The sequence below is a fragment of the Sminthopsis crassicaudata genome, chromosome 3 (assembly GCF_048593235.1).
Source record: "Sminthopsis crassicaudata isolate SCR6 chromosome 3, ASM4859323v1, whole genome shotgun sequence".
Lineage (NCBI taxonomy): Eukaryota > Metazoa > Chordata > Mammalia > Dasyuromorphia > Dasyuridae > Sminthopsis > Sminthopsis crassicaudata.
Genome location: NC_133619.1, coordinates 126,421,702 through 126,710,059, shown reverse-complemented (window position 1 = coordinate 126,710,059; position 288,358 = coordinate 126,421,702). Strand labels below are relative to the sequence as shown.

The following is a 288,358-nucleotide window of genomic DNA, read 5'->3' as shown; positions in this document are numbered from 1 at the left end:
AATGTCACCAGTAGAGTAACAAAAATCTGGTCAATGATCTAAATGTAGTTCATATAAGCCTTGGGACATCCTTAAATCAATTCTCATTCTAAGACCCTTAGAGCTAAAATGATTTGTCAGGGATCACAAAGCTACATTAGAGACTGATGTGAAAGGTTCACCCTATCCAACAAACCTCACAGTCTTTTGACAGAAAGATGTTGTTCTTTTACTAATGCAAAGAATCTTTATGATTAAGTATAGCAATCTGTTAAGATCAATTACAATGTGTTGGCAATATGCTTCAAGCAAATGCAGTAAAAATTTATCCTTTCTTTACAAGAAAAAATAATATTTACAATAAAAATGTTTCTTTATATTCAGTTAACCAAAAAAAAATCAATCTATGTTGTGTTTATTCTATATCTATATATCATTTCTGTGTGTCTCTATCCCTATCTCTCTCATATATATCCATTATTGATTGTTGAATAATTAAAAATAGAAAAGGTGATTAAATAAGCAGTAGACTTCAAAGGACAAAACAATGTGTATGTATATAGTGTGATCCCACACAACATTGTGAAAAAATGAAGTTATTAGATTTATTTACAGATGAGAAAATTAAGGACAAGAGAAGTTATGTGATATCATTTCTTGTATAGGGCTGAAACTCTGAAAAGGTGTGCTTGAATCAGACAGCAGAGCACTTAAGGCTAATTACCTATTTGATGTGAAATAATGGTTCTATATACAATATATATACAATATATATATATATATGTATGTATGTATAGATAGATAGATAGATAGATGGATAGATAGATAAGATAGTAATGTGATGGCTCTTCTTACCATTGGTGCTTGCTGAATATGTGGTGGTGAGGTAATAATAGGCAAAGATTGGAGGGCTGAAGGAGAGAAGTCAGAATCGTTCAGCTACAGGATGAGGAGGAGAGAGGCTTGAGGCTCCAGATTCCAGAGTCCAGGATTCATCTTTGGCAAGCCACATGGCAACTTACCTGCCTCCTTTACTTCTTCCTCTAAAGACCCAGGACTTTGATTGATCCTGACTCTGATCCTGAGGCCCTCCAGAGAACTAGCCTGGACATAATATGGAAACTCAGGCCCTCCTGACTTCAGGGCTGTTGCTCTATCCACTGGACCACCTAGCTGCTCCTGCTGACTGATTCAAGTACATCTTTTGAGAGTTTCAGCCCTTTAATAAATGAAATCTAGACATGTTAATTGAGAATTATTTATAAACCACAATATGCTGGGAATAATTGCTCTTGGTATGGAAAAGTTAGGTATCTGATAGTGAAGGGCAGGAAATGTGATAGCCTTTCTATATTTAAGTCTGACTAGAAATTATGATAAAATCTTTATCTGCTGCATAAATTGAATTAAATATTTAATGTCAAACAAGTTTTTAAGTGAATATTCCATTTTTGATAATTTTGCTATTTCACATCAATAAATCTTTCTTAAGGACCTACTATGTTCCACTGCTGAATATTCAAAAATCTAAGATCTTGGCAACAAGTCCCATCAGAATCCAGAAAATAAAAGAACTGGCAGCATTGTCTAATTTTACATTCTTTGACTCAAAGATCACTGCAGACAGTGACTGCAGCCATGAAATTAAAAGACATTATCTTCTAGGAAGAAAAGTTATACGAATTTGGACAGTATACTAAAAAAAGCACAGAACTTGCTGACAAAGTTCTGTATAGGCAAAGCTACGGGGTTTTTGTTGTTGTTGCTTTTGTTGTTGTTGTCTTTACCAGAAGCATCTGACTATAAGATTTAAATCATAAGGAAAGCTGAGCAACACAGAATTGACATTTTTGAATTGTAGTTCTGGGGAAGATTTTGAGTGCCCCTTGGAAAGTAAGGAGATCAAATCAGTTAATACTTAATGAAATTAATTCAGCATATTCCCTGGAAGGTCAAATACTGAAGTTGAAAGTTAAATACTTTGGTCATATAATGAGAAGTTGGGACTCATTAGAAAATATCCTGATGTTGGGAAAGATTGAAGGCAGAAGGAAAAGAGCATAGCAGAGAATAAGGATAGGTAGTATCATTGAAACAACAAACAAGAAGGTTGTCAGACTTTGAAAGGGCAAAAGAGCCTGACATGCTTGGTCCATGGGGTCACAAATATGATCAAATGACTGAACAATAGCAAAATGGACTAAGTTATGGATTAAGAAAGATAGAAATGGTAAAATTCCTGTCCTGAGAAAGCTTATATTATACTATCAATAAAGCAGTTTTATTTAGTACAAAGAGCCCTAACCTCTTGGGGGAAAGAGGTTATAGGTAGTTGTATATAGAAGGTAACAACTGGGACAAAGGTTCATTTACTTTTTCTTGTCTGCTTCCTCTACCATTGAATATTGTCAAATTTCTGGTGTGTTTCAATTCTGCTAAACAATTCTGTTAAAGTGATATAATGAGTTTTCATTCAATAGTTCTGAATTTAATTACATGAATAAAATACCCTAAATTACTGGAGATCCAAAATGTATGCTTTTCATGCCTTACTTGAAAAGTCAGCTGTGCATTAGCAAGCGTTTTTAATATCTAAACTTATTGCAATTTATTTCTTAGCTTTTATTTATTGGTCATTTAGTGTTTCTAATTGCTTTTAACATTTTCAAAATCCTAAAATATTGTATTTATAAAATCACAGCACATTTTATTCCTAGTAATCCCTTTAAAAGATGCACCATCCTAAGACTGTTTCAAAATTTAATGTTCTGATGAAGGTCCTCATTATATTCAAAGACTTGCAAACCAATACAGTTTTAAAATGTGTTGCCTTGTGTGCAGGAAGCTATAACTCATTCCATTACAATTAAATTTCTTTAATATGGATGTAGATCACTGAATTTCAAGGTTAAATGTTGGCACTGGCTAGACATTTAAAAGAATCTATAGAAGTTTGGGGCATGTATTGTTATTATTATTTATCTATAAAATAATTTCTGACTTCCCCCTTCCTTTTTTTTTAACACTTCTCTTTTTGACTCTAAACCTCATATATGCTTTAAAGTTGAATAATACAACATTGTATGTCTCATTGATTGCAAATTATGAATCCAATAGGGAAATTTCTAATTTGATATAATCAATAATGGTTCTCTAAGGAGTTATGACTCTACTACAAATTTCTCATGGTTTAGATAAGGAATTTTGAGATGTAAATATTGTGTTACATGATAAGAATAAGAATAACCAGTTAGACATATTTGCCTAATCATTAATTGAATTATACCCTCAAAATATTTTCCCTCCCTGAACTCCCACTCTTATAGCCTGGAGCAAACTTTCTCTCCAATGACTGGAGTTTATAAAAGGTTAAGCACAACACATACACACACATACAAGCATCAAATATTTTAATGAGTATGCATTATTTTAATAATACGAGGGAAAAAAAGAGTTTAATTAGAGATTTGTAATGATTACTAAATACTTCTAATCCTGTGACTTTTCAGGAACTAAAGTTTTAGTAACAAAAGCTATCACTGAATATTAAAAGAGTCTTTTATAAATCGCACCCTGATTTTGCTGATGTAGATAACTGAGGACTGGCCCAACAACTGGCATCTTTATAGCTAACTAATCTAGAAAAATCTGTCCAAGTAAAACTCCCCTTATCTTGAAAGAAGTATATTTTGCTGTTATCGGAAATGTCTGAAATACATTCTATAGAAATACACTATTCAAAAAAAAAAAAAAAAAAAAAAAAAAGAAAAAATATTTGAGTCTGTTATGAATGTAAATTTATTTTATTTTTTCTTTCAGTATTTTGGATTCTAATATATTAAGCAAACGTGTCTATTATTTTAATGAACTTAAAAAGAAGATCCTGAAAACATTTTGTTTTCTGATGAGAATACACTTGTTACTTTACAATATAAAGACTGATTGTTGCAAAGAAAAGGTATATAAATAGGCAAGTGAATGTGGTCAGAGATGAAACTGCATGAAGAACAAAGCTTTGAAATAATTCTGTTTGCTTAGAAGTGATGAAAAAAACAACAAGAATAGAAATATTCTACTCCAAGTGAATATATGCCTAAATAAAAAGGCAAATGAACTATGTCATTATCACAAATTTTAATAAAATGTTAAAAGAAATAAAAAAAAAAAGAACTCACATATGTAGTATATTTTTCCCTCTTTCAGAGTTAGGCAGTATGTATCACCTCTTTCAGAGTTCTAGGGTTGCCTAAGATTTTGAAGGTATCTCCTCTTTGAGCCATGGAGCCCTCAGTAGATCCTTTCCCACTGTTGGGCATCAGTGACTTGAACCTCTCTTGTATTAACCACTTAACAGCAATTATATTTAGGGACATATTTACTTTGCTAATGTGGCAATAAGAAACATACAAACAATTCTCCTTTAACACTTCCAAAAACACAATCTTTCCTATGACATCTCAATTTCTGTGGAAATTAACCTCACCTTTGTCACAATTCTCATATGATATTTGTTCTGTAGTACAGTGACAGGTAAGTCCTCAATTCAGTTACTTTGGGTTAATTTCTGAAAGTTACTCTCCTAGGCAACCCCTTGTTCCTCTTGGGACCCATCCTGGCTCACAAATATTGAAGTTGAGAATCCTAGACTCCAGATAAGGGCTTCTAATCCGTTCTCCTATAATTTAAAAGAAGGAAGAACTGAAGAACCAAAGCCCATTTCTAGAGGTCACAAAACTTTATGGGGAAAAGACTCAAAATCTACATCTATAGATTTCTCATATTTGTTTTATTACTATCTCTTATTAGATTATGTGAGCAAGGGAGCCCAATAATCAGAGCATAGCTAAAGAGAAAATGGTCAAGAAGAAACGCCACCTGACTAAAGAATTTTGAACCTTTCCAAAGCTTGTTCAAGAACTTCTTCTTTATGACATAGTTAACTAACCAGAACCAGATACTGCATGTTTATGCGTACTCCAATGACTCTCCAAAACACTGGTAAATCCTAGATCTCCAAGGTACTCATTTGTGGAGGTGTTATCTGAAACTATACTTTTCAGATCTTGTTATGTATTCATAAAGGAAAGAATATGCTTTCTTCAGTGCATGAAATCCAAGGATTTGTTGCTTCATTCAACAAACAAATATTGACTACCTAGTATGTGTAAAAAAAATTAATAATATGCTCTGCACTGAGGAAACATAACAAAATAAAATTTACTCTGACTCCATGAATTTGTTTTCTATTTAATGATATAATTCTGAGATTCAGAGAGAAATGTTCATATGGTTGAATCTACTAATATATAAATATGTGTAATATATATGCATATATATAATTTCCTTTTTAGAAAAGGAAAAATAACTAAGGATGTATTTATGTAAATTCCTCAAAGTGGTAACAAAGATAGAGCTAAAATCAAAGCTTTTAGACTCCAAATCTAGTTAGAAGAGGACTACCAAGTATTATTTTAAAAAACATTTCAAGAACATTCCAAACAAACACATAATATTACTTAGCAGTTAGTGTAGTAGAAATTTAATTTTTTTTTTTGAAGAACCAAGTTCAAAACTTAACAATTTCAGTCTCTGAGGTCTTGGACAACTTATTTAAATTCTGTAACCCTCTTTTGTCTCACCTATCAAATCAACCATGTGGGTTACATAATTATAAGATAATTTTCACTTTAGATATATGATTAACCTATAAAAAGCAAAATGCTAAGCAAAATTCCAGTAAACTCATATTTAAAATTTTACTTGTTAGTTTAGTTTCCAGTCATCTAAGGAGAAAAAGGGAAAGGAAAGGACAGCAACGTAGAAGCAAAAGACTCCCCAAAACCATCTGCTCCTGCCTCTAAATTTTACAAATGAGAAAATGGAAACCCAATTTCATCCAAGTTACATGAATAATAAACATAAGTTATAGGATTTAAACAAGTCCTCTGACAATATTTTTGTTTTGTCAATTTAGGTTTCATTAAAGACTCAAACTTTCTGAGATATATATGTGTAAATATATATATATATATACACATATATATATATGTGTGTAATATATGTGGTTGTATAATATGTACATATATTACATATATTGTATAATATATTACATATATTATGTATAAACACACACATACATTTGTTCCTATAATTAGAATACAGGCCTTGGAGACAGGAAGACCTGAATTCTCCTCTAGTCTTGGACATTTACTAGTTACTGTTAACCTGAAAAAGTCAATTAACTTTACTCATCTTCTGTTTTGAGCATATCTATAAAAGTACTTTTACAAAACTAAAAGTGTTGTATTAGTATTTCAAGTTTAAAATTCATCCACATCAAAACTTGGGCCTGTTCTCAAGATAGAAGATATTATACTGTGAAGTATGGATAACTGATAAGTTTACAAGGAGAAAGAAAGACCAAACATTCTTCTTTTTAAAAGTCTCTTAGGCCTTTCAGGAAGACATTTCTCTGTCCTGTAACAGACAAAATGAACCAATATGTTGAGCAGTTCAATTGGGCTTTCAGCAATTATTATCTGGTACTTTCCCACTTGCGCTGCCATTGTGCTATCCTCTAGAGCTATATTCCTTGCCTTTTCCCTAAACAGAAAGGCTCTTGGATATCAATACTATTCAAAGAACAACTAGAGAGAACACATATTAACTATAGCTTTCTAAGTTTTCAATATGAATAACTATATAAATTACATGACCATACATAGATTCACCTATTCACTCTTTAACAAATCTTTGTGGAATATCTATTTATTTATTAGTAAATTTACCTTGGGCCAGGTAAAAAGAGAGAGGGAAATTTTTATGACACAGACTTTGACCCAAGGAGTTGATAGTCTAGTAGGGAAGGTGAGACTTTGCAAAAACATAACATAAAGCAACATGTTATTTCTAATGTATGATAAATACAACAAATAACACATATTTATATAGCATTTTGTGATTTTAAAAATAATCAGTCTCTTGAGGGAATTTTTGTAGTTTCTGATGTCCCCATTTTACAGAGTAAATAACTGAGGCTTAGAACGGTGAGGTGTTTTATACAAAGGCATAGTTTATAAGTGATAAATGATAAGCTTATAAGTGAATTAAAACAAAGTCTCCCAACTCAAGTGTTTATTTATATAATATTGGAAATTCAGAGTAAAGAATGATCATCTGAGTAGAAGTAGCATTTAATTTTGCCTTCAAAGATATTAAAGTAATACATGGCAATGAAAGGACTAATTATAGTTTAAATGAACATTCATTTTCACATAAATTATAAATCCTTAAAGGATCTTCAGTCCTTAAAATGCTATATTATTTATATTCTATATTTTATAGAATTAAAACCATGTATTATGGAAGAAATATTAGAATTTGGTGCTAGTGGATGACCTCTTTCCAAACCCCAGTGCTATCACTTATTAACAGTTAGAATGAAGGCATTTAATCTTTCTCTACTTCATGTTTTCATCTATTACATGATACAATTGATTTAGATAACCTCTAAATTTCTTCTAACTTTAAAACTATAATTCTACAATACTACATACATGTGTAAGTACACACAAACTTATATATATATGTATATACAAAAATGTAGCTAGGGATCAACTTAAAATAATTAAAAATATTAAACAATATGCAAATATAATATACTGTATAATCCCATCTGTGATTATTCTTTCAGATGGGCCCAACTCATTAACCACCTACAATTCCTGTCCAGGATTAAATGGTCGACTTTTATAACTTTATATCAAAATCTGAAAAGAGTGCTCTTCACCTATTTGTATTTGTTTTCATTTTATCTTTTTTGTAAAGTGTCACACCAATCTCTTTTTCAGTGGCTGTGGATCTCTTTCAAGGAACATTATAGTATTTAGGTCTTAAGGGATATGTACATTGCTAAGTTTCAAGAAGTAAAGACTCCCTCTGCTAACTCCTTTGAGTAAAGGTACTTGTGAGAATTATATGAGGGTTTAATTTCTACAGAGTTATAGACTGATGTGAAAAAAGGAAACAAAACTTATGGAGGGAAGGCTTAAATTACAATAAGAAACATGCTATTAGATGCAGAAGGAGTATAGGTGAACTCCAAGGGGAGATGTAATAACACTCACGTTGGAAAATTAGATGCCCTATAGGCAGTAACTTCTGTAGTAGGCAGTCAATGAGGAATTAGGGAGGAATTTATATTTCAAGAACAGAATATAAAAAGGCATGCTCAGATCATGCCTAGGTGTGCTAGTTTCTAGGTACCTAGTCTTGCAAATCATGAATAAAAATCATTTCCTGGCTTCACCTGCTGGTCTTTAGAGTTTTTAGTGAGATGTTTATCTCTTAAGAACACTATTGTTGCAAATAGAGGTTTGATTTATTTCTTGGACTCCTTGAAAAGGAAGAAGTTGGCTCTATCACTCTTGGTATTAAAAAAAAACAGACATTTCAACCATTTGAAGAAGATTATTTTTATATTTGAAAAAAAAATCAACAAAGTCTCCTTTCAATATTATTTCTGTTGTTCTACTTTAATCAGATATATTCAACTTACTCCTTAAATTCTAGATAATTAATATTTTCTGCAAAATGGAGGTAACTCCAAAAATAAAGTAGGGTTGAGGTGAGAAATCTAACAGCTTTCAAGAGCAATGAGCATTTGAATAAACTGGGGATAATAAAGTAGCATGTTCAATCAAAATTTAATTGTAAGAAATAGTCCTTCAAAATTGCAACTATCTGAAAACTAACTATTCCAACCTCCCCTTCAAAGCTATTCATTTTTTCATATTTAAATAATTACCATTCACAAAGTACATAACATTTTCTACAAGTCTAACTCACATTAGAAACAGGTGAAGTGTTGTATAATTTCACAATAAAAATCAGCACTTATAATTAAAATATTCAGCCACTATATATGGGCATTCATGCATCACCAGTGGATAATCATAGACAATTCTAGAGATTGTAACATTTGGAAAGATTTATTAATGTTCACAAAATTTCAGGGAAGTAGGAAAGCCAGAGATAGTCATGAATGATGTTATCTGCATAATCTGTCAAGCTTCATATTGTTTATGAACAAACATCACAAGTTTGAAGATCTATGCATCATCTTCAAAATTTTCCCGTTTAAGGCTTGATTATGAATCTAAACAAGAGTTAGAATTGATGACCATTGACAAAGCTTTTAAAGAGCTTTACAAGTTAAGTAAAAAAAAAATCAAGATTAATTTTATATAAGATGATCAGAGCTGTCATTAACAACAATGTTTTGCCAGTCATGAATATTTATGAACACTCTTGATGTTGTTTGATGAACAATCATTGAAAACACTCATTATTTAAAAGTTTGGGAGGTAGGGTTTGGCAGCTTTACTAGTCAAATTTGCTACTCTACTATGTAGAAATCCTGAAAGGAACAGCAAAAAAAAAAAAAAAAAAAAAAAATTAAATGTTTGATATGATAAATGTATCTGAAGAATTGCTGAGTATAAAAAGAAAAACATTATGAATATTCAAGTTATTTCAATAGACATTGAGGAATGAAGGAAGGAAGATAGAAGCATTTATGAAAAGCTTAGTATATACAAACACTGTGTTAAGTACTGGAAAAACTACAAAAGCAAAGAGTCCTTTTCTTCAAGGGCATATATTCTAATAGGGAAAGATGGCAAAACAGAAATTGTAGGCATTGAGTGAAATTTTCCTTTGGAATGTCACTGAATTGGTGAGTAAAGTCACAAAAGAATACATTTACATACTTTTTCCAGAGGCACTGGCTGTATTACCTCCTCCTCCTCCTCCTCCTCCTCCTCCTCCTCCTCCTCCTCTTCCTCCTTCTTCTTCTTCTTCTTCTTCTTCTTCTTCTTCTTCTTCTTCTTCTTCTTCTTCTTCTTCTTCTTCTTCTTCTTCTTCTTCTTCTTCTTCTTCTTCTTCTTCTTCTTCTTCTTCTTCTTCTTCTTCTTCTTCTTCTTCTTCTTCTTCTTCTTCTTCTTCTTCTTCTTCTTCTTCTTCTTCTTCTTCTTCTTCTTCTTCTTCTTCTTCTTCTTCTTCTTCTTCTTCTTCTTCTTCTTCTTCTTCTAGAATTACAAAGAATAAAAGGGTAGGAGCTTATGCCACAGCAAGGTTGATGGTATGGATATCACCAGAGGGTAAAGTGAAGTTGAATGCAGCCTTGTGATATCATGGACCATATGAGGATAGGTTTACTGTACTGGGTGAATTCAGTACATTTCTCTGAGGTAATCTGAGGAATACAAAAGAAGTTTAATGGGTTCTTTCAGTGAGGGACTCAGAATTTAACTGTGGAAATGACTTACAAAGAAAACTAAGGAAATAACTAATGTTATAAGTGTGTGGGATGGCAATCCTTACTCAAAATGACTACTCAGAGATTTCTCAAAGTGAAAATCAGAAGCTTTATTAGAATCTTATGAGAAGCAGGCAGTCCACTCACTGAATTCTCAGAGAGAGGAAGCCAGTGATTACCAAGATAGACGCAATTAAATAGTCATAGGAACCCTTGACCCCCTCCCCTTATTTGGCTAATTTTCACTGCTCAAGTGGAAGTAAAAAAAGTTTGCTAAATTCTATTCAAGCCAATATAGTTGACTTATTGCAGATGTGTTTGCCTAAATTTATGGTGGTCAGTTGTTAAAATGTTTGCAAATGCTTGCTTGAGCTGATATGAGCACTCAATGTAATGTTTGTACAAACAATTTATTTTTTCCCAAACTTAGCAAAACTTCATAAACTAAAATTTAGGTTATAAGTTCAGTCTACTTTAGTTAATGATTTTATGAGAAACCACACAATCCCTCACAATAAGGATTTATTTACAGGTAAGTAATCATTAAACCAGAGGAGCTAAAGGTTTCTGAAATAACTAAGGATATTTAGTTTACCTCAGGTTTTCTCAATCAACAAATAGAGATTAGCTAGTTTGGAGGTTTCTCAAATATCTCTCTGCCATTAAATAATTAGTCAGGTTCTTCTCTAAGCAGTTGAGTACAGGTCAAGGGGTCTTCTCTTAGATGTTTTCTACTGGAAGAGCAAGTTTTTGCTCTTATTCCCAAAGCCTTAATGTGTAATAGATACTTGGTGCTGAGTCTTGAATTACCCAAGATAATTATTCTGAGAAGTCCTCAATTTCCCATTTCATTCATAAGCCAGTCCTATGAGTATAAAGACAATCATTCTGGAAAATTAGTTTAGGAGACTATTAGAAAGGAGGTGGAGAAAACATAAAATTTAATCTGATGGGGAAATAAACATTGACATTTCAGACTGCTATGGGCAACAAAAAGTATAGAAACAAAGGTAGAGATATGAAAATGAATTAAGCTTAGCATGGAGTAAAATTCTCATTGGCAATTACACTTAAAACTAACTCTTCATTTCCTTTAAGTCAAATGCAGCAGGAGTCATTTTTATATGGAGGTCTAATATATCTGAAGTTCTCCTTTGTAGAACATGTATATATAATTTTTCACTATTTGTCCATTTGGGAATCTCAGAGTAAAGTATGTAAAAATGCAAAGTTTAGCAACTATACATAGTTTGAGATTGATTTTCACTTGTAATCTTGAAATTCTTAGATAAAAATCATACATATTATATATATATATATATATATATATATATATATATATATATATATATATATATATATATATATATGTTCATATATCATTTTCATTCCTTCCACTCTCTTCCCTTTTTCTTCTCTTATTCCTTTCAATTATTTCCCTCTTCTTCCATTGTTGCCTTCCTTTCCCCCCCATTTTTCTCCCTTTCCTTTTCTTTTCCTCTGACTTCCAACTATTTCCCATATCTGGTGGATAAGCAGCAGAACAAAGGGTTCAAGGCCATTATCTTTACCCTGGACAGATTCCTAGCTTTTCAAAAATATATGCTGCATCCAAGTCTTCAGTCCTTGAGCCTTTGCTTACATTTGCATTCTTAGAAGAAGTTAATAATTACATTATCAACAAATAATATTGATAATGAAATGTAATTTCATTATCTTTTAAATTCAGAGCCCAGAGCCCAAATTAATGAAGATTCTTATAACAGGGTTAGCTCATAACTAAACATTCTACTTGTGTTGGTAAAAACCATTCTCGAGATTCCTATCTTCTGTTCTCATACCCCTAAGTGGTAGAAGTTTGGGGGTTTTTGTTTGTTGTTAGAGGGAGGTATCTTTCATTAGCTTTACCTCAGTAATAAAAACATGTAAGTAAAAATGGCCAACAAAACAATTGTTTATGAAATATAAACAACACTCTTAACAAAGCCTCTTACTTCTATATTTAAAAAGAAAGAAATATTCTGTCATCTGCTTCCTAGAGAATAACACTGGTCAACATTGCAATTAATCTGAATTTAGATGCCTTTTAACATCACATTAATTTTTATTATAGTCACTGTATTCTTTCTTTGCACCAATTCATATGTCTTTCCATGTTTTTCTGAATTTTTTATACTCTTCATTACTTAAAAGTACAATAATATTAATATAAATAGTAGAAGGTTAAAAAAATCCTTCAATAATCTTGTCTCCTCTCATAATCTTTCATTCTGAACTACTCCTCTCACTGTGTTCTAAACTAACACAATTTACCAATTATCTTGCAATAATGATCTATGGGATAAAACTTTTTGGAACTTCCACCCCAACCCTTTTATACAAAAATTTGGAAACAACTTCAGAATTCTCCACTTTTCTCTTACATCTTACTTTATTCCCTCTCCTCATACCTAACATAATCCTGGTTAACATGCAGACTCCAGTTAAATTTTCATTATGAAGTCTAGATGACCCAGTGAATAGATGGATTCTTGGAGTCAGAAACCCTGAGTTCATCCTTGGCTATGAAACTTAGCTGTGGATTCCTGGTCAATCACTAATCTCTGCTTTAGTTTCTTCAACTGTATTATGTAGGTAATAATATTTACCTCCTAACATTGTGTAATGAACAGATGAATATATCAAATTAAATAATATTTGCAAAGTCTTATCAAATGAGACAATACTTGTAAAACACCTAGCACCGTACCAAGACCATAGCAGTCAATTTGTTTCCTTCCATGCTAATCTTCTTAAAACTCACAGCGAGAACACTTGCCATTGCTATTGCTTAGTTACATAGTAGATTGCACAGAATAGATCATAGACTTATAGCAAGAATAAGCCTCAGAGGTCGTCAAAATACCTCATTTTATAAATGAAGAAACTAAGACCTGAGATTTAAGGATCTCTCAAATTCTAAAGTTGTCATAGGTAATAATTAGTAGAGCTTGGATTTGAACCTATGTTTCTGACTTAAAACCTATTAATAGAACCTTTCTTTGTAGCATTAATTATAATAGCAATAAAAATAATAGCAAACACTTAAATAATGCCTAAAGGTTGCAAAGTGTTTTATAAATATCTCAATTGATCTTCACAACAATCTTGGATTATAGGTACTATTATTAATTCTTATTTTACAGATAAAGAAGCTAAGGCAGTTAGGGATTAAAACAACCAAGGGGGGAAGCTCCGCACTCACTAGGTCTGAAGTGAGGAGGACCTGAGTCGAAAATCAGATCTCAGACATTTAACACTTCCTTGCTACACTACCTTGTACAAATCACACAATCCCAACTGTCTCACCAAGACATACAAACCAAAAAAAAAAACACAACAAAAAACATAGCCAAGATATTTTTGTCCAGGTTCATTCAACTAATAAATTTCTAGGCAGTATTTGAGCTTAAGTCCTCAAGTTCATATATATTCACTGTACTACATAGTCTTATCTCCACCAAAAAGCAACAAAAATGACAAACAACAAAATGTATATGCCTTTTTTAAGACTCTTAATTTGATTATCAGGTAACAGAGAAACATACTCTTTGGAACTTCCTTTAACCTAAGAAATAGTCTAATTGTCCTTTCCTGAGTTTAATCAATTTCTTTTAGATTGATTCAAAACTAATATCTCTATTTTATCAGTACCATTTCATAACTTCTTGATCTATTGATAATGAAAGACACCTTTGAGAGGTTTATGCCAATATTAAAGTCTCAAATTTACAAAAAGAATATATAATTTTAAAAGATAAAAACTTAGAAAGTTAATAGCATAGCTCACAAATAGCATGGAGGAATACTATTTTATTAAAATGCCTCTAAATACTATAAATCACTTGATGAAAATAGTTTAATTTTCTTAGCCCCATCCACAAAGTACAATAAAGTCATGTTATAAGACAAGGGATATTCTCTTGGTTCTAGGTCTAAAATAGCACAAAACTAATATAAAATATATATAACCTATATTAAGTATATTCCACAAGTAACAGTCTCCCCAACAGAAATGCAGTTATGCTTAGTCATTATAAGTAGCTCAGAAATCTTTTTAGTAATCAGAAGAAAAATGTCATTATATTTGAGAGGAGAAGGAGAAGCAGAATTTACATTTTAAGGTTATTTTCTGCCAACCAATAAAGATGTAAGTAACTAATGCCACACTATTGAAATATTAGAGCAGAATATAAGAAAAAAGAGCAAGGTATTATGAAAAAAATATAAAGCAGACCTCAATTTGGTTGACTTTATATCAGTCTGATGGGTGAATAATTCCCTAGACAATTTTGCTATATCAGTCAATTTAGAAATGCATAACAAAAGCAGATAAAAATAAAATGTGACAAAATGTTTAGCAATAATACTGCAAAAGAACAAGAGGTTCTATTATTGCAAAAGCTGCCTCAAACATGACCTGAAAGTCTTTTATTGACAGATGATATCCAATGATCTTGGACAGAATGAATTAAAATGATGTTTTCATGGAAATGAATATCAATATGACAATATTGGAAAATTTTGATTAAAATGAATGCTTTAGAGCCTACTATGTGCCTAGCACTGCTTGTTACTTTGGAAATAATACCAAGAAATCACACAAAGGTTAAATAAATGATGCATATATGATTTATATAAATAAATATATTTGAAGTTTCTAGAATTCTAGAAACTTACAATGTAAAAAAAGGACAGATTTATGATCATCCCAGTAGTTATAAATCTTAGGCAAAAGCCCATATTTCTGAAAGGTATATGTGTCTGTGTTTACTTCTTTTCTCTTTTAAATAAAACTATTCAGAATGCATTCCATAATCATTTTATTTTATAAAAACGACAGGAAAGTAGTCTGCATATCTCATTTTGTTCCTACTGACAGGCAATTTATGGTGATCATAATTTTGCATGATTTATGGTATTGGGAAGTCAAAGGAAAACTCTAACAATAGAATGGTTCAGAATTATTTTGAGGAATGGAATATTATTTGGCAGAAAGGTACCAATACAATTTTTATGCTATTGATTCCTGAGGAAGTTACATAGTCTATAACCTAATAAATTCTTGTATAGTATAATTAAAAGAGTACTGGCTTGAAAAACAGAACCTGGATTTTAATACTGATTCTGCTACTTACTATTATGCCCATAAGATTGTAACCTACTGGAGGACAGACTATGTTTGGACACTTTTTGTTTCCTCAGTGTATATTACAGTGCATGACAACTGATTAATGACTAAATTGTTTAATCTTGACCTTTTCACTTACACTTTCTGGCCTTTAGTTTTCTTTTAGCCTCTCAGTTCTAGAATGATGGTATTTTGAATTTGTCAGAATCCTTAAGAAAATAGCAATACTAATTTTTATGGTACTTATTTCATAAGACTGTGATTTCAATGCATTATGTAAAGTCAGTTATTAAGAAACTATTTAGAAAGAATAAAACTTTCTTGAACTAATCATATTTTATTTCTAAATCTAATTATTGTTTTCAATTTTAAATCCATCTTTTGTGGAAATCTAGTATAGAAGGAGGGGATATGGAGGTATTCTTGAGTAAATTGTAGTATCTAGTATCTTACATATACATTGACAAAGGACACTCCTAGAGAGAAGTTGAAGGTTTTTTTTTTTTCACTTCTGTGTCTCATGAGTATTTCAAGATCAATAAAAACCTTATAAAATATGCATAATCAAGCAAAGCAATTTCCATTATTGGTCAAGTTTGAAAAAAAAAAGTGTCTTTCATTCTGCATATTTACTCCATTTTCCATATTCTCACCTAGTAATCCTAACACATTATCTCCTGACAAAGAGGCAGTGATTTCTTTCTCATTCTCTATATTTAAAGAAACAAGCAAACCAGAAGAAAAATCTAGTTTGGAGAGAAATGGGACAAGTCCTATTTCATACATGTAGAGTTTAATAAAGGTAAAGGGACAATCACTATGGCAATATCCTGTAAAGAGTTTGTATGTAAATTTGGATCAGAGAACTAGAATATGTGTAGAGATATAAGCTTGGGAATCAATAGTATGGAGATGATAATGGAAATGAGCAGATTTCAAAGGAAACTACAAAATAGAGCTTAGGAAATATTTTGAGGAATGTGGACAGTTTGAAGGAATCTTTTGAAGAGCTTTCAAGAAAAAGATCATTGAAGGAGAAAAAAAAAAGTAGAAGAGAATACTACTACATAAAAGAATCAGAAAAGAGCAAAATCATGAAGGGTATAAGGTCAAAAATCATGTATTTGTCTTATGGTAACCCTAGTATCTATGATATATCTTGTGAACAATATATGCTACCTATTTTGCTAATGATAATGGTAGGAGGAAAATTTTACAACTACCTATTTAACATGGGGCCTTCCACTTGCATTTTGCTCATCCAACCGATGTCAATGTTAATATTCAGGGTCAGTTTATGTCATGAGAGTAAGTGAGAAATCCTCAAGCGTCCTCAACCTGTACTTATAGCATGTGATTGTGGGGCCCTTATTCTTGGATATTCTTTTCTTTTGATCCCTTCATCCCCCCAAAAATCTTTTGGATAAGGAATCACTATGCAAACTGGGCCACTGTTAAGTGCTCCTCAGAGATGATTATTAGTTTGGATATTCCTGATCCCTGTGAATTGCTCCTTTTTCTTCACACCATAGAACCACAATGAGAAACCAAAAAAGCTTGAACCCTTTGATCCCTTCCAAAATTTCAACCTTCTCTTGGAGAATATTTCCTCTGAATAAAAATCTTAAGAATGCATAGAAATTACCACTTAAAAAGGGAAACTTCCTTCAGTTCACTAATAAATTATTGATTGTAAGACAGAAGACAGTATCTCACTCATTGTTTATTCCGTCATTCCCTCATTCTGAAGAGGTGATAGTTACTTGCATATCTGTCTGCAACATGTTGTTGTTTGTCTTTTATTTTCAAAATATAGCGTTGGTACATGATTTTTTTATTTGTAGGTGATTATAAATTCAATGCAGCCTCCAAAGCAGAGATGCAAAAAAAATATGGATCTATGCTGTGCTGCTTATGCTAATTTTGGCCTAACAATTAACATTAAGAAATCTCAGGTTCCCTACCAGTCAGCACCACACATGTTGAACTGTCACCTCTTTAGGGGATATCTCAGTAGTCCCAGCTGCCTACAGCGCTATTCTCCCCAAATGTAATCCCTTTCTCCCATCAGGTTGATTCTCAGCTGACTGATCACATTGGAGTACTAAATTTTTAAAGACTCTCTGGGTTGTAACATCAACTGCCATCATGCCCCAAGTGGAGCTGAGCCCCACTTCTTGTTTCCCTGAGTTAATCTAAATTCTGATGTTCAATGAAAGCCTTTGTTGGATTTTGGAGATGGGGTTTTGAGTCTTGTTCTCCCACCCTGTTTTTTCACTCTATTTTTATGCCAATATTGAGTTTTCAAATGCCCTACTTTACCACATTGAAAGCATTGACAAATCTCTCTGGAAGTCTCTTGCCAAAAAGGACTCTGTTTTCCCATGTCCAGATCTTGAAAAATCTGCATTATAACCTGGGTATAAAAGATGTTTGTGCCCACTGTAGCACAGCGTCTTATCATCTCAGCTAAAGGAGTAGTCCTAGTATAATTCTATAGTTCTCATTAATGCTTTGTCTAGCAAGTTGTCTTATCATAATTCCTGTTGCTGCATTTTCACCAATAGTTCATATGATAGCTACCTGCAGACATCCCACGAAATCAGCAAAGGGTTCATTTGGACTTTGTGCTATTTTTGTGAAGGCTTTCCCTCTATCTTGCCTTCGTTGGAGGCAATACTTTGATAGCAGCAGAAGCAATTAGCTCAAATGCTGTCAAAGGTTAATTAATCTGCCACAAAGTGTCTGCACTATTAGTTGATTGAAGGTGACTGGTATATTAACAGCCTATTTCATTGGGCTTGTATTCGACAGAGTTCACCATACTCAGAAAGCCACAAGTTTTGTCCAGGTTCTAAACATGATCTTGCTATAGATTTCCAATCATTATTGGCTAAAACTTCAAAAGCCAAATTCACTAATAACATCTTAACATAAGATGATTTGGACCCATAAAGAGTGCAAGCCTTTTTCAGATCTTTGATAATTTCCAGATTAAAAGGAGTGTATCTTCTTTTTTTCTTGACCTGAAGAATCAAATTCTTCAATCACAGGGTACATTATTCTTGTCAAAACAGATGTATCCTGTCTCTCCACTTTAGCTTTAATTAGTGCCTTTTGTAATGGTGTCATAAGGGGCGGACAAAGCTGCTACATAAGTGGTGCAGATGTTGTTACTGCCCCTCCCACTCTCCTTCTCCCTCTACCCATGATGGCAATCTTGAGTGAGGAAGGTCAGGAGATGGGGAAATGCCCTAAGCTCAGGTATAACTGAGCTGTGAAAGTGAGAAGCACCACACCCCTTAAGTTGATCAGTGCTGTATTTAACTCCTTTCTTGTCCAATTCTCGATGCTTTTCAGCTGCTTTGTCAGTAGCATCCCCCTCTTCTTCTTTCTCCTCACACTTCCTTGTATGGCTGTCCACCTTTAAATTTTTCCTTTTTTTAGCACTTGAGGGATTCTTTAAAGCTAATTGTATTATATTGTACATAAGGAATGTTTCCTCAGAAACTGAATCAGGACCTATAGCTTTGTAATATTCAATTATTTGCTCTCCCACTATTTCCCACATATCTGGCTTTAATTTTTCTTCCTTGGATAGCCAATGAGACATGGACTCTAATGTGTTTATGAGCCCAGTGATATGACTCTGAATTACCAACAAAACTTGCTTCTTTATTAACCTAACTATGCATTCTATAAAACCCCCCTTGGGTGGGGAAGGCTCTTTTCTTAGTATTTGCCCCATTTCAGCTGAAAAACAAAAGTGACTAGTTCAGCCCTTACCAAAGTTTCTTGCTTGTCTTTTTATACTCACCCTAAGTCCAGGACACAGGGGACTTCTCCACTGAGCTTATGATTGTGTCAGTCAAACTGATTTGTGCCCAGCTTTGCAAGGCCCTGAATTTCTGGAGCCCTATGTTTAGGCTCCAAATTGTAATGTTCAGTATAACTTTATAGAGGATCTCAAGATGGTCCTTGGTCTTTAGGTGAAGAAGTGATGAAGGCAGGAGAGCCACCATGAGGCTGGTCAAAGATGGAGTCTGGAGTCTTCTCTGTGTCTATGGCTGAGACTCTCTGTGTCTGAGGCTACCTTAAATATCTCAGTATGATTAAATCACTACAACATACAGAGCATGCGCAACCATTACATCACCATATCACATTAAGTATATGTTTAGAGAACCATTATCTCATACTGAGTAGGTGCTTAACTATAAGCACCCTGCTGTCCTTGATTCAAGTACAACTTTTCAGAGTTTTGGCCCTCTAAGTGTATCTGAATGAGCAATCCAAAAAGATTTCAAAGGTACTCCACTAAATTGCCTTGAGCTAATAATATTCAACACTGATACTCCTCATTTATGAAAAATAGAAATGTTCCATACAAGAGCTATTATTGTTTCAGACGAAGAAAACAACTGGTCAGGCCAATTAATTCCTTTGTCAGTGCTCAGGCTTCTAAACATCTAATCTTAGCCAACTCTTGCAAGTAGCAAAAAGGTAATCATTCTATGTATGCATGTTGTGCATACATAGAAGTTTTATCAAATCTGCATAAAAGTGCATACCAAATTCTATGTGCATTGCCTAACTTCTCTAGGATTTCTAAGTACTGGTTGCTGTTGTTATGGCTCATTGTCTGACACAAATGAATAAAGCCAGTCCAGTTTCACTTCAGAACCAGCTGATGACCAGTATTCTAGGCAGGCAACTAAAAGCCTCTCTGCTGCTAGTCTCTCTACTACTATTGCCTGAACTTCTATATCAGGAGCCTACCACACTTTGACCAAGCAGATCAAATGCTAGGAACTGAGATATAGGACAAAACAGGTTGCAAGAGTTCAGTCACACCGAAAACTGCCTACCTAGGATCTTCTAAATATAGATATGGCTTTGTGGGCCTATTTTTTATACATATGTTATGGAATTCATGGAATTCTTGATACTATCAGACAATCCTGGGAGGCCTTTGGGATCATATCCCCTGTACTCCATACTGTGACTATGTGTTCACTTGCTTTAATAATTCAAACAAAAAGTTTTTTGCCATTTGGCCTTTGCAGATAAGTCACTTGTTTACACACCTTCCAAATGCCTTCACATAGATTTTATCCAGTTGCCTCACTTTGGGACAAATTACTATTGTTTTATTACAGTTAAACAACTCAGTCTGTGAGTTGAGGCACTTCCCTAGTATTAGCCAGGTTTTTTTGTTTGTTTGTTTGTTTGTTTGTTTGTTTGTTATTGTTTTTTTTTTTTTTTTTTTTTGTGGAGGGGATTCCTCATTATATTCCTACCATTGACATAGAACCCAACAGAGTAAATATGCTTTGAAATATCCAAGACCACAGGAATATATCGATCCTTCCATAATTCCTATCATCTTCAGAGTTCAAGTATAATGCATAAACTATGAGCTTAAGATCATATTGGGGTAGCTCTGCAGAGAGACCTATTTTTGTTGGTGGAATACTCTTTCCATTTTCTTTTCTACTTGTGTAGTAGAACAGGATTGGAGTTATATGTTTTATCTTTTGAAATGTTATTTGGTAATCCACTTATAGCTACAATGCTTTTCTCCCATATCTATACAACTCTAGCGGCAGAGATATAACTGTGGTCTTTTACATCAAAACTTTGAAAACCCACATGAAGTAAGATGTAGCCTTAGTATAGAAAGGATCTATAGATAACAGTCTTCATTAATTTCAGCCAGGTGGCTTATTCTCTGACTAACTCAACAGAATATTCCTGGAAGGGGCCCTATATCATGTTGCTCACCTAATCCCTGGCTGTCAAAATGGAAGAAAACATGCTCCAATTGATAAATGGTCAAAGGATATGAACAGACAATTTACAGATGATGAAATTAAAACTATTTCCACTCATATGAAAGAGTGTTCCAAATCACTATTGATCAGAGAAATGCAAATTAAGACAACTCTAATATACCACTACACACCTGTCAAATTGGTTAAGATGACAGGAACAAATAATGATGAATGTTGGAGAGGCTGTGGGAAAACTGGGACACTGATGCATTGTTGGTGGAGTTGTGAAAGAATCCAACCATTCTGGAGAGCAATTTGGAACTATGCCCAAAAAGTTATCAAACTGTGCATACTCTTTGATCCAGCAGTGCTACTACTGGGCTTATATCCCAAGGAAATACTAAAGAAGGGAAAGTGCCAAAATGTTTGTGGCAGCTCTTTTTGTAGAGGCTAGAAACTGGAAGATGAATGGATGTCCATCAATTGGAGAATGGTTGGGTAAATTATGGTATATGAATGTTATGGAATATTATTATTCTGTAAGAAATGACCAGCAGGATGAATACAGAGAGGCTTGGAGAGACTTAAATCAACTGATGCTGAGTGAAATGAGCAGAACTAGGAGATCATTATACACTTCAACAACAATACTGTATGAGGATGTATTCTGATGGAAGTGGATATCTTCAACATAAAGAGATCTAATCCAGTTACAATTGATCAATGATGGACAGAATCAGCTACAGCCAGAAAAGGAACACTGGGAAATGAGTGTAAACTGTTTGCATTTTTTGTTTTTCTTCCCAGGTTATTTTTATCTTTTGAATCCAATTCTTTCTTTGCAACAACAACAACAACAACAACAACAACAACAACAACAACAACAAGTTGGTTCTGCACATATATATATATATATATTGTATCTAGGATATATTATAACATATTTAATATGTATGGGAATACCTGCCATCTAGGGAAGGAGGTGGAGGGAAGGAGGGGAAAATTCGGAACAGAAGGGAGTACAAGGGATAATGTTGTAAAAAATTACCGATGCATATGTACTGTCAAAAAATGTTATAATTATAAAAATAATAAAATAAAATAAAATACAAAATGGAAGGAAACAATTTCAGCAACATCACCCCCATATAAAGCTGATTACTGGACTGACACCACTCTTTTTTTCCAGAACGTATATTGACATCTCTTTTCATCTCTGCATTCTTACTTTTTTATCTACTCTTGCAGTATATATTGTACTACAAAAGGACATTTCAAAAATCAATCTTGAGGGTTTACATGGGAAATGGAGAAGACCTATACCACTTTAATCTGATTGGATCAGAAAGTTGTTGGATTTTCCACAACATCCTTGAAAGAGCATCTCAGTCCTTTGCAATTTGACACCTGCCTCAGAAAATGATACAGCCCTTTATAATTCGGGCATTTTTCAATACCTCCAAATCCCTGTCCCCCAATTTCAACTAGTAATTTTTTTCATTGACACAATGCCAAGTATATTGCCCTACAGATCTACTCATCTTTTCTGTCCCATCCAATCTGGTATAACCTGTGTATGTCAACAACACCACAACAGTCCATAGGTCTCTCACTGCCAGTATGCCCATTTTGTCTATCATCATATGGACTAAGATCCTTGGAATACAATTTGTTTGTGCAACCATAAGCCTTGCAAAATATATAACAATATTATGCTCAGGATCTTTGTTTCTTTTTTGTAGAGAGCCACAGACAATGGAGGAACTCCCAGTAAGGTATAAGATCCTTTAGCCCAGAGGGAACCTGCTGACAATGACTGGTTCAGCTCTCATCTCCCCTTGGGGCATTTTGACCTTCCTGAGAAGTTGGGGGGATGTGACCACCTGTGTTCTACTTGAAGTAAAGCTATTTACAGTAAGAGAGGCATTTACATATTAATAGCAGGGTGCTTTTAGTTAGCACTTGTGCAGTGTGCTATAGTGATGTGGTAGCATAGTGATGTAATAGTACTGTAGTTAGCACGTGCTCAATATGCTGTAGTAATGCAATTGTACTAAGCTATTTAGGGGCTGAGAGGACTTGAAATAAATAGATTCCATTTTCTGCATTAGAACCCTGAGATAATTCATCCAAGAGGGAATGGGTACTCTCTAGTACACAGAGTAGCCAGTATATGGAGAATTTATGGAAATACTAGCATAAAAATTTTACTCTAAGCCTGTCAATAAGCTTTATTACAATCATATTCCATATCAGAGTATGATAAGCACCAGGAATACAAAAAAAAAGTAGAAAAAAAGTTACTGCCTTCAAAGATTTTGTCTTCTAACAGAGGGGAAAACATGTAGATTAATTTAGGTAACAAAAAGATGTATACAAGATTGAAGGGAAATATTTAGAATGGAAAATACTTGTAGGTAGTAATACCACAAAAGGCTTCTTTCAGAAGATAGAATTTAATCTATGAACTAAAGAAAGTTAAGAAAAAGAAAAAAAAATCCTGAAGAAACTAAAAAACTGAGGAGAGATGTGAGAATATTTTTGTTATAAAAGAGAATATGAAAAGACAATGCTGGCAAACAAAAATAATAATATAATCTGCATTTTGAGCATTAATATTCCATATTTTGAATTAGTTTATGATAATTTTAAACCAAGAATTATTCTGTATAGAGACAGAAAGTTCCAAATTTATAGAACTGCTTCATGCCTTTGGATATATCTTCCACAAGCTATTCTTTATTGAGCTTTTGTATAGAAAAGGGATTACTTGATTAGAGTCATAGATGGCTTAGAGTTGTTCTAAAGTGATAAAGGGAGTAACTCCACAGAAACAAAATTCTTGAGGAAGGGATATCCCATGTCAAGACTGAACAAGGTTGTAGAGTTTATTTAGTGACATATAGTATTTCAATACATTCTTCATAACTCATTTTCCTAAAAGATTTCAATTCCTCTCAGGCCATTCTTTTTGGACTTCCTTTATCAACTTGGCAGTGTCAAAATAATTTTAATGAACCAACATCAGCCCCACCCCTGCCTCTAAATAAACAAAAACAAAACTTTCTTTGCTCAGGTGAATCATTAATCTAAACCAGACAAAATGGATCAAGGAAGAGCTCTTTGCCCTTGACTCACATATGCTCCAACTATTTCTTGGTAGAATAATTTACTGATTGATGAAAAAGAGAACACTATATCAGAAGTAATACATTAAAATGTGTGTATATGTGTGTGCATATATAAATGTATATATATGTATATATACATATATTACATATGTAATATATATTATATAATTTACTGACTGATGAGGAAGAGAAAACACATACACACACATATATAATCTTTGAAATAAGTTCAAAGGCTTTGTAATATAACAATTGTTCAATGTTTGTTGATATTTCTTGGTATGGGTTTGAGGTTATTGATTCAGTCAACTTCCACATCAGAGATCAGAAAACGTATGTCATGTCCAAGAAACAGTAAATAAGCCAATATAGCTAGCTGTGTTGTAGGATTCATGGAAGAAAATAATGTATTTGAATACTGAAAGCTATACATCTTTTAAATGACAGACTAAGGCTTCTACATGTATGCTGGAGGTGATAGGGAGTCATGAAATCTTACTGATTGTGGGATGAAATATGATGTGGTCAGAACCACAAATGATGTAGAGTTGTTCTGATTTGCAATGAGGAGTGTCTCCAGAGCAATGAGAACACACAAATGCACACAGATAGAAACACACTCTGTATATATATATATATATATGTGTGTGTGTGTGTGTGTGTGTGTGTGTGTGTGTGTGTGTGTGTTTCTAAGCAAGATACAATAATCTAGGTAGAGAAGGAAAATTCTAATTATCTCATGATAATCCTATGAAAAATTAAATGATAGATATTATAAACTAGTTTTTCAGTTCATGAACAAGGCAATTATTTTACTTCTTCCATCTATGCCTATTTAATAATTAAGGAAATCAATAAAAACTTTTTAGAAAACACTAGGAAAAAATTCCTGTATATTTTGAATATCAACACCAGAGAATTACAGGACTGCCATTACCTATTAATGAATGTATAATCTACATAAGATGCAACTAAGCTATGTATAGAAGTAAGTGAGTATCGATCAAGAATAGTGGAAAGGAAATTTAGAAACCCCAAAATACAATAAATGCAGGGAAAGTAAGCCCATTGCTATAGGGATCACACAAATTAGCAAGTACTAAGTTAAAAAAAAAAAAAAAAAAAAAAAAAAAAACTACCCACAAATGGGAAAATGCACCTGGACTTCCTTTGTTCAATTTGAGATTTCTAATTACCATCCAAATGTTGAAAAATTGGAGAGAATTCAGTAAAGGCTATCAGACAAAATAACAAATGAAGGAATTAACTTGCAAACAAAGGCTAAATGAGCTTCATGTGTATAACTTGGCTGAGCATTAACTTGTAAGTGACATCTTAACTGTTTTCAAATATTGGAAGATTATAAATTCTAAGAAAAGAAAATTGGAAAAAAATCAAAACAAAAAAACAACCCAAAACATTTTTTTTTTAAGCAGGAGATGGATATTCAATTAAGAGAAAAGGGGAAAAAAAATCAAGAAAAAGTGCAGAGGGTTAAAAAAAAAAAAAGGTTTTATGAAAAGAAGAGTTGTAAATGATATATTTTTGTTGGTATTGTCTTGTTCCTTTTAAAAGATGATAATATTGTCTATTTGGTTGATCCTTCTCTACGCAGAACATAAAATAATGTCATCTTGGAGGGAATGAGACCTCCTTATGAGAAGATATCAGTGCTGAATTTGTGTTGTTCAATTCCAGTTGAGTGGTACATTGATCATTATATATTTAGTTCAGTCTCATAATGCTAAAAATTTTCTATATGGATAATTTAAAAATAACAGAACCACCCACAAATATTGTTATTTTTAATAACATATAAATATAATTAAAATAACAATATTGCTTTTTGTAATTGCAATAAACAAAAGATTTGGGATATTCACTATTGAAAAGTTCATCAATTTACGTTGTTTTGGTCCAAGATGTGGTTATTGCTGTTACTGTTTTTAATCTTTCTTTTTTCAATGCTTCCTTATGTATTCTTTTTTTAATCTGTTGTTCTCATATTCACATTCCTTTTGAAAGAAAATATTTGGGAAGTGTCTTCTCAAGTTTTACTGGACCTAAAATAATATGGTGAAAGCATTTAAATTTAAAAATACAACTATTGTTAATATTTTAAAAGTAATATTCATTTTTAAAATGGAAAATATTAAAATATTTTACAATCCTTAATGGAGCATATATTTTAGTGCAAAAGACATTAATGCAAATTTTATATAGGCTAGTAACAGGATTGGGGGAAATAGTCATAGAAACCTTTGTTCATCCTGTTTTATTAGGTCAATATTTCTACTTTAATAAGATGATTAGATAGTTGAGAGAAGTTTTGAGCATATCAACTGACCTATTAGCCTTCTTTTCCTCCCCAAACAATGAAAATGACAATGAAATAAAAGTGTGATTACTGACTAATTAACTTTTCCCTGAGTAAACTTTGTTTCTTTACTTTACCCATTCACTGTCATCTTATTATCATCTCTTTTATAAAAGATATTTTACCAAAGCAAGTAAAGTAGTTGAAGCTATTTCCCAGAAAGCATTTGTCTTTAAATACTTTCAATTCTCTTCACTTTTCTTCTGACATCCTGTTACAATACTTCCAAGGCTGTCAATATGAACTCTATTGTATTGTAATCTGTCACCAACTAACTTTCAACTCTCTGGATTCACATAAATTTGTTTTATCCTGTTGACCTAAATCCCAAACATTTTTTTCTTGCTCTCCTATAAATTTATCTCAGAATTTGACTTGCCTGAGATTATTTTTTAAGATTTAAGCAAAGACTCATATTTAATTTTCCCAAATGTAATTAAAGAGTCCCAAATTGAAATACAGGTACTCAGTGCACAATAGGTCTTATGAGAAAGATTTTATTTAATCCAAACAGAAAACTTTCAAATCATCACAGGTACCCATGAAAAAAAAAATCTCTTAACACATACAAATAATCCATTAGTCTCCCCCTAGGAAATTAACAAAGTGTGGGGGCTGCTGAACAAGATCCCCACATGGAAAGCTTGCACTGTCTATGTAATATAAACAATATTGGTAAAGATTGCTTAGGTCCAGATTTCAAGCCTATCCATTTTGTTATAAACTCATTGGTGATCATCCTCCTCCTCCCAGAAATATATTGTTCAGAAAATGTTCTCTCCCTACTAGGTTTTATTCAATGAACTTCTGAATTTAAGAACTCTTAAATAAAAAGAATTATCTAAACTCTAACCTTACATTAGCTCAAATCTGCTCATGTAATCTCTCTTTTCAGGTTATGTGAAAGCCTGTCTATCTTTACTATTGACTTAAACTGAAACTATTAATTCTACACTGCTTGGGCAAGGAAATATTTCTACAGGAAATTAGTTTCAACTGTGTCATCTGTTTGTTTAGAAATACAATTTTAATTGTGGGGGGTTGGGGAAAGAAGAGAGGACAAATGAAGAAAATACTTCCTTTGTGCCACATGATAAAGATTCACTCTGATGGGTCTTAATTTGGAAATCAAAGCAAAAAGTGAATAGTTTGATTTTTTTTTTTTTTTTTAGGTGAGGGAAAAGAGGAAGATTTTGCAGCAAGAATTTAACCTCATGATTCTCATTTGGAGATTATTTTGGAGACAAACCAAACCAATGATAATTTGACAGTAAAGCTCTTACATTTTTTCTTTACCCATGGCACCAGTACATATAGCTGCCTTCATAGAGTTATCTCTCAAATATCTCCAATGATCCATAATCTATAATCACTGTGTAACAATATTATATACTCCCCAACAGTTTAATTGCATTAGAAATCAAAAGATATAAATACATTACTTAAGAATGTGATGAAGTCAACTTAAGAGCATATGAAAGGCAACAGTTTTGGAGGATATAAGATTGAATCTTGTCTTTACTACTTTGTAGCTGGGTGAAAGTGAATGAATTCCATTCCCAGTCTTAAGTTTTCTCACTATTAAAAATGAAGTAATAAGCATATTATTTTCTTCACTAGATTTTTGTGAGAAAAAATACTTCATAAATTGCAAAGCTTAGTATAAACAAAAGGGATATTATAGTAGTACTGAAAAACAAAAATAAATCAGAGGCAACAAAGTGGAAAGAAAAAAATAAAGATAAGCCAAAAGATTGTGAAATTTATAAATTTCAGTTCTAAGAAGGTTTGATATTCTCTGACTTGAATGGCTATAATTCACTATGTGTAATCATTTTGCATTAATTACTCTCAATGCAATAAAATAATTGATTGTTTCAATAGTGTTTTAAAATGTTAGGAGACAGAGATAGAGACAGAAGACAGAGAGAGAAAGAGATAGACACAGAGAGATGGAGATAGAAAGAGAGAACAAGAGAGCAAGAGAGTGAGAACAAGAGAAAGGGGGGGGAAAGAGGAAGGGAGGAAGGAAAAGAGAGAGAAAGAAAGACAGAGAGAGAGCGCACACAAAAAAAATTAGTTTCTTTAAAAAAAAAAAAAATTACAAATAAAAGTTTGAGACACCAAAATAAAGTGATAAGTGCATTTTGAGATGGTTATTTAAAAAAATCTTAAATGAGAAGAATATGTATAGAAGAGTGTTTGAATAAATAAAAGTTTCATTTAAATTAAAAGGTATGCGTTCTGTTTTCTATACTCATCAGCTTCCTGAGGGAACTGAACAGATAAAAAGTAATTATAAAATTTAAAAATATTTTGGAAAAAAATTTTTTTCTTGAGATATGGAGGAATTTAAATTTAATAAATTCCTTAGAGAGACAATGATCATATCAGTTGTTGAGTTGAAAGTATGATATGCAAGTTAATGAAATGAAAGTTAATGAAAGGGTAGTAGGGGGTAGTTTATGACAAAAAATGATCTGAATGAAACCTTGTAAAGGAAGTTTAAAATAAATTAATTAGGAAAACTATTGGATTTAAGATATTTACAGAAAACAATATTTTCTTTGTTAAAAAAATTTTGCATCTAAAAATCTGCCTCCTTGTTTGGCAGAGAAGGCTAGATTATTTATGTTATTTTTAAGAATTGCTTTTTCATTTTAAAATTTAAATAGTTATGTTAAAGTTTTGATGCCTTGAAAGGGAGTTAAATTCATTAAGTTTGCACTACAGGACTTCCAGCCAAGATGGCCTCATGGAGGCAGACAGCTGCTTGAGCTTGTTTTCTCTCAGGACTTACTTCATGACAAGCCTCAGAGTTTAATACTTGACCTGAAAAGAAACCCACAAATAATCACCAAGAGAAGACATCCTTGAAATTTGCCAGAGAAGGTCTGTATTTGCTCGGGGGAGGGGACAAACAGACTGGGCGAAGACTGAGGGCAGGCAAGCCAGAGTGAGACAGACAGCTCACTCAGCTCAGACCAGAGGTGGGAGGGGTACAATCTCTACTGTTTCTGCAAAAAGACTTTTACCCCAGTGTGTCTATTCCATCTTGGCAGCAAGCCAAGAGCAGTGGAGAGGGTGTAAACACCAGAGGCAAAGAAAATTAGACTCAAACAAGTAGAAATGAATGACTCAAGGAGAAACCAAGAAGTAGTCAAGCAAAACCAGAGAAATGAAACAATTGAAAAGAATGTCAAGTAGCTTATTGGAAAGACAACAGAACTGGAAAACAGATCCAGGAGAGACAATTTGAGAATAATCGGACTCCCTGAAAAATGTGAGGAAAAAAAGAGCTTGGACACCACTTTCGAGGAAATTATCAAAGAGAACTGCCCAGATGTTTTGGAAACAGAGGGTAAAATAGACACTGAAAAAATTCTTCAATCACCTACTGAAAGGGACCCTAAAATCAAAACACCAAGAAATATATTGGCCAAGTTCAAGAACCATAAGACAAAGGAAAAAATACTGGAAGCTGCTAGAAAAAAGCAATTCAGATATAGAGGAGCCACAATAAGGATAACCCAGAACCTAGCAGCATCCACATTAAAAGAATGAAGGGCCTGGAACATGATATTCCAAAAGGCTAAGGAACTTGGTATGCAGCCAAGAATAACTTACCCAGCAAAAATGAGCATTGTTTTCCAGGGAAGAAGATGGACATTTAATGAAATAAATGAATTCCATCTATTTTTGATGAAAAAACCAGACCTACATAAAATGTTTGATCTTCAAATACAGAACTCAAGAGATTTCTAAAAAGGTAAAAAGAAATCTTGAGAACTATACTTCTGCCATAAAAATATGTAAAGAACATATGTATAATTTGTCCTAGAAACGAGAGGTGGAAAGGAAATTATATCATAAAAAAGTGTAAAGTGGTGGTACTACATGTCATGAAGAGGCAAAGGTAACCTATTATATCTGAGAGAAAGAAAGGAGGGAGATGAACATAGTGTGTATCAATAGACATATTCGATTTATGGTGAAACTTCTTCCACTCCATTGAAAAGTGAGAGGGAAGGAGTAAGCTAGGGGGAAGGGAATACAGAAATTGTGAGGAAACGTGGTATAATAAGGGGAGGAACTTTCAGGTGGGGGAGGGATACTAAAAAGGGAGGGCTGTGAAGAGCAAGTGGTGCTCACAAGTTTAATACTGGGTAGGGGGGTAAGAGGGAAGGAAAGGAGAAAAGCATAAGCAGGGGTTAACATGATGGCAAGCAATATAGAATTAATCATTCTAATCATAAATGTGAATGGGGTAAACTTCCTCATAAAGACTAAGCAGTTAGCAGACTGGACTAAAAGTCAGAATCCTACTATATTTTGTTTACAGGAAACACACCTGAAACAGGGTGTTACATTCAAACTAAAAGTAAAAGGGTGGAGCAGAATCTACTATGCTTCAGGCAAAGCCAAAAAAGCAGGGGTAGCCATCCTCATCTCAGATGAAGCAAAAACAAAAATTGATCTAATTAAAAGAGATAAGGAAGGGCATTATATCCTGCTAAAGGACAGCATCAATAATGAAGCAGTATCAATATTAAACATATATGCACCAAGTGGTACAGCATCTAAATTCTTAAAAGAGAAATTAAGAGAGCTGCAAGAAGAAATAGACAGCAAAACTATAATAGTGGGAGATTTCAACCTTACTCTCTCAGAATTAGATAAATCAAACCACAAAATAAATAAGAAAGAAGTCAAAGAGGTAAATAGAATACTAGAAAAGTTTGATATGATAAATCTTTGGCGAAAGCTAAATGGAGACAGAAAGGAGTATACTTTCTTCTTAGCAGTTCATGGAACCTATACAAAAATTGATCATATATTAGGGCATAAAAACCTCAAAATGAAATGCAGTAAGGAAGAAATAGTAAATGCATCCTTTTCAGACCACAATGCAATCAAAATTACATTTAATAAAAAGCCAGGGGAAAATAGACTATAAAATAATTGGTAACTAAATCATCTTATATTACAGAATGATTGGGTAAAACAGCAAATCATAAACATAGTTAATAACTTCACCCAAGAAAATGACAATAATAAGACATCATACCAAAATGTGTGGGATACAGCCAAAGCAGTAGTAAGGGGAAGTTTTATATCTCTACAGGCCTACTTGCATAAAATAGAGAAAGAGAGGGCCAACGAATTGGGCTTACAACTAAAATTATTAGAAAAGGAGCACATTAAAAACCCCCAGACAAACAAAAAGCTTGAAATTCAAAAAATAAAAGATGAAATTAATAAAATTGAAAGTAAAAAAAAAAAAAAACTATTGAATTAATTCATAAAACTAAGAGTTGGTTCTATGAAAAAAACAACAACAAAATAGACAAACCCTTAGTACCTGATTAAAACAAGGAAAGAGAAAAAGCAAATTGTTAGTCTTGAAAATGAAAAGGGAGAACTCACCACTAATGAAGACGAAATTAGAACAATAGTTAGGAGCTACTTTGCTCAACTTTATGCCAATAAATGTGATAACTTAAATGAAATGGAAGAATACCTTCAAAAATATAGCTTGCCCAGATTAACAGAGGAAGAAGTAAGTAGTCTAAATAGTCCCATCTCAGAAAAAGAAATAGAACAAGGTATTAATTAACTCCCCAGGAAAAAATTCCCAGGACCAGATAGATTTACATATGAATTCTACCAAACTTTTAAAGAACAACTAACTCCAATGCGATATAAACTATTTGAAAAAATAGGGATTGAAGGAGTCCTACCAAACTCCTTTTATGACACAGACATGTTACTGATACCTAAACCAGGTCGATTGAAAACTGAGAAAGAAAATTATAGACCAATTTCCTTAATGAATATTGATGCTAAAATCTTAAATAAGATAAAAAAGACTTCAGAAAATCATCCCTAGGATAATACACTATGATCAAGTAGGATTTATACCAGGAATGCACGGCTGGTTTAATATTAGGAAAACTATTAGTATAATTGACGATATTAATAATCAAATTAATAAAAACCATATGATCATCTCAATAGATGCAGAAAAAGCATTTGATAAAATCCAACATCCATTCCTACTAAAAACTCTCGAGAGTATAGGAATAAATGGACTATCCCTTAGAATACTCAGGAGCATGTATTTAAAACCTTCAGTAAACATCATATGTAATGGCGATAAACTAGAACCTTTCCCTGTAAGATCAGGAGTGAAACAAGGTTGCCCATTATCACCATTACTATTCAATACAGTACTAGAAACTCTAGCCTCGGCAATAAGAGCTGAGAAAGAGATTCAAGGAATTAGAGTAGGAAATGAGGAAATCAAATTATCACTCTTTGCAGATGACATGATGGTATACTTAGAGAACCCCAAAGACTCTACTAAAAAGCTATTAGAAATAATTCACAATTTTAGCAAAGTGGCAGGATACAAAATAAATCCACATAAATCCTCAGCATTTTTATACATTACCAACACAATCCAACAGCAAGAGATACAAAGAGAAATTACATTCAAAATAACTGTTGATAGTATAAAATATTTGGGATTATATCTACCAAAGGAAAGGCAGGAATTATATGAGCAAAATTATGAAAGACTTGCAACAAAAATAAAGTCAGATTTAAATAATTGGAAAGACCTTCAGTGCTCTTGGATAGGCCGAGCTAATATAATTAAGATGGCAATAATCCCTAAATGAATCTATTTATTTAGTGCTATTCCAATCAGACTCCCAAGAAACTATTTTAATGACCTAGAAAAAATAACAACAGAATTCATAAGAAAAAATAAAAGGTTGAGAATTTCAAGGGAAATAATGAAAAAAAAAAAGTAAATGTAGGTGGTCTAGCTTTAACTGATCTAGAACTATATTATAAAGTAACATTCACCAAAACCATTTGGTATTGGCTAAGAAACAGATTAGTTGATTAGTGGCATAGTTTAGGTTCACAGGGCAAGATAGTGAATAAAAATAGCAATCTGGTGTTTGACAAACCCAAGATCTCAACTTTTGGGATAAGAATTCATTATTTGACAAAAATGGCTGGGAAAACTGGAAATTAGTATGGCAGAAACTAGGTATGGACCCACATTTAACACCACATCCTAAGATAAGATCAAAATGGGTCCAAGATTTAGGCATAAAGAACGAAATCATAAATAAATTGGAGGAACATGGGATGGTTTACCTCTCAGACTTGTGGAGGAGGAAGGAGTTTGTGTCCAAGGGAGAACTAGAGACCATTACTGAGCACAAAATAGAAAAATTTTGATTACACCAAATTAAAAAGTTTCTGAACAAACAAAACTTATGCAAACAAGATTAGAAGGGAAGTAACAAATTGGGAAAACATTTTTACAGTTAAATGTTCTGATAAAGATTTCATATCCAAAATATACAGAGAATTGATTTTAAATTATAAGCAATCAAACGATTCTCCAATTGATAAATGGTCAAAGGATATGAACAGACAATTTTCAGATGATGAAATTAAAACTATTTCCACTCATGTGAAAGAGTGTTCCAAATCACTATTGATCAGAGATGTGCAAATTAAGACAACTCTGAGATATCATTACACACCTGTCAGATTGGCTAAGATGACAGGAACAAATAATGATGAATGTTGGAGGGGCTGTGGGAAAACTGGGACACTGATGCATTGTTGGTGGAGTTGTGAAACAATCCAACCATTCTGGAGAGCAATCTGGAATTATGCCCAAAAAGTTATCAAAATGCGCATACCCTTTGACCCAGCCATACTACTACTGGGCTTATATCCCAAGGAAATACTAAAGAAGGGAAAGGGACCTGTATGTGCCAAAATGTTTGTGGCAGCCCTTTTCATAGTGGTTAGAAACTGGAAAATGAATGGATGACCAACAGGAGGAATACAAAGAGGCTTGGAGAGACTTACATCAACTGATGCTGAGTGAAATGAGCAGAACTAGGGGATCATTATACACTTCAACAATGATACTGTATGAGGATGTATTCTGATGGAAGTGGATATCTTCAACATAGAGAAGAGCTAATCCAATTCCAATTGATCAATGATGGACAGAATCAACTATACCCAGAGAAGGAACACTAGGAAATGAGTCTAAAATGTGAGCATTGTTTTGTTTTGTTTTGTTTTGTTTCTCTTTCCAGATTATTTTTACCTTCTGAATACAATCCTTCCTTGCAACAACAACAACAACAAAATTTGGTTCTGCACATATATATTGTAACTGGGATATACTATAAGATATTTAATATGTATGGGAATGCCTGCCACCTAGTGGAGGGGGTGGAGGGAAGGAGGGGAAAACTTGGAACAGAAGGGAGTACAAGGGATAATGTTGTAAAAATAAATAAATAAATAATGTATTTTTCAATATACCTTCTTCATATTATATTTTAGAAGTGATTTTTTTTTGTTTTTGCTGATTTATTTGGGGGCCCTTTCGAGGGTCAGACAGCTAGGAAGTGTGAAGTGTCTGAGGCTAGTTTTGTAATCAGGTGCTCCTGACTTCAGAACTAGTGCTCTATCTACTGTACCACCTAATTTCCCTTAATTGTGTTAATATTCCCTAGGTGTTAATATTTTGTATTTATTCCTAATAACATCCTATTTAATTAAATTTAGTTACTGATTTTAACTTATTGAGATTTTTTTAGATCCTGATGCCTGTAATATTTAAATTTGTTGTTTTGTTCTATGCATATGTAAATGCAATTAATATACCATCTATCACTTTGTCTAAATCAATTGATAAGAAAATCAAATTACATTAAAAATTAAATATACTTAACTCTAAAATAAAGAATTCATTTACATGGGTACACACAATAAGATATATATGTATATATATATATATATATACACATATATATTCCGAATATATTAATTAAAGTTCATTTTAAAACAATTTTGGGTGAAAAAAATGTTTTACTATTAATGATCTTAGTGACAATGTCAACCTTTAAAAGGACCTGCTAAGAAAAGGTTTCTACTGGCACATTAAACAACTTCCATATAAAATATATTTTCATATCAAAATAAATTAAACAATTTAATTTGTATTAGTAGTGGTTCACACTGATTTCCTGGGTATCTACACTATAGTGCAGTGGAAATAATATTATTAGACTAGTAGCTAAAAGAGATTTTAAATTCTAATTTACACTCTACAATTTAGTATATATACAGTCTTAATCTCTGAGCTGCAATTATCTTATGACTAAACTGGGTGAAACTTGTCTGTATGTATGAAGTTCAAAAAAGATAATGTAAATGGAAAAATTTTATACACACACATACCTATCCCTACACACACACACACACAATCATATCATAAGATTTTAGATTTTAGAATTGGAAGAGACTTGGGTGATCATAAAAGTTAATCTCCTTTTATAGAAGAAGTAACTGAACAAAAGATATGTCATTTCTCCAAGTTCTCCTAAGTTGTAAATGACAAAGACAGGATTTCAGGCCACTTTATTTCTATATTTAATGTCCTTTTCCTTGTCATAAGACTCATCAGCATCATAATTAACTATATGATTTCCCACAGAGAATTGCTTTGGAATGCAAATGTCAAAGAGTATAATAGTTGTAAATATGCTCTATAAAAGTGCTGCAAGCTATAGTAATGAGCCTGGAATCAGGAAGACTCCTTTTTTTTTTTTTTTTTTTGAGTTAAGTTCTGGTCTGAGACACTTTCTATTTGTGTGATCCTGTGCAAGTCATTTAATGATATTTGTCTTAGTTTCTCATGTGTAATTAAGCTATGAAAGAAAAAGGCAAACCAATACCTTTGCCAAGAAAATCCCTAATGACATCATGGAAAGTTGGATATGACTAAAAATGAATGAATAACAAAAAGGTATTCTATGAACATCAGTTTTTCTTATTACAGGTATTTCTCCTCTTTACATAATTTAAGATATGATAATTGGCTGCATTCAAGGCAAGAGGAAAGATTATATGAAGCAGTTGATCAAGGTCCCATTTAATGATTCTATAATAATAGGTTCAGTGACCTTCAGTAATAATAAATGAAGATGAAAAAAGCCATAAGTTATGTTGAAAGCTTATTTTATGAATTGAATATTTAATTGTAATTGCATCCTCCTAAAGGGTAAAAAAAAGCACCATGGGGAGTGATTATGGTTTTGTATATTTGTCTCTCATATCAAAACTTATACTCCAAGATTAATAGGCTGAAAGTGTTAAAAGGGATGCTCAAGATCTCTTAATTCAATCATTTCCTGTTAGAAATAAAGAAAAGTGAGACTCCAGTCAGTAAAGTGAACACCTAGGATTACAAAGGTAGGATGTGGCAAAGTTCTGATTTAAGCACATATCATGTGACAAAAAAAAAAAAAAAAAAAAAAAAAAAATCTTCTCTAAACCCTGTTGTCTTCTCTTTTTTTGGGTATAAATTACAACCTAATTTTCAAAATTGATGTAAAATTTAAAGAACAAGTAGAAAAAATGAATTATTTATTATAATAGGGACTATTGGGTGGTAGTTAAAAATATAAAAGAAACTGGGGTAGATCCTGTGAAAGCAGACCTAAGGAGTACATGACATAGCCCATTTGAACTCTCAACATTCCCATCCAAATTGTTTTTAAAAAATATATTCTCTCAAATTAAATTCTGGAGTGACAGCCCATAAAAAGTCAGGGTGAAACATTTTTCCATTCCAAAAAACCTTAAAGAGTTGGCAGGAGAGCTGTGTGACTCAGAGTGAGAGACACCTAAGAGCAGCAGAAAGCAGTGTATCTTGAAAACATATTTGACAATGCAGCAGTAGTTGCAGTTTCTGCAGCTCTCAGTCTAGACACTGTAGTGGGGAGAGAGGTTATAGAAGATAATTTCCTAGAACTGGTTGTAATAGGTGTAAATTAGCAAATATATTGCTAATGAGCTCTTCTGAGTTGTAGTTCCTGCACTGAAAGGAGGTATAGCACTTGTGAGTGCAGATTTTTTTTTTTTTTTCACCATCACTCCAGGAAGGTTGATAGATCACTAAGTATAGTGCCTGTATGTCCTTGAAATGAAATGATATTGTTCTCTGAAATACCTCTGAGAATTTATTAATTAACTAACATACGACCACCCATTTTACAGAATATTCTGACCAGTGAGAAATAAGAGTAAAATAATAATATTGTATCTGCAAGTTGAATAAAGTCCCTCAGAATTATCATGTTTACTGCAAAAGGAATGGCCAGGTATGAATTAAAACATAAAATTGCTTGATGGATATCTTACAAAACAAAACAAGAAGCAGGCCCAGAAAAATTCTACATTCTGCATTTTTTTTTTCTTTTGTGATATCCATTATTGTCCTCCATTCATAAGAAACTCCAGGGAAATTTTAAAATGTGTATTTAATAGTGCAAGTATATACTATATTCAACCACAGAGTTGTATTATTTCCGTTAGTTAGGTCAGGTTAACTAGGCTTTTCTACACTGCAGTGATAGGCACAATACCACTAGGAATAGTAGCCCTCTTAGACCACCTGTCCTTTTTTCAACTTGACACTCATAGCAGTCATATGGGAAAAAGCATGTCCTATGGAGAAAGGCTAGCCATCATCATCAACTGCCAAACAATTGCTACACATAACATAAACAGTAACATAAGCTGCTTAAGTATAGCTGAAGCAGCAAGTATAAAGTAAACTGCAAAGAACTTAATAAATATCAGTTGAGTTTTATCAAACACTTGCCTCAGCAGACTTAAACTTAATAAAGTTTTAAAAATATTACCTAGGTGTTTCCTTCTTCTTTATTCCCCATTTTAATTCTTGTTCCATGTACTGAGCCTATGTATTACCATATATTAAATACAGATACACATTTTTACATATATATATATATGTATATATATATGTATATTTATCTGTGTGTTTGAGTATCTTTAATAATTAATGGCACATTAGCTAAAGTTCTATGACTACAGTTACCAATACCTAAATTCAAATTCTGCTTCAAATAATAGTTATGGAATCCTGTAAATGAAATGAAATAATAATCATAAAGAGCTTAGCATAGGGCAGTACATGGCATATAGATAACTGCATGGTAATACTGTTTATATGTATATCTTATATGAATATATATATATATATATATATATATATATATATACACAGAAGTCAATTGATTATGAAAAATAGAATAATCTTGCATAAATTATCTTTCAGATTTTGACCGATTCAGATTTTGACTTTTCTCCTAAAAATATTTCAGTTTTTATAATAAAGTTTGGAATCAATGTAAGAGCAGGAGACAAAGAGACACACAGGTAGAGAACATTAGAAAGGAAAAAAAAAGAGCCATTGAAAATTGTGGGTAAGCATGGGTTAAAAAAATTAATGATAATTTATCATCCAAAATTTGATAATCTGGGATAAAATTCATTTAGAAAAAAAAAAAAAATCAAGCCCTATAGGTTTCAGTCCAAAAGATTTTTGTCATTTTACAAGGTGAAGAGAAATATTATAAATATGTCATAAAAGAAGCTGGGATTACACTCTTGCCTCCTGCTCTTTTCCATGAAATATGCAACTTTAAGATGTGCTTCTAAATGATACTACAGAGACTTGGGAAAGAATCTAAAGAGAAAAGTTTATTTAAAGCATTTTGAAGCATTTATGATTACAGTCCCATCAATCAGAGAGTGAAATAAGAAAACATGCATTTGAAAAATTCAGAAGGAAAACAATTCAAAACTAATGGTATTGTGAGTCTTCAACCTGACAGTGATAAAAGTAAACTGGCCTGAATTTTCTCTGTGTAGATCATCTTCTACTCATATATTCAGATCTTTTTTCCTTTATTAATATTTAAAGTTCATCACTCTGTTACATAGCAGAGCTTAAGTCAAAGGGCCACTTTCTATTTTTTTTTTTAAGAAGAAAAATAAAAATTTGACTTATTTTCAATTGTATTGATCTCTTCAGAGGCTCATTCATTAACAATATAATTATAAGTAACACACAATTCACTTAACAAAAGATAGCAGTTTTAAAACTAAAAAAATGGGGAATGTATTCTTTAGTTTTGCTATATTCCATGTGTCGGAAGGAGAAGGAAAATCAGTAGTAGGCTGTATTATTATGATTTCTTAATTTAAAAGTTTAAATCAGAATCCATATATTTCATATATGCTGCTTAAAATGTATTGCTAGTTTGTTAAATGACCCTGATATTCTCCTTTTTTAAAAATCTAACAGTCTTATACTGTTATTTCCAAGTAGCTACTTAAAAATGTGATGTTCTTAACCTGAAAATATTTTGAGATTATTCAAGCAGCCACATTATCATATTAAGTAGATGCGAAAGCTGTCTCTGTTTTTCCCATACTTACATTTATTAATAACAAAATTTATGTAGTACTTTAAGATTTCAAAACACTTTACAAATCTCTCATCATATCCTTACAACAACAGTGGGAGGTAAATGTTATTATCTGCATTGTTTAAAAATTTGCAGCAGAAAGGGATTAATTAACTTGTCTAAAGTTACACAATGATCTGAAGCTGAATTTGAATTCAAGTTTGTTTTTTTTTTTTCCTGATTCTATTCATGATCAGAAGTAGACTCACCAAATTTCCATCTGTCTTTGGATTGGAGGCAAGCAGACAATGTTTGTATATGGTCTAAAGATTGAAACTGAGGGTAAATATGGATTTGCTTGTAGGATATTTCTATTTTGTAGTCCTTTATTATATATCCCTAGGAAAATCAGATTACCAGGTAACATGAAAGAATATTTCTATATACTCCAGTGTTTATACTATTATACTCGAATTTGTTAACTTATAGGTCTCAGATGTGATTACCCTATCTTCTTAATGGTAAATTTTTTCTTGACAAATCTGATACTATTTTGATTCTAAGACCAAAAGATCTTGATGGGGGTTGAGATCCCTTTAAGATCCCTTTCTGATTCCCCAAACCTTTGATTTACAAATATTGGTCGCTGGGCTTTCCCCAGCCCCCACACAATCTGAGCTAACTTGAGTTTTCCTAACCCCCACAGTTTAAACCCATTGAATTCTTTTCAATGCTGATCCTGGCTGAAAGCCTGCCAGGAGCCTGGGACTCCACCCACCCTCAAGATCACCAAGAGCCCCCATTATAAAAGGGGCTACTTTGGAGTCCACGTTTGCAGAAGTCCTAAGCATGGTATCCATATGTGAGTCATGCCAAGGGTTTCTGCCCACCGGACTTAATCCAGTGCCCTTTTATATCTACCCTCAACTTTACTAACAAACCTTACTTCCAAATCCCTACAATAAACCCTTTTTATCAATCTAGGTTTTTGGGCCTGTAAATTCATTTACAGGGGACTCTGCACCGTCATAGGACTATCCTTGTGCCAATCCAAAAGGGGTTCCCCCTTCCCTAACTCTCATCAATCTGACTAAGGTTGAATTGATTCCCAAGTTCATGTTATTCCCCAATTTTATACATCAGACTGCAACTTCCTTTGAATTTCTTTTCACTGCCCAAAGCCTCACTGACTTCACCTTCTTGAAAATCCTCTTCATAACCAAATTGCAATTTAAGTGTAATTTTCTTTTTAAACAAAGAGTAACTAGATTCATAAATAATACAAGGATACGAAGAACATAATGTTAGAAAATTAGTCTTGAGTATCTAACTAGAAGATATTGCTAAGTGAATTCTAGTTTTGTATTATGGTGATGGGGGGAGTCACTACAGTTGATGTCAGAAATTCTGAGGTAAAGTCTTATATTTTTCATTTCCAAGCTGGATGACTATGTGTGATTTGTATAATTTCCATTTGTTTCAGTTTCCTCATCTATAAAATTGGGATAATCAGAATTTAATTACCCACTTCATAGGGTACAATTTGATTCAAATGAAAAATTCTACTAAGTAGAGATTATGTTTAAAACATATCTCTATGATATAAATATGAAGACAGCATACACTTACCCTTCACAGAATTGGCAAGGTAATTGAAAGAATAGGAAGAACAAATATCCAAGCAAATATATTATTAGAGTCATGAAATGATGGGTAATAAGACCTATGTTACCCATATCTTCATGTTTGTTTTCAATATAACAAACTATTCCAACAGCATGTAGTCCAGAAAGAATTTGGGATTTGTCAGTGTGCTTTGTCTGGACTAGAAAGACAGACATTATTTTTGAATTGGATATACTGAGGGAAGACCCCTCATGAGAATGTGGCCTGGACCTATGCCCTAATATTGACTTGAAATTTTGCTATAGCTAGTTGAGTTGTAGGTAAAAGCTGCAGGTGTCTGATTATGTTAGATAAATATTTACCTCCTTTTCTACCTTCCGACTTTTCACTGAAATTTAAGTACCTAATACAGTAAAGAATGTGTTATTGACTAGTATTCTTTGTTTTGGGGCTCTGGATAAAAATAGAACTCCTCAGTCAATGGGAAAAAGTCAGAAGGGGGGTGGGCTTCTGGTTAGGGTCTATATAATCTTGTGTTTTGCAATTTGCACTTTGCACTTTACTGACACCTTGTCTATTGGGAGTTTCCATTTCTCATGAGATCATAATAAATCCTTTTTTGATATTTAACTTGAGAGCCTCTGATATGAATTTGGGCAATGTTCACTTTCTCACATACTCTTTAGCATTTCTCAGGTTCTCTTACTGATTTAACCTTGCTTGACAAATATCTTGTTCAGAAACTATCTTTCCAAGTGGGATAATTTTGAGCTCATTTTAATCCATTTGTCCAGAAAAGATTCAAAGATAGATTCATAAAAGTAATTATCTTCTGTCTATATTTTCTTCCTTACTTCTATATACTATTAGAAGTATTCCTTTACTTCATTGTGTTTCCTTATGAAATCTCCATGTCATGGTCATAATTGTGCATTAGGATATTTACAGCAATATAGAAATAGGATTAGAGAAAGTACTGAATGCAGAAAGAGAGAAAAATTAAAAGACTATTATAGTATTCTATATGAGAAGAAATGATGAATTGAATTACTTCAGTAGGCTTAGGAGTGGTGAGAAAATGTTAACAAGGAAAAAACTCATCCTGATTCAAACCATGACTCCCTAGATCATTTCTTTAGCCTTACCACAATAATCTTCATATTTTTTGCAATAATTTTCTCTTCCACTAGTGAATTCTATCCATGACTCTTATTTAAGGACATACTCAAACTATCCTACTAACAATGTTTATTTCAAAACCTAGCTCAGATAATGATTGTCCAGACTACCTTTTTTTTTTCCCCTGCCATATGCTCTTTTCAATTTGCTTTTTATGTCTTGTCCCCTATTTGAATATAATTTCTTTGAACTTCTTTACTTTGTATTTGTATTCCATGAGCTTAGCACATTGCCTGGTTTCACATAATAAGTGCTACATAATTGTTTTGCTTACCCATATATCCATCTTCTATCTATACATCTATGTATTTATCAATCATTTGTCTATATATGTTATCATCTATATTTAGGATCAAAGTGACTAGTTGGATGGGGTTGCCATTAGTAGAAAAAAAAATAATAGGGATATTAAAAAAATTCTAAAGTAATATTGGGCTTCTTTTTAGCAGAAATAAAAGTAATAGGTAAATTTTTAAAAAAGGTAATATTGGGCATAAAGATAAAAATCTGATTGTTTTCTGCATGAGGGGGAATGCCTGAAAATGGATGATAGGGATAGAAGAGAAGAGAATTTAGTTCAAAGTCTAGGATATAAGCTATCTAAATGATTGAAAAAGGATTAAGAACTAGCAAAACAAACAAGAAGTTGGCAGAAGTGCAAGAGGAAAACTGAGAAAACAGTGTCATGAAAATGAAAAACATAAAGGTTTTTGAGAAAATGAAACAGAGAATCAAATGTCAGAGAAAGGCCAAGGAGATTAAAGCTGGGGAAAATACAACCATTAAATTTAATGATAAAAGAATTTATTACTGACTCTAAAGAGGGCTGTTTCAATGTAATAGTAAATAACAAGCCACATTTCAAATTTTTGAGAAATGAGTGAGTTTGAAAAAATAGAAGTAGTAAATATAAACCAATCTTCCTCAGAGTTTGACAGGGAAAAATAAGAACAAGTGAGTAACTTGATAATCACAAATTACAAATATCTAACCTATGAACACAATCCATAAATAGAAACTAGTACATGACTTATGATAGATGAAGGAGAAATCCTTCCTGTACCTTATAGGTAAAACTGCCTTTTACTTTTGAATATGCAACCTGTATATAATTAGCTATAGTCCTCTAGTTATATGATTTACTCTCATGCCATGGAATTAATTCATTTTCATATAAAAATTATAATTAGGGATTAGTTTCCTAGAGAGGTCAAACTGCTTTATAGACTTTGTGAAAGATCTTCTTAGTAGATTGCTATTTTAATGATGCCATTAAATGGTGCTTATTTGTTTGGGTATCACCTCAATAAAGTTAGAGGATAATAGAAAAGGAATAAAGCAAGGAAGACTTAGATTTAAGATTCACTTCTGGCATGCATAGGTGTATTACAACTCTAGGCAAGACATTAAAGGTATGAAAGCTCTCTGGAATTTTCTGTAAAGTTGTTTCTACAATGATAGAGGAAGTTTCTTTAATTTAGCAATTCCCTTTACCAATGAAGTACCACATCAATTCCTACCATTACCAAGTCCAGCACAATATTCCACACATAGTTATATGCTTATTAAATGCAGATATAAAAATGAAACTGTGATCTTATTGAATCACATGTACCTGCCTATGTGATTCATGGAAAATTTCCTTGATAAATATCTGTATTTATATTTACCTCTGTCTACATTTATAAAAACATCAACATTGATATATTTATATCTGTACCTCTAGATACACACACAGGTTTGTTATACATGAGAAATAAAGACATCTGTATAAAAATGTATATAAAAACAGGCATATACATACATGCAAACTAAATATATATACACATATATGTTTATATTTGTACATACACATACTCTCAAATTTCTATATATGTGTAAATATAGGTATTTTGCTATGCCTAATTTAATTGCTAATAGTTATTTTTCTTTGTTTTTGTTAACAATATCTCCAAGGGGAAAATGTCCTATGTACATTTTCAACATTTTTAGCATGGGCCTTTTTATCTTTTGCTCAGAATAGTGGTCTCATAGAAATTACATTGCTGATTGCTAAAGCTCACTTGTCATATTTCTTCCAAGAAGTAGTATAGATGAAATTGATATATCCAACAGCTGTTATGTATTAATCACTATGGTATTTATATTCACAATGAAAAAAGAACTATTTTTTTTTGAAGCCTAATGGAAAGGTATGTAATATTGACACATTTCTGGGAAATCTCTATTGAACTCGGGGAATACATATCATGCATACATGGGGCAGAGTTAGGTTGATGCAATATGAACTAAACTATTATTCTGAGCCTGAGGTAAAAGAACAGGACTACAGACAATTGCTATTATGGTCATTATCCAGAAGACTGATGACATATGCAATTACTGTGGCAGTTACTTTTCTTTGTTCAGGGCAAAACAAAACATAAAGAAACTCCCAAACTTTTTCCAAATCATTTCTACTTGCATTACTAGGATAGGAATCAGATGCATTTGTGTTTTAAAATTAATTCCAATTCAGATAAAATATAACTGAATTATAATTTATTAAATTAAATATTAATTAAACTGTTTGTATAATTATATAATTTTATTTGAATAAAAGTGGCTGAAACAGGGAATAAATTGAGAATTTATAGAAAAGTACTCTTCTATTGGGGAAGTCCACAAATGTAAAATTTTAATCTTTTAGAGATCAACTACCTATATAAAGTATTGGTAATAATATGTAGTGATATAGTTGGCTGTAAGTAAGAAAAAGTTAGACTTAGTGAACAAAAACTTGGAATAAATTAACAGGCACATAGAAGATAAAAAAATATGCTAATGAGACAAGTCTTCATCAACATTTTGTTGCAGAGCATGAAAGAGTTCATAGGTTTGCAATGCTTTGTTTTTCTAAATTCACAACTTGAGTAAGGACTTTGTTTAGTTCTGGAGGAACCATTAACAAACAGAAAAATATTTCTTTTAGCTATTCATGGTTTTGTTAAAAGAGAATATAAAAGATACTTGAAGAATGAAAAATGCTTCTAATTTCTCTAGAATTGTTCCCTACTAGCCAAAAGGAAATCAAACATATTCCCTATATTTGTTAAATGAGCTGTTATTTGTTAATAATAACAATATGCATGACAAAATTTGCTCCAAAATAACAACCTTTAAAGGATAAGATTGACTAACATTCTTTCTATAAGTTGAGAGGGAGTTACTAGAATTTACTAAATAAAATACTAAATAGGACACTAAGTTGTGTCAATGCTTTTGGAAAGAAGTAGCAGCTATGGGAAGAATGGATAAGAAAGAAATGGAAATTAGGGAGTCCAATCAGGAGTTATTAAAATAGCATTGTTGAAAGAGGAAAATGGCCTGACTAAAGATTAATAAGAGTTATGTTATTATCACATCAGTTATGTGATAAAAGTGAAGGGGACTAATTCCAAAAATGTGAAAGTAGGGATGAGATGATTTGGCAATTGATTTGATAAGGGCATGTGAGATTAAGAAGAGCCAGGAACTGAGGAAACTATTGAAAAGGGTGATGTTGAAAGAACTGGGGAGATGACTATGAATCACTATATAGAAATCCCAATCCTTCTATTTCTGTCCACCTGCATTTTGGATTTCCTTCACAGGCTAATTGTCCACTATTTCAAAATTAGATTCTTTTTGTACAGCAAAACAACTGCTTGAACATGTATACATATACTGTATTTAATTTATTCTTTAACATATTTAACATGCATTGGTCAACCTGCCATCTGGGCGGGGGGGAAGGAGGGGAAAAATTAGAACAAAAGGTTTGGCAATTGTTAGTGTTATAAAATTACCCATGCATATATTTGGTAAATAAAAACTATCAAAATAAAAAAAAAGAAAAAAAAAAAAGAAAAGGGTGATGTTTCCCATGAAAAGGATAGGCAAGTATTGAAGAGGGGCAGGTTGCAGAGAGTATTTGAGATAACAATATTTAATGAGATCTGGGATGTAGATTACAACTGAAACACTTATTCAATGTGGATTGTTACTTATCACTGCCCAACATCATAGACCTCAGCCTTTCAGGAGTATTTCTTGATGCCAAACAGTATTATGGGGGATGTGCTGAGGGGAAGGAATATGTTCTCAATGACCTCTACATAGCTACCATTGTTGGTCCTATGCATCATTTAGGTTATAACTGTATTATAGGATTAGCACCCATCTCAAGAGGGAAAGATTGGCAGTTTACTAAGCAAGAATGGAAGGACTAAAAGGGAGTGAGTGAATGGTAGGAATAAGTGTTGATAGAGTTATATGGTGAAAAGATTCCTGATTGGCTATTGTGAAGATGATAGGATATAACCTATCTTTTATACTTTTCAACTGATTGACAACATTTGTCTCTTGTTTTCAGACCTTAAGCCCCACTTCTAAGACTGTTGCATTGCTTCAGACTATCAAGGAGAATGATATTTTTCTTGAAGGAATTGAATAACTACTAAAAGGAGAATGAAAATCATTTAAATAATAATAGAATCTTAAAGAATAAGAATGTAATCTTAAGCAGTGTGAAAATATAAGAGAAAAAACATAATATGCAACAGAAGAAAAAACAGAAAGTTGCTAAATTTTGGAACTATATCATAATAATAAACCTCTTTCTTTAGCAGATAGAATTGAACATTATATAATACAGTTCCCAAATTATGATCAAGAGTATTTATAGGTGACATCAAGTGAAAAGTCAGAAGAAGAAAACATGTGAATTCATTCACCATTCCTTGATGAAGCAATATTGAGGAAACCTTTTGTAGACTTACCATGATTAATAGCAGTCTTCTTGTATAAAAGATATAAGGAAAATAATCTCATTACTGGTAAAACCTAATATGTATATTCTATTCTTGATGTGTGAAGGGAAAATTATATTTCAAAAGGATACTAAGAAGTATAAATAGAAATTGTAAATTCCTAGGCAATATATATATGTATATTCCAAGCACAAAAATGGCATGAGTTGAATTCTTGAATTACTGAGGGATTTGGGGAAACTTAATTAACATCTTTGGTTCTTGATTTCATCATATATAAAGAGGGGATTAGATTAAATGACCAATTCTACCAGGTCTCTTATCAATTCTAAATCTATAATCCTGTGATACTAAGTTGTTACTGATTGATAAATGGGTAGCCAGGATTTTGAAGCAAGAATGAAAAGAACTAGGGATATTCAGAATGAAGAAAAGAAGACCTAAAAGCAAAATAATATCTGTATGAAGTATTTGAAAGTTGCTGACATGCCAATCAGGCTATCAACAATAAACTTTAAAGTATTCCTCTGTGTCAAATACTGTGCTAAGTCTGGGAGAAAATTATACAAGCAAAAAGATAGGCTCTTAAATTCCAAGAGCTTGCTTCTTAGTTTGAAGAGAAAACACATAAAAGGAGGGCTAAAAGATAAACAGAGAAAGTAGCTATCTGTTTTAGGAAGAACTCAGAAATAGGAGAGGCCTAGAATAGAAAAAGGGAAGTTGTTGATGCATATTAAGAATGGATAGCCATCTTAAGCCCTCCCCCAAAATCGATGATTTCTCTGGAAATAATTTATCTATAGAAGAACAGACCTTCAGGGAAAATGTTAGCAGAAAGCTGAGAGAAATTTGGGTTGTATTGCTCCCAATTAAAAATCAGAATGGGTCAAATTCACAGAGACAGATTTTCGTTTTTGTATAAAGGAAAACTTCTTAATAATTACAGATTTAAAAAGTAGAAATGGACTGCTTTGAAAGGCAGTGTGTTACTATTTATTAAAGATTTTCAAGTAGATAGTCAACCATTTCTTCTGCCAAGTTGTAATTAAGATTGTACTTAAAGTACATGTTGTACAAGGTATCCATTAGGGCCCACACTAACTCTATATTACTGTCACTCTGTAAATTATAAAAAAATATTAGCAAAAGGTGATGGAGATTTGAATTTGTATCACAAGAATAGAGAATGTTTATCCCAGAGAAGACAATCTAAATGAAATGAATAGAGTATTTTTATCTTCATAAAACTCTTTACTTGCATAATTTCATTTAGTACAATCCATTAGTAAATAAGTTTGCACGTTTTATTATTCTCATTTTATAGGTAAGTAGAAAATTTTAGTTTATTGCCTATGACCAAATAGTTATTGTCCAAAGTGGAATTTGAATTGGACTTTTTGGAATTCAAAACTAGTGCTATATATGCCATAACTTAATGTGTTTCTGAGTATCTAACTATTTGAAGAATTGAGCAAGGAATCCAATTCTGTTTGTTACAGAAAGAAGTAGGAAAAAGGGGTCAGAGTTATAAAAGAGAAAGATGTTCAACTCAGTGTAAGGAAAACTTAAATATTAGAACTGTCCAAAAATTCAATGACCTGATTATGAGGTAGTCAAGTTACTGTCACTGGAAACTTTCAAATAATTCTTTGTTTACAAGCTGTTGAGAATATCTTGAATAAAATTTATTGTGCTAGTGCCCTCAGAGATCTCTTCCAATTTTCAAATTATATGACACTATGCTACCCAAAGACTTACTTTCCTCACTAACAGTGGTTAACTTTATTTTTCTAGATTTATTGAACAAGTTAAGCATTCCCAAATTAGAGCAATCTCAAGATTGTCTCGTGTAGGTATTACTTAATCCAAATTGCTCATGCTGGGCATTTGGGCATTTTAGCAGACTCAGTATTCAGGCTTTTTTTCCCGAAGAAATTACCAAACCCTGATTCAGTTTTGTAAAAATATACATATATATATATATAAAGAGAGAGAGAGAGAGAGAGAGAGAGAGAGAGAGAGAGAGAGAGAGAGAGAGAGAGAGAGAGAGAGAGAGAGAATGAAAGGGTACTCTTTTCCAGGAAAAAAAAAAAAAAGAATGTGGTAAACAAAAAATTTACTTGAGTGACTACATAACTTAACATTGAATACATTAAAAGCATTTATAAATTATCATGCATAAATGAATAAGCTGAATGTAAAGGATATAAATAGAAAAATCATAAAGTCTGTGCAGTCAAATATAAAGTTCCTATGGGTCTTACAGTGGTAGAACAGATGATATTTCTTCTTTAATGTTATAAGTCCATTGATAAAATCATGTCATGGATCTGATGCTGAATGATCTGACAGTGTCAATGACTTTGGTAGGAAGAAGTTTCTTTCTGGGTATTTAGAAATGATCCCCATAACAATTCTCAAGCCACATCTCTGGGAATTTTTCCCCAGTAACCAAGAATACTTGGGCTTGAAACAGAATTGGCATTTAAGGACAACTGCCAATTCCAGGTCTATTTGCCTTATATGCTCAATAGATGGCAGTTCTCAATGATATTGAGAAAGGTAGATTATTTCACAACAGTGATTTTTCCTCTTGCTGTGACAACAGCTCACAATATAAATTGTGGTCTTAAAGGATTCTGCTATTTTGAAAGCTTTGGAGTCCAGTTTCTTGGACTATTCTTTAAAGTCTTAGAAGATTTTGTGTTCAAGATAGCGCTGATTTGACTTGTCTAGAACACATCATCACATTTCCCTCCTCCCTATTTAGCTAGACTATTTTGTCAGTGCTAAAGATGATAGAACATGGTTAGGTGGGGAGAATTATCTACTTATTCATGATAATTGTTTGTCCAAGGTGGACTTCAGATATGGGAAAGAAAAAGAATACGTGGTCTTTAGTGAATGGGGCACTTATTTTCAAAGCTCTTTATTTTATAGGGTCCACGACTATCTCCTTGGGCATTAAAAAAAAAGACTATATTCAAGGTAGTGGTGGTGTTGAGGGGCAGTTTGATTTACTTGTAATACACTGTCTTCTGTCTCTTCATCATTTTGAATTGTCTTTCCAGTACTGATAGAAGATGTGAATTTATTCTTTACCAGACAGAAACAGAATCATATACAGCTAGTTGGTGCAGTAAATAAGCGGGTCACATCTAAAGTCATGAAGACTTATCTTCATGAGTTCAAATTTGCCTTCACATATTTACTAGTTGTGTGATCCTAGGCAAGTTATTTAACACTGCTTTTCTGAGTTTCCTCATCTGTAAAATTAACTAGAGAAGAAAAAAAGCAGTCTAAAAGATAGTAAAGACAGGAACACACTGTGCTTTTCCAAAACTGCTCCAAATTCCTTCAGTGATTCCAAACAAATTTTAGAGATTAGAACACAGAAAAAAAAAAGGTTTAGAATAAATTTTCAGCTGAAAACCACTTAGAAAGTTAACAGGAAAGTTCTATGTTACCTGGTGGGAGTCTAGTGTGCAGTCTCAATGAAGGCAATGTTAACAGAGCTTCAGCTCCTGCTCCCTTAAAGTAGGAACAGCCTTGGGCCACTGAATTAGTGGGCCCAGTCCTGAAGCCAGTGAAGTAAGCACAGATTTTGGTTCTTTTAATGAATTAGCAGTACTGGTGATTTTTAGACCTCTCAGTCCAATTACACCAAAGATAATGAGGAAAGTAAGAAAGAAAGGTTAGTTGGTAGGGTGAAATTGTCTTGAAAAAGTAGCAAACTAAGAGTAGGTATGGGCAATGGTGGGCATGGCAGTTTTCAGAGGCCTCAGCTCATAGAAAGTGTCTTTCCTAAGACAGAGGAAGGACTCTGTTGCTTTAGTACACTAAATCTTACTGCTACAGCAGGACAGGGAAACTCCTAACAATTCCAGGGAAGAAAAGAGGACTTGTGGTCAGATCCGAGAAGTATCTCTGAAAACACTTGCACAAAATTCCTGAAATTTAGGTCACAGTACCCTCCTCTCTGGGAACAGAGCCCAACTTTTACAGAGATAAAAGCCAAGTAATAGTCTATGAAAATGATCAGGCAACAAAGAAAGGATTCTGATCTTAGACAAAGAAGATCAAAACACACACTCAGAAGAAGATAACAAAATCAAAGCTCCTACATTCAAAGCCTCTAAGGAAAAAGAAAAAAAATTAGGCCATGGAAGAACTCAAAAGGGACTTTGAAAATAAAGCAAGGGAGATAGAAGAAAAATTAGGAAAAGTATTGAGATTGGTGTAAAAGGATTTTTTTTTTGCATTAGCAAAAAAGTTAATAAGAAGAATGCCTTAAAAATTGGTCAATTAGGATCAGAAGTAAAAAGCTCAATGAGAAAAATAATTTCTTAAAAAATAGAATTGAGCTAATGGAAGCTAATGCCTTTAAGAGAAATCAAAATACAATAAAACAAAACAAAAAGAATGAAAAAATAGGAAAAAAGTGAAATGTTTCATTGGAGAAAGAATTTACCTGGAAAATAGATCCAGAAGAGATCATTTTAAGTTATTAGTTTATCTGAAAGTCATTATCAAAAAAAAAAATCAAACCTGGACATCATCTTTAAAAAAATATATCAAAGAAAACTTTCCAGATATTCCAGGATTAGAGAGTGAAATAGAAATTGAAATAATTCAATGACCAGCTCCTAAAAGTGATCTCAAAATGAAAACTCTCAAGAATATGATGGTCACATTCTGGAACACACACATCAAGGAGATTCTAAGATATACAAAGTTCTGGGTGAGGATAGTAGGGCATAGATTAACTAGAACATATGATGTTACTATTTAGTTGTTTTTCAGTTTTTCAGTTGTGTCATTTCAGCCTAAGTTCATTGGTTTAGTTATAATGTCATGATTCCAAAGAAGATTTGTTTATTTATTTATTTTCTGGAGGGGCAAAGATACTGGAGTGATTGGCAAATTCCTTCTCGAAGCTCATTTTACACATGAGGAAACTAAGGTGTAAAAGGTTAAGTAACTTTTTTAGTATCACACAGCTAGTAAATATTTGAGATCAGATTTGAATTCAGAAAGAGGAGTCTTCCTGACTTCAAACCTAGTAATCTATTGATTGTGCCATTTTACAGCCTTAATATATGATGCTTTATGACATTTCATATAATGACCATCAAAGAAGTGATGGAAAGAAGATATTGAGAATAAATGAATCAAGTTTTCCTAACATTTATTGACTATTAGACAAAGTTATACACTAGAACCCTAAAGGCTACCTTAATGACTTTTCTATAAAAGGTATGTTACATGCAAATGCCAATTCATACAAGATTATTTGAAGCCTAAGGAAATGGACAAAATATTGATGCATTTCATGTGAACTACTTGCTACCATTAAAATAGTTGCGAATACTACTATTTGGGAATTGGTGAAAAGGACATACTAAAGATTAAATATAAGAAGCAATTAAAATTCCTTTGAAGAAAGTATTTAATCATTAATAACAAAACCAAAAAAAAGAATAAGTTTTTAGTTGAACATGAAATGTACATGAATATTTATATATATAATACATTAATACATTAATACATAAATTTATATATAATACATAAATATCCACTCATATATATATATACACATATATATGTATGTATGTATCTTATTCATTCACCAATAGATTAAAATGTAAAATTAATAAGTTTGTTTTTCTCACAAAAAATATTCAAATCACTTGTCATTCTATTTATTTGTTTAAAAAAGCAAAAATGAATGTAATGTGAGAAATGTTTCTTTTGATTTCCTTTTAAAAATTAGTCTTTAGGAACCACTAAAGTATTTCCCTAGCAGTTAAATATAATTCCCTACTGATCATAGGATCTTTGAAATAATAGAGATCTAATTGCTTATATTTGGTTTTAAAAGAAGTATTATTTTTGTGATTATGTAATTAACTTTTATTAAAAATATTTTGCTTACAAATAATCCAGTGAAGTAGGAAGGAATATTATGCTGTTAGAATTGAACAAAAATCAAAAGTTTAGTAAATCAAATACTGTAATAATGTCCCTTCCTTTCTAACTCTCCTATTCAATAATTATGGCAGTTAAATACACATTACACTTATTTTGGAACTGGAAAGAGCTGGATTAATGTCTGTCTCTGACACATATTAGTTGTATGGTCTTCTACCAATCATTTATTTCTCTAACCTCCAAGCAGCTCTCTAAGACTATGGTTAAACAATATATAAATATGTGAAAGGATAATTGAATGAATGAAAAAAAAAAAGTGTGTCATGTACCAAGCAATGTTAAGTGTTAGAGAAAGAAATATAAAAGGAAAATGTAGTCCTTTCCCTTTTATATTCCAATAGGGAAAGAGCTAAAAATCTTAGAGGAGTGGTGATGAGAGAAGAGCATGGTGAATGAGGCTATCTAAGTAGTTGGGAGACCCCTATGATATGCCAAGAAAGTGTCAATCTATATTGACAGAAAAAGCTACATTTAAGAAGTTCCCTAAAACTATGAAACTACAGATCCAATTTAAAAAAAGAAATAAAACTTTTTCCCAATCTTTTCTGTTCCTCACACATATTATCACAATATTGATCTCAATAAGTTTGCAATATATCCCTCATGTCTGAAAAGCATTTCTTCTTCTTTCTTAATATCACTTTCTTCGAAGTTTTTTTTTTTTTTTTTTTTTTTCCAAAAAAACATTTTTGAAGTTTCTTTAAAGCTCAACTCAAATGCCTTCTCCTACATTAGACTGCTCCTGATTTTCTAAACTTCCGGTAGAATAATTAGAATAATGCCTAACACATAGTACCTACTAAATTCTTACCAACAGAATACAGATGATAGTTTTTTTTTTTTTGTTTTTTGTTTTTTTGCTTTTTTTAAAGCTTTATGTTTTCACAATATATGGAGGAGTAATTTTTCAACATTGACTCTTGTAAAACCCAATATTCCAAAGTTCCCCCTCCTTCCCCCAACCCCTCCCCCAGATGTCAAGTAATCCAATATATTTTATACATACTAAAATATATGTTAAATCCAGCATATGTAAACATAGCTATACAATTATGGGTGTGTGTATGTGGGTGAGAGCCCCTTCCAAGGTGGCACACTGCAAGGAAGGTCATGGGATCTTTTGGTGACTTAGGTTTGAGAGGATGGCAGCAATTCTGCTGGACCAGGTCTATGGTTGTTCTCAGTTGTGGCTGGCAAAGAGCTAGGCACCCACTCTCAATGCCGGAAAATTTGCCAGCCTTGCCCCGCCCTTCCCCCATCCAAGGGGGCGCCATTATTGTCATCTCCATTGAGGTGGCCCAGGGGTGTTGGTTGGGTGGGCTTGGCATGTTACCTGGTCTTCTTGGGGAACATTTGAGGGGACAGGTCCTCAAACATGTCAGGCACTTCCAGGGCTGAGCCCAGAGCCCTGTGGCACTTTGCAAAAGGCCTCCATAGGGTTGCAGTTGCCCAGTTCATGACGGCCCCACCAACTTGATCAGCTAGTCCCTCAACGGGCATTGATTAGGCACTCGCTATATGCCAGGCCCATACTCCAGATTCCCCATGCCTCCAGATACAAGGGATGTGCCATAACTCCATTAGCAAAAGTTTTATCAGCATCATAGTTATTTGTACTGAGTATGAAAAAAAAATTGGAAATTCTGGGAATATAGTCATCCAGACTAATGTCATGGAGGTGCTTTTGAGTCAGGTTGAAGGGGTCCAGCAGCATCAAAGAGATTCTGCATGGTGACAGTAAGTGAGTCTCAAGCTTTTTCAGAGGGAAATCATGTAGGAGGGAAAGACCAAGCTTTTCAAGTCCACTTTGAGACTCCTTGGAGTAGAAAATCAAGGTTGTGGTTTTTTTTTTTTGTTTTTGTTTTTTTTTTTTTTTTTTTTTTATGAATGTCAAGCTAATTGACCTTCAAAGTTTTTGTTGTTGTTGCTATTGTTGTTTTTCCCCCAACTTCAGCCTTATCTATTTCCTAAATCAGGTATAATTCAAGCTAAGAAAGAGATATATTCCTATAATTGAGACTACAGTATTCACATACATAATAGTTAAGATTTTTAATTAGTATAAATATTTTTAGATTTTTTTTTAGATCCAACTATGTGCTGGGCACTTTTTAAGCCTTGAGGATACAACTAGGAATAAAGAATGATAGTCCCTGCCTTAAAGAATCTGTAATCTAATGAAGGAAGACAAAAAAAAAAAAAAAAAAAAAAAAAAAAAAAAACAAAGGCTGAAACACAGTGAAGTGTGATGGAGTTGAAACCAAACACTATGGCTGGCAGGGCGGAATGAAAAGCTTGATGGGTTTCTGAACTTTCTTTAAAAGGAGGATTTGGGAAGAGTTGTTGTTGTGTCCTATGATTAGAAGGAGGAAGTAACTGATATTATTACTAAAAGGAAGTATGAAAAGAAAAGCTGAAAATATCTTTAAGATGATAAGTTTCCTCATGATGAGCTTATGGGGCAAGGGAGATTTTCATTGACATAATAGACTCTTTACTGAAGTACTGTATCCAATATGACCATCAACTTCTTTGAAATATATCTTAGAGAAGGGATTCTTAACTTATGTGTTAAGATTTATCATGATGGTTCTTTTTTGCCATTTGTGGACTTAGAATTATTTTTTGAATACATAAAATTAAATACATAGTATTAGAAGAAAATGAATTGTATTAAAATAGTTTAAGAGCTCCCCAAAAACTTGATTTAGTGAGTTCCTTTAGAGCACTAGAGAAATTATGTGATTTTTTTTTCCCTTGGGTCATACAAGATATATTAAAACAAGAATGGAATGTGGATTTTTCTAACAATTAGGCTAATTGGATGTCTATTATATCAGAATGTCTTTTTGAGAATTATCTCAAATTGTACATTATATAAAGAAAGGTGGGAGTGAGGGTAAGGTAGAATTTGAACCTATGATTTTATCAGTTTCAGGAGCTTTTAATAAACTATGAATATAGATTAGAAATTTCTAGTTGCAGAGTTACATGGTAGTACTAAGATGTTAAGTACCCCAAACAAGGGTTCTCAGTCAATATGTGTCATACATAGAGCTGGAATCAAAATTATCTTAATTCTAAGACTGACCATTAACAAATCATCATTTCTTATTAAAAATAAACCTCACTAATTATGGCCTCACTGATTTAAAATTTCTGATTATTTGGACAGAAGTATACATGGAACTTATTTTGCATGATAGAAAAAACTTACAATATAATAAATGGTAAACAAAATTTTAGAAATTAATCATCTCTTTCAAAGAACAAATTATGTTCAAATACTTAGAAGTAATAAATGCTATTTAAGTACATGAAACATAGATATAAGAATATTTTAATTAAATTCTGTTTTTTTTATTTTAACAAATTATTTAGTTGCAATATTAAAACCAAGAAATAGATTTATTATGAACAAAATATCACATAATTATATGTGTGTGTGTGTATACTGCTCAAATACAATGAATAGAGCAGGACAAATAAAAGAATGACATTGTGTTTATTTTGCAGACATATAAATCATATTCCATTCTAACATAAGTGGTATATTTCTTCATATTCTTGTTCATAACTTCTGCTAGTTAATTTTGATTCAATTTTCAAAAAATAAAACTGTACTTTCTAGTCAGAAAATCTTTTTGCATAGCACAAAGCTATATCTGTAACCTCTTTGTGGATTAATTTTTAATCAAAAACCATTTGCTTGATCAGTATACCAACATGGAGTGGTGTAATTGGAAATTTTATTGTATTATTTTGGAATTTTGAAAATCTCAACTACTCTAGGTAGTATTGCCTTTATTATATTTGCTTGACCTATCCAAGAGCACTTGATATTTTTACAGTAGATCTGGACTTAGATCTGACTTTATTTGTGTGGAAAGTGTTTTGTAGTTTTGCTCATATAGCTCTTGACTTGTTCTTGGCAGATAGATTCCCAAATATTTTATCCTATCAACAGTTATTTTAAGTGGAATGCCTCTTTGTATCTCTTATTGCTATTGGTAATTGGTAATATATAAGAATGCTGATGATTATGTGGCCTTATTTTGTATCCTGCAACTTTGTTAAAGTTATGAATTGTTTCCAGTAGCTTTTTACTTGATTCTCTAGGGTTTTTGAAGTATAACATGCCATCTCAAAGAGTAATAATTTGGTTTCTTCATTACCAACTCTAGTTCCTTTAATCTCTTTTTCTTCTCTTATTGCCAAAACTAGCATTTGTAATACAATATTGAATAGTAATGGTGATAGTGGGCAACCTTGTTTCACCCCTGATCTTATTGGGAATGGTTTCAGTTTATCCCCATTGCATATGATGCTTGCTGATGGTTTTAAATAGATACTACTGACTGTTTTAAGGAAAAGTCCATGTATTCCTGTATTCTCTAGTGTTACTAATAGGAGTAGGTGTTGGATTTTATCAAATGCTTTTTCTACATCTATTGTTATGATTATATGTTTTCTGTCAATTTGGGTATTATAGTCAGTTAGGCTAATAATTTTCCTAATATTGAACTAACCCTCTATTCCTGATATAAATCCTACTTGGTCATAGTATATTATTCTGGGAATGATGTTCTGTAATCTCTTTGCTAATATTTTATTTAAGACTTTTGTATCAATATTCATTAAAGATATTGGTCTATAATTTTCTTTCTCTATTTTTGCACTAAATTTAACTATCAGTACTATGTCTGTGTCATAAAAGGATTTTGGTAGGAGTCCTTCATTCCCTATTTTTTTCAAATACTTTATATAGTATTGCACTTAATTGTTTTTTTAAATGTTTGGTGGAACTTACATGTAAATCCATCTGGTCCTGTTTTTGTTTTTTTTTTCCTTGGGGAGTTGATTAATAGTTTGTTCTATTTATTTTTCTAAAATGGGACTATTTAAGTAATTTATTTTCTCTTCTGTTAATCTGGGCAATCTATATTTTTGTAGATATTCCTCTATTTCAGTTAGTTTGTTAAATTTGTTGACATAAAATTGGGTAAAGTAACTCCAAATTATTGTTCTATTTTCCTCTTCATTAGAGGAAAAATCTCTCTTTTCATTTTTGAGATTAACAATTTTATTTTTTTTCTTTCCTTTTTATAATCAAATTAACTAAAGGTTTACATATATATTTTTTTTTTTCAAAAGCCAACTCTTAGTTTTATTACTTAATTCAACAGTAATTTTTTTTTACCTTCAATATTTTTTGATCTCTCCTTTTGTTTTTAGAATTTCAAGTTTAGCATTTGATTGGGGGTTTTTAATTTGTTCTTTTTCTAGGCTTTTTTAGCTGCAAGTTGAATTCACAGATCTTCTCTTTTTTCTATTTTATGCAAATAAGCATCTAGTGATATAAAATTTACTCTTATTACCACTTTGGCTGCATCCCACAAATTTTGATATGTTATCTCATTATTGTTATTCTCTTGGATGAAATTATTGATTATGTCTATGATTTGCTGTTTCACCCATTCATTCTTTAGAAAGAGATTATTTAATTTCAATTACTTATTTGTCTATTTTTCCCTGGTCTTTTATTGAATGCAATTTTTATTGTATCAAGATCTGAAAAAAATGTATTTACCATTTTGCCTTTTTGCATTTGATATTGTCATATTGATATTGATATATTTGGTCAATTTTTGTATAGGTTCCATAAACTGCTGATAAGAAAATGAACTCCTTCCTTTTTCCATTCAATTTTGTCCAAAAAGCTATCATACCTAACTTTTCTAGTGTTCTATTTTCCTGTTTAACTTCTTTCTTATTTATTTTGTAATTTGAGTTACCTAGTTCTGAGAGTAAAAAGTTGAGATCTCCCACTATTGTTTTGCTGTCTATGTCTTCTTACAACTCTATTAACTTCTCCTTTAGTAAGTTAGATGCTACACCACTTGGTTCATATATGTTTAACATTGCTGTTGCTTCATTATCTATGGTACTATTTAGCAATATATAGTTTCCTTTCTTATGTATTTTATTTAGATCGAATTTTCATTTTGTTTGATCTGAGATATGGATGGCTACTTGTGCTTTTTTTTTTTTTTAACTTCACCTGAAGCATAATATATTCTGCTTAAGCCTTTTACCTTTACCCCATGTGTATTGCTCTTCCTTAAATGTCTTTCTTCTAAACAACATATTGTGGGATTCTGGCTTTTAATTCAGTCAACTATCCATTTACAGTTTATGGGAGAGTTCATTCATCCCATTCGCATTTATGCTTAAAACTACTAATTCTGAATTTCCTGCCATTTTATTAACCCCAAATTATACTTTTCTCTTTCCTTTTCCCGTTTCCCTTCTCCCCAGTATTTTACTTATAAGAACTATTTGCCTCAAGCAATCCTCCCCACCTTAGAGACCCTCCCTTTTCTTATATCTTTACCCTGCTATTGCTGTTTTCCCTTCTATTTATCCTATTCCCTCTCTTTTACCCTTTCCCCTCCTGCTTTTCTTTGAGCCAAATATGATGAAAGTGAGATTTCCACAATGTTCATCCACCCTCCCTTGCTTCCCTCAATTATAATAGCTTTTCTTTGACTCTTCCTGAGATGAAATATCCCTCATTTAGCCTCCACATTCCCTTTTTTCTAGGACATTCCCCTTTCCACCTCTAAATTCTTTTTTTTATATTTTAATAGTAAAATCAGATTACACATGCACTCTTTTTGTATATCTATAACAGAAATATGGTTTTCAAAAAATATTTTTTTGCAAACAAGATTAGAAGGGAAGTAACAAATTGGGAAAATATTTTTAAAAACAAAGGTTCTGACAAAGGTCTCATTTCCAAAATATATAGAGAACTGACCCTAATTTATAAGAAACCGAACCATTCTCCAATTGATAAATGGTCAAAGGATATGAACAGACAATTCTCAGAGGAAGAAATTGAAACTATATCCACTCACATGAAAGAGTGTTCCAAATCACTACTGATCAGAGAAATGCAAATTAAGACCACTCTGAGATACCACTACACACCTGTCAGATTGGCTAAGATGACAGGAACAAATAATGACAAATGTTGGAGGGGATGTGGGGAAACTGGGACACTAATACATTGCTGGTGGAGTTGTGAAAGAATCCAGCCATTCTGGAGAGCAATCTGGAATTATGCCCAAAAAGTTATCAAACTGTGCATACCCTTTGACCCAGCAGCGCTACTACTGGGATTATATCCCAAAGAAATACTAAAGAGCGGAAAGAGACATATATGTGCCAAAATGTTTGTGGCAGCTCTTTTTGTTGTAGCTAGAAACTGGAGGATGAATGGATGTCCATCAGTTGGAGAATGGTTGGGTAAATTGTGGTATATGAAGGTTATGGAATATTATTGCTCGGTAAGAAATGACCAGCAGGAGGAATATAGAGAGGCCTGGAGAGACTTAAATCAACTGATGCTGAGTGAAATGAGCAGAACCAGAAGATCACTGTACACTTCAACAACAATACTGTATGAGGATGTATTCTGATGGAAGTGGAAATCTTCAACATAAAGAAGATCCAACTCACTTCCAGTTGATCAATGATGGACAGAGGTAGCTGCACCCAGAGAAGAAACACTGGGAGGGGAATGAAAATTGTTAGCACTAATATCTGTCTGCCCAGGTTGCATGTACCTTCGGATTCTAATGTTTATTGTGCAACAAGAAAATGATATTCGCACACATGTATTGTACCTAGACTATATTGTAACACATGTAAAATGTATGGTATTGCCTGTCGTCGGGGGGAGGGAATAGAGGGAGGGGGGTAAATTGGAAAAATGAATACAAGGGATAATATTATAATATATATATATATATATATAAAATAAAAAAAAAAGATAGAATTAGAAAAAAAAATTTTTTTTTTCATTTTTATGCTTCTCTTGAGTTCTATGTTTGGGGGTTGAATTTTTATTTAGTTCTGATCTTTTCATCAGAAATAAATGGAATTCACCTGTTTTATTCATTGATAGTTCATCTTCTTCCCTGAAAGAAAATGCTCAGTTTAGCAGGGTAATTTATTCTTGGCTGCATTCCAAGTTCCTTCTCCTTTTCCAATATCATTTTTCCAGGCCCTTTGCTATTATCATGTGGAAGTTGCTAGATCCTGGCTATTCCTTACTGGAGTTCCTCAGTATTTGAATTGTTTACTTCTGCTTGTTTGTAATATTTTTTCCTTGGTTTGATAATTCTGAAATTTAGCCACAGTATTCCTTGGGGTTTTAATTTTGGGGTGTTTTTCAGGAAGCATTTGGTGAATTCTTTCAATATTTATTTTATTTCTGATTCTATGATATCCAAGCAGTTTTCTTTGATGATTTTCTGAAAAATGGTGTCTGACCTCTTTTTTTCACCATAATTTTCAGGTAATCCAATAATTCTTAGATTGTCTCTCCTAAATCTATTTTCCAGGTCAGTTATTTTCCCAGTTATTTATTTTACATTTTTTTCCTATTTTTTTTAGTGTTGCTTAACTGATTCTTGTCTCATTGAGTCATTCGTTTCCATTTATTCAGTTCTAAAGTTCTGAATTTTAGTGAATTATTTTCTTCATTTACTTTTTTTTTTTTTACTTTTTTTGTATATATTCAATCAAATTTTTAAATGACTTATGTTGTTCTGTGGAATTTTTTTTCCTTTTCACAAATTATGTTTTTAAGGAGTTATTTTCTTTTTTCTGTTTTACAAATCCTGTTTTTCTAGGTGTTGTTTTCTTTTTTCATTTTATAAAATCTATGTTTTAATGAAATAACATGCCTTTTCCAAAACCTTTTGCAAAGTTTTTATTTCCTTTCCCATTTTTCTTCTAGCTCTCTTTTAAGATTCATTTTAAATTCTTCTGGGAAAGCCTTGTGTGATGGCGACCAGGTTATATTTCCTCTGGGGGCTTCATCTGGAGACAACCTGCTTTATTCTCCTCAGAGTTTGAAATCTCTTCTTCTCCATCCCCATAAAAACTCTCTCTTGTCAAAATTCTCTTTGCTTTTTTACCCATTTAAAAAAAAAAATTGTGTTCTAATTTTAGGACAGGGAAGATTTTCAAAGCTTACTCTACAAGTGGCTGTGGCTGTACTGTGTCAGTGCTGACTCACTCTCGGAGCTAGGTAGGCATTGCCAGATCCTGTGAGATTTTGGCACTTTGGTGTTCACTATTTACCTTTTTTGTTTGTGCTGGGTATTTTATGACTTCTCTGCTGATCTCCTGGCTTGCAACCAGGGCAGAGTAGCCAATAGTGCTATAGATTACTATAGAATCCTCCCTGCAGATTTTTCACCTTGCAAAGTCTGCACCATGCCATGGAGACAGCCCCACCCCAGGACTCTGTACTGCCTGCATTGGTGTCTGTGCTCAGCCTGCTTGCACTTGTCCTGCCTCTCTCTGTTCCTAATTAAAATAAAAATTATCTTCTGATGGTAAATTGTTTCACTCCTACTATTTGTGGATTCTGCTGGTCCAGAGCTAATTCAGAGGCTGGATTTGCTAATTGGTCTGAGGGTTGTAGGGGAAGTCAGAAAGAAACCTGTGTGCTTTAGGCAGTTTGGCTCCACCTCCAGAAGTCATTATTTGGAATTTAAAAGGCAAAGGCCCTGATTTTAGATGTTGTAGAGGAAGCACTTTCCAGGCAATTCCTTTTTTACATCTGTCTACTGATGTTGGGTTATTTTGAAAAGGAGTTTGAAATTACTTAGTAAGTGCAAAATTTTAATAAATAATGACATTTCCATAGAAGTATAAGCATAAACCAATCTATATTAGTTTATTTTGTTTGTTTATTTTATTATTATATATTCATTATTATTATATTTTGTTATAGCATTATATATATTATATATAATATATGTTATAGCAATACAATATAATAAAAATTAGTGTATTATTTGAAGGCGGACTAGAGTTTTGCTATAACTTGACTTTCATGTTCAGTAATAAAATACATTTGAAATGAGGGAGAATTCTGGGAAGATGATGAAGTGGGTCAGAAAACTCCAAACTCACCAGAATTCCCCAACAAAAAAGACCAAATTATGTCTCAAGGAGCAGTAAAAAGAAGTATGAGTTGAGGCGGAACAGTGCTCCTTCTGGGACTATCAGAGTAAATCTGAAGAAAGATACTAGACTAAAATTTTGTTCCTTGGAAGAATAAACATCTTCAGGATAGTTCCATTGAAACAATAAATGAGTGAACCTAGGAGCAGGGAAGCTACTTAAGCTACTTACAAGAAGGTGAATTTCTAGGTTTGGGTTTACAGGCCAGAGGGGATAACAGAAGGGGGATATAAGGCCAGAGGCTGTTCCTGATACTACAGGATTAGAGGTAGCCAACAATCTGATAAAAAAAAAATAAAAAATAAACAAAAAACAGGCAATGGAAAAAGAACCCAATCATACAAAATTACTATGGAAATAAAGAAGAGTGAGTTTCATCTTCAGAAAAGGATATGGAGGTAAGGGTAAAACACCTCTGCTACCCCAAAAAGTATTATTTGCATGATCACCTGACAAAAATGAATTGATAGAACTAGGATTGTGACCAAAAATATCAAGCTCAGCAATGGTAAACATATCATGCAATGTGGGGAGGAGGGAGAAGGATGTTCAATGAATTGTCAGACTTTTGAGATTTTTTTTTTCCAAAAAGACTTGAATATAATAGAAAATTTGAAGAATAAGATCCAAGAGAAACATAAGTTAAATATCAAAGACTAATTCCAAGGAACTCCATAAGGACAAATTATGTTTATATGTTGAAATGTAAAATATATTAATAATATATATTGTAATAAAATATATTAAATTGTCATTAATAATTAGGTAGTTTGAAAGAAAGATTGGGGTAGAGCTGAATATGTTGTGATTCCAAAAAGCAAAACTGTAGGAAAAGGCAAAAAAAAAGTAATTGTTATATTGTAGAGGGCTAGAACTGAGCAGATGCAAGGTAACCTGGCACTTGAGACTAATTACCAATTGGACAATTCTCATTACCACATATTTGGAGGATAACCCTACTTAACTATTCTGTGCTGGCTCCATAGGTAGGTGTGGACAAAGAAGGGGAAGTGAGATGAGTGGATGGAGAAGGAGGAGGAGATGGATTCATTCTCTTGGCAGTGGAGAAAGAGGAAAGAGGTATAGAGATTGCTAGATCTAATCCCCTGACAGCAACAGCAAAAGACCAAGAATAAAGACTTTTTTCCTGATCCAGACTTTTGCTGATTTTGACTCCTGCTGATTCTAAGAGATCCGAGGTCTCAACATTATATGAATAAAGTACAAGAGCAAGAACTGATAATTCAGTTCATCTAAGGAATTAGATGGGGGAAGGATTGGTAGTTTTGGAATCTTACATTGGGAATGGGCTAAAGATGGATGGAACAGTATATGCTTATCTAGAAGAGAATACGCATCTTCTAAATTTATTAAGAAATAAGAAGGGGAAGGAATAGAATAGGGAGAGGTATAAAATACATGCAGATTAATGGGAATAGTATAAGATGTAGAGATTAATGAGAATGAGACCAAGAGGGAGGGTAAAACAGTGTGTGGGGGGGAAGATAAAGGAGAAATGAGGAGTAGGCTAAATAATAGCAAGGCAAAGTAGTGGGTAGAAGTAAAGTAGAGCAGTCAACAGGGAAAGGAAATAAAAGATACAGACAGACAATAAAAATTCAGGATTAAAATTTATCAACAATAAAGAAGCAGGGAAAGTAATTACTGATGTCAGACAAAGTTAAAGCTAAAATAGATTTAATAAAAAAGAAAAATATGAAAACTTTAGTGTGTTTTAATCATACTAATCAATGACATTTTTGCTATTTAAAATAACTGGACAGTGTAATGTTGGAATATTGCTGTGTGTGTAGGAAATGATAAGTTGGTTGATTTAGGAAAAATATATGAGAAGACCTGAACTTATGAAGGATGATGTTATCCATCTTCAAATAATCGAAGGACAAACAAACTAGAGCTATTGGCTCTACTTGAATATATATGAATGTATATGTGCACATGTGGGTATGATTATAGTTGATGTATGCATATGTATTTGTATGTATGTCTACATAAAGTACAAACATATATTTGTTTGTATATATGCACATATCTTTATATACATTTACAAACATTTACATATACTATCCACATACATGCTTAATTGTAGCCTATTTGTGAGAGGTGACAGGGGGAGGGGAAGAAAGGGGGAAAGTAGTAAATAAAAAGTGTAAATAAAGAAGAAAAGAGGACCTATAAGAAGCAAATAATAATCCTAATAATAAGATGAAAAATTCTAAACACAATGTATAAAATTTATCATATAGCTTTCTTAAAATGGAAATTTATTGTCTCATATTGAGATTCTTATATTCTGCTGTGCACATGATAATTATTTTTCATTTTCTTTTTTTTTTCCTTTTCTATGTGGTATCTATTTTAAATTTTAAAAGAAAGAAATGGCTGATAAAAATACATTTGAAGCTGTATTAAAAAAAAAAAAAAGATCTGTCTAGTTCTTTTCAAAAATACAGGAGCTTGTACAATCCATGACAGATCCAATTTATTTTCAATTCTATGCTTTTTCTTTCTGGTGAAAGAACAATAGGTATTGGTTTGGAACAATGCAGGACACTTCAGTTCAGCCATGAAAATAATGGATCTTTTTTTGTTTTGGAGAGTTAGTGCTTGGAGGCAGTCTTTCTTTTAATGTATGCTGCATACGTTAATGTGATATGACATACCCATAAGATGAAGTGCCAATTTCAAACTAAAATATATGCAAAATAAAGCTGTTTACAAGTCAAGAAATCTCTTTTCAGTTCAGGTTCTCAAGCTGCAGGTTTCCTGAGAGATTTCTTGGCATACAGATTGCTTCCACCTGTTCTTAGATGAGGTATAAATGTGAACAGTGGGAGGTTAGTTTTTTGATGCTAAACAGAAGGTATTTACTTTATGGCTTGATGAGGTTCAAACTAGCAGCATGACCAATTAAGGGATGAGTAACTTCAAATATTTATCTTTGCCAGTCTGGGATTCTTGTACCCAAATAACTGTTTTGCATCAACTTTTGTTGCATACTGTTTCACATACTTATGTTATATTTGGTAATGAGCATTTCCCAAAGTCAAAGATAGATAGATAATTTACACAGATAACCTAGAATTTCAAGAATAAATTTCCTGTTACTGAAGAAAAAAAAAATTAATTCAGTCTTAATTTAAGGAATCACTTGAGTACATTAAGTAAATTCCCTGAATATTTTATGATTTCTACCATACTTTCTGTAGTTATATATATCAAATTAATTTGACATATATATGCATATTTAAATATATTATTATTTAATACATTTATTGATTAATGGATTGATTTATAAAACCTTTTCCCCCAAAATAGTCAATTTACAGCCTGGAAGAAAAAATTTAAAAGATTTCCTTAATTGTCTGATATAATTAATATACCCTAGTATATAGTAGACCAGAGTCTGTCATGGATCTACTATGTATTAAGCACTGTATCAGATATCACCATATAAAACAAAAGGATAAATATTTCCTAATCACAAAGAGCTTGCTATTTATTAATCAATTGGGTGAATATAATATATACTAAGTAAACTCAAGAACTTATATAACATAAGAAATTAATTTCAATAGGCAAGAAAGGTAAAACATTGAGTAATATCAGAAAATGTTTTGTTGAGAAAAGATAGTGTTTCAGTTGTACTTGAGGTAAATTAGAGATTAGTTTGAGAACAATTAATGGATTCTCAGCATAGGATAAATGCTTCCTTTAGAGAAGGCTCACAAACTTATTGATAACTCCAACAGGAGTTATACTTGACTTCTATTCCATAGAGCATAACTCCATTCTGAGTATCCCACCCTTTTTCATTTTCATATATTAGCATCCTTTGTGTACTGTCTTCCCAGTTTAGATTGTGAGTATCTTGAGGACAGGTCTTCTCTCTTTTTCTCATTTGTATCTCCATAGCTTTACCTGTGCCTACTATGTGCCTATGTACTATATGTACTGTGGGCCTACTATACTTGATACTTAATAAATGTTTATTTAACTTAATTGAATAGAACTGGTATGGTATGTGTGAGAGATAGCATAGCAATCTATATTGTGCAGTGAATAGCCCAGCAATAATCTAAAGAAGTTCATGATATCTCGGAATTGTTAATCCCCTTTTGATTTTGTTTTGTTTTTGTTCAGTTACCTGGACAATCATTTGTCTTTTTTTGCATGTTTCCTAAGCTCCAAAGTTTAAAAACAAGAGACAAGATAGAAATTTGAAATACCTAACAATATTCCTCACATAATAAAGAAACAAAACTTGAGATTGTTCTTGCTAAGAATAATTTAAATAATTTTGGTTGGAGAAATTAAATGAATATAAATAGACCTCTCAGCCTAAAAAAAGCATTGTCTAGAAGCCCTCAATTAGGAATAAAAAAACTTGCCTTAGATAAACATGTTTGTTTGATTGCAAAGGAACTTTCTGAAAAAAACATTACTCTAAATTCTCCACATAGAAATATTTCCAAGAGATAATGCCAATGGATTTAGAGTATGGAATTCAAAATACAATATCCTCAAGGTGAGAATTTCTTAGAATAATATGGAATAAGGTAATCATATTCCTGAAACACTAGCAGAAAAATAGGAAGCATTTGTAATGTCTATAATTTGCACATAACCATTGTCCCCCCTTCAATATTCTATTTTGATGTTCAAGAAATCTTCCAGTAAAGAAGTGGCTTGAAACAAAGAAAGTGAAAGACTGAAAATTCAATCACCCAGTCCTCATTTTACAATATAATTACTGTCTTATTAATCATCAGAAGTCACATTGGAGACTAGAAGAGGAAAATAGAGATTCAGGTAGCAAGTATTGTTTTATCTTCTTTCTCTGATGACAACTTTTTGACTCTTTTTCCTAATCTGTTCATTTCTTTCCTTTCTAAAGCTGCTTTTCTTTATCTCCGTTTACTCTGTCTTTTGCCAGTATTATCAGACTGGACTAAGCCAAAAATATTTTGGCTTAGTCTATAAAGTGGTAATTGGTGGAACAGATAAACAAAGGAGATAATTCAATGCCCTTCATATTAAAATTTTGCACCCATGCCAGGTGACTAAACCCAATTTATTCTTCTTCTAGTCTTTACCTTTTAGGTTAAGCCATTTAGAGAAATGACAGTGGAATAATATACACATCTCCCAGTTTTCAAGCCAAACATCAGTTTCTGTCATTTGGCGATTTCCCCCCTTATCCACTGCTTTCAAATAGTTACTCATATAAGAATCAGGTTGATATCAACTCATTTCAGCTTTCATCTAAAATAGCTAAATGACATCTGTGATTAACTGTTCTCTTTTTAATATAATTTTGCATAATTGTACACTAGCCAATTAAGGCTGAGAATTTAGAGAAGATATACCTTAGCAGGTTTCAACATACCTGAAAGCTTAATGATGGTGTATCAGGACATGATAGTGGAAAGGACCTTCCTCTTACCTCTGCATTTTTCGTTGCAAATTTGTGTCAAGTTTCTCTACAAAGTAACAAAAAAAATCTTAATTTTGTGAATTGAACATACTCTAAATATTAAAAGTTTAAATAGGCTACTACTTCTCGGCCATCTTGGCTCCACCCCTCAATTCCTCTTTGTCACAAGAACTTTTCAATCTTTTTTATAAAGCACAGTTCCCACATTTCCTAAGTCCTAATCTTTTATTTTCTCCTCTAAACATCTCCAGTATTTAATGACATTTTATCTGATATAACTGGTATTTTGGCATTATTTATTCATTTATTTTGGTAAATGTGTAGGTTCAATAGTACCATGAATCTAAAGCTTATGATTTCTGAAGAAGGAACTTAAAAAACACAAACAAACAAACAAAAACCATTTTGAATCTCCAGGTAGGGAAGGAATATTTGGTTACTCTGCCCTCAATGTGTCCATGAACATAGAGGGGTACCTCTTTTTTTTTTTTCTTTCTGTATTTCTTCTTTCTTGATGTTATTTGAACAAGTAACTTCAGGGGAGAGCATCCAGACTCTTTCTCACAAGAACTGTTACCCATTCATTTTTGTTCTGATTTCTGGTATCAAGTAGAATAAATTTACTCCCCATGTCATATGATGGTCATTTCAATACATAAATAAAACCTTTTTTCTGTACAGAATTGTTATATACAGTGAAAAAATTCCATAGTCTTTTGGGTTGTTGGATCCTTGATTACTCAATACTTGAAATTGAGTAAAATCAACAGGTTTTTCTTGTTTTAATTCCACATAAAATGATATGTAGTCATTTCAGTATCCTCAGATATAGTTGCTTTTTTGAACCTAAGCAAAAGACTGGACAAGTATTCATATTATATTGTATCTAATTAAACTTGGCCATTATTACAAAATTTTTCGATATTTTGATTTTGAACATATTATCTAATATAACCTAATATACACCTAGTCTTTCCATGCCTGTGTCACCTTTGAAATTGATAATAAATCAATTTACTTCCATATGATGGAGTCTTGTGGCCCAACAATGGTATCCTACCTCTAGTTTAGCATTGATCCATTACTCTCTAATAATTACAGTAGATCTATAAGACAATTCTGAGTCTATTTACTTGTATCCATCACATCAAAAATTTCCATTTGTTCATAAAAATTTTGCAAGAACCCTTATAAAATGTTTTTCAAGAATCCAAGAGTATTATTACACACTCTATTTGAATGGATTAATGTGATATTTGGCTGAATAAATATGATTTATATAGATAATATATTAAATAATATGTATATATATATATACACATATATGTAACATGCAGGTATCATAATAAAATGTAAACACAACTGAAGACAAATTAGAGGAAAGCAATAAATTTGAAAAAAAAAATCATTAAAAACTTCATGTAGAAATCACAATTCTTCCAGGGATTTGATAGAGGCTAAGAAATAGAAATGAATATTGAGAAAATTCCAGAAAATAAACAATGAAATGCAACTTTGTAGGACAGGAAAACTCGGGGGGAAAAAAAAGAAGGCAAGTATCACTAGATAGAGAACAAGGGAAGAATTAACATACATGAATTCTGGATACATTTTTCCTTCATTTTGAGGAAGTCTGAACATTGACCTCATTCCAACTGTGTTTCTGAGATTTAAGACTTCAGCACCACACTTCTGTAGAATCTGAGCTTACTCTGCAACTTACTTCTTCACTTTGAAACATCTATTGAACACCATGTATTACCCCCCTGCATTCCAGTACCTTTCCCCATTAGTCAGTTTTTTTTCTAGGTGTCTTCAACCTTCAATATTTCACTCCTATATACACTTCTGTTCTTCCATGCCATAACACCACATGGGTATCATTCTTCCCTCTTTGCTTCATTCAGACTTGCATGTCTTTGTTTTTGTTTCAGACAAAAATGTCAGCAAAGCTTCTTCCATGTCATAGTCATTCTCCTATTTTATACATAAGCTCCTTGAAAGCAGGAATTATCTATTTGTAATCTATAATGCTTAATGCAATACCTATTTAATAAATGCTTATAATCATGCTTCATATATCACAAATCTGAATCATTTTAGGGTCTTTATTTTCTTCATTTAGAATCTCTCCAAATTAATAAATACCTCCCAAAGTATAATATCAAATATAAAATACAATATTATACCTGTGGTCTAATTAGCATATATTATAGGCAATGATTTTATCTCTTTAGTTCTAAATAGATTTAAAAACAATGTGATTGAATTATGATTAAAATAGTATTTAGTTTCCATTAAAATTCTTACTCCTCCCCTGCCATTAAATTGTTGCCAAGACATGTTTTCCCCATTTTTTTTTTTACCTGCTAAGTAGATTATTTTTGTAATCTGAGTAAAGGCTTATATATTTGTGTCTTTTAAAATTCATCTTATTTAATTCGTCATGATTTTATAGATTATTGAGATCTTAATGAACCTTTAGTCTTTTATTTATTCATTTTTTGGCTCTCTTTTCTAACTTTCTGTTATCCACAAATATAAATCTAACAGTTTCATCTTGATCAAAGCCTTTGACAAAGATAAATAAAGCAAAGATAAATAAATAAATATTATCAAGCATATATCCCTGGAGCATTCTACAGCAAAATTTTTCTAGTAATTCTTTGATACTTCTCTTTGATTCTGGATCATTTAATGGACTCCAACTCCATATAATTACAACATCATGGATTTCATCTCTCATAGTTTATACCACAATAGCTCTAGAAATTAAAAAAAATATATATAGGATGTTTTTTGATTGTTAACATTTTTTTTCTTTGGAGTTTTAAATTTCATATGGCCTCCCTCCCATAATAACTTTATCCCATTAACTGAGAAGGCAAACAATATGATATTATTCATATATGAGAAATCATGCAAAAAAATTCCATAACAGTTATGTCACAAATAAAAGTAAGAAAAGTTAAATGAAAAAAATTATGCTTTCATTTGCACTCAGAATGCATCAGTTCTCTTTGTGAAGATGTATATAATTTTTTTCATCATTGGTTCTTTGTAATAGTTTTGAATCATTGTATTGACTAAAGTCTTTCACATTTGATCATGTTTACAATATTACTGTTACTGTGCAAAATCAGTCCTTATAAATCTCATGATTTTTCTTTACCTAAAACGATTCCACCTTTGTCATTTTAAAGTGATTTTTTTAAGAGAACATCCTCATGTACCCAGCAGAACATCAAAGAGGATTCAAAATACATAGCAACAAATTAGCAGTTCAAGAAAATACAAATATAGAAAGGAAATTATATTCATTTAAGTAGCAACAAATTAGCAGTTCAAGAAAGTACACATATAATAAAAGAAATTATATTCATTTAAGTATCCATCTTTTCTTCCTTGTAAATTGTTCTTTTATTCTCTGCTGTACATTTTTTAACTTTATTCTTTTTTTCCCCATTCATGCCTTCCCTCACATCCCCAAGCAGACCACAGTTAAGAAAGAATATATTATGTATCCACAGATAGCTACATACATACATATCTACACACCTCACCACCACCCATTTAAACACATACATATACACATATTTTTCATATCCATGCTGACTCTTTGCTTTAATTCTGCACCTTAACTTGCTTTACTATACTTAATCTCCCCCCACCCATGGATCCTTCCCTTTTCTCTTGTCTTTTTTCCTCCACTCTTTGCTTCCCCCTCCACTCATCCCTCCCCCCTTATTTCTTTATAGATTTTATAGGATATAGATTTTATCTTTCATGATATATGTGTAGTGTTCCCTATTTAACCCATTCCCAATATGTGTAGGTTTTCATAACAGCAAGCCCTCCTTTCCTCTCTGATTCCTCTGTGTCTATTCTTCCTCTGCAATGCATTTTTACAACATAATCACTATTTTTACCTAAAACTGTATCCCAGATTTTCTTTTGAGCTACCCTATTGCTAATGTCAATCTTATACCTTTTCAAGTAATAAAAAAATTTGTCCATAGTAAATTCCTTGAAATTGATCTTTGGTATTGGCTTTTATATGTTAAATTTTTGTGTTTGGGTTAGGTTGATAGAAAAGCCTGAAAATCTGCAAGTTTGTTGAATGCCCAATTTTTCTCATTCAATATTATGGATAATTTTGGTGGATATGTTATTTTTGGCCACAGGCCTAGTTCTTTTGTTAGTCAATAAATATAGTTCTAGAACCTACAGTCTTTATTATGACTGCTAATAAGTGCTATGCAATTCTAATTATAGCTTTGCAACATTTGAATTATTTTTTTTCTTATTTCTTGCAAAATTTTCTCTTTGATCTGGGAATTTGGAAATTTGGCAATAATAATTCTATGTTTTTTTTTTGTTTTTTTGTTTTTGTTTTTTTTTTGTTTTTTGCAAATGATCTCTTTGAGGTTATGATTGGTGGAATTTCTACCTTCCCCTCCAGTTTTATCACTCCATGACAATGTTATTGGATTATCTATTGCATTATTGCATTCTTTTTTTTTTTTTTCACAACTTTCAGGTAGTCCTATTAATCTTATGTTTTCTCTTCTTGATCTGTTCTCCAGATATGCTGTTTTTCTTTTAAGATGTTTCCCTTTCTGTTCTCTTTTCTCATTCTTTATAATCTGTTTTGTCATTTCTTAATCTCTCATAACTTTACTGGCTTCTCCTAGCCCAATTCTAATTTTCAAAGAATTATTGTCATCTGTGAGACTGTATCTCCTTTTCTACTTGGTTGGGGTGTTTCCTACAATCCTCTTGTTTTTCTTGGATTTTTGTTTGTTTGTTTGTTTCTTCTCAATATCTCTCATTTGACTTTTAAATTCTTTTTTGAGATCTTTTATACATTCTCTCTGGACAGATAGCTATTTCTCATTACTCTTTGGAGTAGAAGTCTTTTTTTTTTTTTTAATTTTAGTATCCTCCTCTGAAGATGAGCCCCAGGCTTCCCTGTTCCTATAGCTTGGCATTTTTGATCACCCAAAGTTTCTTCAGTCTTCCCCAAGTTAGACCCTCAACTTTTCACACTGTCTAGGAGGTGAAAGTTTTGGTGGTTACAAGGGAGTCTAGGGTCAAATCTAGCTTGCCCCAGAGCTCCCCAATTGATATTTCTATGGAGGTAGCCCTGGGTCTTTCTTAGGATCTTCTTGCATTGTACCAGAAGGATGCCTGTTTTATCCCAAATCTTCTTGATTTTTCACTAGTCTATGTTCACCATGAGGTACAAATCTGTTTGTTGGAAAAATCTGGAGAGCTTGAGATTTACTAACTTTCTCCACCATCTTCCTAGAACCTCCCCTCACCTCAGTTATTTTTATAGCACAATAGTATTCCATCACAATCATATGTCACAACTTATTCTTTCACTCTCTAGCTGATTAATATTCTTTTTTGTTTCCAATTCTCTGCCACAACCAAAAGATCTGGTGCAAATATGTTTGTATTCATGTTTTCTTTTTTGTTTATCTTTGCAGTATAGACCTAGTAATTGTATTGCTGAGAGAAAGGACATGCAATTTTATAAGCTGTTGGGAATAGTTCCAAAAAAAATATTCTCCAGAATGATTGAACTAGTTCACAACTCCACCAACAGTTTATTACCATATATGTTTTCCCTCAATCCCTATAGCATTTTCCATTTGTGATATGTGTGAAGTACTGCCTCAGAGTCATTTTAATTTAATTAAGAATAGTATAAATGAGCAGTAACAGTGTGAGGACAGAGAGGGATGCTTCTGGTTCCTCAAAAACTAACCAGGACACTTATCTCACATCCAAGAGAGATAATAATACTGAAGCACCCAGATTTGTCTTTAAAGAATCAGAAATTGCAAAAGTATTGCAATACTTAGTATTGCAAAAGCCACAGGGGAATATGGAGCTTGATCAAGGCCCATTTGAAAGAAGAATATTTATGGAAGCTCTCAGTATAGCTCTCAGAAAAAAAAGAACATTAACAATACTTCTTAGATTGTACAACTTTGGAAAAACTAAAAATTTTCAAATCCCTCAAGAACTAAGTATGGAAATAACAAAATGTAATAACTAAATGTTGGACCTAGAATAGTATATTATAGAAGTCAAAAGGCCTGGGACTGTAACCAAGAATCAATCACTCAGTGAAACAGCATCATTTTTCAGGGGAGGAGACAGATCTTTTAAAAAGTTGAAGACTATCAATCATTTCTGTTGAAAAGACCAGATTTTAATAGAAAATTTGCTCTACAAATACAGTTCTCAAGAGAAACAAAGAAAGGTAAACAGGAAAGAAAGAATATTATTTAAGGGGTAAACTATTTACATCCCTAGATGGGAGAATAATCCCTATAATTCTTGGGAATTGTATCTTTTATTAAGGCAGATTTGGGTAGAAATTTATTGTGATGTGATATTATTAAAAGAAAAAGACATTAAGGGGTGATAAAAAGGATTATTCTGGGAGAAGAGGAAAAAGGAGGCAAAATTGGATAAATGAGATCATAAGAAGACACATAAAAGACCTATTACAATAACGGAAAAGAAGGGGGTCAGAGGAGCTTTATGTAAAGCTTAATCTCATCACTTTTGGCTCAGAGAGGAAATAACATATTCTAGGTATAGAAATTTAACTCACTCTGTAGTAAAATAGGAGGAGAAATGGGGAAAAACAAGGGAGATGCTGGATAGAAGGGAAAGCAGAAACACTACAGGATAGTGTTAAAAACAGAGAAGGCAAGAGAAGAGAAGGGGATAATAGAAGGTGATAGAAGGGAGGTCAAGTTAAGAGTAGGGTTGGTCAGAAACAAAATACTACTAAGGAAGGACAAATTAGAAAGAGAAACAATATATATATATAAAGGGGAGAAATACACAGTTGATAATCATAACTATGAATGTGAATGGCATAAACTCATAAAACAGAAGTCAAGAGCAGAGTGGGTTAAAAAACAGAATACTACAATATGCTGTTTAGAAGAAATACATCTAAAACACATGTGAAATTACATACAGAGAAAGTGTAAAAGACTGGAGAAGAATTTATTATGCCTCAGCCAAAGCCAAAGCCAAAGCCAAAACAAAACAATAACAACAACAACAACAACAACAACAACAACAACAACAAATCTGGGTTAGGAATTCTGATCTCAGACAAAGCAAAAGTAAAAATAGACCTAATTAAAAGAGACAAGAAAGAAAACAAGCTTTTGTTAAAGAGTACCATAGAAAATGAGATGGTATTGAGCCAGAACTCTATACTTGAAGCAAAGATTCTTACAAGGTACTAACTCAGTGGAATTGTTAAGACAATGGTTATCTAGTTTAGCATGGTGATTAATAGTTCTCTAGTTTGTATGATTGAATTAAACTTACAACAGTGATATAATGATTGGCTTATACTCAGTATACTTCATATAAACTGGGACAAGCTCAGCCAGAGAAGGGCTGGGAGACAGACATGGAGAAGACAGAGGACTGGAAATAAGAGCTCAAGCTCTCGGAGCCAAGGAGAGACATTTCATTCTATCTCCCATCTTTGTGGTGGCTGGAGCCTGGAGCACAAAGTCCTTGGATTCAGAGAGACTTCAAGACAGAGACCACAGTGGTGTTCTTCCAGCCTCCTTCACAGAAACCAAGACACATTCCAGAGGACCTCCAGAAAGCTAGGCAAGCCCCAGGTGTAAAGTGCTGTTGTCTCCAGAAACTGCCGATTGCTCTCTGGGAGGAGATCTGCTATGTCAAATCTTACCGACAGATTCTTCTTCCTGTAGAAAGCCCTTGTCTCCAGACAATTGCCGCCAACTCTCGTCCAGAGTAGTGACTTCTTCTTCCTCCAGAGAGCCGCCTCAAGTCTGGCCCAGACAAGACTCTCCATCTCTCTAGTGCCACCCTCTTTTATCCTCCCAGAGAATGGGCATGGGATAACGCAAGGGCTTCTGGGAAAAATTACTTCAACCAATGAGCTTGCTCCTCCTAAGCATGTAAGCTCCTCCCCAGGAGTTCACAGAAGTAAAACTCCCAGTAAAGGCCAGAACTAGAGAATTGTTAAGGGCCTACTTAGCACTTAGTAAGAACCTAATATGTCATTATCTCATTAGCACTTAGTAAGAACCTAACACCCAGGCAAGAAGACAATAAAGAATTTTGGACTTTATCCTGGCTATTTTTGTGGTGATTACTCAGCTGAAATGAAAGCTGGTCCAAAAACGTGCAGAAAACCAATCAGAACCTTACACAAACATTATACATACTAAGTGGCATACCATCCACATTCTTAGAGAAATTGTCAGTTACAGGAAAAAATAGACTGAAAAATTATACTAGTGGGGGATCACAAATTCCCCGATTCAGAATTAGATAAATCTAACTCAAAATAAATAAGAAACAAATTAAGGAGGTTAATAGAGTCTTAGAAAATTTAAATATGATAGACCTCTGGATAAAATTGAAAAAGAGATAGAAAGAAATATACTTTTTTCTCAGCAATACAATGCACTTATGTAAAAATTTACCATTTATTAAAGCACAAAATCCTCAAAATCAAATGCAGAAAAGCAGAAATAGTGAATGCATCCTTTTCAGACAATCATGCAATAAAAATTATATTTAGCAAAAGCTCAGGGAGAAATAGAAAAAAATTAATTGGAAATAAAATAATGTAATTCTAAAGAATGAGTGGGTCAAATAAGAAATCATTGGAACAATCAATAATTTCATCCAAGAGAGAAAATAATGAGAAAAGATAACCAAAAAAAATTTTTTTATTCATTTTTCCAAATTATCCCCTCCCTCCCTCCACTCCCTCCCCGCGATGGCAGGTAATCCCATACATTTTACAAGTGTTACAATATAACCTAGATACAATATATGTGTGTAAGTACCTTTTTCTTGTTGCACATTAATTATTAGGTTCCGAAGGTATAAGTAACCTGGGTAGATAGACAGTAGTGCTAACAATTTACATTAGCTTCCCAGTGTTCCGTCTCTGGGTATAGTTATTTCTGTCCATCATTGATCAACTGGAAGTGAGTTGGATCTTCTTTATGTTGAACATTTCCACTTCCATCAGAATACATCCTCATACAGTATTGTTGTTGAAGTGTATAGTGATCTTCTTGTTCTACTCATTTCACTCAGCAACAGTTGATGTAAGTCTCTCCAAGCCTCTCTGTATTCCTCCTGCTGGTCATTTCTTACAGAGCAATAATATTCCATAACCTTCATATACCACAATTTACCCAACCATTCTCCAATTGATGGACATCCATTCAACTTCCAGTTTCTAGCCACTACGAAAAGAGCTGCCACAAACATTTTGGCACATACAGGTCCCTTTCCAATCTTTAGTATTTCTTTGGGATATAATCCCAATAACAGCAATGCTGGGTCAAAGGGTATGAACAGTTTGACAACTTTTTGGGCATAGTTCCAAATTGCTCTCCAGAATGGCTGGATTCTTTCACAACTCCACCAACAATGTATCAGTGTCCCAGTTTTCCCACATCCCCTCCAACATTCATCATTATTTGTTCCTGTCATTTTAGCCAATCTGACAGGTGTGTAGTGGTATCTCAGAGGTGTCTTAAGTTGCATTTCTCTGAGCAGTAGTGATTTGGAACACTTTTTCATATGAGTGGAAATAGTTTCAATTTCATCAACTGAGAATTGTCTGTTCATATCCCTTGACCATTTATCAATTGGAGAATGGTTTGGTTTCCTATAAATCAGGTTCAGTTCTTTATATACTTTGGAAATGAGACCTTTGTCGGAACCTTTCCTTTTAAAAATATTTTCCCAATTTGTTACTTCCCTTCTAATCTTGTTTGCATTAGTATTGTTTGTACAGAAACTTTTTAGTTTGATGTAATCAAAATCTTCTATTTTGTGATCAGTAATGATCTCTAATTCTCCTCTGGTCATAAATTCCTTCCTCCTCCACAAGTCTGAGAGATAGACTATCCTCTGTTCCTCTAATCTATTTATGATCTCATTCTTTATGCCTAAATCATGGACCCATTTTGATCTTATCTTGTTATATGGTGTTAAGTGTGGGTCCATATCTAATTTCTGCCATACTAATTTCCAGTTTTCCCAACAGTTTCTTCCGAATAATGAATTTTTGTCCCTAATGTTGGTATCTTTGGGTTTGTCAAAGATTAGATTGCTATAGATGTACCCTTTTTTGGCCTTTGTATCTAATCTGTTCCACTGATCTACCGGTCTATTTCTTAGCCAGTACCAAATGGTTTTGGTGACTGCTGTTATATAATATAACTTTAGATCAGGTACACTTAGACCTCCTTCCTCTGAGTTTTTTTTTTTTTTTTTTCATTAGTTCCCTTGCAATTCTCGACCTTTTATTCTTCCATATGAATTTTGTTGTTATTTTTTCTAGGTCATTAAAATAGTTTCTTGGGAGTCTGATTGGTATAGCACTAAATAAATAGATTAGTTTGGGGAATATTGTCATCTTTATTATATTCGCTCGGCCTATCCAAGAGCACTGAATGTCTTTCCAATTATTTAAATATGACTTTATATTTGTGGCAAGTGTTTTGTAATTTTTCTCATATAAATCCTGACTATTCTTTGGTAGATGGATTCCCAAATACTGTATACTCTCAACATTTGTTTGGAATGGAATTTCTCTTGGTATCTCTTGCTGTTGCATTTTGTTGTTGATATATAAGAATGCTGAGGATTTATGTGGATTTATTTTGTATCCTGCCACTTTGCTGAAATTTTGAATTATTTCTAATAGCTTTTTAGCAGAGTCTTTGGGCTTCTCTAAGTATACCATCATGTCATCTGCAAAGAGTGATAGTTTGATTTCCTCATTTCCTACTCTAATTCCTTGAATCTCTTTCTCAGCTCTTATTGCCGAGGCTAGCGTTTCTATTACTATATTGAATAGTAATGGTGATAGTGGGCAACCTTGTTTCACTCCTGATCTTACTGGGAAAGTTTGCAGTTTATTTCTATTGCATATTATGCTTACTGAAGGTCTTAAATATATGCTCCTGATTATTCTAAGGAATAGTCCATTTATTCCTATACTCTCAAGAGTTTTTAGTAGGAATGGATGTTGGATTTTGTCAAATGCTTTTTCTGCATCTATTGAGATGATCATATGATTTTTATTAATTTGATTATTAATATGGTCAATTATATTAATAGTTTTCCTAATATTAAACCAGCCCTGCATTCCTGGTATGAATCCTACTTGATCATAGTGTATTATCCTGGGGATGATTTTTTGAAGTGTTTTTGCTAATATCTTATTTAAGATTTTAGCATCAATATTCATTAAGGAAATTGGTCTATAATTTTCTTTCTCAGTTTTCGCTCTACCTGGTTTAGGTATCAGTACCATGTCTGGGTCATAAAAGGAGTTTGGTAGGACTCCTTCATTCCCTATTTTTTCAAATAGTTTATATAGCACTGGGGCTAATTGTTCTTTAAATGTTTGGTAGAATTCACATGTGAATCCACCTGGTCCTGGGGATTTTTTCCTGGGGAGTTGATTAATAGCTTGTTCTATTTCTTTTTTTCTGAAATGGGACTATTTAATCAATTTATTTCCTCCTCTGTTAATCTAGGAAGCCTATATTTTTGGAGGAAGTCATCCATTTCACTTAAGTTATCAAATTTATTGGCATAAATTTGGGCAAAGTAACTCATTATTTCTCTAATTTCCTCTTCATTGGTGGAAAGATCCCCTTTTCCATTTGTAAGACTAACAATTTTATTTTCCTCTTTCTTTTTTCTGATCAAATTTACCAAAGGTTTATCTATTTTATTGGCTTTTTCATAAAACCAACTCTTGGTTTTATTTATTAATTCAATAGTTTTTTTACTTTCAATATTATTGATTTCTCCTTTTAATTTTTGTATTTCAAGTTTAATTTTTGGTTGGGGGTTTTTAATTTGGTCTTTTTCTAGCCTTTTAAGTTGCAAGCCCAATTCGTTAATCTTCTCTTTCTCTATTTTCTTCAAATAAGCCTCTAAAGATATAAAATTTCCCCTTATTACTGCTTTAGCTGCATCCCACAGATTTTGGTATGATGTCTCATCATTGTCATTATCTTGGGTGAAATTATTAATTGTTTCTATAATTTGCTCTTTCACCCAGTCATTCTTTAAGATGAGATTATTCAGTTTCCAATTACTTTTTGGTCTATTTATCCCTAACTTTTTACTGAATGTAGCTTTTATTGCATTGTGGTCTGAGAAGAAGGCATTTATTATTTCTGCCTTCCTACATTTAATTTTGAGATCTTTATGTCCTAATATATGGTCTATTTTTGTATAGGATCCATGAACTGCTGAGAAGAAAGTATATTCCTTTCTATTGCCATTCAGTTTTCTCCAAAGGTCTATCATACCTAGTTTTTCTAATGTTCTATTTACTTTTTAAAATTTCTTTCTTATTTGTTTTGTGGTTTGATTTGTCTAAATCTGAGAGTGCAAGGTTGAGATCTCCCACTATTATAGTTTTACTGTCTATTTCTTCTTGCAACTCTCTTAACTTTTCCTTTAGAAAGTTAGATGCTATACCACTTGGTGCATATATGTTTAGTATCGATATGGCTTCATTATTTATGCTAACTTTCAGCAGGATATAGTTTCCTTCCTTATCTTCTTTAACTAGATCAACTTCTGCTTTTGCTTGATCTGAGATAAGGATAGCTACCCCTGCTTTTTTGGCTTTACCTGAAGCATAATAGGTTCTGCTCCAACCTTTTACCTTTACTCTGTATGTATCTCCCTGCTTTAAGTGTGTTTCCTGTCAACAACATATTGTAGGGTTCTGATTTTTGATCCAGTCTGCTATCCATCTCCGTTTGATGGGAGCGTTCATCCCATTCACATTTACAGTTAAAATTACTAATTCTGTATTTCCTGCCATCATATTATCCCCAGAATATGCTTTTTGCCTTGACCCCCTGAACCCCTTCCCCAATATTTAATTTATAGACCCCCCTTGTGACTCACAGCCCTCCCTTTTTTTTAGTATCCCTCCCCCCTCCCTCCACGTCCCTTCCCTTATTCTCCTTTTCCTTTTCACTTTTCCTCTCCCCTCTTTTAATTAGGTGAGAGAGAATTCTCTGAAAAACAAATATGACAATTATTTACTCTTTGAGCCTCTTCTGATGAGAGTAAGATTTACACAATGATTCTCTCCCTCTCTAAATTCCCTCAGATATGGTGTATTTTCTATGCCTCTTCCTGCGATGTAGTTTCCCTCTTTTTATCACACCCTCCCCTTTTTCTGATATTACCCCCTTCCCTTTACTATACCCCCTCGTTTTTTTTTCTTTTATATCAGTAAAATGAAATTATCCATGCGTACTTTCTATATACCCACAACAGAGTTACAGTTCTCAAGGGTTCTGTGTACCTTTTTCTGTTTCTCATCAGTCTTGTGGATGTAGAACAAATTTTTTGTTTAAGTCTGGTTTTTTTCTTAGAAACATGTGGAATTCCTCTATTTCATTGAATGACCATCTTCTTCCATGGAAAAAGATGCTAAACTTAGCTGGGTAGTTTATTCTTGGTTTCAATCCTTGATCTTTTGCCTTTCGGAATATCAGGTTCCAGGCCCTTCTATCTTTTAATGTGGAGGCAGCCAGATCTTGTGTGACCCTTATTGTGGCACTTTGGTATTTAAATTGTTTTTTTTCTAGCTGCTTGCAGGATTTTCTCCTTTGTGTGGTAATTCTGGAGCTTAGCCACAATATCCCGTGCTATTCTTTTTTAGGGTCTATTTCAGAAGGAGTTCGATGAATTCTTTCAACATCTACTTTCCCTTCTGTTTCTATTATCTCTGGACAGTTCTCATTGATAATTTCCTGTAAAATAGAATCTAGGCTCTTTTTTTGGTCATAGTTTTCGGGAAGTCCAATGATCCGCAGATTATCTCTCCTACAACTATTTTCCAGGTCTATAGATTTTCCCAGTAAGTATTTGACGTTGTTCTCCAACTTCTCATTTTTTTTCTTTTGTTTGACTGATTCTTGGGTTCTCTGTGAATCATTCATTTCTATTTGTTCCATCCCGACTTTTAAGGAGTTATTTTCTTCTTTCACAGTTTTTAGTTCTTTTTGTAAATGCCCAATTTCGTTTTTAAATGAATTATTTTGCTCTATTGAATTTTTTTCCATTTCCCTAATTTTTTTTTTGTGAATTATTTTCTTTTTCCAATTCAGAAATCTTATTTTTTTGGGACTTTTTTATCTTCTCCAATTCAGAAATCCTATTTTCCTGTGATTTATTTTTACCTTTTCTAATTCACTAATTTTGTTTCCCTGCATCTCCTGTGAATTCTTTATTTTTTCCAACTCCAATTTCAGGATGTTGTTATTCTCTATCATAGCTTCCCTTTCCTTTCCCCATTTTTATTCAAACTCTCTTAACTTTTTAATAGTCTCTTAATGGAGAGAGTTATGTGATGGGGGGCAGGAATCGTTCCCCTTTAGGTTGTTATCTGCTGACTCTCTGCTGTTAACTTCCTCGGGGTTGGATACCCGCTCTTTCTCTGTGTAGAAGGAATCTGGTTTTTTGGGGCTTCTTGCTCATACTTAAAAAATCTTTTGGGGTCTGTCCCTGGGGTAGGAAATTATTTATTTACTTCTTTACCAGCTTCCTCCCAGACTGGATGGATGCAGCGGCTCCTGTGTCTAAGCTAAGAGAGAGCTCTGGGAGAGAGTTCCCCACCCCCTCCCTGGAAATGCCACAGAGGTGACCAGCACTGCTGTGCCCTGAGGGCACTGTGTTTTAGCGCCTTCCAACGCTGTTTCTGAGGTTGATTAAATCTAGCTGGTTGTGAGGGAAGAAAGGAGCTTACACAGTGGCGTGTATCTTCTCCGCCATCTTGGCTCCGCAAGATAACAAAATTTATGGGATACAGCAAAGCAGTTCTAAGGGGACTTTTATACCTCTAAATAATTATATGAATAAAATAGAGAAGGAGGAGATTAATGAATTTGGCATAAAACTAAAAAAGCTAGGAAAAGACCAAATTGAAACTCCCAAACTAAATAGCAAATTAGAAATTTTGATAATCAGAGGAGAGATTAATAAAATTGGAAGTTAAGAAAATGAACTAAATAAAACTTATAAAAATCAACATAATAGGTAAATATTTGGTTGATTTGATTTTTTTAAAAATAGAAAGAAACAAATTATATTACCGTCATCAAAAATGAAAAAGTGAACATAGCAACAATGAAGAAGAAATTAAAGCAATGAATAGAAGTTATTTTGCCCAACTGTATGCCAAGAAATCTGATAATCTATTTGAAATGGATAAACATTTTCCAAAATAAATAAATAAATAAATAAATAAATAAACTTCCAAGGTTAACAGAAGAGAAAATAAGTTATTTATAAAAGCCCATTTTAGAAAGAGAATTTGAATAAGCTAACAGTATACTTCCTAAGAAAAAAATCTTCAAGGTCATATGGATTTACAAGTGAATTCTTGTAAAGAATTTACAAACATTTGAAGAACAATTAATTTCAATACTATGCAAATTATTTGGAAAAATAGACAAAAGAGTCCTGTCAAATTCTTTATATGACACAAATATTATGCTGATATCTAAACCAAGAAAACCAAAACAGAGGAATAAAATTATATGCCTTTCTCTGCACTGAATATAGGTGTAAAAAAAAAAAAAAAGAAAAGAAAAAAAAAAAGATTATAACAAATTATCAGCAGGATAATACACTGTGACCTAGTGGGATTGATACCAGGAATCCAGGGTTGGTTCAATATAAGCAAAATCATTGGCATAACTAACCATATTAATAATAACACTAACAAATTAAATGATAATATCATTACATGTATGTGAAGACCTAGTTAGCACTCTGGATGCCTTAGAATCAGTCGGAGTCAGGATAAGCAAAAGTCCTTGGTCTTTATTCTTGGTCTTTAGGGGTAGAAGTGAATTGGATGGACACAAGATCTCCACAACCTCTCTTCTCCTTGTCTACCATCAAAGTGACTCTGGCTTGTCTTACTCCACCCCCCAACCCCCCTCCAACAATTCTCTGTATACACCAAAAAGATGGAGCCAGCACAGAATAGTGGGAAGGGCCATTTTCCAAGTTTTGCTAATAGATTATTGTCCAATTGGTAATTAGCCTTAAGTGCTTGGTTGTCTGATTCCAGTGCATCAACTCAGAGTTTCAGCCTGTTACACATGTAAAAAAGGTTTTGACAAAATATAAACCTTATTTTTATTTAGAAAATTAGAGAGCATGGGAACAAATGGAGTTTTTTTCTTAAAATGACAAGCAACATCTATCTAAAACTATCACAAACCATTATTTGTAATGGAGAGAAGATAGAAACATTCCCAATATGAAACAAGGATGCTCATTATCAGGACTATTATTCAATATTATACTAGAAATGTTGGTTTCAGAAACATGTAAAAAAAAAAAAAGAAATGAAAGAAATTAGAATTTTCAGTGAGGAAATAAAACTATCACTTTTTGAAAATCATATGACAGTATATTTATAGCATTCTAGAATATCAACAAAAATTCTCTTGAAACAACAGCTTTAGCAAAGTGGCAGATTATAGAATAAAACTACACCAATAATCAGCATTTCTATATACCACTAACAAAACCAGCAGCAGAGATAGGAAAATTCCATTTAATATAACTGTAGAAAAAGTCAATGTTTGAGTGTCTACATGCCAAGACAAACCCAGGAATTATATGAACACTATTACAAAACACTTTTCATACAAATGAAGTCAGATTTAAACAATTACAAAATATCCATTATTCATGGGTAGGTCAAATTAATGTGATAGAAATCACAATTCTACCTAAGTTTTTTTTGTGTCAAAGCAAGAAAACTGCCAAAATTATTTTATAAAGTTAGAAAAAATATCAAAAACCATCTGAAAAAATGGTCAAGCATATAAAGAGAATTAATTGGAAAAAAATGAAAGGATAATGGCCTAGGAGTACCAGACCTAAAACTGTTATAAAGCAGCAGTTTAAGACTAAAGAGAAGTATTAAAAATACATATGAAAGAGAAATCATAAGACATTCAGTAATGTCAGATACTTTATATTCCTTCGTGGGAGATGATACTTGGCACCAATAATAATAGTATTTTAAAGGGAGAGAGAGAGAGAGAGAGAGAGAGAGAGAGAGAGAGAGAGAGAGAGAGAGAGAGAGAGAGAAAGAGCATGTGATTGAGTCAATTGTAATGGAAATATTTCCAAAGATTGAAATTAAAAAGTGAAAATGAGGGATGCACTGGAAGAAGAGGAAATGATTGGACAACTAGCAAACATTATTTCACATTAGTGGAGCTGGGGATGGAAGGTTGTGGCAATGTTTCAACATAATTTTTATCAGAATTGGCTCAAAAAGGGAAAAACACTCAGTTGGTTATACAAAACTTCATTGTTCTACAGGTAATTAGATGCCAAAAAGGATAAAAGAAGTAGAGGATGAAGATAGAAGGGAGGTCTGATTAAGGGGAGGAAGTGATCAGAAACAAAACAAAACAAAACAAAAAAAGGCCTTTGAAAGGGGGAAAAATTAAAAAAATAGAATAAAGAAAAAAATTAAGGAGAAGTAGAGTAGACGGAAATATATAATAAAACTACCACATGTGAATGGGAACAATTCACTCATAAAATGAAAGGGAATTAAAAAAATGGATTAAAAGCCAGAATCAAAGCATATATTGTTTACAAGAAACACCTTTGAAAAGAAAGACACTCAGAGTAAACAGTTAGGAGCTGGAGAGAACTTGTACTGCTGAAGTTAAAACACACAAACACAAATAAGCAAGATTAGGAATTATGATCTCAGAAAAAATGAAAGCAAAAATGGAACTATTTTAGAGAGATAAGCAAGAAAGCTACATACGGAGTGATTTGTACCAAGTGGTTGAGCATCCACATTCTTTTTTAAAATTTTATTTTAATAGTATACCCTTTGCTTCAGTTACATGTATAAATTGTTTTCAACATTCATTTTTGTAAGATTTTGAGTTCCCAACTATTTTTTCTCCCTCCATTCTTTACTTCTCTTTTCCCCAAGCTAGCAAGCATCCTGAAATAGTTTATATGTATACATTATTTTTTTAACATATTTCCATCTAAATCATACTGGGAAAGAAAAATCAGAATAAAAGAGAAAAACTGAGAAAGGAAAAAAATACTTAAATAATACGAATAGACAATTTTCAAATGAAGAAATAAAAACCACTTATATTCATATAAAATGTTCTAAATAACGATTGATTACATAAATATAAATTAAAACAACTCTGGGGCATCACCTCACACATTTCAGATTGGCAAAGATGACAGGAAAAATATAATAATAAATATTGGAGGGCATGTGGGGAAACTGCAAATGCTAATGCATTGTTAATAGAGTAGTGAAATAAGTCAATGTCCATCAAGTGAGGAATGACTGAGTAAGTTATGGTATGTGACTGTAATGAAATGTTATTGTACTATAAAAATGATGAACTCATGCTGTGTCTTCTATGCATAGTTCCAAATTGCTTAAAAATTGCTAAAGCACTATTTCACCAAATCAATAGCTAAATTTTGATTTAAAGCATTTTTCATATGACCATAGATGGCTTTAATTTTTTCATCTGAATATTTGGATATTTGGAAATTACTGGTACCTTATAAATTTGAGTCAATTCTCCATATACCTTAGAAATGAGGTTTTTATTAGAAATGCTGAATATTAAATTATTTTCCAGCTTTCTTCTTCTCTTCTCTTGGCTGCATTGGGTTTGTTTGTGCAAAATATTTTTAACTTAATAAAATCAAAATTATCCATTTGCATATCATAATGTTCTCTACTTCTTTTTTGGCCATAAATTCTCTTCTTCTCTCTTCTCCCTTGCTTTTCTACCTTGCTTATAGTATCCCCCTTTATTGAAATTACATACCTATTTTAATCTTATCTTGGTATAAGAAGTGAAATGTTGGTCAATGGATAATTTCTACCATTCCAGTTTTCCCTGAAATTTTTGTCAATTAATGAGTTCTTTTCCTGAATATGGAGGCTTTGAGTTTATCAAGCAATACATTGCTATAGTCAGAGAGTACTGTGTCTCATGTACCTAAACTATTCTACTATTCTGTCACTCTGTCTCTTAGCTAGTACCAAATGGTTTTGATTATTGTCTCTTTAGAATACACTTTTAGTTCTAGTATAGCTTGACCACCATTCTTTACATTTTTTCTTCATTAATTCCCCTGATATTCTTAATCTTTTGTTTTACCAGGTGGATTTTATAACCATTTTTTCTCACATAAAGTAATTTTGTTCACAGTTTAATTGATATATTATTGAACATGTAGATGAATTTAGGTAGAATTATAATTGTTATTACATTATTAGCTTGGTCTACCATGAGTAATTGATATTTTTCTGATTGTTTACATTTGACTTTATTTGTGTGAAAAGTGCTTTGTAATGGTATTCATATCATTCCTGGATTTGTCTTGGGAGGTAGACTCCAACATATTTTATATTTTCTGCAGTTATTTTACTTGGGATTTTTCTTTCTTTCTCTTATTGCTGAGCTATGTTGGTGACATATACAAAGCCCGATGATTTTAATTTGGATGATCATCAACATTATTGCAGGAAATGTTACAGAAGTTACAGGAAGAAATAATAAAACTACACTCCTAAGAGAACTCAATATTTCCTTCTCCGAACCAGATATATCTTATCATAAAATAAAAATATTTAAAGTTAATAACAGGAAAAAGAACTTTAAAAATGTTATATTGAGAGACTTCTGGAGAAAAGTGAACCAGAATTAAAGGGAATATGTTTTTTTTTTCCTAATCTTTAAATGGCACCTTTATGAAAACTTATTAGATTATTATTATTTATTAGAACATAAAAACTTCACAAGCAATTAAAGAAAAGCAAAAATATTAAATATAGACTTTTTCAGGCCTTAATGAAAAGACAGGGTAAAACTAATTTGAAACAATTATCTAACTCTAAGGAATGATTGAGTCAAAGAAGAAATAATAGAAATAATGAATATTTAATTTAAAAATGGTAACAATGAGAAAAATATATTAAAATTTGTTGGATACAACCAAAATAACAATTAGAGGAGTTTTAACATCTTTAAAAGCTTACAATTCTTTTAAAAATATTTATTTAAAACTAAATTCAAAATAAGAAAAAAAGAAAAACAGAAAAGTAAAATGTTTTTTAAAGCAAAATAAAACATTGTCAAGTACACAGCAGAACAGTAGGGAGAATTAAAAACATGTAACAATAAATTTCCATTTCAAGAAAGCACATGTCTTAAAAAGAGGGATTATATTCAAGAATATCTATATTTTCTTTGCTTCCTTGTAGTTTTATTCTCTGCTTTATTCTTTTATTCTTTTTTTCCCCACTCATTCCCTCCCCCCAAAATTTCCTAGCCAGACTACTGGTACGCAGGGCTATGTATATTTTTATGCGTATGAGTATGGGTGTGTATAGTCACACACACACACACACAAACCATATCTATATACACACATATATAGCTACATGCATACATCCCATACACATTTATATATAAGTAGACATGCATCTAAAACAATATTAATATGGCTGACATATTACGTAGATTTCCCTCTTTATTGAATCTTTATGTTTGACTTTGGGGATGAGGGTGGAACCCAGATGGACTTTTAGGAATGGAACCAAGATGGACCTTCAGGACTGGAGCCAAAATGCCAAAATAAAGTCAAGAAGCTACTGAATCTCTCATAGTGTCCTTCAAAAACTATGATTAAAAAACTTCTGAAAAGTGTCTGATGGGATGAAAACATTCTCCAGCTCAAGATAGATTGTAAAAACTACAAGAAAGTTTAGTCTTAGTGGGGTAAAAATGGTGTTCAACCCAGCTCAGACAGACTCTGGTAAGCTGGCAAGAGGGTCTGAACCACAGCAAATCAACATCTAAGACCTTCAGTCCTGGTTCAGTAGAGATGCAAATAAATGAGGCTGCTTCCAGTCCCACTTCAAAAGGCAAACTCTGGGAAACCAGGCTGTTTCTTGAAAAGAGCAAGCAAAATTACCCCCTGCAAACACAAGGGGCCCTTGCGCTCAAAGCCAAGGCTTTGGAAGGCAAGCTTGGTACAGCTTTTGAGCACAAAAGTGTAAAAAAAAAAAAAATCAAAAACAGGAAATACCAAAAGAAAGGGTTAAAAATGAACAAGGAACAGAAAAGAACCTTGATCATAGAATGCTACTATGGTGAAAAAGCAGACTAAAACCCCAACTCAGAAGATGACAAAATATCCATAGAAGAAATCTCCAAGAGTGATATGAATTGCTCTCAAGTCCAAAGAGAGTTCTTAAAAGTGCTTACAAAAGCCTTTAAAAGGCAAATTGTTAAGATTACAAGGTGAGAATTCAGGTTGTCTAAACAATTCTCTAGCTGAGAATTCACACCTTTGGTTCAGTACTTTAAAGGGAGTTAACACCTTTGATCTTCTGAGGTAGAGTTTACCTGTTTAAAAGAAGTTTGCACCCCATTGAGTTCTCACTACAAACTCTTAGAGGATAAAAGAGGTCAGCATTGGGTGACTAGTCGATTCTGGGACAGAGTTGGGATGGCAGTCTGGAAGGAGAGAGTCTGGCTGGAGGCTCCAGAAGCTTCCCAAGAAACCTGCTCACAGAGGAAAAGATTTTACAGAAAAGAGATCTCCTCCCAGAGAATGATTCCAATTGAGAGATGACAAGAACTTTACAGCAAACAAGAGAAGTAGAAGAAAAAAAGTAAACAGCATGGAGGATGAAGGAAAAACATTTGAAGAAAACAACTCCTTAAAAAGCATAATTAACCAAATGGAAAAAAGAGATACCAAAGATAACTAAAGAAAATCACACATTACACATTATAACCTATAGCAAGCATTATTACTTTTTTAATTCTTTTTTAACTGGAAGTGAGTTGGATCTTCTTTATGTTGAAGATTTCCACTTCCATCAGAATACATCCTCATACAGTATTGTTGTTGAAGTGTACAGTGATCTTCTGGTTCTGCTCATTTCACTCAGCATCAGTTGATGTAAGTCTCTCCAAGCCTCTCTGTATTCCTCCTGCTGGTCATTTCTTACAGAGCAATAATATTCCATAACCTTCATATACCATAATTTACCCAACCATTCTCCAACTGATGGACATCCATTCATCTTCCAGTTTCTAGCTACAACAAAAAGAGCTGCCACAAACATTTTGGCACATACAGGTCTCTTTCCGCTCTTTAGTATTTCTTTGGGATATAAGCCCAGTAGTAGTACTGCTGGGTCAAAGGGTATGCACAGTTTGATAACTTTTTGGGCATAGTTCCAAATTGCTCTCCAGAATGGCTGGATTCTTTCACAACTCCACCAACAATGTATTAGTGTCCCAGTTTTCCCACATCCCCTCCAACATTCATCATTATTTGTTCCTGTCATCTTAGCCAATCTGGCAGGTGTGTAGTAGTATCTCAGAGTTGTCTTAATTTGCATTTCTCTGATCAGTAGTGATTTGGAACACTCTTTCATATGAGTGGATATAGTTTCAATTTCTTCCTCTGAGAATTGTCTGTTCATATCCCTTGACCATTTATAAATTGGAGAATGGTTTGGTTTCCTATAAATCAGGGTCAGTTCTCTATATATTTTGGAAATGAGACCTTTGTCAGAACCTTTGCTTTTAAAAATATTTTCCCAATTTGTTACTTCCCTTCTAATCTTGTTTGCATTAGTATTATTTGTACAGAAACTTTTTAGTTTGATGTAATCAAAATCTTCTATTTTGTGATCAATAATGATCTCTAGTTCTCCTCTGGTCATAAATTCCTTCCTCCTCCACAAGTCTGAGAGATAGACTATCCTCTGTTCCTCTAATCTATTTATGATCTCATTCTTTATGCCTAAGTCATGGACCCATTTTGATCTTATCTTGGTATATGGTGTTAAGTGTGGATCCATATCTAATTTCTGCCATATTAACTTCCAGTTTTCCCGTTTTATTTTCCAAATAATGAATTTTTATCCCTAATGTTGGTATCTTTGGGTTTGTCAAAGATTAGATTGCTATAGATGTACCCTTTTTTGTCCTTTGTATCTAATCTGTTCCACTGATCTACCGGTCTATTTCTTAGCCAATACCAAATAGTTTTGGTGACTGCTGCTATATAATATAGCTTTAGATCAGGTACACTTAGACCACCTTCTTCTGAGTTTTTTTTTTTTTTTCATTAGTTCCCTTGCAATTCTCGACCTTTTATTCTTCCATATGAATTTTGTTGCTACTTTTTTCTAGGTCAATGAAATAGTTTCTTGGGAGTCTGATTGGTATAGCACTAAATAAATAGATTAGTTTGGGAAGTATTGTCATCTTTATTATATTCGCTCGGCCTATCCAAGAGCACTGAATGTCTTTCCAAATCTGACTTTATTTTTGTGGCAAGTGTTTTGTAATTTTTCTCATATAAATGCTGACTATTCTTTGGTAGATGGATTCCCAAATACTGTATACTCTCAACATTTGTTTGGAATGGAATTTCTCTTGGTATCTCTTGCTGTTGCATTTTGTTAGTGATATATAAGAATGCTGAGAATTTATGTGGATTTATTTTGTATCCTGCCACTTTGCTGAAATTTTGAATTATTTCTAATAGCTTTTTAGCAGAGTCTTTGGGCTTCTCTAAGTATACCATCATGTCATCTGCAAAGAGTGATAGTTTGATTTCCTCATTTCCTACTCTAATTCCTTGAATCTCTTTCTCGGCTCTTATTGCCGAGGCTAGCGTTTCTAGTACTATATTGAATAGTAATGGTGATAGTGGGCAACCTTGTTTCACTCCTGATCTTACTGGGAAAAGTTGCAGTTTATTTCTATTGCATATTATGCTTACTGAAGGTCTTAAATATATGCTCCTGATTATTCTAAGGAATAGTCCATTTATTCCTATACTCTCAAGAGTTTTTAGTAGGAATGGATGTTGGATTTTGTCAAATGCTTTTTCTGCATCTATTGAGATGATCATATGATTTTTATTAATTTGATTATTAATATGGTCAATTATATTAATAGTTTTCCTAATATTAAACCAGCCCTGCATTCCTGGTATGAATCCTACTTGATCATAATGTATTATCCTGGAGATGATTTTCTGAAGTCTTTTTGCTAATATCTTATTTAAGATTTTAGCATCAATAGTCATTAAGGAAATTGGTCTGTAATTTTCTTTCTCAGTTTTTGATCGACCAGGTTTAGGTATCAGTACCATGTCTGTGTCATAAAAGGAGTTTGGTAGGACTCCTTCATCCCCTATTTTTTCAAATAGTTTATATAGCACTGGGGCTAATTGTTCTTTAAATGTTTGGTAGAATTCACATGTGAATCCATCTGGTCCTGGGGATTTTTTCCTGGGGAGTTGATTAATAGCTTGTTCTATTTCTTTTTTTCTGAAATGGGACTATTTAAGCAATTTATCTCCTCCTCTGTTAATCTAGGGAGCCTATATTTTTGGAGGAAGTCATCCATTTCACTTAAGTTGTCAAATTTATTGGCATAAAGTTGGGCAAAGTAACTCCTTATTATTTCTCTAATTTCCTCTTCATTGGTGGAAAGATCCCCCTTTTCATTTGTAAGACTAACAATTTTATTTTCCTCTTTCTTTTTTCTGATCAAATTTACGAAAGGTTTATCTATTTTATTGGCTTTTTCATAAAACCAACTCTTGGTTTTATTTATTAATTCAATAGTTTTTTTTTTAACTTTCAATATTATTGATTTCTCCTTTTAATTTTGTATTTTAAGTTTAATTTTTAGTTGGGAGTACCCCTAACTTCTTACTGAATGTAGCTTTTATTGCATTGTGATCTGAGAAGAAGGCATTTATTATTTCTGCCTTCCTACATTTAATTTTGAGATCTTTATGTCCTAATATATGGTCAATTTTTGTATAGGATCCATGAACTGCTGAAAAGAAAGTATATTCCTTTCTATTGCCATTCCGTTTTCTCCAAAGGTCTTTCATACCTAGTTTTTCTAATGTTCTATTTACTTTTTTAATTTCTTTCTTATTTGTTTTGTGGTTTGATTTGTCTAAATCTGAGAGTGCAAGGTTGAAATCTCCCACTATTATAATTTTACTGTCTATTTCTTCTTGCAACTCTCTTAACTTTTCCTTTAGAAAGTTAGATGCTATACCACTTGGTGCATATATGTTTAGTATTGATATGGCTTCATTATTTATGCTACCTTTCAGCAGGATATAGTTTCCTTCCTTATCTTCTTTAACTAGATCAACTTCTACTTTTGCTTGATCTGAGATAAGGATAGCTACCCCTGCTTTTTGGCTTTACCTGAAGCATAATAGGTTCTGCTCCAACCTTTTACCTTTACTCTGTATGTATCTCCCTGCTTTAAGTGTGTTTCCTGTAAACAACATATTGTAGGGTTCTGACTTTTGATCCAGTCTGTTATCTGTCTCTATTTGATGGGAGCGTTCATCCCATTCACATTTACAGTTAAAATTACTAATTCTGTATTCCCTGCCATCATATTATCCCCAGAATATGCTTTTTGCCTTGACCCCCCTGAACCCCTTCCCCAATATTTAATTTATAGACTCCACTTGTGAAACACAGCCCTCCCTTTTTTTAGTGTCCCTCCCCTCTCCCTCCAAGTCCCTTCCTTTATTCACTTTTCCTTTTCCCTTTTCCTCTCCCCCCTTTTAATGAGGTGAGAGAGAATTCTATGAAAAACAAATATGTCAATTATTTACTCTTTGAGCCTCTTCTGATGAGAGTAAGATTCACACAATGATTCTCCCCCTCACTAATTTCCCTCAGATATGGTGTATTTTCTGTGTCTCTTCCTGGGATGTAGTTTCCCTCTTTTTATCACTCCTTCCCCTTTTTCTGAAACTACCCCCTTCCCTTTACTACACCTCCCCTTTTTTTTCTTTTATATCAGTAGAATCAAATTATCCATGCTACTTTTTATATACCCACAACAGAGTTACAGTTCTCAAGGGTTCTGCGTACCTTTTTCTGTTTCTCTTCAGTCTTGTGGATGTAGATTAAATTTTTTGTTTAAGTCTGTTTTTTTTCTTAGAAGCATATAGAAGCCCCCCCCCCCCCCCCAGTTCAATAGGCGACGTTCAGATTCGGAGAGCGCAGAAGTTTGGCTCCGACCATAAGCAGTCTACTTCCTGCCAGAAACTACCAACACAGCCAAGGAAAACATGTCTTCCCAATTCCCAGCATTGACACCAGAGCAAAAGAAAGAACTGTTTGACATAGCTCACCGAATTGTTGCTCCAGGCAAGGGAATCTTGGCAGCAGATGAGTCCACTGGTAGCATTGCAAAGAGACTTAAGTCCATTGGAACTGAGAACACAGAAGAAAATCGATGCCTTTATAGGCAGTTACTTCTGACAGCAGATGATCGAGTGAACACCTGTATTGGAGGTGTTATCCTTTTCCATGAGACACTCTACCAGAAAGCTGATGATGGACGTCCCTTCCCCAAAGTCATAAAGGCAAAGGGTGGCATTGTGGGCATCAAGGTGGACAAAGGTGTAGTGCCCCTGGCAGGGACCAATGGCGAGACTACCACTCAAGGTCTGGATGGGCTGAATGAGCGCTGTGCCCAGTATAAGAAGGATGGGGCTGACTTTGCCAAGTGGCGTTGTGTTCTGAAGATAGGGCATAATACACCTTCCCCACTTGCCATCATGGAGAATGCCAATGTGTTGGCCCAATATGCCAGCATTTGCCAACAAAATGGTATTGTCCCCATTGTGGAGCCAGAGATCCTCCCTGATGGAGACCATGATCTGAAGTGTTGTCAGTATGTCACCGAGAAGGTTCTGGCTGCTGTCTACAAGGCTCTGAGTGACCACCATGTCTATCTGGAAGGGACCTTGATGAAGCCTAACATGGTCACTGCTAGCCATGCCTGTACTCAGAAGTATTCACATGAGGAGATTGCAATGGCAACTGTAACTTCCCTTCACCAGACTGTGCCTCCTGCAGTCACTGGTATCACCTTCCTGTCTGGGGGTCAGAGTGAGGAGGATGCCTCCATCAACCTCAATGCCATCAACACCTGCCCCTTGCATAAGCCATGGGCCCTGACCTTTTCTTATGGCCGAGCCCTGCAGGCATCTGCCCTTAAAACCTGGGGCGGAAAGAAGGAAAATGTCAAGGCTGCCCAAGAAGAATATATTAAGCGGGCCACGGCTAACAGCCAAGCTGCTCAAGGCAAGTATACTCCAAGTGGAAAGTCAGGAGCTGCAGCTAGCGAATCGCTCTTTGTCTCTAACCATGCCTACTAAGTCAAGGCCTTCCATCTGGGTATGCCCTAACACTCCAGGCCATCCCTCACAGTCCAGGAAGAGGCTGAGATCCCAGAGCTTTGTGCTGACCTCTCCCATCACTCCTAACTTGTGTGGTGTTGTTGCTCTCTGGTGAATCTAGTGACCCCCTCCTCAGCCCACTTTTTCCTATAAACAACTATTTAACAAAGAAAAACAAAAAAAGAAACATATAGAATTCCTCTATTTCATGGAATGACCATCTTCTTCCATGGAAAAAGATGCTAAACTTAGCTGGGTAGCTCATTCTTGGTTGCAACCCTTGATCTTTTGGCTTTCAGAATATCAGGATCCAGGCCCTTCTATCTTTTAATGTGGAGGCAGCCAGATCTTGTGTGACCCTTATTGTGGCATCTTGGTATTTAAATTGTTTTTTTCTAGCTGCTTGCAAGATTTTCTCCTTTGTGTGGTAATTCTGCAGCTTAGCCACAATATTCCATGGTGTTCTTTTTCTAGGGTCTATTTCAGAAGGAGTTCGATGAATTCCTTCAACATCTACTTTCCCTTCTGTTTCTATTATCTCTGGACAGTTCTCTTTGATAATTTCCTGTAAAATAGAATCTAGGTTCTTTTTTTGGTCGTAGTTTTCGGGAAGTCCAATGATCCGCAGATTATCTCTCCTGGATCTATTTTCCAGGTATATAGATTTTCCCCGTAAGTATTTGACGTTATTCTTCAGTTTTTCATTTTTTTGTTTGTTTGTTTTGTTTTGTTTGACTGATTCTTGGGTTGTCAGTGAATCATTCATTTCTATTTCTTCCATCCTGAATTTTAAGGAGTTATTTTGTTCTTTCACAGTTTTTAGTTCCTTTTGTAAATGCCCAATTTCATTTTTAAATGAATTATTTTGCTCTATTGATTTTTTTTCCATTTCCCTAATTTTTTTTAGAATTATTTTCTTTTTCCAATTCAGAAATTCTATTTTCTCGAGACTTTTTTATCTTTTCCAATTCAGAAATCCTTTTCTAATTCACAAATTTTATTTCCCTGCATTTCCTGTGAATTCCTTATTTTTTCCAACTCCAATTTCAGAACGTTGTTATTCTCTATCATAGCTTCCCTTTCCTTTCCCCATTTTTCTTCAAACTCTCTTAACTTTTTAATAGTTTCTACTAGGAGAGTGTTATGTGATGGTGGGCAGGAATCGTTCCCCTTTAGGTTGTTATCTGCTGACTCTCTGCTGTTAACTTCCTCGGGGTTGGATACCCGCTCTTTCTTTGTGTAGAATGAGTCAATGGTTCTTTTTGGCTTCTTACTCATGATTAAAAAATCTTTTGGGGTCTGTCCCCGGGGTAGGAATTTATTTATTTATTTCTTTACCAGCTTCCTCCCAGAATGGATGGATGCAGCGGCTCCTGTGTCTAAGCTAAGAGAGAGCTCTGGGAGAGAGTTCCCCACCCCCTCCCTGGAAGTGCCTCACAGGTGATCAGCATTCCTGTGCTTTGAGGGCAGCACTATGTGTCCTAGCGGCTTCTCTGAGGTTTGAGACTGTACAGTAAAGGTGACACAAACCCCAGCCTATGTATACCGGTGGGGGCGTGGATGTCAGCAGCAGGTGATGTGAAAAGCCCCTGCGCTCAAACTGGAAGTGTCTGCCCTGAAACCACGGTCCCTAGTCCAAAGTTTCTGCTTCTCTGTGACTTCCCAGGGCTGATTTCCACAGCCCCCAGTCAAGCAAGGCACTGTGTGTTTCCTTGGGCCGTGTCCACCCACTTCTCAATCTCTTAACTACTCCCAGGTGAAAGTCTGGACAGCCTAAGTAGGCCACACCCACAGTGCTGAGAACTGCTGAGTCACCTCCAAGATTGGGGAAGATCTAATCTGGTTTTAAAATTTTAAAATGGCTTGATTTCTCTTCTGAACTGCTGTTTTATAAGCAGAGAAGAGCTAACAGCCTATGTCAGATTCTTCTATCTCAGTGGCTTCTCTGATTCCAGAGCCCTCCTCAGCATGATTCGGAGCAGTGTGCCATCACCCAACCGTCTGTGCTGGCCTTTTTTTTTTTTTTTTCCTCCCCTGGGGACTGACCTTTCCTTTTGAAACTCCAGATTCTCTTCAGCTGGTAAATAGTGCTTCCAGTCCTTGTGGTTTCTATCAGTCCAGCGCTATTTTTGAGGCTGAATTTATCTAATTAGTTGTGAGGGAATAAGGACGCTAACAGAGTTGCGTGTATCTTCTCTGCCATCTTGGCTCTGCCCCCCAGCAAACATTATTATAATGAAGAGAATCTGGATGCATTCCCAATAAAATTGGGGGAAACAAGGATGCCCATTATCACCAGTATTATACAGTGTTGTACTAGAAATGTTGGCTTTAACAATAAAAAAAAAAAGAAAAAGAAATGAAAAGAATTAGAATAGCTAATGAGGGAACAAAACTATCACTCTTTGCAGTTGATATGTTGATATACTCAAAGAATCTTTGAAAATAATCCAAAAACCTAAAAATTCACAGTTTTAGCAAAGTTACATGATATAAAATTGTAGTGTCATTCTAAAGGTCCCTGTTCAAGTGACCAAATGTAGTGTCCAGACAAGCTCTCTAGAGGATTTCAGGACCAGCCTGAGTTCTTGGTCTTTAGGGGAATGAGTGCAGGAGGCAGGAGAGCCATCAGGATGGTCAAGAATGGACCTCATTTCCAGTTCTCTCAGCCCTTAAATACATCAGTATGATTACATCATTATAGCACACTAAGTATGTGCAAACTAGAGAACCATTATCTCATCAATCATACTGAGTATGTGCTAATTGTAAGCACTCTGCTGCAAATATCCCTTGCTTCAAGTAGAACACATGTGGTCACACCCTTCTTGACTTTTCAGGAAAAGATAAGAACACCAAAGGAAGGTACTCATGCCCTCCCTGACTTCTCAGGAAGGGAGGTGGGAACCAAAGGGAAATGGGGTGCCAAACTAGACATTGTCAGCAGGTTTCCTCTGGGCTAAAGGGTCTGATACCTTATTCAGAGTCCCCAACTATCTGTGGCCCTCTATCTAAAATAATCCTACAAAAGCACCAGCATTTCTATATATTACTGATATATTACTGACCCATCAGCAAGAGATTCAAAGAGAAATTCCATTTAAAATTACTATAGACAAAATAAACACTTATATGTCTACCTTCCAAGACAAACCCCAAAAGTATATGAACAAAATTGCATAACATTTCTTATACAAATGAAGTCAGAATTAAATAATTGGGAAAATATCAATTGTTTATTGTTGGACCAAATATAATAAAAATGAAAATTCTGCCTAAATTTGTCTCACATGTTCAATGCCATAGCAACCAAACTACCAAAACATTATTTTATAGAGGAGAAAAAAATAACAAAATTCATCTAGAAGAACAAAAGACCAAGAATATCAATAGAATTGATGGAAAAAAAATTCAAAGGATGGTGGCTTAGCAGTGCCAAACTTAAAACTATATTATAAAGCAGCAATCATCAATACTATTTTTTACTGGCTAAGAAAAATAGTGGATCAGTGGAATAGATTAGATACACCAACATAATTATCAAGGTCTATAGCAATATGTTATTTAATAAATCCTCAAACTCCAGCTTCTGAAATAATAACTCAATATTTGACAAAATTTGCTAGCAAAAATAATGTCATAAATTTAGCAGAGATTTCTCACACCCCTTACTAAAATAATGTCAAAATGATTTGGATGTGGATTATACCACAAACACATTAGAAGTACAAGGGATAATTTGCCTATTAGATCTTTGGAGAAGGGAGGGATTCAAGACCAAAGAAGAATTAGAAATCATTATGAAGATCAATTTGGACAACTTCATTATATTAAATTAAAAACAAAACCAAAATAAACAAGATTAAAAGGTAAGTAAAAAGTTGGGGAAAATCTGTACAGACAGTATTTCTGATTAAGATCTCATTTCTAAAAATAAAGAACTGTGTCAAATATTAGTCATTCCCTAATAGATAAATGGATACAAGAGATAAAAAGTCAAAATAGATAAATGGTATGAACCGACAATTTTTAGATGAAGAAAGTAAAGTAACATAGTTATATGAAAAAATACCCTAAATCACATTGTTAGAGAAATGCAAATAAAAACAAAACAAAACAAAAAAAACTATGAGGTACCACCTTATTCCTCTCAGATTGTCTAAAATAACAGGAAAAGATAATGAGAAATACTGAAGGTAATATAGGAAAACTAGAATACTAATGCATTGTTGGTGGAATTATGAAGTGTTCCAATTATCCTGGATAGTAATCTGGAACTATGTCTAAAAGGCTATAAAACTGTGCATACTCTTTGACTTAGCAGTGCCATTAGTGGGTCTGTATCCCAAGGAAATTAGGAAATTATAAACGAGGGAATAGGACTCACATGTGCAAAAATATTCATAGCAACTTTTTTTGTGGTAGCAAAGAATTGGAAAATGAGCAGATGCCCATCAATTGTGGAATGGCTAAACAAGTTGTGGTATAAGAAGTAATGGATTATTATTGTTCTAGAAAAATGATGAACAAGCTGATTTTAGAAATCTTAGAAAGATTTACATGAATTGATTTTAAGCAAAATAAGCAGAACCAGGAATACATTATTCACAATAATAGCAAGAATGTGTGATGATCAAATATGAAACATTTGGTTCTTATCAGTGGTTCAGTGATCTAATGCAATCCCAATAGTCTTTGAACAGAAAACACTATCTGCATTCAGAAAAAAAAAACAAAATAAAACAAAACAAAACAAAACAAACAAACAAACAAAAAAAAACTAAGAAGACTGAATGCAAATAAACACACATTATGTTCACTTCTTTTTTTTTTTTCTGTTTTTTCATCTCTCCCAGGATTTTCCCCTTTTGTTCTGATTTTTCTCTCCCAATATGATTCATAAATCAATGTCTGTTAAAAACAAATAAAAATTATTTTAATTTAAATATAGTGGTAGTTTACAAATGTTAAATTCATAAGTTAGAAAGCATTATATAAAGGTATAAATTAATTCTTGAATTTAGTTCTGAACAAATTAATGAGTCACATTACTTCACTAGACAATTTATTTTCCCCTTTGCCAGTATCCTTTGCTTTTATTTTTAACAGCTTACTCTAATTTGTAAAAGGCTCTTGTATAACCCCTGGGAAAATCTGCACATCTCAGGATAAGGCAATCTAATATTGTGAGACATTCTTTTTTGCTTAGCATGATTGTTTTCACTGAAACTTTGACTGTTTAATGAAGTAAGTCATGAAGATTGAATTCCCCAAAGTTTCTTAATCACCTTCTTTGACTGTCCTTCAGAATAAGCTAGTTTAATTTTAAACTGCAGCTATTTATTTAGAATCCAAAAAGTTAAATTGCTGCAGACATAGCTTTAGGTTAAAGGGATTTTTACTTTTCTATTAGTGAAGCATAAGTTATTTTCTAAAGGGAAATATATTATTTTATGTATGTTTAAAGTGTTTTTTTTAACACTATATAGAGCACCATTGCTCACATGTGGATTAATATAAGAAAGAAAAAAAAAAAAACAGGCTAGAAGAAGCAGAAGAAAAAATGGTTCTTAGGGGTAGAATGTACATAAAAGTGCCTAAAAGAAGTAGTTCACAAAGGAAAGGTTTGTATTAAATTTTAGCATTATACCTCTGATATTAAATCATAGAAATTATATTTATATTTGCTTATTTAAAAAATCTTGGGAATTTAAATGGAACTCAAATGTTCTAAAGCAATTTAAGGCGATGCGTAAAAAGCAAGCTTTTAAATTGTACAGGCAGTATATTTTGATTGGGGGGGTGTTATTTAGTACTTATACAGAAAATAATATTTTAAAATAAAATAATTATTAGTTTTCTTATTCCTTCTGATAGCATCCATCACAATTATGTCTTCTAATTTAATTTTGTGAAATTATTGCCACTGTATGATGTAAAATATAATATTTTAACATCCTGAAATATATGGCATCTTCCATCCCTATTTAATCATTTTATTGCTGAGGTTAAGCAATTTGTCTAAAATCATTTAAACAGTAAACTAAACATCTTATTCTCATTAATAACAATAGTGCAATTGTCACATTTTACACTGTCTACTGACTCAGGATTTAATGCACTAAATGAATAAATATAATGACTTTTAAGAAGATGGGTAAAGGAAAAGTAACTGAACTGAACAAAATAAACATGGAAAAAAAAACTACACTGGAGGCAAGGGTATATTTTCAAGATATTATAAAGCACATCATAGTAATATAATGGAGCAATATTTCCTGTTTTTATTTACCTAAGTTAACTTATTGAGCTCTTAGCATTCTAGTTAAAAATTTCTGGGAAATAATTTACCAAGCATATGTAGTTGAATACATTTTCTCTTTCACACATAAATTTAACTCTACCTTTCTTTCCTGGTGTGGCTTCCTTCCCTGTCACTCACTGATCAGTCACAAGGTCCAGATGTCTCACACTTATGACTGTTTTTCTTCATATTAGCATAGCCTTAATCCATGTTGCTTGTGATAATTAAGGCCTACTCCTTAATTCTTTTATTTCCAATGTCATTCTAATCTTGTTGATTTGATTGTGATCAGACTTTGTCTTTGTTTTTGTCTTGTAGACTATTTTAATGCATGGATACAAAGTCTTAAAGTTAGATGAAATCTAAGTCATTAAGGGTTTTCTTTGCCAGATGCACTTCTTTTCCTGTTCTTGTTCTTGTGCTCCATCCCTCCTCCTTCTTATTCCTCCTTTCTCCTCCTCCCCTCTTTTCTTCTCCTTTCTCTTCTTTCCTTCTCCTCCTCCTGTTTCTCTGCCTTCCTCTTCTTCCTTGTATTTCTCCTCCTTCTTCTCCTCTTTCCTCCTTTTCCTCCTCCTCCTTTCTCTTTCTCCTCTGCCTCCTTCTCTTTCTCCTTCTCCTTCTCCTTCTCCTCCTCCTTCTTCATTCTTCTTGCTCTTGTTCTTGATATTGATATTGTTATTGTTGTTCTTCTCCTCTTCCTCTTTCCATCCATAAGTAGGCATTTATGTTATTTAATTTTAAGAACAAGTTAGCAGAGGGAAAGGGCACATTGAGAGCAAAGAGATAAAGATGGGAGCAGTGGGGAGGAAGGAGGAAGAAACAGGGAAAACAGAGCCTCTTATCTGTGTATATTCTGGCCAGGGTTATTCCTGATTTATGAGCCTTTGTCGAGGGCACATAATGAAGTACTCAATACAGCGAAATTCCAGAGACACAGTTTTCAGAAAAAAAAAAAAAAAAAAAAAAAAAAAAAAAAAAATCAAGGGAAGGCCAAAGCCACCCATGCAATCAAAGGTAAAGCTGTGATTCTCTTTGGATCTGCAACACTGCTGCCTTTTGGGAAACTGAAGGAGAAAAATTTGATAAGTTCCATCCAAGGAATTTTAGCTTTTAAGAAGCATTGTCATAGCTGATATCTTTATCCTAAAGAATTATTTCTTTGTCACCCTAACTTCCTGTACTTTGCTTCTAGTTTCTTTGAACATTCATCCAACTTGTAGGCGGTCTGCTCAAGAACTTTTACTCGCTCTTCAGTTAAAATAATTTGATTCCCATAAAACTGAAGTGTTATACATTTTTGGTTTAAGTTCTTTAGCTGTCTACTTATATTTAATATAATATCTTTATTTTTAGATATTTCAAGCTGGTCAATTTGTTCATATTTTTCAGAAGTTTATAGTTTTCACTGGTGCCTATCAGCTCATCAGTTAGGTACAAGGCCTTCTTGGAGAACATATTCTGGTACAGCCTCGTGATATCCTCCTTGGTAGGTTCTATGGCCTCCCCAGCCATCTTCACCACTCCATCATTTAGTCTAGAAAAGAGTGGAAGGAAAGAGGATAATGAAAAGGATGTGTATGGGAAAGGGAGTGGAGGGAGAAGGGAAACAGAGGGGAAAGGAGAAGCAAAACATGAAGACTGGGCAGAAGAGGAAGGAAGAGGACAAGAAGGGGAATATTACATCACTGACCTGTATCTCTTCTTGTAAAATTCAAGATAGTGAGGTCAAGGAAGTTTGCTAACTCTTTTGGCTTTCACTATAGAATGAGTATTTTACATTAGGTAGACTTTTTTTTTGTTAATGATAATTAAATCAATATTGTCAGTGATGTTCATTTTCCAAGTTTGGGGATTTATGGCTTATTTAATAATATAGATAAATAAAGTTCGAATTGTATGCCATTACATTTTCATCTTTTAGTTTTTGTTTTCATTTGAATTTGATCTTTGTTCTAAATATTATGACATGTATGCAGCATCTATAATAAATGGATACACAATTATTGAGAGATAGGCTGTTTCCTTTTTGTTGTTGTTGTTTTTAATGTTATTCAATATTCATCATGTTCAGTGAATTCTAGGTATTTACTGTATAAAAGTATTCATCACATATAGACAAATCTTTGTCCTCTTTCACTTACTGAAAATGACTTGGAATTTCCAACATATATTAACAGCCCTCTCCTCAGTACATTTTTGTATTGCAGTCACATCTCAAATTATGTGTCAATTTAATTTGGAGTATTTTGCCAAACCCTTAATTGAATTTCTCTATTTTTTTTCTCGGCAATGAGTACAAGGGCATAAGCTCTAATTATTTATGTTCATGGTAGTTGATGATTATTCTCAGAATTGAACAAAGCCATCACTGCTAGAATTGCTGGGGAAAAAGAGACCTGAGCAAACAATTTAGTCAATCAATCAATAAGAATTTGGAATAAAATAAAAGGGGATAAAACCTGTCTCTGCCTATTACTAAGCTAGGCTACATAATGAAAGTGTGGTCCAATAGAAAGGATACTGTATTTTCCATCAAAGGATGAGAGCTCAAGTTCAATTCTGCTATTTTCCCTAGGTAACACTTGGTAAATCATATATCTTCCCTGAATTTCTACCCTGAAAAATGTAGCATTTGAACAAATCATATGATCTCAACCATCATGTATGAACACAGAGTTAGCACCCTGGATACCTAGTCCTTGGTCTTTATTCTTGGTCTTTAGGAGTAGAAGTGGAGGGAATGGACACAGAAATTTCCACACCTTCTTTCTCTTCTTCTACAACAAAAGTAACTCTGACTACTCCACTCTCTAATCCCTCCTACAATTCTCTGTATACACCAACAGATGGAGCCAGCACAAAATAGTGGAAAAGGCCATTTTCCAAGCTTATGCTAGTAGAGTATTGTCCAATTGGTAATTAGCCTTATGTGTTCAGTTGTTTGACTCCAGTACATCAACTCAAGTTTCCTTTACAATGATGACAATTCAAAATTATGATTTTAAATACTTCTGTATATATATATATATATATATATTCTGTAAATATATACTAAATACTTATGATTTTACACTCATTTCGCAGTGTTCCTTCTCTGGGTGTAGCTGTTTCTGTCCATCATTGTTCAACTGGAACTGAATTGGATCTTCTTTATGTTGAAGATATCCACTTCAATCAGAATATCTTCATGATATATCATGAAGATATATTCACACAATACCGTTGTTGAAGTGTATAGTGATCTCCTGGTTCTGCTCATTTCACTCAGCATCAGTTCATGTAAGTCTCTCTTAGTTTCTCTGTATTCATCCTGCTAGTCATTTTTTACAGAGCAATAATATTCCATAACATTCATATACCATAATTTACCCAATCATTCTCCAATTGATGGGCATCCATTCATTTTCCAGTTTCTAGCCACTACAAAAAGAGCTGCCACAAGCATTTTGGCACATACAAGTCCCTTTCCTTTCTTTACTATTTCTTTGGGATAAAAGCCCAGTAGTAACACTGCTGGATCAAAGGGTATGCACAGTTTGATAACTTTTGAGGCATAGTTCCAAATTGCTCTCCAGAATGGCTGGATTCTTTCACAACTCCACCAACAATGCATCAGTGTCCTAGTTTCCCCACATCCCCTCCAACATTCATCATTATTTGTTCCTGTCATCTTAGCCAATCTGACAAGTGTGTAGTGGTATCTAAGAGTTGTCTTAATTTGCATTTCTCTGATCAGTAGTGATTTGGAACACTTTCATATGAGTGGATATAGTTTCAATTTCATCATCTGAAAATTATTCATATCTTTAACCATTTATCAATTGGAGAATGGTTTGATTTCTTATAAATTAGAGTCAGTTCTCTATATATTTTGGAAATGACATAGGCCTCATATCTTAAATGTATAGGAAACTTATTCAGATTTTTATTTTTTTATTTAAGCTTTATTATCTTCAAAACACACGCATAGATAATTTTCAATATTCGCCCTTGCAAAATCTTGTGTTCCAAATATTTTTCTCTCTTCCTTCCCCTCACCCTCTTCCTTAGATGGCAAGTAATCCAATATAGGTTAAATATGTGCAATTCGTCTTTCTATATTTACACAATTATCATGCTGCACAAGAAATATTTGAAAAAAAAGGAAAACAAAATGAGAAAGAAAACAAAATGCAAGCAAAAAAGGTGGCAATACTATGATAGGATTCACACTCAGTCTCCACAGTCCTTTCTCTGGGTGCATATGGCTCTCTTCATCACAAGATCACTGTAGCTGGCCTGAATCATCTCACTATTGAAAAGAGCCATGTCTGCCAGAATTGATCATCACATAATTTTGCTGTTGCTGTGTACAATGTTCTTTTAGTTCTCACTTCACTTAGTATCAATTCATGCAAGTCTCTGCAGGCCTTTCTGAAATCATCGTGCTGATTGTTTCTTACAGAACAAAAATATTCGATAACATTCATATACCATAACTTTTCAGCCATCTCCATGTGTCATAACTTACCCAAATCCTTTCTCCCTACTTCCTCCCATGAGCATCACTTCCCCTTCATACTCATCCTTGCTATCTTGCTATCATCCTTGCTATCAGAGGAGTGTACTCCTCTGATGCCCTGAGCCAAGAAGCATATATATACTCAGTGTCCCTCACCATTCCTTCTAGATCACCCTTTTGCTTCAATTATTCAAAAAGATTTACTTCTAAGTTGATCATTTTTAAAATATCTGGTTCATGACCTTTGTTGAAATCATTTATTGAAGTTTACAGATTTTATTAGCTTTCTTTTCACTCAAGCTCTTGCCTTATTTTGGGGTTTAGGTAAACAAAATCCTTTGACTATTATTTCCTTCATTAACATAAACCTCCTGTTATTATTAATGTAAAGCTAAATACTTGAGATCTCATCACCTATAATTGTTACCTATAATCAAAACAACATTTTTTTTCACTCTGAAAACCTGTTCTTATACCATTTCTTCCTATGCATCACATTTCTATCATTATTCTACTTGATCATGTTATAGCTTTTGATACAGCTGAACATTTTTTTCATTTCTGGATCTTCTTCCCTTTTTGACTTTTGTGATACTACTTTCTTGGTTTTCCTCATAAATATATGTTTGTACCTCAGTTTAGGTGGAGGATTTTCAGTCTTCTTTTTTATGAGTGGGTATCTCTTTGTTATTTTTTAATGAACAACATTTTCCCTATGCTCTTAAAGATCTCACCAATTCCCATTGGCTTAATAAACATCTATAGACAAATTATTTCAAAGTGTCTATAACCAGCTTAAATCTCCCTCTTGTAGCCTGTCTTATAAATGTCAAATATGACACATCCAAAGAATATCACATTAATATCAAAACTATCTTTCTTATGTACTTACTTTTTTTTATTAGGTTTTAAAGGCCACCTCTGTTCTTTCTGTAACTCAAGTGTGTAAAGGGTGAATCATTCTTGACTTTTCTTTCTTTTTCATCCTCTGATATTCTATACCCAATCAATTGTTAAGTCTCATTGACAATCATAGTCTTTTGAATTTCCATCTCATCCTATTTACACAGTTATGGTGCTACTTATTTTCTCTCATCTTTACTGTTCTATAGATTTTTAATTGATACCTCAGCTTCCACTATCTCCTTCACTTAACTGCCAAATAATCATTCCTAAAATAAAAACTTGGTCATACTAATGAGTGCATCTTACAACAATCTTCAGTATCTCTCCATTGCCTCTGGAACAAATTAATTCATCAATTTGTAGTTCAAGACTTTATTTATTATGTCTCACACTTACCTTAATAATTCTATTTGTTAGCATTTATAGCTTCCAATAGAAGCCAAGCAAGATACCACTTCCTCTGAAAAATCTTTTCTTATACTTTCATCCTCCTTTGTGATTATTTTCTCTATTCTGATATTACTATGACTTTTTCCATCCACAAATGATTTTATTAACTTATCTGATTACAAGTATTATTCTTATAGTAGAATTTGCAAGCTCATAGAAGGAAGGGATGCTTTATTTGTTGGTTTTGTCTTTTCTTTTCCAGGTGCTCAGTAACATATCTTTTACAACACAAATAATTAATCAGTGTTTTTTATGTCAATGAGAATGTCATAATTTTTCCCCAGAATTAAATGAAACATGATGTGCATTTTAAAATATGTATTATTTATTTATTAGAGCATGTGATCTATAAATATAATATTTGAGATCCCTGAATCATCTCCACACCATAGTGAGTCTGAGAAGAATTTAAGTCACATGGATGTTTTTCTTTTCACTAACATGTCTACCATTTAAATTTATTCCCTTATAACCTATTTTTGTGACTTTGGTAATCAAATTATATATTAGTCAAATATCTTTTACTCAGTCTTCTTTCTAAATCATTTTGCAGATAGCTTCTAACACCACATTCTTTTGAATCAAGTATAACCATGTCAGGCCTTGATTGAATTACCCATGGACTACCACTCGACTTTACATTCTTGCATTTGTGCAAGGCCTTTTCCTTACCTGGATGCATTATTTTTTGGTCTTAAATGGTTAGAATCTTTATCTGTTTTTCAAAGATCAGCTTGTGTACAAATTCCTGCATATCTTTTTAAATCTTTTTTTTTTATATTTTCTCTCTTAAAAATAGACTGTATCTATTGACTAGTGCAATATAATATGTAGCAGTAATAAAATATAATTATAATATATATATACATATATATAATATATACTAAAATATAGTTATAATAAAATAAGTTAGGAATATTTCTTTTTTCATTTTCTTTGCCAACTTCTCCCTCAGTTCATTCTCACACATTCCCCAGGCTAGCTAGGTTCTAGAAAAGTAGTCTTTGCTACAGGGAAAATGCTACAGTGAAGTGGTGTTTGAATTCCCCAATTATCCTCATTACTTTAACAAACCAAAAATTAATTGAGTCGCTTTTGACAGAGATTGTTCCACTATTTATTTTTAGCCTTTTTTTCCTCATTAAATATTAAACTTATTTTTTTATTTGATAAGATAGATCTTTGGATATATTTGATACCAAGAGACCTTTATAATGTCCATATTTTAATCACACCTTAAAAGTAATCACATCACAAATCCAACCATTCTGTAGAGGAATTTGGACCTATACTCAAAAAATTATCAAACTGTGCATACCTTTTGATCCAGCAGTGTTACTGCTGGGATTATATCCCAAAGAGATCTTAAAGAAGGGAAAGGGACCTATATGTGCAAAAAATGTTTGTGGCAGCCCTTTTTGTAGTGGTTAGAAACTGGAAACTGAATGTATGTCCATCAATTGGAGAGTGTCTGAATATATTGTGGTATATGAATGTTATGGAATATTATTGTTTTATAAGAAATGACTAGCAGGATGAATACAAAGAGCTTGGAGAGAGACTTACTTGAATTGATGCTAAGTGAAATTACACAGCAACAAGAAGATTTAGGATGATCAACTCTGATGGATCAACAATGAGATGATTCAATATTATTGTTCTGTAAGAAATGACCAACAGGATGATTTCAGAAAGGCCTGGAGAGCCTTACATGATCTGATGCTGAGTGAAATGAGCAGGACCAGGAATCGTGGTATACTTCAACAGCAATGCTATGTGATGATCGATTCTGATGGATAAGGCCATCTTTGACAATTAGATGAACTAAATCAGTTCCAGTTAAGCAGTGGTGAATCGCTATACCCAGTGAAAGAATTTTGGGAGATGACTATGAACCACTGCATGGAATTCCCAGTCCCTCTGTTTTTGTCTGCCTGCATTTTTTATTTCCTTCAGGCTAATTGTACACTATTTCAAAGTCTGATTCTTTTTTGTACAGCAAAACAACTGTTTGGACATGTATACATATATTGTATTTAACTTTTACTTTAACATATTTAACAAGCCATCTGGAGGGGGAGAAGGGGAAAAATTAGAACAAAAGGATTGGCAATTTTCAATGCTGAAAGTGAATATATCTGGTAAATAAAAACTATTAAATAAATAAAGTAAAAAATAAAAATATATAAAAAAATGAGATGATTCAAACCAGTTCCAACTATTCAGTAATGAAGAGAATCAGTGAGAGAACTATGGGAAATAAGAGTGGACATAGCATTTCCACTCTTTCTATTATTGTTTGCTTGCATTTTGTTTTCTTTCCCAGTTTTTTTTTTCTTATTGATCTGATTTTCCTTGTGCAGCAAGATAAATGTATATGTATATTGGATTTAATATATATTTTAACATATTTAACATGTATTGGACTACCTGCCATCTAGGGGAGGGGTGGGGGGAAGGAGGGGAAAAGTTGCAATGGAAGGTTTTGTAAGGGTTAATGTTGAAAAATGACTAGTGTATATATGTTTTGTAAATAAAAGCTATAAAAAAGTTATCACATCAAAAGTTCCAGATTTATGAAAAGCTATATATACTTCTCAAATCTGCCTGCAAATTGGAAATAGCAAGGATAGAAAAAAATACTTATTAAAGTCTTCTAATCATTTGATAAAAGGTTATGCCTTGTTTTATAGCCCTTTATAGTTCTAAATTGTTCTATAGAATGGTTGATTCAGTTTACAACAGGACTAATGTCTCATCTTTCTCATATCCCTTCCAACATTTTTCATTCACTTTTTCTGTCCTATTAGCCAACCTAATAGGCATGAGGCTGTACCTTATAATTGTTTCAATTGGCATTCCTCCAATCAATAACTATTTATAATACTTTCACATATGGCTATAGTTAGGTTTGATTGTCTCATCTGAAAATTATTCATATCTCGATCATTTATCAGTTAGGAAATGGCACTTATTATATACCTTTCATTCACTTCTCTGTATATTTGAGAACCCATATGTTTTAGAACACAGGTAGTCACACCATCCCTGACTTCCCAGGGAGGTGAGAACCCCAAAAAGAAGGTGATCACACCCTCCCTGACTTCTTATGAATGGAGGTGAAAATACTGAAAAGGAGATGATCACACCCCCACTGACTTCTCAGGAAAGGAGATGAAAGCACTAAAAAGGAGATAATCATGCCCTCCCTGACATCTCAGGAAGAGAGATGAAAAGCACCAAAGGGAAGTGGGGATTGCTAGTGGGTTTCTGGGCTGAACGGTCTCATTAGAGACAGGTGTGCGCAAGCCCATCAGCACAGGAGGTATTACATAAGCACATAGCAATAATACACAAGCTATTAGTGATGCCTCTCCCCACAATCAGTGCAGGCTCGATGAGGTGTAACAAACATAAATTGTACATGCAAGTAGTGATATGACAAACAATATAAATCAACATGGTCTTGTAAAAGATTTCCAGAAGTCCTAGAAGGAGGGAATGTAAACATCAGTCACACAAAAGCCTTCTTCAGCAGCCAAGAGATAGTCCAAAACCAATCTATTGTCCATTGCTTCATGTGCAGAGAATCCAATGATCCCCACAAGTTTTTGAAGTACTGCAACAGTCTTATGTCTCATAGATTCCTGAGGGCTTTCAAGTTGTACAACAGTCTTATCATGTCTCAGAGAATCCATTGATTCCTGAGGGTTTTCAAGTCCTATGACAATCTTTTCATGTCTCAGGGATTCCAATGATTCCTGAGGGTTTTTAAGTCCAACAATTTTTGATGTCCATGAGTTAAATGCCATAACTGCCAGGTTCTTTCAGTGGTGGGCACAGTCAGCAATGGAACCATCTGATGTTTCTTGGGTCTTCTCCTTCGTTTCAAGGGTCTGCTCTGTCTCTGTCTCTGATGGATAAGGCGAATACAGCTCATTGGCACCCATCTGATTCCTTCTCCATCTATAGAGATACAAGCAAACCCTCTTCCCCAAGCACTTAACCTATCTGGTCCTTTCCATTCACCATTTTCTGGGTCTCTCCACATGACCTGGTGATTATCTAAAGACATTGGAGCTGCTCCCACTGGACACTGCCCTTCCAGTGGGTTATAAAACCTGTCTGCTAGAGCCAGTGCATCTTTGTCAAAGATTAAGAAGTGAATAGTATAATGGGCTAAATTTAGAAGTTCTCTAGGGTTACCTGTGGCTCCCCCTTCTTTTGTTTTAGGAGGAGTGTCTTAATGTCACTGTTTCTTCTCTCTACTATTGTCTGACCTTGAGGATTAAAAGGTATGCCAGTGGTATGTAAAATTTTATATTGTGCACAAAAGTGTGCAAAATGTTTAGGAGTATATGCAGGTCCATTGTCTGTTTTTATTGTTTGTGGCACACCCATAATTGCAAATGCTTGTATAAAGAATGCAGTGACCACTCGGGCTGTATCTTTTGCTGCTGGTATTGCAAAAGTGAATCCTGAAAAGGTCTCTACTACAACATGGATAAAAGACAGACAACCAAAAGGTATATAATGGGTCATATCCATTTGCCAAATTTCATTAGGTCTCAAAGCACAAGGGTTCTTCCCTGGAGGGGGTGTAGGAGCAAGGCAAGCTGTATAGGCTTTTACTATGCTCCTAGCTTCTTCTCTTGTTATTCCAAATTATAAACGTAAAGCTCAGGCAACCTAGTGATATTTAGAATGAGATTCCTGGGCTTCTTGAAATAAAGGAGTATTGGCTAACATAGTTAGAAGGCTATCTGCCTTTGAATTACCATCAAAAATAGGACCTGAAAGTCCACTATGAGAGTGGACATGCAAGATATAAATCTTACCTGGATGCTTTCTCACTTGCTCTTGAAGTTCCTTAAAGAGCTAATATATATTGGAGGCTACAAATTTTATTTGGGCTGTGGCAATTCTTTGTAGCACACCTACTGAACAGGCCAAATCAGATATTATATTTATGTTTCCCAAATATTAAGTAAGAGTTAGAATGATTGCATACAATTCATTCTGCTGAGTGGATTGAAAAAGAGTTCTGATTATTCTCTTTATAGTTAAGTCACGAGAGTATACAGCACAAATATTATGTTTGGATGCATCTGTAAAGATAGTTGTACTTTAAGAGGAACTTTAGAAACCTTTTTCTTCAAGAATCCATTGCCAATTATGTAACAGTCTGGTTATCTTTAATGGAGACCCGTGTGTAAAATTTGGAGCCATGGCTAATAAAATTTTCCACTCTGGGATGGTTTCACATCACACTTTAACTTGTGCATTAGTATAAAGGGTGTATGTCTTGTCAGGTCTTATTGCAGATAATTGTATTGCTTGATTAGTGGCCTTTAATAAAATTCTAGCCACAAGCACTGTGTAAGGAGTAAGGCTTTGTTCTGGTTGTGTTGGGAGGCTCACCCACTCTGTCACACTGTCTCCTTGATGAAGCACTGCTGTGGGTGCCTCTTTTGTACCAAAAACTGATATTTCCAAGGGTTTTTGAGTAATTCTTTCAACCACATTGGAAAAAGTCAGTTCAACTTGTCTCAAAGCTTCTTGAGCTTCTTTTGTAAGCTCACGTGGTGAATTTAAAGCACTGTCTCCCCTTAAAATGTCATATAATGGTTGCAATTGATAGGTAGTCATGCCTAAGATGGAACCCATCTATTGGATATCTCCTATCAATTTCTGGAAGTCATTTAAGGTGTTTAGCTACTCTGTTCTTAAGGAGAGTTTTTGTACTATAAGCACCTTATGATATACTTCATATCCTAAATCTTGGAAAGAAGCATGTCTTTGAATTTTTCTGGAGCTCTGTGCAATTTATAATTTCTTAGTGTTTTTATGTTTTTTTGTAGACATGCTTATTACATTTGTACCTCAGGTGCACATCCCAATATATCATCCATGTAATATAATAACATTACTTTTGGAAATGCTTTTCTTACTGGAGTAAGAGCAGCAGCAACATACATTTGACACATAGTAGGGCTGTTTGTCATTCCTTGTGGCAAAACTGTCCATTCATATCTTTTATAAGGCTCAGCTAAGTTAATGTTGGGCACTGAAAAGGCAAATCTTTTCATATCTTCCTTATCTAGAGAGATAGAATAGAAACAAAACCAAAGAGGCCATTCTCTAGGCAATTGAGTAGGAGATGGAAGTCCAGGTTGAAGAGTTCCCATCTGTTCATTTACATTTCTTAAATCAGTCAACATCCTGCATTTTCCAGATTTCTTTTTTACAACAAATACTGGGGAATTCCAAGGACTGAGAGGTGGTTGTAAATATTCTTGGTCAAGTTGCTCCTGTACTATATCTAATAAGGACTGAATTTTATTGCTACCTAAGGGCTACTTTTCTATCCACACTGGTGTATCAGTTTTCCATTAAATAGGAACAGGCAAAAGTGTTGGCAGGCCTTCAACAACAGCAGCCCTGCCTAAAAAACCAAAGTACTCATTTTTAACCCTAATTGTTGTAAAATGTCTCTTCCCTACAGAGGGATGGGGATTTTTTTCTACAAAAGGAGTAAAAACTCCTGTTTTACCTTCAAATATTCATCTCAAAGGGCTAGCACTAACCTCAGCTGCTATTGATCCTCCTATGCCAGACATGTAAGTGTCTGCCTTAATCTTTAGCCAATGACTGGGCCAGCTGGCATCTCTAATGACTGTGCGGTCTGCACCAGTGTCTACCAATCCTTCTAGTGGTATGTCATTTATATAGATGGTGAGCATAAGTCGATCAGCTGTCAGGGCTGATGTCCAGTATATTCCTTGGTTTTGCTGCTTGGAGTCAGAATCTGGGCTACTATCACCAGGTTGCTTATTAGGAGTCTGTACAAAAGACCTGATGCCACTACTTCTCCTGGTTGATAAGTCACACATTGTTTACCTGTATTAGTGACTGGGATATTATTTACACATTCCCCAGTTTCCTACATCAGTGTATGAATGAACACTGTCTTGTAAGTACTCTCAGGAGGTGAAATGGTCAAGCCTACTGTGCCTGGAGGCAAGGGATCCATAGGCTGGAGAGGAACAGATTTCACCTCTCCAGGGGGTATCTTAGTTATCCCAGCTGCATACAACTCTATCCTCCCCAATTGTAATCCCTTTCTCCCATCAGGTTGCTTCCTGGCTGATTGATTGTGTAATCCTTTTCTCCCATCAGATGGCTTCCTGGCTGATTGGTCATGTCTGGGTATTGGACTTCTAGACATTCTCTGGGTGTGGCATAGGCTGCCATCATGCCCCAAGTGTTTCATTTTGTTTTGTTTTGTTTTGTTTTTTGCCTGCGGCCCTGTAGCTGGGCCCCTCATCCTGTTTCCCTGAATCAGTCTACACTCTGATGCCTTTTGGACATGGGGTATTGGGTCTTGTTCTCCCACCCTGTTTTCTCACTTTGTCTCTATGCCAACATTGAGCTTTCAGATGCCCTACTTTACCACATTAAAAGCATTGATGAGTCTCTTTGGAAGTCCCTTGACACAAGGGACCCTGTCTTCCCATGTTGGGATCTTGGGAAGTCTGCATTATAGCCTGGCTATAAAAGGCATTTGTGCCCACTGTGGCACAGAGTCTTGTGATCTCCTCTAAAGGAGCATCCTTGTGTAGTCCTAATATAATTCTTCTTCAAACCTCACTTGCATTTTCTTTAGCAAGTTGCCTTATCATAATTCCTGTTTCTGCATTTTCACCAATAGTACATATGACAGCTGTTTGCAAACATCCCAAAAAATCAGCAAAGGGGTCATTTGATCCTTGTACAATTTTTGTAAAGGTCTCACCCTTGTCATTTTTATTGGGGAGAGAAGCCCATGCTTAGATAGCAGCAGCACCAATTTCCTCATATGCTGCTATGGAGTAATTAATCTCTACTGAACTTTCTGTATAAGAGCCTACCCCTGTTAGTTGGTCACAGGTGATTGAAGTATTAACTCCACCTTGACTATTTTGTTGGGCTTGTATCCTACAGAGCTCACTATATTCAGAAAGCCACAACAAGTTTTGTCCCAGTTCTAAGCATACTCTTGCAATAGATTTCCAGTCATTAGGGGTCAAGACTTCATAAGCCAGATTCTGTAATAACATCTTAACATAAGCTGATGTAGCCCCATAAAGAGTGCAAGCCTTTTTCAGGTCTTTGAGGACATCAATATTAAAAGGAGTGTATCTTCTACTCTCTTGACCTGAAGAGTTAAACTTTTGAATCACAGGGTAAATTTGGAACATCAAATCACCTATTTCCTTCTCTTCTTCTGTAGCTTTAAGTACTGCCTTTTGCAATCTAATCATAGAAGGGGGCAATTGGTGGGGGGAAGGGAGGGGAGGGAGCAGGTGCTGATGATATTACCACCACCCCCACTCCTCCTCCTCCCTCCATCCTAGAAGGTTGAGTTGATGGGGGCATGTCAATAATCGGCTCCCTAGGTGGGGTTCAAGTTTCCTCAAGAGAGCCAGAATTACCATGCCTTTGAAACTCATTTAAGTCCCATGCCCTCTGGCTATATGGTCATTAGGCTGTACTTTGTCTTCCACTTTTTCCTCACACTTCCTCATCTGACTGTTTCTAAAACTTTTCCATTTTCTACAACTTGCAAGACTGTTTAAGGCCAATTGTTGTATATATAAAATGCTTCTGTGGAAATTTAATGAGGACCTCTATTATTGTAGTATTAGCAAAGTTATTGTCCCACAAGTTTCCAATTATCTACACTTATTTCTTCTTCCTCTAAGAACCAAAGGGACATGTGTCCTAATGTACCAAGAGTCTAGCAATCTGTTCCCAGGTTATAATTAAACCTTGTCCCTCAATTACCTTAAGCATGCTTTCTATAGTGCCCCTTTGGAGTGGGGATGGGGATGGGGGAGAATCTTTTCCTAACATCTGCCCCATTTCAGGTATAAAAGGTTACTAGTTTAGCCCTTAACAAAGTAAGTTTCCTGTTTGTCTATTAAAATACTCACCTAATTTACTGGTCGCAGGAGAACTTCTTCAGTGAAAATAGGGTGCTTGGCCCACACATTGGATGCCAAATTGTAGTTAGTACCCTGTATATCTTAGAATTAGCCTGAGTCAGCATAAACAAAAGTCTTTATTCTTGGTCTTTTGGGGTCGCTGTCAGGGGATTAGATATAGGAATCTCCACATGTCCTTTCTCTCTCTCTCTCACCAAAGAATGATCCTGCCTGTCCTACTCCACCCTCTGATTTCTCTCTTCCCCTTCTTTGTCCACACCCACAGATCAAGCCAGCACAGAGTTGAGTAGGGTCATCCTCCAAGCATGTTAATAGAGAATTGTCCAATTGGTAATTAGCCTTAAGTGCTAGGTTACCTTGGTTAACTGCATCTGCTCAGTTCTAGCCCTTTAGAGAGGCCCTCCTGATTTGAGGGCTGGTGCTCTATCCACTGTGCCACCTATCTGCCCCTCAATTTCTATTTCCTCCTGCCAGAATTTATTAGCAGTATATATAGAAATGTTGATCATTTATGTGGGTTTATCTTGTTACCTTAAAATTTGCTAAAGCTGCTAATTATTTCAAATAATTCTTCAGCTGATTCTCTCTGGTTCTCTAAGTACAATATAATTTAATCTGTTAAAAAAAAAAAAAAGAAAGCAATAGTTTCAATTCTCATTGCTCCTTTTTATTCCTTCAATTTCTATACACACACACACACACACACACACACACACACACACACAATATTACTTTAATTAGCAAATAATAGTGGGGATAATGGACATTCTTTCTTTTAACCTAATTTTATTTGGAAAGATTCTAACTTATTCTTTCTATAGAAAATTCTTGCTCATGGTTTTATATAAATAGCTTTGTTTATTGTCATTTTTATGTCATTCAGCCATTCATTAAGTCATTTGACTATGAGACTTCATTTGGCATTTTCTTAACACAGATAATGCAATAGATTGTTTTTTTTTTCCTTTTGCTGTTCATTTTATAGAGAAGGAAATTGAGTTAAATAGTGTTTAGTTAAACAGATTCACACAGATAGTAAGTGTCTGAGGTCAGATTTGAAATCATGAAGATAAATCTTCTTGATTCCAACATAATTTTCTAACCACCTTGTCACCTACCTACTTTAGAAAAATAATATATATTTTAAAAATGTTTCATCTTTAAAAAACATTATTTTTGTTTAAAAATATATACATCTGTTGAAATACTTAGGATTTTTTGTTTTATTGTTTATGTACTCTTGGTAATATATTTCTGTAATATCTTTGTAGGATCTTTAAAAGTATCACCAATATTAGGGAAATATCAGTTATATATTTTTTTCTATCCCTAGTTTAGCTATCAAAACTATATTCATATCACAAAAGTAATTTTTAGAATTTTTTTCTTTTTTTTCAAATAATTCATGTAAAATTATATTAATCATTCCTTAAATGGTTGGTAAATTTTACTTTTAAATCTGAATGACAATGGAATTTCTTTTCTTAGAGAACTCATTTATAGCTTGATGAATTTCTTTTTATAAAATAAAGGTTTTTTTTCAACTTCTTTAATCTGGATGTTTTATATTTTTCTAAATATTTGTCAATTTTAAGGATATTGCCAGTTTTACTGACATATAATTGAATACTGACATCTAATTATAACTCATAATTCTTGCTAGAATTTAATGTTCATTGGTGATTCATTTTTTTAATTTTTAATCATCTTTATTATTTAATTTTCTTTTTCTTTTTTCTTTTTCCTTTTTTAATCAAGTTAACCAGTACCTTACATATTCTATTAGGTTTATGAAGCTGACACTTAATTTTACTTATTAGTCTGATTTTTGCTTTACTTTCAAATTTATTGAAGTATCCTTGTATTTTCAGAATTTCCATATTTGTCTGTAATGAGGAATTTTATTTTTTTCACTTTTTCCTGGTTTAATTTATTGCTCTAATTTATTGCTCTATAATTTCTCTCTTATATTGTTGTACAGACTTACAGATACAAATTTCTTCCAAATGCTGCTTTTGTTGTTTTTCACACATTTCATATGCAGACTTATTCTTGGTGATGACTTCTTTTTTTTTTTAATGATTTTCATTTTAGTGACTGATTGTAATTTTTTTTTACATTACAATCTGAAAGAAAGGTATTTAATATTTCTGCTTTCCTGTATTTTTTTTTGAGAAGGTGCCACATATAACTGAGAAAAGGTATATTCCTTTCTATTCCTAGTCAATTATCTCCTGATCTCTATCACATCTAACTTTTGTCTGGTTCAATTCATATATATATATATATATATATATATATATATATATATATATATATATATATATATATATATATATATATATATTTATGATTTGATTTATCTAGCTCTAAAAAGTAAATGTCAAGGTTACCTATTAGCACAGTTTTATTGTCTATTTCTCCCTATAATTTAATATCTCCTTTAAGAATTTGGATGTATTGCCATTTGGTACATATACACTCAATATTGATAATACTTCATTATTTACAATCCCTTTTTGCATGACTTAGTTTTTCTTTTATATCTTTATTTTTGCTTTTGTCAGAGATAAGATCAGTTCCTGGGACTTTTTACTTCAGCTGAAGCATAATAGATTATTTTTCAACCCTTTATTTTAACTTCTTGTGTGTCTCTGTTTTAAGTGTGCTTTTTGCAAACAACATATTGTTGAATTCTGGTTTCTAATCCATTATGTTATGTGTTTCTAGGTGAATTCCTTTCATTCATATTGACAGTTATAATTAATATTTTTTCTTCAGTTTATCCTTTTCTATCTTTTTTTATCCTTTTAACCAAAGAGAGAGGGAGACACACACACACACACACAGAGACAAAGGCAGAGACAGACAGAAAAAAAGACAGAGAGACTGAGAGAGAGATAGAGATAGGAGGGAGAGAGTTATTGTTGTTCATTTCAGGAATGTCTGATTTCGAGTTTTTTTTTTTTTTTTTTTTTCTTGTGTCTGTTCTTTTGGCAAAGATATTATAGTGGATTGCCATTTCCTTCTTTAGTTAATTTTTTAAATGAGCTGAGGCAGAGTTAAGTTATTTGCTTGCAGTCACACAGCTAGTAAGTATCTGAGGACAATTTTAAACTTACAAGTTTTCCCAATACTGAGCCATGTAGTTGCTCTCTACAACATACATTTTTTTAGATGTTCATGACAAAATCAACATAATTCTGTGCCATCTATCTATTTAGAATCATTCTTACTTCCCCAATGATGATAATGTTTTTAGATATTACATGCATGATCTTTGATATAGAAATGTATTGAAACCTATGGTTTCCCTTCATTATTTTTCTTCAAGTTTATCTTTTATACTTCATTTGTTTCTTTTAATTGTACATCAGGCTTTTATTCAATTCTGTTCTTTTCATCAAGAAAGTCTGAATGTCCTCTATTTGTTAAATGTCCATTATTTCTCTGAAGAATTTTATTTAGTTTTCCAAGATTATGCTTGGGTGTAATACAAGATATTTTTTCTTTCAAGAATATCCTAGTCCAAGCCCTCTCTTTTCTGCTTTAAAATGATAACTACTAAATTCTATGTAATCCTTACTATAGTTATGACATGATAGCTTTAGAATTTGTTTATGATGTTCCTGAATTTTTATTTTGAGTTCTTTTTCAGGCAGTTATAAATGAATAATTTCATTTCTATTTTAACCTCTGATTCCAGAATATATGCATATACATTTTTCTCAGCTGTATATGTCATGTACACAAAAAATGACCAAAAGTTAAAGCATAAAATCCTTAGAATCAGTTGCAGAAAGGCAGAAACATTAATTCATCCTTTTCAGATTATGATGCAATAAAAAATTCATGTAGTAAAGTCTTCAGAAAAATAGGGCAAAAATTAATTGGACAAAAATAATCTAATCCTAAAGAATGGGTGAATGAAACAAGGCATCATAGAAACAGTAATTTCATAAAAGAGAATGACAATAATGAGAGAACATAGCCAAATGCATAGGATGCAGCCAAAGAAGTTATTAGGGAATTTTTTTTTTATATATTTCTGGATGCTTAGACAAATAAAATAAGAAACAGGAAAGGAATGAATTGGGCCTGCAACTAAAAAAGCTAGAAAAAGAACAAATTAAAGGCTCTCCCAGTTAACCACCAAATTAGAATCCTGAAAAGGGTCAACCTAAGGAGAAATTGATGAATTGGAAAGTAAGAACATTATTGAACTAATAAATAAAACTAAAAATTGGTTTTATAGAAAAAATCAACAAAATAGATAAATCTTTGGGTAATTGAATTTTAAAAAGGAAAGAAGAAAACCAAATTACAGTATCAAAAATGAAATGGAGAACTTACCACTACTGAAGAAATACAAGCAATAATTAGGAGTTATTTTGAACAATTGTATGCCAGTGAACCTGACAACCTAATTAAAATGGATTAATATTTACAAAATCATAAATTATCCAGATTAAGCAAAAAGAAAATAAAAAAAACAAACATTTTAGGAAAAAAAATAAGTAGAGCAAGCCATTAATTAACTCTTTAAGAAAAAAAAATATCAGGGCCTAAACGATTTAAAGTAAATTCTAACAAACATTTAAAGAACAATTCATTCCAATATTACATAATTCATCTATCTACAGAAGTAGGCAAATGAGTCCTACCATATTCCTTTTAAGACTCAGATATGGTGCTAATACCTAAACCAGGGAGATACCAATTTTCCTAATTAATATTGATGCAAAAATTTTAAATAAAATATTAGCAAATAAATTACAACAATTTTTCAATAGGATCATCATGACCAAGCGAGAATTATATTCAGAATTCAGGACTGGTTCAATATTAGGAAAACCATTAGCACAATTGATAATATCAATAAAAATTAACAGAAATCATAAGATTATCTGAATAGATGCTTAAAAAGCATTTGACAAAGTATGCCATTTTAATAAGTTGCACAATAGAGCACAGAAATAAATGAAAATTTCCTTAAAATGATAAACCCACCAGAAAACATTGTATATAATGGGGATTTGCTAGAAGCATTTATAATAAGACCGGGGTGAAACAAGGATATCCATTATTCCCACTATTAATGAATATTGCAGTAGACATTTTTGCTTTGACTTACAAGGAAACTTCCTACCTTAAATTGTGGCTCTTGCTTTTACCAAGTGAGATGGATCCTTGTTGCCAATCTTCCAAGTCTTCTGGGATAAAAGATTTTCTCCTCCCATCTCTTTGCTGATTCTGCATTGGTTACAATTTTATAGTTATTTAGAGGTGGGCATGTATGCACATATGTGTGTGAATACATAGACACAATTTTATTTTTATGGATGTGCACATATAATTATACATTTTATATGTCATATTTATAAATATATTTCTGTATATGTACACTTACATAAATGTGTATGCATATAAAATGTCTGTTTCTATACACATATTTATATGTCTATGCATACATATATTTATATATAAACATATATGCAAATAAGACACTACTAATATCAATCTCTAGTATTTTAATGAAGAATTATATTTCCTTTTAAAATAAAAGGAAGTAATATTAACTATGTTGTCAGACAAACTATGTAAACATGATGGGGGGGTGAGGATTGCCATGAATAATACACCACTGCCACCAGTTGGTAGAAACATACCATAGAACTTAAAAAGTCTTAATAGTTGAGAAGTTATCTGCTAATTTTTCAAATTTCCCCTCATATAACAAAAATTATAATATTGTATACACTATCAAAATATCATAAAATTTTATTAATATGGTAAAGATTAAGATGAAAATAATATTAATATATTTCAATTAACTACTTTTAAAATAGTAACATTTTAAATTTTGTTCAGGAGAAAATAATTATACACATAAAATAATCTTTCTGGAATTTTGTTTTGGATGTTAGAAAGATATTTTCCCAAATTTTCTTTATTAATGAACTTAATTGGAAAGCTTCTTTACAAAATTAGGGTTTGGGAGTTGAAATAAAATCATATCAATTTGGTGTATAAATTAATCATGTTATGTGTCATTTACACAAAATTAAAATAACTGATTTTATAGGCTTCATTTAATGTAATGAAAATCACATCAACTGACACTGCCTTACAAGTGGTGGGATTTGTTTAGTCTTATTTCAATAAATCTGTAATTTTTTATGAATAAGACTGATCAGATCATTCATACATACATAAATGCTCTACTGAGTGACTAACTAGAATTTATCACAGTTGTTTGCATCACTTTTATAATTATTTTGTTGCTCATGAAAAAGGGTTAACAGGTTCGTTGAAATAATTGATGTTTTTCTGTATAAAAGAAGAGATTTTTATTTCTTTATCCTCTTTAGATGACAGAAATGTCAACTCCTCACAGGGCTACTTAGGAACCACTACAATGAGGACACAGTGATTAGTGATTTTTGTCAATCTTTATACTTTAAGTATCATCTTGGTTTGTCCTGGATTCATTGCAGTGAGGTTGTTTGACTTTACAATAATGGAGTACTTCTATTCTGATCTTGTGTAATTTACAAAGAAATTCATTTTTTGGTTCCATATATAGTCTTATTCTTTGCTACCCTCACAAAGCATAAATAAGCGAAACATCAAGCATAAGCATAAGTCTCTGAAACATACAGAATAGTTCTATTATCACAAAGAAACAATAGTAACTCACTAAATATACATATTATATAGTAACCTATCATTTCTATTAGTATAGTCTTATAAAAAGCCAATAGTAACATCATTAAACACAGGATTTGCAAAGCTGCTAACTATTCATTTTTCCATTTCATTTCTGCACTAGCTTTGTCCAGTTATGGAAAGGATGATCTTATCTTATGTGATCTGCCTCTGCTGATGTATTATGATTTGTTATTTCTGATATTGTTGCTGCTGTAACTACTTTGATAGGGAACAACATGGCAGTAATCTTTTCTTACAGATTTTTTTCTTCTGGGATGCTTGGGAAGGTGTCAGTAGATTTTTGATTTCTTACAAAATCTTCTGCAAAGGAAATAAAGAAACAAGTAGAAGTTTGCTTTTGAAGCCAGCTGTGTTCTTAGTTTGGGACCACATGGGGCATAGAGAGTGAGTTGTCCCACCCAACTGATCCATTAGTCCAGACCCTTTCTAATACTTCTAAATTAACAGCAAGAAGAATTTCAAGGGGCATTTGTTCTCTTTGTCATATTTACAGAACTGCAGCTCAGCAGTCAGTTAAAACTTCCTTACATCACGCAGAAAAAGTACTGCTAATTAATCACAACTGATAGAAAGCAGTGAGAAGTTTTCAGTATACCTTCTGAAGAGGTTAGGATAGAATCCATGACCTTGAACAAAATATCAACTGAATGTGTTCTAAGGAATTGCTAGTTTAGAGTGCTATTTTTTAATAACATGAGATACTATTGTGGTAGTTTTTCTTAAATGTATATTTCACATTTTAAATAATAACTCATGTTTGAATTTTCTTTAACTTCATAAAATGGTAAATTCATTATAGAGTACATTTTCATGATTCCATATGATTTTCTTTGTATCATTTTCCAAGAAATATAATAAAAGGCATATCTTTTTTGTGAAACCGGAGTCAAGTGAATAAAATATTATTTTCTTGTTGAGATAGACTTGTGAAAATGGTAGACAGTTTAGATATAATACTGCTCTTTAAGAAATAATTAGAACATATGTAGAAGCAACAGTCCTCCATTTGTTAATATTAAGTGCTGTAAACTAATCAGCAGGAATTACCTTCTGTTCCAATCTGGCCAGTTTTCTTCTGGAAATGTACTTAGTTTCATTTCCTACTTACTTACCAAAACAAGATTTCCATATGATAAGAGAGATAGACCCCATTTTGTTAATTTTACTATTATTTCTTACTTTGAAATACTTCAATTATTAGATTTTCTTCTTAAACAAAAAAAATGAATAGTTCTGGGATTGCTATATTTTTAATAAGCCTAGACCTGTTATTTTAATAGCATTTACTGGAGACGACACAGGAAGATGTTATATATTGAAAATCTGAGTACGCAAATTTTGTTGTAATCACTGTCACATTTCTCCTAAAATTTACTAGATCTTCAATATGTATTAATTAAATCCAAAGAGAGCTTAATTTAATTAACGTCTTTGTAAATTAGAAAATCAGGTTAAAAGTAAAGTTTTCCAAAATACAACAGAAAGCACTGAGCACTTACTACAATGTTTTTTTTTTATTCAGACTTAATAGGAACATCCCCAGTCAGTCTATACTTTTTTTTATAATTTTTTTAACAGTATATATGCATGAGTAAATTTTTTATAATATTATCCCTTGTATTCATTTTTCCAAATTATCCCCTCCCTCCCCTTGATGACAGGCAATCCCATATATTTTACATATGTTACAATATAACCTAGATATAATATATGTGTGTAAACACCATTTTCTTGTTGCACATTAGGTATTAGATTCCAAAGGTATAAGTAACCTGGGTAGATAGACAGTAGTGCTAATAATTTACATTAACTTCCCAGTGTTCCTTCTCTGGGTGTAGTTGTTTCTGTCCATCATTGATCAACTGGAAGTGAGTTGCATCATCTTTATGTTGAAGATATCCACTTCCATCAGAATATGTCTCATACAGTATTGTTGTTGAAGTGTATAGTGATGTTCTGGTTCTGCTCATTTCACTCAGCATCAGTTCATGTCAGTCTCTCCAAGCCTCTCTATATTCCTCCTGCTGGTCATTTCTTACAGAGTAATAATATTCCATGACATTCATATACCATAATTTACCCAACCATTCTCCAATTGATGGACATCCATTCATCTTCCAGTTTCTAGCCACTACAAAAAGAGCTGCCACAAACATTTTGGCACATACAGGTCCCTTTCACCTTCTCAATATTTCTTTGGGATATAAGCCCAATAGCAGCACTTCTGGATCAAAGGGTATGCACAGTTTGATAACTTTTTGGACATAGTTCCAAATTGCTCTCCAGAATGGCTGGATTCTTTCACAACTCCACCAACAATGTATTAGTGTCCCAGTTTTCCCACATCCCCTCCAACATTCATCATTATTTGTTCCTGTCATCTTAGCCAATCTGACAGGTGTGTAGTGGTATCTCAGAGTTGTCTTAATTTGCATTTCTCTGATCAGTAGTGATTTGGAACACTCTTTCATATGAGTGGATATAGTTTCAATTTCTTCATCTGAGAATTGTCTGTTCATATCCTTTGACCATTTATCAATTGGAGAATGGTTCGGTTTCTTATAAATTAGGGTCACTTCTCTATATATTTTGGAAATGAGACCTTTGTCAGAACCTTTGCTTTTAAAAATATTTTCCTAATTTGTTACTTCCCTTCTAATCTTGTTTGCATTAGTATTGTTTATACAGAAATTTTTAGTTTGATGTAATGAAAATCTTCTATTTTCTGATGGATGATGATCTCTAGTTTTCCTCTGGTCATAAATTCCTTCCTCCTCCACATGTCTGAGAGGTAGACTATTCTCTGTTCCTCTAATCTATTTATTATGTCATTCTTTATGCCTAAGTCATGGACCCATTTTGATCTTATCTTGGTATATGGTGTTAACTGTGGATCAATATCTAATTTCTGCCATACTAATTTCCAGTTTTCCCAACAGTATTTTCCAAATAATGAATTTTTATCCCTAATATTGGTATCTTTGGGTTTGTCAAAGACTAGATTGCTATAGATGTACCCTTTTTTGTCCTTTGTATCGAATCTGTTCCACTGATCTACCGGTCTATTTCTTAGCCAATAGCAAATGGTTTTGGTGACTACTGGTATATAATATAACTTTAGATGAGCTACACCTAGACCACCTTCATCTGACTTTTTTTTTTTTCATTAGTTCCCTTGTAATTCTTGACCTTTTATTCTTCCATATGAATTTTGTTGTTATTTTTTCTAGGTCATTAAAATAGTTTCTTGGGAGTCTGATTGGTATAGCACTAAATAAATAGATTAGTTTGGGGAGTATTGTCATCTTTATTATATTCGCTCAGCCTATCCAAGAGCATTGAATGTCTTTCCGATTATTTAAATCTTACTTTATTTTTGTGGCAAGTGTTTCATAATTTTTCTCATATAATTTCTGAATATTCTTTGGTAGATGAATTCCTAAATACTTTATACTCTCAACATTTGTTTGGAATGGAATTTCTTTTTGTATCTCTTGCTGTTGCATTTTGTTGGTGATATATAAGAATGCTTAGGATTTATGTGGATTTATTTTGTATCCTGCCACTTTGCTAAAATTCTGAATTAATTATAATAGCTTTTGGGCAAAGTCTTTGGGATTCTCTAATTATATCATCATGTCATCGGCAAAGAGTGATAGTTTCATTTCTTCATTTCCTACTCTAATTCCTTGAATCTCCTTCTCGACTCTTATTGCCGAGGCTAGCTTTTCTAGTACTATATTGAATAGTAATGGTGATAGTGGGCAACCTTGTTTCACTCCTGATCTTACTGGGAAAGGTTCCAGTTTATCTCCATTACATATGATGTTTGCTGACGGTCATAAATATATGTTCCTGATTATTCTAAGGAATAGTCCATTTATTCCTATACTCTCAAGCGTTTTTAGTAGGAATAGATGTTGGATTTTGTCAAATGCTTTTTCTGCATCTATTGAGATGATCATATGGTTTTTATTAATTTCATTATTAATATGGTCAATTACACTAATATTTTTCCTAATATTAAACCAGCCCTGAATTCCTGGTATAAATTCTACTTGATTATAGTGTATTATCTTGGGGATGATTTGGTGGAAAGATCCCCCTTTTCATTTGTAAGACTAACAATTTGATTTTCCTCTTTCTTTTTTCTGATCAGATTTACCAAAGGTTTATGTATTTTATTGGCTTTTTCATAAAACCGACTCTTGGTTTTATTTATTAATTCAATAGGTTTTTTTTTTTTACTTTCAATTTTATTGATTTCTCTTTTTAATTTTTGTATTTCAAGTTTAATTTTTGGTTGGGGGTTTTTAATTTGGTCTTTTTCTAGCTTTTTAAGTTGCAGGCCCAATTTGTTAATCATCTCTTTCTCTATTTTGTTCAAATAAGCCTCTAAAGATATAAAATTTCCCCTTATTACCTCTTTAGCTGCATCCCACAGATTTTGGTATGATGTCTCATCATTGTCATTATCTTGGCTGAAATTATTAATTGTTTCTATAATTTGCTGTTTCACACAGTCATTCTTTAAGATGAGATGATTCAGTTCCAATTGCTTTTTGGTCTATTCACCCCTAACTTTTTACTGAATGTAGCTTTTATTGCATTGTGATCTGAGAAGAAGGCATTTATTATTTCTGCCTTCCTACACTTAATTTTGAGATCTTTATGTTCTAATATATGGTTAATTTTTGTATAGGATCCATGAACTGCTGAGAAGAAAGTATATTCCTTTCTATCGCCATTCAATTTTCTTCAAAGGTCTATCATACCTAGTTTTTCTAATGTTCTATTTACTTTTTAAATTTTCTTTCTTAATTGTTTTTGGTTTGATTTGTCTAAATCTGAGAGTGCAAGGTTGAGATCTCCCACAATTATAGTTTTACTGTCTATTTCTTCTTGCAGTTCTCTTAACTTTTCCTTTTGAAAGTTAGATGCTATACCACTTGGTGCATGTATGTTTAGTATTAATATGGCTTCATTATTTATGCTATCTTTTAGCAGGATATATTTTCCTTCCTTATCTCTTTTAATTACATCAACTTCTGCTTTTGCTTGATCTGAAATAAGGATGGCTACCCCTTCTTTTTTTACTTTACCTGAAGCATAATAGATTCTGCTCCAACCTTTTACCTTTACTCTGTATGTATCTCCCTGCTTTAAGTGTGTTTTCTGTAAACAACATATTGTAGGGTTCTGACTTTTGATCCAGTCTGCTATCCATCTCCGTTTGATGGGAGCGTTCTTCCTATTCACATTTACAGTTAAAATTACTAATTCTGTATTCCCTGCCATCATATTATCCCCAGATTATGCTTTTTCCCTTGACCCCCCTGAACCCCCTCCCCGATATTTAATTAATAGACCCCACTTGTGACACACAGCCCTCCCTTTTTTTAGTATCTCTCCCCCCTCCTTGCAAGTCCCTTCCATTATTCCCCTTTTCCTTTTCCCTTTTTCTCTCCCCCCTTTTAATGAGGTGAGAGAGAATTCTCTGAAAAACAAATATGACAATTATTTATTCTTTGAGCCTCTTCTGATGAGAGTAAGATTCACACAATATTTCTCCCCCTCTCTAAATACCCTCAGATATGGTATATTTTCTATGCCTCTTCCTGGGATGTAGTTTCCCTCTTTTTTATCACTCCTTCCCCTTTTTCTCATACTACCCCCTTCCCTTTACTACACCCCCCTTTTTTATATAAGTAAAATCATATTATCAATGCAGACTTTCTATATATCCACAACAGAGATACAGTTCTCAAGGGTTCTGTGTACCTTTTTCTGTTTCTCTTCAGTCTTGTGGATGTAGATCAAATTTTTTGTTTAAGTCTATTTTTTTTTCTTAGAAACATATGGAATTCCTTTATTTCATTGAATGACCATCTTCTTCCATGGAAAAAAAAATGCTAACCTTAGCTGGGTAGTTTATTCTTGGTTGCAATCCTTGATCTTTTGCCTTTCTGAATATCAGATTCCAGGCCCATCTATCTTTTAATGTGGAGGCAGCCAGATCTTGAGTGACTCTTATTGTGGCACCTTGGTATTTAATTTGTTTTTTTTTCTAGCTGCTTGCAAGATTTTCTCCTTTGTGTGGTAATTCTGCAGCTTAGCCACAATATTGTGTGGTGTTCTTTTTTTAGGGTCTATTTCAGAATGAGTTCAATGAATTCTTTCTACATCTACTTTCCCTTCTGTTTCTATTATCTCTGGACAGTTCTCTTTGATGATTTCCTGTAAAATAGAATCTAGGCTCTTTTTTTGGTCATAGTTTTTGGGAAGTCCAATGATCCTCAGATTATCTCTCCTAGATCTATTTTCCATGTCTATAGATTTTCCCAGTAATTATTTGATGTTATTTTCCAGCTTTTCTTTTTTCTTTTTTTTGTTTTGTTTTGCTTTGTTTGACTGATTCTTGGGTTCTCAATGACTCATTCATTTCTATTTTTTCCGTCCTGATTTTTAAGGAGTTATTTTCTTCATTCACAGTTTTTAATTCTTTTTGTATATGCCCAATTGAGTTTTTAAATGAATTATTTTGTTCTATTGAGTTTTTTTCCATTTCCTTAATCTTTTTAGGGAATTATTTTCTTTTTCCAATTCAGAAATCCTACTTTCCTGTGATTTTTTAATGTTTTCTTATTAACAAATTTTGTTTCCCTGCATCTCCTGTGAATTCTTTATTTTTTCAACTCCAATTTCAGAACGTTGTTATTCTCTATCATAGCTTCTCTTTCCTTTCCCCATTTTTCCTCAAACTCTCTGAATTTTTTAATAGGCTCTTCTAGGAGAGAGTTATGTGATGGGGGGCAGGAATCATTCCCCTTTATGCTGTTATCTGCTGACTCTCTGCTATTAACTTCCTTGGTGTTGGAAAAGCACTCTCTCTTCTGTGTAGAAAGAATCAATCGTTCTTCTTTGCTTTTTACTGATATTTAAAAATCTTTTGGGGTCTGTCACTGGGGTAGGAAATTATTTATTTATTTATTTAACAGCTTCCTCCCAGAGTGGATGGATGCAGCGGCTCCTGGGCCTGAGCTAAGACAGAGCTCTGGGAAAGAATTCCCCACCCCCTCCCTGGGGGTGCCTCAGAGGTGATTAGCAGGGCAGTGCTTTGAGTGTGCTGTGTGTCCTAGCAACTTCCCTGAGGTTTAAGACTGAACAGTAAAGGTGACACAAAGCCCACCCAATGTGTCCCGTAGGGCATGGATGTCAGCAACTGATGTGAAAAGCCCCTGTGCTCAAACTGGAAGTGTCTGTCCAGAAACTGCAGTCCTTATTTCAAAGGTTACACTTCCCTGGGACTTCCAAGGCTTAGTTACACAGCCTCCAACTGAGCCACGCACTATGTGTTGCCTTGGGCCGTGTTTGCCAGCTTTTAAATCTCTTAACTACTCCCTGGTGAAGTCCTGGACAGCCTAAGTTGGCCACACCCACAGTGCCGAGATCTGTTGAGTCACTTCCAAATAGTGGTGATTCTAGTATCTGGCTTTATATTTTAAAGTGGCTTAATTTCTCTTCTGAACTGCTATTTTATAAGCAGAGAAGAGCTACCAACCTGTGCCAGATTATTCTATCTCAGTAGCTTCTCTGATCCCAGAGCCCTCCCCAGCCTGATCAGTGCAGTGTGCTAGCACCCAACCATCTGTGCTGGCCTCTTTTTTTTTTTTCCTCCCCTGGAAACCGACCTTTTCTGTTGAAACTCTAGATTCTCTTCAGCTGGTACATTGTGCTTCCAGTCCTTGTGGTTTCTATCATCAGTCCAGCATTATTTTTGAGGCTGATTTAACTAATTGATATTGAGGGAAGAAGGGAGCTCACAAAATCACGTGTATCTTCTCCGCCTTCTTGGCTCCGCCCCCCCAGTCAGTCTATACAGGGCAAGAGTGGTTTCATTCCATCAGACTATGTTCAGAAGATTTATTTCTTATGGTTTTTGAGGGAAACTGGGAGGGATCAAGCAGCTTCCTAGCCTTATTTTGCCATCTTGGCTACATCCCTGCCACTCCTTTGAATTTTTGAAAAATGTTATCCAGACACTTCTTTTCATTATGGTTTTCAGGTATTCCAATAATTCTCAAATTGTCTCTCCTGGGTCTATTTTCCTGGTTAGTTGTTTTCTTCAATGGGTTATGTTACATGTTTTCTATTATTTTTCATTTTGGGGGAGTTTTATTTGACTAATTCTTGATGTCTCACTGAGTCATTTACTTCCATTTGTCCAATTCTAATTTTTAGTAAATTATTTTGTTTAGTTACCTTTTTATCTCCTTTTGCATTTGGTCAATTGTATTGTTAAAGGGATTGTTTTGTTCATTGGAATCCTCCCAATTAACCAAATCTATTTTTAGGGTTCTCTTTTTTTCATTTTATCAACTCTATTTTTGAAGGAGTTGCCACTTGGTAGCTATGTTACATTGGAAAAAGTCACTTATCCCTGTCTACCTCAGTTTCCTCATGTATAAAATGAGTAGTAAAAGGCAAACTATTTCAATAACTTTGGCAAGAAAACCCAAAACCCAAAACTAAGTCTTGAAGAGTTGATAACCACCAAAAACACTGAATAACAGCAACAATTTATTGAAACTTTCATCACTAATTGTGCATACCCTTTGATTCAGTGGTGTCACTACTGAGTCTGTATCCCACAGAGATCAAAAAAAAAAAAAAAAAAAAAAAAAAAAAAAAAAAAAAAAAAAAAGGAAAAAGCAATCTCCAATGCAAAGAAAAATTTGAAGCAGTGCTTTTTGTGGTGGCAAGGAACTGGAAATTGGTAGGATGCTCATCAATTGAGAAATGAATGAATAAGTTATGGTTTATGAATGTAATGGAATACTATTGCTTTATAAGAAATTATGAGCAGCCTGATGTCAAAAAAGCTTGGAAAGACTTATATGAACTGTTTCTAAATGAAGTAGTTAGTTGTTTTGGGTATGGGGACAAAGGAAGGAGGAAAAAAAAAGAAATGAAACAAAATATCTTATAATAATAAAGGTTGAAAAGTATCTGAAAAACAAATGAAATAATAATGAGTGAAAAACAAAACAGCAAACAAACAAAAACCTTTCATCATTCTAGATTTTGGACCTTTGTAAGATGGAGCCATATAATCATGGTCATTATTTCTTTATTTCAATTTAGCTGCTAAAGTGTGATATTTACAACAAACAAATATTTAAAGCAAGCAAACACACAGTAATGTGTTCTGACTAGATGTTACAGTTTTTTGAATAAAACTGAAAGCAGCTCTTTTATTTTTATTGAATTATTGTCCTCTATTGAAAAAAACAACAAAAAGATTGGAAAGAGGAAAAATCCAGAAAAAGAAAATTATTTGATGACCATGTACATAAACACCTTTTTAAGGCAGAGTTATGATAGTGGAATAAAGACAGGAACTTCCCTGAGTTTTTCCCCACACCCTACCAAATACTTTTAAATAATGACTCTAAACAGATTTTAGAGTGGTAAAACCCACAAAATGTTAGAGTGAAACACTTTTCCAATTAAAAACAACTTAGAATGTCTACAGGAAAGATATGCACCAAGAAAGATAAGGTGAGCCCAATCCAGCATGTACCACAATAACATAGACTGGGCCCAAAAAAACCCAGAGCAGGCCTTGGCAGCAGCACAATGTCTAGACTTCCCAATCTAAAATGGCCAAGACTACTTAGGAAGAGATCAGCAGGAAAAATAAATTACATCTAAGTGAGAGTAGACATGGTCTAGCAAAGATTATGCCAGCACAGCCTCAACCAGGCTGTGGGAGCTGTTGAAGCTCTCAGACCATAGTAAGGCATTAAAAGGATTGGTCAGAAGGAGATTATGGCAATTTTTTTGTTAGCACTGAAGCAGGACTCTATTATTTTTCTCTTACTCAAATCTGAGTGGCAATCTCAAGATAAGGAAAAGAATTATCATACTAGACCTTGTGGCCACAGTGGAGTGAGAAAACTTTTCATAGTTCCAGAGCAGAAAAGAATGTTAGTGGTCACTCACAGACAAGATCACAGGAAGAGAGAAGTAAAGACCTTCCCTTAAGTCATATCAATTTAAGAAATGAAAATTTAAGGTTCTCTAGAAATATTTCTGCACAAAACATGTACAGCTTAGGACAGTGCATGCTATACCTTGGAAGCAGAGTCCTATTTAAAGAAAGTTAAAATTCATGTAGTAGGCAGGGACAATGAGAAAATAATAGAAAAAAATCTTACCATAAAAGTTAATATAGTAACAAATAAAGTAAAAAATACAATTGGAAGATAAAAATGTCAAAGTTCATACATCCATAGTGTGATAATTAAAATTATGACACCTAAAATAAAACAGATTGAGAGAGAGCTCCAAGCCAATAGAACTTTATTAAGGAGTATCTAGTCATCTCTAATAAAGAAAACCTCAGATATTCTTCATGATCTGAGATGCCTTCTCCTTACAGGGCCTTATTTGTCTAAGGTGAGATGCCCAGTCATTCTGGAACCTATACCAAATATCAAATGATTCCACTGATTGACATATGATTTATAAACTAAAATAAGCAATATTATATGTTAGCAGGGTCACAAATTAGGTGAAGCAAGGAATATCTCCACATAGTTTGAGCAGGATTCCTCTTAGATTAGGCAAGAGGAAATGGTGCAAGTTATCACAGTCATTGATTTAAGTGTTCATAAGGAAGTTATATGGTCCTTTTAGACAAGGAATTTGACTCGAGGTACAAAAATAATTTCTGGTACATTCCATATATTTGCTATAGTTGTCATGCTGAGCTTGGTCACCATGTCAAGGAAAAAAAAAAAAGATGGTTAAGCAAGTGACATTTGAATCTGCAGCTCATAGCTCTGGGATCATTATATAAGATCGTATTTTGATATGATTCTATCAAGTTGATTAATACTGAATGGAATAGAGTAGAAGTTCAAAATAAATTATTTCCAAGAAGAGGGGCAGAAAAAAGATGGTGGAGATTAGATATGTCTCTCTGCATGATCTTTTCCTGGCTTCCCTCAGAATTAACAGTAGAACAAACCTCTGAATGGATGTTGGAGTGATAGAACCCACAAATACTTGAAGTGAAACAAATTTCCAGCATAAGAAATCTTCATGAAAACTTTGTCTCAAATTGGTATTGGAGTCATAGTCCAACACAGGAGAAACATAGGGAGACCCAGGTTGAAGAGACCCTGCAGGGAATCAAGGCTCTTAACCAAAACATAGCAGTCTTGAGTACTCTGTTCTGATTCAGAAGCCGATGGATTGGGAGACTAGCTGTGAGATCACCAACACAGCTTCAAAAAGCAAATAGTGAGCCCCTGAACCCTAGCATAACAAATGGGACTTGGCCAGGACCACCCAGCATGAGAAAGAAGTCTGCAGCACCAGCCCTAGGGCAGCATAAATCTTCTCTTCCATGTAGAGGAAGTTTGGGACAGTCTTCCCTTTTCCATAGAAGCAGACCTTTAAAAATGATCAAAAAGTCAAAAAGATTTCTGACCATAGATAGTTATTATGCAGACAGGGAAGAACAGATCTCAAATCCTCAGGACACTAAAGGCAAAAAAGCTTCCAAATGAAGCCTCAAAGGGAGATAGGAATTGGTGTTCAACTCAAAATGTTCTCTTGGAAAAATTCAAAAAGGATCTTAAAAGAGTGTTAGAAGAAAAAATGGATCAAGAAAATGAGAGCTTTGCTGGAGAGTTGGGAAAGGAAACATAACAAGAAAAAGAAAAAAACTCCTTAAAATACATTTGGTAAACTGAAAAAAAAATTGGAAAAAAAACACTCCTTAAAAATAAAGTTGGCAAAATGAAAAAAGAAAACAACTCCTTCAGAAATAGAGTTGATAAAATGAAAAAAGAGAACTCCCTAAAAATAGGTTTGGTTAAATGGGAGGGGGGAAGGATCCAGGGAACAAAACAGTTCCTTTAACAGTACAATTGGCCAAATGAAAAAGGATAAAAAGGTAACTAAACAAAATAATTTGCTAAAAATTAGAATTGGACAAATGGAAGTAAATGACTCAGTGAGACATCAAGAATTAGTCAAATAAAACTCTCCCAAAATGAAAAATAATAGAAAAAATGTAACATAATCCATTGGAGAAAACAACTAACCAGGAAAATAGACCCAGGAGAGACAATTTAAGAATTATTGGAATACCTAAAAACCATGATGAAAAGAAGTGTCTGGAGTTTTTTTTTTCTTCTTTTTTCTGAGGCTGGGGTTAAATGACTTGCCCAGGGTCACACAGCTAGGAAGTGTTAAGTGTCTGACACAAGATTTGAACTCGGGTCCTCCTGAATTCAGGGCTGGTGCTCTATCCATTATGCCACCTAGCTGCCCCTGGATAACATTTTTTTCAAAAATTCAAATGAGTGCCAGGGATGAAGCCAAGATGGCAGAATAAGGCTAGGAAGCTGCTTGATCCCTCCTAGTTTCCCTCGAAAACTACATGAAATAAATCTTCTGAACATAGTCTGATGGAATGAAACCACCCTTGCTCAGTATAGACTGAAAAAAAAACACTTTAAGAAAGGTCTCACTGGGATTAAAAGGGGGTTCAGGCTAACTCATATAAAACTGATGAGAGCATGGAAATCAGCAACTAAGACCCTTTGTTCTGCCCCCCTAAAGGAACAAACCAGGATGGGCAGCTTCCAGTCTCAGTTTAGAAAGGAAACTCTGGGAAATAGGACTGTTTCCTGAAATGAACAGGCAAAGCTACCCTCTACAAACACAAGGGGTCCCTGTGGTCAAAGCAAGGCTCAGAGTTGCACAGAAAGCTTGGAGCAGCACCCCCTATACCACAGGAGCAGAGTTCCACCTTAAAAGTTAAAAAAAGAGGAAATAATAAAAGAAAAATAAAAGAAATGGAAAGAAAATGAACAAGAAACAAAAAAGAATCTTGACATACAAAGCTACTATGGTAACAGAGCAGACCAAACCAAACCAAAACAAAAAAATCATCAAGGAAAACTGCCCTAAAATCCTAGATTCAGAGGATAAAGTTGCCATTGAAAGAATCCATTGATCACTTCCTGAAATAGACCCCAAATGAAAACTCCAAAAATATTGTAGCAATCCTATATTATCAGATTAAGGAGAAAACGCTGCAAGTAGCCAGAAAGAAACATTTGTTATATTGAGGAACCACAATAAGGAAAAACCTAGCAACTTCCATTTTAAAGAACTGAAGGGCCTGGAATATAATATTCTAGAGGGCAAAGAAATTTGTATTGAAGCCAAGAATCAACTACACAGCACAACTAAGCATTACATTTTAGGAAAAAAATATGGGCATTCAATGAAATTGGGAGTTGTCAACAATGTTAGATGAAAATACTAGAGCTGAACACGAAGTCTGATCTTCAAATACAGATCCAAACAAAGCATAAGAAGGCAAAAAGAGAAGAAAAAACACTGCTTTTAAAGGTAAAAGGTTTACACCCCTACATGGGAAGATATGTTTAATTCTTGAGAACTACAACTTTTTAGGAGTATAGCTAGAGGGTGTAGGTATAAGTTGACTTTAAGGTGAAGATATAAAAAAAGAAATTAGGGATAGAAAAGGAATTGGGCTAGAATAAGAGAAAAAGGGAGGTAAAATGAGGTTAATTACATAATATAAAAAGGCAAAAAGTATCTTTTAGAGTTGAGAGACATAATGGAAGGGGATAGCATTGTTTGAAAATTAATGTCATTGCATTTGGATCAAAAAGGGAATATTATATATAGATATAGATATAGATATAGATATAGATATAGATATAGATATAGAAACTTGTCTCACCTTAGAGAGAAGTAGGAGAGGAAAGGGGAAAAGAAAGGTGGAATCTAATAGAAGGGAGAGCAGAGAGAAGAGGGGTCTATAAAAGGGGAGGAAAATTAAGAGAGGTGGTGGTAAGAGGCAAAACACAGGTGAGGATAGAATGGGTCAAAGAAAAGAGAAAAATATAACTTTTGAATAAATATGATGGCAGAAAGTAATTAGTAATTTAAATTGTGAATGTGGAGGGGATGAACTCTGAAGCAGAGATATTTATACAGTTAAGAAAAAAGGCTTTAGGAGAACCTATTATGCTTCACCTGAAGTACAAGTCTTTATTTTTTCAAAATACATGCAAAGATAGTTTTCAACATTATCACTGCAAAACCTTGTTACAATTTTTTCTCCCTTACTGATACAGCAATTAATCTAATATGGGTTAAATATCTGAAATTCTTCTAAGCATATTTCTACATTTATTCTGCACAAGAAAAATAGGATAAAGAATGGATGGATTAGAAAGAAAAACAAACAAATAAACAACAAAAATGTCAAAATATTATGTTGTTATCCACATTCAATATTCCATAGTCTTCTCTCTTCATGCAAATGACTTTCTCAAATACAAGTCTAGTGGAATTGGGATGAATCACCTCGATGTTGAAAAGAGCCAAATGCATCACAGTTGATCATCACATAATCTTTTTGTTTCTCTGTACAGTGTTTTCTTGGTTCTACTCACTTCAGTTAACATCAATTCATGAAGTCTTGGCGGACCTTTCTGAAATCATCCTGTTGATTGTTTCTTATAGACCAAAACAGTCTATATTAATATACCATAACTTAGCCATCCTCCAACTCATAACATCCACTCAATTTCCAAATACTTGCCACTACAAAAAGGATACTAAAATTATTTTGACACACCTCTTTTTATGATCTTCTTAGAATCATAAAAAGGATTCTGTAAAAACCCTGCTACATCAAAGGATATGTGCAGTTTGATAGCCATTTGGGCTTAGTTCCAAATTGCTCTTCACAATGCCTGGCTCAGTTCACAACTCCACCAAAAATATAGTAGTGTTTCAGTGTTCACACATCCCTTCCAGCATTTAGCATTATTTTTTCCTGTTATCTTAGCCAATCTGATAGATGTTAAGTGCTATCTTAACTTGCATTTCTCTAATCAATAACGATATAGAACATTTTTAACATGATCATTTTTTCATTTGACTTCAATTTCTTCATTTGCAAATTGTTCATATCTTTTGATCATGTAATAATTGGATAATGGGTTTTATTCTTACAAAATTGAGTCAGTTTGCTATATATTTTAATTCTTAATCTTGCTGGGTAGTTGATTCTTGGCTGTAATCCAAGCTCTTTTGCCTTCAAAATATTATATTCCATGCCCTTCAGTTCTTTAAAGTTGAAGTTGCTAAATCCTGGGTAATACTGATTGTGGCTCCTCAATATTTGAATTATTTCTTTTTGGCTGCTTGAAGTGTTTTCTCCTTATCTGATGATTCTTGAATTTAGCTACAATAATCTTTAAAGTTTTAATTTTGGGTTCTCTTTTAGGAAGTGATTGGTGAATTCTTTAATGGCTATTTTACCCTCTGGTTCTAGGACATCAGGGCAGTTTTCCTTGATGATTTCTTGAAATATATTGTTAAGAGTCTTTTTTTTTTTTTTTTTTTTTTTTTTCCTCTTGGTTTTGAGGTTGTCTAATACTTCCCCTGGATCTATTTCCTAAGCCAGTTGTTTTTCCAATGAGTTTTTTACATTTTATTTTTTTTTCATTTTTTTGGACTGATTCTTGATGTTTCATTTAATCATTCTTTTTCCCTTTGCTCATTTCTGATTTTTAGTGAATTATTTTGTTTAGTAAGCTTTTAACTTCCTTTTGAATTTGGCCAATTGTACTATTAAAGGAGTTGTTTTGTTCTTTGGATTTTTTCCCCATTTCATCAATTCTATTTTAGGGAATTATTCTCTGTTTCCCTTTCACTAATTCTGTTATTCAAGAAATTGTTTTATTTTTCCATTTCTCTAAATCTATTTTTAATAACGATTTTCTTCAGATAATTTTTGTTTGCTTTTCCAAATTTCTCAATTCCTTTCCCCAATTTTTTTTCTCTCTTTTAAGATCCTTTTTGAATCCTTCCACGAAAATCTTTTAAGTTGAAGATCTACTCCTATATTTCTTTGAGACTTCATCTGGAGATATTTTGCCTTTATTGTCCTCAGAGTCTGAGGTCTATTCTTCCCTGTCTCCATAATAGTTATCTATGATCATAACTCTTTTTGCTTTTTTGCTCAGTTTTAGGGGTTGAGGTCTGCTCTTAAGGCAAAGGGGAGATTTTCCTTTGCTTCCTCTAAAGTCAACAGCTTTATGTTTACCTGGGGCTGGTGCTACAGGCCTTTTTTCCTGCTGAGTGACCATAGTCAAGTCTCATCTGTCATGCTGGGATTCAAGGATTCACTATTTGTCTGCTGTAGTTGTATTGCAGGTTGGCCTCACAGTTAGTCTGCTGAACTACAGGATTCTGAACCAGGACAGAGTAGCAAACATTTTATATTTTGGCTAAGAGCCTCCCACTAGATTGCAACAGCTCATGGAGGTCTCTCTGACCTGAGCCTTCCTGGACCATGTCCACAATTGCCAAATTGAGACAGACTTTTTCCTGAAATTCTTCCAAAAATATCTAGTGCTTTTATACTCAAAATATTTGTGGGTTCTGTTACTCCAGTACCTGTTCAGAGGCTTTATCTGTGTTGATTCTGAGGGAAGCCAAGAAGAGGTCAAAGACTTGTCTTCTCTCTGTTATCTTGACTCCACCACAAAAAGCTATCATTAAAAAAAAAAAAAAAATTACTAGTCAAAATAAATTTATAGTCAAAAAAAATAAATGTCTTTAGACATGTAACAAATATTTTACAAATTATCATCTTACAGAACTACCTAGAACACTGATAGCTACTTACACAAGTTCAAATAGCTGGTGTTTAAAAAGGCAAGACTGAACCTAGGTCATGCTGACTTCAAGATCAGCTTTTTATCCACTCTGCCACAATGCTATGATTTTCTTTTTGCAAGAAAAATAATATATTCTTTAAAATTTCAATTATTTACATATTTATTTTCCTCATTTACACATAAAACATGTGCAAAAAAATGTGCAGTCATTTTTGACATATTTCCACATGGACCTTGGTGGGAGCCAAAAATCAAAACAAAAATGAAATACAAAAGAAAAAAAAAAAAAACAAACAAGTGGAAACAAAAGTAAAAATAGTATACAATAATCTACATTCAATTTCAAGAGTTCTCTTTCTGGATGCAGATGATATTGTGCATGAAAAATTTTATTGAAATTGCCTTGGATTACTGAACGACATCTATAATAGTTGATCATTTCATACTCCTGCTGTTGCTGTGTATAACATTTTCCTGGTTCTGTTTGCTTCAGTCAACATCAGCTCATGTGATTCTTCTCAGGTTCTTCTAAAATCAGCTTTTTCATCATTTATATAGAACAATAATATCCTATTACATTCATATGCCATGACATTCAGTTATTCCCCATATGATATGTATTTATGTATTTTACAACTCTACTAACAATGCATTAGTGTTCCAGTTTTTCCACAACCCCACCCAACATTTATTATATTTTTCCATAAAAAACTTACTCATTAAATGTCAAATGTAGTCACATTTAAAATTCAATAAGTCAGACACATATCTGAAGACTATGTTGACCTAAGAAAAGTGTATGATCATGATATAGTATAAAATAAAGCCTGAAGGAGCCTGAGAGAACTGGAAGCATCACTTCCATCAGTTTCTCACTCAAACTACCCCATGACTCCTGTCTTCCTTTGATGCTGACCCTATTCCTCTTGCTCAACCCCCTGGACCCCCTGTAGAGGCTGGACCCCTGCAATGAGGAAACCAGAGGATCACTCTGTGAGGTAGTACTTCAGAGTTATTTACATTTGCATTTATTTAAACAATAGTGAGAGTATTTTTATATGCTATAGAAATGGCTTTAATTTCTTCCTCTGCAAATTGTCTCTTCATATCACTTTTGCATTTATCAATTGAGGAATGGCTTGTATTCTGATATATTTGAGTTTGTTCTCTATTTATTTTTAGAAATGAGGCTTTTATCAGAAACACTTATAAATTCTTCCCCCTGCTTTATGTTTCTCTTCTAATCTTGATTGCATTGGTTTTGTTCATGCCAAACTTTTTTTAACTTAATGTAGTCAAAATTGTCTATTTTGCATTTCATAATATTCTCTGTTTCTTCTCTGGCTACAAATTCCTCCCTTCCCCAGAGATCTGATAGATAAACTATCTGCTGTTCTCTTAATTTTCTTATAGTACTACCGCTAATGTTTAAATCATGTACCCATTTTGACCTTATTTTGGTATGTAGTGTGAAGTATATGTCTATGCCAAGTTTCTGACATGTTATTTTTCAAATAGTGTTTTTTTTCCAAGAAGTTAGAGTCTTTGGGTTCATCAGAAAGTAGAATACTACAGTTATTGATTATTGTATCATGTATATTTAATCTATTCTACTGATCTACCAGTCTATTTCTTAGTCAGAACCAAATCATTTTCATGACTACTGATTTATAAGAGTTTTAGATCTTGTACTGCTAATGCCTGTCATATGGTAACTTACATTGCAAATACATTATTCTTGTACTAATTAGTTTGATTTAAAATTTTATTTGTTTTTTAAAAGTATATTGTTATTATAAACTATTGTTATTCAAATCAAATTTCATTTTTATTGAAAGCATTGTGGGGAAATACATGGTCTATCAGTGCCAGTTCAACAAGCAAAAATAAGGACTCACTTGGATGTCTAAACTATGACAATAATAAAGTCTCATGTCAGAATTCTAGCTTTATGTTTGTTAGTCGATTCAAATGTCAGAATTCTAGTTTTTTGCTTGCCCGAACAAAACAACAAGAATTGAGAGTATTCTGACTACAATTTTCAATGTGTTCCAAATCCAAGAGGGAAATTACTATTTATTCATTCAAAGAGCACTTATTGAATTCATTCCCAGGCATTATACTATATGTGCAAATAAAATATTTGAAATAATCCCCCTGTTGAAAGAGTTTCCTTTCTATTAAAGAGCAGGGATTAAGAGGGCTGGTGAATAGAAGCAGAAGAAGGAATAATAAGAGAACATTTGGTAATGTAAAGAAAATCAATAAAATTAAATTTTGATTATTAAATCTTGTGTGATTGAGAAGATTTTAATTTCTGGAAAATAATTATGGAGGAAAGGTCAAAGTAATAAACTAGCAGATATTTTCTCTAATTGACAAATTAACTAGAGAATTATGAGTTATAATAGGAGGAAAAATAAACAAGCTAGATGATTAATAAAATTTATCAGAATTGATGAATGAGTCAAAGATTCAAAGATAATGTTTAAGGTTATTTCTATATCTAGGGCTATGATCTTTCTAGTTGGAAATTTAAATTCACATAGTTTTATCCCATGCTCATTTCTTTGAGAAGACCCCCACATCTACCTTTCTAGTAATAACCTGTCTTCTGAATTACTCTTCTGTACAATCAGTTACTTGCTATATAACTCCACTAGAGTGTTCAATGAGCATCTGAGACTCAACATGTCCAAAATATAACTCACCATTGTCCCTATCAAACTTTTCTCTAGTCCAAATGATACTATTTCTGTTAAGGGCATTATTCTCCTTCTAGTCATTTAGTTTTGAAGTATTAAAATATAAGGCATAGGAAAGATTATAAGATCTGGGTTTAAAATCCATTCATAATGATTACTCTCTATGTTTCCTTGGACATTTTTATCTACTTTCATGACCTTCATTTTCCTCATTTGTCAAGCCAATTGTTCAGATTCTATGAGGTCTGAAATTCCTTCTAGTTTTATTTTTAAAAATTTCAGTCCTTTTTTTTTTCAGTTAACCTTCCACATTATACCAAAATAGAACTTCTTAAGTGTAGCAATTTTGAACATGATGCTCCCAAGTTCCATGCTTACCACTATCCCTTTAACTACTCTAGATAAAACACAAACTCTTGTTCAAGATGTGAAGTTCTCTATTATCTGACACATTACTTTTCCAAATATGTAATATTATTTCCCTTCAGGCTCACTGGTCTACTTATTATTTACTGAAGTACATATTATTTTACCATCTTTTCATCTTTATACAGTGTATCTTAGAAGACAGGCCCCCTTAAACTCACCTCTTAGAATCCTTAATTTCCCCATCTTAAATCTGAGTTTTTTCAGGCCTGTTTAACTCTTCATGACTCTATTTGGGGTTGTTTTTCTTGGCAAAGGTACTTAAGTGATTTGCTATTTCCTTTTTTTTTAGCTCAGTTTATACTTGAGATAACTGATGCAAAAGTGACTTTTCTGAAGTCACACAGCTATTAAGTATATGAGGTTAGATTTAATCTCAGGAAGTCTCCAGACCAGGAATTTGAACCCTTATAGTTGCTACCTTCTAGATTAAGGATTTTCCTGACTAAGATAATGATTTTGTGCTCTCTTTTCAAATCATCTCATATAAATTTATGTTTATTTCTTTTGTCTCCTAGTAGATATCCAAAACCCTCGAGGGAAAGCTAAAATTGAGTTTCATTTTGGCTGTATCCCTAGTTCATGTTTTGAATAGAGTAGATAATAAATAGATAAAAAAATTGGATTGTATAGCTACTGTGTTTAAATGTTTTTGTTAGAAGATAAAGGCATAAAAGAGAACTATATGTCAAGCAATTGCTGACAAAGGTTCTTTAAAGGCTATTAAATGCATTTATATATAAATAAAAGGATTATGGCAGTTTCCTAAGGATCCCATAATTGAAACATATCGAACATTCCAAATTATTGCTATTAGATATTATTCAATTTATATTGATGTCTATTCACAACCTGGAATGATTGAAAAGTTCATAGACTAGAAGTATTTCCAAGGCAGCAAGTAATAAATAACTGTACACCAAATAAGATATAATAATTTAAACTTCAACCTTTCTTTTTCCAAGATTATGACACTCAGGTTTGCAAGTACTACCACAGAAATGTCAGCCCAATTATTTTAGAATAATTAGCTTCATTATATAAGGAAAGTACATGGAAATATAAAACTCAGTTTCACGATTCTTAAATAGCTTCAATAGCAATCAAGCCCAAATTGGGAATAAAACTAACACCTGCTCCTTGTCTCCTTTGTCAAACTTTTATGCAGGAGTTTACCATGTCAGCATCCAGAACACTACAGGCATTTGTAAGTAGCTGATTATGAAACAGCCATCTGAATGGGATAGATGTAGTCTCTGGCTCCTCATTAAAAACACAAAACAAAACAAAACAAAATGAAAACTAAACTAAAAATTCACCAAAATTGTCATTGCCTACTTCTTATATCTATACAAACAAATTCAATCCATTATGACGGTACCATTTTTTTTTCTATAGACTGCCCCAATGTAAATCACATTCCAAAATTGTCTTTCTCCTATTAATATATCCCTAAGGGTGTAGCTACATGGGCACAGTGGATACAGTACTATCTGTGAAATCAGGAGGGCCTGAGTTCAAATCTGGCCTCAGATGCTTAAAACTTACTAGCTGTGTGACCCTGGGAACCTTAACCCAGATTGCCTTGCAAAATAAACAAAAAAACTCAGAACATAATAGCCCTAGAATTTTATTTTTGCCTTCCATTAACTGATATTAAGTTTTACAGTTATTTATGTTTGAGATTTATTCCCTCATCATCTAGATTTAATCTACTTGTAGGCAGAGATTGTGCTTTGCTCTGTTTCTTATCTCCTATATGCCCACACAAAGCCTATATATTAAGTTCTTCCTGTTATTTTATTCAAAGTGAAAAATATTCCAAACCTTTTGAAAATTTTGTATTTTGGTTTATAATAAAGAAACTAAGGCAACAAGTAGATTTGTTTCTTGTCAATGTTCTGTTTTTGCCCCTTCAAATTCTGGGTGAAATGCATGCCTTTGAAATCATGATTACCAATGTTTTAACAAACTTCTTCATCCTTGATATCTTCATTTAAAAAAAATAGTTAGATGTAAGAAGAGGTGTGTTGTCATTATCCAACAAAGTATCTTCCTACCATGTACAACATTGGTGTGTGTGTGTGTGTGTGTGTGTGTGTGTGTGTGTGTGTGTGTATGGGTGTGTGGGTGTGGGTGTGAAGTCTCATTTATATAAATTTTTATAAATATTTTTGTTATTTTCATAGATGTATGCTATGTCCTTCTTTTTCCTGAGCAAATAGGGTTTACATGACTTACCTAGGGTCATACAGCTGGGCAGTGTTAAATGTTTGAGGCCACATTTAAACCCAAGTTCTCCTAACTTTAGCACTGATGCTCATTCTACTGAGCCATATAGCTGTCCCATTCAGATGTGTTTTAAACAGAAAGGTGAGCCAAATTTGACACTTTATAAGAGAATAGGATCATACAATTAGAAATAGAAGGAAATGTAGAGAACTACTTATTTTTATAAAACAACAAACTAAACCCAATAGAAGTGGAAATTGTACTAGGACATTTTGGAAATGTAGCACATATATTCTCATGGAATTTTCTCCCAATCCACATTTTAAAATATCGGAATGGGTTTACGTACTTTTCTACTCAAAGATCTTCTTACCAACCCTGTGGAACTGGAGGAAGAGGTAATTGACAATAGTTTTTTCTAGTATTATAGATCACGAGCTCTCATTGTTGTTTATTTTTTTAAATAATAATCAATTGAAATCAATTAAAAAGTTAGAATTAATTAACTTTGATAAATATGTTCTTACTCTAAATAGTAGGAACAATTTGTACAAAACATCCTCTTACACACACAAATTCACATAGACACACAACATAATATAACATAATTTAGGGCATATTATTCTATAAATTCTTGCAAAGTTAGTAGGGAAATTATACCCAAACTTAAAGTTTGTGATATGGATATGACAAAAACCACATTTTATTAAAAGTTTATTTGAAAAAGATCCTTCGCTCTCCTGGTGGACCATCATGAAGTCCTCCTTAGAAATGATTTCTTCTATTTTCTTTGAAGAGTCTTGAGGCTGCCTTTCCTTAAGGTATATAGACAGCCTTTTTTTTTTAAGGAGAAAAATATCTTCTGAACTTTTTGGTTATACCTTTGTCCTTTCCATTTTTAGGAAAAAACACCAGGATATCAAGTATCTCATGACATTTTATGATTTGCTCCATTGTATCTCTGATATGCATTATATGAGACCAGGAGAGATTATAGAGAGCCAAGACAAAAAACAAACAAACAAACAAACAAAAAAAAAACAAAAAACAATATCATACATCCATAATCCTATGGAGGCTTGTGTGGGGATGTTGGGCAGTTGATGGCAAACAGCAAACAGCTGACACATTTTCTCTTTCTACTCTTCTCTATACTCAAAAGTTTACATAGCTCTTCTCAGTTGAAATTCATAAGGAAATAGAGGGTTCTATTGTTTCTTTGTGCTTTTTTCTATGGATATTACATTCCTGCTCAGCAGCCAGTGGAGATACTTTTTGTCCATACACATTAAGTTGACAAAAAACAGTCATCAAATGCTGACATATACTCTGACTTGATGAAAGAAGCTTTCTATCCTACATCTCTAGAATTAAACTTACCAAGGCTCCATATATACTGGCACCAAAAAGAGTATATTATGCATGTTTGGAAGGCTGAATATTCATTAACTGGATATTTCTTATTAGAATAAATAAGGCACAATTCCAATAGACTTGTGAGGAAGAGAGCTTTCAGCATCCAATAAGAGAGCTATAAGAAGTGAGTGTGGATCACAACACAGTATTTTCACCTTTTTGTTATTGTTTCTTTTGTTTCTTTTCTCATTTTTTTCCTTTTTTGCTTTGATTTTTCTTGTGTAGCACAGTAAATGTGGAAATATACATAAAAAATTGTTTAACATATTGGATTGCTTGATGTCTAGAAGAAGACTTCAGGGAAAGGAGGGAGGACAATTTGGAACACAGGGTTTTGCAAGAGTGAATGTTGAAAACTACATATATATAACATAGATAGATAAATAGATAGATAGATAGATAGATAGATAGATAGATAGATAGATAATAAAAAGATATTATTCAAAAAGAAAAATGAATAAGGCACCTCTGTCTGGGAACCTACAGTCTATTTGGAGAAATAACTACAATGAATTGAAAAAGCAAAGGGGAAGGTTTGCTTTGTGTGTATTGTTTCTTAATACTAACCAAAAGAGCAGTAGATTATTGTTGTCAAAAGGAATCTGGAAAGCCTTCATGAAGAAGCTGTCTTGTGAATAAAATATACCACCATTAATGTGTATGATTTGAAGAAGTAGAAATGAGTGGAGTTTCAGGCAAGAGGAAAAAATAAACATGATAAATATGATGCAAATGGATTTTCTCAATCAAAGAGTGTGAGAAAAAGCAAATTAGTGATAAAAAAGAAGTTAAATAATTAATTTTAATTTCCTGACTAGGCTTCTTACTAGGATTCTAACAAGAAATAAAATTGATTATTTTGAATTTGCCACCCTCTAGTGCAAGTGCTAATGAGCAATAAAATGAGCAGCCAGAAGGAAGAAGAGAAACCAAAAGAGATAATCCTATGAATGCATAATCTTGCCTAATAAGGATTTACAAGTCTCCCTATTCTTCCCATTAATGTTTCTTTAAAGTAGTATTTTTGATTTGATATCTAATTCTTTAAGATGATTTTACTTTCACTATAATGACAAAGATATCAAAAGATATTGCAAGCAGCCAGAAGAAACAATTTAAATACTGGGGAGCCTCAATTAGCATTACCTAGGACCTAGCAGATTCCACTTAAAAAAAAAAAAATTAAGGTCCTGGAATCTGATATTCCAAAAGGCAAAGGAATTTGGGATTAGAGCCAAGAATGAGCTATCCAGCTAAAATGAGCATTATCTTTAAGGGAAGAAGGTGGATAATCAATGGAATAGGTAAATTTCATCTATTTCTAATGAAAGGACCAAAATGGAACAAAAACCTTGATCTCCAAACAAAGAACTCAAGAAAATCATAAAAAGGTAAAAAGGAAAGAACTCTTGAGAATAGTATTTCTGGGGGGCAGAGCCAAGATGGCAGAGAAGATACACACGAATGTGTAAGCTCCCTTCTTCCCTCAATACCAATTAGTTAAATCAGCCTCAAAAATAATGCATTGGCTGGGCTTTGTGTCACTTTTACTGTTCAGTCTTAAACCTCAGGACAGTTGCTAGGACATACAGCAGGGTCCTTCACTGGGCTACCCTCATAGCGAAGCTATGACTGACCACATCTGAGGGAATTTAGAGAGGGGGAGAAACATTGTGTGAATCTTACTCTCAGCAGAGTAAGCTCAAAGAGTAAATAATTGACATTTGTTTTTCAGAGAACTCTCTCTCACGTCATTAAAAGGGGGGAGAGGAAAAGGGAAAAAGAAAAGGGGAATAAGGGAAAGGTACAAGAAAAGGGAAAAGACTTGGAAAGGAGGGGTGAGGGATACTAAAAAAGGGAGGGTTGTGCGTCACAAGTGGGGTCTATAAATTAAATATTGGGGAAGGGGTTCAGGGGGGTCAAGGGAAAAAAGCATAATCTGAGGATAATATAGTGCCAGGAAATACAGAATTATTAATTTTAACTGTAAATGTGAATGGGATGAACTCTCCCATCAAACAGAGACAGATAGCAGACTGGATAAAAAGTCAGAAACCTACAAAATATTGTTTACTAGAAACACACTTAAAGCAGGGAGATACATACAGAGTAAAGGTAAAAGGTTGGAGCAGAATCTATTATGCTTCAGGTGAAGCCAGCAAAGCAGGGGTAGCCATCCTTATCTCAGATCAAGCAAAAACAGAAATTGATCTAATTAAAAGAGATAAAGAAGGAAACTATATCCTGCTAAAAGTTAGCATAAATAATGAAGCCATATCAATACTAAACATATATGAACCAGGTGGTATAGCATCTAACTTCCTAAAGGAAAAGTTAAGAGAGTTGCAAGAAGAAATAGACAGTAAACCTATAATAGTGGGAGATCTCAACCTTGTACTCTCAGATTTAGACAAATCAAACCACAAAACAAATAAGAAAAAAATTTTAAAAATAAATAGAACATTAGAAAAACTAGGTATGATAGACCTTTGGAGAAAACTGGTGATAGAAAGAAGTACACTTTCTTCTCAGAAGTTCATGGAACCTATACAAAAATTGACTATCTGTCTGGACATAAAGACCTCAAAGTCAAATGCAGAAAGGCAGAAACAGTAAATGCATTATTTTCAGATCACAATGCAATAAAAATCACATTCAATAAAACATTAGGGATAAATATACCAAAAAGTAATTGGAAACTAAATAATTTCATTCTAAACAATGATTAGGTGAAACAGCAAATCATAAACATAATTAATAATTTCACCTAAGATAATGACAACAATGAGACAGCATACAAAAATTTGTGTGATGCAGCCAAATCAGTAATAAGGGATAATTTTATATCTTTAGAGGCTTACTTGAATAAAACAGAGAAAGAGAAGATCAATGAATTGGGCGTGTAAATTAAAAAGCTGGAAAAATCCAAATTAAAAACCCCCAGTCAAATACTAAACTTGAAATTCTAAAATTAAAAGGAGAAATTAATAATATTTAAAGTAAAAAACAAACAAACAAACAAAAAAACTATTGAATTAATAAATAAATTAAGAGTTGGTTTAATGAAAAAAAAACAATAAGATAGATAAACCTTTGTTAAATCTGATTAGAAAAAGGAAAGAGGAAAATCAAATTGTTAGTCATAAAAATGAAAAGGGGGAACTTTCCACCAATGAAGAGGAAATTAGAGCAATAATAAAGAGTTACTTTACTTGTAAGGGCCTTTTAAATAGGCTGGCACAGCACAACAGGAGATTTGAGTGGCCCAGAAGTAATCTCTGTGGATATAGGACGGCCCTGTGGGTGGGATCCTGTTCATATTGTGATAGCTTCTTAATGGGTGACAGCTCTCTCGCTGGTTGGCTGTGTGTGTGACCTCACAGGCCCTTTATAAGCCCACTGCAGACAGCAATTGCTCTCTTTAACCTGGCTCCCTAACCTGGGTTGCCAAGCCAAGCTGATGGATAGCCGAGAAAGGTAAAAAGTCTGGTAGTGAACATGTGGCTCTTCAGACCAGGTGTTCACTAGGGAGCTGACAAGTCAGGGCATTATGTGAGTAGATATGATAAAGGCTTTTAAGATTACAAGTGGCTGGCTGTTCTTGAGCGTGCTACTGGTTATTAAATTATAAATTCAAGAGATCGTGGCCAGACACCTTTGAAGTCCTCAGAGGAGGCGTGTCAGGTAGAGTTGACATTGCAAAGGTCAGTGGTCAAAGGTACTCTTTTGGGCATAGGGTAGACTAGTAATTGTACTGCCAGGAGTGCATGTTACATTTACCCAACTTTATGCCAATAAATTTGATAACCTAAGTGAAATGGATGACTACCTTCAAAATATAGGCTTCCCAGATAAGCAGAGGAGGAAGTAAAGTTTAAATAGTCCCATTTTGGAGAAAAAAATAGAACAAGCTATTAACCAACTCCCTAAGAAAAAAAAATCCAGGTCCAGATGGTTTTTAATGTGAAGTCTACCAATCGTTTAAAGAACAATTAACAATTGCAATGTTATATAAACTATTTGAAAAAATAGGGAATGAAGGACACTTATCAAATTCCTTTTATGACACAAACATGATACTGATACCTAAACCAGGTAGTTGGAAACAGAGAAAGAAAATTATAGACCAATCTCCCTAATGAATATTGATGCTAAAATCTTAGATAAAATATTAGCAAAAAGACTACAGGAAATAATCCCAAAGATAATACACCATGACCAAGAAGGAATTTATACCAGGAATGCAAGGCTTGTTCAATATTAGGAAAATTAATAGCATAATTAACCATATCAATAAGCATATTAACAAAATCTATATGACCATTCAATAGGTGCAGAAAAAGCATTTGATAAAATCCGACATAGATTACTATTAAAAACACTTGAGAATATAGGAATGAATGGACTTTTCCTTAAAATAATCAGTAGCATCTTTTAAAAACCATCAGTAAATATCATATAAAAGGGATAAATTGGATCCATTCCCAAGAAGATCAGGAATGAAACAAGGTTGCCCACTATCACTATTACTATTCAATATTGTATTAGAAATACTAGCTTTGGCAATAAGAGTTGAGAAAGAGATTAAAGGAATTAAAGTAGATAATGAGAGACCCAAATTATAATTCTTTTCAGATTATATGGTGGTATACTTAGAGAACCCCAAAGATTCTACTAAACAGACATTAGAAATAATCCACTCATTTAGCAAAGTGGCAGGATACAAAATAAACCCACATAAGTTATCATAATTCTTATATATCACTAACAAAATCCAACAGTTAAAGTTACACAAATTCCATTTAAAGTAATTGCCAAGAATATAAAGTATTTTGGAATCATTCTGCCAAGGGAAATTCAAGAACTATATGAACAAAACTACACAAAACCTTCCACACAAATAAAGTCAGATCTGACCAATTGAAAAAATTTTAAGTGCTCTTAGATAGGTCGACCAAATATAATAAAGATGACAATACTACCTAAACTAATCCATTTATTTAGTGCTATACCAATCAAATGCCCAAAAAATATTTTAATGACTCAGAAAAAGTAACAATAAAATTCATCTAGAAGAAGAAAAGGTCAAGACATTCAAGGGAACTAATTGTACCTCATTTGGCTGATTGTACCAGAACTAAAACTATATTACAAAGCAACAGTCACCAAAACCATTTGGTATTGGCTAAGAAATGGACTAGCTGATCAGTGGAATAGGTTAGGTTCAAAGGACAAAATTGTCAATGACCTTAATAATCTACTATTTGACATACCCAAAGACCCCAGCTTTTGGGATAAGAATTTAGTGTTTGACAAAAACTGCTGGGAAAATTGGAAATGTGTATGACAGAAACTAGGCATTGATCCACACTTAACATCATACACCAAAATAAAGTAAAAACGAATTCATGATCTAGGCATAAAGAATGAGATTATAAATAAATTAGAAGAACATAGGATAGTTTACCTCTCAGATCTGTGGAGGATGAAGGAATTTATGACCAAAGAAGAACAAGAGATCATTATTGATCACAAAATAGAAAATTTTGATTATATCGAATTGAAAAGTTTTTTGTATGGATAGAACTAATGCAGACAAAATTAGAAGGGAAACAATTAACTGGGAAAACATTTTTTACATTCAAAGGTTTTGAAAAAGGCCTCATTTCCAAAATATATATAGAGAGATTTGACTCTAATTTCTAAGAAATCAAGCCATTCTCCAATTGATAAATGGTCAAAGAATATGAACAGACAATTCTCAGAAGAAAAAACTGAAACTATTTTTAGCCATATGAAAAGATGGTCCAAGTCATTATTAATCAGAGAAATGCAAATTAAGAGAACTCTGAGATACCACTATATACCTCTCAGATTGGCTAGGATGACAGGGAAAAAATAATGCTGAATGTTGGAGGGAATGTGGGAAAAATGGGACACTGATACATTTGTGTTGGAATTGTGAATATATCCAGCCATTCTGGAGAGCAGTTTGGAACTATGCTCAAAATGTTATCAAAAAGTGCATACCCTTTGATCTAGCAATGTTACTACTGGGCTTATATCCTAGAGATCTTAAAGAAGGGAAATGTTTGTGGCAGTCCTCTTTGTAAAGGCCAAAAACTGGAAACTGACTGGATACCCATCAAATGGAGAATGACTGAATAAATTGTGGTATATGAATGCTATGGAATATTATAGTTCTGTACGAAACGTTCAGCAGGATGATTTCAGAAAGTCCTGAAGAGACTTACATGAACTCATGCTGAGTGAAATGAGCAGGACAAGGAGACCATTATATACTTCAACAACAATACTATATGATAATCCATTCTGATGGACGTGGCTCTCTTCAGTTCCATTTCTTCAATAATAAGTATAACCAGATACACCCAGTGAAAAAACTCTGGGAAAATCCCTCATTTTTCTTCCACTTGCATTTTTTATTTCCTTGAAAGATTAATTGTAATTGTGCATTATTTCAAAGTTGATTCTTCTTGTGCAACAAAATAACTGTATGGACATGTATACATATATTGTATTTAACATATAGTTTAACATATTTAATATTATTGGTCTATGGTCATTATATCATATTATGTATGTATAAAGAATGAGGATTATATTTTTAAATCAGAGAGAATAATGAATTCTGCTCAGACTGCCAGCTCAATGGACATTTAGGGGCATCTAAGTGGCACAATCAATAGATCACTAGGCCTGAAGTAAAGAGGACCTGATTTCAAATCTGTTCTCCTACACTTAATACTTCCTAGCTGTGTGACTGTGGGCAAGTCACTTAATCCCACTTGCCTCAGGAAAAAAAAAATGAACAATTGAATAGTAAATGACTTTTCTTAACTTTAAAATACTGATATAATAGAATTGTGCAGAGAATTAGTATTTTAAAAGATCACACTTTCTTTTTTAATTAATTTTATAATTATAATTTTTTGACAGTACATATGCATGGGAATTTTTTTTACAACATTATCCCTTCTATTCAGTTTTACAAATTTTCCCTCCCTCCCTCTACTTTCTCCCCTAGATGTAAGGCAATCCCATACATAATAAATGTGTTACAGTATATGCCAGATACAATATATGTGCATAAAACCAAATTTCTTGTTCCATGGTTAAGATTTGGATTCCAAACATATAAGTAACCTGAGTGGAAAGACAATAGTGTACACATTTTACACTCATTTCATAGTGCTCCTTCTCTGGATGTAGCTGTTTCTCTCCATCATTGATCAACAGGAACTGAATTGGATCTTCTTTATGTTGACGATATCCACTTCTATTAGAATATATCTTCATACAATATCGTTGTTGAAGTGTATAGTGATCCTATGGTTCTACTCATTTCAATCAGTATCAGTTCATGTAACTTTTTCATTTCAAGTCAGTTCATTTAAGTCTTTCCAAGCCTCTCTGTATTCATCCTGCCGAATATTTCTTACAGAGGAATAATATTCCATAACCTTCATATGCCAAAATTTAAGTAACGTGGGTAGATAGACAGCAGTGTTAACAATTTACTTTCACTTCCCAGTGTTCCTTCTCTGGGTGTAGTTATTTATGTCCATCATTGATCAACTGGAAGTGAGTTGGATCTTCTTTATGTTGAAGATATCCACTTCCATCAGAATACATCTTCATACAGCATTGAAGTGTACAGCAATCTTCTGGTTCTCTTGATTTCACTCAGCATCAGTTGATGTAAGACTCTCCAAGCCTCTCTGTATTCCTCCTGCTGGTCATTTCTTACAGAGCAATACTATTCCATAACCTTCATATATCATAATTTATCCAACAATTCTCCATTTGATGGGCATCCATTCAACTTCCAGTTTCTAGCTACAAAAAAAGAGCTGCCACAAATATTTTGGCACATACAGGTCCCTTTCCCCTCCTCAGTATTTCTTTGGGATATAAACCCAATAGCAGTAATGCTGGGTTAAAGGGTATGCACAGTTTCATAACTTTTTGGGCATAGTTCCAAATTGCTCTCCAGAATGGCTGGATTCTTTCACAACTCCACCAACAATGTATCAGTGTCCCAGTTTTCCCACATCCCCTCCAACATTCATCATTATTTGTTCCTGTCATCTTAGCCAATCTGACAGGTGAATAGTGGTATCTCAGAGTTGTCTTAAGTTGCATTTCTCTGATCAGTAGTGATATGGAATACTCTTTCATATGAGTGGATATACTTTCAATATCATCATCTGAGAATTGTCTGTTCATATCCTTTGACCATTTATCAATTGGAGAATGGTTCGGTTTCTTATAAATTCGGGTCAGTTCTCTATATATTTTGGAAATGAGACCCTTGTCAGAACCTTTAACTTTAAAAATATTTTCCTAATTTGTTACTTCCCTTCTAATCTTGTTTGCATTAGTATTGTTTGTACAGAAACTTTTTAGCTTGATGTAATCATAATCTTCTATTTTGTGATCAATAATGATCACTAGTTGTCCTCTGATCATAAATTCCTTCTTCCTCCACAGATCTGAGAGGTAAACTATATTCTGTTTCTCTAATCTATTTATTATCTCATTCTTTATACCTAAATCATGGACCCATTTTGATCTTATCTTGGTATATGGTGTTAAGTGTGGATCCATATCTAATTTCTGCCATATTAATTTCCAGTTTTCCCAACAGTTTTTTCCAAATAATGAATTTTTATCCCTAATGTTGGTATCTTTGGGTTCGTCAAATATTAGATTGCTATAGATGTACCCTTTTTTGTCCTTTGTATCTAATCTGTTCCACTGATCTACCGGTCTATTTCTTAGCCAATACCAAATGGTTTTGGTGACTGCTGCTATATAATATAACTTTACATCAGGTACACTTAGACCACCTTCCTCTGACTTTTTTTTCATTAGTTGCCTTGCAATTCTCTACCTTTTATTCTTCCATATGAATTTTGTTGTTATTTTTTCTAGGTCATTAAAATAGTTTCTTGGGAGTCTGATTGGTATAGCACTAAATAGATAGATTAGTTTGGGGAGTATTGTCATCTTTATTATATTCCCTTGGCCTATCCAAGAGGACTGAATGTCTTTCAAATTATTTAAATCTGACTTTATTTTTTTGGCAAGTGTTTAGCAATTTTTCTCATATAATTCCTGACTTTTCTTTGGAAGATAGATTACCAAATACTTTATACTCTCAACATTTTTTGGAATGGAATTTCTCTTTGTTTATATCTTGCTGTTTTATTTTGTTGGTGATGTATAAAAATGCTGAGAATTTATGTGGATTTATTTTGTATATCCTTCCACTTTGCTAAAATACTGAATTATTTCTAATAGCTTTTTAGCAGAGTCTTTGGGGTTCTCTAAGTATACCATCATGTCATCTGCAAATAGTGATAGTTTGATTTCCTCATTTCCTACTCTAATTCCTTAAATCTCTTTCTCAGCTCTTATTCCCAAGGTTAGCGTTTCTAGTACTATATTGAATAGTAATGGTGATAGTGGGCAACCTTGTTTCACTCCTGATCTTACTGGGAAAGGTTCTAGTTTATCTCAATTACATATGATGTTTGCTGAATGTTTTATTTATTAATTCAATAGTTTTTTTTACTTTCAATATTATTGATTTCTCCTTTTAATTTTTGTATTTCAAGTTTGATTTTTGGTTGGTGGTTTTTAATTTGGTCTTTTTCTAACTTTTTAAGTTACAGGCCCAATTCATTAATCTTCTTTTTCTCTATTTTCTTCAAATAAGCCTCTAAAGATATAAAATTTTCCCTTATTACCGCTTTAGCTGTATCCCACAGATTTTGGTATGATGTCTCATCATTGTCATTATCTTGGGTGAAATTATTAATTGTTTCTATAATTTGCTCTTTAACCAGTCATTCTTTAAGATGAGATTATTCAGTTTCCATTTAGTTTTAGGTCTATTTACCACTAACTTCTTACTGAATGTAGCTTTTATTGCATTGTGATCTGAGAAAAAAGGCATTTATTATTTCTGCCTCCCTGCATTTAATTTTGAGATCTTTATTTCCTAATATATGGTTAATTTTTTTATAGGATGCATGAACTGCTGAGAAGAAAGTATATTCCTTTCTATCACCATTAAGTTTTCTCAACAGGTCTATTATACCTAGTTTTTCTAATGTTCTATTTCTTTTTCAATTTCTTTCTTATTTGTTTTGTGATTTGATTTGTCTAAATCTGAGAGTGCAAAGTTGAGATCTCCCACTATTATAGTTTTACTGTCTATTTCTTCTTGCAATTCTCTTAACATTTCCTTTAGGAAGTTAGATGCTATACCACTTGGTGCATACATGTTTAGTATTGATATCGCTTAATTATTTATGCTAACTTTCAGCAGGATATAATTAACTTCCTTATCTCTTTTAACCAGATCCACTCCTGCTTTTGGTTGATCTTAGATAAGGATAGCTACCCCTGCTTTTTTGGCTTTACCTGAAGCATAATAGATTCTGCTCCAACCTTTTACCTTTACTCAGTATGTATCTCCCTGCTTTAAGTGTGTTTCCGGTAAATAACTTATTGTAGGGTTCTGACTTTTGAACCAGTCTGCTATCCATCTCCGTTTGATGTGAGTGTTCATCCCATTCACATTTACAGTTAAAATTACTAATTCTATATTTCCTGCCCTCATATTATCCCCAGATTATGCTTTTTCCCTTGACCCCCCTGAACCCCTTCCCCGATATTTAATTTATAGACCCCACTTGTGACACACAGCCCTCCCTTTTTTAGTATCCCTCCCCCTCCCTCCAAGTCCCTTCCCTTATTCTCCTTTTCCTTTTCCCCTTTCCTCTCCCCCCTTTTAATGAGGTAAGAGAGAATTCTCTGAAAAACAAATATGTCAATTATTTATTCTTTGAGCCTCTTTTGAAGAGAGTAAGATTCACACAATGTTTCTCCTCCTCTCTAAATTCCCTCAGATATGGTGTATTTTCTATGCCTCTTCCTGGGATGTAGTTCCCTCTTTTTATCACTCCTTCCCCTTTTTCTTATACTACCCCCTTCCCTTTACTACACCCCCCTTTTTTCTTTTATAGCAGTAAAATCAAATTATCCATGCTTACTTTGTATATATCCACAACAGAGATACAGTTCTCAAGGGTTCTGTGTACCTTTTTCTGTTTCTCTTCAGTCTTGTGGATGTAGATCAAATTTTTTGTTTAAGTCTATTTTTTTTTCTTAGAAACATGTGGAATTCCTCTATTTCATTGAATGACCATCTTATTCCATGGAAAAAGATGCTATACTTAGCTGGGTAGTTTATTCTTGGTTGCAATCCTTGATCTTTTGCCTTTCCCAATATCAGATTCCAGGCCCTTCTATCTTTTAATGTGGAGGCAGCCAGATTTTGTGTGACCCTGATTGTGGCACCTTGGTATTTAAATTGTTTTTTCCTAGCTGCTTGCAAAATTTTCTCCTTTTTGTGGTAATTCTGCAGCTTAGCCACAATATTGCGTGGTGTTCTTTTTTTAGGGTCTATTTCATACGGAGTTCGATGAATTCTTTCGACATCAACTTTCCCTTCTGTTTCTATTATCTCTGGACAGTTCTCTTTGATGACTTCCTGTAAAATAGAATCTAGGCTTTTTTTTTTTTTTTTTTTTTTTTTTTTTTTTGGTCATAGTTTTCGGGAAGTCCAATAATCAGCAGATTATCTCTCCTAGATCTATTTTCCATGTCTATAGGTTTTCCCAGTAAGTATTTGACATTATTCTCCAGATTTTCATTTTTTTTTTGTTTTGTTTTGTTTTACTGATTCTTGGGTTCTCAATGAATCATTTATTTCTATTTGTTCCATCCTGAATTTGAAGAAGTTATTTTCTTCATTCACAGTTTTTAGTTCTTTTTGTAAATGACCAATTTCATTTTTAAATGAATTATTTTGCTCTATTGAATTTTTTTCCATTTCCCTAATATTTTTAGACAATTATTTCTTTTTCCAATTCAGAAATCCTAATTTCTTGAGACTTTTTTGTCTTTTCCAATTCAGAAATCCTACTTTCCTGTGATTTTTTAACCTTTTCTAATTCACAAATTTTGTTTCCCTCTATTTCCTGTGAATTCTTTATTTTTTTTTCCAACTCCAATTTCATAGCTTCCCTTTCCTTTCCCCATTTTTCTTCAAACTCTCTTAATTTTTTAATAGTCTCTTCTAGGAGAGAGTTATGTGATGGGGGGCAGGAATCATTCCCCTTTAGGTTGTTATCTGCTGACTCTCTGCTGTTAACTTCCTTAGGGTTGGATACCCGCTCTTTCTCTGTGTAGAAGGAGTCGATCGTTTTTCTTTGCTTTTTACTCATATTAAAAAAATAATATTTTGGAGTCTGTCACTGGCAGGAAATTATTTATTTATTTATTTACCAGATTCCTCCCAGACGGACTGGATTCATCGGCTCCTGAACCTGAGGTAAGAGAGAGCTTTGGGAGAGAGTTCCCCACCCCCTCCCTGGAAGTGCCTCAGAGTTGATTAATAGGACTGCACTGTGAGGGCACTGTGTGTACTAGCACCTTTCCTGAGGTTTAAGACTGAACAGTAAAGGCAACACAAAGCCCAACCTATGCGTCCCGGTGGGGCATGGATATCAGCAACAGATGACGTGAAAAGCCCCTGCACTCAAACTGGAAGTGTTTGCCCTGAAACAGCGGTCCCTATTTCAAAGGTTCCGCTTCTCTGGGACTTCTGCTGCTGACTTCCACAGCCTCCAGCCAAGCAAGGCACTATGTGTTACCTTGGGCTGTGTCTGCCTATTTTTCAATCTCTTAACTACCCCCAGGTGAAAGCCTGGACAGCCTAAGTCAGCCACACCCACAGTGCCAAGATCTGCTTTGTCACCCTCAGGATTGGGGTGTATATAGTATCTGGCCTTATATTTTAAAGTGGCTTGATTTCTCTTCTGGTTTGCTGTTTTATAAGCAGAGAAGAGCTAACAGCCTGTGCCAGATTCTTTTATCTCAGTGGCTTCTCTGATCCCAGAGCACTCCCCAGTACAATCGGCGCAGTGTGCCACCACCCAACCATCTGTGCTGGCCTCTTTTTTTATACCTCCCCTGGGAACTAACCTTTTCTGTTGAAACTCCAGATTCTCTTCAGCTGGTAAGTCATGCTTCCAATCCTTGTGGTTTCTATCAGTCCAGCGCTATGTTTGAGGCTGATTTAACTAATTGGTAGTGAGGGAAGAAGGGTGCTCACAGAATCACGTGTATCTTCTCCTCCATCTTGGCTCCGCCCCCCAAGTATTTTCATCTTTATTATATCCGCTCGGCCTATCCAAGAGCACTTAATGTCTTTCCAATTATTTAAATCTGACTTTATTTTTGTGGCAAGTGTTTTGTATTTTTGCTCATATAATTCCTGACTTTTCTTTGATAGATGGATTCCCAAATATTTTATACTCTTGACAGTTGTTTTGAATGGGATTTCTCTTTGTATCTTGCTGTTGCATTTTGTTGGTGATGCATAAAAATGCTGAGGATTTGTGTGGATTTATTTTGTATCCTGCCACTTTGCTAAAATTGTGAATTATTTTTAATAACTTTGTATTAGAATCTCTGAGTTTCTCTAAGTATACAAACTTATCACCTGCAAAGAATGATAGTTTGATTTCCTCATTACCTACTCTTATTTCTTTAATCTCTTTCTTGACTCTTATTGCCGAGGCTAGCGTTTCTAATAAAATATTGAATAGTAATGATGATAGTGGGCAACCTTGTTTCACTCCAGATCTTACTGGGAAAGATTCCAGTTTATCCCCATTACCTATGATGCTTACTGATGGTTTTTAATATATGTTTCCATTTATTTCTATACTCTCAAGCGTTTTTAGTAGGAATGGATGTTAAATTTTATCAAATGCTATTTCTGCATCTATTGAGATGATCATATGGTTTTATTAATTTGATTATTAATATAGTCAATCATACTAATAGTTTTCCTTATAATAAACCAGCCCTGCATTCCTGGTATAAATCCTACTTGATCATAGTGTATTATCCTGGGGATGATTTTCTGAAGTCTTTTTGCTAATATCTTATTTAAGATTTTAGCATCAATATTCATTAAGGAGATTGGTCTATAGTTTTCTTTCTCAGTTTTCAACCTACCTGGTTTAGGTTTCAGTACCATATCTGTGTCATAAAAGGAGTTTGGTAGAACTCCTTCATTCCCTATTTTTCCAAATAGTTTATATAACATTGGAGGCTAATTGTTCTTTAAATGTTTGGTAGAATTTACATATAAATCCATCTGGTTCTGTTTTTTTTTTTTTTTTTTTTTTTTTTTTTTTTCCTTAGGGAGTTGATTAATAGCTTGTTCTATTTCTTTTCCTGAAATGGGTTTATTTAAGCAGTTTACTTGCTCCTCAGTTAATCTGGGAAGCCTATATTTTTGAAAGTAGTCATCCATTTTACTTAAGTTATCAATTTTATTGGCATAAAGTTGGGCAAAGTAATTCCTTATTATTGCTCTAATTTCCTCTTCATTGGTGGAAAGTTCTCCCTTTTCATTTTTAAAACTAACAATTTGATTTTCCTCTTTTCTTTTTCTGATCAGATTTACCAAAGATTTATCTATTTTATTGGCTTTTTCAGAAAACCAATTCTTAGTTTAATTTATTAATTAAATAGTGTTTTTTTCTTTCTTTCAATATTATTGATTTCTCCTTTTAATTTTAGTATTTCAAGTTTAGCATTTGGTTGCAGGGTTTTGTTTTTGTCTTTTTCTAGCCTTTTAATTTACAGCCCTAATTAATTGACCTTCTCTTTCTCTATTTTATTCAAGTACACCTCTAAAGATATAAAATCTTCCCATATTACCGCTTTAGCTGCATCCCATAAATTTTGGTATGATATCTCATTGTTGTCATTATCTTGGGTGAAATTATTAATAGTTTCTATAATTTGCTCCTTCACCCAATCATTCGTTAAGATGAAATTATTTAGTTTACAATTACTTTTTGGTCTATTTACCTCTAAATTCTTGTTGAATGTAATTTTGATTGCATGGGGTTCTGAAAAGAAAGCATTTACTATTTCTGCCGTCCTGCATTTAATTTTGACATCTTTAAATCCTCATATATGGTTAATTTTTGTATAGGTTCCATGAACTGCTGAGAAGAAAGTATACTCTTTTCTATCACCATTCAGTTTTCTCCAAAGATCTATCATACCTAATTTTTCTAATGTTCTATTTACCTCTTTAATTTCTTTCTTATTTGTTGTGTGGTTTGAGTTATTTGATTCTGAGAATGCAAGGTTGAGATCTACTACTATTATAGTTTTGCTATCTATTTCTTCTTGCAACTCTCTTAACTTCTTGTTTAGGAAGTTAGATGCTATGCCACTTGGTGCATACATGTTTGTTATTGATATGGCTTCATTATCTATGTTACATTTTAGCAGGATATAGTTTCCTTCCTTTTCTCTTTTAATTAGATCAATTTCTGCTTTTGGTTGATCTGAGATAAGGATGGCTACCCTTGCTTTTTTGACTTCACTTAAAGCATAGTATATTCTGCTCTAGCCTTTTACCTTTACTCTGTATGTATCTCCCTGGTTTTAATGTGTTTCCTGTAAACATCATAATATAGTGTTCTGACTTTTGATCCAGTCTGCTATCTGCCTCCACTTAATGGGAGAGTTCATCCCATTATCATTTACAGTTAAATTTACTAATTCTGTATTTCCTGCCATCATATTATCTCCTGATTATGCTTTTTTTCACCTTGTCCCCTCAGAAGCCCTTCCCCAGTATCATGCAGCCCTCCCTTTTTGTATCCCTTGGCCCTCCTTTTAAGTACCTTCCCCTTTCTTGTACCTTTCCCTTATTCCTCTTTTCCTTTTCCCTTTTCCTCTCCCCCCTTATAATGAGGTGAGAGAATACTCTGAAAAACCAATATGTCAATTATTTACTCTTTGAGACTGCTCTGATGAGAGTAAGATTCACACAATGTTCCTCCCCCTCTCTAAATTCCTTCAGATGTGGTAAATTTTCTTTGCCTCTTCCTGGGATGTAGTTTCCTTCTTTTTACCTCTCCTTTCCCATTTTCTGATACTATCCCCTTTCCCTTACTACTTCCCTTTTTTATTTTATATTAGTAAAATCAAATTATACAAGTGGACTTTCTGTATATCCACAATAGAAATACAGTTCTCAAGAGTTTCTTTTACCTTTTTCTGCTTCTCTTGAGTCTTATGGATGGAGATCAAATTTTTTGTTTAATTCTGTTTTTTTTTTTTTTTTTTTTCTCAGAAACAAATAGAATTCCTCTGTTTCATTAAATGTCGATTTTCTTCCATAGAAGAAAATGATAAACTTAGCTGGGTAGTTTATTCTTGGCTGCATTCCAAATTCCTTTGGTTTTCAGAATATCTGATTCCAGGCCCTTCGATCCTTTAATGTGGAGGCAGCCAGATCTTGAGTGACCCTTATTGTGGCATCTTGATATTTGAATTGTTTTTTTGTCTAGCTGCTTGCAATATTTTTTCCTTAGTCTGGTAGTTCTGCAGCTTGGCCACAGTGTTCCTTGGAGTATTTATTTTAGGGTTTTTTTCAGGTGTTCAATGAATTCTTTCAATGCCTATTTTCCCTTCTGTTTCTATTATCTCTGCACAGTTCTCTTTGATGGTTTCTTGTAAAATAGAATCTAGGCTCTTTTTTTCATCATAATTTTTGGTAAGTCCAGTGATCCTCAGATTATCTCTCCTAGATCTATTTTCCAGGTCTGTCGATTTTCCCAGTAGATATTTGATGTTATTCTCCAGCTTTTCATTTTTTTTGTTTGTTTGTTTGTTTATTTTCTTTTGTTTGACTGATTCTTGGTGTCTCAATGAATCATTCATTTCTATTTGTTCAGTCATTATTTTTAATGAATTATTTTCTTCATTCACATTTTTTAGTTCCTTTTGTATATGTTCAATTGAGTTTTTAAATGAATTATTTTCCTCTGTGGAATTTTTTTCCATTTCACTAATTTTTTTTTCCAATTCACAAATCCTACTTTCTTGGGGATTTTTAATCTTTTCCAGTTCACAAATCCTACTTTCCTGTGGTTTTTTAACCTTTTCCAATTCACAATTTTTTTTCCCCCTGCACTTCCTGTGAATTCTTTCTTTGTCCAACTCAAATTTCAGGACATTATTACTGTCTATCATAGCTTCTATTTCCTTTCCCCATTTTTCTTCTAACTCTATTAACTTTTTAATAATCTCTTCTAGGAGAGAGTTATGTGAGGGGGGGCAGGTGCTATTCCCTTTAGGTTATTCTCTGGAGAATGTCTGCTGTTAGCCTTCTCAGGGTTTGATACCCGTTCTTTCTCTGTATGGAAGATATCAATTGTTCTCTTCAATTTCTTACTCAGTATTAAAAAATCTATGTATGGGGTCTGCCCTTTGGGTAGGAAATTTACTAGCTTCCTCGCACATAGGATAGATTTCAGCAGTCTTGTGAACGAGCTAAGAGTGAGCTCTGGCAGAGACTTCACCTCCCTGATGGGAAATGCCTTAGAGGTGGTTAGGACAGTTGCAATGTAGGGAATGCCCAGTGAAGAATCCTAATGTATGGCCTAGCGACTCTCCTGAGGCTAGAGACTGAACAGTGAAAGAGTCACAACCCCAGGCCAAAGCCCCCCATGGGGCCATGGATATTAGCAGCTGACCCAGGAAAAGGCCCTGTGCTCTAAGCAGAAGTCTCTGCCTGGGAAGTTGCTACTGTGGGAGTTTTGTTGCTGCAGAAGTTCCACTGCCTAAGGCTGAGCCCTGCCCTATGTGGATTAGAGGCTGACCCAGGCTGTGTCCCTGGCTGTGCAGGTTCATAACTGCCCCAAGGAAAATCTCCGGACAGTAGAAGGCAGCTGCACAGCCATGCAGAGATTAGTATTGTGTCACTTCCAGTTTGGGGTAGTTATTGGTTCTGGGGTTTTTTGTTTTTTGTTTTTTTTGTTAAAAAAACTTTAAAAAGTGGCTTTGATTTCTCTTCTGATCTGCTGTTATACAAGCAGAGTAGAGCTATCAGCCTATGACATATTTCTCTATCTCAGTAGCTTTTCTAACCCAGAGGCCTCCCCAGCCCATTTGGCACAATGTGCTAGCCTTTAGTCTAACCCTGTGTGCTGCTGGTGTTTTTTTTCCTCCCCTCCGGACCGACCTTTTCTGACAAAATTCCAGATTCTCTTTAGCTGGTAAGTTGTGCTTCTAATCCTTGTGGTTTTTATCAGTGCAGCATTATTTTTGAGGTTGATTTAACCAGTTGGTATTAAGGGTAAAAGGGAGCTTAGAAGTTCATGTGTATCTTCTCTGCCATCTTGGTTCTGCCCCTAAATTATCATTCTTCCAAAATACAAAACAAAACAAAACAAAACAAAAAAAAACAAAACAAAAAAAAAAAAAAAAAAAAAAAAACAAACAAAAAAAACCCAACTTGGTTTTACAATACTCTGTTTAACACATGCCATCTTTTTAGCTAATTTTGTCAATGTTAATGACTGTCCAAGCAATTGGAAGCTTAAACATATTAGTAATGAAAATAAAATCCCAAATTGAAAAAGTAATATGTAGAAAACATACATTTACAATATTTTCAAATCAACTTCTGGTTTTAAAAGCTTAAGTTGTTTGGCAAAAGCAACCAATTTTTAGCAATTACTATTTAGTGCTGAAATTAATTAATGGAAAATGTAAGCCACCATTTCCTAATGTCCTGTTTCTCCTTTTGAGTGTTCTTAACACTGACGTTTCAGAATTATCAAAATGTCCTCTTCATTCATAAGCTTCAGTCAAAATTTCTCAGAAACATCATATGATCTTTAGATGACTGTTGGAGTACAGATCAACGTGGACCTACATTTACTGCTGAGTTAGGAGAGTATGAGGCCGTTGGAACAGGCATGTGACATGCATACACTTCCTATATTAAGACACATAACCTTTAAGATATATATACAGCCATAAAAGGAAAAACTCTGTACTTAACTTTTGATTGGAGTTCGCCATTGTTTAAAGAGTATATAAGTTAGTATACTGCCTGATTGGAAAAAAGGGACACCTTTTCTACGCCATGTAATCGATTCCTGAATAAAAGCACCGCTTAACTCCTCCGCAGTTCGACTCAGTGTGATTCTTCTGATGCAGAAGCCGGTGGTACCCCGAAGACCCCAGATAGGAGGGTAAGTAGAGGGCAGATACTCCTCCCACACTAGAAGCACGCCAGGAACCCCCAGACTTAACAGATGACAAGAAATCAAACAGCATTTACTAGCCACAAATATTATATTTTAGTTTTACTAGTTGCACAAAATTACACATGATGTCTGTATTCTACAGTACTGGAATTATATTTTTAGGAAGGTCTTTTTGATCAATCACCATAATTACAAGATTAGGAGACATCAACATGAAATAAATAATAATGAAAAATAAGTTAAGCAAGGTAGAATTACTGGTTTGTGGTGTGGGATTTGTACCAATGGTGAAGAAAAGATTGAAAAATTACTTTAATTTTAAAAGTATAAACAAGCCATTTTGTAATGTGCAATACAGAAAGAAAACTCCTTTAAATTCAACTATTTTATTTCTTCTGAAGTTAATTTCTTCACCTAGAACTAATTGAATTTTAAACTTCTTTCCCCCCCCCCTGCTCATTGTATTATTTATTTTATCACCCATTTTTTTTCCTTTCATCTTAAAATCCATTTCCAAATATACAAACACATACAAACACAAATCCAACCTCACACTAAGCAGGTTTAAGTTATAAGAAAAAAGCTAAAAACATCACATTGACTCTGTGAGAGTAATCAAATATCAGCTGGGCACTTCCTTTTGCTTTAAGTGAATAGACTAACTGATTTAGTAAAATGTAAGCATATTGCTAAGTGAACACAGATCTTCTGGGAAAATACTAATATGACATGACAAAAAAGAAATCATTCTTCCTTTCTGGAATATGGCCACAACAGTAAAGCAGATATATCTGAGGGTCATGTAGCAAGGGACAAAATGTATAGCCATAGTTTTTTCAACTTGTTTTAACTGTCATCCATCAGGACATGGATGTCAAAGATTTAACATCTGACAGTAATTATTAGTCTCCCGCATCCAAAAAAAATGGAAAAGCAGCTGTTTTCAGTTTATACAAAATCCATGAATATATTTTGCCTTACCAATTTGTGTATTGATTTGATTTTCTATCCTTCAGTGAATGAGAATATTTCTCTTAAGCTGCTATTGTGTTCACCTTAAGTTGAAGTAAATAGAAACAGTGGTTTAGAAATTGAATCACTATTTAATATATATTTTTTAAAATCATTAGAATGTAGTGATCACTCTTCTGATCAATTTCAAATTTAAGCCTTTAACTCTCTATATACCTATGTGTACATTTTTCCAAGTTCCATTATTCACTATCAGTGGTAACTTAATTTTAAGTAAAACCTTCTAGATTACTTTGTCTTACAATTTGAAACCTATTTAGTAGTAAAACATGCATGGTTACTGATTTTTCTTCTCTACTGATATTCCTAGGACTTGAACATCTGAAATAATTCTCAAAATATATATTTTTTTTCTGGGCATCTGTGATACAAAGGTACTATAAGGAATGAAAAGTAGCTACCATCCATTTAGTTTCTCTCCAGCAAACATTATAATTTTAAGACTTTATCCATAAAAAAAAAAAATTATTTTATCATATATCTGCTTCCATAGAGAACATGGCATCCTTCTTAGACTGTCTTGCATTTTCTTCCTCTTGGTTTCAAAGATTATTTTCCAGTTTTTTTTCTACTAAGTTTAAAGTTTGCTATATTTTATTTTAATATGCATATTATTATAATTATTTATTTGGAGCAATGCTATTTACTAATCTGTAAAGCTGTAATGCTATGAAGAGTTTTGCTCTCAGGTAACTATTTCTGAAGCATTATCTGTGATTAATTAGAATTTTTAAAAAAAGAATGTGTCTTCCTTTTAACTTTCCTAAATGAATATTTTGAATATTTGAATTTGTTGCATTGCATTTAATATATATGCTAACATATGCCAAAAATATAACCAAGATAGCATAATCATTAAGCAGGTTTAAGAATCTGAGTGAAATGATTAAAATGCTTTCAAATTTAGTAGAATGGTTGACAGGATAACTTGTCTATTATAGTTATTCATAGTCAACTCTGAAATGGAATAGCATGCTTTTAGTACCCTTTTTGCTTGGGATAGGAAAAAGCTGATGGCTTTTTCACAATAAAAGTCAACTTCTCCTTTTCCTCAGGATAAGGATTTCAGGCTGATATAAATCTGCAAAGAGATACCCTTGCTATTTCTATATGAATTTAAATAGAAAGATGACAATATAGTTTTACTTCATAAATGAATGCTGTTGCTATAAAACTATCTGAGTTATTCACATCTTGTGATTGAGAACAGTTCTTACTCTTTTAAGTTAAGTCACTTCTCATCTATCCCATGCACACACATGTGTATATGTATATATGCATATATTTGCATGTATATGAATATATGAGAATACATATGTATCTGTGTCTCACATGTATATTTACTTTCAGTTCATTCAAAGAAACAAACTCATTTATACAAGGTGTCTTAGCTTAAAAGACTCAGATAATTTTATAGCTAGAAGTTTTATTATGTGAATTATTTAATAGATATGCATTCACATATATTTCATTTTTAGATAGTATACAGACACTATACTTAACTGAATAGTGGAAAGTTAATATCTCATTTAAAGTCACACAGAAATACAAGGCGTTTCATCTTATGATCTGTAACATTCTGAATTCTATACTTTGAAGGAATAATTTACATCATTTTTTTTAAATTAGAAAGATCAGCCTTATTTACTGGTTGCAAATGTTCATGCATATGCTTACAAGTATATGTATTTATTCCTAAACATATACACACAAAGAAACATATAAAGAACAGAATCAGATAATTTTACAACTGTTAATGACATTAGAAATTATATCTCCTGAGCTCCATCATTTTTTCCCCAAGGAAAGCAAGGTTTCATGAAGTGAAGTGAATCTGTTTTAAGGCCAAAGAGTTAGTGATGAATTAGGTTTAAAACCCCAGCTCTCAAAATGTTATCTTTTCCTTTATATCATGCCATTTTTGTTTCACCTCAAATCTTTAATATATTTAGAATTTCAGAAGAGAGATTGAGATGAATTATTGGTTGACTAGAATGTTATCTATAATCAAAACATTTTTCAAACATAGGTACTTTTTAAAGTGTTTACTAATAACTCCAGAGGCTTAGTCTCTGACTGATTATTCATAGCCTTTTTAATTTGCATAATTCACACACACATACACAAAAACCCAGAAAATTGATAAATGACCAAAGGAGATGAACAATTTTCAAATGAAGAAATTAAAACTATTTTTAGTCATGATAAAAATGCTCTAAATCACTATTGGTCAGAGAAATACAAATTAAAACAACCCTGAGGTACCACTACACACCTTTCAGATTGGTTAAGATGACAGAAAAGGATAATGATTAATGTTGTAATGAATGTGGGAAAACTGCGACAGTAATACATTGTTCCTGGAGATGTGGGAATCCAAGCATTCTGAAGAGCAATATGGAACTAGGCTCAAATGGCTATCAAATTGTGCATACTCTTGTAACCAGAAGTAACTCTACTAGGCCTATATCCCAAAGAGATTTTAAAGGAGGGAAAGGGACCCACTTGTGAAAAAAAATGTTTGTGGCAACCCTTTTTGTAGTGGCTAAGAACTGGAACCTGAATGGATACTTATCAGTTGGAGAATAGCTTAAAAAGTTATGGTACATGAATCTTACAGAATATTATTGTTCTATAAGCAATGATCAGCAGGATGACTTTAGAGAGGCCTGGAGAGACTTATAGGAACTAATGCTAAGAAAAATAAGTAAAACAAGGACAACATTGTACACAGCAACAGCAAGATTATGCAATGATCAATTCTGATGAACATGGCTCTTGATGCTTCAGGCCAATTCTGATGGTCTTGTGATGAAGAGAGCCATATGCACCCAGAGAAAGAACTGTGGGGACTGAGTATGGACCACAATATATTATTTTTACATTTTTGTTGTTGTTTGCTTGCTTTTTTCTTATTTCTCATTTTTTTCCCTTTTTGATCTGATTTTTCTTGTGTAGCATGTTAATTGTGAAAATATGTATAGAAGAAATTGCATGTTTAACATATATTGGATTACTTGTCTAAGGGATGGATAAGAGGAAAGGGGAAAATTTTTGAAACACAAGGTTTTTCAAGGGTGTATGTTGAAATGTATCTATGCATTTGTTTTGAAAGTAAAAAAACATTTTAAAAAATCATTTATAAGCACACTACATATACATGATTTGGTCACCATGATATTCATGTGAATAAAACGTACTTCAAATTCACTGCTGAGGAAGCAAGAAGGGTTAAGTAATTTGCCCATGGTCATACATTTAAGATCAAATTTACATTCAATTCTTCCTTACTCTAAGCTAAGTACGCTATCCACTGTTCTGTTTTGCTGCCTGCAATATTTTGAAACTGTCTTTGAGATTTAATTGGTTCAGGTGGGAAAAACTGTTGTTGTTTTTTTGTTTTTGTTTTTGTTTTTTAATCTTACATATTCCTTATGTCCCCTCAACCTTCTGATCAGTGAATCTGCATGACCTACATAGAAGCTGTTAAACAGAATCTAACTGAATCAATTATTTACCATTAATAATTTGCTTTCCTAGCCAAGACTGAGGAAACTTAATTTTGTAAATTGTTGGATTATGTTTAGTGTTTCATTTTGCTTTTACCTGAAGCAAACTGAATCAAATCTGGCTTCCAAGTGAGAATATTTGTCAAAATCAGGATTTGAATGCAGGCTTAGTGACTATAATTGATATTCTTTCCATTATACATACTTCACTAAGTTGAATTTACTTTAGGGTGTTATTTTAGAAAAATAAATTATTGCGCTTCAATTTTTCATGTCTATAACTAATGTCTTTTTCCAACACGACTCCTTGAAAGGAGCATTACCTCATGGTAGAAGGCAGTTGTGATATAGCAATGAGAACACTGGAATCAAAAGAATTGAGTTCAAATGCTAATTCTGCTGTTTCTTATTTATGTGTAAATCTTTTGGTCTCTCTGGACCTTATTATCTTCTCTTATCTAATAACTAAATACTAAGGTCTTTACCAGCTTTAGAATTCCTAAGTAACATGTTTACATTTTTGGTCTTCCTACCATTCTCGTTGCCTAGCAAAATGCTCAGGCATTTAGCAATGATTTGATAAATACAGTTTTAAAAAATTTGACAATCAAACAGAAATATGTAAGACCTTGAAAGAAAAAGTGTTACTTTTCTAGCTTCCAAAGTAATTGACTGATAGCCAGCTTCCTCAGAATATATTTGTGTGTGTCTATAGTTTTACTAAGATGAGTGTGGAGAAGCTAAGTGTTACAGAAACAGTAAAATACAAAAACACCTCACCTTTTCACCAAAAAATAAAACTCTCTTTATGCGATAATCATAGATGGTTGTGTACTGACTCAACAAACTGAAATAAGGAAAGATATGCTGAGATCCCCAGTTGTGAGGGCAAAGATCAAATATGAGCTGAAAATGCTAAAGCTTTAGTCATGAAATAAGTTCTTGTAAATATCTACTAAGAGTGACAGATTTGGAAAGGGAAATTTGGTCCTCCTAAAATTTTATTTTAAAAGTTACTTGAAAATGTCTAGAAACCAAACAAGTTTCATTTTGATTATCCTCTTTGTAAGGCTATTTAATGACTTTCTGGGGAATTCTGCTTCACTAGATAAAAGAAAATACAAAAAGATTGTAAATAAATAAAACTTCATGGTTTTCAGATAACTTGGAAAATGATTGCTTCTCTCTCCTCCCATAATTGCCTCCTTCTTTCATTCTTATCCTTCCCTACTTCACATCTTTCTTTCCACCCTCCCTCTCTTCCTTCTTTCTTAGTTTACTTCGTTGTTTTCCTTTCTCCTTCTCTCCATTGCTTTTTCTCTCCTCCCTTTTTCTTCTTCCCTTCCTTTTTCCTTGCTTCCTTTCTTCTTCCTTCTTTCCTTTTCCTTCTTTCTTCCTTTTTTCTTTTTTTTTCTTTTTCCTTCCCACCTTTCTTTTCTTTTTCTTTTAATAATGGAATTTTGCTGAATATCTAGGCCACCTAAAATGGCATTACTAATTTTGAAGGGGCTAAAAATGATTTTTCATAAAGTAGATGACTGGAGCTTGTATGGACATTTTGATTAAGCCTAACATATATTTAGAACACTTTTCCATTAAAAAGACAGGCAGAAATATTGAGTCTTTAAAATGACCTTGCTCAGCCTAAATGGACTTAGCAATGGTTTCAAGTCTGAAGGTGAAAATGAATCCTTCAATTAATTCTATTGATACCCTACAGCAAGAGTGGGGAACCAGAGTACCCATGTATCCAAAAGAAATGGGCCTGGATCTTAGTCTTTTGTGATTGTTTTTCTTTTTCTATTGTTTTCATTGTGTTCTATTTTAGTGTACAAGGAGTAGAGTCTCTGATCTAACCTGGAGTACTAGCCAAGTTGATATGGGAATCCAAGAAACCAGAATATAGAAGGCTGAAACTCCAAAAAGGTATGCTTGAATCAGGCAACCAAGCACTTAAGGCTAATTACCTATTAGATATAAGACAATGACTCTATTAGCATATGTTTGGATAAATGGCTCTTCTTACTGTTGATGCTTGATGAATATTTGGTGTTAAGATAATCAGAGGCAAGGATTGGAGAGCAGAAGGCCAGAGGCCAGAGTCATTTGGCATCAGGACAAGGAGGGAGGAAGTTGGTGACTCCAGACTCTCAAATCGAGGATTCTGCTTGCCTGCCACTTTCAATTCTTCCCCTAAAGACTTTAATTCATCCTGACTCTGGCTGACCCCTAGGCCCCCAGGGAACTAGTCCGTATTCTACACCAGAGTAGATGTTTCTTTCACCCTAGCAGTAGTACCCTAAGATGACTAAGACGACTTAGAAATTGATTTAAAGCTGAACTTAATTTCCTCTTCAATAAGCAGATACTATCCCTCAAATATATAGGTAGTAGAGGGAGAATGATATTCCTGAAATATTTTTTAAAAGTTGCTTGTACAATTATTCTTGCTATATTACTATATATTTATTTATTTAAGTAAATTTACTTTGCAAAAGATAATGTTAATTGATAAAATTGACTTGAGATTTTAATAACTAGACTTCTCAAAATTGAAGGTAGAAGGATAATATCTTCTTGAAGAATACACTGGCTTTACATGAATGGGGGAGGAGTGGCTTCTACAAACCTTTCAATGTAATAGAGAATTCTGTGGAATAGAGTGAAGTGGAGGTAATATGTAATAGGCCTAGTTCTAAGAAAGTCAGGCTGGAGTCACCCATGCTACCTCTTTTATCTGTCTGGTTTTATTTTGAAACTGCCTTCTTTCTTATTTTATTTTAATTAATTAATTTATTTATTAACATTATCATTATTATTTTTATTTTTTTATTTTATTATTATTATTATTTTGCTGAGGCAATTGGGTTTAAGTGACTTGCCTAAGATCACAAAGCTAGGAAGTGTGTTAAGTGTCTGAGGCCAGATTTGAACTCAGGTGCTCCTGACTTCAGGACTAGTGCTTTATTTACTGCACCACCTAGCAGCCTAGAAGCTTTCTTTTTTATTTCTGCATTTGCTTTATATTAGGAAAAAGCCACTAATAATGACTTATTTTAAAGTCATTATGAAGGATTTAAAATCAAAATATATTTTGAATTGCTATCAAAAAAACATATAGAGCATGAAAAGTTAAGTGGTATTAACAACAAAATGTGCTTCAATCCAATTCACCCTCATATTCAAGGAGAGTACTAAACAACTAATATTCAATTTACTACCAAAACCAAATCAGCAGAGATAAGAATGTTATCTTCAATTTAATTTGGTTTTTAAAAAGTGAAGAATGCTTGTGTAGTAGCAAAGAATTGTAAACAAAATAGATACTCATCAATTGGAGAGTATTCATGCAAAATTTAGTAGATTAAAGGAATAAAATTTTAAGTAGTTTGAGAAGAGTAATATGAATTGATAGAGTAAAATAGCACAGTCAGCAAAACAGAATGTTTCATACTAAAACAATGTAAAAGGAAAGAATATCAAAAATGAGACAATGTTTCTTCAATTTTACAATGCCCTGACCCTTCAGAAGAGGCAAGAAAATTGATCACTCACCTCCTTGGTGAGAAAAAAATTACATTATGGATATGAAACTCTTCATGTTAGCCTTTTTTTTTTTTTTTTTTTTTTTTTTTTTTGTATTTTGACTAATTTTTCTCAGGTAAATTCTTTGCATTATAAATTGAGATTTGGAAAATACCTTAATAGCTATCTAGTACAAACAATTACACTATGGCACAATCCCCACTGCAACATATTTGTTAAGTAATTACCCAGCCTGTGCTTGAAAACCTCTAAGTATGGGGGATCCATCATTGTGCAAAGCAATAGATTCTACTTTTGGACAATTTATCTACTAAGAATTGATTATTCTTTCTTTCTTTCATCAAGCCTAAATTTTACTTTTTTCTACTTATACCAATTATCCTATATTCTCCAATGTGGATTCAAACAGAGCAAGTATAATCTCTCCTTCACATGAAATCCCTTCAAATTACTAACCATAAGTATAATGTGCACTCCCCATCCAATCTTCTTTTCTCTAGGCTAAAATGTTTTTAGTTGCTTCTACTGTTCATATGTCATGAATTTATGACTCCATGTTAGTAGCTCTCCTCTTAACATTCTTTAACTTCTAATGTATAATTTATATAATAACAAAAATTATTTTCCAAGAGGTAAAGAATGCAAGATGAAAGAGTTAAATTATCTTAAATACTTCAAAATTTTTCCTCTATAGTGTCAAAAACTGTGATCAATCTCTCTCTTTCTCTCTCAACAAATGTTTCTCTCCTAATTAAAAAAAAATCAAATGAAAACACTTTTCCATACTTTGTAAAGCTTATATATTTTATTTCTAAAAATGTTTTACTCAAATTTTCTTTTTCCATTTTTCCTTTCCTTTCCTTTTCTTTTTCTTCTTATTCTTATAACTCCTCATTCTTAGAGTCCTTTCCTTATTGGTATTCAAATTTGTTTGTTGATTGTTGTCCTCCATGTTAAAGAGAACCAAAATAATTTCATTATGTTTGGGGCAAAGGAGAGTGTGTATAATTGTGATTCATTAGACTAATGAAGGCTTAGAAAACTATCACAGATATGGCACATAAAATCCATGTAAACATTTGAATTGGAGATGTATCTAAATTTGTAAATCTCATGTTTCTTTCAGATGTACTGCAATTCTTAGTGTATTAAACATAATGCCTTCTTTTGTATGGGCACATCATTCTGGGCAGTATTGTGCCAATGTCTCCCACATCTCACATCTGTTCCAAAGTTCTTTAAAGAGACATTGAGAGAGTCATTGTATCACTTCTAACTTCCATGTGACCTCCATATTCAAATCTAACTAAACTTTATATCATCAAGAATTTTAAAAATGTTGATGAAATAACATATGGGCATTAATATTATGTGCCTCAGTCCTTGAAAAGAGCCCTATCATACAATTTGGGACAATCATTGCCAGAAGAAGTAATTAGATCAGATATTAGTAGTAAAATTTCTTAATATCAATAATGATATTTTATACCTTCTTTGCAGACATAACTATTGGTAAAAATTGAGAGGCTGCTAAATTAGATCAATTTGATTCTTTAGGCACACATAACCCTCTTCCCCCCAAATTCCCCCACCTCCCCCATTCCCACCCCCCAGACAATCTTAGCTGGATTGCCTTATTTACTTAATGGAGTCTCTGACTCAGATTCACTTTGAGGCATTTCACAAAAGCACCACAAAAGTACAAAGGAAATATTATACTAAATTTACTCCTTTCATAGTTTATCTTCCTTTAGAGGCAGGGAGTTTATTTGCATTATAAGATTTTGACTTATAAATTATAATAATAATATGTTTACTCTCTGCCAAGTAGAAGATAGAAGCATATATTATATAGTAAGATTTTCCAACTCTCTAGATGGCATGAATAATAAACAAGAGGATCAACTAAAGTTATTCAAAAACAATTATTTTTGCAGAGCAAACATGTTAAAATGGCAGTAAATTAGTCATTTTATAAGTAATAATTATGATCAGTAAATGAAATTGCTGTAAATAATTTTGTGGAGATAAAATATTGTATCATTTTTTATCATTGTTTTAGAAGAATATAAATTCTCCTATCTCCCAAAGAGGAAATGCATATACATGGATATATTGAAATATGATGGATTTCTATTTTCACCAATGTATTTTTTTTCACTTCTATGGATTGAAAGCCTATTCTGCCTTCTCACTGTAGGCAATTTTTGCCCACATCTTTCTGTAAATCCTTCGTAGAATGGTGCTGTAAGCCTCTGAGGTGATTCTGAAACTCTTTTACTAGGGAATTACAAAAGTTATACTTGGAGTATATGGGAGAACACCTTATTTTAAAACTTTCTAATAACTTTTTTTTTTTTTTTTTTTTTTAAATTTTTTTTTATTTTTTAATTTTTTTTTATTTTATTTTATAATTATAACATTTTTTGACAGTACATATGCATGGGTAATTTTTTACAACATTATCCCTTGCACTTACTTCTATTCAGATTTTTTCCCTTCCTCCCCCAACCCCCTCCCCCTGATGGCAAGCAGTCTTATATATAAAACTTTCTAATAACTTTATTGAAATATTTGGATCTTGCCTCAATCTTACTGTAACATTTGTGTTTACTTGCTTATATATATTTCAAGCAACTGTGCATTGTCTGGAGACTGCCTACATGCAGCAAATATGTCCTTATGCCATTGTTTGAATTTTATGAGATATCTAGGTAACACAATAGATGAATTACTGGAACTAGAATAATGAAGATGTGAATTCAAATCTGACCTGAGATATTTCCCAATATTATGGCTCCATGAAATTCTTTATCTGCACTTTTTTAGGAATAATGATAACACTTATGTGGCATGGATCAAGTAAGGATCAAATAAAATAACATTTGTTAAAAATATTCAAAAACCTTAGCACAGTGATGGCAACAGAGTAGGTTATTAATAAATGTTTGTTTTCTTTCTCTCCTTCAACATTACTCCTCATGTGCAAGTTATTAATAATAATAAATAAATTTACTTTTATAGAAATGTCTTTGTATAATGTTATTTTTCTAAAAAAATATGCTCATCAGTTTTTTTAAAAGGTATCTTTTAAGCAGATATATTTATTGTTCTGTCTACCCTTAAGGAATCTGACAGACTTCACAGAATGACTGTGTTAGTCACCTTCACTTGGGTTACTAAAAATGTCTTTTCAGTTGATGGAGCCCTATCCACCTTAGTAAAAGCAATCATTTTGAGAACTGTAGTTTCAAATGTTCTATTCAACCAGATTTCGTCGACTATGCCAATTTTCTTAGGTGGGTTTCATTCTTATTTAGTACAAGTGGAACACTTTGAGTCGCATTACTTAAACTACATGCTTATGACCTTTCTTGTCATTGTCTGCAAAATACATCTTAGTAGCTTTACATGAAGGTAGGTCACATAGACATTTCTTGGGACCTAAGGGAGCTTACCACACTATCTCTGTAAAGAGAAAAGTGTAGCCTGCCTCTTCAAAGAAATCCGACCTTTTCAGAGTGTCATCCATAAGCCTACATTCCAGTCTATACTTCTGAGGGCTGATTGTATCATATTTAGTCTATTTGTGAATTACTATAGGCCTGAAAATTTCTTGTTCTTTTTTCTTGCCAAGAAAAAAAGTCAATAAACAATCTCTATATAAAACTAGTTATTTTTTTTTCAAATGGTCAAAGTGAAAAATATTTATTTACTCAAATTAATTACTGATTTCTCTAAAATTAATAGTAGGAGAAGGTATGAGAGAGATATTTTAAAAACAAAAGTAAGGGGATGGAGAATAAATGTATGAATTCTTGAAATATGTATTCATTCCTTCTTCATGATTAGTTATAGCCTAAAGTTCAAGTTCATGGTATTGGAAAATGAGATATTAATCATATTACAAGCAGGCTGGTGTGCCTGTATTCTTAGTTGGTATGTACTCTGATGCAGAGTAAAAATATTGAATATCCTCTATTACTAATCTTGTGAGACTGAAAGGCTACTAATTCCTAAAATGGTCCATCTTGTGCTTACCTAGGCTTTTTCTTTCTTTTTTGTGTTTTATTTCATTTAATATTTTATACTTAATATTTCATGGGAGGATAGCAGAGGAACTGGTCAATGAAGACTCAGATTTTGAGATCAAATGAATTCAATAATTCTGCTTCTTTAAATGTCCTGAAGTGTTCTTTAATGTCCTGAAATGGAGGGTTTGCTGCTATTCACTTTAGAGCATGACCAGATAATCTGACTGCTTTTAGTACCTTAATTAGAACTATTTTTGTGTCAAAGTGCATTTGAATCCTTGTTTCTTCATTGACTAAGTGTGTTAGCATCAGAAAGTTATTTTACGTCTATGAAGGTTACTTTCCTTCTCTTTAAATAATAAATAATAAGGACACACCTTTCTTTGAAGGGTTGTAAAGAAATACTTTGTAAAACTTTGGAAGGCAAATAATTAATATCTTTAGATTCAATTTGACAATTAATATCAAGAAACACTAAAGAATTATTGGATACTGCTGATCATCTATGCTTTAGACTGTATCAACAGAAAATATACTTAAAAAGAGCCACTTTCTCTGACTTCCTTCTGAATACCCTACAATATATCTTTACCATAATGTAACCTTGTCACTACCTTCTCTATCTCATTTCTCAACTTTTTCCACTTCTATCCCTAATCACTATAATAAAATCACCTCTATAATCTTCTCTGGAAAAGGCTAATCTATTGTTCCACTCACCATTTTGAGACATCTCTGATCATAATTCCCTTTTCTAGCCACAAATCTCTTATTTCATTTATTTTCCTCATTAGAATATTAAATTGTTAAGAACAGATACCAACTTTTGCATTTTTAAAAAATTCTTTAGAAATCACCACAATTCCTTGCATATATTTTGGTTAATAAATATTTTATTCACTCATTTAGTTTTATATAATCTAATCTAATTTATTTATTTATTTTAAATTTTACTATTATTATTATTATTATTATTATTATTATTATTATTATTATTACTTTTTTTCCTGAAGCCATTGAGATTAAGTATCTTGCCCAGGATCACATAACTAAAACATATGAAGTGTCTGAGGCCAGATTTGAACTCAGGTCTTCCTGACTTCAGGGTTGGCACTCTATCCACTGCACCATCTAGCTGTCCCTCTAATTATACTTAAAAAAAAAAAAAAAAAAAAACATCCTATTTTTAACAGTTCTGTTGTGATACAGAAGCAACCTGCCAGTGGCTGCTTGAGGTCTAACTCAGACCTGTAGAATAGATCTCTTCATGTGAGAGGATGATGATAATACAAGGAGACTGAGAAGCAATTACTGTTCTCTGACTTCCCTACTGAGAGGTAGTTGCATGGTCTGACCACTCTCCTCTTCCCTGTACCTTCAATTTATTCCATTGCCAATCTACAAGCAACACCTTCAGATGTTATGATTCACAGCTTTGAAGACTCTTGGAGAATTGACCTGCTTCTTCACCTAGGCATGTTCCTTAACAAGTTCCTTAAGCTATTTTCACAAACATGTGACTATTCTCAAATTTTTATATTTTAACTTTTGTCCAAACTAGCTTTATAAATTGTAGTTGTTAAAAAGTATAGGGACTTATCAGGAGCAAAACTGGTCAGTTCAACTAAATTCTATGATTTCAATTGTAACAAATAATTGATTTCAATTAAAAAAAATAAGAAATATCTATTAAGAGTCTACTATTAGCAAAAAAAGCAAGCACAATTTACTGAATATACTACTAGAGGTGGCGAAAGGAAAATCAGAAACAACATCCCAACTCTAACATTATTTCACCATGAGCAGGTGCCAGATTTGAATTCAAAATACATTGGTTATTTGCAGAGAACAAGAAGCCAGATCTGCTTCTTGCTAGTTTTATGATTTTTAATAAATTACTTATGTTCACTGAACACCAGTGTTTTCATCTATAAAATGGAGATAGTTTTATCAGTACAACATATTTTATAAGGATTTTGAGGATAAAAAGAGGTAGTGGAATTTAAAATATCATAAGTAACTAGCATGAAGCAAATCCTGTTAGAAATATAATTATGGTGTTCAATCTATGTAGCATGGCTCTAAAGAACATGTATGCCCTCATAAAATTAATAATGAATTTCAAACAAAATATTGCACATGAACTAAGTTTTCAGAAGGCTTATAGTTCCTCTAAAATTATGATATTAATGCTACAAATGAGTATTTGATGGATATTGTAACAGAATTTGGTAATTCTATAGAGGAGTTCACAATGTATTGATAACACTTTTGTAATAAAACATTGAGATGACATTGTGCAAAATTTCTTGTACTCTCATATTAAAATAGAATCAGAGAAACAAAATAATTAGTAACTTCAACAATGTAAATGAAAAGAGCACAAAAAAATGAAATCTAGTGCAGGATAATTATAGTGATTAAGTATGAACCTGAAGAAGAGGCTCACACCCCCCCTCCCACTCCTTCTTTGCAGAAGTAGGAGTATGCATGAGAAATATTGCATGTAATATTAGTCTTGGTTTATGTGTTGGTGAGTTCTGCTGTAGTTATGCTTCTTTTTGTTCCTTTTAGTTCATCCCAACTCCTCCTTCTTTGCAGAGATAGGAGAGTATGGGTAGGAAATATTACATGTAATGTTAGGCTTAATTTTTGTGTTGCTTAGTGCTGCTGGAGTTCTCTCTCTCTCTCTCTCTCTCTCTCTCTCTCTCTCTCTCTCTCTCTCTCTCTCTCTTTCTTTTTAGCTTGATCTTTTCTTTTGATTCTTTTAATAATAACTCTGGAGAATTGGACAAATAGAAGCATATGCTTATAAATGAAGGTGATATAGTACCAAAAGTTACTATTTCCTTTTTAAGAAAGAAAGAAAGAAAGAAAGAAAGAAAGAAAGAAAGAAAGAAAGAAAGAAAGAAAGAAAGAAAGAAAGAAAGAAAGAAAGAAAGAAAGAAAGAAAGAAAGAAAGAAAGAAAGAAAGAAAGAAAGAAAGAAAGAAAGAAACAGAAGGAAGGAAGGAAGGAAGGAGGGAGGAAGGAAGGAAGGAAGGAAGGAAGGAAGGAAGGAAGGAAGGAAGGAAGGAAGGAAGGAAGGAAGGAAGGAAGGAAGGAAGGAAGGAAGGAAAGGAAGGAGGGAAGGAGGGGAGAAAGGGAGGACAGATAAAGTAGGGAATTAAATGTAGGAGCAATGTAAGTAAAGGTATGAAGAAAAATATCACTATCAGATAATACTCTGTATTTTCTTGTAACTAAGGGAGGAAATAATGTCATGAATGGCATGGGATCTAGTGAGAGAACACAAAGTAATCTTTATATATACTAATTATAAAAATGTTCATCTAGTAAAATTAATATAATATTCACCCCCGGGAATCTTTAATTTATTCATTGAAGAGAGATATGAGACTTCTGGCCAAGATGGCGGCATGGAGGCAGACAGCTGCTTGAGCTCCTCATTTTCTCTCAGAACTTACTTCATGACAAGCCTCAGACTTAATGCTTGACCCAGAAAGAAATCCACAAATAATCACCAAGAGAAGACATCCTTGAAAGTCACCAGAAAAGGTCTGTGTTTGATCGGGGAGGGTCAATCAGACTGGGCACAGACTGAGGGCAGGCAAGCCAGAGATAGACAGGCAGCTCACACAGCTCAGACCAGAGGGGGAGGGGTACAATCTCTGCCGTTTCTGCAAAAATACTTTTTCCCCAGTGTGGATACTCCACCTTGGCATCAAGCTAGGATCAGTGGAGAGGGTGTAAATACCGGAGGTGAAGATTAAAACCCCAGAAAGCCAGCGTCTCTCAGAACCCGGCCACCCCCAACCCCCACCTGGACTGACTCAGAGCCTTCTCAGAGCCTCAGAGTGCAGACTCAGTACAGTCATTGCTGTTCTGTTAGTGGCTCTCTGCTGCCCTACCCCCAGTCTGTAGAGGAAGCCCATTAATACCACCCAGCCCCATCCCCCCAAAAACAGACCTATTGTTTCTCTTGTCAATTTGTTTTCTTCGATTCCTACTCTGACAAAATGAACAAAAAATTCAAAAGGGCTCTAACCATTGACAGCTTTTCTATGGAGAGAGAGCAAACTTCAAACACTGAGGAGACTAAAAACAGACTGTCCCCAGAGGAATCCCCTAAGGGGGATATGAGCTGCTCCTCAATACAAAAGAATCTCATAGAGGAAATCAAAAAGGCTCTCACAAGAGAGCTGGAAGAGAAATGGGAAAAGGAAAGGGAAGCTTGGCAAGAGAGCCTGGAGAAGTCATCCCATGCATTCAAAGACAGAGTGAATAAAGAAATCAAATCATTGAGAAACAAGATTAGTGAGCTGGAAAAGGTAAACAACTCCAAGGAAAACAGGATTAGTGAGCTGGAAAAAGAAAAAAGGTCTCTAAAACTAAAATGGATAAAATAGAAAAAAATTGCATAGAAGATAAAAACTCAATTGGACAATTACAAAGAGATATAAAAAAAGTGAGTGAAGAAAATACATCATTGAAAATTAGACTGGAACAAGTAGAAATGAATGACTCAAGGAGAAACCAAGAGGTAGTCAAGCAAAACCAGAGAAATGAAACAATTGAAAAGAATGTCAAGTACCTTATAAGAAAGACAACAGACCTGGAAAACAGATCCAGGAGAGACAATTTGAGAATAATCGGACTCCCTGAAAAATGTGAGGAAAAAAAGAGCTTGGACACTATTTTCGAGGAAATTATCAAAGAGAACTGCCCAGATGTTCTGGAAACAGAGGGTAAAATAGACAATGAAAAAATTCATTGATCACCTACTGAAAGGGACCCTAAAATCAAAACGCCAAGAAATATAGTGGCCAAGTTCAAGAACCATCAGGCAAAGGAAAAGATATTGGAAGCTGCTAGAAAAAATCAATTCAGATATGGAGGATCCACAATAAGGATAACCCAGGATCTAGCAGCGTCCACATTAAAAGAACGCAGGGCCTGGAACATGATATTCCGAAAGGCTAAGGAACTTGGTATGCAGCCGAGAATAACTTACCCAGCAAGAATGAGCATCGTTTTCCAGGGAAGAAGATGGACATTTAACAAAATAAATGAATTCCATCTATTTTTGATGAAAAAACCAGACCTACATAAAAGGTTGGATCTTCAAATACAGAACTCAAGGGATTTCTAAAAAGGTAAAAAGAAATCTTGAGAACTATACTTCTGCCAAAAAAATATTTAAGGAACATATGTACAATTTGTCTTAGAAACTAGAGGTGGAAAGGAAATTATATCATAAAAAAGTGTAAAGTGGTGGTACTACATCTCATGAAGAGGCAAAGGTAACCTAATGTATCTGAGAGAAAGAAAGGAGGGAGATGAACATAGTGTGTATCAATACACATATTCGATTTATGGTGAAACTTCTTCCACTTCATTGAAAAGTGAAAGGGAAGGAGTAAACTAAGGGGAAGGGAATACAGAAATTTGGAGGAAAAAGGGTAAAATAAGGGGAGGAACTTTAAGGTGGGGGAGGGATCCTAAAAAGGGAGGGCTGTTCACAAGTTTAATACTGGGTAGGGGGGTAAGAGGGAAGGAAAGGGGAAAAGCAAAAGCAGGGGTTAATAGGATGGCAAGCAATATAGAATTAGTCCTTCTAACCATAAATGTGAATGGGGTAAGCTGCCTCATAAAGAGGAAGAGGTTAGCAGACTGGATGAAAAGTCAGAACCCTACTATATGTTGTTTACAGGAAACACACCTGAAATAGCGTGAGACATTCAAACTAAAAGTAAAAGAGTGGAGCAGAATCTATTATGCTTCAGGCAAAACCAAAAAAGCAGGAGTAGCCATCCTCATCTCAGATCAAGCAAAAACAAAAATTGATCTAATTAAAAGAGATAAGGAAGGGCATTATATCCTGCTAAAGGGCAGCATCAATAATGAAGCAGTATCAATATTAAACATATATGCACCAAGTGGTGCAGCATCTAAATTCTTAAAAGAGAACTTAAGAGAGCTGCAAGAGGAAATAGATAGCAAAACTATAATAGTGGGAGATCTCAACCTTGCACTCTCAGAATTAGATAAATCAAACCACAAAATAAATAAGAAAGAAGTCAAAGAGGTAAATAGAATACTAGAAAAGTTTGATATGATAGATCTTTGGCAAAAGCTAAATGGAGACAGGAAGGAGTATACTTTCTTCTCAGCAGTTCATGGAACCTATACAAAAATTGATCATATACTAGGACATAAAAACCTCAAAATCAAATGCAGTAAGGCAGAAATAGTAAATGCATCCTTTTCAGACCATAATTCAATCAAAATTACATTTAATAAAAAGCCAGGGGAAAATAGACCAAAAAATAATTGGAAACTAAATAATCTTATACTAAAGAATGATTGGGTAAAACAGCAAATCATAGACATGATTAATAACTTCACCCAAGTGAATGACAATAATGAGACATCATACCAAAATGTGTGGGATACAGCCAAAGCAGTAATAAGGGGAAGTTTTATATCTCTACAGGCCTACTTGCATAAAATAGAGAAAGAGAGGGCCAACAAATTGGGCTTACAACTCAAATTGCTAGAAAAGGAACAAATTAAAAACCCCCAGACAAACACAAAACTTGAAATTCAAAAAATAAAAGGTGAGATTAATAAAATTGAAAGTAAAAAAACTATTGAATTAATTAATAAAACTAAGAGTTGGTTCTATGAAAAAACCAACAAAATAGACAAACCCTTAGTAAACCTGATTAAAAAAAAGAAAGAGAAAAAGCAAATTGTTAGTCTTGAAAATGAAAAGGGAGAACTCACCACTAATGAAGAGGAAATTAGAACAATAGTTAGGAGCTACTTTGCTCAACTTTATGCCAATAAATGCGATAACTTAAATGAAATGGAAGAATACCTTCAAAAATATAGCTTGCCCAGATTAACAGAGGAAGAAGTAAGTAGTCTAAATAGTCCCATCTCAGAAAAAGAAATAGATCAAGATATTAACCAACTTCCTAAGAAAAAGTCCCCAGGACCAGATGGATTGACATGTGACTTCTACCAAACATTTAAAGAACAACTAACTCCAATGCTATGTAAACTGTTTGAAAAAATAGGGATTGAAGGAGTCCTGCCAAATTCCTTCTATGACACAGACATGGTACTGATACCTAAACCAGGTAGATCGAAAACTGAGAAAGAAAACTGTAGACCAATTTCCTTAATGAATATTGATGCTAAAATCTTAAATAAGATATTAGCAAACAGACTTCAGAAAATCATCCCCAGGATAATACACTATGACCAAGTGGGATTTATACCAGGAATGCAGGGCTGGTTTAATATTAGGAAAACTATTAGTACAATTGACCATATTAATAATCAAATTAATAAAAACCATATGATTATCTCAATAGATGCAGAAAAAGCATTTGATAAAATCCAACATCCATTCCTACTAAAAATGCTTGAGAGTATAGGAATAAATGGACTATTCCTTAAAATAATAAGGAGCATATATTTAAAACCTTCAGTAAACATCATATGTAATGGCGATAAACTAGAACCTTTCCCTGTAAGATCAGGAGTGAAACAAGGTTGCCCACTATCACCATTACTTTTCAATATAGTACTAGAAACTCTAGCCTCAGCAATAAGAGCTGAGAAAGAGATTCAAGGAATTAGAGTAGGAAATGAGGAAATCAAGTTATCACTCTTTGCAGATGACATGATGGTATACTTAGAGAACCCCAAAGACTCTGCTAAAAAGCTATTAGAAATAATTCAGAATTTTAGCAAAGTTGCAGGATACAAAATAAATCCACATAAATCCTCAGCATTTTTATACATTACCAACACAATCCAACAGCAAGAGATACAAAGAGAAATCCCATTCAAAATAACGGTCGATAGTATAAAATATTTGGGAATATATCTACCAAAGGAGAGTTAGGAATTATATGAGCAAAATTACAAAACACTTGCCACAAAAATAAAGTCATATTTAAATAATTGGAAAGACATTCAGTGCTCTTGGACAGGCTGAGCGAATATAATTAAGATGACAATACTCCCTAAACTAATCTATTTATTTAGTGCTATACCAATCAGACTTCAGAATTCATATGGAACAACAAAAGGTCGAGAATTTCAAGGGAATTAATGAAAAAAATTAAGTGAAGGTGGTCTATCGGTACCTGATCTAGATGGTCTATCAGTACCTGATCTAGAACTGTATTATAAACAACAGTCACCAAAACCATTTGGTATTGGCTAAGAAATAGACTAGCTGATCAGTGGCATAGGTTAGGTTCACAGGGCAAGATTGTGAATAAAAATAGCAATCTAATGTTTGACAAACCCAAAGATCCCAAATTTTGGGATAAGAATTCATTATTTGACAAAAAAAGCTGGGAAAACTGGAAATTAGTATGGCAGAAACTAGGCATGGACCCACATACTAAGATTAGATCAAAATGGGTCCAAGATTTAGGCATAAAGAATGAAATCATAAATAAATTGGAGGAACAGGGGATGGTTTACCTCTCAGACTTGTGGAGGAGGAAGGAGTTTGTGTCCAAGGGAGAACTAGAGATCATTATTGATCACAAAATAGAAAATTTTGATTACACCAAATTAAAAAGTTTCTGCACAAACAAAACTAATGCAAACAAGATTAGAAGGGAAGTAACAAATTGGGAAAATATTTTTAAAAACAAAGGTTCTGACAAAGGTCTCATTTCCAAAATATATAGAGAATTGACCCTAATTTACAAGAAACCAAACCATTTTCCAATTGATAAATGGTCAAAGGATATGAACAGACAATTTTCAGATGATGAAATTAAAACTATTTCCACTCATATGAAAGAGTGTTCCAAATTACTATTGATCAGAGAAATGCAAATTAAGACAACTCTGAGATACCACTACACACCTGTCAGATTGGCTAAGATGACAGGAACAAATAATGATGAATATTGGAGGGGCTGTGGGAAAACTGGGACACTTGCATTGTTGGTGGAGTTGTGAAAGAATCCAACCATTCTGGAGAGCAATCTGGAATTATGCCCAAAAAGTTATCAAAATGTGCATACCCTTTGACCCAGCCATACTACTACTGGGCTTATATCCCAAGGAAATACTAAAGAAGGGAAAGAGACCTGTATGTGCCAAAATGTTTGTGGCAGCCCTTTTCATACTGGCTAGAAGCTGGAAGATGAATGAATGTCCATCAATTGGAGAATAGTTGGGTAAACTATGGTATATGAATGTTATGGAATATTATTATTCTGTAAGAAATGACCAACAGGAGAAATACAGAGAGGCTTGGAGAGACTTACATCAACTGATGCTAAGTGAAACGAGCAGAACCAGAAGATCATTATACACTTCAACAATGATACTGTATGAAGATGTATTCTGATGGAAGTGGATATCTTCAACATAGAGAAGAGCTAATCCAATTCCAATTGATTAATGATGGACAGAATCAGCTACATCCAGAAAAGGAACACTGGGAAATGAGTGTAAACTGTTATTTTTACCTTCTGAATCCAATTCTTCCTGTGCAACAAGAAATTCGGTTCTACACACCTATATTGTTTCTAGAATATACTGTAATATATTTAACATGTATAAGACTGCCTGCCATCTGGGGGAGGGGATTGGGGGAGGAAGGGAAAAAATCTGAACAGAAGTAAGTGCAAGGGATAATGTTATAAAAAATTACCCATGCATATGTACTGTCAAAAAAAAGGTTATAATTATAAAATAAAGTAAAAATTAAATTTAAAAAAAAGAGGAATTCTATATGTTTCTAAGAAAAAAACCAGACTTAAACAAAAAATTTGATCTACATCCACAAGACTGAAAAGAAACAGAAAAAGGTACACAGAACCCTTGAGCACTGTAACTCTGTTGTGGGTATATAAAAAGTACTCAAGGATAATTTGATTTCACTGATATAAAAGAAAAAAAGGGGGGTGTAGTAAAGGGAAGGAGGTCGGTTCAGAAAAAGGGGAAGGAATGATAAAAAGAGGGAAACTACATGCCAGGAAGAGGCATAGAAAATACACCATATCTGAGGGAACTTAGTGAGGGGGAGAATCATTGTGTGAATCTTACTCTCATCAGGAGAGGCTCAAAGAGTAAATAATTAACATATTTGTTTTTCAGAGAATTTTCTCTCACCTCATTAAAAGGGGGGAGAGGAAAAGGGAAAAGGAAAAGGAGAATAAGTGAAGGGGCATGGAGGGAGCGGGGAGGGATCCTAAAAAAAAAAAAAAAAAAAAAGAGGGAGGGTTGCGCGTCACAAAGGGGGTCTGTAAATTAAATATCGGGGAGGGGGATCAGGGGGGTCAAGGGAAAAAGGCATAATCTTGGGATTATATGATGGCAGGAAATACAGAATTAGTAATTTTAACTGTAAATGTAAATGGGATGAACGATCCCATCAAACAGAGACGGATAGCAGATTGGATCAAAAAGCAGAACCCTACAATATGTTGTCTACAGGAAACACACTTAAAGCAGGGAGATACATACAGAGTAAAGGTAAAAGGTTGGAACAGAGCCTATTATGCTTCAGGTAAAGCCAAAAAAGCGGGGGTAGCTATCCTTATCTCAGATCAAGCAAAAGCAGAAGTAGATCTCCTTAAAAAAGATAAGGAAGGAAACTATATCCTGTTGAAAGGTAGCATAAATAATGAAGCCATATCAATACTAAACCTATATGCACCAAGTGGTATAGCATCTAACTTTCTAAAGGAAAAGTTAAGAGAATTGCAAGAAGAAATAGACAGTAAAACTATAATAGTGGGAGATCTCAACCTTGCACTCTCAGATTTAGACAAATCAAACCACAAAACAAACAAGAAAGAAATTAAAAAAGTAAATAGAACATTAGAAAAACTAGGTATGATAGACCTTTGGAGAAAACTGAAAGGCAATAGAAAGGAATATACTTTCTTCTCAGCAGTTCATGGATCCTATACAAAAATAGACCATATATTAGGACATAAAGATCTCAAAATTAAATGAAGGAAGGCAGAAATAATAAATGCCTTCTTCTTAGATCACAATGCAATAAAAGCTACATTCAGTAAACAGTTAGGGGTAAATAGACCAAAAAGTAATTGGAAACTGAATAATCTCATTACTTCATTGCTGTATTACAGCAATATGTTGCTGGTGTGTTTGCCTGCCTCAAGTCTTTCTGCAGTCAAATCCATCTTCCCTTAAGCTACTAAAGTGTTTTTTTGTTTTTTTTTTCTAAACAGCATGTCTAATCATGTCACATCCTATGCAAAAAATTTTGTAGGCTTCCAAATAGTAGAAACAAACAATGGGACTCTGCTCCCTCTAAGATCAAATACAAAGTCATGCTTGATGTTCAAATTCCTTCAAAATATAGCTGTCTCTAATTGTTTCAGTTTTACTTGACCTCATCCTATACTACATAGCATTGATAATTGGCCCCTTTGCTGTTCCTCAAAGACTATTCATCTCCTTGTTCTATGAATTTTATTTGGCATCCCCTATTTTTGGAATGTTCTCCCTCCTCAGCTCCATCTTTTGAAACTTATGGCTTCCTATTAAATCCCAAGTATAATCCCATCTCCTATAGGAAGCTGTCTTTGATCTCTTTTCATTCTAGTGACCTCCTTTTTTTAATAATTCTCTATTTATCTGGCATATAGCTTGCCTGAATATTTTTCTTTTCATATCACTACCAGATTAGATTGTAAACTTCTTGAGGGTATTATATTTTGGCTCTTTTGGTATCCTTAGCACATAACAGAATGCTTGGCACATAGTAATCGTTAACATTAATAATTTTTTATTGAATGATTGCCTATCATCACCATAACCAAAATAATGGTGTGTGTATATAGATAGGTATATATGTATGTATGTATAAATACATAAATATATATATGTAAAAATATATATAATATATATATATAATATAAATATATATATATATATATATATATATATATATTTAATTTGATCTTCCCTCAAAAAAAAACATTATTTCAACATGTGAATGGCATAATCCTCTCCATATTTTCTACCTCAGTATCTAAAAAAGGGGAGGAGATTAGGTCCATATTTTAGCTCACTTCTCACATAGGAAAATCTTTATTCAAAGTTTAAACCACATATCAGGTTAAGTTCTTGGCAATCTATTTTCTTAAGGCTTTCAGGACCAGCCTGCCTTCAGTTGATGAGGATCATCTCTGATGTTTGAAACTAATTAAGACAAATGACACAGAGTAGAAACAAAGACTGCCAGACCCAGTTCTTTGAGCTAAAGTAAAAGAGGGAGAACAAGGAAATAAAGTCTTTTCTCCATCATCAGGTTATCTCATGGCATCCAGCAATTGAATGAAATAAATGAAACATTAAAATTTGAAAAATTCAGCTATTCAAAAGATCCTGTACATACCCATGTGGTAAGGATTACAAAGGTCTCTATGTTAGGTAATCTAGACATTGCCCCAAAACCTCTTAAGGATGACTTCTTTTTTGGAAAATTAAATAGGCCTGATAAGCCCATTTTACATTTAATTTTTTTTTTTTAATGAGCAAAAGTAAAACAAATTGGAAGTTACTTCTGTGCAAAGAGAGAAAAATAAAAGCAGAATTTAAAGAATGTTTTTTTTTTGGAGGGGAATGGTTGTTATTTTTTTTATTAAAACTTTTTATTTACAAAACATATGCATGGGTAATTTTTCAACATTGACCCTTGCAAAGCTTTATGTTCCAAATTATCCCCTCCTTTTCCCCACTTCCTCCCCTAAATGGCAGGTAGTCCAATACATGTTAAATATGTTAAAATATATATGTTAAATCCCGACATATGCATACATACTTATACAGTTATCTTACTGCACAAGAAAAATCAGATCAATAAGGAAAATAACTGGGAAAGAAAAGAAAATGCAAGCAAACAGCAATAGAAAGAATAAGAATGCCATGTTGTGGTCCACACTCAGCTCCCATCATCCTCTCTTTGGGGGATAGATGGTTCTCTTCATCACTGAACAATTGGAATTCGTTTGAATCATCTTATTGTTGAAGAGAGCCACATCAATCAGAATTGATCATCATATAGTCTTGTTGTTGACATGTATAATGATCTCCTAGTTCTGCTCATTTCAATTGGCATCAGTTCATGTAAGTCTCTCCAGGCCTTTCTGAAATCATTCTTCTGGTCATTTCTTACAGAACAATAATATCCTATAACATTGTATGCCATGACTTATTCAACTATTCTCCAATTGATAGGCATTAGTTCAGTATACAGTTTCTTACCACTACAAAAAAGGGCTGACACAAACATTTTGCACATGTGGTTCTTTTCTCTCCTTTAACATCTCTTTGGAATATAGGCCCAGTAGAAACACTGCTTTTTGAGCATAGTTCCAGATTGCATTACACAATGGTTGGATCCATTCACAGTTCTACCAACAATGTATCAGTGTTCCAGTTTTCTCACATCCCTTCCAACATCTGTCATTATCTTTTCCTGTCATCTTAGCCAATCTAGAGGTGTATAGTGGTATCTCAGAGTTGTCTGAATTTGCATTTCTTTGATCAATAGTGATTTGGAGCACCTTTTCATATGACTACAATTAGTTTCAATTTCTTCATCTGAAAATTGCCTATTCATATCCTTTGACCATTTATCAATTGGAGAATGGCTTGAATTCCTATAAAGTTGAGTCAATTCTCTACATATTTTAGAAATGAGGCCTTTATCAGAACTTTTGAATGTAAAAAGTTTTGCCAGTTTATTGCTTCCATTTTATTCTTATCTGCATTAGTTTTGTTTGTACAAAAGATTTTTAACTTGATATAATCAAAATTATCTGTTTTGTGATCAGTAATGATCTCTGGTTCTTCTTTGATCACAAATTCCTTCCTCCTCCATAGATCTGAGAAGTAAACTATCATAAGTTCTCCTAATCTGTTTATAATATCATTCTTTATGTCTAGAACATAAACTAATTTCAAACTTATCTTGGTATACAGTGTTGTGTATGGGTCAATTCCTACTTTTGCCATACTAGTTTCCAATTTTACCAGCATTTTTTGTCAAATAGTAAATTCTTATCCCCAAAGCTAGGATCCTTGGGTTTGTCAAACACTAGATTGCTATAGTCATTAACTATTTTGTTGTGTGACCCTAAGGTATTCCACTGATCAACTAGTTTATTTCTTAGCCAGTACCCAAAGCTTTTGATGACTGCTATTTTATATATGGTTTTAGATCTGGTACAACTAGACCACCTTCATTTGCTTTTTTTTTTTTTTTTTTTTCATTAATTCCTTTGAAATTCTTGACTTTTTGTTCCTCCAGATGATTTTTTTGTTATTATTTTTAGATCAGGAAAATTGTTTTGTTTCAGTTTGATTTGTATAGGACTAAATAAGTAGATTAGTTTAGGTAGTATTGTCATCTTAATTATATTCATTTGACCTATCTAAAAGCACTTCATATTATTGAAATTTCTTAAATATGACTTTATTTGTATAAAAAGTGTATTATAGTTTTGTTCATATAGTTCCTAACTTTCCCTTGGCAGATAGATTCCCAAATATTTTATCCTCTCTACAGTTATTTTAAATGAAATTTCTCTTTGTATCTCTTGTTGTTGGATTTTGTTAGTGGTGTATAAAAATATTGATGATTTATGTGGAATTATTTTGTATCCTACACCTTTGTTAAAATTATAAACTGTTTCTACTAGTTTTTTTAGTTGATTCTCTGGGATTCTCTAAGTATACCATTATATCATCTGCTAAGAGTGATAATTTGGTTTCCTCATTACCTACTCTAATTTCTTTAATCTCTTTTCCTTCTTTTTTTTTTTACAAGGCTAGCATTTTTAATACAATATTAAATAGTAATAGTGATAGTGGACAACCGTGTTTCACTCCTGATTTTATTGGGAATGGTTCCAGTTTATCGCCATTACATATGAATCTTGCTAATGGTTTTAAATGGATGATACTATTTTAAGGAAAAGTCAATTTATTCCTATATTCCTAGGAATGGATGTTGGATTTTATCAAATTGTTTTTTCTATATCTATTATGATAATCATATGATTTTTGTTAATTTGGGTATTGATAAAGATAATTATGCTAATAGTTTTCCTAATATTGAACCAGCTCTGCATTCCTAGTATACATCCTACTTGTTCATGGTGTATTGTTAAGGGAATGATTTTCTGTAATCTCTGCTAACATTTTATTTAAGATTTTTGTATCAATATTCATTAAGGAGATTGGTCTATAATTTTCTCTGTTTACATCCTACTTGATTTAGGTATCAGTACCATGTCCATGTCTCAAAAGGAATTAGCAGTCCTTCATTCCTTATTTTTTCAAATAGTTTATGTAATATTGGAGTTATTTTTTCTTTAAATTTGGAAGTTTGGAAGAATTCACATATAAATCCATGTGGTCATGGGAATTTTTTCTTAGGGAGTTAATTAATAGCTTGTTCTATTTCTTTTTCTAAAATGTGACTATTTAAATAATTTATTTCCTCTTCTGTTAATCTGGAAAATCTACATTTTTGTAGGTATTCCTCCTTTTCTCTTAGGTTTTCAAATTTATTGGCATAAAGTTGGGCAAAGTAACTTCTAATTATTGCTCTAATTTCTTCTTCATTGGTGGAAAGTTCTCCCTTTTTAATTTTTGAGACTAACAATTTGATTTTACTCTTTCGTTTTTCTAATCAAATTAACTAAAGGTTTATCTATTTTGGTGGTTTTTTACATAAAACCAACTCTTAATTTTATTTATTAATTCAATTGTTATTGTTTTACTTTCAATTTTATTATATCTCTCCTTTTATTTTTAGAATTTCAAGTTTTGTATTTGATTGGGGGTTTTTAATTTGTTCTTTTTCTAGCTTTTGTAGTTGCAAGCCCAGTTCATTGATCTTCTCTTTCTCTATTTTATGCAAGTAAACATCTAGAGATGTAAAATTTCCCCCTTATTACCACTTTGGCTACATCCCACAAATTTTGGTATGTTTTCTCAATATTTTCATTCTCTTGGATTAAGTTATTGATTGTGTCTATGATTTGCTGTTTCACCCATTCATTCATTAAGATGAGATTATTGATTTTCCAATTGCATTTTGGTCTATTTTCCTGGCTTTTTATTGAATGCAATTTATATTGCATCATGTTCTGAAAAACATACATTTATTATTTCTGCCTTTATGCATTTGATTTGAGGTCTTTAGGTGTAATGTAGGGTCAACTTTTGTATAGGTTCCATGAACTATGGATGAGAAAGTCTACTACTTTCTGTCTTTATTCAATTTTCCCCAAAGTTCTATCATACCTAGCATTTCTAGTGATATATTTTCCTCTTTAACTTCTTTGTTATTTATTTTGGGGTTTGATTTCCCTAGTTCTGAGAGTGCCAGGTCAACTTCCACTATTATAATTTTGCTGTCTATTTCTTCTTGCAGCTCTCTTAATTTCTACTTGAAGAATTTAGATGCTATACGACTTGGTGTATATATGTTTAAAATTGATAGTGCTTCATTATCTTGGGCATCCTTTAGCAATATATAGGTTCCCTCATTATCTCTTCAATTTTTACTTTTGTTTGATCTGAGATCAGGATGGCTAGCCCCATTTTTTTTTTAACTTCATCTGAAACATATAGATTCTGCTCTAGCCTTTTACCTTTACTGTATATGTATCACTCAGCTTTGAATGTATTTCTTGAGAACAAGATATGATAGAATTCTGCCTTTTAAGCCAGTTGCTATCCACTCACATTTTATGGGAGAGTTCACCCCATATAGGAGATTATGGTTAAAACTACAAATTCTATATTCCCTGCCATCTTATTAACCTCAAATTGAACTTTACTCTTTCCTTTTCCCCTTTCATTCTCTGCAGAATTTCACTTATGAGCACTACTTGCCTCAAGCAGTCCTTTGCCTTTAGAAACCCTCCCCTTTTCTTATATCTTTCCCCTCTATTTGTGTTTTCCCTTCTATTTAGCCTATCCCTTTCCTATTTCCCTTTTTCCTCACAATTTTGTATAGGTTGAGAAAAGTCTCTCAGTGTAACCAAATATGTCTAATATTCTTTCTTTGAGCCAAATCTGATGAGATTAAGATTCACACACTGTTCATCACCTTTCCTTCTTTCCCTCAATTATAATAGATTTTCTTTGCTTCTTCCTGAAATGTAATTTCCCTCATTTTACCTCAACTTTCCCCTTTTTTCCGGTACAATCCCCTTTCTTCCTCTAGTTTCTTTTTTATATTATGATAATAAAATCAGATTATATATGGTCTCTCTATGTATATTCATAACAGAAATAGAGTTGTCAAGTGTTCTTTTCTTTTTACCTTTTTATGCTTCTTTTGAGGTCTATATTTGCAGGGCAATTTTTTTGTTTAGTTCTGGGCTTTTCATCAGAAATAAATAGAATTCACCTGATTTATTGAATGTCCATCTTCTACCCTGAAAGAACATGCTAAGTTTAGCAGGATAATTCCAGTTTCCTTTGCCTTTTGGAATATCAGAATCCAGGTCCTTCAATCATTTAAAGTGGAAGATGCTAGGCTCTGGTGAATCCTTATTGTGAATCCTTGATATTTTATTTTTTTTCTTTCTGGTTGCTTGTAATATTTTTTTCTTTGGCCTGATCTGTCTGAAATTTAGCCCCAATATTCCTTGGAAGTTTAATTTTGGGATCTCTTTTAGGAGGTGTTCAGTGAATTCTTTCAATGGTTATTTACTTTCTGATTTTATGACATTTATGCAGTTATCTTTGATGATTTTCTGAAATCATCTCAAATTTTCTGAAAGAGTCTTTTGGTTCTTTTTGTCATCATGGTTTTCAGGGAGTTCAATAATCCTTAGATTGTCTCTACTAGATTTATTTTTCATGCCAGTTGTTTTCCCAATTGAATTTTTAAATGAGTTGTTTTCTTCTATGAATTTTTTTTCCATTTCACAAATTCTATTTTTTAAGAGTTATTTTATTTTTCCACTTCATAAATTCTGTTTTTTAAAAGTTATTTTCTTTTTCTGTTTTGCAAATTCTGTTTTACTTGGAGTTGTTTTTTCCATTTTATCACATCTATCTTTTAATGAGTTATATGCCTTTTCCAAACCCTCCTGCAAAGTTTCCTTTCCCCATTTTTCTTCTAGTTCTTTTTTAAGGTCCTTTTTAATTTCTTGTAGGAGAACCTTGTGTTATGGGGGAGCATCTTTTGGAGCTTCATCTCAAGACAATCTGCTTTTACTTTCTTCAAGGTTTGAAATCTGTTTTTCTCTTTCACTATAAAAAACAAACAAACAAACAAACAAAAAACTATCTATGGTCAGAGTTCTCTGCTTTTTTACTAATTTAAAAAAACAAAAACAAAAACAAAAACAAAAACAAAAAACAAACAAACAAAAAACCTAAGGTCTGCTTTTAGGGCAGGGAAGGTTTTCCAAGCTGCCTCTACAATAGTGGCTTTCTTTAGAAGTGGCAGCAGCTGTGTTAAGCCTGTGCTGACTGACAATGCTGGGTTAACATGGTCAAGTTCTGTGAGATTCTGGCATTTTGGGGTTCACTATTTACCTTTTGTGTTTGTGTTGGATGTTTTATAATTTCTCTGCTGATCTACTGCCTTTCAATCATGGCAGAGTAGCCAACACTGCTACAGATTCCTCCCTGTAGATTCTCTGTCATGTGGGGTCCACATCACCCCCCAGTCTGCACTGTCTGCACTGGCACTAGCCTGCTTCTGCTTAGACTGCCTCCCTCTGTTTTCCAATTAAAACATACCTTTTCTGGAGATCTTCAAAATTATCTTCTGCTGGTAATTTGTTACACTCCCAATATCCTTGTATTCTGGCAGACCATAACTAATTCAGAGGCCGTATTTGCTACTTAGTCTGAGGGTTGAAAGAGAAGATCAGAAAGAAATGAGTTCTCTCCATCATCTTGGCTTCACCCTCAATAAATGTTAGAAGAGTAGAACTGAAATCTTCAGAGGCAATGAAGCATAGTACAAGAGGGTCAGCCTTGGAACGAGAAAATATCTGTATTTAAATCTAATCCTGAAAACAAAATATCTCTGTAATCTTAAGCAAGTTACTTAACCTCAGAATTACATATATCAGTTGTGTCAAACTAAATCAGAAAACCCGAAATTAGCTATATATAAAGAACTCTGTGGACCTCATACCAACTTAGGAAATGACATATTAATAATATTTATGTGTTGTTGTGTTTTAATTTTGTAAAATATTTCCCAATTATATTTTAAACTGGTTCAGACTGTATTTGCAAATGTTATAAATCTCATGCATACATATGCAAGAATATTTGACATCTCTGCCCTACACCACTGCAATAATATGTCTTAACTATAAAAGTTGCAGTGGTTCCCTCTTATAAACATACATATATACACATAAATAAAAACACAAATGTACACTTAGTCAAAATCAAATAAATAAGACTATTAATCATATATTAAATATTTCATATATTTGAATTTTTGAATTCTAAATTTAAATACAAAATGAGGCAAAACACATTGTCATGTACATAGCAGACTATAAGACATTAATTATAAAATAATAAATTCACATTTCAATAAAACTTATGTAATAAATGTTACACATGTTTTCAAAGCCATTCAACTTTTCTTTGCTTCTTTGTTTTTATTGTTGCTCTCTGATTTGCACTTTTTTGCTTTATTTTCCCATCCCTTCCTAAACCATCTTAAAGAAGGTTATAATTGTTTACACATATACCTACATGTATAAACATACATGTAGGTATATGCATATAGAGATATTTACACTCAAATACATACATACATATGACCATACTATGATTTTTTTTTCTTAGCATCAATTTCTCTTCCTTCAAAAGTTCAATCCTTTCCATGTTTTTCTAAATCAACTAGCTTTACATTTCTTTCACCACAGCATATTCCAACTCAATAACATCCAAACAGAGATATGGAAAACCATCCTCTTCCCTCCCCCCAATTTCTAACATCCTTCTATTCCGGGCTACTTAGATTTTACTTGTACAAGGAAATTTTAATATGAAATAATTGCACTTATTATTTTTAAATAATTAAATTGCTTTAATTAACTATTCTTCAAAAATGCTATTACCTTATAATTTAGTTTAAGTTCTGATATTATTGAATTTACTTACTTTATGTCTTTCCTTTATTTCCCTTCTTTAAAGTTCCTGACTTTTTTTTTTCTATTAAATGAACTTATATTTTCTAACTCAATATTTTTAAAATAATTTCATTGTAATGACATTATTTAATTTCATTGATTAGATAACCAATGTCATTGGTTAGATAAATTTGTCATTTGGGAAATCATATTAGTTTTGCTGTTGATATTTCTCCTTCATTTGCTTAGAGGACCATAACATCAGGGAGATACTACCATGACCTCCAATGAGATGGATTTAAGAGTAGGCAAGGTGTGCAAAGTCAGAAGCCTCAGTTTCTTTTTCTTCTAGAGCCATCTGTGTACAGCAGCCAGATATAGATCAGGATTTTTGAAAACAGCCTATATACAGTGAAAGACTGGCATTTAAAACTAAGTTCTTTAACAGATGTTAGTTTGACCCAGGCAACTCCCAGTCAGTGATTAAGGCTAGGTAAGAAATGAGTCACAGAAAGGCCTCTTTTAATTAGTGTTTTTTTTTTTTTTTTTTTGTTTTTTTGTTTTGTTTTTTGTTTTTGTTTTTTGGTTTTTTTTTATTTTTTTCCTTTTCTAATCCAGTATGGCAGGGGAAGACACTCAGGTTTTCTGGCTAAAACAGAAGCAAATGATATTACATTCACTCTGAGTTACTGAACGCCCAACAATATTTATTTTCAATCTCTCTTCCTCCCTCCCTCTCTCCTTCTGTTCCTTATTCTCCCTCTCTCAATCTCTCATTTTCTCTGTCTGTTTGTCTTGTTTCTGTCTCTGTCTCTGTCTTTCTATCTGTTTGTCTCACTCTCTTTATTGTCTCTTTTTGTCTGTTTCTCTCTGTGTCTCTCTCTTTCCATATTATTTTTATCTACCCATGAATAATAAATATTCTTTAAATTATTCACATCTGAGTTTATTTGCATAAAAAAGTGTTTTATATTTATGGTATTATAGTTTCTGTCTCTGTTTTGGGAATATATACTCAGGAATTTTATGATGTCTAGATATTTTAAATGGTTTAAGCAATATTGAATGATACTATTGACATGTACTACAGTTCCTCTAGTTTTCACTTTTGATAAAATCTGCTTCCACTTTAACTTTGTCTGAAATCATGATTACTGTTCCCACTATCTTTACATTCTAAATTCTGTTCCTATTTTACCTTTATTTTACCTTTGTGTGTATGTAACATTTTTATATTATTTCCTAAAAGGAACATATTGTTGAATTCAAATTTTTAATCTTCTCTGTCTGTCATAAGGGTAAATTCATCCTTTTAACATTCTAAGCTACAGTTACTTATATATTTTCCTCCTCCCTATTATTCATCAGTATCCTTCTTAACCTAATTACCATATTATTCTCACTCTTCTGCTTTACATCTGATCACTACCTTTGCCTCTATTTCTTCACTTACCCACCCAGTAAGAGTCTCACCCTTATTCTCTCTCCTCATCTAATCTTCTTGTTCTCTTATTTCCTTCTGAAGTTAGAGGACTTCTATACCCTTCAATGTTATTTTTATAACCCTTATATGTTATTCAGCATTTAACCCATTCCCAATGAGAATAAGATTTCAGCAATACCCTTTTTCTCTTCTGATGGCCTCTTCTGTATTATCCCACCCTCTATGCCTTATTTGTAAGAAATAAGTACTCCTTTTTAGTTCTTCTTACACAGCTTTTTTATTATTTTAGAATCATCCCACCATGTTTAACTTCTCAATTCATTCCTTTCTTTCAAACTATATTCAAATAATGATGACAATCATAAGAGTACTGCTAATATTTTTGAAAATATGAAATAATGAATTTGGCCTTATTAAGTCCCTCCTAACTGGTCTTTAATGTTTACTTTATATTTATCCTGTATATTATATGACTAATATTTCCTTAGCTTCTAGGAGTTTTGTCACAAAAACCTGAAAGTCTTTTGATTTGTTAAATGTTCTCTTTTTTCCCCTCATTTAGGATTATATTTAACATTTCTAGGTAAATTACCCTTGGTTGTAACTCTAGCTGCTTTGCCCTATGGAAGGTAGTATTTTTATACTTATGGTCTTTCAAAATGGTAATTTCTATGTCTTGTATAATCCTTATTGTAACTTCATGATCTTAATTTATTTATTTTTCTTGTTACTTCCAGTATTTTCTTTTTCACCTGGGAGCCTTAAAACTTGGTGATGTCCCTGGGATTTATTTCATGTGATGGTCAGTATTTTTTTTTTGTTTTGTTTTGTTTTGTTTTGTTTTGCTTTTGTTTTTCCTATTTCTCTTTTGCTTTCTCATTCTAGAACTAGAACTTCAGGACAATTTTCTTTGATAATTTCTTGTATTATTGTATCAAGATTCTTTTTTTTAATCATAATTTTCAGTCAGTCTCTTTTCTTATAATATTTTTCTTCAATCTGTTCTTCAGATTGGTTGTTTTTCCTGATTAGATGCTTCACTTTCTCTTCTTTTTATTTTTTTCTTTTTTTATTTATTTTTAACAGAGAAAAATCAGAGCAAAAGGCAAAAAAAACAAGAGAGACAGGAAAAAAATTCAGAACAAAAGGGTGAACATAGCTTGTGTGGATTTACATTCAGTTTTCTTAGTTATTTTTTCTGGATGCAGATGAAATTTTCTGTTCAAAATCTATTGGGATTGATTGGAATCACTGAACTACTGAGAAGAACCAAGTCTTTAATAGTTTATCATTGAGGCGGAGCCAAGATGGCGGAGAAGAAACACACGACTCAGTGAACGTCCTCACTCCCTCACAACCAATTAGATAAATTAAGTCTCAAAATTAGCTCAGGACTGATAGATATCACAAGGACTGGAAGCACGACTTACCAGCTGAAGAGAATCTGGAGTTTCAACAGGAAAGGTCAGTTCTCAGGGGAGGAATAAGAAAGACCAGCACAGACGGTGGGGTAGGGGCACACTGCGCCCATTGCGCTGGGAAGGGCTCTGGGATCAGAGAAGCCACTGAGGTAAAGGAATCTGGCACAGGCTGTTAGCTCTTCTCTGCTAATTATTTAGCAGTTCAGAAGAGAAAGCCAAAATATTTTAAAACTCAGATTAGATTTTCCCCGATCCTGGGGGGTGACTCAGCAAATCTCTTGGCACCAGGGGGTGTGGCCACAGCTACCTCCTGAGAATAGTTAAGAGACTGACAAGTGGGTGGATACGGCCCAAGGCAACACACACTGCCTAGCTTAGCTGGAGGGAGTGGAACTCAGCTCCAGGAAGTCCCAGAGAAGCAGAACCTTTGAACTAGGGACCACGGTTTCTGGCAGACACTTCCAGTTTGAGCGCAGGGGCTTCTCACGTCACCTGCTGCAGACATTCACTCCCCACCCGGACACATAGGCTGGGCTTCCTGCAGTCTTCACTATTCTACGCCCTCGAAGCACAGTAGTGCTAATCACCTCTGAGGCACCTCCAGGGAGGGGGTGGGGAACTCTCTCCCAGAGCTCTATCTTAGCTAAGGCGCAGGAGCCGCTGCATCCATCCGGTCTGGGAGGAAGCTGGTAAAGAAGTAAATAATTTCCTACCCCAGGGACAGACCCCAAAACATTTTTTAAGTATGAGCAAAAAAGTTAGAAAAACTATAGATTCCTTCTATACAGAGAAAGAGCGGGTATCCAACCCCGAGGAAGTTAACAGCAAAGATTCAGAAGATAACAACCTAAAGGGGAACGATTCCTGCCCCCCATCGCATAACTCTCTCCTAGAAGAAGCTCTTAAAAAATTGAGGGAGATCGAAGAAAAATGGTGAAAAGAAAGGGAAGTTATGATAGAGAATAACAACGTCCTGAAATTGGAGTTGGAAAAAATAAAGAATTCACAGGAGATGCAGGGAAACAAAATTAGTGAATTAGAAAAGGTTAAAAAAACACAGGAAAGTAGGATTTCTGAATTGGAAAAGATAAAAAAGTCTCAAGAAAATAGAATTTCTGAATTGGAAAAAGAAAATAATTCTCAAAAAAAAATTAGGGAAATGGAAAAAAATTCAATAGAGCAAAATAATTCATTTAAAAACGAAATTGGGCATTTACAAAAAGAACTAAAAACTGTGAAAGAAGAAAATAACTCCTTAAAAGTCAGGATGGAACAAATAGAAATGAATGATTCACAGAGAACCCAAGAATCAGTCAAACAAAACAAAAAAAATGAGAAGCTGGAGAACAACGTCAAATACTTACTGGGAAAATCTATAGACCTGGAAAATAGATCTAGGAGAGATAATCTGCGGATTATTGGACTTCCAGAAAACTATGACCAAAAAAAGAGCCTAGATTCTATTTTACAGGAAATTATCAAAGAGAACTGTCCAGAGATAATAGAAACAGAAGGGAAAGTAGATGTGGAAAGAATTCATCGAACTCCTTCTGAAATAGACCCTAAAAAAAGAACACCACGGAATATTGTGGCTAAGCTGCAGAATTACCACACAAAGGAGAAAATCCTGCAAGCAGCTAGAAAAAAACAATTTAAATACCAAGGTGCCACAATAAGGGTCACCCAAGATCTGGCTGCCTCCACATTAAAAGATAGAAGGGCCTGGAACCTGATATTCCATAAGGCAAAAGATCAAGGACTGCAACCAAGAATGAACTACCCAGCTAAGTTTAGCATCTTTTTCCATGGAAGAAGATGGTCATTCAATGAAACAGAGGAATTCTATATGTTTCTAAGAAAAAAACCAGACTTAAACAAAAAATTTGATCTACATCCACAAGACTGAAGAGAAACAGAAAAAGGTACACAGAACCCTTGAGAACTGTAACTCTGTTGTGGGTATATAAAAAATACTCAAGGATAATTTGATTTTACTGATATAAAAGAAAAAAAGGGGGGTGTAGTAAAGGGAAGGAATGATAAAAAGAGGGAAACTACATCCCAGGAAGAGACATAGAAAATACACCATATCTGAGGGAACTTAGTGAGGGGGAGAATCATTGTGTGAATCTTACTCTCATCAGGAGAGGCTCAAAGAGTAAATAATTAACATATTTGTTTTTCAGAGAATTTTCTCTCGCCTCATTAAAAGGGGGGAGAGGAAAAGGGAAAAGGAAAAGGAGAATAAGTGAAGGGACTTGGAGGGAGCGGGGAGGGATCCTAAAAAAAAAAAAAAAAAGAGGGAGGGGTGTGCGTCACAAGGGGGGTCTGTAAATTAAATATCGGGGAGGGGGATCAGGGGGGTCAAGGGAAAAAAGCATAATCTGGGGATAATACGATGGCAGGAAATACAGAATTAGTAATTTTAACTGTAAATGTAAATGGGATGAACGATCCCATCAAACAGAGACGGATAGCAGATTGGATCAAAAAGCAGAACCCTACAATATGTTGCCTACAGGAAACACACTTAAAGCAGGGAGATACATACAGAGTAAAGGTAAAGGGTTGGAACAGAGCCTATTATGCTTCAGGTAAAGCCAAAAAAGCAGGGGTAGCTATCCTTATCTCAGATCAAGCAAAAGCAGAAGTAGATCTCGTTAAAAAAAGATAAGGAAGGAAACTATATCCTGCTGAAAGGTAGCATAAATAATGAAGCCATATCAATACTAAACATATATGCACCAAGTGGTATAGCATCTAACTTTCTAAAGGAAAAGTTAAGAGAACTGCAAGAAGAAATAGACAGTAAAACTATAATAGTGGGAGATCTCAACCTTGCACTCTCAGATTTAGACAAATCAAACCACAAAACAAACAAGAAAGAAATTAAAAAAGTAAATAGAACATTAGAAAAACTAGGTATGATAGACCTTTGGAGAAAACTGAATGGCAATAGGAAGGAATATACTTTCTTCTCAGCAGTTCATGGATCCTATACAAAAATTGACCATATACTAGGACATAAAGATCTCAAAATTAAATGTAGGAAGGCAGAAATAATAAATGCCTTCTTCTCAGATCACAATGCAATAAAAGCTACATTCAGTAAAAAGTTAGGGGTAAATAGACCAAAAAGTAATTGGAAACTGAATAATCTCATCTTAAAGAATGACTGGGTGAAAGAGCAAATTATAGAAACAATTAACAATTTCACCCAAGATAATGATAATGATGAGACATCATATCAAAATCTTTGGGATGCAGCTAAAGCGGTAATAAGGGGAAATTTTATATCTTTAGAGGCTTATTTGAAGAAAATTGAGAAAGAGAAGATTAACGAATTGGGCTTACAACTTAAAAGGCTAGAAAAAGACCAAATTATAAACCCCCAACCAAAAATTAAACTCGAAATACAAAAATTAAAAGGAGAAATCAATAAAATTGAAAGTAAAAAAACTATTGAATTAATAAATAAAACGAAGAGTTGGTTTTATGAAAAAGCCAATAAAATAGATAAACCTTTGGTAAATTTGATCAAAAAAAAGAAAGAGGAAAATCAAATTGATAGTCTTACAAATGAAAAGGGGGATCTTTCCACCAATGAAGAGGAAATTAGAGAAATAACAAGGAGTTACTTTGCCCAACTTTATGCCAATAAATTTGATAACTTAAGTGAAATGGATGACTTCCTCCAAAAATATAGGCTCCCTAGATTAACAGAGGAGGAGATAAATTGCTTAAATAGTCCCATTTCAGAAAAAGAAATAGAACAAGCTATTAATCAACTCCCCAGGAAAAAATCCCCAGGGCCAGATGGATTCACATGTGAATTCTACCAAACATTTAAAGAACAATTAGCCCCAATGTTATATAAATTATTTGAAAAAATAGGGGATGAAGGAGTCCTACCAAATTCCTTTTATGACACAGACATGGTACTGATACCTAAACCTGGTAGATCGAAAACTGAGAAAGAAAATTATAGACCAATCTCCTTAATGAATATTGATGCTAAAATCTTAAATAAGATATTAGCAAAAAGACTTCAGAAAATCATCTCCAAGATAATACACTATGATCAAGTAGGATTTATTCCAGGAATGCAGGGCTGGTTTAATATTAGGAAAACTATTAATATAATTGACCATATTAATAATCAAATTAATAAGAACCATATGATCATCTCAATAGATGCAGAAAAAGCATTTGACAAAATCCAACATCCATTCCTACTAAAAACTCTTGAGAGTATAGGAATAAATGGATTATTCCTTAGAATAATCAGGAGTATATATTTAAGACCGTCAGTAAGCATAATATGCAATAGAAATAAACTGCAACCTTTCCCAGTAAGATCAGGAGTGAAACAAGGTTGCCCACTATCACCATTACTATTCAATATAGTACTAGAAACGCTAGCCTCGGCAATAAGAGCCGAGAAAGAGATTCAAGGAATTAGAGTAGGAAATGAGGAAATTAAACTATCACTTTTTGCAGATGACATGATGGTATACTTAGAGAACCCCAAAGACTCTGCTAAAAAGCTACTAGAAATAATTCAAAATTTCAGCAAAGTGGCAGGATACAAAATAAATCCACATAAATCCTCGGCATTTTTATATATCACTAACAAAATGCAACAGCAAGAGATACAAAGAGAAATTCCATTCCAAACAAATGTTGAGAGTATAAAATATTTGGGAATCCATCTACCAAAGAAAAGTCAGGAATTATATGAGAAAAATTACAAAACACTTGCCACAAAAATAAAATCAGATTTAAATAATTGGAAAGACATTCAGTGCTCTTGGATAGGCCGAGCAAATATAATAAAGATGACAATACTCCCCAAACTAATCTATTTATTTAGTGCTATACCAATCAGACTCCCAAGAAACTATTTTAATGACCTAGAAAAAATAACAACAAAATTCATATGGAAGAATAAAAGGTCAAGAATTGCAAGGGAACTAATGAAAAAAAACTCAGAGGAAGGTGGTCTAAGTGTACCTGATCTAAAGCTATATTATATAGCAGCAGTCACCAAAACCATTTGGTATTGGCTAAGAAATAGACCGGTAGATCAGTGGAACAGATTAGATACAAAGGACAAAAAAGGGTACATCTATAGCAATCTAATCTTTGACAAACCCAAAGATTCCAACATTAGGGATAAAAATTCATTATTCGGAAAAAACTGTTGGGAAAACTGGAAATTAGTATGGCAGAAATTAGATATGGATCCACACTTAACACCATATACCAAGATAAGATCAAAATGGGTCCATGATTTAGGCATAAAGAGGGAGAAAATAAATAGATTAGAGGAACAGAGGATAATCTACCTCTCAGACTTGTGGAGGAGGAAGGAATTTATGACCAGAGGAGAACTAGAGATCATTATTGATCACAAAATAGAAGATTTTGATTACATCAAACTAAAAAGTTTCTGTACAAATAATACTAATGCAAACAAGATTAGAAGGGAAGTAACAAATTGGGAAAATATTTTTAAAAACAAAGGTTCTGACAAAGGTCTCATTTCCAAAATATATAGAGAACTGACCATAATTTATAAGAAACCGAACCATTCTCCAATTGATAAATGGTCAAAGGATATGAACAGACAATTCTCAGAGGAAGAAATTGAAACTATATCCACTCACATGAAAGAGTGTTCCAAATCACTACTGATCAGAGAAATGCAAATTAAGACCACTCTGAGATACCACTACACACCTGTCAGATTGGCTAAGATGACAGGAACAAATAATGACAAATGTTGGAGGGGATGTGGGGAAATTGGGACACTAATACATTGCTGGTGGAGTTGTGAAAGAATCCAGCCATTCTGGAGAGCAATCTGGAATTATGCCCAAAAAGTTATCAAACTGTGCATACCCTTTGACCCAGCAGCGCTACTACTGGGATTATATCCCAAAGAAATACTAAAGAGCGGAAAGAGACATATATGTGCCAAAATGTTTGTGGCAGCTCTTTTTGTTGTAGCTAGAAACTGGAAGATGAATGGATGTCCATCAGTTGGAGAATGGTTGGGTAAATTGTGGTATATGAAAGTTATGGAATATTATTGCTCGGTAAGAAATGACCAGCAGGAGGAATACAGAGAGGATTGGAGAGACTTAAATCAACTGATCCTGAGTGAAATGAGCAGAACCAGAAGATCACTGTATACTTCAACAACAATACTGTATGAGGATGTATTCTGATGGAAGTGGAAATCTTCAACATAAAGAAGATCCAACTCACTTCCAGTTGATCAATGATGGACAGAGGTAGATACACCCAGAGAAGAAACACTGGGAGGGGAATGTAAATTGTTAGCACTACAATCTGTCTGCCCAGGTTGCATGTACCTTCGGATTCTAATGTTTATTGTGCAACAAGAAAATGATATTCACACACATGTATTGTACTTAGACTATATTGTAACACATGTAAAATGTATGGTATTGCCTGTCGTCGGGGGGAGGGAATAGAGGGAGGGGGGGTAATTTGGAAAAATGAATACAAGGGATAATATTATAATATATATATATATATATATATAATAAAAAAAATAGTTTATCATGGCACATTCTTGCTGGTATTATGTACAATGTATTTCGGATTCTACTTGTTTTGCCCAGCATCTGTTCATGTATATCTTTCCAGGACTTTCTAAAATCAGCTTGTTCGTAATTTTTTTTTTAATAGAACAATAATATCCCATTACATTTGTATACCATTCTTTTCTATTTTTATTTCAACATTTGTATACCATTCTTTCCTATTTTTATTTTATTCTTTTGATATGATTTGTGTTTTAGAACATGATTAGGTTGCCCTTGCTGATTTTAGGTGTTTTTTTTTTTCTCTTTTTAATTTTAATTTCATTTTAAAAAACAGTATAAAAAAAGGAAAATAAAATAAAATAAAACAAAACAAAATAGAACACTGTCATGTATCTAGTGAAACATCAAGGATTCAAAATATATAACAAAAAATTTCCAGTTCAAAAAATGATATATAATGGTAGAAGAAATTATGTGCATGAGTGTCCACTTTTTCTTTGCTTTTTATTAGATTGCTCTTTTGTTCCCTGCTACACACTTTTTAAAAAAACTTTTTTTTGCCCCCTTTCATACCCTACCATCTCCTCCAAGCAAGCTTAGCAATGATATATTTATGTATACATATATAGACATATATATACACACAGACAATCTCTGCTTACCCACCCACATATATACATATGCATTCAAACTCATCCACAGACTTATACACATATATATTTCTATATACACACATACACAGAGAAACATGTCTATATGTCTACATATACTCAGATACATATGTATACACATGCATTACCTGTATGAAAACATGCATATATATATATATATATATGTGTGTGTGTATACATACATGCATATGTGTGTGTGTATAAATATATATATATATATATATATATATATATATATATATATATATATATATATATATATATATATATATATATACACACACACATGCATACACACACACACAAACACATACATATATATATATATATATATATATATATATATATATATATATACTTTTTTTTGGAGAAGTATTTGTGTAAGCTCCTTTAATAAAGAGTAGGGAGATGGGGTCTTTAGCTTCCCTTCATTTCTCCTTCCTGGAACCCTAAACTAATTGCTTCTCCCTCTTGCAAGTGTTCTTAGAGAGGAATATCCCAGTCCCACTGCTTCTGTATTCACTGTGTGTGCTGGTTCCCTCTCTCCCAGAGCTGCATCTCTGCAATTGGGTCTAGTATTCTGAATCATCAGAGACTCACTGAGTCTACCCAGATTAAACCCCTTTCTCAACACAGTCTAGGAAGTGAAAGTTTCTGTGCTATCTGCTGAAATTCCAGCCACACCCAGCTAGCCCCAAGGATATCCACTTGGTGTTTCTGTGGAACTTCATACAGGTTAATCCTGAGCCTGGGGTCCTTCTGCAAATCTTCTTTGGGTTGTGCCAGGAGTATCCCTGTTTTGTCCCAAGTCATCTTGATTTTTCACCAGTATCTATTCTTACTGAAGCTTACCTTTGTTCTGTTTGATGGGGAAATCTGGAGAACTTGAAATTTATTGACTTACTCCACCCACTTCTTCCTAGAATCATTCCCAAATTATTTTCTTCTTCAATTTTCTGTTTCTCTTTTTCCAACAAGTTGACTTTCTTTTCATATTTTCTTGACTTTCTTCGAATCCTCTTTTTTAAAACGTTTTTCCTTGATCTCTCTTACTTGATTTTTAAATTCCTTCTTAAAGTTCTTCTAAGCTTGAGACCATTTGATATTTCTTATTGATAAAGGAGTGGCTTTTTAAGCTTTCTTTTCTCCTTTGAATATATAACTAGATTTTATTCCCATATTAACTATCTATAGTTGGGTTTTTTCTCCTTTTCTAATTCATTTTATGTATTTATTTGTTTTATTTTGTTTTTAGGAGCTACTAGTGTAATTAATTTCATATTTCATTTCATCATTGTGTTTTTCATTTCTCATAACAGCATTTCATCCCAATAATATGCCACACATTGTTCAACCATTTACCAATGATAGTCATTCTTGCAATTTCCAATTCTCTGATACCACAAAGGGAATTGTTATTAACATTTTAGAAAATGTGGGTTCTTTTCCTTTTTTTTTTTCTCTGATCCTTTGGGAATAAACTAAAAGATGATATTATTGATTGAAAAATTATAGATAACTTAATAATTTTTTGCGCATTGTTCTGATTGCTCTCCAAAATTGTTGGATCATTTACAATTCTACAATGAATGGGAATATGAATTTTTCTACATCTTCTCCAACATTTGTCATTTCCCCCTCCTATAATTTTAACCAATCCAGTAGGTGTAAATTTATTTTTCAAGATTTTATATTCATTTTTCTAATCAATAACAACTTACAACACTTCATATGACTTTAATTTGTTTTTATTTCTTAATTTGAAAATTGCCTTTTCGTATGCTTTGACCATCTAATAATTTGGGAATGACTCATATTCTTATATATTTTAAAAAGTTTTTTGTTCATTTTATGTGTGAGATCTTTATCTGATAAATTGCAACATTCCCCTCCAATTTCTGCTTATCAAAATATACTCATGTCCTAAATATAAAGAGAAATTTTACAAGAAAATTAGAATAACATATAGCTTTGCTGATTTATGAATCTATGAATCTATGAATAAAAATGAGATCAAGAACAAAATTATGCATAAAATAAATTTTAAAGGCTTTGTACAAATAAAATGAATATAGACCAAATTAGGAAAAAAATATTTGTAAAGATGATATCTATACCATTTTTTTAGGATGACTTTCATATTATCTAATAGGTTTTTTAATGAATATGTGTGCCTCTCTTACCATTTGGATTATTCTGTAAGGTATTATTTTCTTTCATATTTTTGTGCTTCCTTTACTTAATGGTTGACTTTTTTTCATGATTCTCTTGCATCTCTCTCACTTTATCCTACCCCATTTTTGTCTAATTTTAATTTAATTTTTAAAAATCATTATCAAACATTTTGAGTAATAACTTTTGTGCTTGACACCAATTTGCCTTTTTTTTTTTTTTCTTTGAGGCTTTGTATATAGCACTTTTGATTTTGTTGGTTTTTCTAAGTTTGTGTTTTGATCTTCTCAGTCTTCATGATAATTTCCTGTGGTCAAGTTATTGTGTTCTTGTTTGTTCATTTTACCAATTTATTTCTTGATTTTTAACTTTTCTGAGAAAGTTGGGCTCAGTTCCAGGGATGAAAGGGACACTATCCCAACCCTCAGTATTTTTTGTGCAGCTGTTTTCACAACTAGTTTTTTGGAGTCTGTAGCTTTTCAGTTCTTTTACTGTAGTATGTATCATCTAAAGAGATTTGTGTTTACTATTCTCCTGGCCCATATATGTTCTCATCTGTCAATGATTATAAATACTCTTTTCCCACCTGGAGTGAACAAAGTCCCCTCTCACTTGGGGAACAAGCTCTTATTTGCTAGTATTCTTCCTTATCCTCAAGCTGTAATCCAGGTCTGCTACCCAGATTCACATTGAGACAAAGCAACAGAGTCCAGAAATCAGCACTGATAATGGGGCTCTTATAATTTCCTTTTGATCTACTTTATTGTCTGTGGCCAAAGATAGATCTCTAGAATAAGTGCTAATTTCTTTGTTGTGCACAAGGCCTGTGACTTATTTGCAGAAATAGTATATGCTTCTGTTTACCTGAGCATTGTTTGTACTTGACTGCACTCTATTCCCAGCTCAGTTTGGAAGACCTTTCCTTTCAAACTTATAAGTTGTCTTGGGCTGGAAAATATTGTAGCTTATTCTTTTATGCATTCTGCCATTCCATAATTCATTTTGAGGGATCGTTTGGAGGGAATTTAGGAGGACCCAGGTGAGTTTTCTACCTTTTCCATACGATTTTGGTTCTGGTCTTCTGCATTGTTGATGAGCTCAATCAATACTTCAGAAAATGCAGGAATATACTGGGAAATATTTAACATCTAGGATCTCTGGGTAAGAAGAAAGCATGCACGCACTTTTAAATTTTATCTGCATTACTAATATTTTCTTGTCTAGGTAAAATAGAACAAATCAATCCCTAACTAATAGAGATTGATTTCTGAAACATAGATGCTCATACTGAAAAATTTAACACTTTAATATCAAAAGCTAGTTAGAACTGATTTCAATATACTGTATGTCTATTATCCAAAAAGATGTTATCTCCTATCTTTTCTTTTCCCCTCCAAATTATTCTTATCCAATTCATCTTTTATATTCTTGTTAAATTAATCTTATAAGTAGTATTAATCTCATGTCATTTTTCTCTTCAGCATCTTTGTTTTCTCCTGATAAAAATCCTAAATAATTACTTTGACTGGAAGATGAATGGATGTCCATCAGTTGGAGAATGGTTGGGTAAATTGTGGTATATGAAGGTTATGGAATATTATTGCTCGGTAAGAAATGACCAGCAGGAGGAATATAGAGAGGCCTGGAGAGACTTAAATCAACTGATGCTGAGTGAAATGAGCAGAACCAGAAGATCACTGTACACTTCAACAACAATACTGTATGAGGATGTATTCTGATGGAAGTGGAAATCTTCAACATAAAGAAGATCCAACTCACTTCCAGTTGATCAATGATGGACAGAGGTAGCTACACCCAGAGAAGAAACACTGGGAGGGGAATGTAAATTGTTAGCACTAATATCTGTCTGCCCAGGTTGCATGTACCTTCGGATTCTAATGTTTATTGTGCAACAAGAAAATGATATTCACACACATGTATTGTACTTAGACTATATTGTAACACATGTAAAATGTATGGTATTGCCTGTCGTCGGGGGGAGGGAATAAGGGAGGGGGGGTAATTTGGAAAAATGAATACAAGGGATAATATTATAAAATATATATATATATATAATAAAAAAAAATTAAAAAAAAAATAATTACTTTGAAAACAATTTCCTGTTACCTGGCTCCATCTTTTTTTTTTTTTTTTAACCAATTTTATTTTCATTGGGTTTTCCTCTAGATAACCCAAACTATTCAAGTTATACTTCTTCCTATCAATTAATGCACCTTCTAAGTTTTCCCCAATTATGGTCTATATTTTTCCGATTCCTTATGACAGAAATTTCGTTTCCCAGTCTTTCTCCATTTATTGCAATTATACCCATCTTTTAGATCCTCATTAAAATATCATCTCCAATTTAACATGTATTGGTCAGCCTGCCATCTGGGGTGGGGGGAGGGAGAGGGAAAAGATTGGAAAAAAAAGTTTTGGCAATGGTCAATGTTGTAAAATTACCTATGCAAATATCTGATAAATAAAAACTATCATTTAAAAAAATCATCTCCAAAGAATATTATGAGAAAAAATGTTTCAAACATTACAGAAATGAATTAATGAATTAATAAAATGATTCATTCAGTGATTCAAGTTCTCTTCTAAATCTAAAATCTCATAACTATATCTCTACTCTTTCAAATTAAAGGCAAAAAATATTCAGAAGCATGGTATTTCCTCAAAGCAAAAAAGTGTCTAACCTCAAGTTGCCCACAATCTGCTTTTGAATAAAAGGACTTTTTGTGAAAGTTTTATTTATTTATTTATTTGTTTTTAGCTCTCTCTTGTTGATTTGATTTATTCATTTGGATGATCACAGCCCTTTGACAATTAAGTAATGTTAATTGCTTCATGAGCTCCAACTGCTGCTAATAATCTTGGCTAGAAAATAAGAACCACCCTAATCTGAACCACTTGGTTAATCATTCCCTTGGGGGAGATCAACCCCACCTCCAATTTCACATTGAAAGATAAGGGCAAAAGAACTGTCTCTTTGAAAGGGGCTAATCCCAAATTGGTTTCCCTTTATAAACAACAAAACCAAGTTACCAAGGGCTAGTTAAAAGGGATGTTTTTTTTACCCATGTTTTTTTAATTTAAATTGGGAAAGACAGAATTTTTTTAATTTAACTGAGAAATGATGTTTGATTAAATGAAATGTGGAATTGATTACAGAATAGGATCAATTGGAAAATGTTAGAAGTTTCATATTGTATAAAATAAAATAATCACTTTTACTTTTGTCATAGAGTTGTTATAAGGTAAACTTGTTAACACCAAATCATTACATAAATGTATGTTTCCTCTAAGAAGTTGTGGAAATGGAGGGAGAGAAATGAGTCTGATATTTGTTTAAAGAAAAACTTTACTGTACAAGTGAGAACTTTGTAGGTAATACTACTAACACTTTTAATCACAATAATAGTTAACATTTGGTGCTTTAAGGTTTGCAAAATAAGTTATTAATATTATCTAATTTGATTAGCTCTATTGGAAGCATTCCAATCCACACCACTCTCAGTTGCCTTAACTGAAAAGGAAAAGGTTGGGTTGTAGGACTTTAGGAACTATGTTCCTGTTGTGCTTCTATTAAAGTTATGTGACTTTCTGCATTTTTCACTCCTTTGAGCTTTAATTTATTCATCTGTAAAAATGAAGCAATTGAACTAAATTATCCATAACTTTTATTTCAGTTCTGTATTATTTAAACCCAGCTCTTCTATTAGCTTGCTGGAGAATCTGGAATTCTCACCATTTTAGTCATCCATTTCATCCAAGGCCCTGAATTTAGAGCACAATTAATTCAAAAATCTTTGGTAATCTAGAGGGGCAGGAATATACTTAAACCCTAATATATTTGCAGTTGCACAACAAATCCCAGCATTTTTATGATAGGTAACTGTGCCTATCTTGTAACTTTAGAACCAAAAAGAAAAAAAATAATAATTCCCAGGTCCATTTTGATTCATTTCATTAATGTTCAACCACATAACTACTGTAAATAATTGATGCTACTTCAAGGTATAAAAGGGTTCAGTATGCATTTTCTACTCTTTTTGTTGGTTTGTTTTTTCCACAGTTAAATTATATGTTCCTTAATAGCTGACCCATAAAGAACAAAATAGGGCCAAGAATTTGAAAACTCTTATCTGTCAACTTTCTCTAATAGTATTCAACATGCTTTACCCCACCGTTTTACCTATTCTTATTTCAGAAAATTTACTTACTATAATATAGGCTAATCATTATAAATAAAACAACACACTAGCCAGATAAATTACTTTCTCTTATTTCTACATTCCCTAGAAAGGTATGCAACAAACAGTTATCCTTTCTACATTATGGGGTTAGGGACATAGTGTTTCCAGGATCTGGAAAATCCACATAAAACTTCTAATACCTTCTTTGTATCAGAGAAGTCAGAATTTTTCATAGTCTTTGTGTCACCTGCAGCTTCTGCAAAACCCCCCAAATCCCTATATATATTCTCATGTTGATTGGTAAAATATAAAAACAGGGATGGGGAAAGGGCAATGTGGAAGGAATAATTATAAAATGTTCTTCAACCTACAAGGTCACCTCATTTTACCTCTGCTTAAGGCTTAGAAGAAACTGGGACTTAGCCTTAAATTAGCTAGAATGATGGGTCATAATAAAGACTAATTAGCTCATCAAGGTTAATTATGTCTTAAATTACAATTGAAAAAGGCAAGGTAGATAAATTCTATATTCTGAAGCTTTGTTCCCAACTACCAGAAAAGAGAATACCAATCCAGTGGTAAAACACCGGTAGTCATAAAAGGAAAATCATGCAAAAGGCAAAAACCTTCTGTAAATTAGAAAACAATTTGGTTCAATACCAAAAGTCATCTAAGAAAATTTATCAAAAAGATGTAATTTCAATATGGGCCCTTGCCTGATTATCAAACAGAATTTTAATGTTTTATCAGAAAAAAAATTGGATAAAACGTATAGGAAGTTCAGAAATTGTATTTAATGTCCTAGTCTCATATCTCCATGTCTATGACTAATGTGGGTATAATATTTTTCACTATTGGTATTTATATAAACATTTAAAAAATCATGAAACATGGAAAATCAAAGTATAAGAATCCAGGGACCTAGCAATGAATGATTAATCTCACTCTCCAGGATGAAAGATAAAAATAACATCCTTGATATTTAATCAAATGTCTTAAAAAAATGTTTCAAATTTTTGTTTACAAACATGGAATAAAGTTCCAACCTCAGTACATTCACTGGCATATTAATATAATCATACTAATGCCTTTTAATTTCTATCATATTGGCCAGGTTTAGTAATAAATGAAAGGGTTTCAATTGTCTTCTACAAAAAGGCAAAATCTATAAGTTAAGGAAGGAGAATGTTAGTAGGATTTATAGAAACATGCCCTTTTGATTAAAAGTGTTTATTTCCATTAATAAATTCCTCTGTTCTTAGGATTTTATAAATCTAATGTTATCAACACACATCAGTTTTTACTATTGGACAAAGAGATGTACTTTCCTCATTGTACAAATGTGCAAAAGTAATCACTGTAAAATTTACTGATTGCAAATGATCTTACATGTTAATATTTGAATCAAAATTTGGAAAAGGAAAAAATAATTCAATTTAATTTATATTATTGTCTTAAAAACCTCTTTCTCTTCGATTCTACTTTTATATCTTAAAAGACTACTGACATTTTAGAATAGTGTCAAACATCTGAATGTCTAATTAAACTATTGAGTTACCTAGGCTTAAGCTTCCCAGGGATACTTAGTGATAGCTCTAGAGCTCCATCTGCTGTTATATGAAAACCTTAAACACAGCCACAGTACTATATATGATAAAATGGGGAAAAAAAATACTATTTATATTTCTGAAAATTAATGAAGAGAGAAAAAAAACATAAAAATCTTGTTGTCATTAGGTATAAAACATTGTTTCTTTCTTGATGAAAAATTATAAATAAAAATTATGAACAAACTATAAACTAGAATTATTATTACAATAAAAAACAAGTAATGACTCCATTCAAATCAACGTATATTGCATGCAAAAATTGTCCTATGTATTAACATCCTTTTCCCCCCCGCTGTTATAGACATTATTTTCCTTTTCTATAAGACTATCATCTCATTTACATGAATATGTGCCTGTATTGACTTATTCCTCTTAATTCATTAGAAGTTATCTTTTCTCACATGTAAGTTTTAGCAATGTTTCAAAGATAGAACTCACCTCTCACAATCATTAATTTTGTATTATGTTCAGTATTCAAGCAAGTCTAACTTCTCTTTGAAGTTTGTTAATGAAGTCTTACCCAACAATATACTGTGTTTCAGTAGTGAATAAACGTTTGAGATGTCTGAATTTCATTTTTAGGTTTCATTCTTTTAATTTATATTTAAACTCTGCAATATGTTTACATAATTCTCTAAAACTTTCTATGCCAGTGAATCAGTGAATAGGTTCATCCACCAAAACAATGCTTTGAAAAACAATCCCTACAAAATGCATTTTGCATTTTGTAGCTAGATGTTTGTTGTTGTTGTTGTTTTATTGGGCATGTGTTTTTTTGTTTAGTTTTTTGTTTTTAATAAGGAAACTTATCTTGCCTTCTTTTTATACTGTCTTGAGCATATGACTTAGGAAACTATTAATGTATTATTAAAGTCATTTGTGTATTATTCTACTGATTTTGCTTTGTTCTTTGCAACACACTGTATGTCAATACTTTTGAAATATGCTTTTATTTTTAATAACCAAATGAATACTATTTGTTCAGGAATTGCTCAGTTGATGGATATTCATTTTCTTATTGCATCTAGGTTTGTTTTTGTTTTTAACTCTTTATTGTTTTTTAATTGTATTTTATTTAATATTAATTTACCCCACAGGATAACTCACACATTAATGACAATAGGACAATGAAGCCAAAGTAATTCCAATGAACAATCTTGGTTGTGAATTAATGATTAGGAAATACATGATATTTTTTGTGATCCAAAGAAAAGTGAGATGTTATGGGCATATAAATATTGCATATGTAATTTCTATGCGGATGCTGTCTTCTATATAAATGAGGAAATTTTAAAAAGAAAATGAGTTTAAGGTAAAATATGATTTATAATAAGGTTTTGTTTGTTTTTGTTTTGTTTTCACTTTGAGATGCATCTGGGTGAATTAGATTGAAATATCCAAAAGACAATATGTAATATTAGGCCAAATTTCAAAAATCCAGAAGTTGTCAAGCATAGAACTAAATGTGCTTTATATACATATCTCATATCTATGTTGTTGTTTTTATGTTGTTTGATGCTGTTGGAGAGAGATTCGTGTGATTTTATTTTATTTTTTTTCTCCACTTAGAAGTACAATCTATGGGTTACAAAGAAGAGAACTGCAAATGTCAGGCACAGGTCATCACAGTAGTTATGGGACAATTAATCATACTTCCTTTCATATGATTAATTGTCCCATAACAATTGTGACAACATGTGCCTTATTCTTGAGACTTCTTCAAAATTCTCACAATACTTTTACAGGAAAATCTTCATCCTTCCTTTTGAGGGATGGTTTCTTATTAGTTTATAATTTTCTTAAGGAGGAAGCAGACTTCTAAGGGCTTTGTAGGCAAATAATACTTTCTCTAGTATGTTACATCAGTATTCTCATTGATTAGCAAACTACTTAGCAAATGCTATGAATTTAATCAAAAAGTACGTCCTCACTGTAGAAAGAAAGAATAAAATATTGCACTGTTATATTTCAACATTCTATCTTTTCTGTCCTCCAAAATTTTTAAAGTTTTAAAGTCTCCTCACTAAAGGAGATCTTCAGATTTTAGTAATAGACAATGAGCTAGGACATGTATCAATACTACAGCTTAAAGGAGAAACTGATTGGGAACAAAGTGGTAAAAAAGGAAAAAGATGCAAGTCAAGTGTACAAAAAGAAAGGATGCCCATGCTTTTTCTTTTTCTTTTTTTTTTTTTTCTTTTTTTTAATCATAGCTTTTTATTTACGAAACATGTGGTTGGGTAATTTTTCAACACTGACCCTTGCAAAACCTTCTGTTTCAAATTTTCTCCTCCTTCCTCCTGCCCCTTCTCCTAGATGGCAAGTAGTCCAATACATGTTAAATATGTTCAAATATACATTAAATTCAATATATGTGCACATATTTATACAATTCTCTTGCTTAACAAGAAAAATCAGATTTAGAAAGAAAGGAAAAAAAAAAAAACCTGAGAAGGAAAACAAAAAATGCAAGCAAACAATAACATAAAGAGTGAAAATGCTATGTTGTGTTCCACCCTCATTTACCTCTCTCTGGGTTTAGAGATGGCACTCTTCCTTACTAAACAATTGGAACTTATTTGAATCATCTCATTGATCACATCCATCAGAATTGATCTTCATATTAGGCTTGTTGTTGCTGTTTACAATGATCTTTTGGTTCTGTTCATTTCACTTAGCATCAGTTGATGTAAGTCTCTCTAAGTCTCTCTGAAATCATCCTATTGACCATTTCTTACAGAACAATAATATTCTATTACATTCATATACCATAACTTATTTAACTATTCTCCAACTGATGGGCATCCACTCAGTTTCCAGTTCCTTGCCACTACTAAAAGGGCTGTCACAAACATTTTTGCACATACCTGTCCCTTTCCTTTCTTTAAGATCTATTTGGAATATAAGCCCAAAGCTTGGATCAAAGGCTTTACACAGTTTGATAACTTTTTGGGCATAGTTCCAAATTGCTCTCCAGAATAGTTGGATCCCTTCACAGTTCCACCAACAATGTATCAGTGTCCCAGTTTTCACACATGCCTCCAACATTCATCATTATCTTTTCCTGTCATCTTAGCTAATCTGAGAGGGATGTAGTGGTATCTCAGAGTTGTCTTAATTTGCATTTCTCTGATCAATAATGATTTGGACCACCTTTTTCATATGACTAGAAATACTTTCAATTTCTTCATCTGAAAATTATCTGTTCATATCCTTTGACCTTTTATCAGTTGGAGAATGACATGATTTCTTATAAATTTGAGTCAATTCTCTATATTTAGAAATTAGGCCTTTATTAGAATGTAAATTCTAATAATAATAATAAAAATTAGAATGTAAAAATGTTTTTTCCAGTTTAATGCTTTACTTTTAATCTTGTGTGCATTAGTTTTACTTGTGCAAAACCTTTTTTAACTTAATATAGTCAAAATAATCTATTTTGTGATCAATAATGATCTCTTGTTATTCTCTGGTCACAAATTCCTTCCCCCTCTATAAGTCCTATTCTATATTCTTCTAATTTATTTATAATATTCTTTATGTCTAGATCTTGAATCCATTTTGACATTATCTTGGTATACAGTGTTAAAGGTGGCCTTTAACCTAGTTTCTGCCATCCTAGTTTCTGATTTTCCCAGCTGTTTTTGTCAAGTAGAGTTCTCATCCCAAAAGTTGTGGTCTTTGGGTTTGTCAAACACTAGATTGCTATAGTTATTGATTATTTTGTCCTGTGAACATAACCTATTCCATTGATCAACTAGTCTATTTCTTAGCCAGCACCAATTGCTTTTGATAACCACTGATTTATAATATAGTTTTTTTTATTATACTGATCAGAATTCTTTTTTCTTTATTTTTATTTTTTATTATAGCTTTTTTATTTACAAGATATATGTATGGCTAATTTTTTTAGCATTGATAATTGAAAACCTTTAGTTCCAACTTTTCCCCTCCTTCTCTTCACCCCTTCCCCTAATGACAGGTTAACCAATACATGTTAAATATGATACAGTATTAGTTAAATACAATATATGTATACGTATCCATACAGTTATTTTGCTGTACAAAAATAATCAGACTTTGAAATAGTGTACAATTAGTCTGTGAAGGAAATCAAAAATGCAGGCAGACGAAAATAGAGGGACTGGGAATTCTATGTAGTGGTTCATAGTCATCTGTCAGAGTTCTTTTCCTGGGTGTAGCTGGTTCAATTCTTTACTATGGAACTGATTTGGTTCATCTCATTTTTGAAGAGGGCCATGTCCATCAGAATTGAACATCATAAAATATTGTTGTTAAAGTATATAATGATCTCCTGGTCCTGCTCATTTCACTCAGCATCAGTTCATGTAAGTCTCTCCAGGCCTCTTTGCATTCATTCTGCTGGTCATTTCTTACAGAACAATAATATTCCATAATATTGATATATCTCAATTTATTCAGCAATTCTCCAATTGATAGACATTTGTGATGTTCTGTCATCTCCAAAATGTAATCTTTGTCTTGGGGGCAGATTTCTTTTTTGCAAATCCTTTTCTCTGGGAGCAGGTTTCTTGGGGGGCTTCTGGAAGCAGCTTTGGCTTTAGTTCCTGTCAGAATGTCTCCAGCCAGCTTCAGTCTCTAGCTCCCTCTGAATCCAAAGCCTCCAATCAGCACAAAGGTAGATGTGGGAATTAAATCTTGACTCTGCCTCTAAGAATGTGGGATTGTGGGTTTCCCAGAATTCAGTCCTAGATGTGAATCTCCTGGAAGTCCATGAACAGGCTTTTCCTTTAGACTTGTTAATCTGCTGGACTTGAGAATCCACAGGAAGTCTTCTCCTTGACACAATCCAGACTCTTTCCAAACTGACTCTTTCCAGACTCAATGTTGGCTCCTTATATCCTCACAGAGAATGGGCTTGTGGGTACTCCATGGGCTTGTGGGAACACCTTACATAACCAATGAGCAAGATCTTTTAAAGGTGTTAACTCCTTTCAGAAGTCTAAAGGTGTAAACTCCTTTTAAAGGTGTGAACTAAGCGCATTACCTTGTCTCAAGTTCTGGCCCATAACATTTGCATGAATCCTAACATCTCCCCCTTTCTTTTGATTTAGAACATAGGGTGGTCATGACCTTGAAACAGGTATACAGAAATCCATCAATATGGGAGGTATTACACATAATTACATAAATTACATAAACACATAGTAACATAACACATGCTAGAAGTGATGTAACAAATAACATGATAAAATAATCATTAATTGAGAATTTATACATGTCCATAAGTCCTAGAATCCATTGTCCATTAGTTCATATGCCAGGAATCCAATAATTCCTGCAAATTTTGAAGTCCTGAAATAGTCTCATAAACAATTTTTCATCTCAAGGAATACAATGATCCCTGCTGGTTTTCAAGTCCTTTTAAAAGTCTTATCTTGTGTTAAGGAATCCAATGATTCCTGCAGATTTTGTTCTTAGGTCTTCTCCTTTTTTTCCATATTTTTTCTTTTTACTGTCTCTCTCCAGGTACTTGTTGCCACTCATCTGTTTCCTTCTCCATCTGTTTCCTTCTTTTTCTGTAAAAATACAAGCAAACCTTCTCTCCCAGGCAGCTAACCTATCTAATTTCCTTCTATTTACCACTTTCTAAATCTCTTCTCATTGCTGTTTGCACTGGACACTGCCCTGTTGGTTAAAAGGCCTGTATTCTCCCCAAGTGTAATCCCTTTCTGTTATCTGAGTGCTTTTTAGCTGACTGATCAGGTAATCTCTTTTTTTTTTTCCATGTGATTGCCTTTCTGCTGGTTGATCAAATCAGAGTTCTGACCTTCTAAAGGTTCCCTGGGTGTAACTTCAGCTGCCATCATGCCCCACCTACTTTTTGATTGATATCTTGAAACTGGGCTACGCCTCTCATTTCCCTGGGTCTATCCACATTCTGAGGCCCAGTGGAAGCCCTTGTGACATTTTGGACATGGAGTTTTAGGTCTTCTCTCACTGTCTTCTCACCTTATCTCCATATATACACTGAGCTCTTAGATGTCCAACTTTTCCACATTGAAAACATTGACAAGTTTCTCTAGAAGTCTCTTGCCTGGAGGGAACCTGTCTTTCCATGTTCATCATAGTCTGAGTATAATTAAGTATTTGTGCCCACTGTAGCACAACATCTTATCATCTTCTTTATATTATTTTCAATTTCTTCTATCAGTTTTTAAACATGGGTTACTATTTGCTTTTCACCTTGTAAGCTTTTCTATATATGACCTTGATCATATTTCATATTCTGGTATCTTTCCTAGCAGGTTATATCTTATAACTCAATAATTCTCTCTCTGTGTGTCTCTATCTCTGTCTCTTTTTCTGTATCTCTGTCTCTCTCTCTCTCTCTTTCTGTCTCTTTATCTCTCTGTGTGTGTGTGGGTATATATCTGTCTTTTTCTTTTTGCTCCTCTTCCTCCTCCCTGTCTTCTTCTTTTTCCCTCCTCCTTTTTCTCCCTGTTTCTTCTTGTTTTTCTCCTTTTTCTTTTGCTTCTTCTTCTTGTGGTTCTTCTTATTCTCCTTTTTCTTCTTGTTTCTTCTTTTCTTACTTGTTTTCCTTTTTTTCTCCCTTTTTCAGCTCTCTCCCTTTTTCTCTATTTTAATCTATACCTCTGAGTTTTAAATTCTGCTTCCGTTTTTCTAATTCTATTTTGGGCTGTTTCCATAACTGTCTATCCCTCTGTAACTGTCTATCTCTGCTTATCTCTATCTGGCTCTCTTTTTCTTTTTATATTTGAATATCTTTATGTTTTGGGTTCTCTTCTTCTGTATCTCTGTCTCTGTTTTGGTTTTATTTTTCTCTCTCATGTCTTGGTACCTCTCTGTCTCTTTGTAACTATTGTTTTTTTTTTTTTTTTCTTTCTGTTGCTTTCCTTCTCTCTCCCCACCCTCTTTCTTTCTTTTTTATTAACCTCTCCTAGTTTTCAGTTTTTCTTCATTGCTTCCTATAGATTCCTTCATTGCTTAAATGTTTCTTATTCTTTAAAAAGACAAAAATTGTGACTATAACTCACTATTCAATTAGTTTATTATTCTATATCTCTTTTTTTCTCAAATTCATAGGGGAAAAAAGCTAAAATAAACAACTGACAGTAACGAATTTATTAAGAGCTTTTGTCTTGGCTTCCTCTTTTCTTTCTTTCTTTTCAAAATTTTAGCCTGGTCTATAATTTCTTTTTCTTATTAATTTTAAATTTTTTTTCACAGTATATATGTATGCGTAATTTTTTATGACATTATCCCTTGTATTAATTTTTCCAAAATTTTCCCTCCCTTCCTCTACTCCCTGCCTTAGATGACAGGCAATCCCATACATTTTACATGTGTTACAGTATAACCTAGAAACAATATATGTGTGTAAATCCAATTTTCTTGTTGCACGTTAAGAATTGGATTCCGAAGGTTTAAGTAACCTGGGTAGATAGACAGTAGTGCTAACAGTTTGCATTCACTTCCCAGTGTTCCTTCTCTGGGTGTAGCTACCTCTGTCCATCATTGATCAACTAGAAGTGGGTTGGATCTTCTTTATGTTGAAGATATCCACCTCCATAAGAATATATCTTCATACAGTATTGTTGTTGAAGTGTATAGTGATCTTTTGGTTCTACTCATTTCAATCAGCATCAGTTCATGTAAGTCTCTCAAAATCTTTCTGAATTCATCCTGCTGGTCATTTCTTACAGAGCAATAATATTCCATAACCTTCATATACAATAATTTACCCAACCATTCTCCAATTGATGGACAGCCATTCATCTTCCAGTTTCTAGCCACTACAAAAAGAACTGTCACAATCATTTTGGCACATACAGGTCCCTTTCCCCTCTTTAGTATTTCTTTGGGATATAAGCCCAATAGTAGCACTGCTGGAACAAAAGGGTATGCAGAGTTTGATAACTTTTTGGGCATAGTTCCAAATTGCTCTCCAGAATAGCTGGATTCTTTCACAACTCCACCAAGAATGTATTAATGTCCCAGTTTTCCCACATCCTCTCCAACATTCATCATTTTTTGTTCCTGTCATCTTAGCCAATCTGACAGGTGTGTAGTGATATCTCAGAGTTGTCTTAATTTGCATTTCTCTGATCAGTAGTGATTTGGAACACTCTTTCATATGAGTTGATATAGTTTCAATTTCATCATATGAGAATTGTCTGTTCATATTCTTTTACCATTTATCAATTGGAGAATGGTTTGGTTTCTTATAAATTAGGGTCAGTTCTCTATGTATTTTGGAAATGAGATCTTTATCAGAACTTTAACTGTAAAAATATTTTCCCAATTTGTTACTTCCTTTCTAATCTTGTTTGCATTAGTATTGTTTGTACAGAAACTGTTTGGTTTGATGTAATCAAAATCTTCTATTTTGTGATCAATAATAATCTCTAGTTCTCCTCTGGTCATAAATTCCTTCCTCCTCCACAGGTCTGAGAGTTAGACTATTTTCTATTCCTCTAAACTGTTTATGATGTCATTCTTTATGACTAAATCATGGACCCATTTTGATCTTATCTTGGTATATGGTATTAACTGTGGATCAATATCTAATTTCTGCCATACTAATTTCCAGTTTTCTCAACAGTTTTTTTTCAAATAATGAATTTTATGACAAATGTTGGTATCTTTAGGTTTGTCAAACAGTAGATTGCTATAGATGTACCCTTTTTTTCCTTTGTACCTAATGTGTTCCACTGATAAACTGGTGTATTTCTTAGCCAATATCAAATGGTTTTGGTGACTGCTGCTATATAATACAGCTTTAGATCAGGTATACCTAGACCACCTTCATCTGACATTTTTTTTCATTAATTCCCTTGAAATTCTTGACCTTTTATTCTTCCATATGAATTTTAGTTATTATTTTTTCTAGGTCATTAAAATTGTTTCTTGGGAGTCTGATTGGTATAGAATTAAATAAATAGATTGGTTTGGGGAGTATTATCATCTTTATTATATTTGCTTGGCCTAACCACAAGCACTGAATATCTTTCCAATTATTTAAATCTGACTTTATTTTTGTGGCAAGTGTTTTGTAATTATGCTCATATAATTTTTGCCTTTTCTTTGGTAGGTGGATTCCCTAATATTTTATACTCTCAACATTTTTTTGGAATGGAATTTCTCTTTGTATCTCTTGCTGTTGAATTTTGTTGGTGATGTATAAAAATGCTAAGGATTTATGTGGATTTATTTTGTATCCAGCAACATTGCTAAAGTTATGAATTATTTCTAATAACTTTTAATTAGAATCGCTGTCGTATTCTAACTATACCATCATATCATCTGCAAAGAGTGACAGTTTGATTTTCTCATTATCTACTCTTATTACTTTAATCTCTTTCTCAACTCTTATTGCCGAGGCTAGCATTTCTAATACAATATTGAATAGTAATAGTGATAGTGGGCAACCTTGTTTCACTCCTGATCTTACTGGGAAAGGTTCCAGTTTATCTCCATTACATATTATGCTTACTGATGGTCTTAAATATATGCTCCTGATTATTCTAAGGAATAGTTCATTTATTACTATACTCTCAAGCGATTTTAGTAGGAATGGATGTTGGATTTAATCAAATGCTTTTTCTGCATCTATTGAAATGATCATATGGTTTAATAGTTTTCCTAATATTAAACCAGCCCTGCATTCCTGGTATAAATCCTACTTGATCATAGGGTATTATCTTGGTGATGATTTTCTGAATTCTTTTGGCTAATATCTTATTTAAGATTTTAGCATCAATATTCATTAAGGAAATTGGTCTATAGTTTTCTTTCTCAGTTTTTGATCAACCTAGTTTAGGTATCAGTACCATGTCTGTGTCATAAAAGGAGTTTGGTAGGACTCCTTCATCCCCTATTTTTTCAGATAGTTTATATAGCATTGTAGTTAATTGTTCTTTAAATGTTTAGTACAATTCACATGTAAATCCATCTGGTCATGTGGATTTTTTCTTGGGGAGATGATTAATAGCTTGTTCTATTTCTTTTTCTGAAATGGGACTATTTAAGCAATTTATCTCCCCCTCTGTTAATGTAGGAAGACTATATTTTTGTAGGTAGTCATCCATTTCACTTAAGTTACCAAATTTATTGGCATAAAGTTGGGCAAAGTAACTCCTTATTATTTCTCTGATTTCTTCTTCATTGGTGGAAAGATCCCTCTTTTCATTTGTAAGAGTAACAATTTGATTTTACTCTTTCCTTTTTTTGATCAGATTTGCGAAAGTTTTATCTATTTTATTGGCTTTTTCATAAAACCAACTCTTGGTTTTATTTATTAATTCAATAATAGCTTTTTTTTTTTTTTTTTACTTTCAATATTATTGATTTCTCCTTTTAATTTTAGTATTTCAAGTTTGTTTTTTGGTTGGGGGGTTTTAATTTGGTCTTTTTCTAGCTTTTTAAGTTGCAGGCCCAATTCATTAATCTTCTCTTTCTCTATTTTATTCAAATAAGCATCTAAAGATATAAAATTTCCCCTTATTACCGCTTTAGCTGCATCCCACAAGTTTTGGTATGATGTCTCATCATTGTCATTATCTTGGGTGAAATTATTAATTGTTTCTATAATTTGCTGTTTCACCTGGTCATTTATTAAAATGATATTATTCAGTTTCCAATTACTTTTTGGTCTATTTACCCCTAACTTCTTATTGAATGTAGTTTTTATTGCATTGTGATCTAAGAAGAAAACATTTATTATTTCTGCCTTCCTGCATTTAATTTTGAGATCTTTATGTCCTAATATATGGTCAATTTTTGTATTGGTTCCATGAACTGCTGAGAAGAAAGAATACTCCTTTCTATCACCATTCAGTTTTCTCCAAAGGTCTATCATACCTAGTTTTTCTAATGTTCTATTTACCTTTTTAATTTCTTTCTTATTTATTTTGTGGGTTGATTTGTCTAATTCTGAGAGTGCAAGGTTGAGATCTCCCACTATTATAGTTTTGCTCTCTGTTTCTTCTTGCAACTCTCTTAACTTTTCTTTTAGGAAGTTAGATGCTATACCACTTGGTGCATATATGTTTAGTATTGGTATGGCTTCATTGTTTATGCTACCTTTTAGCAGGATATAGTTTCCTGCCTTATCTCTTCTAATTAGATCAATTTATGCTTTTGCTTGATCTGAGATAAGGATGGCAACCTCTGCTTTTTTGGCTTTACCTGAAGCATAATAGATTCTGCTCCAACCTTTTACCTTTATTCTTTATGTATCTCCCTGCTTTAAGTGTGTTTTCTGTAAACAACATATTGTATCCTTCTGACTTTTGATCCTGCCTATCTGCCTTCATTTAATGGGAGCATTCATCCCATTCACATTTACAGTTAAAATTACTAATTCTGTATTTCCTGCCATCATATTATCCCCAGATTATGTTTTTTTTTTCCCTTGACCCCCCTGAACCCGTTCCCCAATATTTAATTTATAGTCCCCACTTGTGACATGCAGCCCTCCCTTTTTAGTATCCCTTCCCCCTGCTTTTAAGTACCTTCCCCTTTCTTGTACCCTTCCCTTATTCCCCTTTTCCTTTTCCCTTTTCCTCTCCCCCCTTTTAATGAGGTGAGAGAGGATTCTCTGACAAACAAATATGTCAATTATTTACTCTTTGAGCCTTCTCTGATGAGAGTGTTATTTACACAATGTTCCTCCCCCTCTCTAAATTCCCTCATATGTGGTAGATTTTCTATCCTCTTTTTGTGATGTAGTTTCCCTCTTTTTATCACTCCTTCCCCTTTGTCTGATACTATCCCCTTCCCTTTACTAGTTCCCTTTTTTAATATTATTTTAGTAAAATCAAATTATCCATGAGGACTTTCTGTATGTCCACAACAAAGATACAGTTCTCAAGAGTGCTTTTTACCTTTTGTTGCTTCTCTTCAGTCTTGTGGATGTAGATCAAATTCTTTGTTTAAGTCTGTTTTTTTTTTTCTTAGAAAAAAATGGAATCCTTCTATTTCATTAAATGATCATCTTCTTCCATCAAGAAATGCTAAACTTAGCAGGGTAGTTTTTTCTTGGTTGCAATCCTTGTTCTTTTGCCTTTCGGAACATCAGGTTCCAAATCCTTTGATCCTTTAATGTGAAGGCAGCTAGATCTTGAGTGACCTTTCTTGTGGTACCTTGATATTTGAATTGTTTTTTCCTAGTTGCTTGCAAAATTTTTTTCTTTAGCTTGGTAGTTCTGCAGTTTAGCCACAATGTTCCCTGGAGTTTTTTTTTTTTTTTTTTTTTTTTAGGGTCTTTTTAAGAAGGTGTTTGATGTATTCTTTCAACACCTATTTTCCCTTATGTTTCTATTTTCTCTGGACAGTTCTCTTTGATGATTTCCTGTAAAATAGAATCTAGGCTCTTTAGTTGATCATAGTTTTTGGGAAGTCCAATGATCCTCTCCTAGATCTATTTTCCAGATCTATAGATTTTCCCGGTAAGTATTTGACATTATTCTCCAGCTTTTCTTTTCTTTTCTTTTCTTTTTTTTTTTTTTTTTTTTTTTCTTTTCTTTTGTTTTGTTTGACTGATTCTTGGTTTCTCAATGAATCATTCATTTCTATTTGTTCAGTCCTGATTTTTAATATATTATTTTCTTCATTCACATTTTTTAGTTTTTTGTATATTGAGTTTTTAAATGAATTATTTTGCTGTGTTGATTTTTTTCCATTTCACTAATTTTTTTAGTGAGTTATTTTCTTTTTCCAATTCAGAAATCCTACTTTCTTGAGAATTTTTTATCTTTTCCAATTCAGAAATTCTACTTTCTTGAGAATGTTTTATCTTTTCCAATTCAGAAATCCTACTTTCCTGTGATTTTTTTTTAACCTTTTCTAATTCACAAATTTTGTTTCCCTGCACCTCCTGTCAATTCTTTATTTTTACCAACTCAAATTTCAGGATGTTGTTATTCTCTATCATAGCTTCTTTTTCCTTTCCCCATTTTTCTTCAAACTCTCTTAACTTTTTAATAGTCTCTTCTAGGAGGGAGTTATGTGATGGGGGGCAGGTATCATTGCCCTTTAGCGTGTTATCTGCAGACTCTCTGCTGTTAGCTTCCTCGGGGTTGGATACCCACTCTTTCTCTGTGTAGAAGGTGTCAATTGTTCTCTTCAGCTTCTTACTCATTGTTAAAAATCTGTTAGGGTTTGTCCTTGGGGTAAGAAGTTTATTTATTTATTTATTTACCAGCTTCCTCCCATATGGGAGGTAGAATGCAACAACCCTGTGACTGGGCTAAGCGAGAGCTCTGGGAGAGAATTCCCCTTCCCCCTCCCAGGAAATGCCTCAGAGGTGATTAGTAAGGTTGTGATGTGAGGAGTGCCCAGTGAAGGAACCCTCTGTGTGAACTAGCGACTGCCCTGAGGTCCAAGGCCGAAAGTCACATACCCCAGCCAATGCCTCCCTTGGGGCCGTGGATATCACCAGCTGATGTGATAAGCCCCTGTGCTCAAACTGAAAGTGTCTGCCCAAAACCGCGGTCCCCAATTCAAAGGTTCTGCTTCCCTGGGATCTCTGTGCCTGTTAAAACTCCACTGCCTCAGGCTGAGCCTTGCACTATGTGGACTAGAGGCTGCCTAGGGCACAGCGCTGCTGTTTAGGCTCTTAACTACACCCAGGAGAAGCCCCAGGCAGCAGAAGCAGTTGCAAAAGCATTGCCAAGATCTATTAGGTCACTTCCAGATTGGGGTAGTTCTAGGATCTGGCTTTATATGGCTTGATTTCTCTTCTGATCTGCTGTTTTATAAGCAGAGAAGAGCTAACAGCCTGTGTCAGATTCCTCTATTTCAGAGGCTTCTCTGATCCCAGAGTTCTCCCTAGCCCAATTGGCACAGTGTGTTAGCACCTAACCTTGTCTGTGCTGATTTTTTTTTCCTCCCCTTGGAACCGACCTTTTCTGTTGAAATTCCAGATTCTCTTCAGCTGGTAAGTTGCGCTTCCAATCCTTGTGGTTTTTATCAGTCCGGACTTATTTGAGGCTTATTAATGAAGGAAGAAGGGAGCTTACAAATTCACGTGTATCTTCTCCATTATCTTGGCTCTGCCCCCTCCCCTCGTCTATAATTTCATCACTTATGTGAAAAATTTATCCACAGTTACTAGCAGTCTTGTAATTGCTCTCATCCTTCTTAAACTTTCTACTTCATTTGATTATGTTTTCCAATTTATTATTCTTTCTAGATTACAACAACGTCAAAAGCTGAAATTATATTATAGTGATCATTAAAGTCACCACAATAGTAAGTATAAAATCTAACAGTAAGATATTCCATGTATGGTTGACATTTATTTAATTTACCTTGAGAATACTTGGTAATGGTAAATGCCATAGGCTCTATACTCAGTTCTCAGCTTTGTCAGTTACTGAGTGATCTTAGGAAAAACATTTAACATATTTGAGCCTCCATTTCCTCATCTAGAAAAAGATTTAAAAGAGCTATATGGTCTCTAAGGTAACTCTAGTTCTACATATAATATTCTACGATCTTTAACTAACAGCTTAGGGAGATCATGGATGTAGTTTGTTGTAAAGCATAGATGATCTTACCCTCAATATATATATATATATATATATATATATATATATATATATATATATATATATATATATTTTTTTTTTTTTTTTTTTTTTTTTTTTTTCTTGATTCCATTACAGTGGCTATCTGGAAATGGCAAATCATTAGAGCACTAAGCACCCAGGAGAATAGACAAGGCATCATTCTGTCTCCTTTCAGGGGATATCAATTCTGGTAACTTCCTATGATATTAAAATATAATACCAGACCTTTTCTTCCCAATAAAAAGATTAAAATAGGTAACTAAAACTGTCAGAGAGAGAATAATTGTATTGATTATATAAGGTATTTAAATATTTTTAAAATGTATAGGCCATAATATAAAACATAAAAAACCAAACACACACACACACACACACAGAGAGGCATATGCATATGTAAAGAGGTTCATTTGAACTTTTAAACTCCATAAAAATGCTGCCTGCTTTACAGTACAAGGTTAGAAGATTGGTTCCTTAATAGAAAGGAGAAAAACTCTATCTGAGTTTAGTATAAGAAATGACTAAATACCCTGTATAAATGAAATTGAATTAAGAATTATGTCAGCAAAATTTAAGTGTTCAATTCTGTTGTGACCAGGGGAAACAACAACAACAACAACAAAAAGCAGTTTCCTAACCTCATGTCTTTGAACATTAATGTAGCTTCTTCAATCACTGAAAGTAGTTAGCTGAAGTTTGCTCTTCTTTTACAGAAAATTTGGCTATAATCCACCACCTGGCTAAAATTTAGTTCAGGTCTCCTTTAAAGACTAGCCTACCACCATCCTAAATCAGTAACTTTTTGCATCATTATAGATTTCATTTTTTTTTCTCATTCAAGCATTTGCTATCACTTGCTCCTTTTTAGCTCCTGAGAGTTAAAAATGGTAAAGTCCAACATAGTCTGACTGCTTAAATTTGGTTTCAGAAGAATGTCACTTTTATTAACAGTGGGTGGTAGCTTATAACATATATTATGCTTCAGGGACAGTGTTTGATTTACAAAGCACTGGGACTCTAAAGAAAATGTGTGGATTTACCACATTAGGGCATTAGGGACTAAGTCTTGAAATTTATATGGTACCTCAAGGGCTTTTTGGGAGGGAGATGATATAAGATAACTCATGAAAGTTTGAAGAGAGATTCTTATCCTATTGAAACTATGAGCAAGACTTCCTAAGGGCACTGTAAAAATTAATTATGAAGCAGTATAATAAAGAACACAATAAAACAATTTTATTGAAATTAAATTTATTGGGAAACATTTATCTCCTTGCTACTGAAAGAGTGGGAAAACTGGTCTTACAGCTATTTTATGAGCATAATTTTCCTTATGTATCAAATTATAAAGTACAAAGCTCTGAATGATAATACTTCCAAAGCTCCAGGCTTATTATTCACTCTATACCATATGTATTCACTATGTACCATATATATACATACATATACTCATGCTATTTGAAAACAACAGAATACGTATGCCATGCTTTGCAATAAGTTCTATACATCATCTCATTTAATTCTCCTAACAGTCTTATGGGGTATGTATTACCATTTTTTCCAAATGTTCAGACAAAGAAATTAAGAAAGATCTAACAAGTTGTCAAATAGTAATGTGATATATTAATGGGGATTAAACCTATGTTATCTTGATAAAAATTTAGAGCTAAGTAATTCACATTGACTTTATTTCATTCAGTGCATGGTGAAGTCTATTTAATGATTTTCAAATTTTAAAGGATAGCACCTTTTACAATTTGAAATGCATGGCTATGCATAAAGGTATTTTTTAGCTGTGAAGTAATGAAGTTTGTTTATAAAAGACAGCCTTGATTATGACCCCACTAAGTAGTCTCCATTATATTATTCTTTAAGAGTTTCACATTTTTTGTCTAACTGGTAGACCCTGCTAATTATTTCTGGATATCTCTGGTTCTAACAAAAAAAAAAAATCTAAATATTTCTGGGTAGAAAGTTCTATTAAATTCTAGAAAAGTAAATAGCTGGAAAAAGGTATGTTCATTTAAGTAATCATATAGAAGGATATCAGATAGAGCACTGAGCTTGGAATTGTAAAGACATCTTTAAGAGTTCAAATCTGGCTTTAGATATTTAATAGCTGTGTGACACTGGACAAATCATTCAAACCTCTTTGCCTCAGTTCCTCATCTGTGAAATGACCTAGAAAAAGACATGACAAACCACTCCAGTGTCTTTGCCTAGAAAACTCCAAGTGGGGTCATGAAGTATTGGACATGACTGAAAATAATTTGGTAACTACAATAAATAACAAATAAACAAACAAAACAAAGAAAATCATCAAGAACAAACAAAATATTCCTTATTTTAATAAGTATGCAAAGAAAGAGTAGAATAATTAATAAGGGACAATTAAATTAAAAAAAAAAGAATTAAATATTTGAAAATTCCAATTCTAGAACCTTGAATACTCTGTATGATAAATTCTAGAAATATCTATTATTTGAATGGGATCAACACTTGACCTTTGATTTCATTGGTATAGAGAATTAACAGGTGGAGTTAGAGGTCAATACATGCCATCCAATTCTCTGTAATTTGTAGATAAACTTAAAAATTTTGCATAGATAACTGAAGAGTTAAATGACATATGCATGGCTGTATAAAAAAAAACAAAAACATGGAAGGGGGTCACTGATATTCAGATAAACACTAAATTTAGCCTTTCTTGTGGCCCATAAAAACAATTCAAGGTTTTTAGTGAATAAATTCAATTTTGTGTTTCTACCTAATCATTTAGATTCATGTCCTGCCATAGCATTTCTTTTGGAAACATTACTTTCTATTTTTCCTCTTCACTTGAGCTATTATTAGTTTCAACCTTTACTGCATGACTGCAATAACTTTCTGATTGGTCTCTCTCAAGTATCTCCCTACATCTATCCACACAGAAGATGAAGTGACTTTCCTAAAGAATAGGGATGAATATGTCACTCTCTAACTCAAAAAAAAAAAAAAATAGATCCCATAGATCCCTAGCTTTTTGTTATCTCTGGGATGAAATATAGAGTCCTCTATTTAACATTTAAGGTCCTTTAAAGCTTGACCCCTTCTCTTGATGATTTTCTCACATTGTTATTTTTCACAATCTCCTTATTTTCACACAACACACTGTTCTCATTACTAGACTGTGTTAAGTCTTTCTTAACTCTTGTTTGCCCTATTATCTAGTTTTACTAGTATTTACTAGCATTAATTGATATTTATCAATTAATTATATTTTACTATATTATATTAGTATAGGAAATTGATTATCTATAGTACAGTAACCTATCCAGAAATTTAGCATAATTTTCAGTTTCTGGTTTTGGTATGGGAGCATGTGTCTTATATGTAGAGGATGCTTCTTATGATAGTTAAAGGACAGAGAACCTTCCCTATGAGGACTGAAGAAGCTTGGACTTAACATTAAAAAGATTATATATGAAAGAGGAAAAAAGGCTTCTGAGTGACTGGACAAGATAAAGGTAAAAGAAATACATGCACAATGTTGAAAGACAAATATTGCCTGGACAGTCAAATGGATATCATAGATACATGCGATCCTTCTAATAATTCCGAATACATCTCACCCTCTTTTTCTCATTCAATAGACTCTCATCTATGTTATTGCAATACTCTGCCACAGTCCATCCAAAAAGCTAGATTATTCCTTTACTTTCTCTGAACATTGAGAAACACCTATGGCAGTACTTAATATACCTGCCATCCCTTCTACTTGTCTTGTGACTAATATATGTTTGCTTTCTTTCATATACTTTTTTACCAAAACAAACAAACAAACAAACAAACAAAACAAACAAACAAAAAAAACACTTCTGAAATAGATCCACTCCCATACTTTTCCAACCACTTCATTGAACATAAGAGAAAAAAATTCTTAAAAAATTAGAGCTCTTCAAAAATGAAAGGTATTATCTAAGAAGAAAATATTTATTTCTAATAAAATATTTTCAAGGGGAGTTAACAATCAATTGCTGTGATGTTGAAGTGATGATTTTTGTTTTCAAGTATAACTTGACATATAGTGAAGTATTATAAAAAAACTGACTTCAAAGCCAAAAAAGACTTTACTTCTAGCCTTGCTTTAGAAATTGGACTTGAAGAGCTAAGCAAATTATTTAATATTTCATTTCCTCATTCAACTTTCCACTTGGTGAGAGTAGTAGTTGCCACTTAGGAAGAGGCTCTACACTAGATTTTCAAACTTAGTCTGACTGTCACATGAAACTCACAAAAATACTTGGTGTGTACTTAATCAGATTATAATTGAGAAATATTAACAAAATAAATAAATATACATTAAGTCAAATATATTACTTTGTTGTGAAATCAATATGATCCAATTCTTTTTGAGTTTGATATCATTGCAATTAAAATCACAAGTAAAAACTAAATGTTCATCCCATTTGCCCCAGGAAAAGGTTGAAATATATAGAACTAAGCATCATTAAAAATTGAAATGTTCTGAGCCTGATTGATTGTGATTTCTACTATTAAGTATTTTCTGATTTTTCTCCAGGATATGGCACCAATTTTCAATGAAAACATAAATAACACTACCCTATTTTCACAAACTCCAATTAATATTTATTTATATATTCTTGACTGAGGTTTCTTCATAACCTATTTGAAACAAGCAGCTGTCCAGCTCATGTCTTAGGTTTAAACATCATTTTAAAAATGTTGATATTATTGAGATTGACTTTTGTGAACAGTTGTGTGAATGATTGAATTTCCTGAATGCTATTCATTTTCTTACTATTATATTTTGTAAGGCTATTTTCTCACACTATTCATTCATGAGTCCAACTTATTGTCCATCTGTCATACTTGTAGAAGATGAACATATTGCTGGCCTGAGATATCTGTCTATATCCGTCCTGCTGCATGTTACAATATAAGGAATGTGAGTTTTGATATACTTTCTTTTTCCAGTGTGAATGGTTAAACTTATTTGTTTTAAACTATTCTGCAGTTTTTTATTTAGTTTTTTTTTATTATTATTTATGTATTATTTACTTATTTAGTTAGAGGTTTTTATTTAGTTGCAAACTTATACAGTTATATAATAATACCTACAATAGGAGGGCCATCACATTCATAATAAAGATTTTTAAATTTAAATCTTATGTAGATTGTATCCCACAAGTATCTCTGGTGTATATGTAATTCTTTGCTTAATGAGTAGCTTCATGTTGACTTTCAAGAAATCAACATCTCTATGGTTATATGTCATGGGGTAATAAGATCATCTTCCATATGAATGGAGGTCTTTCAGTGGTAGGAAGATTACCTATTCACTGTTTCTTTTCTTTGACAAATTGCCTTTGGTAATTGGACTTTTCTAATTCTTAGAGCTCATCACATAGTGATACATACAGAGTGAAAGTTAAGGGCTGGAACAGAACCTATTATGCCACAGCTGAAATTAAAAAAAAAAAAAAAGGCAGGGGTAACAATCCTAATCTTAGATTAAGTAAAAGCAAGGATAGATCTAATTAAAAGAGATGAGAAACGAAACTCTTTTACTTGACGGTACCATAGATAATGAAACAATATCAATACTAAATATAATGTGCACCAAGTGGTACAACATGCAAATTCTTAGAGAAATTTAAAAAGATGCAAGAAGAAATAGACAGTAATACTATACTAGTGGGGGATCTCAACCTTGCTCTCAGAACTTGAAGGGAAGGGAGATGAAAAGAGATTAATAAAATTGAAAATAAGAAAATTATTGAATTAATAAATAAAGCTAAGAATTGGTTTTATGAAAAAAATAGATACACCTTTAGTTAATTTGGTTAGAAAAAGGAAAGAAGAAAATCAATTTGTTAGTCTCAAAAATGAAAAGGGAGAACTCTCCACCAATGAAGAGGGAATTAGAGCAATAATTAGGAGTTATTTTGCCCAACTATATGCCAACAAATTTGATAATCTTAATGAAATGGAGGAATAATTCCAGATTAACAAGAGGAAATAAATTATTTAAATTTTTCCATTTTAGAAAAAGAAATAGAACAAACTATTAATCAACTCCCTAAGAAAATATCTCCATGGCCAAATGGATTTACATGTGAATTCTACCAAATTTTCAAAGAACAATTAATTCCAATACTATATATTAACTATTTGAAAAAATAGAAAAAGAAGGAGGTGATTCAAACAAGTTCCAATTATTCATTGATGAAGAAAGCCATATACACCCCGATAGAGGCCTGTGGGAACTTAGTGTGGACCACAACATAGCATTTCCATACTTTCTGTTGATGTTTGATTGCTTTTTGTTTTCCTTCTGAGGTTTGTTTGTTTTTTTTCTTTTCCTAGATCCAATTTTTCTTGTGCAGCAAGATAACTGCATAAATATTTATACATATATTGAAGTTAACATATATTTTAACATATTTAACATGTATTGCATTACCTGTCATTTAGAGGAGGGAATGGGGAGGAGGGAAAAATTTGGAACAGAAAGTTTTTTAAGGGTCAGTGTTGAAAAATTACCCATGCATATGTTTTGTAAATAAAAAAAAAAAAAAAAACTTTAAGAGAGAGAGAGACAGAGAGAGAGAGGATAAGTAAAAAGAAAAAAATAATTGAATGTCCATTTTCTTCTCTGAAATATAATGCTCATTTTAGCTAAATAGATTATTCTTGGCTATAATCCAAGCTCCTTTGACTTTTGGAATATTAGATTCCAGATCCTTTGATCCTTAAAGGTGGAAGCTGCTAGAACCTGGGTAACCCTAATTGTAGCTCCTTGATATTTAAATTGTTTCTTTATTGCTGCTTGCAATAACTTTTACTTGATGCAATAGTTCTGAAGTTTAGCTACAATATTAATTGGGATTTTAATTGTTGGGTCTCTTTCAGGAGGTGATTGGTGAATTCTTTCAATGGCCTATTTTACCTTCTGATTCTAAGACATTAAAGAAGTTGTTTTTTTTTTTTTAATGATTTCTTGTAAGATAATATCTAGGCTTTTTTTTTTTCATCATGTATTTCATGAAATCCAATAATCTTTAGAATATTTCTCCTAGTTCTTTTTTTTTTCCAGTTCAGTTGTACTCTCTAGGAAGTATTTCACATTTTCTTCAAATTTTTCACTTTTTGTTGATATTGTTGTTGTTGTTGTTGTTTTTGTTTGGCTGATTCTTGAAGTCTTCTTGAGTCATTCACTTCTATCTGTTCAGTTCTAATTTTAGTGTATTGTTTTCTTCAGTTACCTTTTTTAGTTCCTTTTGTATTTGGCCAATTGAATTGTTTTGTTCAGTGAATTTATATTCCATTTCACAAATTTTGTTTTTCAGTGAATTTTTATCTTTTTCATTTCTATTTCATCAAATCTATTTTGTAGTGAGTTATATGCTTTCCCCATCCCTTCTTGCAAAGATCTCATTTCCTTTCCCCATTTTCTTCTCTCTTTTAAGATCCTTTATAAAATCTTCCAAGAAAGCCTTGTAAAATGGGGACCAAATCATATCTTCCTTTGGGGCTTCATATGGAATTATATTTGACTTTAGGAACCTCAGAAATTAAGGTCTGTTCTCTCTCTCCATAAAAGCTGTCTATGAGGAGAGTTATTTGTGTGTGTGTGTGTGTGTGTGTGTGTGTGTTGGCTCATTTTTTTAAAGGCTGGAGATCTGCTCTAAACAAAAGGAGTTAAATCTGATTAAGTTTGCCCTGGGGCAGTTCTGCTGATTGACTTCATATGTAATGGAGACAAACTAGAACTATTCCCAATAAGATCAGGAATGAAAAAAGGTTGCCCACCATCATTATTACTATTCAATATTGTATTAGAAATGGTAGCTTTGCCAATAAGAGAAGAAAAATGATTAAAGGAATTAGAATAGGTAATGAGGAAACCAAATTATTACTCTTTGCAGATGATATGAAGATATACTTAGAGAACCCTAGAGAATCATTAAAAAGCTACTAGAAACAATTTACAACTTTAGCAAAGTTGCAGGATACAAAATAAATGCATATAAATCATTAGCATTTTCAGATATTACCAATAATGCCCAGCAGCAAGAGATACAAAAAGAAATTCCATTCAAAATAACCATTGATAGTATAAAATATTTGGGAATCTATCTGCCAAGAGAAAGTCAGGAACTATGTGAACACAAATACAAAACACTTTCCATACAAATAAAATAAAATAAAACAAGAAGTAATCATGAGTAGGCCAACCAAATATAATAATAATAATAATTATAATACTATTTAAATTAATTTATTTACTTAGTGACATACCAATCAAACTCATAAGAAAAATTAATAACAAAGTTATCTGGAAGAACAAAAGGTCAACAATTTCAAGAGAATTAATGAAAAAAAAAAATGCCTGTGAATGTAGTCCAGCTATGCCAGACCTAAAACCATATTATAAAAAGTGGTCATCAAAACCATTTTGTACTAGCTAAGAAATAGTGTTATGGGCCAGAACTTGAAACAAGGTGCTATAATGCTTATGTATTTAGTTCACACCTTTAAAGGAGTTCATACCTTTAAAGGAGTTCATAACTTTAAAGGAGTTCACACATTAATTCACACATTAGACTTCACACGTTTAAGAGAGCATATATAAGATGAGGAGAAGCCTACTCTTGGACTTCCAGGAGATTCACAACTAGCAGTGACTTCCGGGAGATTCACAAAACAGAAGCCCACAATCCCATTCTGAGAGGAGGAATCAAGGATTCATTCCAACTTACACCTTTGTGCTGGCTGGAGACATTGGGAGGACAAGAGGCTGAAGCTGATAGAGAAAAAGGACTAGTGACAAGAGCTCTCTGGAACCAAGGAGAGAGATATGGGCCTTTATTAAAGCTAATGCGCCCCCAGGAAAAGATTCAAGGCTTTTGAAGGAGAAAATAAAGGATCTGGACTTTAACTCCTGGCTGCATTTGGGATTATTGAACTGAACTGAAACTAAGTCTGCTCCCAAAAGCCCTCCAAGAAATCTGCCCCCAGAGAACATTACAAAATAGAGGAGTTAATCAGTGGAATAGGTTAGAGCAGACTGTGGGAACTGAAGGTGGATCACAACAAAGTATTCTCACTCTTTTTGTTGTTGTTTCCTTGCATTTTGTTTTCTTACTCATTCATTTTCATTTTTGATCTGATTTTTCTTGTGTAGCAAGAGAATTGTATAAATATCTTTACATAGATTGGATTTAATATATATTTTAACATGTATAATATATGTTGGATTGCTTGCCATCTAGGGAAGGGGGTGGGTGAAGGATGGTACAATCTGAAATAAAAGGCTATGCAAGGGTCAGTGTTGAAAAATTATCCATGCATATGTATTGAAAATAAAAAGCTTTAAAAAAAAAGATAGTGAAGGGCATGGAAAGCCATGGGAAGTGTGAAGAGGATTGAAAATATTGCTAGAACTGCTAAGGAAAGTATTAGCTAGGAATGTATAGTAGCAGTAAGGACCCAGTTGCAACAATGTAACATAAATTTGTAATAGAATTGCTTGATTTTCTTCACTTTTGTTCAGCAGGATATATGAAGACATTGAAGGGGACAAATGGTGATAATGATCCAAGGCTAAGGTTTGTTGGGGCATAATCAATAATCTGAGAAGGGGGCTCGGGATTCAATATTCAACTCATTGGAAAAGGAAAAAGACAACTACTACATGGGTTTTTATTGGGTAATAGATATTAAAAGCATGAACCTTTAAGCAAGAGAGTCTGAGTAAAGAGGAAAAAGGGAGAGAAAGGGAGTATTTCAAATTACCTATCTCAACTAACGAGAGTAGTGGAATGAGTGAAATGAATACAGTAAAGGGCAACTATGGAGGCTGAGTTATTAGTCAAAAGCCAAGTTTCAATGACAGCTAGTAGATAAAGGGTGTTTTTTGTTTTGTTTTGTTTTGTTTTTTGTCTATGGAACAAGTTTTCCAAAAAAATGCAGTGGATGGGTGGATTTTTGGATGAAACATTAGGGTGAGATGAATCAGGTCATAGGTCATATTGAGTGGGGTCTAGATGATCATATGCAGCAGTTCAGAGTATAATGGGATGTGAAGGGTATAACCACATATAAAAATGTTAGTAATTATATGGAGGGTGTTTTCTTTCCCTTCAAAGATAGGTACAGCAAGAAATAGGAGATCTGAAATCAAAGAGGGTTATTCTGTGTACCAGAGTTTCTCCACATCTACTTTTGTAGCATGTATTTGTGAGATAAATGGCTAGATATATAGATAGATAGAGATAGGTGTGTATGTTTTTTGTATGTTTATATGTATATATATAAATGTAAATACATATGCAAATATATTTATGTGTACATTATATACATATTTGTATACACATATATTAATATGTATATACATATAGATATATGTATGGATATGTATATATGTTACATCATCTCTAATGTAAGCTCCTAAAAGAGACCGTTATGTTTTTGTTTTTGTAACCTCGTCCTTAGAAAAATATTTTGCAAGTATCAGGTTTCTGAGATTTGTCCCTAATTGAACCAAATTATATATTTTCCCCAAAAGACAGGTGCCTTTTAAATTTCTCTTTTTAAGTAGAATCACGATTCCATCTATCACTCTGGATTAAAATATGAGCTTTATTTTTTTCTTCTCTATTTTTCAATATTCTTCCTCACCTTTCCTCTTTAAGTGTAAATACTTTTAAATCTACTTTGACAGTATCTCTCACATTTACACTTTTCTTTCATGTTTATGCCATCTTTATCTTGTTTAAAGATTCAGTTTTTCTAGCCTAGATTTTTTCTTTAGTTTTTATTTTGCATTATTCCCATTGCCTAGTAGAATAGAATACATATAATGTTTAATGAAGATTTATTGAATGCATGAATGATTATGTACCACACACACTATTCATAATAGTTATATAAGACACAAGAACAAAACTATTGGATTTGTTAAGAAGAATGTCAATAAGCTTTAGATGTCAGTTTCAGCAAAATAGTAAGATTGAAGGGAAAATTTCTGAGCAACAATTGCCAGATAGGAAATGAAGTCAGTGACTATAGATCTAATATTTGACATGTTTATAAGTGAAAAGAAAACAAAAGATAATTGCTAAAAGGGAGATTAGGTCCAATTAAAATCAAATATATTTAGTGTTTTGACTGAATAACAAAAATATATACCAATGTTTTGTTTTCAGTTTTTTTTTGGATCCCTCCTCTCATACATAACATGATGTTATACAAAACAGAATATAGTAGTATTTGTTTACTGAATAAGGTTTGACACCGGCTTATCTTTAATCTGAGATTTTGCTCACTGCTTTTATGTTCTATATTGTACAATACCATTTTCAATATTATTGTGTATTCTTAAGAACACAAATCCTTTTGCAAGTTTGTATAAGCATTAGAATTACTAGGCAGAGCAAATTCAGCCCAAATATCATTTACCAGCCAGGAGAAGGATTTCTCTTAATTAAACCTTCTTGAATTTCCCCCTTGGGTCAATCATCTAGATAAGGAAAAAGAAATATTCTACAGAACAGTTAGAAGGCCAAGTTTCTTGAGTAACTGAAGCAGTAATAGTAGGTGACACCCATAACTGCTGTGTGACCCACAAAATTTCTCATAACAGTGTGCTACTGGTTCTTCCTGAACTTCATCCATACTCTGCCTCATTCTAAAATTCCATGTGAAAATGTTGATTCAAAAATCCACTTCCCACTGCAGAGGATTGAAGAGCAAATTTAATCACAGCAAAGCTTACCAAATAAGATTGCACACAGTGCCTCACTGACACAAAACACAAGCAACAAAACACAAAGAATAACTTTTCCTTTAAAACGTTAAATATAAACATCCCTATGTGACTCTTAAGCACATTCACCATTTCAAATAGTTTGAGTTTTATTTTCTTTGCAATGAGAATGATATATTAACAGCTACAGGGCTGTAAATGTATCATGAAGAGGCAAACTTAAGACCACAGAGGATGAAAACGCATACATTAAAAAGTTTTTGTAGTTTTTCTTATAAAAATATTGCTGCTTTTAATTTTAAAGACAGCTGATTTTTCAGCGAATAGAGTATTTGGCTTAGAGTCAAGCAGAGTTAAATTCAAATCTGGTCTTAGACACTTATAAGCTTCTTGATCCTAGGAAAGTTACAAACTCTTAGCTTCTCCAATTGTAAATGGGGAATAATAATAACATCTATGTGATAATGTATTGAGGATTAAACTAGATATCTGTACTTAGGCACTTAGCACAGTTGCTAGAACAGAGTAGTTGCTATGTAAATACTTATTTCTTTCCTTTCTCAATACTAGTAATATTTTAACTATGCTCTAAATTAGAGACTAACTTGATGATATAGCATAGTGCCATAAGATGTTTTATCTAGGTCACTATTGCCAAGTTCACTGGTGGGGCAATGACAGCTAATAGAGCTGTACCATTAGTACTAATAAATTGGCTTTTCTAGTTTGGGTCTCAATGCTCTGGAAGGAGGGGTTTGGAATGTGGAGTTGAGCTCTATTTTTAGCTCAGACATGGATCCTGCACCTTTCCCAGGTCTTCTTTATGCATAGGTCTTTTGAAATAAAGAAGAATGCTTGTCTCAGTGATGGATGGTTGCCTTGGACAAATTTCTGTAACATGGACCCAGTCTCTCTGTGGGAGAGGAAAGAAGCATAGGGAATAGAGACTAAAGTGTGGGGTTCTATTTTATGGTAAGTCTGTGTATTGCATCATTGGGTTTTGTTATGAACTAATGTTACTGCAATTTCCACACGTGGTGCTCAAGGAGGACAGGATGATGAGTGAATTCTGTAGATGTCTGTTTTGTCTGCTTGTTTTTATTTTCACCCTTTTCAGTTTCTAGTTATTCTAGACCATGGAGATAAATTAATTTACTTTATAGTTGCAACATAGTTTATGTTTTGTAGATGTTTGTGAGGTCATGAGCATCAAAAAATGTGTTCAGTTATCTATTTTACTGGTCACCCAAAAATCTGTCATTAGATGTTAATGATTTAAAGTTTTACTGTGCTTCCATATTAAAAAGGATGGACCAAACTCTCTGGTGGACTAAAAAACATACACTTATTCACAATACCCCTAGTTTCCTAGAAACATTTCATTAGAGTCCATCCAACGGAATGACTATCCCAGCTCATCTGAGCATGAGGCAATTTACCATCACTTAGGGCTGTGCAAAGTAAAGCCCAGAGAAATCAAATTATTTGCCCAAAGCAGTAACTGCAAAGCAGCAATTCAATTGCATTGGAAGTCACAATATTCATGCTACAATCATTCTGTCTCTCTATCCCTTACTCTCTGATCTTCTGTTTAGATAAACTAACTATTCTCTGAGTCTTTTCCATCCATAAGTATATGAAACTGTGGGGTAAGTTTTATAAAATTATTTGTCACAAACAGTAAATAACAATTTCCTATTTCCTTGAATGAAGGAATTTTATATTTACCATATTTAGTCTTTTATTTTTTTCCTTTTGTCTTCTGCCTAGTGATAAATGTATTTGCCCAGTTCTAACTTCAGCTCTATGTGTGCCAAAATTTATGAAAGAATTTACTGACAGCTTCTTGAATAAACTGCTCCTGAAGCTTTCAAATCATTGGAAGTTGAAACTCAGTGGTTCTTATAAACTGTCAGAAGCTACCATGCAATATGGACTGTTCTTGTCAATTTTATTTCCTTAGTGAGTTGAGCAAAATAGAGCCAGAAGCTCCCTGGAAGGAGAGTGAAATGAATGTTAAACCATATTGTAACCCTGAAAGATTGGTTAATGTACTTCAAGGGCAAATATAATTTGTTTAGTGAAGAAAGCTATTGAAATTAGACAATTATTAGAATTATTGCTTGTTTCTTCAAAAGATTACAGGTTTCCAAGAATACCAAATTGCAGAAGATTTTCCTTAGTCAATGCTATTAGTCTATATGAAATTAGAAAAAAAATTAAAAAAAAAAACTTAAAATCATAAGACTTAGAAACTGAAACAACAATGTGATATAAAATGTGATATAAAAAGCAGAATGTAATTTAAAAGTATCTTAAGAATATATTCTTGATCATGATTTTATAAAATTATTTTAAAATACATTTTGAATAACTTTAAATATTATCAATTTCCTTGGAAATCTTGTGTATTTTGTTTTGGTCATTAAAATATTATTTTGACAAGATATTCATAATTTTCATCAGACTGGCAAATATATATATATATCCATTTATCTTACAATTTCTTTTTCCCCAATTTTTATGTAAACTTTCCCAAAAGTGTATATCTTACTCATAGCCAAAGACATTTAAAGTTTTTTGAAGGTGGGAAACATTGAAGTCTTCATCTTCATAGCCATAATTTTATAAACATAAAAGACACTGAGTGTTACTTTTTGTATAGAATTGAAAATTAACTAATAAACCAATGGCTTTCCTCTAAGAAAGATTTCCTTGGTGTATGAAATTCAATTTCATGACAAATAGTTCATGACAAATAGTAGTTTAAAAAGTGACAGAGACAGAGAGAGAGAGAGAGACAGTGAGACAAAGAGAGGCAGAGAGAAACACACAAACACAGAAAGAGAGAGGGAGGGAAGGAGGGAGGAAGACAGAGAGAGAGAAAGAGAGAGAGAGAGAGAGAGAGGGGAGAGAGAGAGAGAGAAAGAGAGAGAATTTTTATTATCTATGAGAATTGATGGTTTGTAAATATAAATACTTTGCAAAAGGAAAATAAACATTTTAAAAATTGTAGAATTGTAAGGAAAGTGTTATATCATTACTACATTAATTAAAACATAAAAGCAAAATCTTTATTATCATAGTGTGATCATCATTGACTAAATCTAAAAAGGAATCCTAAATGTTACCTTGTCTAATAATTTCAATTTACAGATAAGGAAATAAAGTCCAAAGATATTAACCAATTTATTCAAGCTGAAGTGACAACATAGAATTTGATCTAGGTAGAACTAAATCCAACATCTTCTAATTATAAATGCAAAGTCTCTTTCTACTGTGCCACGTCATTTTATTTTATTTTTTTAATTGGATGTATTAAGTTATTTAAAAATCCTCTTTAGGAATGCAAAGGTTTATCTAACAACACAACCAAAAGAATGAGTTCAGCAACATGATATCAAAGTGTTGGAATTTCAATACAAAACAACAGATAATGGGCAGGCAGAATTTTTTTCAGTTTTTGAGTTTTTTGGGTTTTTTTTTAATCTCAGGGTGTAATAAAAATTCATTTTTTAGCTTCTTTTATTGAAATGACAACAAAGGAAACAGACAGACACACTCACACATATGCTCCATTACTGACTTGTAATAAATCTGGATTTTTTTTATATTTTTGTCTATAAAAGTGCTTTTTATTTTGAAAAGTAGAACAAAGAAATAAAAAGAATGATAGTCTATCCCTGGAGTAGGCAGGGAAAAAATTCACTAGTGACCATTGTAAATTGCTTTCAAACAATAAAAGGTGTTGATTCATTGACATGATAGGAAGACAGGATTTAAAACAGCAAAATTTCAAAAAAAGTAGTGTAGTATATTATAGAGAGAATAAGTTCAGTAATAAAATAGAGTGGAGAAAATATGAGTATGATATTCTGTCGAATAAGGATTCACAGAGTATTATATTTTAAAAGTAGCCTTGGTCAGGAATACTATGAAGAAATAAAGCAGCAGCTGAGACAAAAACCAAGGCAGGAATAACTATTTAAAGATAAGTGATCAAATTATAGGAAAACAAGTTACCAAAAAAATTAAGAAATAAATAAGTCAGAGGACAGAAAAAGAGAAAAGAATAGAGGAAGACCTGAGAATCATTGGGAGTCGGTGGGAAAATAAAGCAAGGAAAACAGAAAAGAAAAGAAATAGCTTATTAGAATCTAAGATAAGTAGATATATGATGGCAAAAAAGATTGAAACTGTCACACAAATGAAAACAAAAGAGATATTTGTTAGGGTGGTGGATTAAAAATAAGTACCACCACTTTGGAAACCAAATTTTCCCTGATCCTTTCACACCCCAGTAATAAAGAATGTTTCTTTTTTATTGTGGTACTCTTTCAATAATGCTGGACATTTGACATCAAGTTCAATTAAAATATATTTTATACTTCTATTAATGAGTACATGAAATGTCTTTTGTACAAAAGTCAATGTGTCACTATTATTTTTATTTCTATTATTGTCCAGTCCAGTCTGTCAAGCATTTATTTAGTTTATAGGTAAGGTATTATAATAGCTGCTGAGGATACAGTGACAAATGTTGATACAAAAAAAACCAAAAAAAAAAACAAAAAAAAAACAAAAAAAACCCCTTACAATTTATTGAATATCTTTTGAATAATAAATTTTCCAAGGCATTATGCTTAGAACATTCCAGTGTAGGAAAAATTAAAAGTGTTAAAATGGAATTTTACATTTGTGTTATATTTCCTCAATATAAATCTTGATTAAATCTGTAACTATAGTTTCAATTATACCTAGAATTATAATTCAAACTAAAAGTTGTAATTTTTTTAATTTTTGGTAAACTCCAGATTGTAATAATAACTCACAATCATAAAGTATTTCACATTTTTCAAATTATTCTTTCATTATATAAGATATACATATATATGTCCATATATGCACATGAATATAAATACACATATGCATATATATTTAATCTTATACATAAATACATGGATGCATGCAAACAAGGATATGTTTATTTCTACTTGCTGGGAAAAATGGGCCCCGATTCATTGTAGATTAATTTTTTTAATAAAATTTTCTAGTTAGATAGGGTAATAGCTCTACCTAGATATGGTAGTCTAGGTAGGGTAAATTTCTGCAAAAGAACTGGGCAATCCCCAATAAGCTGTGATTTAATAATAATTTTAAAAACAGTTCAAACTTTAAATACACATCAAAACTTTAAGAGTTTGTAATGGTAGCAAGGTTGATACTTAACATATTTTGCTGATCACGTTATTTTGCTTCTTTATAGATGACTTACAAATTCGGTAGACAATAACATTCATAACTCTCTAGTTAACTTTTTTATCAGTACATATTAACTCCACTAGAACAGGCCTTAGAAAACAGGCAATGATCATAGCAGGTCAGTTTTTTTATGATCAGAATCTCTGTCTATTGGTATATTTCTGTTTTAAAAAATTGATGTTGTTGTCATTCTGACATGTAAAAATGATGTATTTGAATGTAACTTTTGTGGAAAATTATCAGTTTTCCCTAATGAAAAATAAACCTAGCAGATGCTTCTAGGACCACTTGTGATTTCCTTTTTTCAATATATTTCAATATATTCATCACTCTCCCTCTATATCTCTGTATCTTTCTCTCTCTGTCCCTGTTTCTCCATCTTTCTTCCTTTCTATCTCTGTCTGCCTGATTCTCTCTCACTTTTTCTAAAAGTGGAAACCTGATAAATTTCTGATTGCTTAGTGAGAAACAAAATAGGAAAAAAATTGTCCTGTATTTAATTTTGACCATTTTGAAAGAATTTATTTTTTCAAGTCAATATGTTGGTAATTTTTAGATTAATGGACTGGAGAGCTATGGAGATATGAAAATGTAGTTTGTTGTGGCTGTAGCCTGCATTCGTTTATGCAGAGATAGTTTAACAATATTCATGTCAGTAGTATTTTACACTTTATATATTACTTAACAAATTTTCTCTTAAGCATTGCAACAATATTGACGACATTTTACAGCAACTTGGAACTTAGAAGTTTACAAAGAACTTTCCTCTCACCAGCTTCATGAGGGAAATCATTATTCTCTCCCTGTACAAATGCAGAAATTGAGGCTCAAGGGTATTAAGAGACTTGTCTTTAAACGGTACAACAAATAATGCCAGAAAGTACCTTCATATAAAATTTTCTTGTCTCAAAATCCATTGCTATTACCAAATTCTCCAAGTTATCTCACTACTGAGAATAGCATCTTATGTACTTGCAATACTTTATGATTTGCAAAATATTATTTTCATCTAAAGTTAGGATTCTTCATTTAATATCAGATTTTTGAGGATCAAGATAGTGTTCACATATCTGTTGAGAAGGATACCATAGGCAATAGCTCATTTCAATAAAGCAAAAAGTAATTCAGAAGAAGGGCACATTATTCATTGTGAAAAATACTGAGAAGACAGACAGAAATAAAATAAATTGCCAAAACATTGCAAAAATATTGATTGCCTTCTAGTTTCACTCACTTAACCTCCCTGTATTTCATTACAGTGAGGGAGTCAGACTTTACTGGCCTCTTGAATCTCTTTCAGCTTTATAATATTATGAATTAGAAATTTTATAATAGAAAGTAACATTTTTTGCAATATCTTGCATTAAAAGTTCTTCATAGAATAGGTTTTATTCAAAGTAAATCATATCATTTTTTCACGTGACAGATGATAGATAAAAGAGGAAAATGATTGCATTCTACTAGAGAAATATATTCATTTTAGGAAATCTAGGAAACAGAGCCCATTAGAAAGTTAATGATTGTTTTGGTAAAATTATGTTGTTTGGTAACATATAAATAACTATCTGTCCAAAAGCAAGTCTTTGTCTTTGTTTCCCTTTCTCTGCCTCTCCCTGTGTCTGACTGTCTCTGCCTCTCTTGTATGTTTCTGTCTCTGTCTGTTTGTCTCTCTATGCATCTATGTTTTTGTTTCTGCCTCTCTTTTTTGTTCCTAAAAGTGTAATAACTGATGCATTTATGACTGCTTAGTCATAATGCTATTCTTCAGAATATGAAAGAAAAAAATGCTGTACCGTATTTAAGTTTAGCTTTTTAGGAAGAATTTATTTTTTTCAAGTCAAAATGGTGGGAACTTTTAGAGATAATGATATAACAACTAATGAAAGACAAAACAAATGAACAAATAAACAAAAAGACAGGAATTTTGGACTACTTCATAATTTTTAAAGAATAATTTAATAGTGTTGAAACACGATAGGTAGGTTTAAATGATCCAAAATAATTCAAGAGTAAGTTCAAGAATTATAGGAACCTTAAATAGAAATTATAATAACAAATGAAAAAAGTTCAATTGAAAAAGAAAAGTGGGGTAGACTAAATAAGGCAAAATAAGCAAGTATATAAACTTATAATTAGTTAAAAATTATAAAGTTCACATGTACATAATAGCTAGACAGTGATTCAAATCACAAAACATTCATTACCATAATTTTGTGCAAAAAATTAACCCATCCCAATTAACTGTCACAGCAAAAAGATCAAAAGTGTCCAGAAAGTGCCTTAATCAGAAAACATGTGATTTACTTGACAAATGGAGAGAGATACATGCTTAAGACAAGACAACAATAGAATATAAATTAATTTGTGAAAGCTTAAAATGATGATAAATTATTTTTAGAATTGTATTTTGTTATATGTTAAAGAAAAACATTTAGACTCATCCAATAAAGAAATTCATTTAAATAAACACACATATAAATACACATAACTTTTTTTTTTCTTTATCAGGGACAGAAGAACTTCTACACTGGTATTTTAACATGATAATCCCATAGATACTTAGAGTAAATAATTATATGAAAGAGAAGAAAAGTGATTACAAAATTAAAGAAAGTATATATGAACTGATAAAGAAAAAAAATTGAAGATCTACACAATTATGTCATTCTGTAGGAAACAAGTAGACTTTTGTAAGTAATGAAATGAATAACATAATAATACCGATTAGTCATTTTTAAAATGATTTATTATAACTTCTATGTGCCAAGTACTGTGCTAAGAGCTGGGAATACAAAATCAAAAGAAAAAACAGGATTTCTACCAAGTGATTTTACATTGTTCAAAAGAAGCTATTTATTTATTTTAACTTTAAATAATAAATAGAAAAAGAAAAAAAAATCTTTGCCATGTGCATAGAAGAACATGAGAGGATTTAAAATATAAAGCAACAACTTTCCATTTCAAGAAAGCCTATATAATATATGGAACACTTTGTATCCAGAGCTGTCCACTTTTATTTTGCTTCATTGCAGGTTTTCTTTTGTTCTCAGCTATGCACTTTTTATTATATTATTTTTTCCTCTTCCTTGCTCCTCCCCTAAGAAAGCTAAATTTAAACACATGAATAGTTTGTGTATATATGTTTACATAAACATAACACATGTATATTTACAAAGGCATACATATGTGTACATTTACCTTCCCTGATTTTAAGAATCATATCATGCTCAGCTCTGTATTTTCCTTTTAAACTATTCAATCGCTAGGGATTATTCTTTTTTTCTTGTTGCTCCTAATATTTTCTCCTTTACCAGGGGATTTCATAATTTGGGTATGATGTTTCTATAAGTTTTCCATGTAATATTTCTTTTAATTTGTAATCAGTGGATATTCCCTATTTAACTATTATCAATTTTAAATCTGAAATAATGAACTGATAGACTTAAAGATTGTAATTGTAATAATAAAGTGATGTCTCCATATGCAATCCTTTTTTATTACTCTGTTTCTGAAAATATCCATATTTATCAAATATAAACAGGGAGTAAAATATAAAAATAACCCTCCCTCTTACAACCTTGTGGTACCCTACTATTGCTGACAATTGATACTTGTATTTTTATATGCCTTTCCTTATCAAAGCTGGACTATTCCTGCTAAAAACCAAACCAAACCAAACCAAAACAAAACAAAACAAAACCCTGCACTATTTTATTTCAGGAACTTTTGTCTCTATAACTTTTATATTTTTAATATGTTGTTGTTGTGTGGTATTATTAAACATCATTGTTCAAATTAAATGTTTATAAGTAAATGAAACCTAACATGATGCTTTCAGTTGCATTAGCCTAAGTCCTTGAATATTATACAGTTTTGCTCAATCCATTTTCAATGACTTGTCATGCATTATTGTATTTGAATTTTATCATTGTACTGTAGTTACCATCAGCCTTTATTTTTGTAAAAGTAGAGATGGTGACATGTAGATGTCTTATTAACTGAAATCCCTAGAATACTATTTCATAATTAGTAAGAACTTCATAAAAGCTAACTGGTACTTTTAAATTTTGAGTTGCATTTTCAGTTTTTTATTAAAATATTCATACATTCTTATTCTGTAAGGTACCATTAGAAACAAGGAAGTGTGCTGTTATGTAACAGAGAAGAGGGAAGAGAGAGAAAAGTATATTTTTAATTCAACTTATATAGGAGAAAATATTTTTTTACTATATACTCTAGTTAGAAACATAATTTCTACATTACTATTTTTACATTACAAATGATTGTAACATGGGTTCATCTAAAGTATGTTAGTTTGTATTGCTTCCAATTGCATATGAAGTAACCACAATTGTGAAAAGCTGTGTGGAGTTGACCTACTATACAGTTCTTACATGATTGATTGGTTGTTGTCCTTCCTATTTAAGGAGACAATACTTCATACAAAAATGTATAAAATATGTATATTGTACAAGGTACAATGTGCCTGACTGTGGCTGATCAGACCAATATATGCTTAGAAAGCTCTCCTACAGATTGGACACAAATAGTTCCTATGAAAATTTGGAGTTGAAATGCCTCCAAATTTGTACATTTGCATTTTTCTTTTGAGCTACTGCAATTCTGCTTCACTCCTAGAGTGCCATCTTTGATATGGGCCATCTTTGATGGCCTATGTTGGGCCATCTAATGACAAATATCTCTAATGTCCTACAATCAATTCCTAAGTTTTATAGAGAGACCTTGAGAGTATCTTTGTATTAAGTCTTCTGACCTCTGTGTAAGTGATTCCCTTGTGTGACCCCTTCATTAAATATTTTTTAAACTAATGTACATTTGGTCTTCAAACAATATGGCCAGCCCTTCAGAGTTTTAAACTACAGTAGAGATGAATGCTTGGCGGTTCAGCTTGAAAAAGGAACTTGGTGTCCTATATTTTATCTTGACAAGTGATTTCCAGAATCTTCCTGAGACAATTAAAATGGAAGTAATTATTTTTCCTAGAATGTTACTATCCAAATTTTACAGGCATACAACAATGAGGTAAGCACGAGATCTCTGTAAATCTTCAGGCTGGTAGGCATATTTTCTCTCCCACATTTACTTTTGGAAGATCCCAAATAATTAGCTAACTTTGGCAATGCATGCATCATTTTTAATCATCAACTTATCTTTTCACTATCAGCAGAACAAGCAAGAAATTAAAAGGATAATATCTAACATAGCATTAAAAAAGAATAAAAATGTAATTGAAAAGGTGGGAAAAATAAATAACATAATTATTTTAAGCTCCCATATACAAATTGTAAGCATCTCTCTTTTTTTTTTTTCTGCCAGTGGAAAAAGGAACATTTTCTCAGAAAACTACTACTATGTATTGTAATTGAATCATAAACATATTTCAAAGCTCCAACCACTAGCAACTGGTTACATCTCACCATTCAAGATTCTACTAATTGCAGATGTAATACCCCATGTAATTTTTTATCCTTACCAAGTATATTTAATATAAAAATCCTATTTTTGTTTATTAATTATCTTGACTACTTTTTCAACGGAGTCCAGATCAGTGGCCTCATATTTTTAAAATAAGCTGAATCTGGGGCAGCTAAGTGGTAAAGTGGATAGAACACTAATCTTGAAGTAAGGAGGACCTGAGTTCAAATCTAGTCTCAAGAGACTAACACTTCTGAACTGTATTACCCTGGGCAAGTCACTTAACCCTAATTGCCTGAGCAAAAATAAATAAATAAATAAATAAAAATGATGATAAATAAATAAAATAAGTTGAACTTGCCAGTCAAAAAGTTTGAAAATATTTGAATTTAATTGTTTATAAATTATAAATTAAATTATTCACTTCATCTATTGTTCTCATACATAGACCTAATGCAAAATTTATTCAAAATTAGAAATTAAAAAATCAGCTAATTTTTATATTAATGTATTAATATCCTCTCCCCTAGAATCAATAGATTATCAGTGAAGTTTTATAAACAGAATATAGAATGTAGAATGTAGAAATATTTTCATACTTGAAGTTTAAAGAAGTCATTTTAACAGCTGGTGGGAAACAAACTTGAAAGAGAAAAAACTTGAGATGAAGAGAACAATTATAAAGCAATTCCAATAGTCTTGGGAATGATGATGTCTTCAATACAGCTGTGTGAATGGGGAGGCAATATATTGTAAAAAATAGAAATGACAAGATTTGACAAATGATCACAGAGATACATGAAAGAAATGTATGAATAAGAATAACAAAATTGGTAATACTCTCAACAGAAGTATGGTAAGTTAAGAACAGTGGTGGGTTTGGGAAAAATATGATGAGTTCTGTTTTTAACATAGTGTAGTTGAAATACCTATAACACCTTGATATAACTGATAGTGATATGGGACTCAGGAGATGAATTTTTTTTTAATAGAACTAGCTACTTAGACTTGTATTATACCGCATGCATTATCTCTGTTTATAATCTTCAGTTCATCTACTATAAAACTTTTTCCTGTGTTTTATTTTTTTCCATATAAAGACAAATTTCAACATTCATATTTGTAAGATTTTGAGTTCCAAAGTCTCTCCTTTCCTTATTTCCCTCCCCCATATCGAAGATAGCAAAAACAGGTGTTATGCAAGTACAAGCATGTTAAACTAATTTCTACATTAGTCATGTTATAAAAGAAAATTTAAAACAAAAGAAGAAAAGCATAATAAAGAAAAAATTAAAAAGTGAACATAAGTTTTATTCTGCATTCAGAATCCATAGGTTTTTTTTTTTTTGTTTTTTTTTTGTTTTTGTTTTTTTTCTGGATTTGGCACCTTTTTCCATCATTAGTTCCTTGGAATTATCTTGGATCATTGCCTTGTTGAGAATATCTAACTCTATCATAGTCATCTGAACAAATCTTGATTTTACATAATTATTTGAATGTTTCCTCCCTCAACAGACTTTAAGCTACTTGAGAGCAAGGGTATTTTTTGTTTGTTTGTTTGTTTTATTTGGTATCCCAAGGATTTAGCAAAATCCTCGGTCCATGATTGTGCTGAAAAAAAAAATGTTACTTGACTGACTGGATAAAAATGATAATTAAACCCCTTAGGAGCTAATAAAACCCAAAAAGGAAGAAGCAAATCGTAAGAGAAAAGAGCAAGGTTTGGTTGATCCTTATGTAAGTGATATAATGTAAATGAGGATTCAGCAAAGGATACTGAGAAAAATACTTAAACAGGGAAAAGAATAAATAAAGAGTGCATTGTCATAACAACTAATGTCTTGAAAGAAGGGATGGTCAACAGTGTCAAAAGTTACAGAGAGGACAAAGACGAGACTGAAGAAAAGTCTATATAAAATGTACAAATGAACATGTTTTTAAGAACATTTTTTTGATTGAGAAATGAAAGATCATCAGAGAAATGCAAATTAAGACAACTCTGAGATACCACTACATACCTGTCAGATTGGCTAAGATGACAGGAACAAATAATGATGAATGTTGGAGGGGATGTGGGAAAACTGGGACACTAATACATTGTTGGTGGAGTTGTGAAAGAATCCAGCCATTCTGGAGAGCAATTTGGAACTATGCCCAAAAAGTTATCAAACTGTGCATACCCTTTGATCCAGCTTTGCTGCTATTGGGCTTATATCCCAAAGAAATACTGAGGAGAGGAAAGGGACCTGTATGTGCCAAAATGTTTGTGGCAGCTCTTTTCGTAGTGGCTAGAAACTGGAAGATGAATGGATGTCCATCAATTGGAGAATGGTTGGGCAAATTATGGTATATGAATGTCATGGAATATTATTACTCTGTAAGAAATGACCAGCAGGAGGAATATAGAGAGGCTTGGAGAGACTGACATGAACTGATGCTGAGTGAAATGAGCAGAACCAGAAGATCACTATACACTTCAACAACAATACTGTATGAGGATGTATTGTGAGGGAAGTGGAAATCTTCAACATAAAGAAGATCCAACTCACTTCCAGTTGATCAATGATGGACAGAGGTAGCTACACCCAGAGAAGGAACACTGGAAGTGATTGTAAATTGTTAGCACTACTGTCTATCTACCCAGATTACTTATACCTTCGGAATCTAATACTTAATGTGCAACAAGAAAATGGTATTTACACACATATATTGTATCTAGGTTATACTATAACATATGTGAAATGTATGGGATTGCCTGTCATCAAGGGGAAGGAGTAGAGGGAGGGAGGGGATAATATGGAAAAATGAATACAAGGGATAATGTTTAAAAAATTACTCATGCATATATACTGTCAAAAATTATAAACAAATAAAAAATTAAAAAAAAGAGAAATGAAAGATCATTAGGAGAATGAGAATATGGGAGATCAGAAAGATTATTGTCTCTAAATATAAATATAATTACTTAAGAAAAGAATAGCTTGATAGCAGTATAGCACAGTAACCTTGCTTATTCTATCATTTCTTACCTCTTTGTCTTGTAAAAAAAATAAAATAAGGTGTTCTAGGAAAATGGTAATTAACCGACCAGTACCCTGAAAGGCAAAGCTGCTAATAAGATATAACTGTAACAGTCATAAAATGATTGAAGGTTCATGGAATGCAGATGCTGAAAGGAAAAAAAAAAAATATCTGCATAACTGCTGAGAGTTGCTTGGTAAACTTAAGACTATAATTCTCCTATGGATCTAGTTCCCAGGCATCAATGAAAGGGCAGTAAAAAAAAAAAAAAAGTGGAGAATATTTTAGAAAATGATATAATTGTTATTTAAACAAATTCAGGATTGCATTGTGAGGAAAGGTGAAGGAAACTTATCTTCCTGACACCTGATTGGTAGATCATATATCTTTCTGGATCATGTCATGATCCTTTTAAGGGCCTTCCACAGCATGTTTTAGCACCTTGTTCTCCATCTTTATGCCAAAGTATCTTAATAATTGTCCAAATCCTGCTCATCACTTATTATGTTACCTTAGACAATTAATTTAAAATTAAGAAGGGGGATTGGATTGAGTAAATCCTAAGTATTCTCATGTCTCTCAAACTCTTTGACTCTGTTAGAAACTAATAGATTCTTCTTTATTTCTTCTTCTGCCTAAAGTAAGTTCCTAGCCTCCTGCCCTCCTAGTCCTGCACATAAGAACCACTCAAGACTTGGGAGAACTCTTCCCTCTCTTCACTAGTTGTTACTGTGGCTGCTATTTCTAGCATCTGAGCTGCCTCCCCTCCAGCCATGGTGCAAATCTTGTCCTTGCCTGAGGCACCCCCTTCTTCTGAATCAGGCACAAGGCAAAGGTTCTAGCTGTGAAGGAAGGAGGCCCTTTCCCTAACGGTTTGGTAGAAGCAAAAAGTTCAAGAAATTTTGGAAATTTTGATAACAATAAAGAAATAATTGATATGTTTGGAATAAAAAAAAAACACATATGGCATACCAAAGACTTAGAAGATATTAATAGAAAGCACATTCTCAGAAATAATCATGAAAAAAGCAACAGAAATCAAGAGAACAAAACTTTCTAGAGGAACATAATAATATCCTTAGTTTATATGGCTGATTCTGTAGTATTAGAGGCATGAATTTTATTAGATGGGCATTTTCTATAAATATTTGTGTTATTGGCATTATTATATTATTATTACATCTGGTATTATATATTCCTTGAGAGTATACACTCTGGTTTATGATGAGTTGGAAAATATACTTTAATTAGTATGTGGGTGGAGCTTTCATATCAGTTTTTTGTTTTTTTTTTTTTAATAAAAGTTATTTTGCAGTTTTTGCACCAAAAAAGCAATGAAGTGTTTAGGTTAGAAAGAGGAAATCAGAGAAATATTTTTATAGCCAGTGTTTCTGATAAAGGCCTCATTTTAAAAACAAAGAGAACTGAGTCATATTTATACAAATACAAGCCATTCCATAATTGATATATAGTAATAGAATATAAGCAGACACTTTTCAGATGAAGAAATTAAGGCCATCTCTAATCATATGAAAAATGCGCTAAATCCCTACTGAAATCACAACACTAAGGTACCAAACTGTCTGAGATGACAGAAAAAAATAATGATAAATGTTGGAGGGAATATGTGAAAACTGAGACATTAAAGCATTATTGGTGGAGTTGTTCAGCTCTCTCTGAAGTCATTCTGCTGATTGTTGATCATTTATTTTTTAAAATTAATTTATTCATTTACAAAGCATATGCATGGGTAATTTTTCCAACACTGACCCTTGCAAAACTTTTGTTCCAAAGTTTCCCCTCCTTCCCCTCACCCTCTTTTATAGCTAGCAGGTAGTTCAATTCATGTGAAATATGTTGAAATACATGTTAAATCCAATATATGTATACATATTTATATAGTCATCTTGCTGCACAAGAAAAATCAGATCAAGAAGGAAAAGAAAAACTGAGAAAGAAAACAAAATGCAAGCAAATAACAACAGAAAGGGTGAGAATATCATGTGTTCCACACTCTGCTTCTACAGTTCTCTCTCTGGGTGTAGATCACTCTCTTCATCACTGAACAATTGGAACTGAATTGGATCCTCTCATTGTTGAAAAGAGCCATGTCCATAAGAATTGATCATCATATAGGCTTGTTGTTGCTGTGTATAGTGATCTTCTGCTTCTGCTCATTTCACTCATCATCAGTTGATGTGAGTCTCTCCAGGCCTTTCTGAAATCATCCTGTTGGTCATTTCTTTCGGAACAATAATATTTCATAATATTCATATACCACAATTTATTCAGCCATTCTCCAAATGATGGGCATCCACTTAGTTTCCAGTTTCTGGCCACTACAAAGAGGGCTGACCCAAACATTTTTGCACATGTGGGTCCCTTTCCCTTCTTTAAGATCTCTTTGGAATAAAAGCTCAGTAGAAACACTGCTGGATCAAGGGGGGGGTAAGCACAGTTTGATAACTTTTTATTAATTGATCATTTAATATAGAATAATAATATTCCATAATATTCATATACCATAACTTATTCAGCCATTCTTCAACTAAAAGGCATTCATTCAGTTTCCAGTCTCTTGACACTACAAAAAGGGCTGCTACAAACATTTTTGCACATGTGGATCTCTTTCCTTCCTTTATGATCTCTTTAGGATACAAGCCCAATAGAAACACTGCTGGATCAAACCATAGTTTGATAGCCTTTTGGTATAGTTTCATATTGCTCTTCAGAGCAATAGTTGATCAAGTTCCCAACTCCACCAATAATGTATGTGTCCCAGTTTTCCCACATCCCCTCCAACATTCATAATTAATTTTTCCTGTAATTTTACCCAATCTGAGAGGTGTGTATTAGTACCTCAGAGTTATCTTAATTTGCATTTTGTTGATCAATAAATATTTACAATACCTTTTCATATGGCTAGACATGGTTTTAATTTCTTCATCTGAAAATTGCTTTTTCATATCCTTTGACCATTTATCTATTGGAGAATGACTTGAATTCTTATTAATTTGAGTCAATTCTCTATATATTTGAGAAATATTTGACAAATATTTGAGAAATGAGACCTTTATCAGAACCCTTGAATGTAAAAATGATTTCCCAATTAATTATTTCCATTTGAATTTTGTTTACATTGGTTTTGTTAGTACAAGACTTTTTAACTTAATATAATCAAAATTATCAAATTTGCATTCAGTAATGTACTAGTTTGAATCCTCTCATTGTTGAAGAGAGCCACATCCGTCAAAATTGACCATCATATAGTCTTATTGTTGCTGTGTGTAATCATCTCCTGGTCCTGCTCATTTAACTTAGCATAAGTTCATGTAAGTCTCTCCAGGACTTTCTGAAATCATCCTGTTGGTCATTTCTTACAGAACAATAATATTACATAATATTCATATACCACAATTTATTCAGCCATTCTCCAAATAATGGGCATCCAGTTTCTGGCCACTACAAAGAAGGCTGCCACAAACATTCTTTCAATATAGGTCCCTTTCCCTTTTTTAAGATCTCTTTGGGATCTAAGCTCAGTAGTAACACTGCTGGGTCAAAGGGTATACACAGTTTGATAACTTTTTTTTAACATAGTTCCAAATTGCTCTCCAGAATGGCTGGATGTATTCACAATTTCACCAACAATGTATCAGTGTCCCTGTTTTCCCACATCCCCTCCAACATTTTGCATTATCTTTCCCTGTCATTCTAGACAATCTAACAGATGTGTAGTGATATCTCAGAGTTGTCTTGATTTGCATTTCTCTGATTAAGAATGTGGAGCATCTTTTCATGTGGCTGGAAATAGTTTTCAATTTCTTCACCTGAGAATAGTCTGTTCATATCCTTTGACCATTTATCAATTGGAGAATGGCTTGATTTCTTATAAATTAGAGTCAGTTCTCTATATATTTTGGAAATGAGGCCTTTATTGGAACCTTTGACTGTTTTCCCAATTTATTTTTTCCCTTCTAATCTTATCTGCATTAGTTTTGTTTGTACAAAAACTCTTTAATTTGATATCAAACTTTTCTATATTGTGATCAAAAATGATCTCTAGTTCTTCTTTAGACATAAATTCATTCCTCTTCCACAGGTCTGAGAGGTAAACTATCCTATGTTCCTCTAATTTATTAACAATCTTATTCTTTATGCCTAGGTCATGAACCCATTTTGACCTGATTTTGGTGTATGCTGTTAAGTGTGTGGGTCAATGCCTAGTTTCTGCCATATTAATTTCCAATTTCCCAGCAATTTTTGCCAAATATTGAGTTCTTATCCCAAAAGCTGGGGTCCTTGGGTTTGTCAAACACTAGATTATTAAAGTTATTGATTATTTTGTCCTTTGGACCTAACCTATTCCACTGATCAACAAGTCTATTTTTTAGCCAATACCAAATGGTTTTGGTAACCACTGCTTCATAATATAATTTTATATCTGATACAGCTAGGCCACGTTCATTTGATTTTTTTTTTCATTATTTCCCTTGAAATTTTTGACCTTTTGTTTTTCCATATGAACTTTGTTGTTATTTTTTCTAGGTCATTAAAATAGTTTTTTTGGGAGTCTGATTAGTATAGCGCTAAATAAAAAGATTAATTTAGTTAGTATTGTCATCTTTATTATATTTGCTTGCCCTTGGATAATTAATTCTTGACTGCAATCCAAGTTACTTTGCCTTTTGAAGTATCAGATTCCAGGCCCTTCAATCCTTTAAGGTGATGTTCTAAGTACTTCTGATTGTGGATCCTTGATATTTGAACTGTTTCTTTCTAGTTCATTACAATATTTTTTCTTGATTCAATAATTCTAAAATTTACCTATTATATTCCTTGTAGTTTTCATTTTGGGGTCTCTTTCATGAGCTGATTTATGAATTCTTTCTATGGCTATTTTCTATCAGGGCAGTTTTCCCTGATGATTTCCTGAAAGATGATATCTAGGTTCTTTTTTCATTATGGTTTTCACAAAGTCTAATAAGCTTAGATCTATTTTCCTGGTCAGTTGTTTTTCCAATATGTTATGTTACATTTTCTTCCATTTTTTTTTCATTTTTAAATTTTTGTTTGACTGATTTTTGATGTCTCATTGAGTCATTCATTTCCATTTGTTCATTTCTAATTATTGGTGAATTATTATCTTCAGTTACCTTTTTTAGCTCCTTTTGTATTTGGCCAATTGCATTCTTTAATGACTGTTTTGTTCAATGGTATTTTTTTTTTTCATTTTACAAATTGTGTTTTTCAAGGAGTTGTTTTCTTTTTTCATGTTGTGAAATCTATTTTGTAATGAGTTAAATGTTTTTTTTTTTTGTTTTGTTTTTTGTTCATTTCCATTTGTTTACTTTTCCAAACCCTCTTGCAAAGTTCTCATTTGGGTTCCTCATTTTTCTTCTAACTTTCTTTGAAGATCCTTTTTCAATTATTCCAAGAGAGCCTTGTGAGGTGGAGACCAATTACTATCACCCTTGAGGCTGCATCTAACTGCTTTCAATTTCCTCAGTGTTTGATTAATTTCCTCAGTATTTGAAATCTATTCATCTCTTTCTCCATAAAAATTATCTATGTTCAGACTTCTTTTTGCTTTTTTGCTCATTAAAAAAAAAAAGAAAGTTTGAAGCATACTTTTAAGGCAAAGGGTAGATTGTCCAAAGCTTCTTCTACATGCAACAGCAGCTGTGCGGGGTTGATATTAACTAAGTTCCAGGACTGGGTGGGCATGGCCAGTCCCATGTATTCTGGGGAACAGGGTTTCACTATTTGCCTTTTTTATGTATGTTGGATGTGTTACAGTTAATCTGTATCTGAAATTTGTTTGGAGTATCTCCAAATATTTGTGGGTTCTGTTTTCCAAAACAAGTTAAAAGGTTTGATTTGGTGCTGATCTGAGGAGCATCTGGGAGAGTTCAAATAAAGGTGTGTCTCCTCTCCTCCATCTTGGTTCCACCCCAAAGTGGCTTATAAGTAAAGAGTATATTTTTAAACATTTTACGAATCTTTAACAAACAAATTAAAAGTAAAATTTTGATAGTATTTGATTTTGTTTTTGTAAATTAGAAGAGATTATGTTTATATGTCTTTAATGAGTTACCAAAACCAAAAAAGTCTGCTGTTAATTATCAATTCATTTAAATATTAAGATTAATGTTTTTGTTTAAATTTATTTTTCCTCTCTCATAACATATAGCAAAAGTTTTATGGTAAGCTATCTTTTGGGATCATGTTTATCTACATTTGATTATATGCATTTTGATTTCTTTTCTAGATTTTGTTTTAATATTGTATTCATTTTTTGTTGATGATCCCTGTGCTGTTTGATTTTGGGTTTTTCTCAAACCATGAATCAAATTCAGTTAGACTGCTTTCCTTTAACCTTGTAATATCTCTTGAGGAGTTTTCTTTCAGGAGGACCACTAAGGATAGTCTCTCCTCTTTTCAAACTTAGCTAAATTCCTTTTCCTTTTGAAGAAGAAAAAGAAAGAAGGGATTTTTGTGCCATATTCAGTTAAACTCAATGATATACTTCACTGCTAGAAAAGACCTAGTTGAGGCCTTTTTCCTTAATAGAGGAAACAAAAGAAATTAAAGTATTTTTAATCCACAATTAAAAAAGATAATTGTCATTCTGTACAAATGATTTTGTCCCTTCAAAATTAGCCTGAATGTTTTACTTCAAGCAACCATTAAATAATATTGCCCTGGAATATTAGAAAATAAAATAAAAATGTTCATTCTTCCTGAAAGAAACTCCAAAATGGGGAAAAATCTATAGAAATATAATTGTCACAATTCAGTTTTTTTTTCAGATAAATATAATTATTCTTCTACCAGATGAAAATCAAAAATTCAAAAGTCAACACATTTAGGATCACATAAGATTCATCATCTATCACTTTAAAGAGGAAAAGAATATGGAATTAAATAATACAATAGATTAAACACAAATTTTTACAATGAAAATTTACTTACAAAAAAAATCATTGAATAAGAAAGAGGGAATGGAACTTTAATACAATAGAGATTTTTCAAATAGTTTTAAGGGGGTAGGAAAGTATATTTGCTAATGTTCTTTGAAATACAAAGAAAGTAAGAGAAAAATAATAAAGTATAAACAATGAAAGGGAATTTATAAAAATGAATGCAATGCATACAAATGAAAAGAAACACTTTTAAAAAGAAAGTTATTTCAGAATCTTAGGGTCACAAGAAGCCACAGAATTTACTACAGATAGATTTATTATGTTTTGAAGAAGGGAAAACTGAAAAGGAAAAAGGAATATATTTTAATTTAAAAAAAAAAGAGAAAACATGAGAGAATTGTCAAAACATAATTGGAGTAAGTAGTAAACAGAATGACAGATAAATAGGAAAGTACTAGAAAGGAACATACATGTCTTGAAAGTTTGAAGTTTCATTTAAATTGGACAAAGCATACACACACACATATATGCAGGCACATTTGTAATATAAATATAAGATAAATCTAAAGTGGGAGAATCTATAAAATCTCTATAAAACATAAAATCAGTAAAACTTAAAAATAAATGAGTAATTTAATCACATCAGATTTTGTAATAGGTGAGAAATTTTCTTCTAATTTTAGCCCTCACCTGTGCAATGACATATTTGGTCTTTTGCATTGACATAAGCACCTGATATTGGGAATGATTAAAATAATTATTATGGCCTACTTTTTCTACCAAAGATTAAAAATAACATTGTAAAGAAAAAACATCTTTTTAAGAACTTCAAGCAACTCAACAGCAATAAACATGGGTAAAAGTGGTTCTTTGATAGCTCTTTACCTCATATTTTTCCCAAACATAGACCCTCTCTTCTGAAGTTGATTTTTTTTCCTTTTATTTTAAAATTGTTTCCATTAATGCTCTTTGTTATGAGAGGATTGGAATTAAATGGTAAAACTTAGATGAATATTACAGTGAGATAGTAAAATCTGGCTAATAAAAGTCAAAACAAGTAAATTAAGAATTCTTATTTAAAAGATTCATTCAGTATCACTGTGCTTTGATATTATTTTGGTTTGATAACCACACTAGGGACTTCCGGCCAAGATGGCAGCCTGGAGGCAGACAGCTGCTTGAGCTCTGTGTTTTCTCTCAGGACTTACTTCATGACAAGCCTCAGAGTTAATGCTTGACCAGAAAAGAAACCCACAAATTATCACCAACAGAAGACATCCTTGAAATTCACCAGAGAAGGTCTGTGTTTGCTTGGGGGAGGGTCAAACAGACTGGGCACAGATTGAGGGCAGGCAAGCCAGAATGCAATCAGACAGCTCACACAGCTCAGACTGGAGGGGGGAGGGGTATGATCTCTTCCGTTTCTGGGAAAAGACTTTTACCCCAGTGTGGATATTCCATCTTGGCAGCAAGCCAGGAGCAGAGGAGAGGGTGTAAACACCGGAGGTGAAGAATAAAAACCCAGAAAGCTAGCTTCTCTTGGAACCAGCTACTCCCAACCCTCACCTGGAGTGACTCAGCACGTTCTTAGAGCCTCAGAACACAGACACAGAACAGCCATCACTGTCCTGTTAGTGCCTCACTGCTGCCCTTCCCCCTAGGCTGTAGAGGAAGTCCATTATCACCATCCAGCGCCATCTCCCCCAAAACAGACCTATTGTTTCTCTTGTCAATTCGTTTTCTTAGATTCTCGCTCTGACAAAATGAACAAAAAATTTAAAAGGGTTCTAACCATTGACAGCTTCTGTATGGAGAGAGAGCAGACTTCAAATACTGAGGAGACTAAAAACAGACTGTGCCCAGAGGAATCCCCTAAGGGGGATATGATCTGCTCCTCAATACAAAAGAATCTCATAGAGGAAATCAAAAAGGCTCTCACAAGAGAGCTAGAAGAGAAATGGGAAAAGGAAAGAGAACCTTAGAAAGAGAATCTGGAGAAGTCATCCCACACATTTAAAGACAGAGTGGATAAAGAAAACAAATCTTTGAGAAACAAAATTAGTGAATTGGAAAAGGTAAACAACTCCAAGGAAAACAGGATTAGTGAGCTGGATAAAGAAATCAGCTCTCTAAAAATAAAATGGATAAAATGGAAAAAAGTTCCTTAGAAGAAAAAAACTCACTTAAAAACACAATTGGACAATTACAAAGAGACATTAAAAAAGTGAGTGAAGAAAATACATCATTCAAAATTAGACTCGAACAAGTAGAAATGAATGAATCAAGGAGAAACCAAGAAGTAGTCAAGCAAAACCAGAGAAATGAAACAATTGAAAAGACAGTCAAGTACCTTATCAGAAAGACAACAGACCTGGAAAACAGATCCAGGAGAGACAATTTGAGAATAATCGGACTCCCCGAAAAATGTGAGGAAAAAAAGAGCTTGGAGAACCACACTCAACTATAAATACTACATAATAACCATATGTAATTCAAGATTATTAAAGTATGTTAAGAGGCATTTATATTGTGGGTGAATTATAGATACTGTGAGTGTGTTAGTTATGTATGTTCTGTACATTGTCTATTTTATAATTAACAACCTGAATTTCTTGGAGCCTCCAGATCTTTTACTTAGCATATTTTCTTTATTTTATTTAGACATTCAGGATGAATGATTTTGTTAATTCGTAATTGTAAGAAACATGATTGTGAGGAGTTTTCAGTGCATTTTATCTTTCAAAATAAAGCTGTACAACCTTCAATAATATGAAATGGCATCCTTGAGAAAATAAAGAAAAGAATAGTGCACACAACCATCCATCTATTGAACAAAATTCTGAAGTTTCTCCTTGTAGCATGTCTCCTATGGTTAATTTAGTTGGCTTGTAGTAAATGACTTGAAGACTGACCTAATCTCTAAATATTGCTCTCTGAAATGTTCTGTAGTTTGTGTCTTCTATTTGCTTTTGAGAAGTCAATATTTCTCTACTCAGCTGCAAACCTGCTTTTGTATTCCCTAGTTACATTCTTCAGTGGAGCAAACACTATTATTATTATTTTTTTATGCTATAATAGTTGACTGCTGCCCTGAAGCCCCTAACCATTCCAATTCCCTCTGGTTTTCAAAGGATGATATTGGAAATCCACATTGCTATAATCCTCATAAATTCATTGAGCTTGAAAAGAAAGGGAATCTTGTTAAATGGTTCCATAGTACAAAGTGAAATGTCTGAAGTGTTTCAGTGGCAAAATACTGAATGCATTATCCCAAATCCTATGAAGACAATGATAAAATTAAAATTGTAGAATACATAGACAATAATAATTTGGACAATATATGTTCTATTTCTTTTATATTTAAGAACAGGAGATATTGATATTCCTAACTTTGGCTTGTACACAAGTAAAAATTGCATAGGTTGGGTCACTTAAAAACCCATTTTTCTGTATGTTATGAGTGAATTGGCTTCTAGTTTTTGTTTTTGTTTTTTTTTTATTGATCTACCCTCTCTTCCATATTACAAAAACAAACAGAAAACAAAAATAAAATTTTCCCCTAAGAAAATTGATTTCTTAACTTCATATTTGTCATGGAAATCTTCAACATGGTAAATGTTAAACATTGCATGAGTAGGAAAAAAATTAGGAAAAGATATAGAATAACATTGAATCACTCCACACAAAATGGAAAATCTGGGTAATACTGGGGTGGGTACATCAGATTTAGAAAAAAAATAAAAAGTAGAATCAGACCTTAGTGAAAGATTAGCAATCTCATGTTGTTAGAAACACAAGTAGATGTCAGAAAGGATGGCATAGGCTAATTGGGAAAGAAGACACTGTAACACCTTTTAAATTTGAAATTGAATCTGTTAAGGTGATCAAGAAGTTGAATTGTGTGGAGCATTTGAGGTTAGAAAGTAGGTGACCTAATATCAAAGATCAAACTAGAAATGTCTTAAGAATGTAAATTACAAATTTAAGGTATAGAAAATAATTTATTTGCTTGTTTTGCCATTGCTGTACTTACTCATTACAAGGGAGAACTTATGTTTGAAGGAGGAAACAAATGTTGGGTATAGATAGAGATTTAAAACAGAGAAGGAGGATTAGAAAATGGGGAGAGGAAGAAGAAAAAGGAAAAAGAAGGAAGAAGAGAAGGAGGAGAAATAAGAGGAGGAGGAGGAAGAAGAAGAGGAGGAGGAGGAAGAGAAGAAGAAAAGGGAGAGGAAGAGGAAGAAGGAGAAGGAGGAAGAGGAGGAGGAGAAACAGAGAAAGGAAGAGGAAAAACAGGAAGAAGAGAAAGAGGCAGAGAAAGTGGAGAATAAAGTGGAAAAAAAAGTGTAGGAGAAAAAGAAGGAGCAGAACTAGTAAAAAGAAAAGACAAAAACAGAGGAGTAAGAGTATGTGAAAGTAAAGAGGTAAAAGAATAAGGGAAGGAGCAAAAGGCAAAAAGTGCAACCATACTACATTCAGTTTAGAGGGGAACAGAGATAGAAAGGACAATTTTGTGACTATTTTATTAAAATTGCTAAGTGCTTCTTTAAAGGAATGAGTTGCATCATTGAAAACCAATTTCATGTGTAATTATCCTTTTAATTCTATGATGCACACTGAAATATTCATATTTATTAGTCATGAAAATAAACAAATAAATAAATTCCTGTTGCATTAGGTGTTAGTTGAAAAAAGGAGAGAGAGAGAAAAAAAAAACAAAACATCCTGGACCTATTGTAAGAGACCCCTCTAAAGAAAAAAAGAATACCATTCAACTTTGCAATATAGAACTTTTTAAAAATGTATTTCATTTAATAATCAATTCCTATTTGGAATTACGAATACTATTCCAGAATGTCTATTGATAACCAGAACAAAAACACAGCCTATTTTTAAATGAAAATGTAACAGAGAATTTTTCCAGAAACATACTCCACTTTTGTAAGATTGATTTTGGATGAAGGTTCACTAGTATATTGGGGGTGGAGAGAGGGTGTGTCAGGAAAGCAGAAATATCAGGATCAGCTTTCTATGTAAGTGACTCTTGAGAAATTTATGTGGATATGAAATAATATAGTTGCTGGCAAATGTCCAACATGAAGTAATGGCTTCTTGAACTCTACCACAGACCCTCTAGTTTAAATCCAAGTCTTCCTACATGTGGAAAGGTGAGAAATGGATATAAAAATATGTCTTTTGGTGCCTTACAAAGGGGTAAGGGATATTTTTCAATTGCCCCTTGATTACATGATGCCTTTTACTGACCGCTTTTGATTTGGGATAGTGAGCTCACTCAGCAAAATTTCTATAGAGCACCTCTCTCATCAGGTTAAAAATTCTGCCAAATAATTTGTTATATCACTACTGGAAAGAGTCCTGAAGGTCACTTCTTATTCCTTGGGCATTGATTTAGAATGATTGCTAAATCTTGATTCTGTGATATCCAGAGTTTCAATTTTATGATTGCTTAAAATTCAAACAGTTGAAGTCTATAAGGTAAAAAGCATAAAAAAGAGACGAACAAATGGCAAGACAAAAGAACCAAATCTTATTTCCATGAGACCTCAGAAATGAGAAGGCTCAAGGTTTATTTAAACCATTTTTCTCTCACAGTTCCTGGAATATAAAGTCTTAAGTAGATGCCAAAAACAAGGAATAAAACCAAAAGAGCTACCAAAAGAGTGTTTGTCTAAGTCTGTGGTCACTATTGTTATTTATTTATTCATTCATTTTATTTTATTTTATTTTTATTTTATTTTATTTTTGGGGGGGCAATTCAGCTCAGACTATCAAAAGAATTTAAAATTCTTTACCTAAATATATGATTAGCAAGTGAAATTAGTTACTGCATATGATCGCATGTCTCTCTTTGATTGTCTCTCTAAGACACTCAAATTATAAGAAGAATTAAAATTGTTGAAGCAGGTTCTTTAATCTCTTCAACATAGAAAATATATCATCAGAAGAGTTCTGCATATGTGCTAGGTCCCATAATACAATCATCAACATTTTTTATAGGCCATTTCATTGGGCATAGTTGTGGAAATATTTCTTAAACCATGTTCATCCTAGTTTAACGAATTCTTCCCTTTCTACATTGGAAAAGACTTTAATGTTTATTTTTTAAAGGGCCATAACTAATGTGAATGTGTCCCTACAAATAAAAAGGCACTTCTGGCTTTAAGGGCCTGGGATGATTTACTATCTCTTTTACCCTTAAGAGAGTACCTCTGCTCTTTCAGTACCCATTTAATAAGTGGATTATGTTCAAAAACTATGAGTGGTAATAATCTTTGACTTGATACGCCCATACTCCAGCACATGAAGGAAATAATCACTCATAGCTTACCTTAGGTTCAAAAGCTAAAATAGTCTCCCCAAAAGCTAGAATAGTTCAATATACAATATAAAGCAATTGAATAATAGCAATACATTTACTACAAAAAATATATATACACAATAAGACTGTCATTACATACAAAACCATTTCTACATTATAGAGAAATTTGAATGGTAGTCACATTCTCCAATGACTAAAGAAGAACTGAAGTGAAATGTCATTTAATTATCACATGAGTTTTCTCATTTAAAAAAAAAAATCTTGTTTATTAGTTCTTATTTATATATTTATTTTATATACATTGCTTTATGAATCATGTAGGGAAAGAAAAAAAAATCAGAACCAGAAGGAAAAGCCCCAGGAGAGGGAAAAAAAATACAGAAAAAGATTTGCATTCAATCTCCATAGTTCTTTTTTTGTATACAGATGACATTTTCTACTCAATTTTTTTTAATGAACCCACAATTTTTTATTGATTACAGCTTCATTTTCAGTAAATCATGCTTCCACATATTAATCTTTTTCTCTTTTATAAAATTTTTGACATTATATATGCCTGAGTATATTTTTATAACATTATCACTTGTACTCATTTTTCCAAATTATCCCCTCCTTCCCTCCCCCCCCCCACTGATGACAGGCAATACCATAAATTTTACATGTTACAATATAACCTAGATCTAATACATGTGTGTAATACCATTTTCTTGTTGCACATTAAATATTAGATTCCGAAGGTACAAGTAACCTGGGTAGATAGACAATAGTTCTGACAGTTTACATTCACTTCCCAGTGTTCCTTCTCTGGGTGTAGTTGTCTTTGTCCATTATTGATCAACTGGAATTGAGTTGGAACTTCTTTATGTTGAAGATATCCACTTCCATCAGAATACATCTTTATACAACATTAAAGTGTACAGCGATCTTCTGGTTCTATTCATTTCACACAGCATCAGTTGATGTAAGTCTCTCCAAGCCTCTCTGTATTCCTCCTGCTGGTCATTTCTTACAGAGCAATAATATTCCATAACCTTCATATACCATAATTTACCCAACCATTCTCCAATTGATGGACATTCATTGATCTTCCAGTTTCTGGCCACTACAAAAAGAGCTGCCACAAACATTTTGGCACATACAGGTCGCTTTCCCCTCCTAAGTATTTCTTTGGGATATAAGCCCAATAGCAGCACTTCTGGATCAAAGGGTATGCACAGCTTGATAAGTTTTTGGGGATAGTTCCAAATTGCTCTCCAGAATGGTTGGATTTTTTCACAACTCCAACAACAATGAATTAGTGTCCCAGTTTTCCCACATCCCCTCCAACATTCATCATTATTTGTTCCTGTCATCTTAGCCAATCTGACAGGTGTGTTGTGGTAACTCAGAGTTGGCTTAATTTGCATTTCTCTGATCAGTAGTGATTTGGAAAATTATTTCATATGAGTGGATATAATTTCAATATCATCATCTGAGAATTGTCTGTTCATATCCTTTGACCATTTAACAATTGGAGAATGATAAGATTTCTTATAAATTAGGGTTAGGGCCAGTTCTCTATATATTTTGGAAATGAAGCCTTTATCAGAATCTTTAACTGTAAAAAATATTTTCCCAATTTGTTACTTCACTTCTAAGCTTATTTGCATTAGTATTGTTTCTACAGAAACTTTTTAGTTTGATGTAATCAAAATGTTCTATCTTGTGATAAATAATGATCTCTAGTTCTCCTTTGGTCATAAATTCCTTCCTCCTCCACAGGTCTGAGAGATAGACTATTCTCTGTTCCTCTAATCTATTTATTATCTCACTCTTTATGCCTAAATCATGGACCCAGTTTGGTTTTATCTTGGTATATGGTGTTAAGTGTGGATCCATATCTAATTTCTGCCATACTAATTTCCAGTTTTCCCAACAGGTTTTTTCGAAATAATGAATTTTTCCCTAATGTTGGTATCTTTGAGTTTGTCAAAGACTAGATTGTTATAGATGTACGCTTTTTTGTCCTTTGTATCTTAATCTGTTCCACTGATTGACTGGACTATTTCTTAGCCAATACCAAATGGTTTTGATGGCTGTTGCTATATAATATAGCTTTAGATCAGGTACACTTAGACCACCTTCTTCTGACTTTTTTTTTTCATTAGTTCCCTTGCAATTCTTGACCTTTTATACTTCCATATGAATTTTGTTGTTATTTTTTCTAGGTCATTAAAATAGTTTCTTGGAAGTCTGATTGGTATAGCACTAAATAAATAGATTATTTTGGGGAGTATTGCCATCTTTATTATATTGCTCGGCCTATCCAAGAGCACTGAATGTCTTTCCAATTATTTAAATCTGACTTTATTTTTGTGGCAAGTGTTTTGTAATTTTTCTCATATAATTCCTGACTATTCTTTGGTAGATGGATTCCCAAATACTTTATATTCTCAACATTTGTTTGGAATGGAATTTCTCTTTGTATCTCTTGCTGTTGCATTTTGTTGGTGATATATAAAAATGCTGAGGATTTATGTGGATTTATTTTGTATCCTGAAACTTTGCTAAGATTCTGAATTATTTCTAATAGCTTTTTAGCAGAGTCTTTGGGGTTCTCTAAGTATATCATCATGTCATCTGCAAAGAGTGACAGTTTGATTTCCTCATTTCCTTGAATCTCTTTCTAGGCTCTTATTGCCGAGGCTAATGTTTCTAGTACTATATTGAACAGTAATGGTGATAGTGGGCAACCTTGTTTCACTCTAGATCTTACTGGGAAAGATTATAGTTTATCTTCATTACATATGATGTTTGCTGCAGGTTTTAAATATATGCTCTTTTGGGGGCGGAGTCAAGATGGCGGAGAAGAAACACACGACTCTGTGAACGTCCTCACTCCCTCACAACCAATTAGATAAATTAAGCCTTAGAATAAGCCCAGTACTGATAGATACCACAAGGACTGGAAGCAGGACTTACCAGCTGAAGAGAATCTGGAGTTTCAACAGAAAAGGTCATTTCCCAGGGGAGAAAGAAGAGAGGACAGCACAGACGGCTGGGTGCTAGCATACTCTGCCGATCACGCTGGGAAGGGCTCTAGGATCAGAGAAGCCACTCAGATAAAGGAATCTAGCACAGGCTATTAGCTTTTCTTTGCTAATTATTTAGCAGTTCAGAAGGGAAATCTAAACACTTTAAAAATTCAGATAGATTAGATTTTCCCCGGATCCTGGGGGTGACTCTGCAGATCTTGGCACCAGGGGGTGTGGCCTCAGCTCCCACCTGAGAATAGTTAAGAGATTGACAAGTGGGTGGATACGGCCCAAGGCAACATACACTGCCTAGCTTAGCTGGAGGGAGTGGAACTCAGCTCCAGGAAGTCCCAGAGAAGCGGAACCTTTGAACTAGGGACCACGGTTTCTGGCAGACACTTCCAGTTTGAGCACAGGGGCTTTTCATGTCACCTGCTGCAGACATCCACTCCCCACCGGGACGCATAGGCTGGGCTTTGTGCTGCCTTTACTGTTCAGCGCCCTCGGGGCACAGCAGCGCTAATCACCTCTGAGGCACCTCCAGGGAGGGGGTGAGGAACTCTCTCCCAGAGCTCTATCTTAGCTCAGGCGCAGGAGCCGCTGCATCCATCCGGTCTGGGAGGAAGCTGGTAAAGAAGTAAATAAATAATTTCCTACCCCAGGGACAGACCCCAAAAGATTTTTAAATATGAGCAAAAAAGCCAAAAAAAACATAGATTCCTTCTACACAGAGAAAGAGCGGGTATCCAACCCTGAGGAAGTTAACAGCAGAGAGACAGCAGACAACAACATAAAGGGGAACAATTCCTGCGCCCCATCACATAACTCTCTCCTAGAAGAGACTATTAAAAAATTAAGGGAGTTTGAAGAAAAATGGGGAAAGAAAGGGAAGCCATGATAGAGAATAACAACGTCCTGAAATTGGAGTTGGAAAAAATAAAGAATTCACAGGAGATGCAGGGAAACGAAATTTATGAATTAGAAAAGGTTAAAAAAAAACACAGGAAAATAGGATTTCTGAATTGGAAAAGATAAAAAAGTCTCAAGAAAATAGAATTTATGAATTGGAAAAAGAAAATAATTCTCAAAAAAAAAAATTAGAGAAATGGAAACAAATTCAGTAGAGCAAAATAATTCATTTAAAAACGAAATTGGGCATTTACAAAAAGAACTAAAAACTGTGAAAGAAGAAAATAACTCCTTAAAAGTCAGGATGGAACAAATAGAAATGAATGATTCACAGAGAACCCAAGAATCAGTCAAACAAAACAAAAAAATGAGAAGCTGGAGAACAACGTCAAATACTTACTGGGAAAATCTATAGACCTGGAAAATAGATCTAGGAGAGATAATCTGTGGATCATTGGACTTCCCGAAGACTATGACCAAAAAAAGAGCCTAGATTCTATTTTACAGGAAATTATCAAAGAGAACTGTCCAGAGAAAATAGAAACAGAAAGGAAAGTAGATGTGGAAAGAATTCATCGAACTCCTTCTGAAATAGACCCTAAAAAAACAACACCACGGAATATAGTGGCTAAGCTTCAGAATTACCACACAAAGGAGAAAATCCTGCAAGCAGCTAGGAAAAAAAAAAAACAATTTAAATACCAAGGTGCCACAATAAGGGTCACCCAAGATCTGGCTGCCTCCACATTAAAAGATAGAAGGGCCTGGAACCTGATATTCTGTATGGCAAAAGATCAAGGACTGCAACCAAGAATGAACTACCCAGCTAAGTTTAGCATCTTTTTTCATGGAAGAAGATGGTCATTCAATGAAACAGAGGAATTCTATATGTTTCTAAGAAAAAAACCAGACTTAAACAAAAAATTTGATCTACATGCACAAGACAGAAGAGAAACAGAAAAAGGTACACAGAACCCTTGAGAACTGTAACTCTGTTGTGGGTATATAAAAAGTACTCAAGGATAATTTGATTTTACTGATATAAAAGAAAAAAGGGGGGGTGTAGTAAAGGGAAGGAGGTCAGTTCAGAAAAAGGGGAAGGAATGATAAAAAGAGGGAAACTACATCCCAGGAAGAGGCATAGAAAATACACCATATCTGAGGGAACTTAGTGAGGGGGAGAATCATTGTGTGAATCTTACTCTCATCAGGAGAGGCTCAAAGAATGAATAATTAACATATTGGTTTTTCAGAGAATTTTCTCTCACCTCATTAAAAGGGGGAGAGGAAAAGGGAAAAGGAAAAGGAGAATAAGTGAAGGGACTTGGAGGGAGGGGGGAGGAATACTAAAAAAAAAAAAAAGGGAGGGTTGCGCGTCACAAGGGGGGTTTGTAAATTAAATATCGGGGAGGGGGATCAGGGGGGTCAAGGGAAAAAGCATAATCTGGGGATAATATGATGGCAGGAAATACAGAATTAGTAATTTTAACTGTAAATGTGAATGGGATGAACGCTCCCATCAAATGGAGACGGATAGCAGATTGGATCAAAAAAGAGAACCCTACAATATGTTGTCTACAGGAAACACACTTAAAGCAGGGAGATACATACAGAGTAAAGGTAAAAGGTTGGAACAGAGCCTATTATGCTTCAGGTAAAGCCAAAAAAGCAGGGGTAGCTATCCTTATCTCAGATCAAGCAAAAGCAGAAGTAGATCTCATTAAAAAAGATAAGGAAGGAAACTATATCCTGCTGAAAGGTGGCATAAATAATGAAGCCATATCAATACTAAACATATATGCACAAAGTGGTATAGCATCTAACTTTCTAAAGGAAAAGTTAAGAGAATTGCAAGAAGAAATAGACAGTAAAACTATAATAGTGGGAGATCTCAACCTTGCACTCTCAGATTTAGACAAATCAAACCACAAAACAAACAAGAAAGAAATTTAAAAAGTAAATAGAACATTAGAAAAATTAGGTATGATAGACCTTTGGAGAAAACTGAATGGCAAAAGAAAGGAATATACTTTCTTCTCAGCAGTTCATGGATCCTATACAAAAATTGACCATATATTAGGACATAAAGATCTCAAAATTAAATGTAGGAAGGCAGAAATAATTAATGCCTTCTTCTCAGATCACAATGCAATAAAAGCTACATTCAGTAAGAAGTTAGGGGTAAATAGACCAAAAAGTAATTGGAAACTGAATAATCTCATCTTAAAGAATGACTGGGTGAAAGAGCATATTATAGAAACAATTAACAATTTCACCCAAGATAATGACAATGATGAGACATCATACCAAAATCTTTGGGATGCAGCTAAAGCAGTAATAAAGGGAAATTTTATATCTTTAGAGGCTTATTTGAAGAAAATAGAGAAAGAGAAGATTAACGAATTGGGCTTACAACTTAAAAGGCTAGAAAAAGACCAAATTATAAACCCCCAACCAAAAATTAAACTTGAAATACAAAAATTAAAAGGAGAAATCAATAATATTGAAAGTAAAAAAATATTGAATTAATAAATAAAACCAAGAGTTGGTTTTATGAAAAAGCCAATAAAATAGATAAAAAGAAAGAGGAAAATCAAATTGATAGTCTTAGAAATGAAAAGGGGGATCTTTCCACCAATGAAGAGGAAATTAGAGAAATAATGAGGAGTTACTTTGCCCAACTTTATGCCAATAAATTTGATAACTTAAGTGAAATGGATGACTTCTTCCAAAAATATAGGCTCCCTGGATTAACAGAGGAGGAGATAAATTGCCTAAATAGTCCCATTTCAGAAAAAGAAATAGAACAAGCTATTAATCAACTCCCCAAGAAAAATCCCCAGGACCAGATGGATTCACATATGAATTCTACCAAACATTTAACGAACAATTAGCCCAAATGCTATATAAATTATTTGAAAAAATAGGAGATGAAGGAGTGCTACCAAACTCCTTTTATGAAACAGACATGGTACTGATACCTAAACCAGGTAGATCACTATGATCAAGTAGGATCTATTCCAGGAGTGCAGGGCTGGTTTAATATTAGGAAAACTATTAATATAATTGACCATATTAATAATCAAATTAATAAGAACCATATGATCATCTCAATAGATGCAGAAAAAGCATTTGACAAAATCCAACATCCATTCCTACTAAAAACTCTTGAGAGTATAGGAATAAATGGACTATTCCTTTAAATAATCAGGAGCATATATTTAAGACCTTCAGTAAGCATAATATGCAATAGAAATAAACTGCAACCTTTCCCAGTAAGATCAGGAGTGAAACAAGTTTGCCCACTATCACCATTACTATTCAATATAGTAGTAGAAACGCTAGCCTCGGCAATAAGAGCCGAGAAAGAGATTCAAGGAATTAGAGTAGGAAATGAGGAAATTAAACTATCACTTTTTGCAGATGACATGATGGTATACTTAGAGAACCCCAAAGACTCTGCTAAAAAGCTACTAGAAATAATTCAAAATTTCAGCAAAGTGGCAGGATACAAAATAAATCCACATAAATCTTCAGCATTTTTATCTATCACTAACAAAATGCAACAGCAAAGATGACAATACTCCCCACACTAATCTATTTATTTAGTGCTATACCTATCAGACTCCCAAGAAACTATTTCAATGACCTAGAAAAAATAACAACAAAATTCATATGGAAGAATAAAAGGTCGAGAATTGCAAGGGAACTAATAAAAAAAAACTCAGAGGAAGGTGGTCTAAGTGTACCTGATCTAAAGCTATATTATATAACAGCAGTCACCAAAACCATTTGGTACTGGCTAAGAAATAGAACGGTAGATCAGTGGAACAGATTAGATACAAAGGACAAAAAAGGGTAAGTATATAGCAACCTAATCTTTGACAAACCCAAAGATAAGATCAAATTGGGTCCATGATTTAGGCATAAAGAGGGAGATAATAAATAGATTAGAGGAACAGAGGATAATCTACCTCTCAGACTTGTGGAGGAGGAAGGAATTTATGACCAGAGGAGAAGGAGAGATCATTATTGATCACAAAATAGAAGATTTTGATTACATCAAACTAAAAAGTTTCTGTACAAACAATACTAATGCAAACAAGATTAGAAGGGAAGTAACAAATTGGGAAAATATTTTTTAAAACAAAGGTTCTGACAAAGGTCTCATTTCCAAAATACATAGAGAACTGACCCTAATTTATAAGAAACCGAACCATTCTCCAATTGATAAATGGTCAAAGGATATGAACAGACAATTCTCAGAGGAAGAAATTGAAACTATATCCACTCACATGAAAGAGTGTTCCAAATCACTATTGATCAGAGAAATGCAAATTAAGACAACTCTGAGATACCACTACACACCTGTCAGATTGGCTAAGATGACAGGAAGAAATAATGATGAATGTTGGAGGGGATGTGGGGAAACTGGGACACTAATACATTGCTGGTGGAGTTGCGAAAGAATCCAGCCATTCTGGAGAGCAATCTGGAATTATGCCCAAAAAGTTATCAAACTGTGCATACCCTTTGACGCAGCAGTGCTACTACTGGGCTTATATCCCAAAGAAATACTAAAGAGCGGAAAGAGACATATATGTGACAAAATGTTTGTGGCAGCTCTTTTTGTAGTAGCTAGAAACTGGAAGATGAATGGATGTCCATCAGGTGGAGAATGGTTGGGTAAATTATGGTATATGAAGGTTATGGAATATTATTGCTCTGTAGGAAATGACCAGCAGGAGGAAGACAGAGAGGCCTGGAGAGACTTAAATCAACTGTTGCTGAGTGAAATAAGCAGAACCAGAAGATCACTATACACTTCAACAACAATACTGTATGAGGATGTATTCTGATGGAAGTGGAAATCTTCAACATAAAGAAAAACCAACTAACTTCCAGTTGATCAATGATGGACAGAGGTAGCTACACCCAGAGAAGAAACACTGGGAAGTGAATGTAAATTGTTAGCACTAATATCTGTCTGCCCTAGTTACATGTACCTTCGGAATCTAAAGTTTATTGTGCAACAAGAAAATGATATTCACACACATGTATTGTATCTAGACTATATTGTAACACATGTAAAATGTATGGGATTGCCTGTCATCGGGGGGAGGGAATAGAGGGAGGGGGGGATAATTTGGAAAAATGAATACTAGGGATAATATTATAAAAAAATAAATTTATAAATAAATAAATAAATAAATGCTCTTTATTATTTTAATGAATAGTCCATTTATTCCTATACTCTCAAGCATTTTTAGTAGGAATGGATGTTGGATTTTTGTCAAATGTTTTTTCTGAATCTATTGAGTTGATCATATGGTTTTTATTAATTTGATTATTAATAGGGTCAATTATACTAATAGTTTTCCTAATATTAAACCAGCCTTGCATTCCTGGTATAAAGCTTACTTGATCATAGTGTATTATCCTGGGGATGATTTTCTGAAGTCTTTTTGCTAATATCTTATTTGAGATTTTAGCATCAATATTCATTTAGGAAATTGGTCTATAATTTTCTTTCTCAGTTTTCAATCTACCTGGTTTAGGTATCAGTACCATATGTGTGTCATAAAAGGAGTTTGGTAGGACTCCTTAATCCCCTACTTTTTCAAATAGTTTATATAACATTGGGGCTAATTGTTCTTTAAATGTTTGGTAGAATTCACATGTAAATCCATCTGGTCCTGGGGATTTTTTCTTGGGGAGTTGATTAATAGCTTGTTCAATTTCTTTTTCTGAAATGGGACTATTTAAGCAATTTAACTCCTCCTCTGTTAATCCAGGAAGCCTATATTTTTGGAGGAAGTCATCCATTTCACTTAAGTTATCAAATTTACTGGCATAAAGTTGGGCAAAGTAACTCCTTATTATTTCTCTAATTTTCTCTTCATTGGTGGAAAGATCCACCTTTTCATTTGTAAGACTAATAATTTGATTTTCCTCTTTCCTTTTCTTGATCAAATTTACCAATGGTTTATCAATTTTATTGGCTTTTTCATAAAACTAACTCTTGGTTTTATTTATTAATTCAATAAGTTTTTTTTAAATTTTCAATATTATTGATTTATCCTTTTAATTTTTGTATTTCAAGTTTGATTTTTGGTTGGGGGTATTTAATTTGGTCTTTTTCTAGCTTTTTAAGTTGCAGGCCCAATTCGTTAATCGTCTCTTTCTCTATTTTGTTCAAATAAGCCTCTAAAGATATAAAATTTCCCCTTATTACCACTTTAGCTGCATCCTACAGATGTTGGTATGATGTCTCATCATTGTCATTATCTTGGGTGAAATTATTGTTTCTATAATTTGCTCTTTCACCCAGTCATTCTTTTAAATGAGATTATTCATTTTCTAGCAACTTTTTGGTCTATTTACTCCTAACTTTTTTACTGAATGTAGCTTTTATTGCATTGTGATCTGAGAAGAAGGCATTTAATATTTCTGACTTCCTACATTGAATTTTGAGATCTTTATGTCCTAATATATGGTCAATTTTTGTATAGGATCCATGAACTGCTGAGAAGAAAGTATATTCCTTTCTATTGCCATTCAGTTTTATCCAAAGGTCTATCATACCTAGTTTTTCTAATGTTCTATTTACTTTTTTAATTTCTTTCTTGTTTGTTTTGTGGTTTGATTTGTCTAAATCTAAGAGTTCAATGTTGAGACCTCCCACTATTATAGTTTTACTGTCTATTTCTTCTTGCAACTCTCTTAACTCTTCCTTTAGAAAGTTAGATGCTATACCACTTGATGCATATATCTTAAGTATTGTTATAGCTTCATTATTTATGCTACCTTTTAGCAGGATATAGTTTCCTTCCTTATCTCTTTTAATTAGATCAACTTCTGCTTTTGCTTGATCTGAGATAAGGATGGCTACCCCTGCTTTTTTGGCTTTACCTGAAGCATAATAGGCTCTGCTCCAAAGTTTTACCTTTACTCTGTATGTATCTCCCTGCTTTTAGTGTATTTCCTGTAAACAACATATTGTAGGGTTCTGACTTTTGATCCAGTCTGCTATCCGTCTCCATTTGATGGGAGCGTTCATCCCATTCACATTTACAGTTAAAATTACTAATTCTGTATTTCCTGCCATCATATTATCCCCAGATTGTGCTTTTTCCCTTGACCTCCTTGAACCCCTTCCCCAATATTTAATTTATAGACCCCACTTGTGACGCACAGCCCTCCCTCTTTTAGTATCCCTCCCCTCCTTCCAAGTCCCTTCCCTTATTCCCCTTTTCCTTTTCCCTTTTCCTCTCCCCCCTTTTAATGAGGTGAGAGAGAATTCTCTGAAAAACAAATATGTCAAATATTTACTCTTTGAGCCTCTTCTGATGAGAGTAAGATTCACACAATGTTTCTCCCCCTCTCTAAATTCCCTCAGATATGGTATATTTTCTATGCATCTTTCTGGGATGCAGTTTCCCTCTTTTTATCACTCCTTCCCCTTTTTCTGATACTACCCCCTTCCCTTTACAACTCGCCCCCTTTTTTATATCAGTAAAATCAAATTATCCATTTCACTTTCTATATATGCACAACAGAGATACAGTTCTCAAGGGTTCTGTGTACCTTTTTCTGTTTCTCTTCAGTTTTGTGGATGTAGATCAAATTTTTTGTTTATGTCTGGGTTTTTTCTTAGAAACAAATGGAATTCCTCTGTTTCATTGAATGACCATCTTCTTCCATGGAAGACAATGCTAAACTTAGCTAGGTAGTTTATTCTTGATTGCAATCCTTGATCATTTGCCTTTCAGAATATCAGGTTCCAGGCCCTTAGATCTTTTAATGTGGAGGCAGCCAGATCTTGAGTGACCCTTATTGTGGCCCCTTGGTATTTAAATTTTTTTTTTCTAGCTGCTTGCAAGATTTTCTCCTTTGTGTGGTAATTCTGCGGCTTAGCCACAATATTCCGTGGTGTTATTTTTTTAGGGTATTTTTCAGAAGGAGTTTGATGAATTCTTTCGATGCCTATTTTCCCTTCTGTTTCTATTATCTCTGGTCAGTTCTCTTTGATGATTTCTTGTAAAATAGACTCTAGGCTCTTTTTTTGGTCATAGTTTTTGGGAAGTCCAATGATCTTCAGATTATCTCTCCTAGATCTATTTTTCAGGCCTATAGATTTTCCCAGTAAATATTTGACGTTATTCTCCAGCTTTTCATTTTTTTTTTGTTTGTTTTTGTTTTGTTTGACTGATTCTTGGGTTCTCAATGAATCATTCATTTCTATTTGTTCTGTACTGATTTTTAATGAGTTATTTTCTTCATTCACATTTTTAGTTCTTTTTGTATATGCCCAATTGAGTTTTTAAATGAATTATTTTTCTCTATTGAATTTTTTTTCCATCTCCCTAATTTTTTTAAAGAATTATTTTCTTTTTCTAATTCAGAAATCCTATTTTCCTGAGATTTTTTAACCTTTTCTAATTCACAAATTTTGTTTCCCTGAATCTCCTGTGAATTGTTTATTTTTTCCAACTCAGATTTCAGAATGTTGTTATTCTCTATCATAGCTTCTCTTTCCTTTCCCCATTTTTCTTCAAACTCTCCTAATTTTTTAATAGTCTCTTCTAGGAGAGAGTTATGTGATGGGGGACAGGTATCGTTCCCCTTTAGGCTGTTATCTGCTGACTCTCTGCTATTAACTTCCTCGGGGTTGGATACCCGCTCTTTCTCTGTGCCGAAAGAATCAATGGTTCTTCTTGGCTTTGTAGTCATGGTTAAAAAATCTTTTGGGGTCTGTCCCTGGAGTAAGAAGTTTATTTATTTATTTCTTTACCAGCTTCCTCCCAGACCAGATGGATGCAGCGGCTCCTGCGCCTGAGCTAATAGAGAGCTCTGGAGTTCCCCACCCCCTCCCTGGAAGTGCCTCAGAGGTGTTTACTATGGCTGTGCTTTGATGTGGCTGTGTGTCCTGGCAACTTCCCTGAGGTTTAAGACTGAACAGTAAAGGCAACACAAAGCCCAGCCAATGTGACCCGTGGGGCGTGGATGTCAGCAGCTGATGTGAAAAGCCCCTGCGCTCAAAGTGGAAGTGTCTGCCCAGAAACCGCAGTGCCTATTTCAAAGTTTCTGCTTCTCTTGGACTTCAGCAGGGAATTTCACAGCCTCCAGGGGAGCCAGGCACTGTGTGAATTAGATGTTGCCTTGGGCCATGTTCCCATTGTTCAAGCTCTTAACTACCCCCAGGTGAAGGCCGAGGCAGAAGAAGCTGGGTGCACTGCAGCCTAAATCTGTTAGGTCACTTCCCCATTGCGGTAGTTCTAGTATCTGGCTTTATATTTTAAAGTGGCTTGATTTCTCATCTAATCTGCTGTTTTATAAGCAGAGAAGAGCTAACAGCCTGTGCCAGATTCTTCTATCTCAGTGGCTTCTCTGATCCCAGAGCTCTTCCTGGCCTGAGCAGGGCAGTGTGGTAGCACCTCACCCTGTCTGTGCTGGCCTTTTTTTTTTTCCTCCCCTGGGAATTGACCTTTTCTGTTGAAACTCCAGATTCTCTTCAGCTGGTAAGTCGTGCTTCCAGTCCTTGTGGTTTCTATCACTCCAGCGTTAATTTTGAGCCTGATTTAAGTAATCGGTAATAAGGGAAGAAGGGAGCTCACACAATAGCGTTTATCTTCTCTGCCATCTTGCCCCGCCCTCTATTCAATTTCTAACAGAATTGCCTTAGATCATTGAATTGAACTGAGAAGAAACAAAGTTGATTATAGCACATTCTTGCTATTATTGTTTACAATGTATTCCTTCTTCTTGTTTTACACTTCATGTAAATCTTTTCAGGTCTTTCTCAAATCAACTGGTTCATCAATTTTTATAGAACAATAATATCTCATTGCCTTTTTGTACCATAACTCGTTCAACCCTTCCCCAATTGATGGATACATTTTCATTTTCCAAATCTTTCTTGCCACAAAAATAGCTCTACAGACATTTTTGCATTTATGTGTCCTATTCCTTCCTTTATGATTTTCTTGAGATAAGGACTCCATAATGGCAGCATTGAGTCAAAACTTTTGTACATTTTTATAGTCCTTTGGGCATAGTTAGCTGGATTATTTCAGAATTCCATCAACAATTCATTAGTGTCCCAGTTTTCCCACACCCCCTCCAACATTTATCGTTATCTTTTCTTGTCATCTTACCCATTCTGAGAAGTGTGAAGTGGTATTTCAGAATTGTTTTAATTTGTATTTCTCTAATCAATAGTGATTTAGAGCATTTTTTTTTCATATAAGCATAGACAGATTTAGTTTTGTCATCTCAAAATTGCTTATATTCTTTGACCATTTATCAATTTTGGAAATGACTTGTGTTCTTATAAATTTTACACAGTTCTCTATATATTTTAGAAATGAGACTATATATTCTCTATATATTTTTGAAATTTAGAAATCAGAAACACTGGCTGTAAATATTTTCCCAGCTTTGTATTTCCCTTTTTATCTTCTTTCTCTTGGTCTGCTCATTAGTTCTTGTAGTATAATACTGTCTTATCAATATATACTAACATTTGTTCAGTCATTCCCCAATTGTTTCAATTTCCATTTTTTTTATCATGCAAAATGATACTATAAACATTTTTGTACAAATATATTCTTCCCCTAACTCCCACCATTTTTTTGATCTCTTTGGGATTTAGATCAATTAGAGTTATTTGTTGGTCAAAGAGTTTTATGGTTTTATAGCCCTTGGGTGTAATTTCTTTTATTCTCCAGAATGGTGGGACCAATCAGTGTTCAACTTACCCAAATCGACTTTGGCGTTTGTAATTTTGCTTTTCTGTCATTTTATTCAATCTGATAGATATGAAATGATACCTCAGAGTTTCTTTGTTTGGCTTTATCCAGTGAATAGTAATTTGAATATTTTTCCATTTACCTCTTGATAGCTTTGTTTTCTTCTTATAAACATGCCATGTTCATTTTTTTGGACCATTTCTGAATTGGGGAAAGACTTTTATTTTCATAAATTATCACCAATTATCTATTTATTGAAGAAAGGAAGATGGTATCAGAGAAAATTTAAGGTATTTCACCCTAGGTTCTAGCTTTCCTTTTAATTCTAGCAGTTTGAGTTTTTCATATGCCAAATAATATAATGAAAAATTATTCCCAGAATTCTCACTCTATACACAGATCTGAAAAGTAACTTTTTTCCATGTTTCCCTACTTTGCTGATGATATCACCTTTATGTCTTTCTCATGCAACCATTTTGAAATCAGAGGAAACTAAACAACTATCTTCATGTCTTTGTTTTTGTTTTTTTGCCTCAATTTTTTTTTTACATTTTTTAAAAAATAATTTATATGCATGCCATAATCATGTGTGTTCTTAGGAGTTGCATAGATGACCTCAAATGGTGATACAAATATATTAATTTTATTAAGTTCCTTATAATTTTCCTTTCTTATTTACTCTTTTATACTTCTCTTGAGTCTTGTGGAGGCTCACTCCTTCCTTGCTGTGCCAATAGCCTATTTATTGAGCCAGAAGGGAGGGGATTTGATTGCTAATGTACTGTGAGTCTTCTGCTGGTTGGACACCATAAATACCAGGCTGACTTTTCCTTTACCCAAGTGAGACAGACTTTTTCTGAAGTCCTTCTAATTTATCTTAATTTGGAAATCACTTTTACCTCTTGTAGATTTTGTCACTTTAGTATTTAGTATTTGTTAAAAGGCTGAATGTGTAGGAGGGGGCAGCTAGGTGGCAGCAAGGTGGCACAGTGGATAGAGCACCAGCCTTGAATTCAGGAGGACCAGAGTTCAAATCTCATCTTAGACACTTAACACTTCCTAGCTCTGTGATCCTTGGCAAGTCACTTAAGCCCAGCCTCAATAAAATAAAATAAAATAAAATAAAAAAATAAAAATAAAAGGCTGAGTGTAACATTTGTGGGGGGGGGGGGGAGAAAAAAAAAAAAAACTATGGAGAGCTCAGGCAACTTCCTGGCTTCTCTGAATTATCTTGACTTAGCTCCAAAAGATTTCTTGAAATCCAATGTCTAGGTCCACTTTATTTTCCATGATTATAGCATTGAGATCATCCAATAATGCTTAAATAACCTCTTTTTGAATTAATATTTTTCTTGCATTTTTTTATTATTTTGTCTGTTTTTTTGTTCCTGAAGTTTCATTGAATCATTAGTTTCTACTTGTAAACATTTTTTTTGGTGGGGGGGGCATCCTTTGTACTTTTTTAATCATTTGACCATTCATCTTAAGTTTTATTTTTTGTTTTGTGGGTTTGGGGTTTTTAAAGTATTTTGCTCCTCCCCTTTATATTTTGGCAAGCTGTTATTTTTTTTCTTTTTTTCTTTCATTTTCTCATTACTTTTGTCAATGTTTTCTCCCCCACTTATTTTAAAATCATTTTTATCTTTCAATCTTCATTTTACTTTGAGGCTTTGCTTCTTTCTATTTATACATTGTAGTTTTCCTCTGACTTAGTTTCTTAATATTCTCTGTACACTATAGCTTATTTTTTCTTTAACCTTCTGGATCTTTTTGTTGTTCACTCCTTTCCTCAGTCATTTATTGGCTTTGAACTTATTTGAAAGTTAGGTTCTGTCCACTGAAGTTTGAGGTTTATTTTGAATTATTGTTTTCATAGCTAGTTCTGGTAGTCTGTTTTTTTTTTTTTGTTTGTTTTTTTTTTTTGTTGTTGTTGTTGTTTGTTTGTTTTTTGTTTTTTGTTTGTTTGTTTGTTTGTTTTTGGTATTTTTAAGATGGTACGATCTGTCATATTGTGTGATTAACGATTGTCTGGCCTGCTATCTAGTTCTTACCCCAAAAGGGCCCTACTCCCTATAAAGTATAAACCCTAATGTTCTTCTCTAAATTGAATCAATGATCTGTAACTGAATTATGAGCAATGGAGCTGCCAAACAAGGTTTAGTTTTGGACTGACTCATGGGACATGGGCTCCTTGCAATCTCCCTCTGTTCAGTTATCCAGTCCCTTAACCATCTTTGAACTAAGAGTTTCAAAGCTGCTACGTTTACAGCCATCTCCAAGACTGGTGTTTACACTATTATGTGCTCTGAGTTGGCCCTCTGCTCAGTGCTATACACTGCTCCTTCTGGCATCCAAAATTTTTTCAAATGAAAAAAAATTGTTCACCTTGAATTTTTGTTGGCTATGTTACATCATAATTATATGTGAGAGAACATTTTATACTTTTCGAGCAAAAATTTTGGAGAGTTCAAATGGAATATTTATTTTACCTTATCATTATTTTTTCACATCTCTGTGTCTTATTCTAAAAGTAATAATTTCAACTATTTTCCCATTATCTTTCACATAATAATATCTTGCCATGGTAATTCTTTAAAAGAAGAGAATCAAACAAAATGATTAAAGTCTATAAATATGCTTGGCGTACAAGATATACACCAGATAGATATGGAAGCATACTTCTACTGTGCGCTTAACTGAAAATAAATTGAACCAAAAACATTGGCATACAGATGTAATTTGTGCTACTGGGGGAGACTAAGGCTGGCAAATCACTTGAGAATGAGAATTC

At 33.2% G+C, this 288,358-nt stretch overlaps 1 pseudogene; it reads left to right on the top strand.

The window, feature by feature from the left end:
* Window positions 1-95,426: 95,426 nt before the first annotated feature.
* Window positions 95,427-96,742, top strand: LOC141560705 (fructose-bisphosphate aldolase A pseudogene; annotated as a pseudogene).
* The last annotated feature ends 191,616 nt before the right edge of the window (window positions 96,743-288,358 follow it).